The sequence below is a fragment of the Heterocephalus glaber genome, unplaced genomic scaffold (genome assembly GCF_053883595.1).
Source record: "Heterocephalus glaber isolate CG9 unplaced genomic scaffold, H.glaber_assembly_v1.0 deba00001790, whole genome shotgun sequence".
NCBI classification, from domain to species: domain Eukaryota; kingdom Metazoa; phylum Chordata; class Mammalia; order Rodentia; family Bathyergidae; genus Heterocephalus; species Heterocephalus glaber.
This window is the reverse complement of record NW_028258473.1, coordinates 4,676,672-4,965,029: the sequence shown is the minus strand read 5'-3', so window position 1 is coordinate 4,965,029 and position 288,358 is coordinate 4,676,672. Positions and strand designations below refer to the sequence as shown.

At 36.8% G+C, this 288,358-nt stretch overlaps 4 protein-coding genes and 2 pseudogenes across 29 annotated transcripts; 3 read left to right on the top strand and 3 right to left on the bottom strand.

Moving 5' to 3' along the window:
* The first annotated feature begins 10,023 nt into the window (after positions 1 to 10,023).
* On the top strand, positions 10,024 to 14,619 carry LOC147820871 (uncharacterized). Of its 16 annotated transcripts, XM_087203257.1 has the most exons (6): positions 10,024 to 10,220; positions 11,321 to 11,438; positions 11,793 to 11,900; positions 12,042 to 12,100; positions 12,564 to 12,598; positions 13,675 to 14,619. In XM_087203257.1, exons 1-6 carry the CDS (start codon positions 10,200 to 10,202, stop codon positions 13,718 to 13,720), a joined length of 387 nt encoding a protein of 128 aa, XP_087059383.1. In that variant the 5' UTR covers positions 10,024 to 10,199; the 3' UTR covers positions 13,721 to 14,619. The 16 variants fall into 16 exon arrangements, 2 of the variants coding, with proteins under 2 accessions (XP_087059383.1, XP_087059384.1); XR_015448101.1 differs by having other exon boundaries at positions 10,026 to 10,220; positions 11,321 to 11,434; positions 11,806 to 11,900; positions 12,042 to 12,598; XR_015448100.1 differs by having other exon boundaries at positions 10,026 to 10,220; positions 11,321 to 11,434; positions 12,042 to 12,598.
* A 1,878-nt stretch (positions 14,620 to 16,497) lies between these two features.
* Vsig4 (V-set and immunoglobulin domain containing 4) lies at positions 16,498 to 36,385 on the bottom strand. Its single transcript, XM_087203260.1, is given in 9 exon segments — positions 16,498 to 17,138; positions 17,141 to 17,267; positions 17,608 to 17,629; positions 20,277 to 20,377; positions 23,038 to 23,125; positions 23,629 to 23,691; positions 28,053 to 28,334; positions 29,165 to 29,521; positions 36,144 to 36,385. Coding segments are annotated over 9 exon segments (1,359 nt in total). The 5' UTR covers positions 36,340 to 36,385; the 3' UTR covers positions 16,498 to 17,015.
* Positions 36,386 to 66,895: 30,510 nt separating this feature from the next.
* On the bottom strand, positions 66,896 to 114,589 carry LOC101723723 (heat shock factor protein 3-like). The gene is made up of 13 exons (XM_087203218.1): positions 114,376 to 114,589; positions 106,486 to 106,594; positions 100,088 to 100,212; positions 98,102 to 98,223; positions 90,381 to 90,456; positions 90,067 to 90,128; positions 84,509 to 84,593; positions 84,172 to 84,305; positions 74,325 to 74,549; positions 71,977 to 72,070; positions 71,453 to 71,533; positions 69,035 to 69,098; positions 66,896 to 68,239 (listed from the first exon to the last, which is right to left on the bottom strand). Exons 1-13 carry the CDS (start codon positions 114,472 to 114,474, stop codon positions 67,962 to 67,964), a joined length of 1,554 nt encoding a protein of 517 aa, XP_087059344.1. The 5' UTR covers positions 114,475 to 114,589; the 3' UTR covers positions 66,896 to 67,961.
* A 12,789-nt stretch (positions 114,590 to 127,378) lies between these two features.
* LOC101711190 (matrix Gla protein pseudogene) lies at positions 127,379 to 127,696 on the top strand (annotated as a pseudogene).
* A 9,826-nt stretch (positions 127,697 to 137,522) lies between these two features.
* On the top strand, positions 137,523 to 275,185 carry Heph (hephaestin). 11 transcript variants are annotated; one of them, XM_087203243.1, is made up of 24 exons: positions 137,523 to 137,705; positions 180,196 to 180,271; positions 186,072 to 186,140; positions 188,953 to 189,008; positions 194,945 to 195,188; positions 197,741 to 197,985; positions 202,587 to 202,799; positions 209,774 to 209,956; positions 211,063 to 211,317; positions 224,102 to 224,270; positions 225,734 to 225,867; positions 228,212 to 228,343; positions 229,704 to 229,915; positions 230,890 to 231,040; positions 232,829 to 233,041; positions 238,392 to 238,605; positions 240,184 to 240,320; positions 241,380 to 241,511; positions 265,518 to 265,624; positions 266,670 to 266,895; positions 269,531 to 269,670; positions 270,395 to 270,557; positions 273,435 to 273,479; positions 274,617 to 275,185. In XM_087203243.1, the coding sequence occupies exons 1-24, from the start codon at positions 137,642 to 137,644 to the stop codon at positions 274,847 to 274,849; spliced, it is 3,813 nt and encodes a 1,270-aa protein (XP_087059369.1). In that variant the 5' UTR covers positions 137,523 to 137,641; the 3' UTR covers positions 274,850 to 275,185. The 11 variants fall into 11 exon arrangements, with proteins under 11 accessions (XP_087059369.1, XP_087059368.1, XP_087059370.1 ...); XM_087203242.1 differs by having other exon boundaries at positions 225,731 to 225,867; positions 274,620 to 275,185; XM_087203241.1 differs by having other exon boundaries at positions 137,524 to 137,705; positions 225,731 to 225,867.
* LOC101723369 (dCTP deaminase pseudogene) lies at positions 154,249 to 156,716 on the bottom strand (annotated as a pseudogene).
* Positions 275,186 to 288,358: the final 13,173 nt, after the last annotated feature.

The following is a 288,358-nucleotide window of genomic DNA, read 5'->3' as shown; positions in this document are numbered from 1 at the left end:
TTTAGACACATATCTCTGTCCTTGAAGGAACTGCAGGTCACTAATGGTGGAAAGGTAGGGACATAAAACACTACACTTATAAGGTAGTAAGTGTTATAATTGGAATACAATATTAATAAAATATGTATAATTGTAGTCAAAGACAACTGATCTTTCAGCATGGATTTCTTCTATGGAAATAAAGAACACAAGATGATGAGTAGATTTGTTTGAGATGTATGATCAAAGATGTGAGGAATTAAATATTTGAAGGATAAAGGCAATATTCAGTTGACTCTACTGATCTGGAAGTAGAGAAATACAAAGGGAGCAAGCAAACATAGAAGTATAGAATCCTGGGAAACACTAACATAAAAAAGAATCAGGAAAAAAGAAGTGATTAATAAAATCAAGGAGAATAGTTATAAGATAGGTGAATTTGAGGAGTGTTAGTAAAAACATTCAATTCTCACTGACCACTATTCTGGATAAGGTGCTCTACTAGGTATGGGGACACAAATGAAGAAGACAGTCCTTAAACTATGGTCCTCTGGCATGAAGTTAATCTTTACCTCTCATCTGAATCATAATTTTGGGGCTGCTGCTGATGGAATTTAGTCTGAAAATGGAGAATATCTTCTAAACCAGATAATGATTTGGCCATTACACATTGTATATGTACACATATATCAAATTACAATGATATAACCCATAAATAAACACAAATATTATATGTCCATTAAAAAAAAGATGTAATGGCTGAGTCATCAGTTACAGAGACATTAAAGGAGATGAGGGTTAGTGGAGAAGCTAATGTCTTTGTTGATTAGGAATTCATAATAATTTGATGACACTGGATAAAAAGTTCAATACAAAAATAAGGATAGTGAAGAGAAATGCAGAGCTAAGTTATGATAGATTCAGAGGTTAAGCAGTGATGGAATCTATGGAAACGATTATTTTGAGATTATATTGAATGGGTGCTGGAAAGAGGTATTTTGAAATTTAGTTGTAACTTGAATGTGTTTGTACACTGAGAGATCAAATAAAAGGGTCAAAATAAGATGAATCTGAGAAGAGGCCATTGTGTTGATGGCTTTTGTGAGAACAGAAGTAGATTCCAGTTCTAAACCCCCTTTGCTTGGATTAAAGTCAAAGTTAATGGTTCCTAAGAGGCACCAGAGGCTGAGGGCTACAGCTTGCAATTCAGGGAAGAATGTTTGGAGGAGAAGTAGGATTAAGGGAGAGGAAGTTGACAAACCACAATAGGCATGGTTTGTGATGAGATGTGAGGATCAACTTCCTGCCAGAGGAGCACAGCTCATGGCAAGAAAAATAAGACAATCTGCTTCTTTGTGGCCTTTTAAAACTTACAAACAATTCTGGCTTTTAAAAAATTGGTGTAGTTCAACTTTGAAGTAGTAGAGGAAACTAACATAGTCCTTCCAACTAGCATGTAGTATTGAAGACAATAGGAAAGTTCATTTGAGTCTTAAATGAGCACTCTGAAGTTCTGTTTCCTGGGGACAACCACTCACCTCTAGAGTAGTTACTATTACATAAGAGGATGTGCATAAAACACCCAGCACAGTATTGGCGACATATTACTTACTCTTCTATTGTTGGCTCCCCTTTCTCACTTCCTCTGTTTTTCTGGTTCTATAAGCATGATGTCTTCTCCAGCATCCTCTACTCCCTGCCAGCTCTCTTTCCATTTTTCACTGTTAATAATATGAGCAAGCCAAAATATAAATAAAGAGCAAAGAAAAAGATAGATAATAGAAAGTATGGAGATCTTTTTCAAATGGAAAGAGGAACAAGAGATGGGGGGGAAGGAAGGGAAAGGGATTAAAATAACAGAAAATTGAAGAAAAAATTGGAATAGAGCTTTTGCAAATGGGAAAGGGAACAATAGTTGGAGGGAGCAGGGAAGGCTGGAAAGGGAAGGGTACCAAAAACAAACTAAGATGTGTTAAGCACATGTACAAACTCCCTACAATTAATGTAATCATTATGCACTGCAAACATGTACTGGAAAGATACAAAGGCCTGTGGATATTGGGAATCCTTAGCATAGTGTTCAAGAGCTAACAATCTCCCACATAGATTCAAGCTGGTCATAAGGGTCTGTAGAGCTTCATCCCCTTCCCCCTCGGGATCCATTGCCAAGCCTTATAGATGAGCTAGGCAGCTTCCATGTGTCTAATAGCATCAGTAAATCAGAGAAGCAGGCACAACATATGGTGAAAGGCACTCAGAAGCTCCAAAAATTATCTTTCCTTGTTAGAGAGAGATGACTGCTGAGAGCACCAGCAGGTCTCCCTCCATATCACATGGGGATTTATATTCGTGGTCAGGTGCAATATCAAAGGAATCTCCTCTGAAGGCTACACACAGAAGCCTCAAATATTTGTATTATCACTTGACAGTTTAGGAAACTTTTTTCACATATATTAGGTAAGGATATATATAATATATGTAAAATAAGTAATATTTATAATATAGTTATGTTAAATAGCAAATAATATTTATTATAATAAAAATAACATAATAAATAATATAAATGGATATAATTAATGTTACTATTTTATATAGATATAATGTTGCATACATATACAAGGCCCAGAGAACTTTACTTAGTCTGGATGATCTTTTAGGTCCAGTTTAAAACATTTTTAAAAAGACTTCTCTAAATTCTTCTATTAGAGTAGATTTACTACTATTTGCTCTCATAACATCCTGTACAGTACTTGTTCTAAATAACACTTAAATATTTGTGGGATTGTCTGCTGACTGTCTAATTCTGTCATTTGAATATGAGTACTAGAAAAGCAAACCCCCTGTCAATATGGTTATTTTGGTATTTGTCACCAAATCAACTGACAAATCCATAAATTTTAGAAGATGGCTTTTAAAGACCATTCATTGCACCCCATATATAAATGGGAAGACTGATAAACAGAGCAAAAAATGCAATTTGTCAATGTCATACTCTAAGATATGGCACAGCTGAGCCTGGCACTCAGGTCTCCTGACATTCTGGCTGTTCTTGATGAACCTTCAACCTTAATTGCTTCTGAATCCCAGGTCACCAGGGAAGATGATAAAAAAAGGTCAAAGGTTTCATAATTTGCATATCACCTCATTTTCTGGCTAACATAAAGATAGAATTCTTTTTTTCTTAACAACAAATATTTATTGACCTCCTGCTATAAACAAGGCAGTTCTAGGCATTAGGGCTATAATTATCAGTAAGATAAAACCTCTGTCTTCTTGGAGCTTACATTGTAGTAAGGGGCATAGATAGAAAGCAAAAATATAAAACTCTAGAAACAAAGACAAAAGGCAAATGACAGACTAGTGGAAATACCTGTATTTATTACATATGAAGGTAAAACTCTTGAATGTATGAAGAACTCCAAAAATCAATTAAGAGAAAGAAAGGGTGCTATGTGCCTGTGATCCCAGCACTCGTGAGGCTGAGGCAGAAGGATAGTCAAGAATTCTAGGCAAGAATGGGCTATATAATGAGTTCAAGGCCATCCTGAACTACATAGCAAGACCTTGTCTCAAAAAACCCTCCAAAAATGTTATACTACTATCAGAGTATTTTAAAGAAATGAAGTTTTGTTTTTTTCAAATATTTGCAATAAGCTATTGCAAGTTGGTTCCTCATTTCCTTTCTTCCTTGTCTATTCAAAACAGTTGTTTTATAGAAACATTTCGGTCGACCATTGTAGGAAATAGATAAGAATGGTTGGTTAGGATCACCTCAGTTATTTATGTCATTAATGGAACATTTTGAAGGACTTTGACTGGGAGTTAAGTGTGAGAATGAAGATTAGAATCAATTTGCTTTTCTATGTTTAAAGAACTCTCTGGAATTCCCATTTTATATACTTCATTTAGTTTGTCTTTTTAAGGAGCTAAGCAAAGGTCAGTCTCAGCTCAACCCCTTCCCTAATGATTATAAATTGAAAATTAATGAGGTTTTCCTGGATAAAAATGCCCCTGTAGACTAAAATGATAACTGGCTTGAATTTGACATTTCTTCAGAAGGTAGATTGTTGCATGATTCTTATCACTCATTGATTGTGACTTGGCATTTAAATCCTACCTCTACCATTTTCTAGTTTTAACATACCATAACTGGAACCTCAGGTCTTCATCTGTCAAATAAGGATAATTATTGTATCTACTTCATAAGGTTATGGTGAGGATTTTATAACCTAATACATGTAAAGTACTTGAAACAATACCTCACACTTAGTGAGCTCATAATATTTGTTCATTATTCTTATTACAGTAAAAAAATGGGTCTCTTAGTAGGTCCAGGTTCTATGCCTGATTTCTTTCAGGACATATTTAGTGTGTTGGGTAGGTCTTGAGGTGAATATTAGTCTACTACATCCATAGATTTAAAAAATACTCATAGGCTTATATTTGTCCTGTTGTATCAGTAGTAGTCCCTCTATTCACATGAGCTCATCATGTCCTTTCCTACTCTGTACTATGACTCAGGTCCTATCTACTCCCTGCTTCCAGGAAGCGTTTCTCTCACTATTGATCCTATTATCCTTCAAGTGTCTTTTAAGATGCTGCATCTTTTGGGAAGTCCCTAATCCAACCAGCTGTAAATAACTATTCTTTGATCTTTGTCTTCATTACCTAGACTCAAGAATTACTAGGCTTGGCTATAGAAAGGCATTGTGCTACCTGTGCCCTCTCTAGCTCCTCATGTCTCATTGGGTAAATCCCAATCCCAAATCCTCAACAGAGTATACCAGGTTTTCCTCAGTTTGCCCCGCTGGCTGCATAACTCATAACTATTAACTTGCTTCGTGCTGTTCTTTTCCCTGATCACTTTATTCCAAGCTAAATCAGCCTCCTTATCTTCTTGAAGTATGCCATACTATCTATTTCTTATCTCAAGGCCTTTACATGCACTGTTTCTTCTGATTGGAACTGTTTTTGTCTGTTATTCACTCAGCTCCCTCCTTTATATTTTTCAATTTCACCTCAAAAGTTACTTCCTCTGTTGTGTGAGAAACTGAAAGTGTAAATAAGGACCAAAAAGAATAATAGATATTGCAAAATAGGAAGCAACTGTTCAAAATTATAATGAATATGATACTTTGTTAATAATTAATATGTTTTATGAAAAAAAGTTACATTCTCTGAGTGTAGAGATCATCCTCAAAGGTGAAGGGGATCAAAAGATGCAGTGGGGAGGAAGTGAAACAATAAGGTTTGAAAAAAAGGAATTAGGTTTTGTTATGTATACAATCAACTCCATGCAAGGAATGTAAACATTATACACTACAAATGTGTACAAAAAGAAAAGAACCAGGAGATCTGTAGAGGAGGGAGGAAGGAAAGGAAAAGGGCATGAACAAAAAATTTAAGAGACGTTATGTACATGTACCAACTTTTCATAAAGAGTGTAAGCATTGTACTACACACATGTATTAATAAACTAAAATCAAATATAAAAAGTTTAAAAGTGTTACTTCCTCTAAAAATTTTCCTTAAACTATCTAAACCTGGTGGAGTAGTTTCCTTTGTTATGTGTTTTCCTCATTCATTGGAATTCTTACTTTCTTGTCACTCCTACTTGTAAGTATTTGTTCAGTATCTATTTTCTACCACACTATGAATGCCAAGAATGTAAGCATTTATCTATCTTGTTTACTTCTTTGTAGTGAGTGACTCACAACATGCCTGACACTTAGATTAACATTCAATAATTTAATCAATAAAAGAATCTAGTGCAGTCTCATTTTAGAGAGGGTGAGGGATTTGCTCAAGGTTACATAGAGAATCGGAGTCAAAGAAAAGACTATGTTCAGGTATTCTGATAACTGGTGCAGTGCTCTATTTCATACACGTGCCTCCACTATTTTACTCATTACTTGTAGGTACTTATGTAGCAGTCTGGCCCTTGGACAGGGCTGTGAATTCCTTGAGGATAGGGCCCACATCTTCTACCTGTTCTGGCTAATATGGTAGCCATAAGCCACACATAGCAATTGAACACTGGAAGTATGGGTACTCTAAATTGAGATGTATTATGAATATGTTATCAATAAATACATTGTTTACAAGTTGAAATAAAATCTTGGATGCATTGGGATCAATAAAATATGTTATTGACATTAGTTTCACATATTTATTTTTTTAGAAATTAAAATAGAAACATTTAAAATATTTACTGATCCATTTTAAAGTAGCAATAATGAACACATTGTATATTAACATAACATTTTAGCCATACCGCGTACATTTTGCCCTTGCAGACTCCCTGTCTTGTTAAGATTTTTTTTTTTTTTTTGGTACCGGGGATCGAACTCGGGTCCTTGCACTTGCATAGCAGACAGCGCGAAACCACTGAGCTAAATCCCCCGCCCTTGTTAAGATTTTAATGTGGCTATTAGAATATTTGTAATTCACATTATTATTATTGTTATTATTATTATTGTTATTATTATTTTTGGTACCGGGGCTCAAATTTGGGACCTTGAGCTTGCGAGCAGGCAGCAGAGCCACTGAGCTAAATCCCCGGCCCTCATATTATTTTTTTATTAAGTTGTTATATATTTCTATTCTGTTTTATATTTATTTTTCCCATTGGAGCCAAACATAAAGATTTGTAGCCAGTATCTATTGTTGTTCAATGCACCCTTGTTGAATAAAGTTGATCTGTAGTTAGTGGGTTAATTGCTGTCACTTATCTTGTCAATATCACTGGCTTTGTGGGGAGCTTTACAATAAAACTTGTTCCCAGACTCAGGTGTACAAAAAGTTATTTAATCCTGAACTGAGAATAGTCTACACATTACATCAGGCTTTGCATTTCCCCTCAGAGGAAGCCCCTGTGCAATCCTATGCAGAGCAATCACCAGAGTTGAGATGGTGCGTGCACACTGACTTCTTGCACAGGAAATGGCCATGGCTTTGCAATTGTCCTTGGGGCCTCTTGAAATGTTTCTGAAAGCGGTGAGGGTAATTGAGGCGAGAGATGCACTTAAAATAAAAGGAGGTCTTCTAAGTTTCTTAATGGAAGCAAGATAAGCTAAGGAATGTGGGAACTTTTGGCCATAAGGTCTCCTTCCTTTATTTATCCATTAAGTCATTCATTTATTCATTTACGGTTCTAGAGAAACTAGTTTATTCCTTGCCTTAATATGACAGTAAGGGATCAGAAACAGTCTTTACTTTGGAAAGTTCTTTGTCTCCTGGGAGAGACAGTTATTAATAAACTCAGTGCAGCAGTTTTGTTGTTGTTGTTATTTTTTTTTTTAGACTAGAGGAGGGTAAGATAGGAAACAATTATTTTTGCTGAAGGTGGTCAGAGAAAGCTTTCCAAAGACAAAGAATATCATTATTTTTCTCTGTGTTCTTTAAGATTGAGCTGAAGTCTTACTCTTTTAAGACTCTAATTTCTACTTTCTTTCACCTCCTTGTCCCTCACTATGGAAGAATTGTATCTTTCTTACTACTCTGATGGCACTTTATACCTTTGTGAAACCATTTGTCCCATTCTATAGAGTGACTAGTTCTCTGAGTGTATGTCTGTCACCATTCCCCTCTAGCCTGATAAATCCCTCTGTCTGACATGTTGACTGAGGTTGTGCAGGATCATTCAAGGTTAATGAGCTACAGAGCTGGGTCTATAACCTAGGAGCTATAAAATAGAGTCTAAGACACAGGGGCTCCTTCACAATGTTCTCTGTACTCTAGCACTAAGTGAGTAAATGAATGTGTCCACGTGGGTCCCCAGCATTGTCTACCCACTCCCTCTGTCAATTCTCTTCCCTTCTCTCTTATCACCCTCCATACGTATAGTCATGGCAGAACACAACCAAAGTGGGAGGTTTCTTTGAATTTTGGTTGTTCTCGGCAACAGTTTGTACAACCAACTCTTTTTTTTTTTTAGTACTGGGATCAAACTTAGGATCTCATGTTTGAGAGGCAGGCAGGGTGCCACTGAGTTAAATCCCCAGCCCTGCACAACCAACTTTTAAAAAGAGGTCCTTTTTTACTTGTGTTGCAAACTTAGCTCTTTCCATTAGGATTTGTGTTTGGAAGGTAAAGAGGAATTCCAAGAAACCCAGTGTCCTTTGTTCTAATTCAGGCCTTCTGCATGTGTGGTGTAATTCATGGACCCTTCTAGCTCCTAATATTCATTCTGGGGCCTGCCTACTATGGGGTTCGAAATGGACACCAACAATTAATCCTCTATGTGAAAGCATTGTCTTCAGATATTCCTTGTTAAAAAGCCAGTGTAGTACCTTAACTGATAGAGTAGAAAAAATGAGTGGGTAGCTGAACTTAATCTCTATGGTGTGAGTTGTGTTTGGAGGGTCCTAGCAAAGTGCCCACAGGACCATCCTGCCCTGCCTCAAGCTTTAGTCAGACACCAAAAATAAACAGGAACCAAATCTTTCTAGAAGCCAGATCTGGGGAAACTGGTCTCATGGCCTAAACTAATAAATTAGTAGTGTGAATGGATGTGAATTCCTTTCCCAGGCTATCCCCAGAGCCTTAGGCCCTGCAACCATAAGGCAGCCCAAAGTGAGTATAGAGGAGCAAGTTTGGAGGGAGTCATAAAGGAACCTGGGAATATTTGAGTTGGAGAGGCAACCAAGACCATCTAGTTCAACTTCTGTTAGCTAAATGGGAAACCAAGTCACATGGACTGAAACAGAGCTGGGATTAGGACCCAGAGCTCCTGGCTCCAAGGATGTACTCTTTGCTCTTGAGCCTGAATGTATAAGCCTATATGTGGTAGGGACAGATTGTTTACCAGACTTGAATACTGTCCAGGGCCCTCCTTCCACTTGTGTAGACTGAGGACTGTGACCTGGCACTGCAAGCATTAAAGGCTAGCCCAAGGATATCTTGAAAGCATCTGAAGAATTGCCCTTCTCATTCTCTGTGTCATTAGAATTCATGAGGGAGGGCACTGCATGATGGAGCCATTATCTTTCTGGCAGTAAATGGGCACTTTCCAGGGATTGAAAACATGAGGCTGTAGGAAACCACTTACGTTCTTTTTATATTCATGTCCAATACTCAGATACTCACCCTGAAGGTCAGAGTTAAACTTGGGGGGTCTAATACTATCATTTCTTTTTCAAGGTTATCTACTTTCCTCTCCCTTCCTTGCAGCAAATGTGGGAAAGTAGAAAAAGTCTAACATATGGAATATGAACTGAGTTTGAATTCTGCCCTCTGCATTATTTTCTAGATTTGTTTGCTTAGACAAATGACTTTATTTCCAGGTGCATAAGTTTCCTCATCTATATATAAAGATAATTATAACGCCACACCAGAGGATTATTGAGTAAATGAGATAATGTACATAACGCAATCTAATAAATGTAAATTTCCTTCTATAAGTCCCTTGGATGTCAGACTGTGACCTATGGTTGTAGCAATGCTAGTACAGCCAGTTTTATAATCATGCAACCTGTGCATTTGCACAGAGCCCTGTGCTTAGAAGGGCACCATACTTAGTTTAATGCTTTGCTGTCACCATCTTGAAATCCATTTTTGTTTTACAAGGGGCTTGTCACTTTAATTTAGTGCTGAGCCTTGAAAATTTTGTAGCTGGTTCTGTGTATCAGAAGAGAAGTTAGAGGTAAAAGGAGTATTCCAGACCCATAAGTCATGCTGACAGAGTGAGAAAACACATGGTTTAGAGTTGATACAAATGGGATCAATTTGCAGCTTTGCTATTACCTTGCTTTGAGATATTGGTTATTTCCTTTAATCCTTCATTGGCTCAGTTTGTGAATTATGACAACAGGGATTTTTGGTTAGAAAATGGCACAGTTCTGACATTCCAGGATTCCCTCAGTTACTCAGAGGAAACCTGCCTGCTCTGGGGTAGAACCTAGGGACAGCCTGTGCTTTCTGTTCTCCTCTGCAGGATGAGGGGCCAGTGTCTGTTGGAGGTTGGCTGAGAGTGGGTGGAGACATAGTAGTAGGGACTATTGCTGCAGTAGCAGACCCTTTCACAACAGCCCTGTTTTGTCATTTTGTACCCAGATTTCCGTTGGCTAACCTCACCCTTATCTTCCTCATTTCTGCTTCCTCTTCAAGACACCAAGGGCCCTACAAGACACATGACCATCCTGCTCACAACATAAAGCTCAGTTCTCTCTGGCCTCTACAATTTGACTCAGCGCCAGAGAACCTGTGTTCTCTCCAACAACATGACACCACTCCAATTGCAGGTATAGTATCCATTTGATCTCTTCTTGGATTTCCAAGCTGGGGCAGTGCCTGCAGGAACCAAGGGTGGATTGGATCTGCTCATCCTGTTCTTCTCAGATGCTCATCAAAGATTCAGGTTTAAGGATGAGACAAACGAAGTTTCTGACTGGCTTTCCATTCTGAGATTTCTACTGGTTGGGAAAAGGGGGATAGTATATTTTTATTAAAGAGGGTTGTTTATTTAGAAGACAATAAAATTTTCTTTAGACTCAGGCATCAGAAAATTTTAGTAGCAACCCTGGTTTTGTCACTTATCCAATGTTTATCTTTAGAACAGTCTCCAGTCTAGGACTCAGTGTTTGATTCTTTTCTGCAAAGAATAAGAGGAGAAAGATTCAGTGTTTGAGTTTTTTTTTAAACAAGAGGAAGAGAAGGATTAGCTTGAGGCTATTTAAAGACTTAGTTTTTATATTTCTTATTTGATAGGTATCATCTCCTCATTGAAAGAGGAGATGAGAGGAATACTTGAAAATCTATCTATCTATCTATCTATCTATCTATCTATCTATCCATCTATCTATCTATCTATCTATATATCTTTAGGCAGGGCTTAACACACCGAGGAGGAATGTTGATAGTGATATATATATATATAGCATTCTCTGAGAGGTATGTCTCAAAGGTGAAAGGCTCTTTTTTTCTAGTCTTACACTTGACTGCTAACTTTTCATAATTAAATGGACCTTTAGAAAACACCTACAATTGGGAGATATTGAGGTCCAGAGAGAGGAAGGGACTTTCCTAAGATCACTCATGGAAACTGTGGCAGAGCTGACTCTGGAGTCCTAGTCAAATGCTCTTTCTGTTGTATCCTAGGAGAACTGAAACACCAAAAGGGAGTTTCCCTAAAATTGTCCCAGTTTATCCTTCTTAAACTGGAGCCAGTCTTTGTTTTTTAGTCATTGTCCTGATGAGACTTTTTTCTCCATTCACTTTTCAGATAGTTTATTTATTCTGGGTGTTCAGAGATTTACCAGATGTTTACTTATACCTCCATCCCCAAGCCGATCCCCTCCAATTCCTTCCTTTAAAACTGGCCTAATCTTTCCCTCAATAATAGTGGCTTCGTGGAGCTCTCCAAAGGAGGATTTATAATACAGACGACAAACATGACATTTCATATACTTTAATGGACCAACGGAAGAGCTTTAAGTGTCCCTCAATGTCATCTCATGTAGGTACTCATCTCTTCTTTTTATGGGTCTGGCCAACCTTCCTCAGGTGAACCTTCTTTTGCTACCTATATTCCATTAGAAAGGTATGGACTAGAACAGCAAAAGTGGAAATGGAAGCAATCTACTTCCAGCTCAACTTCTGAATCTTTCCATCAATGCTGGGCAACATGGTATATAAAGTTTCCAGTCTTTTTGAGGTGAATGATATCAGCAAGGATACCCAAGAGGTTGTAAATAATGCCAGGTTATTTAGGCCTTCTTTCTGAAGCTAGTAGGCAATGAAGGTAATGATGACAGAGGGAAGCTACCAATCTGTTCCTCTTTCTCCTGACACTGCAACTCAAACTCATTAATCAGCTTCCTTGGCTAGCTTCCATCCACAGCATCAGGGACTGAACCAAAGTCTACTTGAACTCCTATGTAAGAGGGTCTGGAAAGCTCAACAATTTCCAACAATCCTACCAGGTAAGTCTTCTTTTCCCCATTTCTATAGAAGATAACTAAAGTTCAAAGAAAGACTTACCCAAGCCATAATTGGCTAGTCGGTGGGCTGGACCACATTAGAATATAAATTTGTCTAATTCTTTCCATGTTGCTAATATATAGTGACCATGGCTTCTGCTTTGGCTGAGAATTACAGTCCTGAATGGATTAAGGTAGATAAGGTAAATAGGGAAGTGAGGGGGTGGGAAGGACAGTTTAGATCGTTAACTTTGTGGTCACTTCCAGATATCAAGTTGGAGAGAGATGTCACCCTTTTGTATTTAACTAACAGAATTGAGGGAAAAATCACTGATTATTATTTCTTGCTGAAAAATCTCATGGGAAAGTTTTACATTCCCAGTAAGCTTGGAATATTTCTATTTTCATGCCACTATTTAATATAGACCAGCTATTTCTCACAGATTAACTGCCGGAATAGGAAGGGCATAGATTTTATACTCACATCCTGGCATTTTAATTGATAGGATCTGGACGTTGTTAACTTTGGAAGACGCTCCAGACCTGATACTGGTCCTGGCAGCTTCTTTATTACCTGGTGGTTATGAGTTCAAGGATCTCAGTGCCACTCTGCAAACTCCACTGCCTGTTTCTTCTTCATTGGTGTATCTCTCTCTCTTTTCCCAGAGGAATTCACAAAGCAGGGAGGCAAAAGGACCAAGGTGAGGAAAGCTGGAGGGCACAACGGGGATGATATAAGGCTTAACTCCTAACTGTAAACAATATACTGGGTGACTTTAGCTAGATTTTTCCCCAACATGAGCCTTCAGTTCCTTTTTAAAGCCTTGACTGAGTGAGACTAGATGATCTCTAAGGGCATTTATATTGCTTCCATTCTTGAATCCTTATGAAATAAGGAGATCATGTTAGAAAGGGATGAGGCCATAAGAAATTGCTGTCACTTCAATCCCAATTCTGTTAAGTCAAATTCCAATAGCTCTTGTTTTACTTCTGCTGGCACAGCCATCATTTTTTTAGCATTTGTGGTATATCAAATAATAAACTAAGGACTTACATGTTTTATCTCATGTCATTCTCACAAAAAATTTATGAGGTCATTATTATTATACACATTTTTGTGGCACTGGGGATTGAATCCAGGGCCTTTCTACTGAGCTACATCTCTAGTCCTTTTTAAAAATTTTGAGCCAGTGTCTCACTAAGTTGCTAAGTTTTCTAGGCTGGGATAAAACTTGTGATCTTCCTGTTTCAACCTTCCAGAAGTGCTAGGATTATAGCACCACACCTAGGTCCTTATACATATTTTGTTGCTGTGGAAAACTAGAGCTCACAGAGGTGAAATAATTCATCTAATGTTACCAGCTATTTAAGGGCAGAGCTAGGATTCAAGTCCATATTTAACTTAAAAGTCTGTGGTGCATGACCACAACACTGTGAGAACACAGTTTGGGAGAATTGGGAAGAAGAGGAGGGCAAGGATACTGACTCTGGAGTCCGATCCTTTCTACAAATCATGGGGAAGAATGATGACCAAATTATTACCTCTCTGCTGCATAGAAGAACCCACGGAGCCTTGGAATCCCTGAAAATGCTATAGCTATAGTACTTAGGTCAGAAGAACTCCAGATGATCACTTAGGATTCCTCTTCTGATTAGGGGCCTAATGCCTATTTTGTTTACTTCCCTGTCCCAGTGTTTTAGGTGCTCCTTTTAAACTCTTCAGGTTCTCTGAGGCTCACAGTGTGACTTCACCACTGATTCCTTTCTTTCCTTCCAGGATCACATCTTTCAGGAAAATCTCATCATCCCACAGAAGCCCTTGACCTGATGTCCTGCAGTGCCACACTCCGTGTATTTGACAAGCTGAGTTGGACACTCCATGTGGTAGAGTGTCAGTTTGTCAAATACCCCAAGTGCGGCACATGCCTAGCAGCTCCAAATTGGGGCAGATGGGATGCAAGAAATAGACTGCAGCTGGATATAAGAATGTTCACCCAAAGCCAAACTTTTCCAAGTTGTATTTCTGTGATTTTGAGGGAAGCAAGGCATTGCATGGAGTGGGTTGGAGGGAGGGAGGCAGTTCTCTGAGCTCCAGCCTTGGGTTGTATCTACACACATTGTAAGAATGCTGAGAAGCACACAATAATCTTGAAAAGGAATAAGGATATGGGACCATAAGTACTCTTGCATTTTGTTTGATTCTTTCTTCACATTCCCCTTCCAGTCTCATAGTAAGGACACCATAATCCATAAACAAGTATCATCACTTATGTGACAAAGCAGGACACAGAAATACACTTTGTTGTCACTCATTCTTACCTTCTAAGCAAACCTTGCCCTTGCCCATCTTTTCCCTTTTCCTCTTTCCTTTTCTCCTTCTCAGAACATCTCCATTTCTCCATACCTGTCCAATTCTTCTCCATATTTCCTGGTCCTAGCAAAGTTCAGTCTCTCTGGGGACTTTTGACAGTTAACCTATGCTTTTTCTTTCTTCATTCACAAAACACTCCTTGCCTAGGTCCTGGTATGTATTACTACTATATTTTCTACCAACCAATATAAACTTTTGGATTGTTGTTGATATTTTTCCGGGTGATATTTTTGAATTCTCCATTACATGTGAGCTTCTAGAAGATAAAACTCTTTACTTGATTGCTGCCTCCCTTACCATAGCCCATTATTATAATTTAACAAAATAATCAATAAATGTTTAGTGAATGATTTATTTCATTAGCTTTGGCCTTGATTTATTTTCCATTTATTCACTAGCTTTGAGTCTTTGGGCCTAATGTCACCCAAGATTTTGTGAAAACAACGAAACTTCAAGGGAGAGGTGAGGGAAGTGGGGGTAAAGGGATCAAAAATGATCAAAACATGTTGTATTCATGTGCCAAGTCCCCAAAACAAGCAAAACTATTATGTATTACAGACATACACTGAAAACATCAAACTTTGGATCCCACAATGCTATAGGGTGTAAGACATAGTAGCCAACATGCAAGGTTTTTTTTCTTGAAAATTAAGGCCAAGGGGTGAAGGAGGAGTACAAAATATAGTCTCAGAGAGCAAATGAATTTTGGAATTGATTATGGGAAGTTGTACAAGTATTTTATTGCAGGATTTTAGAACCTTTAATATTTTAATGTTGCATTGGAAATCTCCAGGATAGAGCTATAGAATGAAGCATTTCCATGCTTATATGACCATAGGAATTTTCCCCGTGGGCTATCACCTGGGTCTAATATTCCATGGAACAAAAATTGGAAAAATTTCTTAGAGAAATTTTTTAGCTTCCCTTTCTTCTGGAAATCTCTCCCCCCGCCCCCGTCCTTTTTTAACATCTCTACTTTCCCCTGAACAGTCATCCACTAAGACAGGACCCATGTTAGCAATCCACTTTTGTGTAGCTATCCAGAAGCTTTTTGCTACTACTTTACTTTGAGTTATACGTCACCCTTTCTCTCTGAGCTTCATTTCTTTATCTGCAATATGGGAGTATTAGGATCTACACTCTCTAAGGTCTTTAAGATGAAAGACTCTGAGATATCCCTGGAGGTCTAGACTTCTTATGGATTGGGGGAGTCCCTGAATTTATGACTCATATCATCAGTGGAAATGCAACCAAAATCTTCTCCTCAACCCCAGGAATTCCTTTTTGTAAGGATAGTAGAAAAAGTTAGTGATGTTTTCAAAGGCTGTGGGGTATAGACACAGAGTTGTTTCATGAAGGAAGCTGGGGTTTCCACTGGGTGTGATTCCTGTTTCACAGGCTTGCAAGCATGACTAGGAAGGAAAAAATTTTCTCCTTTCATAAACTATTTGAAGCTGATATCTAGGGATGTGGAAAATGCTGATGTTTTGACCATGGACTTAGCAAGTTGAAGGATGGAGAAGTGGAGGGCTCCTGTTTGTTCTCTTCCATGTACTATTTTGACTTCTGTAATCATCCCTAAAAGAGACAGATCTTAGACAAACATGACCTGACCCTGTGGCTGCACTAACCAGAAGTGACAACATGGCAATTTCCATGATGAGTAAGAAAATTGATTTAACATGAATTACATGGGGGGAAAAGAAGCAGTGGACTTATAGAGAAGCTTGATCACACACACACACACACACACACACACACACACATGCACTGACTCTTAGCCTCTGCTTGAGGAGAAAGACTTCACATTGTATGAAGGGGTCAGAAGCTAGAGAAGATGACCTATGAATAATGAAATTACCCCAGTGATTTAAAGAAGTGCAAATCCGTAGGGATGGTATATACATATTTTGGAAAGGAAGGAATCCTTTCATCTCTGTACCCAAAGTCTCCTGAGATAGAAGTAGGTATTTCTTCTTGTCAGGCTTCCAGTTGACCTGGGAAGCATCATCTGGGTGGAGCTGGCAGAATGATGGAGAATGGAATGGAAACCAGTAGCATACTGTTTAACCAATAATTCATTGTACTTCAGCTGGTGCTACCCGTGGAGTGAGATAGGGACAGCATTGGTGGGAAGGAGAAAGACCAAAAATGCAAAGGAAAGATCCATACTTCTGTATTAACCAGTCTCATTTTAATTATGCTTAGTATGTTCTACTATACCTGAGAGGAGACCAAGACAACTGAGATTGCTATCATGATGAGATGTTTATTGAGCACTGAAAGAATACTAGAACACTAGATTCACAATACAGAGCAGAACAAAATTCCAGCTTGTGACATGACAATGTCAGATAAAAGTGGTTGGCCCTGGATAAAAAGAAGTGATTCTGCACATAGTTGGTCTCTTGAACTAGCAGAGTTTAGCCTCCTCTGCTCTTCTGGTGGTACATAGAAGTATGATGATCAAGCCCTACTGCTCTGGACATTTCTCTGGTGTTTGAAAAAGAACAGTTGAAGTCCCAGGTGGAGATACTAGAAGGACCCAGGACAAAACCCAGAAGCTGGCTTGCTTGAGGTGCATATGGAAAATTCTTAGGCAAAGCCAGTCACTTTCAGGGGCTCCAATATTGGCAGGGCAGACACTTTGGGCTATTCAGGAAGAGAATCAGCAACGAAAGAGGCCATACCAAAGGCAGGAACTGAATAGGCAATTATGTTAGCAGAACTTGACCTAGTGAAACATTTTAACAGACACTCCTGACCTCAGTGGCCAGAAGATCATTATCTGAGGGTATGGTTTGCAGCAAATAGGTGCAGTCACTGTTGATCTAGGTGATGATCTGGTACTCCTGGACCATTCAGTATTCAGGATTCAGGATTCATCAGAGTAGTCATTGCCCAGAGCTAGCGAAGCTTGCTTGTCACTGGAGCAGACAGTTGTGAAGATGGCCACTCTCATGGTTTCTTCAGAGTTACTGCCTTCTCTGGCATGCACCCTATAGCCCAAGAGCCCACAACCCATGAGAAAAGAATAGAGAATTAAACCCCTATTCCCCATTTTTCTAAATTCTTACCACCTAATGCTCAGGGTCTTGCCACCCAAGAATTTGGGAAGCAGATGGGTGATAGATTTAAATTATCCTGTGTGTTCAGTAGACCAGGACAGAAGTTCAGAATGTGCTTCAGAAAGTATAGAAAGCTGTGTTTTAATACTGAAGGCTTCTGGCCTTAAGTCAAGCTTTATGCCATATCCCTTCCTCTATGTTTCCTGCCAATGACCAACAGAATTGAGAGTAAGGAAGGGGTTGTAAAATAGAAAAGCAGAGGCTATCTTACCTGTTAACTTCATAGACATGTTCTAGAAAAGAAAGAGGAATCAGGTTAGAAATTTCCATAGAAAATGAACAAAGGCCAAACATGGCCACTGGATACCAGTCAAAAAATGAAAGAGTGGGACAGAGAGGAGCATTTTAATGTGTCTCAGGATGTTAGGCAGGAATTGTTGTTTAGTGTGGAATGGGGGAGAGCACTGGACCCATTCTCCACCCAAGAATCTCACCAAAGACCAACAGAATCCTTGGGAGAACCTTGACTACCAAACCAGAGTCCATGAAGGGGCTGACTTAGTGTGATGTCAAGGACCACCGCCCAAGCCATTCCCAAGTGCATTCTCACCCCTACCCCATGCCCAAGAAAAAGACCCTGGTCACCACTGCCCTCTACTGTCTATGGAGGAGAATTGTCTATACAGGCTCAAAGGCTTAGCTTGGCAGTGGCACTGTCCTCTAGGTATTTATAATCTTTAGGGAAGCAACTGGACATGTATACGTTAAATCACAAGAATGGAAACAAGACAAGCCACAGGCCTTCTGCCTTATAGAAGAGCCCTGCATTTTCATGTGTTGTATCCTCAATTAGCCTGTGAACTCCTGTACTACAGGGATTCTATCTTTTCTTTTCTGTTATATGCCCAGCATTTGGCACACATTAGGTGCTCTGTAACTACAGTATAAATTGAAAGGATGCCATGACACTATCTCCCTTATAGAGAGATAGCAAACAAGAATTCTGGAAAGGCAAAATGAGGTGGGAAAAAGGGTAAAGGTGTTATGTGTAAAGCATATTTGCTCTTTTCACTTTGGTGATTAGAAAAGAGAATAGACAAAAGAGATTTATGAGGGTTGAGAAGAGGGCTAGAGCCCCATTACAGAGTGTTTTGGTGGAATGTTATATTTTGACTTTTATCTCCTGGGCCATGAGGAGCCATGGGCCATTTTTGAGAAAGAAACAATCTAATATAGTTAGTGTTTATGTCCACATCAAGATCATGATAAATACTTTCTTTTAGTATTCATGAGTTTTATGGTCACCTTCATGTTTATCCTCACAGGTCATAGCCATGTTAACTGGTCAAAGCCAGAGCTTATACTGGAGACTCAAGAAAAAGAGGTATTTGAAGCTTCCTTCTCTTAGACTATAGAGACTCATAGTGGAAAACAAAGTATTTGTGAGTAGGAGATGCTATAGACAAAAGGACAAGCTAATGGTAGGTAAAATGACTACTACAGTGGAAACTGAATTATAGCTAGGTTTTTCTTAGAAATAAACATTCTAATTCTCTCTTCCCTCCTCTGTTGGCCCATGGTTTTTAAATGGCTCTGACACATGTGCTTTCTTTTTTTTTTGTATTAAATTCTTTTATTGGTACATTGTAGGTATACAACACAATTACATTTCTCATTGGGAATTGTACCTTTACATAATGCATCTTGGTTCTTATTTTTTCCCCATTCCTAGCCCTCCCTTTATGCCCTCCACCCTTCCCTATTTACAAAGACTTTATTTCCATTTTTTCCATTTCTCAGCATTTTTCCTTTCCCTTCTTTCCTTTCCCCTGACCCTCCCACTAACCCTACCCCTTTGGACCTTTTCTTCCTATTTTACATTATCGATTATTCATTCTAATCATTGGTACACTTTAGGTATACAATATAATGACATTCATCATTGGAAATTTGCACCTTTGCATAGTCTCTCTTGGTTCTTATTTTTCACCCTTGGCCAGCCCTCCCTTCAACCCCTCCAGTCCTCCCTATTTACAAAGATTTTGATCCTATTTTTCCATTTTCTCATATGAATCCCATTCCCTTCTATCCTTTCCCCTAACCCTCCCACTTCCTTCCCCTTTGCCCCTTTTCTTCCTATTTCACATTACCTATTATACATTTAGTCCTTATTTACACTTTCAGTTTCTCACACCAGAGAAACTATTCGGTATTTCCACATGTGTGTCCTATTTATTTCACTTAAGAGTATTGCCTCAATGTGACACATGTGCTTTCATCATGCCATTTCCCCTGTTAAAATTTGTGTTACTTTTAGTGCCTTTGAAAGTCCTCGTGAAAAAAATCAAAATTCTTTAGCCTGGTATTCAAAGCCTTATGTAATTAGAATGAACTTCCTTCCACCTGCCATTGCATCATCTTTATTCAAACTCAGTTGTCTTTTTAGGCCTTTACACTTTTACTCATGTAGCTCCCCATTCTTGGAATACTGTCCTTTTACACATTGCTTTCATCTTTCAAGTTTCACCTCCTGAAAGCCCTTCCTAGTTATATCAGCCCTAACTGGCTTTCTTTTCCTCAGTACCCCTTTAATATTGATTATCCTCTCCAGGTTTTGAGTCTATAATCTTTATTCTTATGCATTGTTATGGATAAGCTACATGCTTCAATCTTGCATCCCTCAAATAAATTGTAGGCAATTTAAGGGAGATTTCTGTTGCATCATTAGGTGACTCATTATAATGGATGAGATGTACTTAGCTGGGTACCAAAGATTTTTGTATCTATTTACACAAGTCTGATATGTTGGCATAGACATCTGTCTCACTCTACCTTTACCCTCACTGTGAGACTAGCTTGAGAGTTCACAGAATATAGGCCTAAATGTATTGCCAGAAATAATAAATAAGCAAAAGCCAATCAACCATATTTGGCACTCACTCTGTTGAGATGTCTTCCGGCAGAGTATGATATAAGTCATGGTGATGACAACCATACAGCACAAGGAGGTGATGAGGATGATGGCAAACATAGGCAAGCCCCTTCCTAGGAGGCAAAAAAAAAGACCAAGTGGTATGTGGTTGAAAGTAAGGTGAGAATCAGAAACTCTAAGAATCAGCCCAGAGTAGAGAAAGTTTCATTCTTTTCCATTTTTCTATCTTCTCCTAACCTTCTTAGCGAGTCAGCATGACAAACTAAACTCCAGGTCCATGAGAAAGTCTTGAGAATAGTCAGAGAAAGTATGTTTAAAGAGGTTCCTCCTGCTTTTTTTTCTTTTTTTGGTACCAGGGATCGAACTTGGGTCCTTGCCCTTGGGAGGCAGCAGGGGAACTACTGAGCTAAATCCCCAGCCCAGGGCCTGGTATTTGGTTTTTTTTTTTTTCCTTAAATTCTTTTATTGGTACATTTTAGGTATACAGTACGTTTACATTTTATCATTGGGTGCTTGTACCTGTACATGATGTATCTTAGTTCTTATTTTCTCCCCATTACCTGTGTGCCCTTCACCCCTCCACCCTTCCCTATTTACATAGACTTCTTTTCCATTTTTTTTCTTTTCTCATAATTTTTCCTTTCCATTCTTTCATTTCCCCATCTCCTCCCACCACCCCTACCCTGTTGGACCTTTTCCTATTTCAAAGTATCAATTATTAGTTATTAAACCTTTTAATCCTTATTTACACTCTCAGTTTCTCACACTAGAGAAACTATTCTGTATTTACACATGTGTGTCCTATTTATTTATATCACTTAAGAGTATGGCCTCAATATGCATCCATTTAGCTATAAATGACTCTAGTTTCTCATTCTTTATGGCTGACTAGTACTCCATTTTATAAAAAAAACACATCTTCTTTATCCAGTTTCCAGTTGATGGGCACCTGGGCTGTTTCCAAGCTTTAGCTATTACAAACTATGCAGGGCTTGCTATTTGACAGTCAATTATCTTGTACATTTGAGCCAGAATTCCATGTTTCACATGAGGCCAAAACAGAAGGTTTTCACCTTCCCTTAGAAAGAAAAAAGTATTACTTTGATTTCCGAGCTTCAGTAAAATGCTACTTTATTGAGATTTGGGTCAGTTACTATTTTTCCTCACAATACTCTTTGGCCAAATTCTCGGCTTTCTTTTTTCTCAATGTGTATTTCTACTAAGTTTCCTGGAGTACATATCTCTATCATGCCTAGAAGGTGAAGAACCCCCTGTACTGGGCTTCCAGTCTTGGATCTGTTATTTATTTGCTGTATGACTATAGTAGGCAGAATAATGTTCCCCCAAAGATGCTCACAACCAAATTCCTGAAACCTGTGAGTGCTTACTTTTACATTATAAAGAGGAATTAGGGTTATAGATAGAAATAAAATTGGTAATTAATTGGTGTTGAGATGAGGAAATTATCCTCAATTATATAGGCGGGCTCAATTTACTCAAAATAAATTTTAAAAGTAGAGGGAGGAGACATAAGAAGAGGTCAGAGTCAGAGGGAAATTTGAGGATGTTACATTGGTAGTTTTGAAAATGAAGAAAAGGAGCCAAGAGCCAAGGAATGTGGGAAGGTTTTAGAAAATGGAAAGGATAAGGAAATGGATTCTTTCCCAAAGCATCCAGAAGCAATGCAGCCCTACTGACATCTTGACTGTAGCTCATTAATAACTATGTCAGACTTCTGATATCCGGAATTGTGAGACAATACATTTATATTGTTTTAAGGTACTAGGTTTTGGCTTAGTTTTTATAGTAGTCATAGAAAAATGAATACACTGACATTAATTAAATACCTGACTGTTGCTGGGTCCTATTTTCCCTTTCAGTTCTATAAAACATTTAGAACATGTCTAATCTCTTTTAGCTATAATATTTTGAATGTGGGGGATTAATGAGGGAATAAAGAAGGGTAGAGAAAGGAATTTCAGTGTCCTTCAGATTTTCTGGTGAAGCTGTCTTTGTTTTCCCTAAACTCTATGATGTGCTGTATTAGGAATATATAGTTCTCTGAGGTTTCAGTTGTAAATGAGATAGTAAAAGCCATTGGCTAGTGCAGATCAAAGAAGATTCTTCTGTGATGGGAGTTCAAGTAATGAAAAACTTGATAGAGGAGGTAGGGCACAGATCCAGCATTGAGAATTTGTACTCCTAGAGTTATCTTCTCATCTTACCAAACCAAATCTCAATGGTTCAAGGAGGCGAATAATTATCAATGGGTGTGAAAGTAGCTCATTATTTAAAAATCAATGCAGTCATCTCAATACAAAACAGCTGACTCAGTTCAAGATGGTGTTTTAATCTCTGTGGCTCTGAATTGGGAATCCTTAAGACTTTGGAGGAATAAATAATTGGTTGCAAGCTACTGAAAAAGCCCTGACTAAGAGCTCAAGTACTGCTGTTATCTTTACCTGGCCCAATGGCTATGTAGAGAGCTGGTGTAGGTCAAGGTCCTACCCCATTCTTGTTCAGAGTGTTTGGGAAATATATTACTATGGCAATAAGGAGCAATGAGAGAATATACATACTATTCACTTGAACTTCACTCTATCTTTGTTCATCCCTGAATCTCTCTCTCTCTCTCTCTCTCTCTCTCTCTCTCTCTCTCTCTCTCTCTCTCTCAATGATTTGTACAGTTGAATGCCACAGAAGAATGTATATAGTCAGAAGTATTGGACACATAACTGGAGTCAAGAAGAAAGGATATAAGTCATAAACTTGCCTTTCCCCGGCCCAGCAATGGTTTCCCCAAAGTAGACATCCGTTTTAGTGGTCCAGTCCCAGGATGGGTTTAATGTAGATGTTGCTATAATAACAGGAAATTAGAATCAGAAGTCTTTCTTCAAGACAAGTTCTAAAAGGTAAGGGATGGCTGCAAAGTTGGGAGTTTTTGTAGGAATCTGTGCCTGTCCTTCAAGTGTGCTGGACATATCATTGACCTCAGTACTGTGAGGTGAGGCATCACAATTTCTTACTTTTAGGGATTCATAGAGGAAAAGAAAGTTCATAGAGAGGAGCTAATATACCCAAAGTCACACAGCAAATCAGGTTAGGAGCAAAACAAAAGTTATAGTGTGCTCTTGTTTCAGAAATTTCCCCAAAGAAGAGCCTTTGTTTTCATGATTCTATTTGTTCACTACACTTACCCCTTGTTACCTTTCTTTTGTTTCCATTCATTTACTACATTGTTTTCTCTGAGTGGCCCAGTGATCAGTTATTACTCTTTCAGTGGTATTGGGGATTTTACATTGGTTTCCATGATACCATTTCAGACCTCTCTTACTTTCACAGAATCCTAGTAAAATTTACCTTTCAATGGGGATTTTATGGTGGTAGGTGCCTCATTCTTGGTCTCAAATGGCTCTAAGGAACCTGAAAGAAAAAAGAAGCCTGATCAAGGGCCTTGGTACCTTTGAGTGAACAGCTGAATACCCTAGAAAATTAGGAAGGAGGTAAAGCCCAGTTAGGCTCATACCCGGACCTCTCTACACTTGCCTCATGATACTGGTAAATCCTGTGTTGCCTGTTCATTTTTCAAATACTGATCTAAGGCAGTATCCTTAAGTCAAGGTTGACAGACCTCCAAGGAATATGTGGCTAGGGTTCAGAGAGTCTGTAAACTTGGACGAGAAAATATAGTTTATTTATTACTAACTTTTAACTGAAATGTAGTAATTAATCTATTGAGAGGGACTTTTGAGGTCTCATGGTAATGATTAATGTCAGTGAAAATGGTGGAGTGATTATCTCCAAAAATTTACACCACCCTAAAATAACAGAAAAATTTGATATTGTTCAACTTTTTCCAGTGTTTTGGAAATTATCCAAAGGCTTGTAACAACAGAGAGGATTTATGGAAGAAAATAACACCATTTTTTAAAGTAATAACAGCAAGCTTTGTGGAATTTTAACTTAGTATTGTGGCATTTAACTTTAGTTTTGTCACTTATTTCCAGCTCAGATGTAATCAGAATAAAACTTCATTCCAGCTGATGGAGTGAGCAGAGTAGACCTGATTCCCAAACAATTGTCATTATTTGACCTATTTGGTGGGTCCCTGGAAGTTCAAATAGCTGTTTTATTGGTCACTCAATTTTAAAAGCCTCTCTTCAAGGATGGTAGTATATTTGTCACATAGATGCTTGAAGTAATGGGTAAAAATTTCAAGAAAAAAGAGAGTAACCAAAAATCTTAAAAAGAAAAATTGAAGAATAAGATTCCCATAGGAGTTTAAAAATCTATGACACATTCCTGAGAATTTAGAATGCCACATACATCCATAGAGCTGTGCCTTCTCAGGAAATACATAAAAAGGTCATAAATTATTATCCCTTGCTAGTCTCCTAAACAGAAAGTGAAAACTATGACACGGTTATAAACTGATTGTCTGAGTATTAAAGCATGGCACAACAGGCAAGAGAGTTATTTGGTAAAGACTAGGAGACTTACTGGTTACAGGCATTTAAAAAAATATCCATCCAATCATTAGCTGACTACTAAACTAACCAAACAAAGACTTAAGTGGCCATCCATGGCAAGTAATATGAAAGAATACACATAATTAACTCAGAAATTCCCTAAACAAAACAAAGTAAAACAAAAAACTATTATAGCAAGCAGAGTCAAAAACAAGCCCTTGGGAAAAGAAAGAATAAGATTTCCAAAGTTATCACATTATATTATTCTAAAAGTCTAGTTTTCAGCAACAAGAAATAAAAGACATACAAAGAAACTAGAAAGTATATCACATTAACAGGTAAAGAAAAATTTAATAAGTAGAAATTGTCCTTGAGGAAACAGTGATACTGGACTTAATAGAAGACACAATTTAAATGTGTTAAAACTGAAGGAAAATGTATCTAAATAATAAAAAAAATAATGATTTAAATAAAATAGAAAATATCAATAAAAAACTGATATTGCAAAAAGGAACCAAGTAGAAATACTAGAGTTGAAAAGCACAACAACAGAAAAGAAAACATCATTAGATGGAAAAAAATCCACTAGCAGATTTGAGCAGGCAGAATAAAGCATCAGTAAAGTTGAAGATATAATTTAAATTATTGTTAGTGGAATAGAGAGGAAAATGAATAAAAAATGAACAAAACCTTAGAGACACATGGAATACCATAAAAGATGCCAATATATACATAATGAGAGTCCTTGAAGAAAAATGAGAGAGAGAGAGAACGATTTGAAATGGAAGGCAAAATTCTCTCATTTGATGAAAATCAGTAATCTGCAAATCCAAGAATCTCAGTAATCTTGATTAGGATAAACTAAAAAATATCCATACCTATGTACAACATAATCAAAAAAGCAAGAATAGTGAGAGCAGCAAGATAGAAGCAATTTATGTACAGGGGATTCTCAATAAGATTAATGGCTAGTGTTTCATAAGCAACCATGGCAGCCAGAAAGCAGTGGAATCATATATTCAAAGTGCTGGAACAAAAATCCCACCAATCAAGAGTTATATATTCAGTGAAACTATCATCCATTAATGAATGAGAGATCTAGGCACCATGGCATACATTTATAGTCCCAACTATTTGGGAGGCTTCGGCAGAAGGATCACTGGAGCTCATGAGTTTAAGGCCAGACTGAGCAACACAGTAAGACTCCATCTCAAAGAAAAAAAAAGACAAAACAAGAAATGAAGAAGAAGTTAAGATATTTCCAAGGTAAACAATATCAGAGAGTTTATTTCCAGTAGATATACCTATAAGAAACATTAAAATGCATTCTACAACCAGACCTGGTGATGTATGCCTGTAATCCCAGCACTCAGGAGGCTCATGCACATGGATGGTGAGTTTGAGGCTACGCTGGGTTACACTGTGAGTTCAAGACAAGCCTGCTCATATAGTCAGACCCTACCTCAAAACAAACAGTATTCTTCATGCCTAAATAAAATAAAAGGATACTATACAGTAACACAAACCAACAAAAAAAAACACCAGTAAAGGTAACTGCTTCATAAATGTGGAGTGCAAATATATCTCACTATCTGATTTAACATACATTGTCTAAAACTGAGATCAGTGGCATGTGCCTATATTTAAAGCTATGTGGGAGGCTGAGGCAGTAGGATTTCTTGAGCCTAGGAGCTCAAGGCCAGCCTGGACAACATAGGAAAATGTTATCCCCCCAAAAGATGCAGAAATCAATAATTACACATCTTTGCTGATTTCATTATAATATATAAAGGTCTAACAATAATATTAAAAGGGAGAGAATGGGGATGTATAGAAATAAATATACTATTGTAATTAAGTTGATATAAATCCAAACTCTATTGTAAATTAAAAATTAATTATAATCCACATGGAAACCACCAAGAAATTAGTAAAAATATATAGTTAAAGAAACAATAAAGGAATTATATAGTATATTATAAATTATTTATTGAATAACAAAGATGGCAGTAATACAAACAGTGAAATAAGAAAGATATAGTATATATAGAAAAAAGAGAAAAACTAGCAGACATAAATCCTACCTCATCTGTAAACATGTTAAATATGAATGGATAAGACTCTAAAATTTAAAGGCAGACATTGTTAGAGTGTAATAAGAACCATAAATACAACTATATTATGTGTGTGCTTAGGCTTCAAAAACAGAAACAATTTTATAGTAAAAGGATGGAGAATCATTCTGACAAAATACACTTTAAGAAAAATATTGTTACTGGAGATAAAGAGAAATTTAGAATTATAAACAAATCAATCCATCATTAGGACATTTGAATTATATATGTATACTCCTAAGAACAGAGCCTCCAAATTCATGAAGCAAAAATGAAAGAATTGAAAGGAGAAATAGCACATTCAGCAAAAATAATCTAGTGACATGAAATAGATATTCAATAAAAACAGAAAAAATGCAAGAATGTTCAATTTGTCTCTTTATGAAGTTTATATCCTTGGACTTTCTGATCAATCTGAATGTAGAATAGTGATTAATAGAGGTTGAAAATGGTGTATGCAGGTGAAGGTGGGTAAAGGGAGGTTACATTTGATCACTGCATGCTGTATGCATGTGTTGAAATGTCACAGTACTTGCTGCTTTGCCAGAATATTGACTCTCAGAGAGATGAATCACTGTCAATATAACCTTCCCAGCATGAGAATTTGTAGAGAGAAGGGGGAAATAAAAGAAAATATGTAGAGATCTAGGCTTTACCTCATAAAACAAAAACCTAATTAAAGAAACAAAACAAGCAAAAGAAAAGAAAAAACAAAAAATAACAGCTTTCAAAAGGTGTCCAGGAAGATTCAAACATGAGGAGCAATCAGTGTAAATAGTAAAATTCAAACACAAATCTGGATTTGTACTTCCTTGGTGTGAGTCAACCAGCAAGTCGATTGTTTTTCCTCTCAGTTTCCTTTTCTTTAAAATGAAAGTCATTTTAGCCACTTCATGGCATATTTGCGAGGATTTGGTGAGGAAATGTTGAGTTCCTAACCTTTGTATCTGACAAACATGAGGTACCTGTAAATGTCACATTACCTTTTACCATCCTTATATGACAGCTATTGTCTCTAACCCTATAATCCCCGGTTCTGAATAGTGTGAGTGTGTGTGTGTGTGTGCACGCACACGTGTGTGATTGTATAATCATTGCCTACCCAGGACCCCACTCCTCCAGCCATTCTCTGGCATAATGGCAGGAGTAGTGAGATATCTTTGTTCTGTTAAGATGTTCACCTGGAAGGAAGACTGCTTACCTTTGACCACAAACTTCACAATGTTGCTGCGTTGCTCAGAGCCAACACGGCCCTTGGCAGTACAAAAATAGAAGCCTGAGTCAGCCACCACTGCAGGCTTGAAGAGTAAAGTACTCAAATCTGCTACTTTTATGGGTTCCTGGTCATTAGTTTGTTCCTTGTACCAGACATAACTGATGGGGGGAGAACCCCACGCCAGGCACTGAAGGCTAATCCTCATTCCTTGGGGCACCGTGAAGCCATAACCGCTGCCAGTTGTCACTGTAGGCTTGGAGACAGGAACTGCAAATGGAAGAGAAAAGAGGAGGCTCTTGGAATCATAAGGTTGTGGGACACAAGGCCACAACGTCCTTGTTGGGCATAAGGGCATACATGTGTCTGCAACTGGAAATAAAGATAGTTCCTGAATTGGGAGGAAAGAAGGGAACAGCAAATAAAAATACCTTCCTTTGCACCACATTTTTTTTTCTTTTGCAGAGCTGGGGATAAAACCCAGGGCCTCAAACATGCTAGGCAAGTGCTTTGTAAGTGAGCTACATCTTCAGTCCAAAAATAGCTTCCTTTGGAGGATTAGGTACTATTTTGTATTATCTTGTGTTTGGGATTATCTGGAGTTAATCACGTGGCTGAAGAAAATGTTTTTTATGCTCAAATTTGCTGTTATTTGCAGTTTTAGATTACCAAGACCAGATCTTTGTAAATTGTTAACCCAGCAAAACCTATCTTGGCTTAAGCTCTGGCTTCCCTTTTTCCAAAGCTTTTCTGTCAGAATTTGTTTACTCTCCAATATTTTGATTAAAATTATTCACTTTTATAAGTTTTAAGGCCCCAAACCTAAGGAGGGCAACAAGATATAAATGTCAGAAATTCTGGAACACTTGATGAGGTAGATTTGAAAGCCAGAAACCCTTCCCAACCCTTATTAACTTTTACCAAGGGAGTGATAACCCTGAAGATCCTGTCTGTACACTTCATCTGATCAGCACATATAATTGAAGAAAGCCTATGTACAGATAAACCAAGGTCTCTTGATTTCTCAGAGGTTTACTAGGATTATAGTACTCTATTGAATCTTTACCTATCAATGCTTTCCTATTCCCACAGTGACTCACGTTTCTGGATACGGAGCTCAATGGTCTTATCTCTCATCACTTGGTTGCCATCAGGGTTCTGCCAGGTGATTTCACAGGTGTAATGGCTCCTGTCATCCATCTCTAAGCTATTCAGTTGGAGAGATACAACCCCGGGAACCTCCTGGCTCACATGCAGGCGGCCTCGATATTTTGCTTGCTGGATATGGTCTCCAGAGGAGTCACGTTGGAAGATGGTGACTGGGTCTGAGTCACGTTGTACCAACCATCTCACCATGACTTGGGTATAGCCCTTTTGGGGACCATAGGTACAAGGAATATTCACATCCCCTTTCCAAGGTCCTGTCACATTCTCTGGTGCTTGCAGGATGGGACAGCCTGAAGTGAGGAAACAGAGGAAAGAAGCTAACATAGAAGGCATATACACCGGGGAGCTACAGTGGCAGTGGCAGGCCCCAAGAGGTTTCTGAGAAACACTCCTCAACTTTCCTTCCATCACACTTCTGTTTTCCCTGTGCCCCTTTATTCTCTGCCAACATTCATATCAAACAGAACTAGTTTTTAGAGTGTTTTAGATTTTATGAGTTTCACGTCCTTTTCATGTCACTCTCTTGCTATGAATTGATCTTAGGTAAGTCAGTCCCATGATTTAGAATCAATTTTATTCATCTATAATGTAAAACGTTTGAATAGTATGATCTCTAAGGATTTTACCAATTTTGGCATTCTGCACGTTCATGAAAAAAAATTCTTTTCCAAAGAGGTGAGAACAGAAATCATGAGAAGTTATGCCTGGACTGTTTCAGTTTCATGTGTAAATATGTGGCTAGAAAAATATGGGGGATTTGGGACTTCACAAGAATGGGTCTTCTTCTTCTGCCTTATTATCCCTTTCTGCTCCCTCAGGAGAAAGCTCATCATTACAATCTCAACCCTAAGCTCTTCTCTGGAAGGGAGGAAGGAGGTAGGGGTAGGGAATAGGCAATTCTGATGGTGAAATTTGATGCATTCTTATTTAACAAAACCATTAGTTATTTTAAAAATTGAAGCCTGTATTTTGTAAGCTGGATTTTCTAATTTCTTTGTTTTTATTTCTCCTTTAGCTTCTCTCAGTTCTTATCAAAGATACATTGGAAAATTCCATCCTGCCGGAGAAGTTTTTTTCTCATTGTGGCTAGGGTGTACTTTCAACTTGATTGGCTTTGTGATCCACCCTGGGGAGCACAGTTCTAGGAATATCTGGGTGGGTCATGGAGGCATGGATGTAGGATCCATGTCTGGTTCCTCACTCCTTGTACTCTGACACTGTTGCCCTTCTCTGCTTCCATGAGGCTTTACTCTGCCATGCCCTTCCACCATGTTGTTAAAGCCAGCCTGCTATGTACTCAATTCCCCAAAGCCATGAGCCAAATTAAACCTCTCATCTTTTTTTTTAAACCTCTCATCTTTTAAGTTGAGAGTGCTAGGTATTGTGTATCTGTGAGAGGAAAGCTGAATAATACATCCATGTTTGGTATAGACAAGAAAAATGTAGGGGTAAAATCCTGGAACTGGCTGTACTAGGGATGGTGGTAGGAGGAAAGAGAGATTGCTCCTTGATGATCTCGAAAGGGAAACCTGCAGGGAAAAGGATGGAAATATTGAAACAGCCATTGCTCCCCACCAGAATTTTTAATCCACAAATGTTGTATTTTGAGGATTTTGTATTCTGTTCAACCGGGGCCGAGAGTAGGGGCCTGTATTCAGGCAATGTCTTTATGTCCCTCCTAGGAGAAGTGGTTTCAGAATATGAGTTGTTACTCAATAAAATACTTTTGTCTAGCTCAGTGTTATCATGTTTCAGTTAAGCAGATGGAAGATGACACCTTTTGAATGGGCTGGGCCTGTGCTTTCTAGCTCCCAGAATGTATCAAGTACCAGGACTTCTCTCGGTGGAGATACTAAAGTTGATACTTTGGCCTGTGCCCTCACCAGGTACTCTTAGAACATCAATGACACATTTCACCCAAGATAAAGATCTTGAGTAGAAAAGAATGAATAAACATAACTGATGTTGCTAGGTACACCACACACTCTGTGGAGAGTTTTAGATATGGCAGGGAGCAGAACATAAACCCACAAAGGGGAATTCAAGTGGAGTAATTTTAGTGATCCCTAAAAACTTTATAATCAGAATTTTCTATGGATGGATCATGCTGCCTGGGGAAGTTCTAAGCTCTGTTTGGTGTTGGACACCATTATTCTTTAAGGGTCCTTACAACCCTAGGTATCTAGTGCTAATGGACTGTAATGGAAATAAAAATTAAATAATTACATACTCTAGCTGCTAGTTAACTTTCACCAGGTGGTGGCTTTCACTGTGCAACTGATAGTTTTTGTTTTCATATGCATGCAGTTACAGCTTAACATCATCACATGCATACATACCCATACATATTTTTAGCACCATAAAAGCAAAATCGTACCATCCTTAAGACTCCTGAAAACTATCTTATCCTCTTGGTTTAATGGACTCTTTCTAATTAATTGGGCTCTGACCCTCCCCAATCTCCCTCCTTTCCACTGAAAAAAACTCTCACTCTTCCTTCCTGGGCAACAGAGCAATGTTCTCCTCTGAGAATATCTGGAGCTACTGAAAATGTCTTTGTCTATACATATGCATATTTCCCTTTTGATCTTTGGGGAGCTGCAAGTCCTGGCTATGTTTCCATCTGTGGGAACTTGATGGAGATTTTCACATAGCTCACTTTGGTCTGTCAAGCACATAGCAAGCCAGTGTCAAATTTAAAATTGGGAAATTAATTTTCAGAAGTAGGTCAGGGTTGATTCCTCTATCCCAGAATGGGAGTATGGGATAGAGCTGCTAGCTACACTTTCCATAATGGTGTGTGTTTTCCTATGTTTACTTTTTTCTTCCCCTCTCCTTTATTCATTTGTTCCTCTTTCCACCCATTATTCCATTTTTTTCCATTAAGTTTATTGGTACATTTTAGGTACACAACACAGTTGCATTCATCATTGGGAACTTGTACCTTTACATGATGTATCTTGGTTCTTATTTTTTCACCATTCCCCTGCCCTCCCTTCACCCCCTTCATCTTTCCCTATTTACAAAGTCTTTGTTTCCATTTTTTCCTTTTCTCATATTTTTTCTTTTCCCTTCTTTCCTTTCCCCTACCGCCCCCCCCACTTCACCTACTCCTTTAGACCTTTTCTTCCTATTTCACAATATCAATTACACATTTTGATCCTCATTTACACTTTTAGTTTTTCACACCAGAGAAACTATTCGGTATTTACACATGTGTCCTATTTATTCCATTTTGATTCTTTTTCTTCTTTGCCCCTTCCTTGCATTCTTTTCATTCTTCTCTCTTCTTTTAAACCTGCTTTATTAGTAACATAAAAAGAGATTGTACAGTAGACATAGAGCACCACAAGAAGATATTGTACTCTTCATGTTCCCTGATCTCCAGAGTGAGGGTAACCACAATAACATTGACTTGTACCTTTCAATTATCCCTTCAATCCTGAGAGAGAGACTAGAAAAAACAGGAGAATCTAGTAAGATCAGGAAAGTAGTCAAAGACTGTATAATATGTAAGAACAACACCATCTAGGTCCAATGTCTGTCTGCCCTACTGCATATCTCTCTATGCCATTTGTGTAAATTACTAAGCCTGTCTAAAATCATGTCATCATTGATAAAGTGAAAACAATAAAAATATTCCATGGAGAATTATTGTTACAAATAAAAGTGAACTCGTAAATGAGAAAACACCTGTTATATATCTGACATTCATTAGATGTTGGATAAATGTCAGTCTTCTCTTATGCCCCAGGTAAAACTTCGTATATCCTCCTCGACTCTTCTTGTCTAATAGAAGTCTTCAGAATGCCTTCCCCTGGGTAAATATTCATTTGATTGGATCATCGTCAACTTTCATAGTCACTTGAAGGAGAAGTTATCACATGACAAGTAAGGAGGCACCTTCCCCAGTCTGATAGATTCTACTGAGTTTTGGGCAGGTACTAGACCATCTGTGGGTTGTAAGGCAGCCAGAGAAGACAACAGAATGTGTCTTGGTGACAAGACTGGCTTGGCAGTCAATGTGAAATGTTGGCCAAATTAAGCAATACTCCTGACTTTTCTCGAAGATTGGGTAGGAACAATCCATTTCAGAAAAGCTCCACCTCCCGTGGAAATGCTGTATCCATTAGGGATACAAAAAAAAATTGTGAGCCACTTGATAAAACAGTGATTGAGGTAGGATAAAATTTGAAGATTTGTGGAATTGTGTGCCTAGGAGACCTTTTAGAAATAGTCACATTTCCTCATGGATATGCAGTGGTATCTCAGTTCACAAATGCTTTTGTTTGAAAACAATTTGGTTCACAAAAAAAGCATTTGGCAAAATTTTCTTCTTGTTTGGAAACTCTGCATCAGGTGACAAACATGATCACAGCCATCTTTTCCACACAAATGCAAATGTGGCCATCTTTTCCAAAATTGTGGAACAAATTAAGCTTGTGAACCAAGGTACCAAGGCATATGGACAAGCTAGGGTCCAGAGTGAGACATTCTTATCCAAAGTCAGACAGATAGCAAGGCAGATTTGGTCCTGGAGGCCCAGAATACAGGTTTTCAGATGATACATTGCTTTCATTCCTTCTTAACCTATTAAACCATCAGGCACAATTAAAACCAGCAGCCTCCTACCTGCACCTATGTAACATGATTTCAAGGATGTCAACTTAGATATGTTTTAGACTGCATGGAAAAAAACTGCTCTCATCTTCCAGTTGCTTCCTGAAAATGCTTTCCTAGAATCTTGCACCCCTATTCTCACGTAAGAACTGCATATCCTTTGAATATTGGTCTCCTTCAGGAGAAAGACCAGGGCTGAACATTGACTCAGAGGGTTTGTTGAAGGAAGGTTTGGCTTAAGAAAGAGGGAACAGTACTCTGGTCCTAGGACCATGACTCAGATAAGCAAAAGTCTGGGGCCTGTGTAATGGTCCTGAAGGAAAGAAAGGTCTAATTTGTTCAGTGTGATGCCCTTTCTAAGACCCCTTCTGAGTCCCTTTCTGAATCTTCTTCCGTCATCAGAGAGACTGAGATTTCTCTGTACCTGTACCTCTTTGTCCCCAGTCCCTGGCCTCTCTCCCTCTCCTAGTTACCTCATGGACAAAGGATTAATTCAATAATAGATACTTATAAAATGTTTACAAAATATTTCAAAAGTTTATAAAATGTGAATGTTAGGATTTCTTGTTTTATTATAATTATTTCAACATGCTTTTTAACCCACAGGAAGAAACTGACAGCTGATTCTGTCCCATAGGAGCTTTTTAGCTGTGAAGACACGCTGGCAGTCCCCTTGGAACCCAGCCAATCTAATCTTCTTATTGCACAAATAGGCTAGAGATACTGAGGTCCAGGGAGGGAGAAGACATTGCAAGCCATTCAGTATATCCTGAGCCTAAGTTCTCCAGTGTAAAACTTCACACACAAATGATAAGCCTGCTTCAAGGGTAGGAAGAGCTCACAGATTGGAGAAGAAACAAAACAGGAGAATTCTCATGTGCTTTCTCTTTCCTCTCTTGCATGAGCAAAAACACACAGAATTTAAATTTAACATTTATATAATGTTTCCCCAAGTCTCTGACTTAATAAATCCCAACTCAAACAGACATATTTTGAGGAGATAAAGAATTACATTCTAAATTGTGCTGCAAAATAAAAAATATTTTAGTTGTAGAAAGAATATTGCTTTTTTATAAACATTAGCTTTGACATTAATGTTCTGTAGCCTGGGGCAAACTCCTTTCCCTCTTGGTTGATTTAATTTAGGTTATTTTCTGAATCTGAAGTTTTAAATGTTGACAGAACCCGAGGATATGGTAACCTAAGCTGAGTCAGCTACCGGAAGCTGAGTTGCTGACCCCACAAAATAACATTAAACTAACACCTACTTAGCCTCTCCCTCTTGGGAAATGAAACAAGCAGAGGGGTTCAGCAATAACCCCTTTACCCTATCTTAAGTCTCACTTAGCTTTTACCCAAGTTTAGCTTCCTGAAAAGTCATCTCACTTCTCAGGAATGTCAATAAGCACAGAAGAAGACCCACGAAATGATGCCACAATAAGATAGTTGGAATATGTGTTAGCATTAGATCCCACAAATAGCCTAAAGTGGGCTGTTTACTATGTGTTAGCCCAAGAACAGGGAAGAAATCAAGTCCTATAAAAACCAGTTGAAGGATCTGGACTATTTAGCTTGAAGAAGAGAGGAGTTAAAGGGACATATTGTGTTTCTTCAGACCTTTGAAGGGCTGTCTCAGAGAAAAAGGAGCAAATATATTCTGTGGGACTCCAAGAAACAGATGTGGGGCCTTTGGATAGAAGCCACAGAGAGGTGAATTTAGTAACACAAGTAACACTTGGAACTACTTCTGGATAGACTAGATTGTCTAGGGAAGTAGTAAACCCCAAGCAACTAGAAGTGTGTGAACAGACAATATTGATCACTTGTTCATAACAATGGATGATGGTACAGGGTACTTCTAAGGTCTCATCTCCCTCTTAGGCAACATTCCATCTTTAGGGACTGTATATTATAGCAGGGATCAAAGCCCGGAAGTGGATAGATTAGGTCTAATGTTAGAATTTCAAATGAAAGACAGTAGATGTGGCAAGAGGATTTGGGTACCATTAGGAGTCTCTTTGATGTCTTTAAGGTACAAGCACTAGAAAAATCATGCAGATGTTTCCAAAGAGTGTACACTTTTCAGTTTCTACCTAAATTTGCATCTTGGATTTCCCAGCAACCTTCACCTACCACTCTCTTTTCTGTCTAAAGCTGAGAAAGCCTGCAGCATTAGGTGAATACATTCATTTAACCAGTGGAAGCATCTTTCCTCAGTAAACAGTCAACATCACCCCTAAAGTCATTTGCCTATGCCAGCAGAGGCACCCAGGTTCCCATTTGCTATCTTACCACAGGTGATCACTGTTAGTTGGCTAAGGAGCATCAGGTCCAGTAAAAACTCCATTATGGCCAGAGCTACTTCTGTCCTTTCTTCCAGTCTCCTGCTGCCCAGGATATTTGAATTCCTAGTGGCTGCCAATGTCTGTGTCTGCTTGTTTCTCTTTCTTCCCTGTCTTTCAGTGGAACTCCTAGCTCCATTGCACATTCCCCTTCCTTCCTTATTTCAACATAAATCATGTGGGATCTCCTCTTCCTCTCTGCCTGGAGTTGGAGATTCTAGGGTGAGTGAAGAAAATCCTCCCCCTGCTAGGATGTTGACTTGACTTTTCCTGGAGCCAAGGGAACTCTCTGGTCTTTGATGGCCCAGTCTGTTTATTGTAGGTTTCCTCCACAACACTTAGAAGTTTGGGGGCAACCTTTGGGGTGAGTCTGATCACTCCAGTATGTGGGTGTTTTCCTTTCTGTTGGGTGCAGGAAGACGAAGTCAGTTTTGCTGGCCTATGAGATTTTCATCACTGTACTGTTAACCCTTCTCTGCTGAGCCCATGGACAGTCTTGGAGGAGGGGTACAAGTGGGATTCTGAATATAAAAGCTTAGTGTGTGAAAGGGCTTTCTACATGTTAAAGCTTAAATAACTGACAAACCCATAGATAAAGCTGTTGTAGAGGAAAGTGCTCCATATCTCATAATGAGAAACCTCTGAATCACTTTCTATGGTATCATCACTTCCCTGGTGGTAAGGAAGACTCTATTGTCATTAATGTTCCTTATGCTTTTTCATAAGGTATCTATTATTACTTTCTTTTAAGGGGAAGATAAGCCTTGCACTAGAAGCAGTGCACTAGATCTTTGACTTGATAGTAGAATGTTCTATTAGGTCAGACTTTTTATTCACTTCCCATTGATCCAGACTTTGACCAGAAAAGAGTGACATGAAGTCCCCTAGCAAAGCTCAATTTCTCAAAAAATAGTACTGTTAAGTATTACACTGTTTTGCTTCTTTCATACTTTAAAGACCATTTATATAATATTTCCAAACCATCTCTGGATGTTGTGAAGAACACAGGAAATGGGTGACACCGAATGTATCATTTGGGGTTTTGTCGGCCATTTAAAGTATTTTAAATACTTTAATAATTTTAATAATTTAATAATTTAAATACTGTAATACTTTTGCTTTAATTTGTATTTCTCTAGTGGCCAGTGATGGTGAGCATTTCTTCATGTATTTATTTGCCACTTCTACTTCTTCTATGAAGTGTCAATTCATTTCACTTGCCAATTTTTTGACAGGGTCTTTTATTTTGGGGGTAATTTTTTGAAAAGGTATTTGTATATTCTAGATATGGGTCCTCTGTCTGAGAAATCACTGGTAAAATTTTCTTCCCGTTCTAGAAGTTGTCTCTTCACTCTTTTGGTTGTTTCTTATGCTATGCAGAAGCTTTTTAATTTGATACGGTTGCATTTGTTGATTCTCCAAACTGTGCGACCAGGGTTCTACTAAGAAAGTCCTTGCCGATAGCTATGACTTTAAGAGTTTTACCTATTTTGTCTTATAGCAGGTTAAGTTTTTCTGTTTTAAGATGTAGTTCTTTGATCCATTTGGATTTAAGCTTAGTACATGGTGAAAGATATGGATCTAGATTCAATATCCTGAATATAGATAGCCAGTTTTCACAACACCATTTACTAAAGGAGCTTTGTAAAATTCAAGTGCATGGCTTTGTTTTTGTTTTTTTTGCCCTTTGGCAAGGATCAAGTAGTTGAATGTACTAGTGGTTGTTGCTGTAGCCTCTATTTTGTTCCATTGATCCTCATGTCTGTTTTCATGACAGTACCATGCCATTTTTAATCTTAGTAGGTTTGATTATAACGTCATGTCTGGGATGGTGATGCCTACCATTTCGCTCTTTATACCCCAGAATTAATTTTGGTATGTTGGTCTCATAAGGTTGCACAAATTTTTAGGATTGTTTTCTCCAGTTCTGTGAAGAATGCTGTTGGAATTTTAATTGGGATTATGTTAAGTCTCTATATCAATGTAGATTTATGTTGGTTCTGCCTATCCAGGAATATGGGAATATTTTCCATTTTTTGACCTTCGCTTCAATTTCCTTTTTCAGAGTATGGTACTTTTTATTGTAAAGGTCTTTCACTTCCTTAGTTAGCTTAATTCTATGTATTTAACTTGAAAGGTATTTTTTCCTAATTCATTTTTCAGTGAATTTATTATTACTACATGGATTTTGTGTCCTGCTGCATGACTGCATTTGGTTATTAATTCTAAGTATCTTTGAAAGGATTTCTGGAGTCTATGTGTTGGATTATATCATCTGTGAATAGTGATAATTTGACTTCTTAATTTCCTATACATTTCCCTTTTATTTCCTTTTCTTGACTAATAGCATTTGCTAATGTTTTGAGTACTATGTTCAACAAGGGTGATGATAGTGGTCATCCTTGACTTGTTCCTGATTTTAGAGGGAAAGCTTTCAGTGTTTCCCAATTTGATATGATGTATGCAGTAGGTTTTTCATATATGGCTTTTATTAGGTTGAGATAAGGTCCTTCTATACCTATTTTCTTTTTATTGTGTGAGGATGTTATACTTTTAAAAGTCCTTTTATGCATCTACTGAAATGATCATGTAGCTTTTGTCCTTGCTTTTGTTTATGTTCTGTATTATATTTATTGATTTGCATATGTTGAACCTTCCTTGCATCCCTGGGATGAAGCTGACTTGGTCATGATGTATTTTTTTTGGTAATTCATTGTGTTCTGTTTGGCAGTATCTTGTTAAGAGTTTTTGTATCCATATTCATAAAAGAGATTGGTCTATCATTCTTATTTTTTTGGGGGATCCTTGTCTGATTTTGAAATAAGGGTAATGGTAGCTTGCAGGAATGATCTTAACAGTACTCCATCCATTTCAGTTTCATTAAAATGTTTGAGGAGTATTGGTTTTAGAATTTCCTTGAAGTTTTTTAGATCTGAGCAATGAACTCATCAGGATCTGAACTTCTGTTAATTGGTAGATTATTTATTACTGCTTCAATTCCATTGCCTATTATTGGGTTTCTGATGGTTTTTATATCTTCTTTGTTCAGTTTTGGTAATTCATAAGTACCTAGGAATCTATCCATTTATTCCGGATTCTCCAACTTATTGGTGTACAGGTTTGTGAAGTAATTATTAATAATGTTTCTTTAAAAAAATTGTCAGTGTCCATAAATACTTCACAATTTTGTTTTTAATTGGATTAATTTGTGTCTTTTCTCTCCTTTCTTTGATTAGATTGGCTGAGGGGTTTTCTATTTTGTTTATTTTAAAGAACCAATTCTTCAATTCATTGATCCATTGTATTGTTTATTGCTCTCAATTTCATTGACTCATGCTCTGACCTTTATAATAATTTCCTTGTACTAGCTCTGGGCTAGATTGTTCCTGTTTTTTCAGGACTTGGAGATATATCTTTATATTATTCATTTGGGCTCATTCTGTTTTTGTGATTTTGGCATTCACAGTTATAAACTTCCCTCTTAGGACTGCTTTCATTGTGTCCAGTAAGTTCTGGTATGTTGTACAGGCATTATCATTTAGTTCTAAAAATTGTCTTATTTCTTCCTTGATTTTTTTCTGTAACTCATTATTTAGTTAAATGCATTGTTTAGTTTGCAAGTGTTTGTATAATTTCTGTGTTTTGTTTTGTTTTTGATTTCTAACTTCATTTTTTCTATAATCAGATAATATGCACTGGATAATTTTAATTGCTTACATTTACTTAAGCTTGCTTTATTGGCTAGTATGTGGTCTGTTTTGGATAAAGTTCTATACGGTGCTAAAAAAAGGGGTATTTTGGGGTGAAACTTTGTAGATACCTATTAAGTCCATTTGGTCAACTGCTGTGTTCAGTTCTAATATTTATTTGTTGATTTTTGTGTAGTTCATCTATTTGTGTTAGTGGCATATTGAAGTTCCTCACTTTAACTAGGTTCAGGTATGACTTATCTTTTATGTCCAATAGTACTCATTTAGTGAAGTTAGGTTCACCATTGTTTGAAGCAAATATGTTAATTATTATTACTTCTTCTTGTTGAATTATTCCCTTAACAAATATGTAATGACTTTCTTTGCATATTTTGATGAATTTCGCCTTGATGTCCATGTCTGAATACAAGATAACTACTTCTATATTGTTTTGGATTCCTGTTGTATGGAATATAGTCTAGGAGTTTCTTTTTGAGTTAAATGTGCTTCTTGTATACAGAATACATTGGATTTTGTTCCATTCTGTCAGTCTGTATCATCTGATTGGGGGATTAAGATTATTTACATTGAGAGATGTTACTGAAAGGTATTGATTTAGACCTGTTATTGCCTTTTCTTGCTGATTGTCTATCTTTCCCTTCTATTCAACTGCTTATTGTACCTGGTGTATTCATTCTATTAGATATCTTGCAATTGTTAGTTTCATTGTCCCTTTATAGGGTATCCTTTTTTGGAATGTTGTCTTAGTAGTCATGAATTTCTTTAAGTTCTCTTTATCATGAAAGTGTCTCCATCATTTTTGAAAGATACTTTTGCAATATATGCCAGCATGGGTTGGAAATTGTGTTCCTTTAGGACTTGAAGTACTTCACTACATGTTCTTCTGGCCTTCAAAGTTTCTTGTAATTTTTTTTTTTTTATGTGTGTGTGTGTGTGTACCAGGGATTGAACACGGAATGTTGTTGCACTTGTCAGGCAGGCCCCGGAATGACTGAGCTAAATCCCAGGCCCCAGTTTGTTGTAATTCTAAAGGGTTTTCCTTTGTAAGTGATTCACTGTTTTTGTCTAACTGCTTTTAAGATTCTGTTCTTTTGTTGCACTTCCAAGGTTTTGACTGTGATGGAGAAGTTCTTTCATGATCATGGATACCCTGGTTTTTATATGCCTCATTTATTTGTATGTTAAATTCTTTTTTCCTTATTTGCAAAGTTTTCTGATATTACCTCAGTAAATGTGTTTTTATGTTAGTTGTCCTATGTTCTAATTTTTCACTAATTCCAATTACTCTTAGTCTTGTTTGTGTTATGTAGGAACTGACACAATGTTGGATTCATTTTTATGTTCTCTTACTTTTAAGGTATCTCTTATTAATTTGTCACCTACAACAGCCCAGTCTTCTAGTTCTGAGACTTTGTCTTCACATTGGTCACTTCTGCTGCCCATACTTTAATAGAATTTTTAATCTCCAGAATTTATATTTAGAGCCCTTTTATGAACTGTGATCCCTTTTTTTAAATTAAGGCCTTTATTTGTGACTCTTTTTCCATCTTTTTAAAAATTTTTATTTATTTATTTATCTATCTATTTATTTATTTATTTATCTATTTGGTGCCAGGCATCGAACTCGGATCCTTCTGCTTACGCAGCAGCCAACAAAACCACTGAACCAAATCCCCAGCCCTTGAATTTTATTTTATTGGTACATTTTAGGTATACAATATAATGACATTCGTCATTGCAAATTTGCACCTTTACATAATCACTCTTGGTTCTTATTTTTTTCCCCTTCCTCTGCCCTCCCTTCAACCCCTCCATCCCTCCCTATTTACAAAGACTTTGTTTCCATTTTTTCATTTTCTTATATTAATTCCATTCCCTTCTTTCCTTTTCCTCTACCCCTCCCACTTCCCCTTCCTCTTTGCCCCTTTTCTTCCTATTTCACATTATCTATTATACCTTTTAGTCCTTATTTACACTTTCAGTTTCTCACATTAAAGAAACTATTCTGAACTGTAATTCTTTCTTATGCTAATCATACATGTTTTTGTGTCGTTTACTTAGCTCTTCTATCTTTTTGTTAGTGGCTTCTCTGGACTTCCTGATGATTTTGTTTATTTGGCCCAATGTGTTATCACTTATATTTTCTGAGAGCATGTTAAATGCCTTATTGATCTGTTTTGTTTTCTCATCTGAGATATTCCAGAATGGAATTCTTGGTATTCCATAGATGGGTCATAATTTATTCCATAAGTGTCTTGTTAATGACTCCAAGACAATCCAGTCATTGATATCTTAAGAAAACCAATCAATAGCAACAACTATGTCATCTAGCTATAGTAATAAAATGAACATCAATTATAGCAGCATCAAACACAAACTGAATATTGACAATCCCTAAATACCAATAAAGTACTGCCCTTGTCTATAGAAAAGAGAGCTAGAATTATAGTATGAACACTAAGACAAACCAAATATTGACCTACAGTAAATATTTACTAAGTGGAACAACATTACCTCTACTAACAATAGCACAATATTCAATATTAGTAGTGTAAAGTTAACAATATCTAGAGATTCATAGAGCTTAATAAAAATGGAGGAAGTGGCGAACTGGGGAATAAAAGAAACAAAGTTTAAAAAATTAATCGATGGGATATGAGGATCAAAGAAGGGAAGATAGGAGCATCCTATTCAGGAATAAAAATAAATTAGTCATAATAGAGAACAATTGCTGGAAAAATGAACAAGAAAAAAGTAAATAGAGAAAAAACAGGAGACAAAATAAAGATAAGGAAGAGAAAAAAGTTGCAGGGGGGAAAAGAGAAAAGGAGAGTAAACAAACTAAAAGCAGAGAAACAAGTAAAAAAAAAAGGAGAGGGGAATCACTAAACTCCAAAAATACCCAAAGAAGGAAAGATAAAAATAGTACAAATTAGAAAAAAGGGACTGAGTCAAAGAAAAATTCCCATGTTATTGAATGAGTGGTTTTTTTCAAAGATCTGCAATCTTGGGATTCAACCAGTCTCAATTTTCTACGGTTAGCTTTAGGGCCTATGGGTCTTTGTGGTCTCCTCCTTGCAGAGACCCCTCTGTTTCCTTCAGACTGTGTTTACTGTCAAAGCCAAAATGTGTCTTTGCTTCACTGGGAGATGGGGAATGCAATCAGCCTTCTGTACTCTCCTGGATGTAGGTCATAGGGCAGAGGTTCAAGTTGGCTATTTTCCTCACTCTTGAGGTCTGGTTGCTGACTTCTCTTTTCAGGTGTTGTGCTCACCCTAGATTGGGTTGGTTGGTTAGTCTTTGCCTATGCTGCTATGTGCCATGGTCCCTGGTGGGTGGGTACTGGTTCTCTGGTACATGTTGGTCTCTCACTTCGGGGTGGGCACTGCCTCTCTAGCATGGATTGGCTCTCCTTATTTGTGTTTTAAAAGCATTTTCCTGTTTTCTCTCTCACAGATTGTAGGCAGGCAGGGATGCTTTTGTAACAAATAAGTATAGATAGACCCGAGCTTACTATGATTCAACATTTCTGCCTCTAGAGTGGTACAAAAGTTGTATATATTCAATAGAAATTGTACTTCCCATTTTAAATTTTGATATTTTCTTAATCTAGTAATTTGTGATATGTGGAATGATACTTTTGTGATGCTGGGCTGTGACAGTGAGCCACAGCTCCCAGTCAGCCAAGCCATCACTAGGGGAAACAGGCAATACATAGTATACTGTGCTGCTCAACTTTGGTGTTAGGTGTACTAAATGCAGTTTTGACTTACATTATTTTCAACTTACAATAGGTTTACAAGTATATAACTTTATTGTAAGTCAAGAAGCATCTATAAGTGAAGTATAATTGGAGTGAAATCAGAGCTACAGATAGAGAAATGAGTTTCTATTGGGCATCCAACTCTTTCCTTTGCCACAAATTCCAGACTCAGAATCATAGAGCGTTTGAACATAAATGACCCTTTGATATCACACTGGGTTGGTCCTATCTTGCCTCAATTGTACAGAATGGAAAAAATGAAACCTAGAGAAAAAATAAAATTTGTTCAAAGATGCACACTGAAGATCAGTGGCAAAGGTAGGACTAGAACCAAACCTACTTTTAAATTCATCACACTGTCACTCATGCTGCTACAGTCCTCAATTCTGCAGATTATACTCAATCACCTCCACTAAGAAATGTACTAGGGAAAGGTCACTCTTAGCATACACAAAGAGGAACAGCTTGTGCTTATTGGACCTCAGTTTTCTTCCATGAAGTGTAAATCTCATACAACTGATCAGTCTACTGAAATGAATAAGAATATGCTTAAATCATTAAAAAATTAACATCCTGAAGAATCTTTAGTTACATGCATGGATACAAAATGGAAAATAAAAGATTAAACAATTGTATGCTACCAGCCCACCTTTTCGACTAAACAATAGGAACCAATGTTTTGTAAACTCTTGTTCTTAAGGCACCAGAAAAAAATGAAGCAAGCCAGATTGGTGACTGTGATTGGGTGGATGTGACACATACACTGCCCAAACTTCATCAATTTCCTACTTCACTCACTCTGGCTAATGACTCAAAGAGTTTAACAAGGGACACTGATAACCAAAGCATAGGAAGACCCTGACCAGGCCAGGCTGGCAGGTCAGGCCTTTCCCTTGGTTCCTTCTGAATGAATTTTCAATTTAATTCCAGTTAATTTCACTAAAAGACATGAATATTTACTGTGTGTTCAGACTTATGTTAGATTCCTCACAGGAACTGCCTCTTTTATTTCCTTATAACAACTATGAGAAAGGTACTCATTTTACTCACATTTTTAAAGACTTTAAGCTCAAGGACTACAGGTAAGTTCCTGAGGCTCCATAGCTAATTCAAGGCAGAGCTGAGAATTTAATATCTTATGTAGTTAGAATCCATGTTCTGTACTGTCTCTTATACTGTGAATTTCATCTCTGTAATCCTGAGATCAGCTAAGGGCCTTATATGTGCCAGATACATTTTATCTTTTAGATTTAACTGAATTAAATGTGAAAGGTGTTATATTAGGAGTTTAAAGTAGTATAAGAGCACAGAGTGTTGTAAACTTAAATAGCCTGGAGTGCCAAGAAATATTTTGAATATGAAGTGACAGAATTTGAAATATACTTTGAAGACTGTGTAGCTCTGAAGCCAAGTTGGAATTCAGGGTGAAGTAGGCAACTTCTATGTGGATGAATAACTTCATTATCACTTCTAATGTTGGATAACCTCTAAGTCTTAGGCCCCAAATATGGGTACCTTATTTTACCTGAGCATGGGTTTGATTTATGCTATGTCCAAATCCACGTAATTGTAAATCATGTAATAAAAGTTCAACTGCATTAAGCTTAAATTTGTATTCCATGAGCACACATGGTAAGGAGGATTTCATGAAGTAGTTTGTGCTCTTATTGATAGGTGGAAACAAGCCGGCATCAAAAGTTCTTTGAATACAGGCCGTTTAATTCCATCAAAAGGCTCCTATATAATAAACAAATTCATTAAGGGAGCTGGATATAAAATCAACACAAAAATCAATAGAGTTCCCATATACCAACAGTGAATCCACTGAGAAACTAGGTAAACAATACCATTTACAACAGCTTCAAAAAATTAAATACTTAGAAATTAACCTAATCAAGGAAGTAATGACAACTATAGTACTCTGAAAAAAGAGATCAAAGAGGATATCAGAAAATGAACAGATATCCCCTGTTTCTGCATAGGCAGAATCAACATTGTCAAAATGATCACACTTCCAAAAATTATATATAGATTTAATTCAATTTGAATTATATACCAAGAGCATTCCCTACAGAACTAGAGAAAACAATCCTAAAATTAATACGGAACCAGAAGAGACCCAAAATAGCAAAAGAAATCTTGGGTAACAAAACAAAGCACAAGGCATCACTATCACAAACCACATGAACAATAAATAAAATGTGGCATTTATACATAGTGGAGTACTATTCTGTCATAAATAATTATAGACCTGAGTCATTTGTAGGAAATGGGTGCATTTTGAGACCATGTCAAATACAATAAATTAAACACATAAGCTTAATTATTTCATGATATCTCTTATATGAAAAACTCAAGGTCTAATTAAATTAAAGAGTAAAAAAAATAATATAAAGCAGAGAGATAGATCTTTTGCAAATGGGAAGGGAACCAAGAGATGGAGGGAGGGGGTCAAGGGAGAAAGGAAAAGGAAATAAAAAGAATTAAGGTGTATTATGTCCTCATATACTAACTCCTCGAGATACATGTAATCGTTTATTTACTTCAAACATTTACTAACAAAAATAAAAATCTGAAAAAAGCAACAAAAATAGGAAAATTACTAGAGTGACAAAAAGTAGATCAGTTGTTGATCAGAGCTGGATGATGATGGAAAACGTGAATGACATTAATGAGTGCAAGGTTTCTTTCTTGAGTTTTGAAAACATTATAAAATTGACTAAGATGATGGCTGGACATTTCTCTGAATATTTGAGAAACTTTTGAATTTTATGGTTTTAACAGAGGAAATTTATGCTGTGCAGGTTATATCTCAAAGATGTTAAAGGTCATTTTGGAAGAAGTTTCAGTAGCCTAAGAAAAAGTTTAAAATGTCAAGCAATAAAGTAGAATTTCAAACTGTATGTAAACTATAATACCAATTAGGTTAAAAATATGATGGGATAGCAGGTAATATTAAATTTAATTTTTGTACTTTCTATTATTGATAATGGTCATATATTTATCTAGTAACTTCTTTTTGTGAATTTCTCCACATGTGGGAAAAATATGCATTACATACATGTTCTTAATTGGTAGGCTTAATTTTTTATCTTGTACTTGTCACTTTTCACCATTTTGTGATTTTCCTACAATTAAAATGTATTATTTTAATAATCAGACAAAACCAAGGCATTTGAAAATATCACAAAACATTCATTATTCATTGTAGCACTTATAAATACCTAAGAATGACTTAAATGAAACTAATTAAAATTAACAATCATTAGGAAACTTGTACAATAAAAATATGCTAAACCCCACTTACAACAAATGAAAAATTTTAAAAGTTGATACTATCCATTGTTGGTCAAGTTGTAGAGAGATACTTTGCCACAGGGATGGCCAAGAGGCTGATTGGTGTCACCCCTTTGGTTAAAAGCATCTATTAAGATTTTATAAAAACAGACTGTTTGCACAAGATCTATCTCCCTGTTTCCTTTTATCAATCTTCTATTTTGGTCTTAATTTTATTTGTACTTTGTATTAGTCAAATGAGAGAAATCATAGAAAATTTAAGTTTGTGTATTCCATTTATTTCACTTAACATGTTTTCAAGATGTATTCATTTTCCTACAAATGTCTCAAATTTATCCTTCTTTAGCCAAGTAGTACTTCATTGTGTATAGATATCACATTTTCTTGATCCATTTGTCTGTTTGTGGACATATACGTTGCTCCCATGAATTAGCTAGTATGGATTGTACTGCTATAAACATCGGTATGCATATATCACTGTAATATAATGTCTTTAACTGTTTTGGGAAGATTCTCAAAAGGAGATTAGATGCATATAATGGAATTTCTATTTTTAATTTTCTGACAAGTCTCCATACTGGTTTCAATAATGGCTGTTCCCATCAACAACGTAAAGTGTTCCCTTTTTTATCTCAACCACACCAGTATTTGTTATTATTTGATTTCTTGAAGATTGCCATCCTTTTTGGAGTAATATGAAATCTCAATCTTGTTTTAATTTGCATTTCTCAAATAGCCAATGAAGTTGAACATTTTTCATATATTTATTGGCCATTTGTATTTCTTCTTCTGAGAGTTCTTTTGTCTATTATAGATTTTAGTCCTCTGTCCAAAGTGTAGCAGACAGAAAGTAGGGCTTGGGGGTGAGAGGAAGGGGACTGAAAAGTGTGTCATGTATGTGTACCAACTATCTATAATGAATGTAAACATTATAGGTCACAAACGTGAACTAAAATAATAATAATGACAATGAGGGAAGGGGTTCCAGAGACAGGGGGAGTCAGAAAGATGGAGAAGGAAAGGGCAATTAAAAGAATAAAGATATTCTAAGTACAGGTACCTAATCCCTAAGATGAATTTGTACATTATGTATGACAAACATATACTAATAAAAATAAACAAAAACCCTGTTTACTGAGTAACTGATGTTTTAGCATGTTATTCAACAGCAACATTTACACAAGTAAATATAAACAAAGCTGTTTCTTAACTCATTGATTTTAAGGGGAAATTTAAAAAATTTAAATGTCTATTGATAAGAGATTATTCAAATAAATTTTAGTTCATAAATATATCATAGAATACTGTGAAACTGTTAAAAAGAATGTGGGTAAATCTATATGTATAGATACAGAAAGATGTCTATAATGTAGCTTTAAGTGAAAAAACCCAAATATTAGAGGATATTATATAATGTCTATTTTTTGTTTACAAATACAGGACAATATATGAAAATTCTGTGAGGTGAATAAATTGTAATCTATGTGTGAACTTGCATTTTTATGAAAGAGGAGGATTAAATTTTAAAACTAAGTTTGTCACTTACTAATTTCTGAGACCTTATTTAAATTACTCTCAATTTTTTTCATTTGTAACACAAAGCTAAAATCTATAAATATTTTAATGTGCTCTTGAAAATAAAATAGAAAATGCTCAGTGTCATTCATTCTGTTTAGTATTTGTCTAATTTTTAATAATTTTCATGCATTGTTCTGAAATCAGAAAAAAAATGGTAAGGAAATGTTGACAATGCACTTTCAGATAATAGTTCAGTGACTTTGTTACAGGAGCAAACAAGCTCAGTAGAAATTGCATAGAATCTCCTTGTGGGCACAGAATATTTAGTAACCTGCAAAGGAGCTCTCTGGATGATGAAAGCCTTAAATGTGCATTCTTACACATTTTTGGAAAAAGAAGCATTTTTACTACATTATGCCAAAACTGACAGTTATTTCTGTATAGGTGAAACAGAGACCCTGAAGTCAAGTAACCTTCCCATGGTCAAACACAGTAGAACCACGTATCTGGCCAACTTCTGTGTGATCACTAATTTTTGCTCTTTCATATTGCACAACACTGACCAGATTTATTTAAGTGGAGAGTAAGTAAACTCTCCCTGGTGCATCCCCTTAGTCTCTTGCACAGCCATTGTCTTTCACACACTCACTGTTTCTTTGCTTTAGGGACTAGAAAGTGGAAGTGGAATCTCATTTCTGGGTTGAGACAATCATGTGTCTTGGGGGTTCATAGGCTTCATTGACCTCTGAGGTTGAGAACTATTAGGCAAACCAAACCAAATTCCCCTCCTCCTCCTCCCCTTCCTCCTTCTCCCCCCCTCCTCCTCCCCCTCCCCCCTCCTCCTCCCCCTCCTCCTCCCCCCTCCTCCTCCCCCCTCCTCCTCCCCCCTCCTCCTCCCCTTCTTCTTCTTCTTCTTCTCCTTCTTCTTCTTCTTCTTCTTCTTCTTCTTCTTCTTCTTCTTCTTCTTCTTCTTCTTCTTCTTCTTCTCCTCCTCCTCCTCCTCCTCCTCCTCCTCCTCCTCCTCCTCCTCCTCCTTCTTCTTCTTCTTCTTTCCTCTCTCTCTCTCTCTCTCTCTCTCTCTCTCTCTCAAAGCTGACAAAGACCAGCTGGACATGAATAAGCAAATAATATGTCTTTATGAAAGCAATCAATATAAATGTTCTGAATTTATTCCTATTCCTATGCTTATACTTTCTGCTATTATATACCTAATCTTGGAAGTAATATTCTTCCTTTCTTTTTTGTCACATCTTTCAGATGCCTCATTGTGCTGCTTTCTCCTTTTCTTTCTAGTAGTGAAATTTCTTGTTGAAGTTCAGCATAGCTTAGAGCTAGATTACTTCTCTTGGACCTTGATATTTTAAATACATGTTTAAATTTACCTCAAACATTCTATTTTGATAGTCATTTCTCAGTCTTCAAAACCCTACAGCAATTTCTCCTCATCATCTGGCTTTATTATCAAAGACCTTAAACCTATCCTTAAATATTCCTGACATTCTAGTAAGGAGAAGGTAACAGTAGGAAACATAACTTGCTTCTAATGATTTATTTCTAATTTTTATTATCTGTTAGAATGTAAGCTGTATGAGGGAATGGTTTTACCCATTTTGTTTATTGATGTGTCACAGGTGCTAGAATTGTACTTTAAACCTGTTGAATGTTCAGTAAATATTTGTCCAATTGGGCTAATGAATGAATGTTCTAAAGTCTTGTGATTCATTTACTCATGTTGTAGTGCTCAAATAGAATTCAAACTAGCCCTTAAAAACTTAGAGGCTATATATGTTAAGAAATGACTAACAACTCTATGGTATGTATGTATGTATGTATGTATGTATGTATGTATGTATGTGTTGTGGTTTTTTGAGACAGAGTCTCTACAAAGAGTCCATGCTGGCCCCTAATTTGATGTAGCCAGGCTGGCAAGGAACCTACATTCCTCCTGCCTCAGCATCCCAGATGCTGGAATTACAAGTGTGTGGCACTATGTCTAGCTTTATTCTAGTTTTTCTTGGAAACCTTTTCTGATATCTAAATCTGTTCACCAGTACAAAGTATGTCCTTTTGTTCATACTCTCATTCATTCAGTTGTTGGATATGTACTATGTACCTGACCATGAACTGGTACCAGCCATACAAAAATGAGTATAAAATATTCCTGCTTTGAGGAAATCCAGAATCCAGAATAGACACACAGCATCAAACTAGGATTCTAGGTTACATATAAGTGTCTTCTAGTGTACATGAAATGGTCCAGAAGTATAAAGGAGAGAGATCTCCTTCAATTTTGTTGGAAAAACAATCCTAGTATATTATATCCTTTTGGTGGCATCTTAGGTGCATTAAAGTTTTAACAGTAGTTATGTGCTACCCTCACTATTTTCTTCTCTGTAGCATATAATCCTAGTTCCATTAGCTGTACTTTAGAAATCATGGATAGTAGCCTTGAGCACTTCTTGAAGGGTACTTAATACCTTTTCTTCCTAATAACTACATTCCACAAAGCTGTGATAGTCAACTCTATGACTGGGGAGTTGGGAAATTCAATTACTCTCAGAGGGTATACTGATTTAGATGGAAAAATGGCTTTGATAATCTAACAGGGAAGTCAGACCTCCATTCCTGTAGAACATTAGGCAACTAAGGTAGTGTGACAACAGGGTGAAATTGAGAGTCAGAGAAGCCAAGTCAAGAGAAACAATCAAGACAGACCTAAAAGAAGTCATTGTGATGAGTTCCTATATTTGTAGAGGTCACCAACACTTGCCTCCTTTATATGCTTGGTTATTGCCATATACATGAAAAGTGATCTTAAACTGTTACTTTTGTTTTCCATAAGGCTACTCCTTACTGACACTATTAGAACAGATAAGACAAGAAAAATCTAAAGGGCTAGCTATTTGTGACAAAACTGGCTTAATGAAACTGTGCTGCTGCTAAGCCATGTGATGTGGTTAAAAAATTTCAACAGCAGGTGCTTTTTTAGTATACACAGATCACATAACAATTTAAATGTAATTGTGGAATCCACTGCAAAGGAAAACTCCTAAGGTCTTGCAGTTAATGGAATTTCTACCTGGCTCTCTTCCTTTAATTGCCATAATCTCTCAAAGTGAGAATTATGCATCTCAGAAATGTAAATAGATAAATGACATTTTCAAGAATGCTTCATTTGTAAAAGGTTTGATAAACACTTTATATCTTTCAGGCACCAGGAAGAAACATGCATTTATCATGCTATCTTGGAGCCCATGTCCCTGTTGTTGCTCTTTGAAAGAGCTTCTAGGGTTATTTTGGTTCCAGCTACTTTGGGATAGGTTCCTAAGTTTATGGATCCTAACAATCACTATTATTAACTCTGATGGATGGTATCACATTTGTCCAAAGATATAAAACCGTGTCTCTTAGCCTTAGCTATATTTAGAATAATCTTGAGAACTTCTAAAAGTCTAAAAGTAAAATGTTATCTCAAACAGATTAAATTGAAGTTTCTAGGACAATGTTCCAGACATCAGTGTTTTGTAAATTCTCCAGCTGATTCCAAAGTGTAGCCATGTTTAAAAAATACTTTGTTAATCACAGTGTAAATCTAAATGTCATTTGAGTTACTGTAATTAGAGATATGACTAGAAAGATTTCCAGATATTAGCATCTCTCCTTCCCTTCCTCCTTTTTGTATAGGCATACATAAAAGAAATTAAACTAGGTATTTTTTTTTAAACTAAGTATTTTTGATGAGCATGTGATCAAGATGTAGAGTCAGAAGCTGGACAGGCTAGGTGAGAAGAGCAGCTTGAAGTTACATCGCTGCCCCGGGCCCCGCCCATGTCACGGTGAGGTCCGCTTAGGGTTAGGGCGCCTTTCAAGTCCCGATCCACCCGCCCCCCCACTGCACCTCTGGCCTTCTGGCTTTTCTGCTACTTGGCCCCATACTACAGAGGCACAGGAGATTATAAAGACCCTTGTCCTGAGCGCCACAAGATAGAGCAGAAGTTAGTAACAGAAAGAGGGCTTCTCAGGCTCCTCGATGAAAACTGAAGCTCAGTGGAAAAGTAAAGAGAATCTCTACAATAAAGGCACATCAGACCATTGTACTTGGTCTGCTGCTGGCTTGCTGAGACTCATTGACTCGTATATGCACATGGATTCCTACTTTGCCTACTGTGACAGCAGAGACATTACCCTGAAGGAGGCCCATAATTTCTAGTGCTATTTGCAAAAAAGAAAAAAAAATTTTTTTCTCCTATTTTCAATTCTTAATTTTTACTTTCTCTCTACTCTTCAAAGTTTTACTTTGCTTTCATTTCTTTCTTTTATCTTTTTTCCCCTCTCTCTCACTCATTCTCTTGCTGTCCGACATTGCTCATCTCATTTGTTCCTTTCTGCACTGAATTCAGATTTCTCCCTTATTGTTTTTTTCTTCTCTTTTTCCTTCTCTTGATTATCATTAGGTTTAAAGGAAAATAAATTTGGTATCTAGCCTCCCTGTTGCTGTTAGGTGATTCTATTTACATCTTTGTTGTTTCATTCTGTAATTTTCTCTTGCCTTTAACAACTTCTTAGAGTTTGTGTGATCTTTCTGTGTCTTCAGGCCTCACCACTAATCTTACCTGTTCTTTCTACCTGTCCCTCCCTCCCCAACACCTTTTAACTCCCCACCCGAAGGGGAAAGATGCTATATTGAAGAGCTTATTCATTATAAACTTATGTTAGGTTGGTCCTCGGTTTTAATTTAACTCAAGTAGTTAAAATTGATAGATAACTACCACAAATTGTCATTTTCTAAGCTGTGCTTGATGCTATGGTATTGCTGACTATGTCTTTTGGGCTAATACATTGTGATTGATCTAATTAGTTTTCCTCCCTGGTATAAGGAAAATAAAATAGCCAAACACAAGCTATATCTAGAAGACACCTCTGAAAAGCAATCATTCCACAAGGGTTCTAAACACAAGCAACAAAGATACCTACATTAAGCAATTTTGAAATATCAACTCAGGAATTAAATCAAGGATAGTACCAAAACCAAAAATGAGAAGACACTTAACCAAGGCACAAACGCAGGCTTCCACACCACACAAAGGAAATTCTGGGGGAAATGAGGTGGAAAAGTCTGACAAGTAACCACTAAGACACCCTGAACTGATAGCACAGGAAGTAACAAAGCAGATACATGAGGCTCTAGAAAAATTCAGAGCAGAAATAATCTCCCAGATAAATACAGACATGGTGAGCAGAATGAAAGACATGACTAGAAGCTCTAGAGCAGAAACAGATAAGAAAATAGATGAGGTCAGAAACATGCTGAAAGCCATAAATGCTCAGCATAAGAAAGAAGTGGAAAACATGATCACCCAACATAAGAAAGAAATGGAACCTATGAAATAGATTCAAACAAATATTCAAGAGATTAAAAACTCCATTGAAAGCATGCAGAGCAGACTAAGAATCTGAAGAAAGAATATCAGGTATAGAAGACAGGATTGTGGTGAAGGACCATGAAAACAGGGATTTCTTAAAGAGAGTAAGGGACCATGAGAAATCAATCCAACAGCTGCTAGATGATGCAAAGAAGAATAACATAAGACTCATAGGAGTCCATGAAAAAACAGGAGAAAGTACAACTGACATAAAAAAACTGTTCACATAAGTAATAGTAGAAAATTTCCCAGACAGAGGTAGACAATTCAATGTACAGATAAGTGAGGCATATAGAACTCCAACTAGCCATGACCAAAAAAATCCTACACCTAGACATATAATAGACAAGATCCCAGAAACCCAACAGAAGTACAAAATTCTACAGGCAGTTAGAGAAAAGAAACAAATCACGTTCAAAGGAAAGCCCATCAGAATCATGGCAAATTTCTCAACAAAAACCTTCAAATCAAGGAGAGCCTGGAGTGAAGTATTTCAAGTCCTAAAAGAAAATAACTTCCAACCTAGACTGTTGTACTGGCAAAATTATCTTTCAAAATCGATGGGGAAATTAGATACTTACACGACAAAGAACACCTGAGAAACTTCATGAACACCAAAGCAGCACTCCAAACAATTTTAAGCAATATCCTAGAAAAAGACAATGAAGGTCACAACTCCAAGAGGCCCAGCAGAGAGAAGGCACCACGCAAGGTAAGACACTAAAGAGAAAGGGGGGAAAATAAGAAATAAAAGAGCCAACAACAGTAAAACATCATGACAAGGATGAGTCAATATCTGTCAATTATAACTATCAATGTTAATGGCCTCAATTCACCAATCAAAAGAAAAAGACTGACAGAATGGATTAAGAAGCAAAACCCAGCAATATGCTGTATATAAGAAACACACCTAACTCAAAAGGAAATCCATAGACTGAAAGTAAAAGGATGAAAAACAGTTCTCCCCACCACAGGAACACAGAAAAAGCAGGTGTAGCAATCTTCTTTGCAGACAAAGTAGATTTGAAACCAAAACTAATTAAGAGAGACAAAGATGGTCATTACATCCTTGTGACAGGAACAATCCAAGAGGAAGAGATGAGAATCTTAAATATATATGCACCAAATATGAATGCCCCTAACTATACAAAATAAATATTAATGGACATGAAAAACCAAATAAGCACTAGTACAATTTTAGTGGGGGACCTCAACACCCCTCTATCACAAATAGACAGATCAACTAGAAAAAAATTAACAATGAAATTCTAGAACTGAACCAAGCTATTGAACAAATGGACTTAATAGATCTTTACAGAGTGTTCCACCCCACAAAATCAGAATAAACATTCTTTTCAGCTGCACACGGGTCATTCTCCAAAATAGATCACATGCTAACTCATAGGACATATCTAAGGAAATGTAAAAGAATCAAAGTTATCCCCTGTATATTGTCAGACCATAGTGCAGTACAATTGGAGATCAATAACATAAGAAACCGAAAAATTCCCACAAATACATGGAAATTGAACAACACCCTCCTGAACAACCAATGGGTGACAGAGGAAATTAAATAAGAAATTAGACAGTTTCTACAAGTAAATGATAATGCCAGTACAACATACAGAAATCTGTGGGAAACAATGGAAGAAGTTCTACTTGGGAAATTCATAGCAGTGAATGCCCATATTAGGACAACAGAGAGAACTCAGTTAAATAACCTAATGCAGAACCTCAAGCTCCTAGAAAAAGAAGAGCATAACAAACCCAAAGCTTGTACAAGAAAGGAAATTATAAAGATCCAAGCAGAAATCAATGCAATGGAGTCTAAGAGAATGATACAAAAATCAATGAATGAAAGAGTTGGTTTTTTTAAAAGATTAAATAAAATTGATAAACCTTTAGCCAACCTTATCAAAAAAAAGGAAAGAAAAGGTTCAAATCCATGCAATTAAGAATGAAAAAGGTGAAGTCACAACAAATCCAGCAGAAATCCAGAGGATCAATACCTACTTTGAGAACCTGTACTCTAATAAAATGGAAAACACAGAAGAAATGGGCAGATTTCTAGATACATGTGAATTGCCAAAATTAAATGAAGAAGATATACAAACTCTAAACACCCCAATAACAATGAGTGAAATTGAAAATGTAATAAAAAATTTACCAACAAAGAAAAGCCCAGGCCCTGATGCATTTACAGCTGAATACTACAAGACATTTAGAGAAGAACTGCTACCACTACTCTTTAAGTTAATCAAGGAAATTGAAAGGGAAAGAAGGCTTCCAAATTCATTCCTGGAAGCAAGTGTTACTTTGATTCCAAAACCAGGGAAAGACCCAACCCAAAAAGAGAACAATCTCCCTAATGAACATAGATGCAAAAATCCTCTATGAGATACTGGCAAACAGAATACAGAGGGTCATCAAGAAGATCATACACCCTGACCAAGTTGGATTTATCCCAGGGATGCAAGGATGGTTCAACATCCATAAATCAATAAATGTAATACACTATATTAATAGAGTCAAGGACAAAAACCACATGATTATCTCAATAGATGCAGAAAAAACATTTGACAAAATACAACACCCATTCATGATAAAAACACTACAGAAAATTGGAATAGAAGGGCTTTATCTTAACCTGATTAAGGCTATCTATGAAAAACCAACAACCAACATCATACTAAATGGTCAAAAACTTAAAATTTTCATGTTAAAATCAGGAACAAGACAAGGATGCCCACTATCACCACTCCTGTTCAATATTGTTCTGGAAACATTAGCCATAGCAATTAGAAAAGAGAAAGAAATTAAAGGAATAAAGATAGGAAAGGAAGAAGTTAAACTGTCATTATTTGCTAATGATATGATATTTTACGTAGAAGATCCAAAAAACTCAGTCAAAAGTCTTCTAGACCTAATTGACAGATTCAGTAGAGTAGCTGGATACAAGGTCAACCCTCAAAAAACAATAGCCTTCTTATATGCAAATAGCAGACCAATTGAGAGAGAAAGTTGGGAAATAATTCCTTTTGCAATAGCATCCAAAAAAATGAAATATCTAGGAATCAATCTAACAAAGGAAGCAAAAGACCTCTACACTGAAAACACCAGCTCTCTGAAAAATGAGATTGAAGAAGATATAAGAAAATGGAAAGATATCCCTTGTTCCTGGGTAGGAAGAACCAATATAGTGAAAATGACCATCCTTCCAAAACTACTATATAGATTCAATGCAATGCCAATTGAAATTCCAACAATATACTTCACAGAACTAAAGAAAGCAATCCAAAAATTCATTTGGAAACAGAAGAAACCTAGAATAGCAAAAGCAATTCTAGGCAACAGAGACATGGCTCAGGGCATCAGGATCCCCAATGTGAAACTATATTACAAAGCTACTGTGATAAAAACAGCATGGTACTGGCAATGAAACAGACCCAAAGATCAGTGGAGTAGATTAGAAGATGCAGAAACAACGCCAGACATACTCAGACACCTCATCTTTGACAAAGGAGCCAACCACCCTCATTGGAGGAAAGATAGCCTATTTAATAAATGGTGTTGGAAAAACTGGATTTCAACCTGCTAAAGACTAAAACTAGACCCATCCCTATCAATGCACACTAATCTCAAATCAAAGTGGATTAAAGATCTAAATATTAAGCCAGAAACACTACACTTGCTGGAAGAAAAGTTAGGTAGAACTCTTGATGACATTGGCATAGGAAAAGACTTTATGAACAAATCTTCAGTAGCACTGGAACTAGCACAAAGAATCAACAACTGGGATCTCATCATATTAAAAAGCTTTGGCACTGCAAGAGAAACTACCAACAGAGCAAACAACCAACCTACAATGTGGGAAGAAATATTTAGCAGCTGTACCTCAGACAAAGGTCTGCTATTGAGAATATACAAAGAACTGAAAAAAATCAGATCCCCCCAAATTCAAAGACCCAATTCAAAAATGGGCATCCGAAATGCACAGACATTTTGCAGACAAAGAAGTAAAAACAGCAAGTAAATATATGAAAAAATGTTCAACATCACTGGTCATTTGAGAGATGCAGATGAAAACAACACTGAGATTCCACCTTATCCCACAAAGACTGGCTGCTATCAAGAAATCAACCAATTACAAATGCTGGCGGGGGTGTGGAGAGGAAGGAACCCTTCTCCATTGTTGGTGGGAATGTAGATTGGTGCAACCACTGTGGAAATCAGTATGGAGATACCTCAAAGAACTAGGACTAGAGGTCCCATTTGACCCAGCTATTCCCCTCCTGGGAATCTTCCCCAAAGAATTAAAAGAATCATACCACAGTGATATATGTGCACCTATGTTTATAGCAGCACAGTTTGTAATAGCTAAAGCTTGGAAACAGCCCAAGTGCTCATCGACTGGAAACTGGATAAAGAAGATGTGGTTTTTCTATAAAATGGAGTACTACTCAGCCATAAAGAATGAGAAACTAGAGACATTTATAGCTAAATGGATGCATATTGAGGCCATACTCTTAAGTGAAATAAATAGGACACACGTGTAAATACCAAATAGTTTCTCTAGTGTGAGAAATTGAAAGTGTAAATAAGGATGAAAATGATTAAAATGAATAATTGATAATTTGAAATAAGAAAAGGTCCAAGGGTTAGGGGATGGTGGGAGGGGAAGGGGAAAGGGATGAAAGGAATGGAAAAATTATGAGAAAGAAAAAAATGGAGTCACATTTTGTTTAAATAGTGAAGGGTGGAGGGGGTAAAGGGTGCACAGGTAATGGCAGAAAAAATAAAAACTAAGATACATCATGTTCTGGTTCAAGTACCCAATGATAAATGTAAATGTATTTTATACCTAAAATGTACCAATATATATATATAAAAGATATAGAGTTAGAGGCCACTGGCATGGAAAGAATTCTTATAATTTGGATAAGTGTCTAAATTAGATAAATAGTAAGAGGAGATGTTTTAATTAGACCACAGATACCAAGTGCCCTCCCACTCTAGCAGGCCCCAGTAGTACTATTAATGTAAAACTATCCAGTATGCAAGGGGACAGCACCATATTATTTGATATTTTTACTCGATTATTTAATTTTGTGGATTTATTTATTCTATGAAAACCAATGTTACTTAAAGTATTAAGAAATTTTCTAGTCAACTTTTCTGAATGTTTATATGTTATAATATCAGGCTAAATTAAAAAAAATTAGACTAGAAAGCTTTTGGCAATATTCAGATAGAGTCCTCACTTTGCAGTGCAGCACAGAAGTGTAGGAGAAATATGAAGAGATACTCAAAGTAGCAGTGAAAGGAAAGAAACAAAGAACATAATATGGTTAATAGCATTTTGATCACAAAAATATAGACTCTTATCTACCGCAAAGGGCATAATATTGGGTTACAAAAACCCATCTCATACTTTTCTACTAAAATTTGTACTTTATCATAATAGTAGCCAAAAGTAGCTGTGACTGGGGATATAGAAGCAATCTTTGTGTTTATCCCCTTGGTATGATGAACAGAAAGTTGTGTGCACACGTGCAAAAATGTCAAACCAGGATTTTTATCCACATAATGCTATATTTAACAAGTTTTGTGTCTGTTTACCTGAGCACCACAGAGGGTAAAATACACGCACACCACACTTCTGTTATGAAAACATGTATTTCATCATAATGGAATATGAGTGGGACTCACAGAAGCTGCACCTCGGGAAAGAAAAAACCCACTTGTGCATTCATTCACTTGGCAGATGAATAGAAATGTGTGTACACGAACTGCAAATCAGCAACAGGTGAGTTTTACCCATGAAATGCTCATTGCTAAATTTCTGTGCATTTAGGATTTTTAAAAAAAGTTTTCTTTTGACTTTTCTGGTAGAAGTAGCCCAACTCAGTACAATGGCACAAGAAAAACCAGATTTGCAAGTTTTAGAAGAGGTCAAAAGTGAATCATCAGATTACTCATATGTGAATGATAAGGATGATAATGACTTTGACATTGGCCATGTGTGCCAAAATTCCTATGACAGTGAAATGGAGCAAGAATCGACTGACACAGACACAAGAAATGCGGACCTCCTTGATTCAGATGAAAAAACCCCAGCAATGTGAGTGTATATGTGACTAGCTGAAAGTCTAGAAAATGGTGACACAACCAAATGAAACAATCAAATGTGAGAACGAGGTCCAAAAATATAGTAAGGTTTTTGTCAAGAGTGAAACCTATTGAACAGAATGCCAGCACTGCCATTCAATGTTGGAAATTGTAATAGATGAAATGCTACAAGATTTGAAATACACAAAGGCTGAAATACAAGTAAAATGTTCTGTATCCACCAATAGCTATATTTTAAAATGTATTTATTGTGACACCTCACTAGCTGAACTGAAAGCATTCATAGGTCTGCTGTACTTAGCAGGGATTTCTTTTTTTAAAAAATTCTTTTATTGGTACATTTTAGGTATAAAATACAGTTACATTCATCATTGGGATCTTGTACCTTTACATAATGTATCTTAGTTCTCTTTTTTCCCCTTCCCTTGCCCTCCCTTCACCCCCTCCACCCTTCCCTATTTGCAAAGACGTTGTTTTCATTTTTTTTTCCTTTTCTCATATTTTTTCTTTTCCCTTTTTTCCTTTACTCTACCCCTCCCACTTCCCCTGCTCCTTTAGACCTTTTCTTCCTGTTACACAATATCAATTATACATTTTTAAAATTACAATATTAAGATCTAGGAGACATTATCACAGATTTTACAGAATTTAAAAGGATATAGAAAGCATATTTCAAAAATATGAAAGCCTAAAAGTATAAAACTTTAAGAAGAAATTATAAGGGAAAATGTTCATAAATTCAGGGTAGGCAAGAACTACCTAGTTAGTACACAAAAGACATGATGTATAAAAGAAAAAACCTGATAAATGAGGTTCCATCAAAATTTAGAACTTTAAATGACATCATTAAAATGAAAAGTAATCCTTAAACAGACCATATTTACAATGCATATAACCTATGACCAGAATATATAAAGAATTCTTAGAGCTCATTAATAGACAACCCAATTAAAAAGTAGATGTAAGAAGATGATAAATAGCCAGTACTGCACAAGGAAAGGTGTGCAACTCTAGAATCAGAAAAATACTAATCAGAACAATAACAAGATTGAATTATACACTCATTAGGGAGATGAAGTTAAAAGTTTTAAAAGCCTTGTCATGACTTTTTCTTTTTGTTGGATTTTCCCCCTTTGCATTTAATTTGTCACACCCAGTGGATTCATTCTGCTGGGTTTCCTGGGGTTGTGATCCTCATTGTCTTTTCCCAGGATATTGTCAAAAATTTTTTGGAGTACCAACTTGATATTCATGAAGTTCCTGAGGTGCTCTTTATCATGAAAGTATCTTATTTCTCCATCAATTTTGAAAGATAGTTTTGCAGGGCACATCAATCTGGGTTGGAGGCTGTTTTCCTTCAGGGCTTGAAATGCATCACTCCAAGCTCTTCTTGCCTTGAGGGTTTGCATTGAGAAGTCTGCTGTGATTCTGATGGGCTTTCCTTTGTATGTGATTTGTTTCTTTTCTCTCACTGCTTGTAGAATTTTGTTCTATTGTTGGATTTCTGGAATCCTAACTATTATATGCCTATGTGTAAATTTTTTTTGATCAAGGCTATTTGGAGTCCTATATGCCTCACTTATCTGTATGTCAAGTTCTTTTCCCCTCCTTGGGAAGTTTTCTGCCATCACTTCTGTGAAGAGTTTTTTTTTTTTTTGTCATCTGCACTCTCTCCTGTTTCTTCATTGACTTCAGTCAGTCTTATGTTATTCTTCTTTGCATCATCTAGCAGCTGCTGGATTGATTTCTCATGTTCCTTTACAATTTTAAAGCAATTTTTCTTTTCCTGGTCACTAATTGCAGTCTTGTCTTCTATATCTGAAATTCTATCCTCACATTGGTTCATTCTGCTGCACAGATTTTCAATGGAGTTTTTAATCTCCTGGAAATCTGTTTGCATCTGTTTTATGGATTCCATTTGTTTCCTGTGTTGGGATTCCATCATGTTCCTCAGATCCTCTATTTTTTTTAATCTGTGTCCTCTCTAGATTTATTAATCATGTCTTGCACCATGAGCAAAATCTTTGCTGTTATCTGAGTAATTATTTCTGATTTCATTTTTCCCAGATCCTCTTTTGTTGCTAGTTCAGAGAGTCCAGGTGGTTGAGTATCAGATTGTTCCATCTCATTTCCCTTTGGGGTTGCTGTAGGTGATCCAGAAGTCTGTTTTAGAGACTTGTTTACATGTCTTCTCATTTCCATGCCGGGGGGGTGGTGGTGGTGGTGGTTCTGGTGCTCACGCCACGCGGCTCACCTTCTCTGCCCTGAGAGCTTGGGATGGCAGTGGCGGAGCTTTCTTCTGGGTCCTGGGATTGGCTCACCTTCTCTGCCCTAGGAGCTTGGGATGGTGGCAGGGGAGTGTCCTTCTTGGTGCTTGGAGCGGCTCAGCTTCTCTGCCCTAGGAGCTTGGGATGGTGGCGGGGGACCTTCCTTCCCAGGGATTTCTTATGGTAATCACAGGAATGTAAAAGACTTATGGAAAAGCAACTGGTCAAAATAAAGAATAAAATGTATGTCCTTCTAGATGCAAAGATATATTATGCTTTCTATTTAGAAATTTGTCCTGGAACTCAGCCACCTGGTCCCTTATTTGTATAGTAATAAACTGATGTTCTTGCTCCCATCTCCCAACCTAATCAGAATGTGACATTAAGTAATTGGTTTACCAGTTTCCAATCAATGTTATATTTGATAACAGAACACACTTTGACCAGCGCAGGAACTATATGCAGGAACAGAGCATAAATTCCGAATGAAATGTTGCAATTTCAAAACAGAGACTTGTATAGTACAATCTTTGCACTTCAGGAGGACTTACATTGACCTCATATATGGCAAAGAAAAACAAACTGGCACTACTGATGTGAACATTGCATCATGATGGAAAAACTGATAGGAAAAACTTGATGAAACGGAAGCCTGAGATGGAAACTTTCTACAACAAAACCAAAGGCAGAGTAGATGTTGTTGAGTTATGTAGCAACTATAATGTCACTCAAAACACAAAGCGTTGGCCAATGCTTATATTTTACTCAGTATTAAACATATGTGGCATAGGTAGTTTGACTGTTTACAAAGAAAATAACAAGTGCAAAATACCATGGAGAAATTTTCTTAGAGGATTGGGACTGGAACTCATAAGAAAATGTTTCTGTCCAGGGAACTACACAAAAAAATTGTGGAGCACACTGGTGAGCTAACCGGTAAACAAGCAGGCACAACATCATAAAGACCTACTATGACAACCGGAAAACCAAAAAGATGCCAACTGTGCCCTACAAGAAAGTACAGGAAAACAAAACATATGTCCTATCAGTGTAAGCGATACTTGTGTATGGGGCATGAAGTTTTCATATGTGAAGACTGCCTTGAGTGTGACAGTTGAAACAAATATTATTTCTGTGGTAGACTTTTGTTTGTATTTACATTGTAGTTCACATAGGTTTCTTTCTTTCTTCCTTTTTTTTTACACATAGGTTTATTTCTGATGTTACCTCTTAGGTTTTATAAGCAAGGATACAGCTGATGTGAAAATGGTGATGTCTGTTCTAAGCACTCATTACATATTTGATATTTTATTTTATTTATGTTATTTTCCTGCTAAGTGCACATTGTACAATATAGTAGGAAGATCCTGACAAAGTAGGAAGAGAGGTCACAAGAATGTCCTGCCACATACTAAAGGAAAGATAAGCCCATGTGCTATCAGTGTAAGCAAGATGTGTGCATGGAACATGAAGTTGTTGTGTGTGAGGATTGCCTTGGGTGTGACAATTGAAGCAAAAATTATTTTTGTTGTAGAGTTATATTGATGTTTTCATTGTAGTTCATGTAGGAATTTACTTCTGATGTTATATTTTAGGTTCTGTAAGTAAGTACACAGGTGATATGAAAATGTTGACTTTTATTCTAAATGTTCAATGCATGTTAAGAATTTTATACTTTATTTTGATAGTTTATGTTCCTGTTAACTAGACATTGTGTAATATAGTAATCTCCCGATGAAACAGCAAGACCAGCAAGATTTCAAGTATGTTCTACAAAAAAGGCCAAGAAGGCAAAGCACATGTGCTGTGAGTGTGAGCGATACATGTGTATGGAATGTGCTATTGCTAAGTGTGAAGACTGCCTTAGGTGTAATAATTAAAGACTTTTTTTGTAAAGTGCTATTGGCATTTTCATTGTAGTTCATATAGAAATTTATTTGTTATTACTTTTTGAACTTTGTACACCAAAAAACAGTTGATGTTGAAAATTCAATAAATATTAAAATTTCAGGGCCGTAGACTTAGCTCAGTGGTGCTGCTGCCTGCCTCTCAAGCACAAGGTCCTGACTTTGATCCCGGGTACAAAAAAAAAATTCAATATTTTATTTTTAAATTTTTTTCTGTTAAGTAACCATTGTTTCATATAATAAAACTCATAAAATTAAAATTAATAATTCATCAATAGAAATATTCTAAATAATAAACATGAGTATTACATGCTCACGTTTCTGTGCCTTTATGAAAAAATTTGTTATACCTCTCTAGCTAGTTTGTGAATGGCTTCCAAAATGAATCAGGGTAAGTTCAGACTCTCCAAAGGAAGTGGAATGGCCTCTTGCTATAATTCAAGCACTTGGCTCAGGCATATTTCTTGGTTCTAAATGGAATGAGCCAAACTGAGTATCACCTCAGAAATTCCATTGGATGAAAAGGTAATCCTTTGTCCCAAAATTCTGAAGTTCTGCCTAAGCACTATGAAATGTTTTTTTTTTTTTTTTACTTAGCAGATATTTTGATTGATCATATACCTAATTGGTCATTCAACAAACATATATTGAGGCACTATATTCTAGGCATTGATAATAAAGGAGAAAACAAGTCAAAATTTCTGCTCTTGTAACTTCTAATTTGGTTAAGAAGAATAGATAATAAACAAGCAAACAAAATAAATCTCCTTTCCCAGTTTTCCTCTTTGATCTCAGCAAAATTTCATAGTTGTATGATTAATTTGACTCCACTAAAAGAGTAGGAACCACAATGGCTAGGATCTTGTCTTATTCATTTCTTTATCTCCAGTTCTTGGAACAAAACAGGCTGTCCATATTGTTAAATAAAAGGATTCAGAGCAATAAAAAAGGTAATTTATCATCTTAATTGATGAGTTTTAATACTTTGTTCATTCTACTCTGTTTTTGGCAATGGCACAAAAGTCAAATATTTAAGAAAACTTTACTTAAGATCTTGTGTCTTGAAAAGGTACTAAAGAAAAAGGAATGGAGCTCTTTATCCATTGTGCTAAAATTGAATTTACCAATAATCATTTTTGAAGGACAATGCCAAGCACAGGCCAAATAAATGAGCTAAGCCATTTGAAAAGTTTTCATTGTATTAGAGGAAACTTTTCATAATTTGGAATTCTAGGGGCAGCTGTTAGTAGCTTCTAAGCCTTCATTAAGAAAGTTGATATTAAAATAGATTTCATTATATATTTCAGAATTCATATAATGTTTCTAATTTAGGGGAAGCTACAGCCCTTTATGTAACCAAATTTTTGCCTAAAGGAACATTTCACCTTTTCTCAGACATATACCTGATAAGAATGCCAATGAAAGCAGTTGGGTACTTGTCTGGCTGAGAAGAAGGAACCATGACACTTTCAAAAATCGAAACCCATATTCTTAGAACTTACTTAGTGATCAGGCACCAGGACACTTTACCAAAATCACATTGTGATAGCCATACTATTTAGCATAGTGATTCTTTTTCTTGTATAGGCTTTCTAAAGCAATGTGGTAATGAGTTTAGAAAAAACTTTTAGCAAATCAAAGAAAAGCACAGGCTCAGTATTCACTTGTTAAACATTAAGTCTCCTAGGTGAGTTGGTCTTTTGTTTGAATGTAGTAGCACACTATGTTCACTATTTTGTTACTCATTTAGTATAGGCTATGGGCCCTGGGAAAACAATATATTTGACAGGCTCACAAATGTTAGACTTTTAAAATTCTTCAATCTAAATTGATCAAGCTGGCCTTCAACTTGCCATCCTTTTGCCTCAGCCCCAAGGAGCTGGGATTACAGGTGTGCACTACTGGGACCTGCACACACCTACCTATTCATTCCTTTTTGTAACCCTGGATCCACCTATGTTAGTCTCATCTCTAATTTTCTTTATGATATTTCTTTAGAACTCTTAACAGTCTGTAAGGATTAAGCTGGAAGTGTATATCTCTAGTTATCACAGAACCACCTATCAAGTCAATTCACTTTTGCTCATGCTGCTCTGTAACACATATGGCGTTGTGATGTTTTTTACCTTGCATAGAGTCATAGAATTAGAGAGAACTCAGTCTAGGAGATTTTTTGAAGGGGTCAAATGGCGCAAACATAAATTCATATGAATCTAGATAGATTTTCATACCTATCTGCACATGCAGTCTGGAAGTTGTATTCTCTTTTGTCATAAAGCACCCTCTCCCCCAAAGAAGACACTATGAAATGCATGCAAAGTTCTTTAACTTTATGTAACATGTGAAATAACATAATGACAACAAAATTTTTTCAATTTTTCAACTATATTAGGCTCATTCCCAGATATAAATGCTCAATTCTCAATAAAATCAAGACTGGACTTGCTTAAGAATTTTAAATGTATAAACCATCATAGTTTTTTTTTTTTTTTTTTTTTTTTTTGTTACCAGGGATCGAACTCGAGTCCTTGTGCTTGCGCAGCAGGCAACGAAACCACTAAGCTAAATCCCTGGCCCTAATCCATCATAGTTAAGTGAACATACTCTGTTTAAGATGTAATGACTGAAACCAATGACAAAATTCTTCCTTTCCTTTGATGATGAATTCACTGAAGTACATGTGAAACTTTGTGAAATAAAAGAAGCATAAAATGAGTAAATTTGTAGATGGAGTTTAGTGGAAGGGAATAAAAGAGTAGAAAAGTGGCACAAATTTATCTCTTAAAGAATTTATCTTGAAGTGTCTGTATTCATTCTGAAAACCAAAAATCTTGCACATTTTATAATGTTTCCTCTACTGAACAGATGATCTAGAGTTTAAGTGTGGTGGTGCTCTCTGGCTGGGCAAATGTGAATGTTGCAGTAGGAAAAGTTTAAAAACCCACTGTTCCAAGTTGATTAAAAACATAATATTTCTGAAGCATAATTAATTATAAAATAATTACATACATGCCACAGTGAACTTGAAGCAACTGCAGAGATGGATGCAGTGATGGGAGATACAGTTTTAAAAAATGGTTGGCTGTAATATGCCATCTTAATTTCTAATAAGTAATTTGTTCTTAGGTTTCTTTATGTTTGGGAGAAGAACTTGAATAGAGCATCTCTTAGAGTTTTTATAGTGATTGGTGTAGAAAATTTCATTTTATGTGAAAAATTATATTTACTTTAGGAATTAAAAATTATATAGTTAATAAAACTAACAGAAAAAAATAAATTATAAAATAAATGTAGATGTATAATCCAGGAAAACTTTAGAGCCAACTTTTTCAGAATTAACAAATAATCTTGTTTTTCAAAACCAGATCTATCTCAAGAAACCCTCGGATGACACATTTTTTTCCTATAAGCAGAAACTAGCTACACAGATTTTCTATTTATTTAGAAGACTACTGTACTTTGTGTTATTTAACAAAAATTTCTATTCTGGACAAAATGTATAGGAAGAATGTTGCTCTAAAACAATAAAAAAAGGCTTTTCATTAACTTCTAACTTTGATGCATTTTTTATTCTTTTTGTGTGGTTTGAATTTCATCCCAGCTATGATATTTTGCTTAAGTACGACAGGACAAAAATTTTAACCCATTTTTAAGTTACAGATATTGAGCAATAAAGAGAAATATACTAGACAAAGTTAGGACTTCCTATCTGTTTTCTATCAGAAAGTTAGACTGAAGGGAGCTCAAACTAAATTCAAGTAGAAGGGTCAATTTTAGTGGCTTCTTCAACAAAATTGGTACCAGAGTTAGGCAAGAGGAAGGGGAATAGCTTGCACTCTCCACTGGTTTCCATGCATAAGTAGGGCATAACGTTTTCAGTAGGATTTGCAACATATTGTTGAGAAGGAATATTCACGGATATATAATCATGGTCACATAAATTTGGTAAGACATTTGATGAGTTCTTCAGATCATCCAAATAGAGGTCACTAGAATCTTGAAGTCCTCCAAAGTCATTCATCAGCATCTCACCTAGTGAGGAAAGAGAGATTTAGAGATTTTTTTCTTGTATTGTACCACCTGCTTGCCTGTAGAAAGATAGTGCTTTGTTATATATAATGTGGGAGATGGGTTAAGAGAAAGTATAATTTACATGTCTTATGCTGTTAAATGCATCCCAGAACAGAATGAGGGTTATTCTCCAAGAGTTCTTAGTCACACTATCCAAATCTGCTACTGGAGGGGCATCTTAACCATGACTAATATGCTCTTACCACTTAGAAGCTAATATCAGACTTTCCTACTACACTTATTTCAATCTTTTTAGAATAATCTCTCTATAGGAAAATAATATCATGTAATTACATCAAAATCTGTCTTGCATTTAGGAATAGCACTAACAACTAGAATATAAATATTTCAGAATAAACTTCCCCTAAAATCTAAGTCTAATTATCGAGGACTAAGTTTAGTAAACAACAAAGGACCTACTTTCTAAGAAAGACTTTCTTTGGAAAAAACCAAACTCATCACAGCAAATCCCTTTGAGTGTTTTTTTATTATAATTTTTGTCTTAAAACCAGAGACATCATAATATAGTCTCCCTTAAGTTTATTTGGTGGTTATCAGGGCTCTTTCATATATGTTATCTGATTTAATATTCAAAGGAATTTATGAAGCAAGAAAGAGAATTATTCTTAGTTTGTACAAGAATAAACTTGGGTTCAAAGAGGCTAAACTATTTGCCAAGGTCATCTATAGATAGTAATTATGGGCTGTGACTAAGGCATAAAATTTTCTAATTCCTCTACAAATATTCTCTTATACCTTCTTTTCCACTGGCATCAAGTAGACTTATTTCTCCTTCTTGATTTTTCATTAAACTTAGATTCTAGATAGGAAGAAAGAACACTCTTAGATAGGAAGAGATGAAGGTATATACATGGGGTAAAAAGCCTGTCTCTTAGGACTGAAGGTGAGGGTGTGTGGTTAGCAAGTGTAAGGTGCTGTGTTCAATCCTAGATCTAGAAAATAAGCTTATCCCTTGAGAGATTAATGAAATTGAGGAAGAAATGTTTCCATTTATTTTGTTTTCTAATAGTTGTAATTTTCTTTACTCACTGCTTTTTAGACAGAAGGAAAATCAATTCATAATGCAATGAGAGCCAACTGTACAATGTAGGTCTAGTTGTCATTTAGTTTGAGCTAATATTGGACAATATTTCCTGCAAGACAGAAGTAAATATAATAAATATTAGGCTTGAAACTAAGTATTTGAACCTGAATGATAGGACTTATCTAACATTCCTAGTATGTCTGGGAGAAAGAAAAGAACACTTCCTTGTAGTCATCTTGGCTAAACAATATAAAAAGTATGGATTCCCTCAGGATCTAGCTCCATTACTTATTCATCAATGACGAAAAAGTAAATGGCTCCATCTGGAGATCTTCCCTAGTTGGAGAAAGGAGGTATGGGAAAATAGAAGGGTTTTGCATTTTGTCTTAAAATAACAACTATTACACTTTACAATAAGCATAGAGAAAGGGACCTGTAAGTATACTATTATGGGAAATTATCTGCTAAGCACTGTTTTCTTGATATTCACAGGAAGCTGAAGAAGAGCTTAATAAAGAGATTGTTATTTAAAATACAAGAAGCAGATGCCCCATTTTCTGGTCTTTTTACAAATTCAGGTTACAATTATAGCCATTTACCACCTAACTCAGTACAGACAAAATGCATGATTTCTTCATATAGGTGAAATCTGGTTACCTGTTCAATTTTTATTCAGTGGTGCATTTAATATTCAGATATTTGTTTGTCACAGTGTAAAATGGACAGACATTCCTTTTAACAGATGTTCTCATTAAAATGTCACCCATGGCCACAAACTTATAGCATAAATTACAGAGAAAGGTATCCTAAAATATAACATAATGTTTAAGAAAATCAAGCAGATAGGTAATGTACTAATGCTACTGTTAATACAGTCATATTTTTTTCTGTCTGACAAGTTTCTTAAAATATTCTCTTAAATCCTCTCCATAGAGTATTTAAAGTATTTAGAGTATTGACCTTGGCTACAAGAGGCAAGATCTCAAAAAGGTTATGTTATTCAATATAGTACATGACATTAAAAACTACGTTCTTAAAATTAGTACATGTTTTCAGAACATAATATTTACATTCATTGTGTGAAGTTGATACACTTATATAACACATCTCAATTATTTTTTTCATCACCTTTCCTTACCTCCTCCCTCCATCTCTTGATCCTTTTCCCATTTGAGAAAGATCTAGCTTCCTACTTCTTATTATTTACCTCTTATTTTATTCTTTATTTATAATTTGAATTTCTCATATAAAAGAAACTATGACATATTTAAGTTTGTGTTCCTGATTTACTTCACTTAACATTACAGTCTCAAGGTACATCCATTTTCTGACAAATGACACACATTTACCTTTCTTTGTGGTACAAGAGTACTCCATTGTGGGTAAATACCATACTTTCTTTATCAATTCATCTATTGATGGGCATGTAGGCAGCTTCTAAGATTTAACTATTAGGAATTTTGTTGCTATAAACATTGGTATGCATATATCACTGTAATATGATGTATTTAACTCTAAAAAGTCCATTTAATTGAACATATAGTCTAGTTTTTGATAGGAATAAAAGAAGATTCTATAAATTATATAATTTATAAATAAAGCATTTGCCAAGAAAAGTGACAGTTTGCTTAAAAGAATTTGCCAAAAATTTTTTTTGAAAGGGTTTCACTACTTTGCCCAGGAAAGTGAATCCCTGGACTCAAGTGATCTCCCTACCTCAGCCATCTAAGTTAGCTGGGATGACAGGTGCACAACTGTGTCTGGATTTTCAATTATTTTTATCAGTAACCCTTTGCAAATGTGTGAAAAAATAATTTGTACTTCACTATATGGGTCTCTGGTGTACCTGGTATGCAAACCAATACAGTAAAATGCTGAAAAACATTTACTAATTTAGGCTGGACTTTTCTGTAAATAGTAAATATTTTGGCAGAGGAAAAAAAAACACTAATAGGGCAATGACAGGATATAAATGGCATGCCATAAGCCACCTTCCTTCACTCACTTAACTCAAAAGCTTTCCTGCTAATAATCTACTATCATGGTAATTTTCATTGGTAAATATATAGTAAAGGACCTCAAAGTTGGATAGTGTAACAAAGCAACGAAAATTACATAATTTATCTTACGTCTGTTTCTGCCATAACATGCACATTGAGTAAAGTTTCATTTTCATTTGTCATCAGATTCAGAAGTTCAAAACTGACTGGCTGAAAAGAAAGAAAAATAATTATAAACAAGGTCCTCTAAATACAATAACTTAAATTCTAAAACTGCTGCTATGATAGGGAAAAGGGATTTTATGTAACAATGAGGGATAATGTGACAAGAAGAACTTTGGATACTTAAGAAGCTATTACCAAAGTATAATTCTGCACAAAGGAATATTTTCATACTGCTTATTTTTAAGTGATTAGAGCGTGGAAAACCACATATCACATAAATTGTGACACTACTCTGGAGGAGGAGATATAACTTCTTCATTTTCTGCTTCAGAAAACCAAGACATAAAAACTATATACACTAAATCAATCTGAAGTACAAAAAGTAAGAAGTATTCTTCAATCTCAGACCTAATTGTCATTTATCATTCTTCTTTGGGAATAATCTATATAAATACAATAAAGTCTCAAATATGAATTTATCTGCTTACCTCACTGGCATGATCAGAGCTGTAATTCACATTCTTCTTGTACAGAGGTGACTTTAGTTCCATCAAATCTCCACTAATGTAGTTCATTTCATCCCTTGAAGGAAAAATGAAGGAGTGAGAAATTAATAAACTTTACTGGCAAGCAGAATGAAGATGGATGGAAAAAAGATAATCTAACGGTCAGAAGATAATCTTTGAGGAAATATCCCAAATATAATGAACTGCACAGATTATTGCAGTTCTTCTACCAAAACACCATAAATCATATGGCATTTTCCAGTTACACATACTTCACTTCCAGGCTATGAACCCTACTGCTGTTTAGAAGATTTTGGTACATAATTCACTGGCTATAATTCATCTAGAGTGACCCACTTCCAATGTACATACCAAAGTTTTCAACCTGAAAAGCTCTTGAAAAGAAGTAAGAAAATCCACATTATTCTGTGAGAATTCTGAATAGGAAGTACTATTCAACCCAGGAAAATCTCAGTCCACAGGATGTTTTTCCACCATTTGGTGCCAAGTAAAGATTCTAAATCACTGTCCCCAATCAGAAGAGATGCAAGGGATCACAACAATGTACCTAGGTAATTCATGACCTGTAGCCTTCCATTTATGAGATTTTATATACTCCAATTTAGTCTTTAAAATTATTGTATTCCTCCATAAGGGCAGTATTCAGTCTGAATTTTCATCAATAAATGAGAGTCACAGATTTGAGAGAGTGTGACATACATCAGCTGACAGTGAGCAAAAATTTGCATATGTTGAGTTTATGTCATTGTGCATCTCCTGACTTCATTTTGTGATACATTCACTAAGAAAACCAGGTGCTCTGAGGAGCACTGGTTGCATTATTTCAACTACTATTATTAAACTGACTTCAAGAGCCCAAAATGCCACTGAATTCATATAGGTTGTTAACATAGAAAGCCTTTGATCTTTACTGTGGTTTTGTCAATATAGCTGAACTTGAACTTGGCTTTGCTGGCCAATTCAGGCAATGTTAAAGGAACTCAGAATAATAATCTTAACTGACAGAGCTTCCATGATCAATTAAGGCTCTGAGGAATGTCCTGTGCCCTAATGGATGAAGATTAGTTCACTGGCTAGAGTAGCTCCCTTTGGCTCAAGTCTGAAGGTCCACACTAAAGTTTGGGGTTATTCTGAAAGCTCACAGGGCCCCCTTTTAGTTGTGTTTCTCAGGAAGCTGTTTATGTGAAAATGTCTGCCAAGCCCACACATGACCTTTGTCTCTCTAGGGCGGGCAATGCAAATATAAGATAATAAAGCATGTAAACAGACAAATTTAAGCACTGCTGATGAAGCTGAAACTTAGGCAGTCATTCCTCTTCTACGTGTCACTCAGGTTTTTGTGGGCAGAGATTTGCTGATGATAGCGCCTCTGTGGCTCCAATTTAGTAGTATTTCTGCTGAAGTACACACAATCTCCTAGTTTCAGGAAATTAAGACATCTTTTTTCCTTACAGTTCTGTGTCAAGCAGAAGATTTTGCCCTACTTTCACAACAATTTTTGGATTTAAGATTAAGGGAGGGTTTTACATTGCCAGTGTTTGACTCTCATTTTCAGAAGACCACAGATAGTGAAACACTAAATATAATACCAAAGAGTGCATCTGTAGTGTATGAAAAATAATGATAATGTTGGGAGTGGAGGTGTTTAAGGGACATGTTTCCTTAATCGCATATTACTTCCCCCATCATAATATTGTGCTTTGGATAAACAGGTAATTTTCAAAACTCAGAACTATATATATCATGAAAATCAATATACAAAGTTTCATCAGAAACACAAATCATTTATCAGAACTAAGTGCCAGTATGAAGTATTTATCATAATTTAGTGTTTCCCTTGAAAATATCTGATTACTTAAGGTTTCAAAATGAAAAGAGACTCGATTCAATATTCAGAGGTGCAACAATGAGTAGAGCAAAGTATTATGGTACTTCTCAGCTAAAATTAGATCACTAGCTATATACTTTGATTTTCTAGTTCCCATAACCATTCAAAATAATGTTTCTGGGCTTTCAGAAAGGAAAGGGAAAGAGCAGGCAGAGGTATTCTTCAAAAATTCTACAAATTATTGTTATATACCCGACTTTCCTCAGCTCTATCCAAAGTGTTTTCTGCACTATGAAAAATAAAAAATAAAAATTTTCCTCAAAAACATGTAGAGGACAGGGCCGGGAATTTAGCTCAGTGGTTCTGCCACCTGCCTCGCAAACGCCAAGGTGCTGAGTTTGATCCCCAGTACCAAACAAACAAACAAGGAACAAAACAAAAAACATGTAGAGGATATGTTAAGAGAAGAAAGATTATGTACCTGTTCATCGTAGTATCACACTGAATATCTGATTTATCTTCAGTCAAGACTGAATCAATGTCCTGAGAAAGCAGAGACTCTAACTCCAAAGAAATATCTTTAGTTTCTTGTACAAAGGATTCCACAGTCATTAGGTCTTGTAAATCTGGTATTGCCAAACTCAAATCAGTGATCACTGAATCTTCACACATAGGTACATCTTGGCTTGACATTTTAGGATCTTTTCTGAGAAATAACATAGGAAGATATAAATTTGACATGTTGCAAGAACTCAAATCATATGTGCTATAGCATATTCATCAGTTACATAATATCAGAAGACTTGCAATATTCAAGACAAATGATGTATAATATGACAATAAGTTCTCCTTTCATTTTATTCACATATCATATAATACAATGTCCAAACACTCTGACAGGCCAACCATTCCACTACCTAAACTTAATAAAAATACTTATCATATAGAGAATAGCTATAATAAAAATGAGAGATAATAACAAGTCATGGTGAAGATGTAGAAAAATAGGAGCCACTACACATTGCTGATGGAAATGAATATGAAATGATATATCTACTTTGGAAAAGTTTGCCAGTTGTTAAGTTAGATTGGGCGGGGATTTAGCTCAGTGGTTTTGCTGCCTGCTGCGCAAGTGCGAGGACCTGAGTTTGATCCCAGCTACCAAAAAAAAAGAAGTTAGATACAATATTCCATTCAATTCTACTAATTTCTAGGAATTTCATTTTTAGGTATCTATCCAAGAGAAATGCAACCTTAATGATCTTCTTGTAAATGTTCATAGCAACATTCTTCATAATAGCAAAAAATAGAAAGCAATCAAATGTCTATTAACTGATAAATGAGTAAGTAATATATGGTGTATCCATATAATGGAATTTTATCTAGCAATAAAAATAACTAAAGTATTGATCCATTACACAACATGGATGAACCTTGAAAATAATATGCTAAGTGCACAATACACAATAGTTAAACTATGGAAGCAACCTATATGCCCAGGCCCAGATGAATTTATATATATATATATATATATATATATATATATATATATATATATATATATATGTATATACAGTGGAGTAGTATTCAGCCATGAAGGAGGATGAATTTTAGTCATGTGCAGGAAAATAGATGGTGCTTGATGCCATAATGCTAAATGAAATCAATAAGAGTGTCTGTGAGTATCTGGAAGAGGTGTTATCAAAAATATGATGATCCCTCCTGCCCCTCCCGGCCCAGAGGAAGGGGCTTTTGGGCCACCTTCTGTCCCACCACTCCTTGCCCAGAGGTAGGGGCTTCTGAGCCGCCATCCCACTGCTTCTGGTCCAGAGGAAGGGGCTTCCTGGTCACAATCCCTCCTGGTGCTCGCTGTCCAGAGGAAGGGGCTTCTGAGCCACTATTCCACTGCTCCTGGTCCAGAGGAAGGGGCTTCCCGGCCACTATTCCTCCCGCTGCTCCCAGCCCAGAGGAAAGACCATTTGGCCCACCTTCTGTCCCAGCAATACCCGCCCAGCAGAAGAGGCTTCCTGGCCATCATCCCTACTGCCGCTCCCGGCCCCTGTCCCACCTCTTCCAGCTCAGAGGAGGTGATCTGCATAGGCGCCAAACAGCACCTACCAGCCCCCCCCCCAGTCGAAAAGAGAAAACATATAAATAAGTCTCAAATCCAGACTTCCAGATCACCTACAGCAATCTCAAAGGGAAAGGAGATGGAACACTCTGATACTCAACCACTTGGACCCACTGAACTGGCAACAAAAAGGGATCTGGAAAAAATGAAATCAGAAATAATTTCTCAGATAACAGGAGAAATTGTGCTCCTAGTGAAAGACATGTTTAATAAATCTAGAGAGGAGCTGAGGAACATGATGGAATCCCAACATAGGAAACAAATGGAATCCATAAAACAGATGCAAATAGATTTCCAGGACATGAAAAACTCCATTGAAAGTCTACACAGGAGAATGAGCCAATGTGAGGACAGAATTTCAGATATAGAAGATAAGATTGCAAGTAGTGACCAGGAAAAGAAAAATTGCTTCAAAATTATAAGGGAACATGAGAAATCAATCCAGTAGCTGCTAGATGATGCAAAGAAGAATAACATCAGAGTGATTGGAGTCAATGAAGAAACAGGAGAGAGTGCAGATGACATAAAAAAACTCTTTACAGAAGTAATGGCAGAAAACTTCCCAAGCAGGGGAAAAGAACTTGACATACAGATAAGTGAGGCATATAGGACTCCAAATAGCCTTGATCAAAAAAAAATCTACACATAGGCATATAATTGTTAAGATTCCAGAAACTCAACAAAAGAACAAAGTTCTACAAGCAGTTAGAGAAACAAATCACATACAAAGGAAAGCCCATCAGAATCACAGCACACTTCTCAACAAAAACCATCAAGGCAAGAAGAGCTTGGAGTGACATATTTCAAATGCTAAAAGAAAACAGCCTCCAACCCAGATTGATGTACCCTGCAAGACTATCTTTCAAAATGGATGGAGAAATAAGATACTTTCATGAAAAAGAGCACATTAGGAACTTCATGAATGCAAAACCAGCAATCCAAAAAATTTTACACAATATCCTAGGAACAGACATTGAGGATCACAACCCCAGGAAGCAAAGCAAAATGAACCCATCTGGCATGACAAGAAATTAAATGTGAAGGGGGAGAACCCAACAAAAAGAACAAGTCATGGCAATGAAAAGTCAATACATTTCAGTTATAACCATCAACATTAATGGTCTCAATTCACCAATCAAAAGAAATAGACTGGCAGAATGGGTCAAGAAGCAAAATCCAACAATATGCTGCATACAAGAAACACACTTAATTCAGAATGAAACTCATAGACTGAAAGTTACAGGGTGGAAAACAATACTCCATGCTACAGGAACCCCCCCAAAAAGCAGGAGTAGCTATCCTCTTGGTAGATCAAGAAGATTTCAAACCAACACTGATTAAGAGAGATGAAGAAGGACACTACATCCTTGTAAAGGTAACAATCCAAGAGGAAGAGGTGACAATCATAAATATCTATGCACCAAACACTAGTGTGCCCATCTATATAAAACAAATACTAACGGACATGAAAAGTCATATATGCACTAATACAATTGTACTGGGGGACATCAACACCCCACTGTCACAAATAGATAGATTCACTAGACAAAAAATAAGTAATGAAATATTAGAACTCAATTTAACTCTTGAACAAATGAACTTAAAAGATGTTTACAGAGTCTTCCACCAAACAAAATCAGAATACACATTCTTCTCAGCTGCACATGGGTCATTCTTCACAAAAGATCACATACTCACACATAGAACATGTTTAAGTAAGTGCAAAGGAATTGAAGTTATCCCCTGTATATTATCAGACCATAGCACTATGAAATTGGAGATCCATAGCAAAAGAAACTCAAAAAATTTCATAAACATGTGGAAATTGAACAGCACACTTCTGAATAACCAATGGGGCACAGAGGAAATTAAAGAAGAAATCAGACAGTTCCTTCAATTAAATGATAATGACAATACAACATATCGGAATCTATGGGACACAATGAAAGCAGTCTTATGAGGGAAATTCATAGCAGTGAATGTGCATCTTAGGAAAACAGAATGAGCCCAATTAAACAACCTGATCTTGAACCTCAAGCTTCTAGAAAAAGAAGAGCAGGACAACCCCAAAGCTCATCCAAGGGAGGAAATTATAAAGATCAGAGGAGAAATCAATGCAATGGAGACTAAGAGAATGATACAAAAAATCAATGAAGCCAAGAGTTGGTTCTTCGAAGGAATCAACAAAATTGAAAAACCCTTAGCCAACCTTAACAGAAAAAGGAAAGAAAAGGCCCAAATTCACGCAATTAGGAATGAAAAGGGTGAAATGACAACAGACCTAGCAGAAATCCAGAGGATCATCAATACCTACTTCCAGAACCTATATGCCAATAAGATGGACAACACAGAAGAAATGGACAGATTCCTAGAATTAACAAAGTTGAATGAAGAAGACCTAAAAATTCTAAACAACTCAATATTAATCAATGAAATCGAAAATGTAATTAAAAACTTATCAATTAAGAAAAGCCCGGGTCCTGATGGCTTCCCTGCTGAATTCCACAAGATATTTAGAGGGGAACTACTGCCACTACTATTTAAACTCTTCAATGAAATTGAAAGGGAAGCAATACTCCCAAAGTCATTCCTGGAAGCAAGCATCACCGTGATCTCCAAAGCAGAGAAAGACCCAACGGAAAAGGAGAACTATAGGCCAATCTCACTAATGAACATAGACGCAAAAATCCTCAATAAGATACTGGCAAACAGAATGCAGAAGATCATCAAGAAGATAATACACTCTGATCAAGTGGGATTCATCCCAGGGATGCAGGGATGGTTCAACACACACAAATCAATTAATGTAATACACTATATCAATAGAGCCAGGGACAAAAACCATGATCATCTCCATAGATGCAGAAAAAGCATTTGACAAAATTCAATGCTCATTTATGATAAAAACCCTACAAAAAATTGGAATAGATGGTCTCTACCTCAAACTGATAAAAGCCATCTATGAAAAACCAACAGCCAATATCATACTAAATGGTCAAAACCTGTAGCCCTTCAAACTAAAATCAGGAACAAGACAAGGATGTCCACTATCAGAACTCCTGTTCAATATAGTTTTGGAAACATTAGCAACAGCAATTAGACAAGAGAAAGAAATAAAAGGAATAAAGATAGTAAATGCAGAAGTCAAATTGTCATTATTTGCAGATGACATGATACTCTATATAGAAGACCCCAAGAACTCCACCAAAAGTCTTCTAGACTTAATAAACAAATTCAGTCAAGTAGCTGGTTACAAGGTCAACACACAAAAATCAACTTCTTTCCTCTACACCAATGACAGACTCACTGTGAGAGAAATAGGGCAAATAATTCCTTTCACAATAGGATCCAAAAAACTGAAATACCTAGGAATCACCTTAAAGAAAGAAATCAGAGACCTCTTCTCTGAAAACTATAGCACTCTGAAAAGAGAGATTGAAGATGATATCAGATAATGGACAGACATCCCCTGCTCCTGGGTAGGAAGGATTAATATAGTGAAAATGGCTATACTTCCAAAACTGCTATATAGATTCAATGCAATTCCAATTGAGATCCCTGCAGCATACTTCATGGACCATGAGTTCAAAAATTCATTTGGAACAAGAAGAGACCCAGAATAGCAAAAGCAATTCTAGGTAACAGAGACATAGCAGGGGGTATCACAATCCCCAACCTGCAACTATACTACAAAGCTACTGTGATCAAAACAGCATGGTACTGGCAAAGAAACAGACTTGAGGACCAGTGGAACATATTAGAAGATGCAGAAACAATGCCAGACACCCTCAGCCACCTCATATTTGACAAAGGAGCCAAACCCCCTCACTGGAGGAGTGGTAGCCTCTTTAATAAATGGTGCTGGAAAAACTGGGTTTCAACTTGCCAAAGATTAAAACTAGACCTATATCTCTTGCCATGCCCTAAACTAAAATCAAAATGGATTAAAGATCTAAATATTAAAATAGAAACTCTGAACCAGTTGGAACAGAGGTTAGGTAGAACCCTTGAAAACATCGGTGTAGGAAAAGAATTTATGCACAAAACCTCAGTCGCCCATGGAGTAGCACAAACAATCAACAAGTGGGATCTCTTCTTATTAAAAAGCTTCTGCACAGCAAGAGAAACCACCAGCAGTGTGAAGAGACAACCCACAATGTGGGAAAAAATCTTCAGCTGCTTTTCTTCAGAAAAACGTCTACTATCTTGAATCTATAAAGAACTTAATAAGATCAGACCTCCCAAATTTAAAGACCCAATCCGAAAATGGGCCTCTGAAATGAACAGACATTTCTCAGACAAAGAAGCAGAAATAGCAAATAAATACATGAAAAGATGTTCAACATCTCTGGTCACTTGAGAGATGCAAATGAAAACAATGTTGAGATTCCACTTCACTCCAGAAAGAATGGCTGCTGTCAAGAACTCAACCAATAACAAATGCTGGCAGGGCTGTGGGGGAAGAGGAACCCTGCTCCACTGCTGGTGGGAGTGTAGACTGGTGTAACCACTGTGGAAATCAGTATGCAGATACCTCAAAAACTAGGACTGGAAGTCCCATTTGACCCCACTATTCCACTGCTGGCGATCTTCCCCAAAGAATTAGAAGAATCATACCATAGTGATATATGTGAACCCATGTTCATAGGAGCACAGTTTGTGATAACTAAAACTTGGAAACAGCTCAAATTCTCATCAGCTGGAGACTGGATAAAGAAAATGTGGTTTTTTAATAAAATGGAGTACTACTCAGCCATAAAAAATGAGAAATTAGAGACATTTATAGCTAAGTGGATGCACATTGAGGCCATATTCTTAAGTGACATAAATAGGACACACATGTATAAATACTGAATAGTTTCTCTGATGTGAGAAACTGAAAGTGTAAATAAGGACTAAAATGTATAATAGGTAATGTGAAATAGGAAGAAAAGGGGCCAAAGGGATGGAAGTGGGAGGGGTAAGGGAAAGGATAGAAGGGAATGGAATTAATATGAGAAAATGGAAAAATAGGAACAAAATCTTTGTAAATAGGGAGGAATGGAGGCTTTGAAGGGAGGGCTGGGCAAGGTTGAAAAATAAGAACCAAGAGAGATTATGTAAAGTTGCAAATTTCCTATGATGAATGTCATTATATTGTATACCTAAAATGTACCAATGATTAGAATGAATAATCGATAATGCAAAATAGGAAGAAAAGGTCTAAAGGGGTAGAGGTAGTGGGAGGGTCAGGGGAAATGTAAATAGGGAAGGGTGGAGGGGGTGAAGGGAGGGCTAGGAATGGGGAAAACATAAGAACCAAGATGCATTATGTAAAGGTACAATTCCCAATGAGAAAAGTAATTGTGTTGTATGTCTGAAATGTTCCAATAAAAGAATTTAAGAAACAAAAAAAAATATGATGAATGCTGCTATTAAGTGACATCCAATGGAAGGGCAGTCTTGTTAAAACATTACAGTGTGTCATCATCCACCTTATTCACTGGATCTGGCACCATGTGACCCCTGGCTCTTTACCAAAGTCGAAATGACCATGAAAGGTAAACATTTTGAAGCAATTCAGCACTTCAAGATGGCCAAGATAGCACAACGAAAGGCATTCATGAAAGAGGACTTCCATAACTGCTTTACAAAGTGGCAAGAATGATGGGATAGATGTGCTACAAGCTGGAGGAAATATTTGAGGGGGACTATTGACAGTTTGTCTTTTACTGTAACAAATTATTTTAAATTTAAACATTCACCATAGTTTTCAATCACACTTTGTAACTAAGCTGGATGGGTTACCATGTTTTTCCATATTCTTTCTGACTTGATATTTTAGAAGACTGTCAAATATCTGTGACTCTATAGATTCCCTGAAAGTTAAAGTTTTAATTTAGCTTCTAAGGTTTAATGTGTGGATGTTTAAATATTTGTTAAAATTAAAACATTCTATGCCATAAAATCTAAGATTCACTGATGTTTCTATCACTGTTCCCTTTAGAAAAAACTTCTCTGATATACTCTGTCTTTCAAATGTGGCTATTGTCAGCGTTCCACACCTCTGTTCACGTAGGGAATATGAGGAAGAGAATAGATTTGTGCCACTCTTCTGTGGCCGCACCCAGATAGACAACTTTCTTGTTTCTGGCTTCAGGAGACAATATCTGTGCAAAAATTTAGTTCAAGGGCTGAGTCTATACATTCATACCACCTTCTCCAGAACTATGTGCTTCCTGTTGTTTTACTCACATACCTCAGTTCCAGACACAATTGACTCAATGGCTTCCTTCTCTTTACACGTGTGGGCTCTAGAGTACCCCTGGTTATATCTGCAATGACCTTCCCCTTAAACACTTGATCTCTCCTGAAATATACTGCCACCTCAGGTTCCTTTTGGATACTTCCAAAAGATAAATATCTTAATAATATTCTTAATATTCATAATATTCTTCTTGCTACATGATCTTCCACTGGAAATTTCACCTCCAACAGTCTCCTTGCCAGATATCCTTTTCTAAAACTCCTACCATCCTTCACCAGACATAATGATTTTCCACTTGGGTCTTCTTTCTACCCAAATAGATAGACATCACTAAAACTGGGATGTCTAGACCAGTAACCTTCCCCAACAGATATTCAGATATTTAGCATCCATTTATTTGTGACACACACTTAAAACTGGTATATACTGGGATAATGATGTAACTCAGTGGTAAAGTGCTTGCTTAGTATGTCCAAGGCCTGGGCTCAATCCCTAGTACACAAAAATATACATACACAAAACCCCACAAATAATGCACTTAAAATTGTCTAAAGATCCGAATAAGTAACTTTTTAAAAGAAGATATAAAGATGGCCAAAAAGTATACTAAAAATGCCCTATCTCACTAATCATTAGAGGCATGCAAATCAAAATCACAATGAGATAGCATCTCCCTCCAGTTATAATGGCTATCATCAAAAAGACAAAAAAATAATAAATGCTAGCAAGGATGCAGAGAAAAGGGGACTGCTATAAACTGTTGGTAGGAATATAAATTAGTATAGCCATTATGCAGAACATTGTGGAGATTCCTCAAACAACTAATATAGAACTACCATAAGATCCAGCAATTCCTCTGCTTGATATATATTCAAAGAAAATGAGATCATTTTACTAAAAGTACTTGTACTTTCAAGTTTATTGCAATGCTATTCACAGTAGCTGAAATCTGGAATCAATCCAGATTTCCATCAGTGGATGGACAATATATGATGTATATACAAAATACACACTGAACATTATTCAGTCCTGGCAAGAAGTGAAATCTTGCCATTTGGAGCAACATGGATGAAATTGGAATTCATTGTATTAAGCAAAATAGGCCAGACACAGAAAGACATATATCACACATTCTTGCTCACTTGTAGAAACTAAAATGTCAGTGTTGTAGAAGAATAGAGTGAAATGGTGATCATGAGAAGCTGGGAAGGGTAGGGGAAGGGGGATAGAAAGAGGTTAAATAAGAGACACCAAAACATAGTTATAAGGAGAAATTAGTTTTGGTTTTCTACAGCACTATAGGATAACTATTCATTAAAACAGTCTGTGATATATTTCAAAATGATTAGAGCAGTATGGAATTTCCAACAAATAGAAATGATTAACCATTGCTAATTGATCTCATTTGATTACTGCTGATCACATACATGTATTAAAATACCATTGTGCACCATATACAAATGTATGAATATTATGTCTCAATGAAAATGATATTCATGTATAAAAACTTTCAAATTTGTAGGCATATTTTTCCCCAAACAGGCCCTCTGTACTTGTTATTAAATTTTTTGTTGTTTTCGTGAATAGAATTTTTTTACAAGATTTTGTAACTGGTTATTGCTGAAGTGTAGCAAAAGCATTGATCATATATGTATATTAAGTAAGCTATATTTTCATACCTTATTTCTTCAAAGATTGCACTATTTTATACACAAGTCAAACTATTTTTCCAGAGTGTTTTGGGATTCATAAGGGGGTACCACAGTACCATTATGCCATTAAGAAAAAAGCTGAAATGCATAATGTACTGACAGGAAGTCAGTAGTGTTACTTTCACAATTGAAGGAAAGCATTTTTGTTTATTTAAAAACAGAATATATGCCATACTTTAGCATAACTGCAAACCATATTATATTTCCTTATCAAAACATTGCTCACAAGGTTGCTTACCCATGGTCTTCATTTGTTTGGTCCACAGATGAAACTAAGTTTTTGTATTCATCTTTCAAAGTAGGTAAATCACTGTCAAGGAGATTTTTATATTTGTCTTCAATAAGTGCATAACCATCTTTTAATATCTCCATCTAAATAGGAGGATTAGAGGAAATGATAGTTGATTATGTACCTGTGTATGCATCTACTCTTTCTCAGACCATATACAGTATGATTTTCTTTGAGAATATTTAACAATAATGTGAGAAATAATAGTAAAAGAAACTGAAAATTTAACTGACAGCAAATGCTTTTGTTGCCCACCCACAGCCATCATCTTATTTCAGAATCTTACAGCTTCTTTCTCCTTCTCCTCTGGAATATGGAAATACGGACGAGCACATTTGGAAGCTGAAACTTCAGATATGACTGGTAATGACCTGCAATGACACCCAGATTTCATTGCTGTAAATTATCCTATTGTTGCAATGATCAGCCCACTCTGTAGTAAGGAACTTCATTTGAAACACCCTTTGTCAGAATAGCCCTATTAGGCATAAATGTTTTAGGATATCACCATCAATGAGGGAAAACAAAGCAAACCAAATGATAGCTTAGTAGAATTAGTGGCAATCTAGAATATTATCATTGCATGTAAGTTTTCTTCTGTGTCTACCTAAAGACATCTCAAAAGCTTAGATTATTATTATCATTCTGTCTTTTTCAGACAGGGTCTCACTGAGTAGCTCAGGCTGGCCTCAAACTGGAGATCTTCCTGTTTCATCCTTCCAAGTGCTGAGATTACCAGTACACACCACTATGCTCAGCTTCAGTGCTTGAAATTTTTGTTTTTAGTATACACTGGGTCAGCTATAACTAAAGCAAAGAATAAAGTGGAAAACTAGGCTCCTCGGAAGGATGCCTGATTCCAGGGATGGGACAGGCAAAGCACAAATTAAATCGAGAATATCCTATTATGCCAAAAGTAAATATCAAAGTAATGAGGATATCCCTGTCAATGGACATATTCTAGTAAGGATTATAGTCTTTTGAGTAAAATAAGAATCCACAATTCCATACTTACATAAATAAATAAGGGAGAAGGAAATGTTCTTCCTTACAGTAGAATGCAAACTAAAGATGTAGAGGAATGATGTGACTAGAAAATTATTACAGACATTCCTTGTTTAACAAGCTACCTGTTTAACCACTGGACTTATGACCTGCTGCTCAGACTTACAACTCATGCTTTTTTTGGTAAAGTTCTATACATCTTGTTTGTAGAGCCTCAATGTCTTTTTTTGTTGTAGAGTACATCTTATTTATAAAGTACTATAATTTTTGCTGATTGTACTGTACAGTATAGTACTGTAATGTTATGCTCTGTTATACATTACAGTGCTACATGTAAGAGTTATGTAGATAAAAAGAAACTTATGAAGGTAGAGTTTTCTTTGACCATTTATTTGTTCTGAATACATATTGCAATATACATACTATATATAATTCCTCATTTAGAGATCAATTCATTTAACAACCTAGTTGGAGGAATGGAACTTGGTAAAAAAACAAGTAATGTCTGTATTATAACAATATCATAGTAATATGTTGCTTTTCATTAAGTTTATTGATACATTTTAGGTATACATGATGATCACATTCATCATTGGGAATTTGTACCTATACATGATATATTTTGGTTATTCTTTGTTCCCCATTCCCGTTTCCTCCCTTCTAACCCTCCACCCCTCCCTATTTACAAAAAAAAAAAAACCCTTTGTTTCTGTTTTTTCTTTCTTTTCTCATATTTTTTCTTTCCCTTCTTTCCTGCCCCCCACTTCTCCTTCCCCTTTGGACTTTTTCTTTCTATTTCACATTATCTATTGTACGTTTTGGTCCTCATTTATGCTTTCAGGAGAGAAACTATTTGGTATTTACATGTGTGTTGCATTTATTTCACTTAAGAGTATGGCCTCAATGTGCATCCATTTAGCTATAAATGTCTCTAGCTATCATAGTAATATGTTAAGAATCCTAAATCAATGCTAAAATTTATGGATAAATTTTTGAGAACAGTATTTAATAGACTCAAGTGCAGTAAGTCCTAGACTTGCAAATAAGCTCTATTCTGGGAGAATGTTCATAAGTCAGATTGGATCATAAGCTTGACAAAGTGAGTCTTGTAGACTTTGACATAAATATACAATGTAAAGCATAAAAAAAACCAACACACATACAAATTCTGTAAATAAACTTTTTACTTTTTTAGTTACGTTAAAATGGTGGTACTGTACAGTACAAGTAAAAATAAACTCTTTTTACTTTTACAGTTACCTTAAAATGGTAAGATAGAAAAGTGAGTTACTTCAGCAATTTGTTCACACCTACGAATATTTGTAATGTGTGATCCATTCATATTTGTGACATTTTGCAACTCAAATGTTTGTAAGTCAGGGATTTACTGTAACTACACACAAGATAATAATTACAAAAGGAAAACAGCAACTTAAGAGTGGTGAACTTGGGGGACACCACCTTAATTTAAGTGATCAAAGTTAGCATCAAAAATGAGGGCAAAAACTGATGTCAGGTGTCTCTGATATGAACACGGCACTACTTTTTGGTATTACTGCCAAAATAACATGATCTGGTCATACTCATCACAGTAGGCCAAACCCAAAGTACCCTCACTTTACATTCTACAAAAATTACTGACCTGTGCTTTCAAAAATGTTGAAGTCATGAAAGACAAAAATAGGCCAAGGAACTGTTCCAGGTTAAAAAAAAATTAAGATATAACAAATAAATGCAGTATATGTATGAGACAGAGAACACAGGAGATGGGAAATTGTGGCAATAAAGAACATTACTGAGAAAACTGAAAAAAAAAGTATGAACTGAAGATTAGAAAATAGTGTTAATGTTAAGTTTCCAGATTTTGATACTGTACAGCAATTTTGTAAGTAAATGTCATTGTTCTTTGGAAATACCCATTAAATACTTAGGAGTAAATGCACATCATGGCTATAACTTACTCTCCAGAGCTTCAGAAAAAAAAATTGTGTTTGTGTGTTTGTGTGTGTGTGTGTGTGTGTGTGTGTGTAGGGTGAGAGAGAAAAAGAGAGAGACAGAGACAGAAGACAAATGATAGAACAAAATGTTAAAATTAGAGAATCTGGGTAAAGGCTATATGGGAGTCTTTCGTAGTATTCTCAAAAATTTTCTGTTGATTTTATATCAAAATTAAGTTACCAAAAAGCCTGAAAAGTGGGAAGAAGGCCCACTCAAATGGGAGGCAAAGTCCTGGAGTCAGTGACTCCCACCAGAAGGGTTTTAATTTTGGCTCTTTTATATATTAACTATATAACATTAGATAATGTAGTTGAACTCAGCATGATTCGGTAACATCATCTGTGAAATGAGGACAATATTAGAGCCCATCTAATAGAATTTTTCTGAGAATTAAATGAGATAACCCATATAAGGCTTAGTACTCTGTACATGCTCAATAACATTAGTTATTAATTATGATTTATTGGTTGTAAAATGCTTAATCAAATCTGAAGAATCAAGCCAATGACACAGGAATTTGTGCTTGAGGTACAACTAGATAGTATCTTACAGAAATATTTTATAATTAGATACTCTTCTAAGGACTAAGACAAAATCCTACAATTTTAGATTGCAAAGGGCCAGCTAAGATGGAGCTGGGAACTCCTAATTACATCAGAAATTAATAGGTGAAACGGCTTCATTCTCTCTGGTCAGGCTAATCTCTTGTATAAAGAATCTCTATAGAAGTTCCATGACTCCTTAACAAGGTGGAGTTGAGTAATATCTTTCAATTTATTGCAGGAGAATCGCAGGGGAGGTATAAAAAGGGATCCAGGGGTTAAGGATATTAGCTCAGTGGCACAGCATGTGCACACCACATCCAAGGACCTGGATTCAATCCCCAGCAGCAGATAAATAAATAAATAAGTAAAAGTTTTAAAAAATGAACACTCATTTTAAAACGAAAGGATCCTGTTGCATTTGGCTCCTTAGAGGTGACTAGAAAACTAAGAATAACTGGTACTTAACACGACTACAGTACATTAGTTCTCAATGACAACCCTAGAATCCACCTTGCCTCTTTAATAAATGGTGCTGGAAAAATTGGGTTTCCACTTGCCAAAGATTAAAACTAGAACTATATCTCTCACATGCACTAAAGTCGAAATGAATTAAAAATCTAAATATTAAAACAGAAACACTAAACAGGCTGGAAGAGAGGTTAGGTAGTACTCTTGAAGACATTGGCATAGGAAAAGTTTTCATGAACAAAACCAAAGTTGAACGTGAGCTAGCACAAAGAATCAACAAGTGGCATCTCTTCTTATTAAAAAGCTTCTGGACAGCAAGAGAAGCCACCAACAGCGTGAAGAGACAACCCACAATGTAGGAAAATAATTTTACCAGTTGTTTGTCAGACAAAAGCCTATTATCTAGAATCTATAAAAAACTTTAAAAAATTGGACCTTCCAAATTTAAAGACCCAGTCCAAAAGTGGGCATCTGAAATGAACAGATACTTCTCAGACAAAGAAGTAGAAACAGCAAACAAACATGAAAAAATGTTCAACTTCACTGGTCATTTGAGAGATGCAAGTAAAAGCAATGCTAAGATTACATCTCACCCCAGAAAGAATGGGTGCTATCAAGAAATCAACCAATAACAAATGCTGATGGGGTTGTTGGGAAAAACAAACCCTTTTCCACTGGTGGTGGGAGTGTAGACTGGTGCAATACTTTGGAATTCAGTACAGAGATACCTTAAAAAACTAGGATTAGAGATCTCTTTTGACCCAGCTATTCCCTTTCTGGGTATCTTCTCAAAAGAATTAAAAGAATCATACCACTGTGATATATGTGTACCCATGTTCATAGCAGGACAGTTTTTTATAGGTAAAACTTGGAAACAGCCCAGTTGCTCATCAACTGGAGACTGGATAAAGAAAAAGTGTTTTTTAAAAAATAAAATGGATTACTACTCAGCCATAAAGAATTAGAAACTGGAAACACTTACAACTAAATGTTTGCACATTGAAGACATACTCTTAAGTGAAATAAATAGGACACACATGTGTAAGTGCTGAATAGTTTCTCTGATGTGAGAAACTAAAAGTGTAAATAAGAATCAAAATATATAACAGATAATATGAAATAGAAAGAAAAAGTGCAAAGGGGAAGGGGTAATGGGAGGGGTAGAAGAAAGGAAAGAAGGGAAAGGAATAAATATGAGAGAAGGAAAAAATTAAAAAAAGTCTTTGTAAATAGGGAGTGGTGGAGGGGTTGAAGGGAGGGCAGGGGAATGGGGAAAAAATAAGAACCAAGATATAACATGTAAAGGTACAAATTCCCAATGATGAAGGTCAGCATATTGTATACCTAAAATGTACCAATAAAATTAATGAATGAAAAAAAAAAGACACAGACAGAATCAACCTACAACCAAGAGCTGGCAACTAGGTCACATCTACCATGATCATGCCAAGTTAGGCTTTTATCACTTCTTTTTTGTGAGACAAGTTCTCACTACATAGTTCAGGATGGCTTTGAACTTGCAGCAATCCTCCTGCCTCAGCCGCTCAAGTGCTGGGATTGTAGGCATGTGACATTATGCCCAGTTTGTCATTTTAAAAAATATAAAAACAAAAGGAAAAGCAACATATACTGAGCTGATGATGTATTTGATTTTCCTTGGGAGGTATCACTTTCATCCTGATGTTGCATACACAATTCATATATACTGACTAAGTGCACTGGCTTGAAAAATAAGAATGAGCTTGGAAAAAGGAAAATTATGACACATGATTTTTAGTATAAAGTGGCTTTCTGTAACTAAGAAAATACTTGGAGTCAATCAATTTACCTTTTTCTATTTTTGTTTACTATATGATTCTCACTTATCCCACTCAAGATAAACTGAAGAATCTGAAAAACAAATCATAGAGAATGTTTAAATTAGGATATCATATTCAATAATTGGAGAAATCCATAGCTAAAGAGGAAGATTTTCAGATATCCCACTATACATGACTAAAAATCAATATATTTTTGTTTTAGCTTTTATAGGACTTTATAGTGTAATCATTTTATGTCTAAGCCAAAAATGCCATATAGTAGCTCCAATAAAAAATTTACAGAAAAAGACAAGAATCCTTTAAAAAAATACTGAACTGATACCTGAGTTAACACCTGCTGTTGCTCACCATACTTCTGTCTCAGATTTTTCATTTCAAGCCAAAGTGTTGCATATTGCCTGCAATAGAGCATAGTTTCCAAATAACCAGAACAGAAATATCTCTGTAGAATTTTTAAGCTACAATATGTGATATTGAGTTAATAATGTTCATGATGCTCTTCATGAAGATTATCTTCCTATTATCCTATCTGAATAATTCAGGCTTAAAATCTAATTCCTCTCAATCTTTGTTAATTAGTCCATTACACTGATACTCTTGTGATTCAGTTTTGTTGTTGTTGTTCTGGGGATTGAACCCATGGCCTTGCACATGCTAGACAAGAGCTGTACCACTGAGTTACACCCCCAGCCCCTATAATAGTATTTTGGAAAACACAGACTGACTTAATATGTACTCCTATAGACTTGAGAATAGGAGAATCATTGTAAACCAAGATAATCCTAATTTAAATTCCTTCTTGACAGTTACAAGAGTAGAAAAATACTTCATAGAAAGCTTGAAAAAACAGCTAAATATTGGTGAGTTAACACTAAGCTAACATATCTACATTTAGCCTGAATAATAAACAGACAAATTGTAACAGATTAAGAAACTAAAAACTTCTTACACAGAATTACTTTTTTTTTTCACCCAGGCCTCAAAATGCTCTTTATTGAAGTGACTCTGACATCCTTTTCAGAGTGTAGTGCAATCTTGGGACTGGGACACAGAATTAGTTTTAAGTGTGATCTAATATAATCCAAATTCCACAATACAAAAATATCACAAATATTTGACTAAAAGGAACTTGAGAAGGCCATCTAGTTCACTATTGACCAGTAATTTATGATCTGGTTTACCTAAAAAATCAGCGAGAACCAACTGCTGAAGCATCCTCAACCACATGACATATATGTGTGCTTTGGTTAACAATTAACAGGAGGCTGATATCCAGAATTAACATAAGAGGTTGGCTCATGGTCACTATCAATGAAAATCCTGGCTTATATTTAATATTGTTGAAAGGGAAAGAAAAATCCTTCCATTCTCCTCACCACCCCCTCTTTTCTCCTTTACTTGATGTGAAAAGTAATTTACTAAGTGAATTACAAAGAATAAAATCATAACATTAACTGGATGGCCCTCTGTATGTCTATGGAGTTTATAGGAGTGGTTATTCATGGTAAATGATGTATTTGGTTTGTTGTCTTTATTTTAGTTACCTTGGCCAAATAAAGTTTATCAGTTTTGATGATTTTTTAAGAAAAACTAAATAAATTTACTACACTCTGACACCAGCCTCTTAGGCCCACAGGCCTAGTAAAAGGTCCACCTGGAAAAGAGCTGCACTGGTGCACAAGCAACACCCAGAGGGCTGCCCAAATACCAGTGGTAAGTGTGTACAGACCCTATCCAGAAGCCTGCCGAGATACCAGGGACTGGGGTGCACAGCCCCCAGCCAAAGACACTCCCAGAAAAAAAGCTATGTAGGAGGGCAAGCTCTAGCCAGAGGCACACCTAGATACCATCCCAAGTATGCACAGGCCCCAGCCAGAACTCTGCCCAGCAACACGAGAGCACAGGGATCCAGAAGGCCACCACTCTGAACCCAGGAATTGGTGCAGTGGTGAGCAGCAGAGAAAAGGCCACTCAGTGGCTTGCTGAGAATTGAAGACCACTGAGTGAGCAAAAAGTTGCCTCAACAAAGGCACAGCAGGTTGCATCTGTTGAAATAACAAGACACATAAACAAGTCACAAAATCAGACTTCCAGATCACCTAAGACAACCTCAAAGGGCAACGAGATGGAACAATCTGATACTGAACCACAACAAAAGAACAAAACAGACAACAAAAGAGGATCTGAAAAAAATGAAATAAAAAATAATTTCTTAGATAACAACAGAGATTGTGTCCACAGTGCAAGACATGATTACTAAATCTAGAGCAAACACATACAAAAAAATAGAGGGGCTGAGGAACATGATGGAATTCTAACATAAGAAACAAATGGAATCCATCAAACAGATGTAAACAGATTTCCAGGACATTAAAAAGTCCATTGAAAGTTTAAGCAGCAGAATGAGCGAGTGTGAGGACAGAGTTTCAGATATAGATAACAGGATCGAAATTAATGACCAGGAAAAGAAAGATCTCTTAAAAATAGTAAGGGACCATAAGAAATCAATCCAGCAGCTACTAGATGATGTAAAGAAGAATAACATAAGACTGATCAGAGTCAATGAAGAAACAGGAGAGTGTGCAAATGACATAAAAAATTGTTCACAGAAGTAAAGGCAAAAACTTCCTAAGCAGGGGAAAAGAACATGACAAACAGATAAGTGAGGCATATAGGACTCCAATTAGTCATGATCAAAAAAAAAAAACTACAGTTAAGATTCCAGAAACCCAACAGAATAACAAAATCCTACAAGCAGTTAGAGAAAAGAAACAAATCACCTACAAAGGAAAGCCCATCAGAAACACAGCAGACTTCTCAATGCAAACCCTCAAGGAAAGAAGAGCTTGGAGTGATGTATTTCAAGCCTAAGGGAAAACAACCCCCAACCCAGATTGATGTACCCTGCAAAACTATGTTTCAAAACTGATGGAGAAATAAGATACTTGCATGACAAAGAGTACCCAAGGAACTTCATGAATACCAAACCAGCACTCAAAAAAATTTTAGACAATATCCTAGGAAAAGACAACAAGGATCACAAAGCTAGCAAGACCAGCAGAATGAATCCATTGGCCATGACAAGTAATTAAACACAGAGGGGGAGAATCCAACAAAAAGAAAATGTCATGACAAGGACAAGTCAATACATATGTTCTAAAAATCTATGTTAATGGTCTCAATTCACCTATCAAAAGAAATAGACTGGCAGAATTAGTCAAGAAGCAAGATCCAACAATATGCTGCATACAAGAAATACAATTAATTCAAAAAGAAACTCATAGACCGAAAGTTACAGGGTGGAAAACAATACTCCATGAGACAGGAACATGAAAAAAAGCAAGAGTAGCTATCCTATTAGCAGATTAAATGGATTTCAAACCAGCACTGATTGAGAGGCACAAAGAAGGACACTACATCCTTGTAAAGGGAAAAATACAAGAGGAAGAGATAATAATCATAAATATATATGCACCAAATACTGATATGCCCAACTATATAAAAATACTAAAAGACATGAAAAATCAAAGAAGCACTAATGCAATAGTAGTGGTGGACCTCAATACCCCACTGTCACAAATAGATAAATCAACTAGACAGAAAATAAACAATGTAATACTAGAACTCAATCAAACTTTTGAACGAATGAACTTCACAGATGTTTACCGAGTGTTCCACCCCACAAAATCAGAATACATATTCTTTTTAGCTGCACACAAGTCGTTCTCCAAAATAGACCACATACTCACTCATAGAACGGGTTTAAGTAAGTGCAAAGGAATTGAAGTTATCCCCTGTATATTATCAGACCATAGTGCGATGAAATTGGAGATCAATGCCAAAAGAAACTGCAAGAATTTCATAAACACATGGAAATTAAACAACACACTTCTGATTAACCAATGGGTCACAGAGGAAATTAAAGAAGAAATCAGAAAGTTTCTACAATTAAATGACAATGACAATACAACATATCAGAATCTATGGGACACAATGAAAGCAGTCATACGAGGGAAATTCATAGCAGTGAATACTTGTATTAGGAAAACAGAGCGAGACCAATTAAACAACCTGATGCTGAACCTCAGGCTTCTAGAAAAAGAAGAGCAGGACAAACCCAAAGATCATACAAGGGAGAAAATTATAAAGATCAGAGCAGAAATCAATGCAATGGAGACTAAGAGAATGATACAAAAAATCAATGAAGCAGAGTTGGTTGTTCAAAAGAATAAATAAAATTGACAAACCCTCAGCCAATCTTGTCAAAAAAAGGAAAGAAAAGACCCAAATCCATGGAATTAGGAATGAAAAGGGTGAAATTACAATGATCCCAGCAGAAATCCAGAGATTCATCCATACCTACTTGGAGAACCTATGTGCCAATAAGATGGAAAACACAGAAGAAATGGACAGATTCCTAGATACATATGAATTACCAAAACTGAACAAAGACCTAAAAATTCTACACAACCCAATATCAATCACAAAATTGAAATGTAACTAAAAACTTACCAAGCAAGAAAAGTTCATGCTCTGATGGGTTCACTGCTGAATTGTACAAGATATTTAGACAAGAACTATTGCCACTACTATTTAAACTCTTCAATGAAATTGAAAGGGAAGCAATACTCCCAAATTCATTCCTAGAAGCAATCATCACCTTGATCTCAAAAGGAGAGAAAGACCCAACCGAAAAAGTGAACTATAGGCCAATATCACTAGTAAGCATAGATGCAAAAATCCTTGATAAGATACTGGCAAATAGAATGCAGAAGATCATCAAGAAGATCATACACCCTGACCAAGTAGGATTCATCCCAGGGATGCAGGGGTGGTTCAACATACACAAATCAATAAATGTAATACACTATATGAACAGAGCCAAGGACAAAAACCATATGTTCATCTAAATAGATGCAGAAAAAGCATTTGACAAATTCCAAATGCATTTATGATAAAAACCCTACAAAAAATTGGAATAGATGGTGTCTACCTCAAATTGATAAAAGCCATCTATGAAAAACCAGCAGCCAATATCATACTAAATGGTCAAAAACTGAAATCCTTCACACCAAAATCAAGAACAAGACAAGGATGTCCATTATCAGCACTCCTGTTCAATATACAGTTTTGGAAACATTAGCCACGGCAATTACACAAGAGAAAGAAATAAAAGGAATAAAGATAGTAAATGAAGAAGTCAAATTGTCATTATTTGGAGATGACATGATACTCTATATAGAAGACCTCAAGAACTCCAGCAAAATTCTTATAGACTTAATAACCAAATTCAGTAGAGTCGCTGGATACAAGGTCAAAACACAAAAAATCAACAGCTTTCCTGTACACCAACAACAGACTCATGGAAAAAGGAAGTGGAGCAACAACTCCCTTCACAATAGCATCCAAAAAATGAAATACCTAGGAATCAAGCTAACAAAAGAAATCCAAGACCTATACTCTGAAAACTATAGCACTCTGAAAAAAGAGATCGAAGAGGATATCAGAAAATGGAAAGACATCCCTTGTTCCTGGTTAGGAAGAACCAAGATAGTGAAAATGGCCATATTTCCAATACTGCTATACATCACAATTGAAATTCCAAGAGCATACTTCACAGACCTGGAGAAAACAATTCAAAAATTCATTTGGAACAAGAAGAGACCTAGATTAGGAAAAACAATTCTAGGCTACAAAGACAAGGTAGGGGTTATCACAATCACCAACTTGAAACTATACTACAAAGCTACTGTGATAAAAGCATGATACTGGCAAAGAAACTCACCTGAGGACCCTTGGAACAGATTAGAAGATACAGAAACAACTCCAGACACACTCAGCCAACTTATCTTCAACAAAGGAGCCAAACACCCTCACTGGAGGAAAGATAGCCTCTTTAATAAATGGTGCTGGAAAAATTGAGTTTAAATTTGCCAAAGATTAAAATTAGAACTATATCTCTTATCATCCACTAAACTAAAATTGAAATTGATTAAAGATCTAAATATTAAAACAGAAACACTAAACCATCTGGAAGAGAGGTTAGGTAGAACTCTTGAAGACATTGGCGTAGGAAAAGATTTTATGAACAAAACCTCAGGTGCCCATGAACTAGCACAAACAATCAACAAGTAGGATCTCTTCTTAGTAAAAAGCTTCTGCACAGCAAGAGAAACCACCAGCAGTGTGAAGAGACAATTGACAATGTGGGAAAAAAATTTTCACCAGCTGTCCCTCAGACAAAGCTCTGCTATCTAGAGTCTATAAAACACTTTAAAAAAATCAGACCTCCCAAATTTAAAGACCCAATCCGAAAATGGGTGTCTGAAATGAACAGACATTTCTCAGACAGCGAAGAGGCAATAGCAAATAAACACGAAAAATGTTCAACATCACTGGTCATTTGAGAAATGCAAATGAAAACAACACTAAGATTACACCTCATGCCAGAAAGAATGGCTGCTATCATGAAATCAACCAATAACAAATGCTGGCAGGGGTGTGGGGAAAGAGGAGCCCTCCTCCACTGCTGGTGGGAGTGTAGACTGGTGCAACCACTGTGGAAATCAGCATGGAGAAACCTCAAAGAACTAGAACTGGAAATCTCATTTGACCCAACTATTCCACTGCTGGGTATCTTCCCCAAATAATTAAAAGAAGCATACCACAGTGATATATGTGCACCTATGTTCACAGCAGCACAGTTTGTAATAGCTAAAACTTGGAAACAGCCCCAAAACCCATCAACTGGTGACTGGATAAAGAAAATGTGGGTTTTTTTTTTTTTATAAACTGGAGTGCTACTCAGCCATAAAGAATGAGAAACTGGAGACATTTATAGCTAAATACATGCACATTAAAGCCATACTCTTAAGTGAAATAAATAGGACACACGTGTAAATACAGAATAGTTTCTCTGATGTGAGAAACTGAAAGTGTAAATAAGGATCAAAATGTATAATAGATGATGTGAAATAGGAAGAAAAGGTGTAAAGGGGAAGGGGAAGTAGGAGGGGTAGGGGACAAGAAAGAAGGGTATGCAATTACAGTGGGAAAATGAAAAAATGGAAAAAGTCTTTGTAAATAGAGACGGGTGGAGGGTTGAAGGGAGGGCAGGGGAATGGGGAAAAATAAGAATCAAGATATATTATGTAAAGGTACAAATCTCCAATAATGTATGTCATTATATTGTATACCTAAAATGTACCAATAAAATTAATTACAAAAATATAAATAAATTAATGCATTTTTTCACTTCATTGAACAATTTCCAGAAAACTTGAAATTTGAGTATTGATGGAGATTTGCTGGAATATAGTTATACATATTTTCTCAATAATAAATAATGAGTTATAATCTTTTCTCACAGGTATTATAGTGTGACTATTTAATGATTTAAACTTTACTTTTGAACACCACTGAGGAAAGATTCTAATGTTAGAGAAATTTTATGCTGTGTCATGCTCTCTGCGATTCCTTGTAAAGCCTTGAAAAACATGGTAAAGTATTCATATTTTAAAGTTTGTTGAAAAGGACAAAAATAAGCAAATAAACCAGGAATGTAAACCAGAGTACTTAAATACAGGAACTATATATTTAACATCTTTTTTGTGTTTCTCTCATGTCAAATTTAAGTGGATACTTGCTATAGTACTCAGACCTGCAAAGTTGTTTTCGATGCTGGTAATTTAATTTTTCTAGTTTTTTTTGTTTTTTTTTTTTTTTTTTTTTTTTGGTACCGGGGATCAAACTCAGGACTTTGCGCTTATAAGGCGGTGGTACCACTGAGCTAAATCCCCGGCCCACTGGTAATTTTAGTTTTGATTTACACAGTGGTATGTTCGTCAGCCAGAACCATATGATCTGAGGCATTGGAACATTAAGAGCACTCCAAATACTAAATTTTTTGATTCAGTGTTGTGGTTTTTCTTAAAAGAAAGCATACCAAAGTGCCATAGAAAACAAATATTCAGTTTCTCAACTCAGGGGTAATCAACTTCAAAATCTTGGAAATAGGCATTGGAAGTCTTGATTAACACTTACTTTTTCAGTTTTTCAAACTTGGCATCCATGTTATTCTGTTTGTTATTCATCTCTTGCACTTCAGTCATCATTCTGTGCATCTCATTTGAGATTTTCACATGCTGCATTTTCTCTGAGGGCACCTACAGTGGAAACAAAATATAGTTGGGGGGATTAGAAATACCATCAACTTCATCATGGGCCCTTATGAAAGAGGAAAGAGGTATGATTAATCTACAACAGTAGTCTTTTTTAAGTGTACCTCTTGTATAACAGTAAGCAAACCTTTCCACATATAATAGTTATTACATACATTATCATCTCTCTCACTAAGTTGAAAGCTTAGGAACTACAGACTCTACATCCCTCAAGTTGAAACTTGAGAATTGTAGATAGAGACTTTCAACTTGTTTTTTTACCTGCTATAAAGGTATCTGAAAAAAGAGCTGATATGTCAAATATCCCCCATGTAATTTACTGAGCAGGAGAGATGGTTAGATATTTAGACAAACAAAATGATTATCTATAAAAAGTAGTATGTAATAAATGCTAAATGAGCAGCACAGATGATATACAGTATTTTATTAGCATTCAGGAGAGGGTGAAATTACATTTGGAATAAATTCAATGCCTGTTTTGAGTCTGTGATAATGAAGATATTGCCTGTCATTTGTTTACCCCATAACTTGATCATCTCCTCTATGAATGGTATGTATCATTTCCCAAATATTCACTAAACCTATGGACTAAAAAGCTAACAAGTCAACACAATAGCAGAAAAAACATTTGAGGGATTTGTTTACTTCTATAAGAAAACAAAAATATGGTATTTCTTCTAATGTATCAATAATGTCAGTTGTACTAATTAATGGTATATGAGAACCACTGTTTCCCATGTAAAAGCTATAAACTACTATTAAATATAAGTAAGTTTATATGTATGAATATTTTTATAATGGGATTGGATTCTGATTTAACTTAATTTATCTTTGTCTGTTATTCTGCTACCTCATATAATGTAGGAGGTTAATGTAAGGTTGCTACAAGTAAAATGAAGTTATGTTGCTTTAAGATTACGAAAATAGTATTCTGTGAACCAAGTTTGGCCTATTCTAGTGGTTCTTTGGTCTTAGAATCCCTTTACACCCTTAACATTTTTTGAAATCCTCAGAACATTTTGTTAATATGGGTTATTTCAATAAACATACAATATTATAATTAAAAATTGATATAATATAAAATATTCACTAATTTCTCTAAACCTTACAATATTAACATTAACAGACTGTGAACATTAGATTGATGATACAATAAGATGTCATGTATTCTTGGGAGTATTCCACTGTACTCATGAGAGAATAAAGAATGACAAAAGCAAACAATGTCCCGATACTATTAGAAAAATACTTTTTTACTTCATAGTTCTCCCAAAAGTGTATTAAGACCTCTATGGGTTTGCAAATCATGCATTAAGAACCACTAGTCTAAACAACATTCAAAAGCATGCTTTTGTTCCTAAACACCCAGTACATAGATGCCATTTGTACATGAGGTTCATAAAAATATCAACATGCATAGATATCTCATGAATGAAAATCTGGGTTACTATTTATATGTCTTGATCTATAAGTACCTCTGGATGTAAGCAGATAGGCTCAGCAGTTATTTTGCTTATTAAGACAAATATAAAAAATAAAATTATTACTTTGCAACTTATCTTGGTCTCCTCTGACTAGTTCCTAAAACATTATATTTTCATCTGCATGGTAAAAATACACAAAGGCAATAAAATATGCCCCAGGAAGAGTAATAAAACTTGAAAAATTGATATCTAAAGATCATCTTTCTAGAGAACCAGAAAAAGTACCTAGCAAATGAGTTTCCAGCTAGAAAATTCCAGCAAGTATTAAACTTAACACTTTCAGAAACTGTAAAATATTTAAATCAAGGCAAGACTGACTGCAAATCAAATTTTTACAGAAAACTGTGAGACAGTGATCTTCCTACTTTGCGCTTGATGTTTTCTAGAAAGCTTTTTCCACCCTTTTTGAAGAGTGGATGTTGAAATTCCACAGCTGATGCATTCGGGCCAGTCTTTTCAAGCGCCAATCCAATCACCTTTCGGAAACCATCTAGCAATAAATAAAAAAAACACAATAAAAAACAAAGGTCATTGAATAAATTCTTGACAGGAGAGCTGAAAATTATCAGAATATATTAGCAATACTGCAAAATATCTAACTGTCACAACATAATTGCTACTTTGAATAGCCTAATTACAAACTTGGAAACTGAGATCTCAGTAGTTCATTTTATTTTGTTTATACAAAACGTACAAGTGATCCTAGGGTAATGGTGGGGAAGCATGGATGATTAAAACTTATATAAAATCAGCCAGCCTCATTTTAACCAATAGCTTCAAATTTCTGCAACACTCACTATTATGTGGAGATATCTCAAGGATTATTGAGTGAGAGCACAATAACAGATTTTGGTTTCGTTTTTTAGTGTTCTTTTCATGCTTTGAAAATACTGAAAAGGAAGTCATATGAATAAGGAGAAGCAAAGGTATTAGATGACCAACTAGATTATCTACTTCTAAATAATCAAGAGCAGGAAAACAAAACAAATAAACCAATTAAAAATGGGATAAAGATTTGAATAGATGTTTCTCACAAGAAGAAATACAAATGGCCAATATATAAAAAGAATGGCAAACATCACTGGTTATCAGGGAAATGCAAAGCAAAAACACAATATAATATCCACCGAAGGGCCAGGGATTTCCCTCAGTGGTGCTGCTGCCTGCCTCGAAAGTGCAAGGTCCTGAGGTTGAGCCCTAGTACCAAAAAAAAAAAAAATGGTTCCACTACTTCCAGCCCAGAGGAAGGGGTTTCTGGGCCGCTATTCCACTGCTCCTGGCACAGAGAAAGGGGCCTCCTGGTCACCTTTCCACCGCTCCCAGTGCAGAGGAGGTGAGCCACGTGGGCGCCAAGTGCACCCCCCCATCAAAATGAGAAGACATGTAAATAAGTCTCAAATCCAGACTTCCAGATCACCTACAGCAAGCCCAAAGGGAAATGAGACAGAACACTCTAATACTCAACCACCTGGATTCCCTGAACTGGCAACAAAAGAGGATCTGGAAAAAAAGAAATCAGAAATAATTTCTCAGATAAACAGCAGAGATTGTGCTCATAGTGTAAGACATGATTGATAAATCTAGAGAGGAGCTGAAGAACATGATGGAATCCTAACATAGGAAACAAATGGAATCCATAAAAGAAATGCAAACAGATTTCCAGAAGATTAAAAACTCCATTGAAAGTCTACACAGTAGAGGAAGCTTCCAGGTAGGTGTGCCATGGCTCTAATCCCAGAGGAGACCTCCAGATCAGCGCGCCATGGCTCCCAGGCAGCAGGAGGCTTCTGGGTAGTCGTGCTGCAGCTCCCAGAATAGAGGAAGCTTCCAGGTAGGCGTACCATGGCTCTGAGCCCAGAGGAGGTGAGCCATGAAGGCGCCAGGAACACATACCCACCCTACCCCCACACCCCCACGCATCAAAACGAGAAGACAGGTAAACATACCACAGAACCAGAATCCCAGACCACCTACAGCAACCCCAAAGGAAAACAAGATGAAACACTCTGATACTCAACCACCTGGACTCCCTGAACTAGCAACGAAAGAGGATCTGGAAAAAAATGAAATCAGAAATAATTTCTCACATAGAGCAAAGATTGTGCCCATAGGGCAAGACATGTTTAATAAATCTAGAGAAGATACAGATAAAAAAATAGAGAATCTGAGGAACATGATGAAATGCCAACATAGGAAGCAAATTGAATCCAAAAGACAGATGCAAACAGATTTCTAAGAGATTAAAAACTCCATTGAAAGTCTATGCAGCAGAATGAGCCAATGTGAAGACAGAATTTCAGATGCAGAAGATAAGATTACAATTAGTGACCAGGAAAAGAAAAAATTCTTTAAAATTTTAAGGGACCACAAGAAATCAATCCAGCAGCTGGTAGATGATGCAAAGAAAAATAACATAAGACTGATTGGAATCAATGAAGGAACAGGAGAGTGTGCAGATGACATAAAAACACTGTTTACAGAAGTGATGGCAGAAAACTTCCCAAACGGGAAAAGAACTTGACATACAGATAAGTGAGGCATAGAGGACTCCAACTAGCCTTGATAAAAAAAATCTACACATAGGCATATAATTGTTAAGATTCCAGAAACCCAAGAGAAGAACAAAATTCTACAAGTAGTTGGAGAAAAGAAACAAATCACATACAAAGGAAAGCCCATCAGAATCACAGCAGACTTCTCAGTACAAACCCTCAAGGCAAGAAGTGCTTGGCATAATGTGTTTCAAGCCCTAAGGGAAAACAACCTCCAGCCCAGATTGATGTACCCTGCAAAGCTATTTTTCAAAATGGATGGAGAAATAAGATAATTTCATGACAAAGAGCACCAAAGGAACTTCATGAATACCAAACCAGCACTGCAAAAATTTTAGACAAAATGCTAGGAAAAGACGAGGATCACAAGCCCAGGAAGCCCAGCAGAATGAATCCACTGTGCACAACAAGAAATTAAAAGCAAAGGGGGAGGATCAAATAAAAATAAAAAGTCAAGACAATGATAAGTCAATACATATCAGTTATAACCATCAATGTTAATGATCTCAACTCACTAATCAAAAGATATAGACTGGCAGAATGGGTCAAAAAGCAAGATCCAGCAATATGTTGCATACAAGAAACACACTTAATTAAAAACAAACTCATAGACTGAAAGTTAAAGGGTGGAAAACAATACTCCATGAGACGGGAACCCGAAACAAAGTGGGAGTAGCTATCCTCTTTGCAGACCAAGTGAATTTCAAACCCACACTGATTAAGAGAGACAAAGAAGGACACTATATCCTTATAAAGGGAATGATCCAAGGGGAAGTGATGAAAATCACAAATATCTATGCACCAAACACTAGTGCACCCAATTATATAAAACTAATACTAATGGACATGAAAAACCATATAAGCACTAATACAATAGTAGTGGGGGACCTCAATACCCCATTGTCACAAAAAGATAGATCAGCTACACAAAAAACAAGCAATAAAATATTAGAACTCAATCAAACTATTGAAGATATGAACCTAACAGATGTTTACAGAGTGTTCCACCCCACAAAATCAGAATACACATTCTTTTTGGCTGCACACGGGTCATTCTCCAAAATAGACCACATACTCGCTCATAGAACATATTTAGGTAAGTCCAAAGGAATTGAAGTTATCCCCTGTATATTATCAGACCATAGTGCAAGGAAATTGGAGATCAACAGCAAAAGAAACTGCAAAACCTTCATAAACACGTGGAAATTGAGCAACACACTTCTGAATAACCAATGGGTCACAGAGGAAATTAAAGAAGAAATCAGACGGTTCCTTCAAATAAATGACAATGACAATACAACATATCAGAATCTATGGGACACAAAGAAAGCGGGCTTACGAGGGAAATTCATAGCAATGAATAATAATATTAGGAAACAGAGCATGCCCAATTAAACAACCTGATGCTGAACCTCAAGCTTCTAGAAAGAGAAGAGCAGGACAAACCCAAAGCTCCTACAAGGGAGGAAATTATAAAGATCAGAGGAGAAATCAATGCAATGGAGACTAAGAAAACAATACAAATAATCAATGAAGCCAAGAGTTGGTTCTTCAAAAGAATCAACAAAATTGAAAAACCCTTAGCCAACCTTATCAGAAAAAGGAAAGAAAAGGCCCAAATCCATGCAATTAGGAATGAAAAGGGTGAAATTACAACAGACCCACCAGAAATCCAGAGGATCATCAATACCTACTTCTAGAACCTATAGGCCAATTACATGGAAAACACCGAAGAAATGGACAGATTCCTAGATACATATGAATTACCAAAGTTGAACGAAGAAGACCTAAAAATTCTAAACAACCGAATATCAAGCAATGAAATTGAAAAATGTAATTAAAAACTTATCAATCAGAAAAAGCCTGGATCTTGATGGCTTCACTGCTGAATTCTATAAGACATTTAGAGAGGAACTACTGCCACTACTGTTTAAACTCTTCAATGAAATTGAAAAGGAAGCAATACTGCCAAGATCATTCCTGGAAGCAAACATCACCTTGATCCCCAGAGCAGAGAAAGACCCAACAGAAAAAGAGAACTATAGGCCAATCTCACTAATGAACATAGACGCAAAAATCCTCAATAAGATACTGGCAAACAGAATGCAGAAGATCATCAAGAAGATAATACACTCTGATCAAGTGGGATTCATCCCAGGGATGCAGGGATGGTTCAACATACACAAATCAATCAATGTAATACACTATATCAATAGAGCCAGGGACAAAAACCATGATCATCTCCATAGATGCAGAAAAAGCATTTGACAAAATTCAACACTCATTTATGATAAAAACCCTACAAAAAATTGGAATAGATGGTCTCTACTTAAATCTGATAAAAGCCATCTATGAAAAACCAACAGCCAATATCATATTAAATGGTCAAAAACTGAAATCCTTCACATTAAAATCAGGAACAAGACAAGGATGTCCACTATCAGAACTCCTGTTCAATATAGTTTTGGAAAAATTAGCAACAGCAATTAGACAAGAGAAAGAAATAAAAGGAATAAAGATAGTAAATGCAGAAGTCAAATTGTCATTATTTGCAGATGACATGATACTGTATATAGAAGACCCCAAGAACTTCACCAAAAGTCTTCTAGACTTAATAACCAAATTCAGGAAAGTAGCTGGATACAAGTTCAACACACAAAAATCAATAGCTTTCCTCTACATGAACAACAGAGTCACTGAGAGAGAAATAGGGCAAACAATTCCTTTCACAATAGCATCCAAAAAACTGAAATACCTAAGAATCAACCTAATGAAAGAAATCAAAGACCTCTTCTCTGAAAACTATAGCACTCTGAAAAGAGAGATTGAAGATGATATCAGAAAATGGACAGACATCCCCTGCTCCTGGGTAGGAAGGATCAACATAGTGAAAATGGCTATACTTCCAAAATTGCTACATAGATTCAATGCAATCCCACTTGAAATCCCAGCAGCATACTTCCTGGACCTTGAGAAAACAATCCAAAAGTTGAATAGGAACAAGAAGAGACCCAGAATAGCAAAAGCAATTCTAGGTAACAGAGACATGGCAGGGGGTATTACAACCCCCAACCTGAAACTCTACTACAAAGTTACTGTAATAAAAACCGCATGATACTGGCAAAGAGACAGATCTGAAGACCAGTGGAACAGATTAGAAGATGCAGAAACAACTCCAGACACACTCAGCCACCTCATCTTTGACAAAGGAGCCAAACACCCTCACTAGAGGAAAGATAGTCTCTTTAATAAATAATGCTGGATAAATTGGGTTTCAACTTGCCAAAGACCCAAACTAGACCTATATCTCTCACCATGCACTAATTTAAAATCAAAATAGGTTAATGATCTAAATATAAAAACAGAAACGCTGAACCGGCTGGAAGAGAGGTTAGGTAGAACTCTTCAAGACTTTGGGGTAGGAAAAGACTTTATGAGCAAAACCTCAGTTGCCCGTGAACTAGCACAAACAATCAACAAGTGAGATCTCTTTTTACTAAAAAGCTTCTGCACAGCAAGAGAAACCATCAGCAGTGTGAAGAAACAACCCACAGCATGGGAAAAAATTTTCACCAGCGGTCCCTCAGACAAAGGTCTACTATCTCGAATCTATAAAGAACTTAAAAAAATCATACCTCCCCAATTTAAAAACCCAATTCAACAATGGGCATCTGAAATGAGCAGACATTTCTCAGACAAAGAAGTAAAAGCAGCAAATAAATATATGAAAAAATGTTCAATATATGAAAAAATGAATCACTGGTCATTCGAGAGATGCAGATGAAAATAACACTGAGATTCCACCTCACCCCACAAAGAATGGCTGCTATCAAGAAATCAACCAGTAACAAATGTTGGCGGGGGTGTGGAGAGAAAGGAACCCTTCTCCATTGTTGGTAGGAGTGCAGACTGGTGCAACCATTATGGAAATCAGCTTCTTTTTAATTAAAAATATTTTAAGACATCATGTCACTAAGTTGCCCAGGCTGGGCTTGAACTTTCAATCCTCCTGCCCCTGTGTCCCAGAGTGCTGAGTTTACAGCCACGTGTCATCATGCCCAGGTCAAGCTAATTATAAATAAAAGACTGCACAGTAGTAAGAACCCCGAATGAACTCAAAGTAATATTCATATCTTTAAAATGAAAGGAGTAATCTTTTTGGGATATCCCACTAAATTCTAATAATATTTGCAGAAATAAGTAATACTCACAGATATTGAGCTGTCGTGTGAAGCTGGCTATATTGCTATGTTTGAAGTATTTTGGAAGCACTGTTTTGGCAAAGATTTGTTCATTTATAATGCAAAAGCTTTGACCATTCTAGAAAGAGGGAAGACAAAAAGACAAAAGGGTAGTTATTTACAGAAAAAGTGAAGTTTAAGCAAAGCAACAATTCAACAACAATGTATCAGGAACCAAAAAGCTGAATGATTTGTGAAAATGTAAAGCCAAAAATTATTATTAAAACATTGAGGCTGCATAATGCAAAAAGCCTCAGCATCCAAACATAATCATTAAAGTTTTAAAGAACTTCCAAGATATGGTTAGAAATATATACACTGAAATATTTTAACATACATACATACAGATTCACACACACACACACACACACACACACACATATATATATATAAGCACGAAAATGAGATTTTACTAAAGTCGACTTCAGTAGGATAATGATAAATATATTGTTCTGCAAATCTTATTTCTATGCTAAAAGTATAAAGAAAATCAAAATATCTCTTTTCAGAAATAACCAGTGTTTTACATTTTTGTATATTTACTTAAGTCTCTATTTCATAAATTTTCTGCAATAAATATATATTGTATTTATAAATTTATTTTTTGGTACTAAAACTATCTTTATTCTGTATTGCTCTATAACTTTTACACCACACTTTGAAATACTTAGGGTACATATTAGTAAATAAAGCAATCTTGGTAGAGGAAGTACATTTAATAAATTAAACATCAGTCTAAGATAGCAGGACAAGCTGTAACCAAAGAGTTGAGAAACACCCAAGTAGCTACTCTTTTAAGTCACATTCTCAGGTTCTGGGGCCATTTAATAAATGGCAGCCAAAAAATGCCAGTAAAAGTTTCTATATTTTCAAGTATAAGCAAAATGGAGATTTGCTTTGCAGTATATAAAGTGCTAATTTTAATAGATCCAGTAAAATAGAGAATATACAAGAAAGATCATTAATAGAATAGTCTCTCAAATCAAATTAATGTTAGAACAGTTTACAGCATTGTATTGCTAGTGTTTTAAATCTGTGGAACATCTAACTACTTGCATCACTATTTTGAACTTCATAGAAAACCCAGTATGTATAATATCAAGAGCTTACTATCATAAGAACCATTTCCTCCAATATTTATCATTTTTGTATGTTGGGAATTTTTTGACTATTCTACTTATTTAAAAATATATCATAAACTTTAATAGATCATAATTACCCTCTTGTGCTAGAGAATAGTAGAACTTATTCCTCCTAACTTGCAAAACCTCTAATCACCCACATTCTAATTTCTAGTGACTGTTACTGTACTGTCATCTATGAGATCAACATTTTAGCTTCCACAAATAAATAAGAACATGTGGTATTTTTCCTTATGGGTCTGGCTTACTTCACTTAATACAATGTGAAGCAACAATAATTCTTAAGATGGGTGAACTCAAAGATCAACAGTTTTTGCAGTATTATACTAACTTGCTCACTATGCAATCTTTCAGAAGCAATAGCTCTTAACTCAGAAATGCACAAAGTGGCACTCTGTCCCACCCTACTGATCCCAGATAGTATTAAAAAAAATATTTCTAGGTCCTCTCTGAGTTCAACCCTAGCAATATAGCTGTACATATCCAAATCCAGTAACTTGGGTACACAGCCTGCTTACTACCTATGTATTGGAATGAAAATAGTGTATTGCTTTTCATGGAGTTAGACCTGGGCTCAATGTTCCTTTCACAACAATAATAAAGAGGATCATACCATCCACTGGGCCAGGCTGAAATGATATTTCAATGATATCTGCCTCCCTATGGCAATGCCAAATGCCCCCCTCCCACTAAAAATAAACTAAAAGCATGAAATAATGTATAAACGTATTTCCTAAACTTGCAGCTTAGTTTAGAGACAGGATAGACATCTTCTAGTTTTATTCTATGTAGATAACCTAAAAAATTCAAATTCATTAAATTAGCATTTTATTCTACCTTTCAAGCTCGTGCTAGTACACTCAGCAAGAAATCTTGATTAGAGTCATTTGTTACAGATTCTAGGGTTAGTAACTGATAGAATGAAGGAGATATACATTTGTGTATAAAAGTGTCTTTAGGGACTGATCGAGTAAGGTTTTTATGGTGCTATGAAAAACACAGTTTGGTTTTTCATAGATAGCCTTAATCAGGTTGAGACAAAGACCTTCTATTCCAATTTTCTGTAGGATTTTTATCATGAATGGGTGTTGGATTTTGTTGAATGCCTTTTCTGCACCTATTGAGATGATCATATGGTTTTGTCTTTGACTCTGTTAATATAGTGTATTACATTTATTGATTTATATATGTTGAACCACCCTTGCATCCCTGAGATAAATCCGACTTGGTCAGGGTATATGATCTTCTTGTTGAGGATTTTTGCATCCATGTTCATTAGGGATATTAGCCTGTAGTTCTCTTTTTGGGTTGTGCCTTTCCTTGGTTTTGGAATCAAAGTAACACTCACTTCCAGGAATGGATTTGGAAGTATTGCTTCCCTTTCAATTTCAATTCAATTTCAATGTCAATGTACTGACATATAAAGAACTATGGCCATTACTCTTTAAACTCATCAAGGAAATTGAAAAAAAAATCGAACACCCATTCATGATAAAAATGCTACAGAAAATTGGAATAGAAGGTCTTTATCACAACCGGATCAAGGCTATTTATGAAAAACCAACAGCCAACAACATACTTAATGGTCAAAACTGAAAACTTTCACCCTAAAATCATGAACAAGACAAGGATGCCCACTATCACCACTCCTGTTCAATATAGTTCTGGAAACAGTAGCCACAGCAAGTAGAAATGAGAAAGAAATAAAAGGAATAAAGACAGGAAAGGAAGAAGTTAAAACTCTCATTATTTGCTAATGATATGATACTTTACATAGAAGACCCAAAAAACTCTGTCAAAAGTCTTCTAGACCTCACTGACAGATTCAGTAGAGTAGCTGGACATAAGGACAACACTCAACAAACAATACCCTTGCTATACACAAATAGCAAACTCATTGAGAGAGAAATTTGGGAAACAATTCACAGAACTAGAGAAAACAATCCAAAAATTCATTTGGAACTAGAAGAGACCTAGAATAGCAAAAGCAATTCTAGGCAACAGAAACATGGCTGGGGGTATCACAATCCCCAACTTGAAACTATACTACAAATCTACTGTGATAAAAACAGCATGGTTCTGGCAAAGAAACAGACCCAAGAATCAGTGGAATAGATTAGACGATGCAGAAACAACTCCAGACATACTCAGCCACCTCATCTTTGATAAAGGAGCCAACCACCCTTACTGGAGGAAAGATAGCCTATTTAATAAATGATGTTGGAAAAACTGGATTTCAACTGCCAAAGATTAAAACTAGACCCATATCTATCACCATGCACTAAACTAAGATCAAAGTGGATTAAAGATCTAAATATTAAAACAGAAACACTAATCTTGCTGGAAGATAAGTTAGGTAGAACTCTTGAAGACATTGGCATAGGAAAAGACTTTATGAACAAAACCTCAGTAGCACAGGAACTAGCAGAAAGAATCAACAACTGAGATCTCATCTTATTACAAAGCTTCTGCACTGCAAGAGAAACCACCAACAGAGCTAAGTGACAACCTACAATGTGGGAAAAAAATTTTAGCAGCTGTAATTTAGACAAAGGACTGCTATCTAGAATATATAAAGAACTCAAAAAGATCAGACCCCCCAAATTCAAAAACCCAATTCAAAAATGTGCATCTGAAATGAACAGACATTTCTCAGACAAAGAATTAAAAGCAGCAAATAAATATATGAAAAAATGTTCAACATCACTGGTCATTCGAGAGATGCAGATGAAAACGACACTGAGATTCCACCTCACCCCAGAGAGAATGGCTGCTATCGTGAAATCAACCAATAACAAATGCTGGTGGGGCTGTGTGGAAAGAGGAATTCTACTCCACTGCTGGTGGGAGTGTAGACTGGTGTAACCACTGTGGAAATCCATATGGAAATACCTCAAAGAACTAGGATTGGAAGTCCTAGTTCAGTTAATCCTCTGCTGGGTATTTTCCCAAATGAATTAAAAGGATCATACAACAGCGATATATGTGCACCCATGTTTCTAGTGGCACAGTTTCTAATAGCTAAAGCTTGGAAACAGCCTGAGTGCCCATCAACTGGAAAAAAGATAAAGAAGATGTGGGGTTTTTATAAAATGGAGTACTACTCAGCCATAAAGAACGAGAAACTAGAGACATTTATAGCAAATGGGCGCATATTGAGGCCATATTCTTAAGTGAAATAAATAGGACACACGTGTAAATATGGAATAGTTTCTCTAGTGTGATAAACTTAAAGTGTAAATAAGGATCAAAATGATTAAAATGAATAATTGATGATTTGAAATAGGAAGAAAAGGTCCAAAGGGGTAGGGGTGGTGAGAGGAGAAGGGGAAAGGAAAGAAGGGAAAGGAAAAATTATGAGAAAAGAAAAAATATGGAAAAGGTGTCTATGTAAATAGGGAAGGTTGGAGGGGGTGAAGGGAGCACAGGGAATGGGGAAAAAATAAGAACCAAGATACATCATGTACAGATACAAGCACCCAATGAGAAATGTAAATGTATTGTATACCTAAAATGTACCAATAAAAGAATTTAAGCAAAAAAAAGAGAAAAACACATTTTGATTTTTGATTGTCAACATAGCATCATGTTTTTTTTCTTCAAAAATGCCATTTAAAATAAAGATTTTGCAGAGAACCTGCCTGATTTTTTTAATACAAAAATGTCTTATAAACAGTGGTGTGCTGGTGAACATTTAACAATTGCCTGGGGGTGTAAGAAGTGATTTGTGGCATTTGATAGTATCTAAATGTAAATCATGCTCATTGTGGCTAATTTTACTCTATGAACATGATACCACTGAATGTAGAGTTGGGAGATGAATACAATTGGCTTTCATGAGTCCCTCCAAGCAGAATGTGCCCATTCTAGCACACCACTCTATAAAGCACGACTCCTTCAATATGTACTTTAATAAGCCAAAAATCATTCAAAGCCTAAGTTTAACTGTTGTCTACCATGTGTAAATGTCGCATATAATTTTAGTAGATTTTGTTGTGGAAAGGCTGTATGTGTGTTGGTATGCACTGTATATGTGTTACTCGAGATTAAACCCAGGGCCTCCTACATGCTAAGCAAGAACTATACCACTAAATTTCAATACTCCTGGCCCGTGTTGAAGAAAGGCTTTTAAAAAATTCACTGATTATGAAAAGGCTTTTTAAAACTTTTATGCTTTAAATTCAACCATTTTGTATAAAACTTTTAAACACACAGAAAATCTTAACAACCATATCTCTACCATATAGATTCCATAACTAACTTTTCACTAGCTATTTGCTTTATAGCCTATTATCAACTCATTTTATTTCTTAGATCAATTTCAAAGATGCAAACATTAGCCCATTCCTCTCAAACACTTTAGCATGCATATCATTAACCCAGTTTGATGTTTATTTAAAGATTTTTAGGAAAAAAATAGGTAAAATTTATGTTTAGTAAAATTAATACATTTTAAATGTGCCACTCAATGAGTGCTGACAAATGCAGACTTCAAATCCTTTCAAGATATTGACCCAATGTTAACCTTTCTAAAAACATTTCCTCATTACCTTTTTTTTTTCTGTACCGGGGATCGAACTTGGGTCCTTGTGCTTTCAAGGCAGGCTGCAGAACCACTGAGCTAAATCCACGGCCCCCCTCATTACCTTTTTTAGTCAAAGCAATCCCCACTAGCAGAACCTTCTACTATTTTTTTTAAGTGTAGATTATCAACATAATTAAAAGATATTATCCTGGAGCTGAGTGGTTTAGCTCAGTGGTTGAGCACTTTCCTAGCATGTGCCAAGCCTATATATATGTGTGTGTGTGTGTGTGTGTGTGTGTGTGTGTGTGTGTGTATATATATATATATATATATATGAATATGTATATGCTAAGCCTTAAAAATTGGAATCGTTGATTTTTTTTTGCGGGGGGAGGGGCGGGAAACTGGGGCTCAAACTCGGGACCTTGCTCTTGCGTGGCTGGCGCTGGAACCACTGAGCTAAATCCGCGGCCCTATAGTTGATTTTTAAAAAGACGAGGCTAGGAAAGAATGAAATACACTGGAAATTAGTGCTGCATTAGGTAAATATACATTTTCTAAAACTTTAACATATCTAGAAGGCTTATGCTTACACGTCCTTTCAATTATACTTCAAGCCTCTTGTGAAACTATGGCTAATAATCTAGTACTTTCATATTTATCTCAGCGATGTTCAGTAAATATAAGCAACTATATATTTGCTCTGTATTTTACAATAAAAAATGCCACATATCTACATACAGCTTCATTATTTACCAAGCACTTTCCTTACAAATGCTTAGGTTGAAGGCATTCAGGCAGATGCACAGTCATGAAAATCCCAAAGTAATGTTCAGAACGATTCCTTCCTTCAAACTCTATATATTGTTTGTTTGTTTCCTTTACAGCACTGGGGTTTGAGTCCAGGTCCGTGCACATACTACAGAAGTACTCTGCCACGGACTAACCCTACTAGGGCAAAGCAGTAGTTTTCTTTCTTGCAATGTGGATGATGGAACACAGAGCCTCGCATTACCACTGAGCTGCACTCCAGCCCCTCATTTCTTTTTCTTTTTCTTTTTTTTTTGGCGGGGTGTGTGTGTGTGTGTGTGTGTGTGTGTGTGTGTGTGTGTGTGTGTTGGGGCTCGAACTCGGGTCCTTGCACTTGCGCAGCAGGGGGCGAAACCACTGAGCTTAATCTCCAGTCCCAGGCCCTCATTTCTTTCAGTGTTAAGTATTTTAACTCAGAATTTCTTTGCTTTTACCTGTATATATGAAGAAATTAAAAATTAAATGATATGACATGAAGTATTGGTTCCAAAATAATTAGAGTGAGAATGGGAGCTGTGTATAAAACAAGCAGGGCCATGAGTTGATGATTATTGAAGTTGCCTATGGCACTTGGGAGTTTATTGTATTGCTTTATATTTGTGTGGGTTTTTTTTTCAATAATACAAAGTTAAAGAAAAAGTTTTACTTCAATTTACATGAATAAGTAGAGAACTGGCCCCAGTCTGCCTTTAACAGATCTACACAGTTCCATGAGTCCCTAGTCCGGTTGACCTGAGGCGCCAATAAATCTAAACCTACATTGTCTGAACAAGCATAAAACTGCCTGATGGAAGAATATGCAAACCTGTATACCCTACCCACCTTACCAGGTCTTTGTAGCCGAACAACTGGAGAGAAATGAGGTCCATCATAATTAAATTCTCTCAGATGCTATAAGAAAAGCTAGCCTTGTTCAAAGAGTCCAAGATACTCAGTTACTCAATTTAGGTAGAGTTGGCATGAAAGCTTGAATTATGAAGGAGGGTACAGACACACAGACAGACAAAGACAAAGAGACAGATGCTAAAAGGTCCGGGAACATAGTTCCCTGACAATGCGCGAGGCGGAGAGTGCCAAGCACTACAAAACAAACAAACACCCCTAAAAGGTGACAAGTTTCTATCCCGAGTGAGGTATATTTAGCTAGTGTGTTCTGAAGAAAAGCAGTAAAGGAGGCTAGCTTTTCATAGGAGCTATATAGAAACTAATAAGCGGAGGCTTATCTTGAGAGGAAATTGAATTTGCGCGCCAAAGAATTGTGGGGTCAGGAAAAGGTCCTCTGCCTCCTACTTTCACCAGCCCTAAATTTTCCCACATCTTCCCACACCTTTCTGAGGCCACATCCCTCTCAACACCCACTCCTCTCCCTGTGTAGGCCTTTACCTCGCTCCAGCGAATCACGTTGTCCAAGTCGGTATTATCTACTATTGCCCATAGTTTGACGAGAAAGCTAGGAACCACTGCAGTGGAGGCTTCTTCCATGGTTCCGAGTGCCAATACCACCAGGAAGGTAAAGGCAGCCTAAACCGCAGGATTCAGCTACCGCGTTCCCTGACAGAATCAAAACGGCTTACGGCAGTGTGCAGCGGCTTCTAGTGACTAGAAAGCCAGGTGCAGCCAACGGCACATGGGGGAGGAGCCTAATTGTAGAAAGGGAAAGCCTCACTGGCTGGTTAAGCTATTTCAGACACGTGACTGTCAAGGAACTTTGGGTAGAGGAAAATATTTAAAGGGACAGGAAAATATAGCCACAAGGAAATGTCTGTACTCAGCACGAGTTTGACCTGATTTTCTGATGACTCTCAGTACATAAGTAGAAGGAATTACTATAGTTTCGCAAACTGCCTCATCCATTTAGCGGTGCTTAGCAACTTGTGGGTATATATGGCAGGGCAAAAGATGGCGCTGCACGGCACACAACCTTACACTGTGTAGAAGATTGTACCACATGAAATAGAAGGGGCTTGGCGCTGTGTTAGCTTGATGTTGTATGTAGCTTGGTAGTGAACTTAATATTACAAGGCATTGTGCTGAGCACAGTTTTGATCCTTTCCCTGAAGAGATGATGAGCTTTCTCGGCGTACGTTTTTGGTGAGAAAGGAAACATGGTTATTAAGAAATAGGCCTTCTAGTGGGTCAGTTGTAAAGATAATCATGTAGAAAGAAACTTGGGTAAGAAAGTCCAGTGTTTTTCTTTTTTCCCTTTTCATTATAAAATATCAGATAGAATGTCATTAGTTTTTTGAAATTTTCTGGGATCTCACCAACTTGAACTGAGTCCTGAAGTTTGGCATTCTCTTATAGAAGTAATGTTAATAATAATAACAATTAATAGCAGTAGAGATTATCTCAGTTTGCTTAGATTTTAGTAATTTGTAAGCACAAATTCATAGAATATTGGAGGTGGAAAGGATCTGAAGACTCAATTTCCTGAGCTTTAAGGAGAAATAATCCAGGCCCAGTGCCTGTTTTTGTTGACTACTGAATTTATTTATCTGTATAGTAGTACTGTGGACTGAACCCAAGGCTTCACTCATACAAGGTAAATGCTCTACCACTGAGCTACAACCCCCAATTTAAATAGTGAATTTCTTTTCTTTTTCTTTTTTTTTTTCCCCTGGTGGTGGAGATCGAACTCAGGACCTTGCGCTTGCAAGGCAGACATGACAAAACTGAACTAAATCCTCAGCCCCAGCATACCTGCTTTTTAAAAATGGTTATTCTTAGGGGTGGGGATTTAGCTCACTGGCACTGCGCCTGCCTTGCAAGATCCTGAGTTAGATCCCCAGTACAAAAAAAAAAAAAAAAGGTTATTCTTTTTTCTTTCTTTCTTTTTTTTGAGATGACAGGGTTTTGCTCTGTAATTTGGGCTGGCCTTGAACTCGCTATGTAGCCCAGGCTGGCCTCAAATTCATAGCAATCCTCCTGCCTCAGCCTCCTGAAAGTGTTGGGATTACAGGCGTGTGCCACTATGCCGGGCTGAAAATGGTCATTCTTGAATGAAAATTGAATTACTAATTACAAAAAGTGTTAAACAAAATCTGAAAGGAGATTTATATTTGCATTTAGATTGAAATATATTTTCCTTTTTGTACTTTTTATGAAGTATTGTATTAAATCTTTCTTTTCCCTGCATACTGAGAATTGTACCCAGGGAATGGCTGAGCTATACACTAAGTGTTTTGAAATGTCTTAAATTTTGGAGCAGGATCTTTCTGTTAAGTTGCTCAGGCTGGTCTGAAACTTGAAACCCTCTTGCTTTAGCCTCCCAAGTAGCTGGGATTATACCCAGCTATTATTTAATCTTTATCTTTCACTGTTCCTTGACCAGTACTCTTTGTTCAGTTGAATTGCTTTATTTCTCAAAATCTTTTCAAATGAGCTCAAAATTATTAAAAAATTAATACTTGTTCTTTTTTATATGTCAATGGTTTAGTTATTTCTAACAGTACAATTGGCAAGGCTTTAAAATTTCATGACCTCTTATAATTCCTTGCCTGAGAACCTCATCTTTTTTTAACTTCTCCCTATCCTCTCTTCAGCTGCTATTCTTAATCTATACTTAACCTTTTTTTTTCTTTTTTTTCTTTTGGTACAGGGTATTGAACTCAGGACCTTGCACTTGCAAGGAAAGCGCGGTGCCCCTGAGCTAAATCCCTGGCCCCATACTTCACTTATCAATCAAGGAGCTGGGCATAGTTGGCACATGCTTGTAATCCCAATACTCAGGAGGCAAGGCAGGAGGATTGTCATGAATTCAAGGCCAGCCTGGGTTACATAGTGAGTTGAAGGCCAGCCTCAATTACAGAGTGAGAGAGTAAGACCCTGTATCAAAAAAAAAAAAAGGAAGTAAGTCAAGGAAATCTTTGGGGGTCTTTGATTTCAGTCTTTACCAGTTCCCACCTTCTTTAAGAGAGAGGCTTTCCCGGGCAGGGGATGTAGCTCAGTGGCACCACACCTGGCAAGAGTTTGATCCCTGGTACCAAAAAAAAAAAAAAAAAAAAGGCTTTGCCAGACAATTTGCATTTTCATTATATAGTTTGTGATTATTTGTCTTTGCCAACAATTAGATTATTATATCAGTTCCTCTCACCAGATATAAAAATGTTTCATTTGCTAATTATTCTCAAACTTATGTCTTCACTTTCTAACTGGATTACAAACATGTCAAAATTAAGGCTATTTCATATAGTATTGTTTCTTTGTCATTTCCTTACAGCATAGGACCAGATAAACAGTGTTAAAAGATATTTGTTGGTTAACCAGCACCGTGTAAGCCATCCTTTCTTTTCCATTTATACTTTTATATATTCAGCCACATTAGGACTATTTCCCAATTGGTCTTTCTGCCTGTATGTTTATTTTTTCTAAAGATCATTTTACATACCACTACCAGATATAATTTCTTTTCCCAGAAAATTAACAGTAGCCCTTTCATATTATATTAGTCTCTTTTCTCTTATTATAACAAAATTCCCAAGACTGAGTGCTTTATAAAGGAAAGAGGCTTTGGCAAGAGGTATTGCTCAGTGGTAAAATGTTTCGAATGCATGAGATTTCGGGTTTGATTCCTACAACCACACAAAAATATGAGGTATATTTAGCTCACAGTTTTGGAAATTCATGCACATGGCACTGGCATCAGTTTGGTTTTGTTGAGAGCCCCCTTGGTTGTGCCACATGATGAGTACATGTGTGAGGAGAGCTGACATAGTGAGATAAGAAACCAAAGAACAATTCAGGTTCATCTTACTCATAACAACCATCTTATGAGAACTAGATCAGAGATCCAGGATCCTTCCAAGGTCAGTACCCACAATGAACTTCCTAACTCCCACAAGGCCTCAGTTCCTAAAAGTTCCACACCACCTCTCAACATTGTCACACCACAGATCTAGGTTTCAACACATGAACCCTCAGGAGCAAACTCAAAACATATCCAAAAGTGTACCACATGTAAAGTTCATATTTCTTTCTTTCTTTCTTTCTTTCTTTCTTTTTTTTTTTTTGATACTGGAGATCAAACTTGGGACCTTGTGCTTGTGAGGTAGGTGACAGAACCACTGAGCTAAATTCCCTACCCAAAGTTCATATTTCTTAGCATGACATTCAATGCCTTCTTTGAAGTGATTTAAATTTTCCTTTCCTGACTTAATACTTTCACTATATCGCTTCATATCATCTGTGATGTAGCCAAAAGGAAAGACACACACACACACACACATTTCCTTCAAGGCATGATCCACTTTCCTTGGCTTTATTATCTGCATTCTTGCTGCCTATAGATATTCTATCCATTATAATAGAGAGGCAAGATAGCACAATGGAGGAGGAGCTGTGGGATCTAGGAACAGATCATCTGCGTTCAAATTCTTTTTTTTTCTTAAATTCTTTTACTGGTACACTTTAGGTATACAACACAATTACATTTCTCATTGGGAACTTGTACCTTTACATGATGCATCTTGGTTCTTATTTTTTCCTCATTCCTAGCCCTCCCTTCACCCCCTCCACCCTTCCCTATTTACAAAGACTTTATTTCCATTTTTTCCATTTCTCAGCATTTTTCCTTTCCCTTCTTTCCTTTCCCCTGCCCCTCCAATTACCCCTACCCCTTTGGACATTTTCTTCCTATTTTGCATTATCGATTATTCATTCTAATCATTGGTACATTTTTATTTTAGAATTTATTAGCTGAGTGAACTTGTATAATATACTTTTCTTCTCTGCACCTCAGTGTCTTCATCTGAAAATGAGATCAATCTCACCAACTTTTCACAGAATTTGTGAGGATTAAATAGACCAATGTATGTGGAAGGATTTACAGTGCTTTTTCAGTGCAGGTTCTTCCTCAGCATTTAGACTCCTCTCTTCCTCCTCTTTTCCTCCTCTCTCTCTCTCTCTGGTGTGTGTGTGTGTGTGTGTGTGTGTGTGTGTGTGTTGAACTGGGTTTTTAATAGAGGGAGCACTGAACTACATACCTACTCCATTTTATTTTCATTTTGACACAGGGTCTTACCAAGTTCTTCAGGGAAGATGTGAACTGAGACATTCTCCTATCTCAGCCTCCAGAGCATCTAGGATTACAAGCATGTGCCACTATACTGGACCCAAGATTCCTGTTTTTATTCTTACTTATTACCTTGATAATCTCATCTAGTCTTATGAATTTAAGTATCTTTATTTTGACGACTCTCAAATTTATATATCTAGACCTCTGCCATGAACTCCAGACTCACATACACAGCTGGATCCCCTTTGATTGTCATCAGGAGCTGAGAAGGTTTCCACAAGTGGAGACAGGTAATCTCCACTTACCCCACCCACAGAGCTTGTTATAGGTTACCTGACTTCTGAATTTTCAAGACACACCAGTAATAGGCATAAGGAGGTTTATTAGACAGAATTTTAAAAGTACACATTCAAAGAGAATGGAGTTCAGGCCCTCAAGAAAGAGGGGCACACTGTGCCCTAGAGCTGAATATACATACTTATGTGACCATGGGGTATCTTCCAGACTCTAGTATATGTATTCCCATAGTCTGTCAGATCACCTTTCTGGCAAGACCATGTTAAAATGCAAACTATATATATATATTTAAAGGTGAAATACTTAATACTTAATAGTGTGCTTTCTTGAGGATGGGGATAGGTAGGAAGGAGTGCAATTTACAGCTGAAAGCTCAGGCCTAGAGCACAATTTACAGGCTTATTGTCTTTGAGACCCTTAGGAAATGACATGGGGAAAGGAATAATTTTTGTGGCCTAAAGCTGCAGGCTTTTTAAATTTTAAAATTATGATTTTTGTCTCCTTTCTACCTATCTTTATGTCTTCTATTCTACCTCAGTATATCCAAAAATCATCTCAAACTTAGAACACCATCTCCTGATTTTTACCCAAACCTGCTTCTCCTAGTAGCCTTCTCAGTCTTTAGAAATGACACCTCTATCCTTTCAGTTGCTCAGACTATTCTTGACTCATTTTTCTCAATCTATATCCGTCATGTTCCAATCCTTTAGGAAATCTCCATGTTTTTATCTTTAAAAGATATCTAGCTGAACATGACTACAATTATAAACCTGGAACAAGTCATCATCACTTACAGTAGCCCCCCAATCTGTCTTCTTGCTTCTTTTTATTATCCTAAAGCCTTTTCTTAACAAATTCTATGCACAGCAGCCACAGTGATTCTGTTAAAATGTATGGCTGGTCATGATACTTCTTGAAACCTTCCAACAGCTTCCTGTGTGACAATATAGTCTGTTCCATGCTCCTTTCCCCTTCATTTTAAACTTCATCTCTTTTCTTGCTCATACTGATTTAGCTATATTGGCTCCCTTGTTATTTCTTGAACACACCAGACACTTCGTAACATAAAATATTTATATATATATATTTTTACCTTGAACATACTTTTCTAGATATGTACATGGCTCTCTCCCTTACATACTTAAAAGTTTTGGTTTAGAAGTCATGTTTTCAGTGAAATCTTCCTTGACTATCTTATTTTAAATTACAGTTCACTACCCAGCAACTTCCTACCTACCACCCTCCTGGATTTTTTCCCTATTCTACTTATCACTATTTGTAACATATTTTTAATTTATTTTGCCTATTGCTTTCTTCTCTTACTAGAAGGAGAATGTAAATGCCATGATAACAAATAATCTTGTTCTTTTTGTCAATTTTTGTATTTCTAGTGACTGTAACATTACCTGGTATATGTCTGTTAGATGAATAAATGAACAAATGAGTAGCTGCAAAGATAACGAGTAGCTGCAAAGATTTGATAAATATAGATAGCTATTTTTCTAACTTGTTCATTGAACAAATAATTATTGAGTTCCTGCCCCATGCAAAGTACAGGGCTTGATGTTAGAATTTAAATATCAAACAAAGTGAACTTGATGCTGCACACAAAATTCAAAAAATACAGTAGGGATTATAAATGAGTTAACAAGCAGTGTGGTACAATATAATACTTGCATTGCTCTAATTATATAAGTATATATTACTGTGAAAGTGCATGGCTGCCAGTTTCAGTAACATTGATGTAACTAGATCCAAACCCTTCAGTTTTGCAACAAAGATTTTGGCTTTGACAATGTCCAGGGTTGTCACACCAAAGATCTTACAGGGATTGTATGCTCCACATTTCTTGAAAATTTCTGCTGCAATTGGGATGGTGGATTTAACTAGATTGGCACTGAGACATGATGGAAGTTACTGAGTAAAGGAATATGAAAAATAGAAGGTTGTGATGAGTGAATAAGATTTTTTGTTTTTGTCTTTGTTTTTATTACTTATAATTATTTATTTTAATTATACAAATTTAGATGGTATAGTGTGCTAATGTATGTATATAGTCTGTAGTGAATAAGATTTTTAAATTCATAATTGCAGAGGTAGGACAAGTCTTACTTTCTATTGGATATTTGTGTATGTTTCTTGACACTTTTAAAAGACTAGAACCGGGATCTACTAGCTATGTCCCTGAGGCTCAAATCCAGCCTGTGTTCTGCACAACTTTTGAAGTAGCAGTATTTTTTACATTTTTAAAGGATTGTAAAATACAACAAAGTAGAATTTAGAAGACTCTTTACTCTTTACAGAAATGTTTTACTAAATTCTGAACTATAGCTATGATGTACAGCCAGTAACCACATGGGAATATTTAAATTTAAATTGATTAATCTTAAATAATAAGAAAAGTTCAGTCTCTCAGTAGTGTTAATCACATTTCAAGTGCTCAATATTATATGTGGCTACTGGCTGTTGTACTGCATAATGCTGAATTGGAGGCCACTTGACAAAAAGCAGGATTTTCTGTTTTTTTTTTTTGAGGCAGGGTCTCACTATGCAATCTCGGCTTGTCTTGAATTCATTATGTAGTCCAAGGCTGGTCTCAAACTTGTGATTTTCCTAGGAAAGATGTATTTATAATTTATCCCTGTCTAGAATTCTGTTTTAGTTAGTAGACTCTCAGTTGGTATAGATGGCTCTATGACCATTCCATAATTTCAGCATTACGTTAGTGTATGCAAATTGCTTAGAAATGTACCTGGGATGTATTAACACTACATGTGTTTTTTTTCTTTACTTTTTTTATTTTATTGGTACATTTTAGGTAAAGAAGATAATGACATTCATCGTTGGAAATTTGCACCTTTACATAATCTCTCTTGGTTCTTATTTTTCCCCATTCCCCTGCCCTCCCTACAACCACTCCATCCCTCCCTTATTTACAAAGATTTTGTTCCTATTTTTTCATTTTCTCATATTAATTCCATTCCTTTCTTTCCTTTCCCCTACCACTCCCACTTCCCCTTCCTCTTTGCCCCTTTTCTTCCTATTTCACATTATATATTATATCTTTTAGTCCTTATTTACAATTTCAGTTTCTCACACTAGAGAAACTATTTGGTATTTACAAATGTGTGTCCTATTTATTTCACTTAAGAGTATCACCTCAATGTGCATCCATTTAGCTATAAATGACTCTAATTTCTCATTTTTATACATGTGTTAAATACTATTATTGTTGGCTTTGATATTGTTATTTTCATTGTTGTTATGTATAGGGCTGTGGCAGGCAAATGGAGCTGAGATGAATCACTGCTCTCAAAGTGCTAATATTGAAATGAAGAAGGTCATTTGTCTAAATGGCTTCCTGGGAGAATATGACTTTTGAACTCTTCTGACTAAAGGGGAATATTACCAGATACAAATGTCAATTGTACTGGGAAGAATTTTCTGCAACATGGTGGAAATAAAAGAGAATAATAACTAGAAAAATGCAAGGATAAGAAGAGGCTAGACCCAGGGAGAAGCTCTAATCCTTCCCTCCTTTGTTCAAACTACTTAGCTTCCTTACTCTCCCCAATATCCATTTTTTGGGGGGAGAAGGCACTGAGAATATAACCAAGGGCCTTCTCTCTGTGCTACCTCTCAGCTTTTTAAAAAACTGTTTTGTAAATTTTAAGGCAGGGTCTAAATTACCCAGGCTGGTCTTGAACTTGTGATCCTTCCTCCTCAGATGCCCAGAATGCTGGAATTGTCACCAGGCTGGGTCTGAGCGTCCCTGAGGCTGACATAAGGAACATATCCCACCCTTGTGTATAAATTTGCAGTTTTACTGACTTCTATCATGGAAAAAGAATTTTCAGAATGCTTCAGTAAGAGACATGAGAAGGGTTTATTAAACAGAGATTTTAGGATACATTCAAGAATGGAGTGTGGGTGCTCAGAGAAAAGAGAAACGTCATGAGCCAGAGTTAGGTATATTTAAGAAAGTGTCTTCCAGATGAGCAATCCAGGATATGTATTCTTAATCACTGTCAGGTTACAGTGCAAGCCATCTATATATTTAAAGTTGAGATATGTTTGCTGTTGACCAATATTGTTTCTTCCTTGGAGGTGGAGGAAGCAAAATTAACAGATGAAAATGACAGATGCAGAGCCCAGATTTATAGGCTTATTGTCTTTGAAACCTTTGTGATTTTTTTTTTTTTTTGAGTGAGTTTCCTGGAAGGGAGAAAGGCTTGAGTAACTTCCGTGACTTGAAGTTTCAGTTAAGTACAATTTTAATATCTCAATTTCCTTGTCTCCTTTCTACCTAGTTTTTATTTTTCTTTGCTACCTGCTTCCCCACTCTGAGACTTTGATCCCTCATTCTTAAGTGGGTGGAGGAGGCTCAATGGTTGGACTTCATGTAACCGCTTCAGGATCAGGAGGGGTGTTGACCCTGCCTACCCAGGGACTGAAAATCTTGCCCTGACTGCTCTTGAAAAGACATAGGAATGTCAGGTTTCATCTTTTGAAGAACCATCATCTTTTGATAGTCTGAAAAAGGGGGCAAGGGCATAGAAGACATTAGCTCACAACATCGATGGATCATGTAACATACAATAATTTTAATCATATAATTTAATTTTAATCATATAATTTTTATCATATCATAGCCAGAAAAATGAGAACTTTCTTTCACCAGGTTGTTCCAGAGAATGAGGATACTAGGCAGTCATTGAAGCTTATGGCAGATTCTGAAATTGCACCTATCTGTGAATATAGATCTTGTAATGCAGAAGACACACTTGCAGATTTGCCAGGATTGTACACACAATATTCTGTTTTGATAATGACACTGATTCTTCCTTATATTGTTGTCTGAATATCTAGGGCCATTCAGTTTTGCAGAATGGCTGTTCTCATCATTTTCACTTTTGAATTTAGTAATGGAATACCTTCTGCAGTATCATTTAGGGCCTTTTGTGTATAGTTAGTTAGAGATTCAATATATATCTTTCAAATCTCATTTGGGGAATATAGATAGAGATCAGAGGATCATACCAGTGAGAAACTGACCTGGTCCATCAATGTTGCATGACTGAAAGGTTAGTTGGTTAATCTATGGTTTTAACCCAGTGCCCTTGGACCCATGGGTACCCTCAGGTACATATTCCTATCTACCCCAGCAGCAATTAAGGCCATAGGTTTGTGCAACAGTGCCACTGGGCACCATTAGTGCGTGGCCATCTTATTCTTGTTCTTCTTCTCTCATTTTGCAAACAAGTTAGTATCTCTTAACATAATAGTGTAATTAAAGTCCTGAGTAGGAATCTATCCTGTGTTTTGGGTAACATTGCTCCATTTATCATAAGTATATTTTTTTCTTCCCAACAAAGGGGAACTAGTTGGCTGACTTGCCCCATAGTTGATTTCAGCCAGATATGTTCATCCCATACCTGAAATGCTTATCTATGAATTAATTGATGGTTAACTTTTATCATGGGAATTTTAGGAGTATGAAGTAGATCAGGATCTCTATATTTTCATACCTGAGTATTAGGTATAGCTAGAGAAAAAAAAGTTTCTTTTAGAGAAAGAATGACCCTTTTGATAAAGAGTCTTATTTATTGGCCATTGAGAGACATTAGTCCTGGTAGAAAGGTTTTAAATTGTCACCGCACTTTGCAGCTGTTCTATAAAATTTTGAAGTTTTATCCTGTCATCTCCCTATAGGGGAGATGCCCATCTCAGTAGCTCAGATGCATTAGAAGTGAGCGATTGTCCACAAACCCACCACACATCTTTGTTAATGTTTTTGGCATATTGTTGGGTCTAGTCAAAGAAAACATTAGACCCCTAATTTTGGAGCTTTCAATGATACAAACACTGCAGCATGCAGGTCACAGGTTCATTACCACTGGTATAAGGGTTAAGAAAAAATGAACTGTTTGACTTTGATTTTAGACTGGTAACCAAAACTTTTTATGACTATAAATTATAAGTGTAGGTGGAGATTTCCAGTAGGGGCTGATGTAATATATGAACCCCACTTCTTATATATAGCTTAGCTTTTAATTTAATATTATCATTACTTGTTCTATATAAAATTTTGGTTATACTTTCTTGTTGAGTGTTTAAGACCAAGTTAAAGTGAGACCACTATGTTAATCAAAATTAATTTCTCTCTCTCTCTTTATATATATATATATATATATATATATATATATATATATATATATATATGTCAGTTTTGGGGGGCCATGGTCAGAAGTCAAAGCCTCTTACCTCTTTAGTTTTACCTCTAACAATTGTGTCATTTGCCAGGATGAGTTATGGTCTTGCTTGATCATATGGCTTCCCTTGGAAGCACAGGGACATTCTCTTTAGTGACCCTCCTTTGAACACAATGTACACTGCTTGACTCCTGTCCTCTGGAGTCCAACAATCCCCCTGCTCAGGTGGTTGGGTGACTCACTGGAGTTGTAGGAGCCTGTTAGAGATGTCCCCTCATGTCCTGGGTCCTTATAGATCCTGGAGATCCAAGGCCAAAATTTTGACTGTCCTCTTAGCCCAGTTATCTTTATTTAGCATTGGTCTTTAAGCTTTAGTTTTTGAACACCGAAGAGGTCAGTTATGCCAGTATTGAAGTGGGAGAAGTAGATTTAACTAGCGTAATCTTATCTGGATATTGAGCACTTTCAAATATAAAATATGACCAGAGATTTGCTATTTTTAAACAAATCATAGTTGTCTTAGAAGTCAAATTCCTGTAGAATGTTAACAGATAACAGTTATAAAGTTTTACTAGGAAAATTTTAAATCAAGAGCAAACATAATATCTTAGCTTAACAATTTGATGACATTATTATACTAGAACTAGTTTTCATTATTATGTTTAAAATGCATTTATATTTTCATTTTAGTATAAAATGACTTAATTTTTTACCTTTATCTAATTATAAAATATTAAATAACAAAATTTTTTACCTAAATTTGTTACCCTTTTTTAAGTGTCTTTATAAGTAGAATGTACTTGTTTATAGATGTATTATAATGATGTTTCCTCAACTTTATAATGTTTAGACATATCTATTATAACACAATTATATAAAAATTACATAAACATAAACTTGAAAAAGTCCATCATTATTAACAAGTTTAGTCTGGAGCTCATCAGTATGATAAAATGTTTTAAGTTTCACATCCTAGAAGGCCTATTATATACTTAAGAAACACAAATACATTTTATGTACCATGAAGTTAGCAATAATTACCATCACAGCTACCAGTATGTAGAGATTTTTTACACTCATAATTAAAAAGAAAGAGCACTCATAATTACTTTGTACGTTTTAAATTCAACTTTAAAGCTTAAACTTATGGGAAAATTTTACCTTTAGATGTATATCCACCTCTAGTTTGAGATATAGGGTGTGTAATGAACTAAGATACTAGTAGTTGTTCAATTAAGCAATCATAACCTGATTATTGAAAACATTTTATAAGTTAACATTTAAATAATTTTAACTCCTAAAACTCAGTTTCTTAAGCAACAGAAAGCCTAACAATGGAGAACATAAATTATCTTAGTAAATTATAAAACCTTTGTTTTTTAATCTGGTTTTCATAAGTTTAACTAAAAGCGTTTTAATATCTTAAGAAAACTTCATTGCTTTAAACATAGAAAACAACTTTTTAATTATTGCCAACTTAATTATATTTTTATTTATGTATGCATAATGTATTAATAATGTTTGTTGCGGGGCACAATAGGACTCTGGACATAAATAGGTCAAGCCTCTCACTAATGGAGAAAACTGAAGCAAATTGACGCAGGCAGCTGCTCTTTCAGCCACAAAGGGGAATTTGTCCAATGATTCTCCACATCATAAGGACCATACTTAATAGAAGTTTCTTACTTGACTAGTTTGGTGCCAACCCGTCCCCACCTTTTCCAGCCCCCTCCCAATAGTTTCTCTCCTTTCAGTTGCTCTGGTTCTTATAAAAACTCAGCCTTTCCTTAGCAGCCTGTAGGAGCCTCTCCCTACTGCTGAGTAGCCAAGACACAAGACCCACCCCCAGGATTCCCAAGACGCCATGAGGAGCCTGCTGCTTCTCACTATCCTGGCTGCGTTAGCCGTGTTGACTCTGTGCTATGAATCTCACAAAGTATGGAATAATATGAAATTAGTCCCTTTATTAACAGAAGAAACGCTAATACCTTTATGTCTCCGCGGCAGAGATGGCGCGCTAAAGCCCAAGAGAGGGTCCGAGAACGCAGCAAACCTGCCCAGGCCATCACTGGGGAAGCCTGTGATGACTACAAGCTTTTCGAACGTCATTGTCATTGTCATGGTTTATGGATACAACGCTGCTTACAATCGCAATTTCAGGCAGCGCCAAGGGACCAAATGAGAAGGGGAAAAAAATCTTTTTTGTTCTGGAATCTGAGCCCTGGTTTTGTATCCTCTTGCAGTAGCATTACTAAAATACGTAGACACAATATGATGCTTGTTTCTTACATAATCTCTTTTCCCAGTGCACCCCCTCCTTCCTGCTCCCAGATTGTTAAATAATGCAATGCAAGTGCAATATGTTAAGATGGGTGATTATACATAATAAACTGTTGGTTTGATACTTTCAAAAAATTATGTGTTAGAAATATAACTTAGTCAACTCAAGAAATATATATATAATATATATTTCATGAAAATACATTTCATAGACCATATCTTATGTTTTGCAAATTTTAAGAAGCCAAAGATACTTGAATCTATATTTAGCACCTGATGACTTAGATGCTGTCATGAACATTTATAAGAATTAATATTAATTTATATTTACTTATTTACTCATCTTAACAATTACTTTAGTTGACTCATGACAACATGACAACTAAGGGATGGCATATTTACCCCTTTTACCCTTTTGCATATATGTGTGTGTGTGTGTATATATATATATATATATATATATATATATTTTTTTTTTAGGAGGGGTACCGGGGATCGAACTCAGACCCTTGTTCTTAGGAGGCAGGCACAGTGCCACAGAGCTAAATCCCCAGCCCTTTTGTACATATATATATCTTAACCAAGAAAAAACTTGCACGTTATTGTACAAAGAGAACAATGGACATTCTATTTATAAAACCAAATTTTTTAGGTAAATACTACTTTGTCTAGAAACCTGGATGAAAACATGTCACCAACTTTAAAGATATCTTTATTCTTATTAACTCACAGTTAAGCCATGTGAACCAAAATATTTGGATTAATATGAGTTTCTATTTATTTATAAGCCAACTTAAATAGATTTTTTGATAATATATACCTGAAAGTTAACACACGGAAGCATATATATTAACACAAATCATATATAACCTTTATGTTACCAGATTTTAAGACTTTTATTTGTAAGTCCCATATAAGCCTTTAACCTATTAGCCTTCATCTTGTAATGTTTTCAGTTTGGCTATGTCCCAAAACCTATGCAATCTATTTTTTTTTTGGAAACTCTAGGAAAACCATAAGTCTATAAGGGGAAAAATAAGAAGAAAAATAAATTTTTGAGCTTAAATTTTTGTAAATGAAGTAGCTGCATGTACTTTAACCAATTATTAAAATGGAATAATGTATAAAACACATAAAACAATTACATTAAAGTGTGTTTTTTAGATATATTGGGCATGCTGAATTATAATAATCTTTTTCATAGTTGTAGGTTCATAACTATAAATAGATTAGTCAGAAATTTTTTTGGGATTATCAATTAGCTCTCTTTTTGCTTGTATAAGTTGCAACAGTATTTCCTTTAATATTTTAAACTATGCCACGTACAGTATTTTTCTTGTTAGTTAAAACTATAGACTTAAAACCACTAGGAGCGTGAAGGGGAAAAGAGAGAAGGGCTTTAAGGCCTTGTTGTTTTTCTCTTTAATTTACCTTTGGAGAAAAATCAACTTTAAAAAATCTTCTATTTTAAATTGGTCTCATGTTCATAGAATATAACCTGAAGATGATGTTTTAGTAATAATGAGTTACCTGTATTTCAGTAAGATTCACTGTACACTTTTAAGATTTCCCTTGTGAACTTTTGGGAGGATATAAAGAAAGAAAAGAAAAACAAAAGAAAAATATGAGAACCTATTTAGGTGTCCAAGGTCACACATGTGAGCTGCCTGCCCCAAACCAGGCTCCAGTCATGAAACTGCACTATGTATGCACTCACAAACCAGCCTCCTGCCACGCAGCGGCAGGTTGCCCAAACCAGCACTTGCACTGCTCATTCAGTAGCCCTCAAACCCAGGGCAGGCTGTGTTTGCAGCCTTGCTAGCGTTGGGTCCTTGCTGCAAGTGCAGCCTGTCCCATTTTCCATAATCAGAACTGTTCAGGGTTGCAGCTTCACCCTGTGTTACTCTAGAGTCAGAATCACCCATGATTGGTGCCTCTACCCTGTTTTCTGTCATTGACTTGTCCAGTCATCCCTGTTAGTTACACATAAATTGGAGTTACTTCAACCTTTATCAAAAAAAGGAGAAGAAAGTGATCAAGAAAGCAGGAAAAGGATTTGTACACAAGAGCTGGATTTTACTTCAAAATCTACTTCAACAATCTTAATATCTAGGGATTTGGAACACACACAAAAGGAAATCACAGAGGGTTTAAAAAGTCCAGAGATGTCACTTAGCAACTACGGAGCACATATCAATTTAGATAGGGAGATAAATTTACAACCAAAATTATCACAATAATACCAGCACCAAATATGATAGAGGGAAGAAACAAGCTAGATTGGACAAGCAACCTCCAAAAGGCTGGACTTGACAAGAGTCCCTGTGGCTTTAGAATCCAGGAAGGTAGTGGCAGGCAGCTTAGAACAGCTGAAGTAGTGTCATTCCTGCTGGCCTGTGAGTTTCTAAAACACAGAGGCAATGCACTTCTCCCTCCCTCCCTCCTCACACTAGACTCTTCCACTCTCCAGTTCCCTGCCTTTCCCTGATAAGTAATATCAGAAAAAAAGTTAAAGGACTTGAGTTGTCTGACAGATAAAAGCCTGAATGGAGAGAAGGGACAAGGAGGGGATTGGGGCTTTCTTAGGAGAGAGAGAAAAAAAGCAAACCACTGGAGTCCTTCTCAATCTGAGTCCATAAACCACCAAAAGCCATGGCTAGCATCAAGCTATCACCTGAATGACCACTTGACTCTACATGTCTTATGATATGTTCCCAGCTACCCCAAAAGGGGAGCCTTGGCATCACATGGACTAAGTTTATGCTCTTTGATTTTGAGAGAGAGAGAGAGAGAGAGAGAGAGAGAGAGAGAGAGAGAGAGAGAGAGAGAGAGGAATATCAAAAGAGCAGTTTAGAGGACCTCCCTAAGGCTAAATATTCAGAACCTCACAAGTGTGTATATTTTCAGTTTGCTTTCTCTGGTGTGACCTAGAGACTATTTCGCTCCACTGTGTCTTAGGATTGAGTTTCCCATGTCAGTTGCCTGAGAAATTTTGCTCAAGATACTGGATAGGGGCACATTCTTACTGCATGTCTTCCCAAAGAAGCAAAAACTTTCAGAGTCCCATCTAAAGAAACACGTAGTGAGGCTGCTATACATCCTGGAGAGTGCTTCTTGATCTTTTTCCCATTTCTGGTTAGAGAGAGCAAGTACCTCTTGTCATCAGTGTCTTCTTTATGTATAAACAGTCATTTTCTAGAGGTTTAGGGGTCTCTAATTGCTGAAGAACAACAAAAAGACATTAAGGCAGCAGAGGGAGAGAGAGAGAAAAGAAGATAAACTATACTTAAATGACAAAGGAACTTGGAGAAAACTGTTTCAGAGGCCCAAGGGAGGAAAGTGGGAAAGAAGGAAATAAATAAATGAATAAATGAATAAATAAATACCTTTTGACTGGACTTAACAAAGTTGTCCTTTGATGCCTTTTTTTTTTTTTTTTTTTTTTTTTTTTACCTCTTGCCGTCAGGCTGGCATTTCTGTAAGGATCTCCAAGGCTGAAACAAGGAACTCATCTCATCCTTGTACAATAAGTTTGCAGGTTTTCTGACTCCCATCATGGAAAAAGAGTTTTCAGGACACATTAGTAAGATATATTAGAAAGGCTTAATAGAGATTTTAGGATGCACTCAAGAATGGAGTGCAGGTGATCAAAGAAATAAGACATATTCTGAGGCAGAGTTTGGTATATTTAAGGGTGTGTCTTCAAGATTTGTGATCTAGGATGTATATTCTTATTGTCAATTACAATGCAAGCCGTCTTATATGTGTTTGAAGTTGAGATAAGCTGTCCACCAATGTTGCTTCCTTGGGGTGGAGGAAGCACAATTTACAGAGGAAGATAAAAGATCCAGAGCCCAGATATACAGACTTATTGTCTTTAAGACTTTTAGGAATTTTAAAATGAGTTTCCTGGAAGGGAAAAAGACTTCAGTAACTTTTGTGTCTTGAAGCTGCAGTTAAGTAAAAATTTTAAATCTCAATTTCTTTCTCTCATTTCTATTTAGTTTTTATTTCTTCTGTTCCACCTCAGGATTACAGGCATGTGACACAAGACCTGGTTGCTTTTGCCAATTTATGTCACTTTAGCAATAGCTATTATGGCTCACCTATTGGGACCTCATCACCATACTAAGGACACGATGGTCCTTGTATAGATGAAAACGGGTGATCCAAGCTTCTTTTGGAAAAATTAAGCATATACTTTTATAATGCATAGGGCAAGCCTTTGCCCTTCCCCTCCCCCCATATTTTTTCAGTAAAATGTTTTGTTCCAGAAATGTAACAATTTATGCTCTACAGTGCTCTTGATCAATGTATCAAAATGTTTTTTAACTGTTTGAACTGCGTGACCTTTCAAGAATGTTCTGTTAACTCTGCCCCTTTCTGGAGTGTTCTGTAACTCTGCCCCTCTGCTTCTGTGAGCATGCTTGCTGGTGTGTACTTCAGGAATGTTCTGAAACTCTGCCCCTCCACTTCTGTGAGCATGCTCGCCCAGAACATGGGCCACCTCCCTACCCAATGAAACTGTATGTAAGCTGACTCTTACTCAACTTGACGCTGAGAATTCAGAGCAGCCAAGCTCTTCTGAGCCAGCTGGCAATAAAGGTTTTTCTCCATCTCTTCAAATAGCTTTTGGATTCTTGAGTCTTCAGATTGCTGGATCAGTAGCACTTGAGCTGTAACACTTGGCAATAACACTGAGCTGTTCTGCTATCCCACAACAATAGTGCATGGGGTCAGTGACCAAAAATACGCTAAAAATATAAGAAGTGAAATGATTCCCTCTCTCTCTCTCTCTCTCTCTCTCTCTCTCTCTCTCCCCTTCTCTTATTCTATCTTTCACCTTCTCCCTTTCCCTCTCTACTTTTCTACCCCCCATATGAAGATACAGTATGGATGGCCCTTTTGCAAAATGCAAAGCACTCTCATCACACACAAAATTGGCGGGCACCTTGATCTTGGACTTCCCAGGGTCTGAAATTATGAGAAATAAATGTTGTTTAAGCCATGAAGTCGGTGCATTTTATAATAGCAGCATGGGTGCAATGGCAAGAGATGAGGCTGAGAATATATACTTCTACCTAATAAATTTTGATTTGCTTACAAAAAATTAGTTATTGGAAACTGATTGTGCTCCCCTTTTATAGCATTTTATTTTGTTGCAGTGCTGGAAATGGAATCCAGGGTCTCATATAGTCTTGGTTACATAATGAGATCTGTTTCCTGCCATTTTTATTGTTTAAAAATGCAATCATGATAAATAGTTTAAACTATGCAGAAAGGTATAAACTGAAAAGGAAAAGTTCTTTCCTCTCCCACCTAGCACCTAATTGCTACTGACTCTAGACAATTTTAAACTGTATCTTATGTATGCTTCTTATATATTATTTATATGCACAAACATATGTGTTGAATGTGTGCATACAGGTGCTTATGTGGACCTGGGAGGGGAGCAACAAAAATGAGACCATACTAAAAGTAAGTTTTGTAAATTGGCTTTTTTCACTAAGTTTTCCAAAACTTCCAAAAGCTGGGGAATATAAGTCAGTGGGAGAGCAATTGTCTAGCATGAGCAAGGGCAGAGTCCTGGGTTTGATTCTCAGCATAAGCAATATAGATACTGATACAGTGAAACCTTGACTTATGAACTGGATAGCTTCTTGAGGGCTTGTTGTAACTAAGTCAGTACAGCTAAGATCTGGATGTTTACCTGGGTACCTGCTATAGATAACAAGAGGCAGATGAATCTTCCATTAACCTAATTAATCCAAGTTGTTCGGTATGTCGGGCCAGTCATAACTTGAGGGTTCACTCTATATAGATACTTTTACTTATATAATTATTAATGGGTGTTTAGTTATTATTATTTTCTAATGATTGTAAACTATACAGTGATTTTGTTTATGTGTGTCTATATATGTATGCATATTTGTGGGCATATCTCCAGGATAAATTCTTTGAACTTGGACTGATAGGTTCATGAATCCATATATTTGCCATTTTTATAGATAATCCTGAAGTAGGAGATTAGGGCTGGGGCAAATCAGTCAAAAAACTGGATAGTATCTGTCAAAATCATGAAGACCCAGGGGACATGCACAGAACACAGGATCAAGGATGACTCTGTAGCTCCTGAGCACTGATCGCAGAAACAACCAGAAGTTGCCATTTTCAATTCTTCATTTACATGTGGCAGGAAGCCAAGTGAGTCTTTTTATAGAGCTGTTTAAATCTCATACCAGCCCAAGTGTGTTTTTAACAGGACAACTACTCCAATGAATTATTTGCATGAGGAGGAAGCCAATCCAGGAATTCCAGATACAAAAGATGCCCTTCGCTTATCCTCAGGGCTGCAATGAGTGTGTTCACTGACCAGCTTTCACTCTGCAAAGTCTACTGATTTTTCACCTTTAATAAATGTACATCCTTGCTACCTGTTCTGGATGTCTTGTCCAATTCTTTGCTCAGGACACCAAGATCTTGGAAAGAATTTCCCTGGGATCCACCATCCAGTAACATTTCTTGGTAAGTTTAGCCAGGGGATTAAGACTTCTTTGCAGGGAATTTTCTTTTCACTTTTCCTCTTCTCTTTCCCATTTTTGTGCACCTTAAAGTGTAATATGTTTCTTTTGTTCCCACACTTTTGTTCTTTCCAGTATTTTCTTCAGCTTTCTCATTTCTTTTGGAGAATAGCTATCAGTAAGCTGATTTTCTGCTTGAGTAGCCACATAACCCACCTTGTACCTTTTTGTGCTCACCATGATCAAAGATTCATTTGGGTTTTTCCCTTAGATGGCCTTTTATCTGCAGCTGTCGTCAGTGAGTCACTTGTTTCAGGGCCCCATTTGCTAAAACCTCAGGGAGCCATCCCAATTCAATTTTCCATCATGTTTCCCAATTGTTCTCATCCACATCAGGAAATCTCACCCTTATAGATAAGAGCTATAATCCCTACAGTCAGGGAACATATGGGCCTCATCCCTTTCCCCATCTAAATTTGAGTAGATACCTTCTCTGTTTATTTTAACAAAAATTCAGATAATTTAGGAATATTTGCCAGAAAGCCTAAATGGAACAAAAAGAACAGAAAATAAAAGACAACCCAAACATCTGTGAGTATGAAGAAGTAGAATTGGAGTATTTTTTAAATAGATAACAGACCCAACATTTGTACTTGAAACCTTCCAAGGATTTTTCTTAAATGCTGAAGAATAGGCATCTATTTCCACTGCTTCCCTTCTCGACCAAAAAAATTACCAAAGTTCATCATTTTTGGGAAATGTGAGAGATATTCTTTCTCAAGTAGTTAGGTGGAGCCAATAGGGGGGCTCCACCATGGTCTTTAAGGAGTCATAGTTTATCATAGGCTATGGAGAAGTCTAAGGAAAAGAAAGGACACTGGAGCAGCTCACTTCACCAGAGAAATCTAGTAGTGAATTTGAGTTTTGAGAGGGATGACTCATAGCTCAATGGGTCTCTATCCTTTTGCAGGGATGCCCTCAGAAGGACTTAGTCTTCTCTCTTCTCCCTGTAGGCCCCATGAAACATGATATAAACATCCTATATGAAATAGGAAATGACAAGAAATGGGTGTAGAATGGCAGTCTAAATTACAATGCTAAGTCGAAATAACACTGAGATTCCATCTCACTCCAGAAAGAATAGCTATTATCAAGAAATCAACCAATAACAAATGCTGGCAGCTCTGTGGGAAAAAAGGAACAGCTTTCCACTGTTGATGGGAGTGTATATTGGTGCAATCACTGTGAAAATCAGTGTGGATATTCCTCAAAAAAACTAAAACTAAAAGTGCCATTTGAACCAGCTATTCCCCTTTTTGGTATCTTCCCAAAAGAATTAAAAGCATCATACCACAGTGATATATGGGCATTCATGTTTATAGTAACACAATTTGCAATAGCTAAATCTTGGAAACAGCTCAAATGTCCATCAACAGATGAATGGATAAAGAAGATATGGGGTTTATTTTATACAATGAAGTACTACTCTTCCATAAAGAAAAAATAAATTTGAGACATTTCTAGGTAAATGGATACATCTTGAGACCATACTCTAAGTGAAATAAATCAAACACACATGTTTAAATATCCTACAGTTTATCTGGTATGAGAAACTAAAAGAATAAACAAGGTCCAAAATATATAATGGATATTGGGAAAGAGGAAGGAAATGTTAAAATGGGAAGGGGAATAAGGGAGGAGGGGAACAGAAAGGAAGAGAAAGGGAAAAAAGAATAGAAGTTGGAAAATGGAAATAAAGCTTTTATAAATAAGGGGAGAGGGGTTGAAGAGAGGGGAGAAGATTGGGAAACAAAGGAGAATCAAGATATATTATGTACAGGTACATATTTCCTATGATGAATGCAATCATATATAAATGTGCCAATAAAATTATTTTTTAAAATTCATGAACTAAAAAAAAATAAATTACAATGCTATTTCTTTCTGCAAAAGGCAATGGAAGTGGTCTGAAATCCTTTATGCTTGGGATTTTATGGCTTTTTATCAGATATTATCCCTCTACAAAGTCTTAAGTGATACAGTGCTTAAAGTGGCCCCTGAATAGGATAGATTTAATTGATGATCTCTTCCTTAGACCCTCACATGTCTCTGAAAAGGCTATGGGTCTCCCCAGCCTGTTTATTGAAAGAAACCACAATAGGAGGTCTCCATATAATCCTCAGGCCCACCCTTTTCAAATGAAACTCCACCAGTGACTAGCTTCCCAGAGAGATGCAGTACTCCTCAGTCCCCTCCTCCTGCTCATCAGAAAACTTTAATCCCTGCAGGATACACTCAAAGTGGAGTCCAATTCATAGCTCATCCTGCCCCGAAAGAGGTCCCAGGAGTAGATGGGACTGCTAGATCCAGGTTCCTTTTTCAGTGACAGATAACCAACAATGAAAAGAACATTTAGGCCAATTTTCAGATCTTAGTAGGTTTGAAGATGAGTTTCAAATTTTTACTCTTGCTTTTGATCTCTCATGGCAAGATGTCCAACTTGTTGTGGCTACTTGTTGTACCTTAGGTGAAAAACAAACTTAGAAGAGGGTAAGAAATATGCAGATGAATAATATGGTAAAAAAAGAGAAGGGAATTACCCAGGAAAAGTTACTGTCTGTCCGATAAAACCAAATTAGGTCAATAGTACCACAGGTGGACTTGACATAGAGTTTAAAATGATGACCTCTGTTATCACGGGAAAAAAATGATGCACTAGGAAGCTTGTTAATTATGAAAAGGTAAGATCAGTTACACAGGGCAAAGAGGAAAATTCAGCTAAATTCCATAGCTGATTAGAAGAAGCTTTCCATAAATATACAATCTTAGATCCATCTTCTAAGGACAGATAGACATCTATTAGACAGAATTTCATTAGTCAATCAGTCCCAGATATTCAGCACAAATTACAAAAACTTCAGATGTATTTCCAAACTTCTTTGGTCTGATTATTGGACACAGCCTTTTCTATGTTCAAAAGTTTAGATCTGGAAGAGGGTAAAAAAGAGAGGAACTGAGAAAAAGGCAAGCCAAAATTATGCCTGTTGCAAAAGGCAGTGCTTTAACCACACCCAAGTTATCCCAAGGGAAGACCCAGGGCCAATCATGGAAAGGGTTCCTATTTTAAATGAAAAGAAATTGGACACTGAGTACACAACTGAGCCAGGCTACTGCCCAGGCCGTTTTTCATGTGTCAGATGGCTGATGTGACAGATTCATGGTATGGGAGGATTTTCTGCCCCTGCTCTCAGAGAGGAGCTAGGTCAACCAAAACCCTCACCTCCCACTCTGACAAAGAAGACTAAAGGGATCTGGGGAGAAGTGTGATGCCCCTGTGCATGGACACTTCCATCTCCTGTGAGGAGCCCTGGGTGACCCTGGATGTCATAGGTAAGTAAATTCAATTGTTTTATAGGTACAAATGAGGGTTACTCTGTTTTGACTTCTTTCTTCAGAAAATCCTCCTCTAGATCTATAACCATAATTGTGGCCACAGAGAGCCTAGTCAGAGCTCCTGCTTTGACATATCAATTCAAAAGTCAAATGTTCACCCATGAGTTTTTTAATTGTCATGTGGTATCATACTCCCTTACTAGGAGGAGATTTAATAGTAAATTTGGAGGCAATTCTCTATCCAATTCTGGCAACGTCTTTAGGAGTAAAGTACCATCTCCACTCTGTATAAAGACTCCAGTCCTCTGGAAAGGTTGAAAGAGCCAACTAGACTCTAATGGAAACTCTGGCAAAACTTTGCTGAGACTTCTGAGTCTTTGCTCCAATTATTGCTGACAGCCCTCATGAGGATTCAAAACACTCCCATAACTGGGTAAATATGAGCCCATTTGAGATGCTACATGGGAAGTCTTTTCTGTCTTTTCTATCTTCTGTTATGGTAGTGGACTCAGAAGCCACAAGACTCTCACAGTATCTTATTAATATGGGCCAAGTACAGCAAGCTATCAAACTATATAAAAACAAAGTCCTACCAGTTCCTGGCCCAGGGAGACCACCTACAATCTACCCTGGAGACTAAGTGCCCATTAAAACTTGTAAAGAAGGGAATCTTTGGGGCCAGGGATTTAGCTCAGAGGTTTCACCCCCTGCTGCGCAAGCGATAGAATCCGAGTTCAATCCCCAGTCTTAAAAAAAAAAAAAGAAGAAGAAGGGGATCTTCTAGTTCAAAATGGAAGGGGCCCTTTTTCAGTGATCCTTGCCACATCCACTACATTAAAGATGATGGGAATATATGGATAGATTCACCTTTCTAGGATAAAGCCGGCTCCACCTAAAATATCTGAGGCAAAGGACCCCCCCCCCCCCAAAGCTACTCCTGTGAATATCTGTAAGACAGGAGGTTCCTCTTCAAAAGGCAAGACTCCAGTACTGCTCTGGGTGCAGACAAATAGAATCTAATGATCCTGATCCACCACAGCTTAAACGGTCGCTTGTACTGGGACTAATGTTTTAAGTTGGATCCATAATATGAGCAACCTTGTTAGCTCTCACTCAGGTTCTTGGTGGTTTATCAAATATTGGTTTCGGCCATACTTTTCTCTCCACAAGAAGCATAGAAATAAAGTTCCCTAGAAAACTTCTTGCAAATAATAACACGGAAAAATAATGTTTAAAGTTACTAAATTTGTCATACTTCACATGTTAAGACAGACCAGAAAGTATTCTAACCTGCTCCTTCTCATATTTGCCCTCTGCCTTCTCAAAATATTAATAAAAATTTTCTATTCAATGTTACAGTTGAATGGGTCAATAATAGTCCATGTTCCTGTGTATGACAAGGGAAGGATTGTCAAATGTACACCTAGTAGTAAGTAGCTACATTTATTAAAGATCACAGGAAGTTGTGCTCAGGGCTAGTCTAGGCCAACAAAAGTGCCTGTGTGACAGAACAGTGTACATCAGTCAAAAGTAGCAGCAGCAACAGAACAGAGGGGAAATACAGACTGATAACTCAGACTTTCAGAATCTAAAGCCATACACCTCTGCTTTTAGTGTCTTTCATCGAATCTCCCTTGATAGCACCATGAGACTCTGTGCTGTGGCCTGAGCCATGGGGATCTCTTGGCCACTGGTTGTAAATATATGGCATAAATGCTGCATTAGTCACTAAGAGCCCTCAACATCAGCACATGAGCCAAATCTCCCCAGCAGCTGAGCCTCAGATAGCAGTTGTTTTTTCTAAACTGAAACCTCAGTGTTCAGACTTAATTGCAATGTTGGGACTTTGCAATAAATAAGTGGGTTTTGGGTTGAAGTTTGGGCACTTGGTCTCTAAAAGGTTTGCTGTCACTATCCTAGGGTTTTGTTATTTTATTTTGTACTTCTCTTAAAGTAATGGAAGCAGGAATAGCTGTTAAAACCTGTTTAGAATTAAATGAAAGGAAGGGAATGACTCTCTCAGCTCTTTTGTTTCTAACAGTGCTATTTCCCCCAAGAGATCTGGTCCCCAAAAATCTTTGAGGTGAGTTGAAGAAGGAAGTTCCATCTTCTATAGCTACTTCTGGCTGAATAGAAATGTTGGCACTACCTACTCAGAGACCAAGAAACCCTCACACTGAATGATCTATGAGTTCAAGAGAGCCAAGCCCTTCCTCCAAAGATTTCTTAATGAACCATGGACATGGAAGCAAGTTTTGATCTTGAGTTATGGTTATCACTAGTATTTTGATGGCTGTCAAACAAGAAGAAACAAATTTGATTAAGATGTAATATGAAAGGTCTAAATAGTAGGGTTATGAGAACCATTAATAAAGGCCATGTCCAGAATAGTAACAAAGACCCTCAATTCCAGATATTTGACCAGGACATCCATGACTCAAAAAGTTCTTTATGTATCTTGGAACCATGGTCAGCCAATTTTTGTGCTGTGTCTCTTACTATTTTAGGTCTATTGACAAAGGAAGTACACTTTTATTTTAGAAGAAAACATAGCCCCTGTGTTTCAGCTATTAGGAGTTCCAGTGCCCTATGATGTCGTATGGCCACTGCTGCTAACGAGTCTGTCTAGTCTTGAAGGAAGGTAATACTCTGGGCAAGTTTGTCAAGTTGTTAGGTGGTTGTTGTTGATAGGAGAAAGATGTGATTAGCTTTAAAGTCTTATGTAAGTTATCACTATTTATCACTATTAAAGGCAGTTTTTAAATAATCCTGGATGACCCCCCCCAAAAAAATCCTCAAAAGATGTCATTACTTGAAATGGTGATTTTAAGTGTAGTAAATAAAACAATAGCAATACTACTCAAACAATTTACTTACTGAAAGCAAGCCATTTTACTTACCTGGTTTATGAGAGTGGTTGCTGAATTTTTTAAAAGAAATATATGATTGTACACTGGTTCACAGGTGTGCAAAGTTCATGGTCCCTCTTTTTGTCTTCTGGTGTCTCAAATGGCTTGGGCTTTACCCTGCAGAGGTGAACCCAACTATTTCCTATACTGTAATGGCAGAAGGACCAGTTAACAGGGTTGTGAGATCTTGTATTAGGCAATATTTTCCTGACAGCTTGACTATTGCTCAGGGACTGGCATGGCACCGATAACCTTGTAGCCAATTATCAATAATGGGCTTTAATCCCAATTTAGCATTTTAAAGGAAATATTGTCTTTTGTGAGGGTATTGATTAGGGTCCTTTAGCTGAATGACTACTGAAGTGGCCTTGACAATCCTCCACAGCTGTCATATTATGCTTGAGCATCCACACCTGGCAGAGACATCAGGCTCCATAGGGTCAGGTGGCTGGGTCCCTAGCAACTAAGACATACCAGGGATTTTCCAGGGGTTTGAGTATCAAAGTGTCCCTGAACAGGACCAATAATCTTTTAAAATTATTGGAATGGGGCAATCCGGTATCACCATAAAAGTAGCTTAGAAAAGGAAATCTTTTTAATAGTAGGAATAAAGAAAGTTGTCTAGTTAACTTCTTCAAGGCCCACAACAGCTTTAGAATGGGATGAAGTTCACCCCAATAAGAAACTAGAACTGAATAAGTTACCTGAGTATTGTAGAGAATTTTTTTTGTCTGCTACATGTAGAGTTATCCAAGGCTCCTGTGAATTAATTTCAGTACTCTTATATAGGAGCCTTGTAGGCTGTCTTGGAAACCATCACCATTCACTGTCCATGTATTTTTCCCTGCCCATCATGGTGAGGGATGACCTGATCTCTCTCTGGGAATGAAGGTAGTCCCTTTTCCAATGCCAAGGGTCTTCTTTAATGTTCTGACAGGTCCAACAAGGGCTAGGTCATTTCTGAGGGCATTCCTTTGCCCAGTGCCTCATTTGTTTGCAATTGAAGTATTCTGACTTACTTTTATCACTCTTTGGATTAACTCAGATTCCCCTAGTGCTGTGGGCTTTGTCATGAGCCTTATCAAATAGGATGAGTATGGCTTTAACTTGTCTCTTTTCCTTATCCAGTTCTCACTTGTCCTCTATGCCATCACGTGTACTGAACACTGAACAAGCTTCATTGACCAATTGGCTTATTTCGGTTTGTGGACACAGTTGGAATTTTTAGAGCTTTTCCCTAATATCTGTAGCTGACTGACTAATAAAATACTGCCTTAGGATAATCTTACATTCTCTAGACTCAGAATCTAAATTAACATATGAATCTGGGTCCCTATGGTAGGTAGATTCAGTCCTAGTAGGGTGTGGACTCCGAAGATGGCATTTATCTCTTGATGGTACTATCTGAGCAGGTTGTTGAGAAGGTAGCCTGCGGGGAGGAAGAACTGACAGGAGGGAGACTTCTGTAGTGTCAGCAGAGGACTGATTACTTCTAAAGTATAAATCAGGCCTCAGATAGAAGGCCATAAAGGTTTAAACATAAGGCACCTCTGACCATTTTTCTTATTCCATACAGTAAAGATATAATTGAATATGGCATTATATTTCAGGCTGCTGAGGGCTGATCAGGTCTCATTTTCCCCAAGTGGATATATAGGCCATTTTTTATTACATAGGTATACAGGATCATTTTTGAAGAATCTTAAAATAAAACTGTTTCCAATGGTTGAAAAGACATCCAAGTGGAGACTCAGAAGGAATAGATGAAGCTTTTCCCATCTGTAAAAAGGAGGAAGAAAATTAGGTATTAGAATTTTAGCAGGCTTTTCCCTAAGTCAGTCTCTATTGGTGGGACCTAACAGGGCATCTAGCCTTTCAGCCCCGGGCACATGACCTGATTGGGCTGAATTCCTTGGGATTAGACCATAGAAGCCTTACAGAGGCTTTTCCTAGGTTGGTTTCACATGGAAATCTGACAGGGAATACACTAGGTTTTCTATAATCCTTTTCAGCTTATATCAAAGCATCCCCTGATAAAGTTGAACTCCCTGGGACTGAAAACCTCCTGCCTTGCCTGGGTGTGTGCCATTTCCCTTTGGAACCTTAGAATCTTCTCTGTGTCCACAGATAGTTTATACACAAAGTCCAGAACTGGGATGACTCACTGGCTATGTATGTTTTAGCCGGTTTTTTTAGCCAATTTTGAAACTTCCTGTTTTCAGAGGGGTAGCAATTGCCTCACTCAATAGAACCCCAAATTCTGGAATATTTTCTGCAGATATGGCACTTAGCTGCTCTGGCAGAGAAACAGGCATTTCCGCAGATGATATTCCACTGACTGGCAGAATAAACAGGGAAGAAGACCTATCTCTAGAACAACTTTGAGCCACAAAACATGCACATCTGGTGACAAAGTCTCAAAATAAAAGCAAGACACTATGTAATTTCAGTCTGCAAATACAAGTCACACATCCTTTCAGTTAGGTGCCTAAACTTAAAGCCACAGTTATCACAATGAAAGAACAACTGAGTAAATAGGAGAGCAAAACAATACCAGCAAAGTACTTTAGGAAGTGACAGTTTAGGCAGTTTCTAAGACCCAGAGGTGATGAGTCAGCCAGAATCAGTTGGGCTTCCACCAGCTGCTGGTCAGGGTGAGCAGAAGCTGCTATGGTGAGATTTTTGAAAGAGATCAATTTTTCTCTTCCCATAAGGGAGCACACTGTAATTCTTAACTCTATTTTTCTGAGTTACCTAGAACCAACAACTAAATCAATTGAGCACTCTAATAGCCAGAAGCCTGAGGAAGAGAGGGGATCAGAAAAGAAGAAGGAAAATTGCTAAAATCTATGGAAAACGAAGGTCTCATCATGAGCTCATGGCCCACAGGGAAGCACAAATATCCTTGGCGCTAAATGAAGAGCTGCTCAAATCCAGGGCAGGTATCCAAATACTCCATGGAGAAAAGAAATAACTCAGGCAGGCCAAGTCCATGTTTTTTTGGTGCCCTGTTGTGGGCCACTAAGCCAAAGCATCTGCCTACTGGTAGCCTTCTCCACTTGGCTTAGGCCCATTCTGCTGAGGCATGTGCTACAGCCTCCAACATAGGCTTTCTGCATTATGTGGATCAACAGCAGAATATAATAGATCAAAAACAGAATATAAACCCAAATGATTGGAAGGAGCCCTCTTGTCCCCTGTAAAGGCAGAAGCCTTTTGCCCCACAATCTAGTCATTTTCACGTGGCAGCTGATCAGCTGCTCTTTGGTTCTGGAGGGATAGGTGGCACTGTACATAGGGAAAAGATAGGATAAACACCTCATTGATCAATAAGGAAACTTACTAAAAGCAGTTTCTGCCTCTATCAGTAAAAGCAGTTTTTGCCTTCACAGGTAGACTCTGCAGTTAAGGCAATTAAAAAATAAGAGAGAGAGAGAAGCTAGACTTGAGAGAGAGGTGCCAGGCCACATAATTACCATAAAATTTTATCAAGAAGAGTTAACATTGAGGAAGTCAGAAATGAAAGACCGGGAGAGCTAGAATGCAAGGCCAATAAAAGGCAGCCACCTAAGGACTCTTATTTAATATGTAAGACACGCACACGCGCGCGTGCACGCACGCACACACACACACTCCTACACATATACACATGGGTGTATGTTCTCACTTTATTTTTTTTCCCTTAAATTCTTTTATTGGTACATTTTAGGTAAACAATACGTTTACATTTATCACTGGGTGCTTGTACTTGTACATGGTGTATTTTGGTTCCTATTTTTTTCCCCATTACCTGTGCTCCCTTCACCCCTCCACCCTTCCCTATTTACATACTTCATTTCCATTTTTTTTTCTTTTCTCATAATTTTTCCTTTCCCTTCTTTCCTTTTCCCCATCTCCTCCCACCACCCCAACCCCTTTGGACCTTTTCCTATTTCAACGTATCAATTATTAGTTATTAATTCTTTTAATCCTTATTTACACTCTCAGTTTCTCACACTAGAGAAACTATTCTGTATTTATACATGTGTGTCTTATTTATTTCACTTAAGAGTATGGCCTCAATATGCATCCATTTAGCTATAAATGACTCTAGTTCCTCATTCTTTATGGCTGAGTAGTACTCCATTTTATAAAAAAAACCATCTTCTTTATCCAATTTCCAGTTGGTGGGCACTTGGGCTGTTTCCAAGCTTTAGCTATTACAAAGTGTGCCGCAATAAACATGGGTACACATATATCTCTGTGGTATGATTATTTTAATTCTTTTTGGGAAAATACATAGCAGGGGAATAGCCCTAGTTCTTTGAGGTATCTCCACACTGATTTCCATGGTGATTGCACCAGTCTGCACTCCCACCAACAATGGAAAAGGGGTCCTTTCTCTCCACACCCCCGTCAGCATTTGTTATTGGTTGATTTCTTGATAGCAGCCATTCTTTCTGGGGTGAGATGGAATCTCAGTGTTGTTTTCATCTGCATCTCTCGAATGACCAGTGATGTTGAACATTTTTTCATATGTTTATTTGCTGCTCTTACTTCTTTGTCTGAGAAATATCTCTTCATTTCAGATGCCCATTTTTGAATTGGGTCTTTGAATTTGGGAGGTCTGATTTTTTTCAGTTCTTTATATATTCTAGATAGTAGCCCTTTGACTGAGTTACAGCTGCTAAAATTTTTCCCCACATTGTAGGTTGCCTATTAGCTCTGCTGGTGGTTTCTTTTGCAGTACAGAAGCTTTTTGATAAGATGAAATCCCAGTTATTGATTCTTTGTGCTAGTTCCCGTGCTACTGAGGTTTTGTTCATAAAGTCTTTTCCTATGCCAATATCTTCAAGAGTTCTACCTAACTTATCTCCCAGCAAGTTTAGTGTTTCTGTCTTAATATTTAGATCTTTAATCCACTTTGATCTTAGTTTAGTGCATGGCGATAGATATGGGTCTGGTTTTAATCTCTGACAGGGTTAAATCCAGTTTTTCCAGCACCATTTATTAAATAGGCTATCTTTCCTCCAATGAGTGTGGTTGACTCCTTTATCAAAGATGAGGTGGCTGAGTATGTTTGAAGTTATTTCTGCATCTTCTAATCTATTCCACTGATCCTGGGGTCTGTTTCTTTGCCAGTACCATGCTGTTTTTATCACAGTAGCTTTGTAGTATACCTTCAAATTGGGTATTGTGATACCTCCAGCCATGTCTCTGTTGTCCAGAATTGCTTTTGCTATTCTAGGTCTCTTCTGGTTCCAAATGAATTTTTGGACTGTTTTTTCTACCTCTGTGAAGTATATTGTTGGAATTTCAATTGACATTGCATTAAATCTATATAGCAGTTTTGAAAGTATGGCCATTTTCACTATATTGGTTCTTCCTACCCAGGAACAAGGGATGTCTTTCCATTTTCTTATATCCTCCTTGATCTCCTTTTTCAAGGTGCTGTAGTTTTCAGTGTAGAGGTCTTTTGCTTCCTTTGTTTGATTGATTCCTAGATATTTCATTTTTTGGATGCTATTGTAAAAGGAATTGTTTCCCTAATTTCTCTCTCAGTGAGTCTACTATTTGTGTATAAGACAGCTACTGTTTTTTGAGTGTTGACCTTATATCCAGCTACTCTACTGAATCTGTCAATTAAGTCTAGAAGTCTTTTGGTAGAGTTTTTTGGGTCTTCTATGTAAAGTATCATATCATCAGCAAATAATTACAGTTTCACTTCTTCCTTTCCTATCTTTATTCCTTTTATTTCTTTCTCTTTTCTAATTGCTGTGGCTAATGTTTCCAGAACTATATTGAACAGGAGTGGTGATAGTGGGCATCCTTGTCTTGTTCCTGATTTTTGCATGAAAGTTTTCAGTTTTTGACCATTTAGTATGATGTTGGTTGTTGGTTTTTCATAGATAGCCTTTATCAGGTTGAGATAAAGACCTTCTATTCCAATTTTCTGTAGGGTTTTTATCATGAATGGGTGTTGGACTTTGTCGAATGCCATTTCTGCATCTATTGAGATGATCATATGGACTTTGTCCTTGACTCTGTTAATATAGTGTATTACATTTTTTGATTTACGAATGTTGGACCATCCTTGCATCCCTGGGATAAATTCGACTTGGTCAGGGTGTATGATATTCTTGATGACCCCCTGTATTCTGTTTGCCAGTATCTTGTACAGGATTGTTGCATCTATGTTCATTAGGGAGATTAGTCTGTAGTTCTCTTTTTGAGATGGGTCTTTCCCTGGTTTTGGAATCAAAGTCACACTTGCTTCCAGGAATGAGTTTGGAAGCCTTGCTCCCCTTTCAATTTCCTTGATGAGTTTAAAGAGTAATGGTGATAGTTCTTCTTTAAATGTCTTGTAGAATTCAGCAGTGAAGCCATCAGGACCTGGGATTTTCTTTGTTGGTAAATATTTTATTACATTTTCAATTTCACTCATTGTAATTGGGGTTTTAGAATTTCTATATCTTCTTCATTTAACTTTGGCAATTCATATGTATCTAGAAATCTGTCCATTTCTTCTGTTTTTTCCATTTTATTAGAGTACAGGTTCTCGAGGCAGGTATTGATGATACTCTGGATTTCTGCTGGTTCTGTTGTGACTTCCCATTTTTCATTTTTAATTGCATGGATTTGAGTCTTTTCTTTCCTTTTTCTGATAAGGTTGGGTAAAGGTTAATCTACTTTATATATTCTTTAAAAAAACAAATCTTTGATTCATTAATTTTTTTGTGTCATTCTCTTAGTCTCCATTGCATTGATTTCTACTCTGACCTTTATAATTTCCTCTCTTGTGTGGTCTTTGGGTTTGTTATTCTCTTCTTTTGCTAGGAGTTTGAGGTTCTGCATTAGGTTATTTAACTGAGTTCTCTTGTTTTCCTAATATGGGCATTCACTGCTTTGAATTTCCAGCTTAGAACTGCTTTCATTTTGTCCCATAGATTCCTGTATGTTGTACCAGCATTATCATTTACTTGTAGAAATTATCTGAATTCTTCTTTAATTTTCTCTCTGACCCATTGGTCGTTCAGGAGGGTGTTATTCAATGTCCAGGTGTTTGTGGGAGTTTTGCAGTTTCTCATGTTATTGATCTCCAATTTTATTGCACTATGGTCTGATAATATACAGGGGGTAATTTCAATTCTTTTACATTGACTTAGACATGTCCTGTGAGCTAGCATGTGGTCTGTTTTGGAGAATGACCCATGTGCAGCTGAAAAGAAAGTGTATTCTGATTTTGTGAGGTGGAACACTCTGTAAATATCTATTAAGTACATTTGTTCAATAGCTTGGTTCAGTTCTAGAATTTTGTTGTTAATTTTTTGTCTAGATGATCTGTCTATTTGTGATAGTGGGGTATTGAGGTCCCCCACTACAACTGTATTTGTGCTTATTTGGTTTATCATGTCCATTAATATTTGTTTTGTATAGTTGGAGGCATTCGTATTTGGTGCATATATATTTAGGATTGTCATCTCTTCCTCTTGGATTGTTCCCTTCACAAGGATGTAGTGACCATCTTTGTTTCTCTTAAATAGTTTTGGTTTGAAATCTACTTTGTCTGCAAATAAGATTGCTACCCCTGATTTTTTCTGGGTTCCTGTCCCGTGGAGAGTCATTTTCCATCCTTTTACTTTCAGTCTATGAATTTCTTTTTGAGTTAGGTGTGTTTCTTGTATACAGCATATTGCTGGATTTTGCTTCTTAATCCATTCTTTCAGTCTACTTCTTTTGATTGGTGAATTGAGGCCATTAACATTGATAGTTGGGGCCGGGGATTTAGCTCAGTGGTTTCTCCACCTGCTGCGCAAGTGCAAGGACCTGAGTTCAATCCTCGGTACCAAAAAAACCCCCAAAACATTGATAGTTATAATTGGTAGATATTGACTCATACTTGTCATGATGTTTTACTGTTGTTGATTCTTATTTCTTTTTCCCCCTTTCCCTTTAGTTTCTTACCTTGTCTGGTGGCTTCCCTCTGTTGAGCTTCATGGAGTTGTGACCTTTGTTGCCTTTTTCTAGGATATTGCTTAGAATTGTTTGGAGTGCTGGTTTGGTGTTCATGAAATTTCTCAAGTGTTCTTTGTCATGGAAGTATCTAATTTCTCTATCGATTTTGAAAGATAATTTTGCAGGATACAACAGTCTAGGTTGGAAGTTATTTTCTTTTAGGGCTCAAAATAGTTCACTCCAGGCTCTCCTTGATTTGAGGGATTGTGTTGAGAAGTCTGCCGTGATTCTGATCGGCTTTCCTTTATAGGTGATTTGTTTCTTTTCTCTAACTGCCTGTAGGATTTTGTTCTTCTGTTGGGTTTCTGGGATCTTGACTATTATATGTCTAGGTGTAGATTTTTTTTGATCATGGCTAGTTGGAGTTCTATATGCCTCACTTATCTGTATGTCCAATTCTCCACCTCTGCCTGGGAAGTCTTCTACTTTTACTTCTGTGAACAGTTTTTTTTAATGTCAATTGTACTTTCTCCTGTTTTTTCGTGGACTCCTATCAGTCTTATGTTATTCTTCTTTGCATCATCTAGCAGCTGTTGAATTGATTTCTCATGGTACCTTACTATTTTTAAGAAATCTCTGTTTTCATGGTCCTTAACCACAATCCTGTCTTCTATATCTGATATTCTATCTTCAGATTCTCTTAATCTGCTCTGCATGCTTTCAATGGAGATTTTAATCTCCTGAATATCTGTTTTAATCTGTTTCCTGGATTCCATTTCTTTCTTATGTTGGGCAATCATGGTTTCCATTTCTTTCTTATGCTGGGCATTCCTGACTTCAGGCATGTTTCTGAGCTCATCTATTTTTTTTTTTTTTTATCATTTTCTGTTCTAGAGACTCTGCTTGCCATCTCTGTAGTTATCTGGGAGATTCTTTCTGCTTTGAATTTTTCTACAGCCTCATTCATCTGTTTTGTTACTTGCTGTGCTACCAGTTCAGGGTGTCCAGGTGGCTAATTATCAGACTTTTGCACCTCATTTCCCCTAGAAATTGCCTTTTGTGGGGTGGAAGTCTGGGTTTGTGACTTACTTAAATGTCTTCTCATTTTTGTTTTTGGTACTGTCCTTGGTTTAGTTCCTGGGTTGATATTTTGAAGTTGTTTATTGTAAGTATCTTTGTTGGTCTATTTAAAACCCTTATGGAATTATTGCTTCTCAGAGGTGTCTTCCAGATATAGCTGGTGTTTGGGTTTTGAGTCTCTAATGACTCTGAGGCTATCTCATTTTCATTATACCAGGAAGGAAAACTGTTTAGATAAATCACAAGAAATAAGAATCAACAACAGTAAAACATCATGACAAGTATGAGTCAATATCTACCAATTATAACTATCAATGTTTTGGGGGTTTTTTTGGTACCGAGGATTGAACTCAGGTCCTTGCACTTGCGCAGCAGGTGGAGAAACCACTGAGCTAAATCCCCGGCCCCAACTATCAATGTTAATGGCCTCAATTCACCAATCAAAAGAAGTAGACTGAAAGAATGGATTAAGAAGCAAAATCCAGCAATATGCTGTATACAAGAAACACACCTAACTCAAAAAGAAATTCATAGACTGAAAGTAAAAGGATGGAAAATGACTCTCCATGGGACAGGAACCCAGACAAAATCACAACACCTTAGACCAAATTATACAATGAGCAACACCATAGAATCAAATACCTCTTAGAGAATGACAATTTGTGGTAGTTATTAATCTATCCCCTTTAAAAAATAAAGGGCCTCCTTCAGGGTATGTCTCTGCTGTCACAATAGACAACATGGGCAGCAGTGTGCAGTTATAAGTCAATGAGTCTCAGTAAGCTAGTCCCAGACCCGTGAGATTCAGGGAGATTTCTGGTTGCAAGTCCCAAGTTGAGCTCCCTGTCCTCCTGCAGGGTTGTACTCTGCAAGTTTCTACTGCAGGTTTCAGCTGCTTTTCCCCTGAAGAAAGTCCAGTTTCTGATGGGAGCTGATGATCCCTCCAACTTACCAGTCATGGTGGTCTGGTGTGTCTTTATTGCAGAGATTCCCTTCACTTTTCAAGTGGGCTTGTTTTCATCAGGGAGCCTGAGACAGGAGCTGTCTCTGTTGTTCACTTCAGGACAATGGCTTTTATGTCCCCCTGTGCTGTGCAGTGTGTAACCAGGTAGCTGCACAGCCAAAAGGCCAGAGGCCCGGGGGCGTGTGGTGGTGTTGGAGGTGCCCACGCAGCCAAGCCATCGCCTGGTGGACCTGCCTGGGGGGTCCTCCTCATCCTGTCCTGGTTACAAGATGGTGGAGCAAGCTGGAGCAAGCAGGTCCCGGTCAGCCTGCAACCGCTCGGCCACTCTTGGCCCCACCCCTATGTTCTCACTTTAACATCAGTATATTACATCAGGTACACATGTTTCCTTTACTTACTGATTCAGTAAGCTGCCTTCCTAATAGGCCCTCCCCCTTTACTTATTCATTATAAAGGGATAGGAAGAAACCAAATGGCCAGAAGACCTATGTTAGGATCAAAGACAGCCAAGGTAACAGACCGCATATCGACAAGTGCCACCTGGGGAATGGGAAAGACACTAGTCCCCAGTAAAAGGAGCCAGGGATAAGAGCTTGTGGACTTTCAGCTCTGAAGCCCCCTACCACCTTCCCAGTAGCTGTCTACCTCTTTCCCATTTTTTCCTTAAATAAACTTTGGTTATACTAAACTTTGCCTTTTTTAAGTTCTTTACTGGCACTGGGTTTAGGATTACTGGGAGCTGTGTTTTCAGCAGACCAGTGGCATGGTGAGCTGTCCAGCCCTGGATGTAACATTCCCATGTAAATAGGAGTTACCCTCCTTTTTTGGGTGGATTGCTGATTTCCTGCTTCTACTGAGGTCTCCAAAGGTCTTTGGGTTGCTGATGCCTCTGATATCTGCTAAGGTCTCTGGATTACTGTGCAATAAAGTCTTTTGGCTGTTGTCCAGTGAGGTCTCCTGAGGTCTGATGATGTCTTCCTGGCTCAGCTAGCCAGATATTACAGTTGAATGGGCCAATAATAGTCCAGGTTCTTGTGTACAATGATGAAAGAATTGCCAAGTGTACACTCAGGAGTAATAATAAATAGCTACATTTATCAAAGATCTAAGGAAATTGTGCTCAGGGTCAGTCCATAATGGGCCAACAAAGGTGCTGGGGCAACCAATGAGCACTGAAAACTGGTCAGAGGTAGCAGCAGCAACAGGAAAAAGGAAACAAAGACCAATAACTCAAGCTTTCATACTTTAAAGGCCAGACAACTCTGCTTTTGGTGTCTCTTACTGAATCTCCCTTAGCGCCAGTATGAGCACCTGTGCTCTCACCAAGGGCATGGTGATCTCCTAGGCTTTTGTTGTTTTATTTTGTACCTCTCTTAAGATAATGGAAGCAGGAATAACCATAGGGGCCTGTTTAGAGTTTAATGGAGGGAAGGGAATCACTCACTCGGGTCCTTTGTTTCTAATGGTACTAATCAAGGCTTCAAAAGATTCATCTGCACATGATGATCCAGGCTACAGATCATGACTTTTCTGACAAATTTATGACTCTTTCTGCCATTGAAAAGGCAGTTCAACAATTCCTCATCCAGGGGCATTGAATCCTTTCTCATTTTCTTCTGACAGGTTCTTTCCAGCTCAGCCATTAAGCCTCAACATCCCAAGGCAGTCAGAGATCACATAATCCTCAGTAGGGAGGGTCTACAGCCCCTTTAAGCAGAAAGCAATTAGAAGAGAAAAGAGACCTCCACTCCTTTAGCATCCCATAAAGAATTAAGGGGAGTTTGTCTCAAAGGGGAAAATGAAGCAGGAGATTGGGGATGCAATGGTTAAACAACTGGGCAGAATGTGTCAAAGTCATGAAGACCCAGTGGACTTGTGCAAAACACAGGATCTAGGATGACTCTGTAGCTCCTGAGGACTGTACATAGAGCAAATGAGAAAAGTGCTGTTTTCAGTTCTTCATTAACATGTGGCAGGAACTCAAGTAAGTTTTTTATAGGGCAGTTTAAAATCTGACACCAAGCTACCTGAGTTTTTGATAGAACAACTGTATCAATGTCTTATGTGCATGAGGAAGAAGTCGATCTAGGAAGTCCAGATACAAAGGGCCACTTTCCCTCATTGTCAGGGCTGCTGTGCATCTGTTCACTGGACCACTCTCCACCTTTAATAAATGTACATCCTGGGTACCTTTTCTGTGTGTTTGTCCAGTTGTTTATTCAGAACATGAAGAACCTAGAAAGAATTCCTCTGGGATCCACTGTTTTTTGTAATTTTTCTTTCAAAATTTTGTACTCATTTCTAGTTCTGTCAGTCAATTATCTTTGAGAATCAATATTTTTCAGTACTTTCCTTAAGATGATATATTATCAGTCTTTTGGATCCTTCTTAATCTGACAGATAAAAAATATTCTTTATGTTGTACTCTATGTTTATGAGTCACTCTGTGTGTGTTAATTGCCTGTGTGTTTTGCCAATTTCTTTTTAAATTGTTTCTCTTCTTTTGTTGTTGAGTTATAAGAAATAATTTTATCTAGACATGGTTGTAATCTAGAACTTTTCTGGATATTCTTGCATGTTTCATTTTCCAAGAGAACTTTAGTTATAATTTACTGTTTCTTTTTTTTAAAATATTGTTTTAGATGGTGATATCATTGAATATCCAGATGAGTTTAGAAAGCAAAAATAATTTTGAGGCTTAAAGTTATGTCTTTCCAGTTTTTCAAGTCATCATTGATACTCCCTTCATTGATTTTTAAAGTTTTCTTTACACAAATGTTTATCTTTATATACCATGGAAAAGACATGTAAAAAGGCTCAGATCCTGAAATCTTCCAGCTGAGAACATAATCAACAACTTCTCCACCCCTGAACACAGAAAAAGTCACAGAATATGAAGATGTTGGCCCTAGGAGGCTTGAACCCAATTTCCTTTCCACAAGAAAGGAAACAATGAGCTGAAGATGATTGGAAGAGATAAAGCAAGTGTGGAGATCTTCATTATCTCTCTGTGCTCCTCTACCCTCTATTTCCTACTATAAAAGACACACCCACCTATGCATGGTGAGTTGGTGATTTGAGAAAAATGGGGCCTTCCACCTCCTGGGAGCTAGCTTTGAATAAACCCTTTTTGCTTTATGCCAGAATAAATGGTCTCCTTTTATTTGGTTAGTAGTGAGCAAATAAATCTGAGCATATAAAGCTAAGTGGCTGATAACAATACCATCTTTGTGTGATTGAAATAAATGACTGGTGTTCAATGAGAAATTCTTTCTATGTTACCCACACATAAGCTCACCTTTCATTTGCAGCCTACAATTATTTAAGAACACTGGAATCATTTATACTTCTGCTTTTTAGTTTCATATTCTGAACTGTATCCATGTATATAGGGACCTGCCCCATTCCTAGAATGATACGTGGATATAGCACTTTTTAACAGTGGGCTTTGGAGCAAATCACTCTCTTTGGGCTCTAGCTTCCTAATCCATAAAGTGTTCTTACTTTGGACCCAAGCATGTTGTGAAGATCATATGCATTAATATAGGTAAATGAATTAGATAAACAAAGATATTGTCTAGTTACTTCCTCATTGCTGGAAAAAAAATACATGACATTCACAAGTTAAAAAGAAGTGATTTATTTTGGCTCTTAGTTTTTTGTGTTTTTTTTTTTTTGTACAGGGAATCAAACTCAGGTCCTTGCGCTTGTTTGGCTCTTAGTTTATAAAGGTTTCAGTCCATAGTTGGCTGGCTCCATGACAGGGTGGCATGGCAAAGGGGCAACACAGGGCAGAGGAGAAACACTCCATGGCAGAGCAGGCCAGAGGCAACAAGCAGCAGCAGCATTAGCAGCAGCAGCAGCAGCAGCATTAGCAGCAGCAGCAGCAGGAGCAAGCCTGACTTTCCCTTTTATCCCAAACTGGTTGCAAAACTTTTCAGTGGTGCCACCCACACCCAGAACTATGCTAATTCCAATCAGTGGATTTAGTACCACACACCCTTAATTCCATTATCACGCATCCTAAACCCACTGGCTCTGAAAAGCCCCACTTATGAATGAATGAGGCTTTGGAGGAACATCCACATACAAACCATAACAAACATGATACCAATTCGAAGAATTCTTTTTTTTAACGAATAAAAACATAGACTTTTTATTTTTCATGAGAACCATTTCAGTTTAAAATGGGGAGAAAAATATTTTTGGTTCAGAAAACTAAAAGTATTGGAGTTATGGCCATGATATTTACCTTTCTCTCATACTTGAGAAGCCATAAATCACATATCCGAGACATGTTATATAAACTAAGGAACATCAGCAATAAGACTGCATTCTAAAAGGAAGTCACAGGCAGTTTCCCTGTTTAAATGTTCTGGTGTGTTTTGAGAAGTGTTTTATTAAAAAAAAAAATGAGGACAACAGGAAGAGCCGGAAAAAGCTATTCTGAACGCAATAGTCAAAAGCTTCAGTTCCCCATTACTTTGAGTTAGAAGTGTGTTCCTTCAGATCAGTGGGCTACCGCAGGCTGCCCCCAGGGACTCATGCACAATTGCCACAGTTGCCTACAATCAGTAACCACCTTTAGAAGCAGCAGAGATCAGGAGTGTCTTTCCTTTCAGGCTCATTTTTGTCAAGACCATAAACTTCAAATGGATTCCGCTGCCATGTAAATTTGCTAACACCTTCAAGTTTAGCAAAGCTCATGCAAGAGATGTCTGCTTTCTTTCTTCCAACATCTACATCCCCTGCATAGATTTGTTTTATGCCTGCACCTTTAATCAAAGGTACACATTCATCACATGGGCACTTGGTCACAAAAATCATGCTTCTTTCTTCTGGCTTTATTTCTTGACACCTAAATGTCAAGGCATTCTGTTCTGAATTTACAATGTATCTGAACTTCCTTATTTCTCTGTCTTTCTGCTTGTCGTCCACATGAGGGAAGTCAGCATATTCAGACATTGTAACTGCATCCTATGAAGTACATAGCACCAGTTCCCTCACAACTTCTAGTTTTCTCTTCTGCCCAAATGACTGCTCCAACTCCTGTTTTATGATCCTCAGTTCGATATGCCAATAACCTGGCCTGAACCATGCAGTGCCTAGCAATTTCTTGCAGCACACTTTGATTGTGAATTTTATTAGTCTGTTCTGGATTGCTACAGTAGAATCTGAAGTGTTTAAAGCTGGGGACACTGGAAGCCACTGTGGCCAAAAGTAGGATAAGGTCTTTCATGTTTTCCCTTAAATTGCTAAAGTATGGATTTTCACATAGGTTCTCCAGACCTATAGTCATCAGTACTTGCTTATGGTTTTCTTCACTTGAAACCAAAAATACCATTTCATACTCTTTTATTCTTTCTCAGTTTACATTCAGAATAAAAGTCAATGTTAGCATCCAGCATTGTTTTTGTAATTTTTTGAATAAAGTCACATTTGTAAGAAGTCTCCTCTACGAACTGCACCATATAACACACCAAAGGCTGGAGTAACACACACACATGGGCTTGGCTGTTTGACTTCAATCTTTCCACTGCTTTGGCATCCAATTTTGCATCTTCAGATGTAGAAGCCTCAGTAAGCAAGCTTATTTCTGGCTCAGCAGGCCAATATGAAATTCGGTTAACTCCAGAATTTACAATCATTTTCAAACATGCAGAACATGGTTTTCTGGAAAAATAAAGATCACAGTTTTTCAGCCTTGACCCATGTTTAATTAGAGCAATTTACCCAGCATTTAAATCTTCACTAGAACAATGGAGACCAACAATTTTCATGTTTTTCACCACCACAAGACCAGTTTTCTTCACCTGCTTTTTGTCAGTAGATACATTGGCCATTTCTTCATTATCTCCTGATGGTCCACACTTTCTCGCTTCATTTTTCTGAGATTTTTGCCTTTGGGGTTCTACTTCTGGAAAGAGCTCCATCCACAGACTGAGCAGAGTGAAGAGGTTGACTTTAGAAAGCCTTGGTATTTGACCCGTCATACTGCCAGTCTGGGTGCTGACTGACAGCCCAGGGCCCACACTCTCCAGATTTTGCATCTGCCTTGCTTCTTTCATTCAAGCCTAGTAGCCTCTGCTGACCATGAAATCTGTCCCTGTCAGGCATGGTCCTGACACAGCTACTCGGCTGCAGGCACCCCTAGCAACTGTTAAGCAACCAAGAATTCTTATAAATTAGATTTAGTGCACAGATACCTGCACCCTCTGCAGTTGTTATTTTCCAGAAATTTGTAAGTATTTTGCATTATTTGAAATTGTACTTTATTGTGTTACCAGGTGGTAGGTTCTCAGAGGAATTTTTTCCAGGTTCTTGGTATTGTGAACAAAGAATTAGACAAGACACACAGAAAATGCAGCAGGGATGTACATTTAATGAAAGTGGAAAGGAATTATGCTCTACAGAGTGACAATGAGCTGATGAACAGACTCACAGTGGTGGTGAAGATAAAGGAAGGGGGATCTTTTGTATCTGGAATTTCTGGATTGACTTCCCCCTCACTCAAGGCATTGTGACAGTTGTCCTATTGATACAGAGATGATGTAGGAGATGAAATAGGACCTCCAATGATATAAGGGAAATATTATAATTCCCAACCTGTTAGATGACTGATACACAAAGTTCGTGTTCTCTAAAATCAAAGAATGAATTCTAGAAACAACGGAGCTTAAGAGTAGAAAATATTTATTGAGATAGTAGCTCCTAGGAGGCAAGAGAGGTCCCAAATGAGTAGCTGAGGACCTCACTTTACAGATAAGTTTTATAGAGCAAAATCCTTGCGAGTACAATGTGAGATACAGCTATGAATGATCAATAAGGTTATAAATACAGTTGCTTAGGTAATAGTGATGCAATGGAGAAACAAGTCACATAACAAGTGTGCATGGAAAGAATAAAGACTTTTTCTAGGAAATGATGGGTCTGGAGGTTTTGGTCACTCATCCTGGTGACTGATGTCTATCTAGACTCCATTAGGCCAGATGTTACTGCTCATCTTGTCCTTTAGCATATAGCTTTAAGTCTGGAGGAGAAAAGGTTAAAAAAAAAACAACAGTTAAGTATGCAAGGGACTTAATAATATTCCATTGACTAACACCAGCAAGGAACAATTTACCGTCATCTGAGTGTAACCATCCCAATGGAAAGAATTGACATCCATGGGAGAGAGCCCATTCAATTTCTGAGAGTATTTGGGTCTACTATGATCAAGGGACCCTTCCCAGATCAGGGAAGCCTGAAGGTGCTCCCTAGGGCAGCTTCTTTTGTAGCTGCATCAGCCAGTCAATTACCTTGTGATATTTTGTCAACTCATTTTTGGTGTCCTTTACAGTGAATAATCACCACTTTGGAGAGCATATAGATAGATGATAAAAGTTTATCAATCTCCTTATATTTTATGGGACATCTTATGGGCTGTCAGATAAATTTTTCTTTCCATATGGTGGCAGAGGTATGTAATACTAGAGAAAGAATATCTTGAATCAGTATAAATATTTAGTTTTAATTCTTTACTGAGTTGTAAAGCCCTGGTCAGAGCTATGAGTTTTGCTAGCTGGGCATTAGTCCCAGGAGCAAGTGAAGAATTTTCAAGGGTCTGATGCAGAGTCACCACTGCATACCCTGCCTTTTTTGTCCCATTTTTCATGAAAGAACTGCCATCACAGAAAAGGGTCAAATCAGGGTCAGTAAGGGGAGGGTCTAATAAGTCTTGTCTGGCTGCATATATATGGAGAATTACCTGAGCAAAGTTATGTCTATTAGTCTCAATTTCCTCCTTTTCTGGTAGAGAGGTGGCTGGGTTTAAGGAGGAACATGTCCTTGATTGAATGACTTGTCATTCTAGAAGTAGAACCTGATATTTATCACTATCTGATAGCCATAGGCTCCCTTTGGAAGAAAGAAGTCCTGTCACATTGTGAGGTATACAGTGAGATCTTTGCCTAAAGTCAGCTTACCTTTAAGTCTTCTGGTATCAGGAGAGCTACTGCAGCTACAGATACAAGGCAAACAGGCCATCCCTTTGCTGCAATGTTTAATTCCTGACTCAGATACCCTATGGTCTACTGAGCAGGTCCAAGATCCTGTGTAAGCACTCTCAAACCCATGCCGCACCTTTCATCAGCATACAAATTGAAGCAATATCCTGTGGGTAGGCTGGTAGGCTCAGTGCTTGGCCCTTTAGAAACGTTTGTTTAAGTTTCTGGAATGCAATTTGGGAATCAGATTCCCAGATTAAAATATGGATATCTTTCTTTTGGGCTTCTTTTATAAGTTGATAGTGGGATTGTGCAATCTCACAATATCCTGCTATCCAAAGGCAACAAAAGTCCATAATTCCTAAGAATCTCCTTAGCTGTTTTAGGATATTGAGCTGAAGGAAGGAAAGTATTGGTTTAATTTTCTCTTTTTCCAGATTTTGGGTTCCCTTGGACCTGATAAGGCCCAAGTATTTTACCTCAAGATTGCAAAGTTGTGCCTTAGACCTAGAGACCTTATAAAGTCTGTCTGCTAGAAAATTTAGCAGAGCATGGGCGCCTTAGCTAGAGAGTTCTTCTGAGGGTGCACATAACAGTATGTCATTGACATATTGTAGAACCATGACTTGGCAAAATACAAAACATGCCAAGTTGTGGAAAAACACTTGCCCAAAGAGGTGAGGATCATCTCTGAACCCTTGGGGAAGCACAGTCCAAAGCAATAGAGAGGCCTAGTAGTGAGAATTTTCAAAGGCAAAAAGAAACTGGAAATCTGTATGCAAAGGAATACAAAAAAAGGCATCTTTTAAATCTAACAGTGAAAACCAACTGGCATCTTCTGGGATCTGAGAAAGGACAATGTATGGGTTTGGGTAGCACAAGGTGGATTGGCACTACTGCCTCATTTCCCAATCTAAGGTAATATACTAACCTCCATTCCCCATTGGGTTTCTGAACTCTCAAAATTGGAGTGTTGCACAAACTTTACAAACTTTAAATAAACTTTGTACCCTTAAGTTATCAGTTAGAGTCAATAATCCTTTTTTACCTTCAAGCCTTAGAGAGTATTGTCTCTGGTGAGAAAAAATAGTAGGAACTTTGAGATGTATTTATATTGGGGCAGCTTTTATTGCTCTTCCTATTTTACTTGTAGTTGCCCATACTTCAGGATCTATTTCTGTTTCCACAAGGTGGAGGCAGTGTACCTGACCTGGATTCATGTAGATTAAGGTATTCAAAGAAGACAAGATATTTCTCCCCAGGAGGAGAACTGGACTTTCAGGCATAATTAAAAAGGAATGAGTGAAGAGTTGTGAAAAATAGCGAGTTAACACCTCTCTAGTAACTCCTTTCACTGAGGTATGGCAGCTGGAAGGAAGGCCAGGGTTGCAGAGAAGGACCGAGAGCCATGTGCCAGTGTCCAGAAATAGGCCGATTTCTTTTCCCTCTATAGTCATGATTATCTGGGGGTTCCTCCATGGAGACAACAATATGGCTGGAGGAAGAAGGCAGAGAGTGCCCTGGGGCCCTTCAGTCTTGCTAGACCAGCTGGTAAAATGGGTCTGAACTCTGGGGCCTTTGCTGCAGAGGGCAGGCCGACCTCCAGTGGTCACCTTTACAGTCAGGGCATGGTCCACGGGACCTCTTGGCACAGTCCCTCTTAAGATGGCCTGGCTTTTTACATTGGTGGCAGGTAAGTTTAATTGTTGAGCTCTTCTTGGAGTCCTAGGAATCAGACTTAGAGTCTATTTCTTTTAGGGCTTCTGATAAGACTGCTGCTCTCTCTTGGTCCCTCTGCTTTCTGTCTCTGGTTTCCTCCTGCTCTTGATTATAAAATACTGAAGAAGCAACCTTTACTAAAGTATCAAGTGAGATATCTGGATTAAAAGCCATCTTTTGCAGTTTTTTTCTAATGTCTGAGACTGACAGGGTAATAAACTTGTTTTTAAGAATAATCTGTCCTTCTATGGAATCAGGAGCCAAGGATGTATGTTTTATTAATGCCTCATGTAAATTATCTAAGAAGGCAGAGGGGTTCTCACCTTTCTCCTGATGAATAGTTGACAATTTAAAATAAGTAAAGGATTTAGTTCTTGTCCTTCTTAGACCTTCAAGAATACATTTCTGATGATGTCTCCTATTCCAATCTCCCATCTGGTTGATAGGCCAATAGGGATCTTGTGTAGTGAGTCCTTGGGCTGCTTGGGCTCCAGTAGGAACTGGTTGTTTCCTTGGCTTCCTGTTTTCTGGTCTTCTAAAATTAACAATATGATGTTCATCTCAAATGTAATAACAGTTTGTATTGCTGCTTGTCTCTCATTAGAAGGTGATGTTTGATTTAAGAGTAAAGATTACATCTTTCCAGTCTAGTTCATAAATCTGAGTAAGTCCTCTAAAGACCTCAATGTACTTGTCAGTTTTGTCTGAAGACTTTCCCAGATCTTATTTAGGTCATTGAGAGAATAGGACATGTGGACACGAGCGTGTCCAAATTGGCCATTTGCCTCTTGTAAGGGATATTGTCATTGAGAGACTTGAAAAAATTAGCTATAAGTGAATATAGTCCAGTAGAGGCTTTCAATTATGGCTGGCTTGGAAGCCTCACTCTTAGACTCTAAAGGGTAAGCAGGAGGGACCTCAACCTCCAAAGGGCAAGTGTGGGAAACCTTAGGCTCAGTAATAGTGGATGAGGCTTTGATTAAGGTTGTCTTAGAAATTCCTTCCTTAGAACCCAAAAGGCAAGGGTGAAAAACCTCAGGCTCAGTGACAGTGAATGTCTTCAGGGCTACAAGTGTCCAGTTTTCCTATGGCTGATATTTCCATTTTGAACATAAATAAAGATTATTTCTTAATACAAAGAAAATCTGAACATAAGGTAATTCTGGCCATTTGGTCTCTTTCTTACAGTACAATTCTGGTTGTGAAATAGTATCATAATCAATACTTCCATCTGTATTCCATTTTAGCTCTAGGAGGTAGGAAGGCTATGCACAGGTGCAGAAAAAACATTAAACTGCTCTTTCTTAATATGTGAGTGTCAAACATTCTCCAGTGCTTAAGAATACATTGCAAAGGAGTAAGAGATTTTGACATTGAGTTCCCTATTTCTGAAATGTAAGAGAAAGAATTGGCATATCATTAATTTCTACTTGATTTCTATATTCACATGGCATCCCCTGAGTTGACTCAGCTCCAGGGCAGGTGGCTGCCATCCAGAGAGTGACCAGAAGTCAGGTCAGGTTGGATTATCTACCTATTTACTGGTGCATGATCCTGTCTTCCCTGGGAACTCAAATTTTACTCCAGCAGGTATTTTTAAAAGCATAAGTTACAACTGAGTCTAGCAGTAACAGTTATGTTTAAAGGAGAAAACATTGCTAGTAGATGAATAATCAAGAGTTTTGAGCCACTGCTTTTTAACATTTTGAAAGAGAGTGAGGAAAATAGATGAAAGAGCAGCCCTTTCCAGTTTTCAAAAGAGATCACCTCTAGAGATAGACAGAGTTAATGTTATCTATCTAATCACCTAAGTAACCTTTCCTAGCAGCAAGACAAGGCTACGCTTTGTTGAAAGTCCAATTTAAAATTTCTATGTCTCTGAAGCTCACAGGTTAAACTTATATCTGTAGCATAGAAACCACAATTTACATGTTAACAAAGGTACATCTATCAGTTTTCTACATGCATATGGAAGAAGAAAAAGGCTGGCTAAAACCCTTTTTTATTCCTAGTTAGCATATGTAGAACACAAGTGTAAATCACTTCTCTGCTAGCTGTTCTCTGTGAAAGGCAGACCGTTGTTGCAAGCTACCTCAGCCTGAGACCTCCTGTAAAGAGGTGCAGTCTAATGATAAGGAATTCTAGAGTTAACTCTCAGTAAGTTAGACAGAAAAAACTCTTAGGGGGCTCTTAACTTAGACCTTTGCTCTAGTGATGATTTGTCAAGACACGTACAGAGTTATTGTTTCAATTTGTGCCTGGACCCATAGTGGTCTATCTTACTAGCAGAGAAAGAAAAAAATCCAAACCTGTAGCTCAACTCTTAATGGAGGTTTAAGAAAGGTCTCTAACAGCACCATCTCAGGTCACTCTGGGATAGCGGATACCAGGAAATCACTGAGAGAGTTATTCTCATCTCATTGAGGAGTACAGGTAGGGACAATAGATAAATGGATATTTTTCCACTGCTTACCTAGTTAGGCTGTCAGGACCCAGCTTCCACTGAGAAATCTTTGTGTATCCATCAGAGAGTTCCCCTGGCCATGACCCCCCTGTTTTCCTCTCAGCTTTCACTAGTTCAGTGCAACCAGAGATTTGTCTCTGGAAAGAAATCCAGCTGCCTATCTGGTCAATATTCCATTGACTTCAATGGAGATTGGCCAGGAGGTGCTGGGGAAACCTGTCTTCTGCTTTAAGAATGGCAACTCACTCTAATAACATTTAATTTAGCTGGCAGAGGAACCACTTGTTTGTTTTAACATTCTATAAGAGAGAGATAAAAGTCTGAGTTGTCTTTCTTTAAGATGATTCTCTACCTTTATGTTAACAAATGCTTTTTTTCCTATGGGCTCAACTTAAAGTTTTTAGTTGGAAAAGGTTGAGGCAGTTTCGAGATCCTCTATTTCTCTAAACTTACATGCCTCTAAAAGGAAATTATAAAGTAGCAAGAAAGATCAGAAATGAGATCAGAAAAATGAAGTCTTTTCTTCACATGCTCGCAGTGAGTTAGAGACAAGTTGTTTATGTGTCGTCAATCTCAGCTTGGAAAGACAAGAATGGGGAGTCTGAAGAGCCAAGACTACTTCCTCACCAGCAGAAGATCAGACTAGAAAGGAAACTGAGGCAAAACAGGCTCAACATTTCCTTCAACGTGTACAGGAGGATTGGGCCAGATTGCCTCAGTCATATCTGTCCCCCAAGTCTTACGGAAGCTGGACTATTTGTCTTTTAACTGGTAGTTGGGATCCAGTGATTTATGAATAGGCATTATATTTTTAAATATAAACTAGATTTCATAAAAGACCCATTTTACAGCACTAATTTTACCCTGTAGTTAGTAGCAAAGTCCGCTAGGTGGCGCTCTAAAATTACTTTTCCTTACCAAGCCACAGCAATCAACAAGTCAAGTGAATCTATGCAGCATATATAAAACAGGAATATAAGACCTTGCCTGCAAAAGTAAAATATCTCCTCAAAGAAATATGATATTTCTATGTTCTCCACTTAAATCTATCATCATTTTAACAAAAGACAATACACAAAAGAGACAGGGCACAAAAATTCAAGGCATACAATCTTGATTACCTAAGCGAGTCAAAATCCAGAATGAATAAAACAAAAGCAGACTGTTTCTTCATTTCAGTTATCTCTTATCTCAGTGGAACTTCCAAGATGGTACAAGGATGATATGGGAGATGAAATAGGACCTCCAAATGATATAAGGGAAATATTATAATTCCCAGCATATTACATGTCTGATACACCAAGTTTGTGTTCTCTAAAAACAAAGAATTAATTCTAGGAACAATGGAGCTTAAGAGTAGAAAATATTTATTGAGAGACTAGCTCCTGAGAGGCAAGAGTGGTCCCAAATGAGGAGCTGAGGACTCGACGTTACAAGGAAGTTTATAGAGCAAAAACCTCATGAATACAAAGCGGGATAAAGCTATGATCAATCAACAAGGTTATAAATATAGTTGCTTAGGTAATAGTGATCCAATGGAGAAACAAGTCAGTCACCCCCCAGGGTGATTGATGTTTATCTAGACTTCATTAGACCAGGTGTTACTGCTTATCTTGTTCTTTGGGCAAGTATGCGGGCCTGGTCATTTCATCTTTTTCTTGATGCCTGGTCTCCAATGAATGCGTCTCTGGCCATGGTTTTGATGTGTTTTACCTTTGTCATGACCCTTTTGAGGTTTTAGCCCTATCTGACTGTGTATAATATTTCTACATAACTTAGATGTCAATAATGCTGTCAAAAACTCACTTGGCTAAAATGTACCAATAAACTTAATGGAAAAAACTCACTTGGCCTGGTACCAGATTTTAACTGCCTTATCAAAAGATTCACTTGTCTTGCTATCAAATGTAAATGAAGAATTGAAAATAGCACCTTTCTGTTTGGTACCTTGTACAGTGCTCAGCAGCTACAGAGTCATCCTGGACTCTGAGACTCCATGACTTTGACATATTCTGCCCAGTCATTTAATTGGTTTGCACCAGCCCTAATCTCCTTCCACAAATGTGTCCTGAGGATGTTTTCTTCTTTTCAAACTGCTGTTTTTTACTTCCCCTTCTCCCCATCTCTCAGCTGCTGATTGCTCCATTTGTTCCCACTCACTGTCAGCACCCATTAATAGTTTAATCATCTAGATTTCATTTCCACCCCTTCACGGAAATGGCCCCTTCAGTGATCATCAATGTCATCCTAATAACCAAATCCAGCAGCCTCTTTATTGTCTTCATTTGGATTTTTAAAATTGTCTTCATCTTTTTAAAAGCAATTTTATTAATACCTGCTTGCAATACATGTTTACATTCATTATAGGGAATTGGTGTATGTATGTAGTACATTTTAATTTCTGTTTTCATCCCCTTTCCTTCTTCCCCCCAAACTTAAATTTCACAAGGTTTCTCTTTTTTCCCCTAGGAATTTTATTCTTTTAATAAACTTTGTTAAAATGGGATGTACTTGAGTACTGCTTATAAAATTGGAGAATAAAAATGTAAAAAAATAAATTTAAAGAATTTTAAAAAATTAAACCTTCCATTCCTGTAGTTAATGTTTATTACTGAGTCTATAACTTGTTCTGGAAACTTTATCACATACTATCTCGGCAACAATGGGAACAAGTACAAGTACACTGAAAACAGAAATTGAGACACTTTTATTCCAACAGAAAAGAGTGAAGAGATCTAGTTGGCTGTATGGTGTAGTATCCCATGCTCTGCATTTCTGGTAGGTATGGAGTGTCCATGTAAACTGAAGGCTTTCTAGTTTTATCTAGCAGATTCACTAAGTCCTGTCTGGGCTAACAGTGGACAATTTAAAACATCAATGAATCTTAACTGCATTATTAAAAAAGAAAGGGGTTAGATCTAGGCTAGGAAACATGGGAGTCTTTTCTTGCACCAAGGTCCAATGATTTTCTGTTTCTTGGGAAGGACATGAACTAAGACAGATGACTCCAGATGATGCCCTGTATTAGAGCAAACAGAAGGTTCCATCTGATTCACACCAAGTCATGCCAGGGCCTTGCCAGCACATCTGTGATGACTTCACCACATGATCTCCAAATGCTCTTCATCTCCAGTTCTAGAATGGATGTTGGCCCAATGGGGCATTTGTGTATCCTTAATTACAACTGTAGCACATATGCTAACACATTTAAACAGGTGGAAATCAGAACTCAGGTCGTTTTACAAAAGTTTAAATGGCTACATGAACAAGGGGCAATACATCTGCTAACCTCCCATGTATTTGAACAAATTAAAGGATAGCTTACAACTATTACCACCTGGCTGCGCCCCTTTGTAGGCCCTCTAGTAGCCATCCTCTTATTGCGCCTATTTGGACCCTGTATCTTTAATTGTCTCTCTTGTTTTAGCTCAGACAAAATGGTGGCCATCAAGCTACAAAATTCAATCTTCTATATGGGACCACTCAACTGACTCCCTGAAAAGGGTCCTCCTAATTTTTCTACTCTGAACTCATTCAGCCAGAAGTAGCCAGAGCAGTCATTGTCCCTATTCCCAACAGCAGTTGCAGGACCCACTTAGATGGGGAAAATGTAGGGATAGGGAATCCCAAAGGTAAGGAAAGAACAGAAGTTGATCCCAGAATGAAAGTTCAAGGAAAAGCAGGAAACCAAATTCCTGCTAAAAGAGGGAATAGATAATCAAAGCTAAACAGGATAGGAGGGCAGGACACTGGGTCCAGTTAAAAGAGGAAATAGGTGATCACCATACCAACTGACAGGTAATCATGGCACAGATATCCTGGGGCCAATGAACAAAAGAGGTCTAGCACTCAGCGAACAACAACAGACCAATTAAAAACAAAAAAAGGGCAAGAAAGAGTCAAGAAATGAGCAACAAAGCAGACGGAGTGCTGCTTAAACTGCAGACTCTCATCTCTGGGACCCTTCCTTCAGATGAGGTGCTCTTATTCCATTTTTCTTGCATTAAACTCACTTTCACTTTGCACAGTTTTCATAACTCTGTTCTTTTATTTCTATACTGGTTTGAGAATCAGACTAGGAGAAAAGACCCCTAGAGCAACATTACAGGAACATTCAAGCATACCCTGGGAATTCATCACCTTGTCCCCGCTAGGCAGCCTTTCTTCTCCTTCTCAGCATCCAGAGCTTTTCTGTCCTGGTTTGTTATATCTAGGATATTTTAGTTACAAGATTTAAGAGGAGGGGGGTTGCTCCGTCCTGGAAATTATCTATGCTCTTTTCAAGGGAAAAAATCATTCATTATATTGTAACCATTGGTTGGCATGAGGAATTGAAAGGAAAGCTAAAAACCAATTTAACTAAAATGCTCTATTTGGCTATTAACTCAAAGAACTTTAGGGCTGAAGGGACTTTTAAGTCTAGTTTCACTTCTTCCTTTTATAGTGCAGAAACCAAGTTTCAAAAAGATGACAGGGCTTGCTGTAAATCAAACAGTAAATCAGGCTAGAAACTAATTTATTCTTCCTTGCTCATCTGTGTTCCTTATTATCTTCAAATGCCAATATATTATTTTTTAAAACTCATTTTTCTTACAAATGAGAAGAGGACACTTATGAAACAAAGAAGAACAAAGTATATGGTTGCTGCTATTTGATGATGATGATGGTGACACATTCAGAGGAAAGGAGTAAAAAGAGCAAAGACTTATTTACTTTTCAATATCAGTTTAAGGAAGCTATTTCCTAACCATCAGCCAATTCATCAAAATCAAAGTTATCTGGGAGACTTTTAGCACTCCAGCTTTGGGTGTGGATTCAAGATTGGAAGTATGCTCAGCTCAGAGTTCATTTTTGGGTCCATTTTGAAATTCTTTCATTCAGTCTCAATGACAGTGAACCATATGATTTTAGTTAAAGATCCTAGACTCATTGTCAGTAGAGTAGGTTATCAGAATTCAGGAGAATCCAGAACTTTTATATAAAAATCTTTATGTTTTCTCAGAACTATTTCATATCTACTGTATTACTGCATTTTAAAAAATCTCAGAATGTGTGTCTAGTGGCCAGGGTTTGTTTTTACTTATGTAGCAGATGAGGACTGCAAAATTCTTGTTATTAAGTACAAATTCTGAAGTCATAAAGAAAAGAAAAAAAACTTTATGCCAAATCCAGGACTGATTTCAAGCTACCTGACTTTCTACTATATTATGATGCCACAGAAAAGAGAAAATGAAGCAGAAACACCTACAAACATACATTTTTAATGTTTCCTCAATCGGCTGAAGCAGCCTTCCTGAATGCTTTGGTTCAACCTGAACAGCTATTTCCATCCCCGTTATTATGATACCTAGAACAGTTTTATTTAGTATCTAAACTTTGCAAAAATATAAAGCTATTTTATAAAGACAGAACTCCTTTCATAATTGCCATAAATAAAAGCATGTAGCTCTATGAGGAGTAGAGATTGCCACAAAACATTAAAAATTCATTAAAAGTTGCAATTTAAAAAGTTTAAGAAAGTACAATTCATACTGATTAGTTAGGTTTTGAGACATTTGATCTCAGTTGGGGTTGTGTTAAAGAGAAAGTCAGTGATAGACAAGGAAAGACCAATGCCAAGAGACCAACAGAGATACAGAGAAATAGAGGCAGACACGCATACACACAATCCAGGAATAGAAAAAGGAGAGATTTGTGAGATTATACAAAAGTGAAGGAGTGAGCTAATAAGTAAGACTGAAAAGGTGAAAATGAGAATTAAGGAGTGAGAGAGACGAGAAAGAAAAGATGGAAACAAAAGTGAGTAGAAAGTGGTACAGGGAATTAGTAGGAGAAAGGAATGAGTGAGAAGAAGAAGAGATAGATGGAGAAGAGCCAAAAATCTGTAAAGAGGAGAACTACTTACTATTTTTTGAAAGTGAGAGACATTAAAAATGTCATCTTGGTCAGGTGCATGCCTGTAATCCCGGCACTCTGGAAGGCACAGGCAGGGAACTGTCTCAAAAAATTAAAACAGAGATGAGGATGTAGTTCAGTGCAAAGACCTTGGATTCAACTTCCAGTACCACAAAAAGGGTTATCTTGTTCCTTTTTCATTTTATCTTTTGATGCATTTCAGACCAAGACCTGTATAGGAAGGCACTGAATCATTATGGTTATAACCACAACTACATAATGGCACACAGGTGACTAATGGTGGTGGGCAGTGAAAAAATACTAGCAAAAGTCCCTTGAGTTTATAATTGTTAAGTTATCACTTTTAAATTCCCATATTACTTAATATGAGAATTAATATTAATTATTATTAATTAATATGAGAAAATGAAAAAATGGAAACAAAGTCTTTGTAAATAGGGAGGGATGGAGGGGTTGAAGGGAGGGCTAGGAGTGCGGAAAAAATAGAACCAAGACTCATCATGTAAAGGTACAAGTTCCCAATGAGAAATGTAAATGTGCTGTATACCTAAAATGTACCAATAAAATTAATTTAAAAAATAAATTCCCAAAGCACCTTAAACACATTATCTCATAGAAATTATTTACTTCAAGTGCTCAGAATTTATAACTTTTCCTTTTATTATTTTCTTATAAAAAGTTCTGAAAGTGAATTTATAGTAGGCTTGTAAAAAACTACTATAAAATACAAATTATGGTTATATATATTTAAACATTATGTCATTGTTTTTCTCTCCAGTCTCCTAAACAAATGTTTAGTGTCAAAACATTTCTATGTATGATGAGAATCTGAATTCTTTATTATTTTTTTTCTTTTTTATATTCTTTTATTGGTACATTTTAGGTATACAACACAATTACATTTCTCATTGGGAACTTGTACCTTTACATGATGCATCTTGGTTCTTATTTTTTCCCCATTTCCAGTCCTCCCTTCACCCCCTCCACCCTTCACTATTTACAAAGATTTTCTTTCCATTTTTTTCATTTCTTGTAATTTTTCCTTTCCCTTCTTTCCTTTCCCCTGACCCTCCCACTTCCCCTACCCTTTTGGACCTTTTCTTCCTATTTCACATTATCAATTATTCATTCTAATCATTGGTACATTTTAGGTATGCAATATAATGACATTCATCATTGGAAATTTGCACCTTTCCATAATCTCTCTTGGTTCTTATTTTTCCCCCTTCCCCTGCCCTCCCTTCAACTCCTCTATCCCTCCCTATTTACAAAGACTTTGTTTCCATTTTTCTATTTTCTCATATTAATTCTATTCCCTTCTTTCCTTTTCCCTACCCCTCCCACTTCCCTTCCCCTTTGCCCCTTTTCTTCCTATTTCACATTACCTATTATACATTTTAGTCCTTATTTACACTTTCAGTTTCTCACATTAGAGAAACTATTCAGTATTTATACATGTGTGTCCTATTTATTTCACTTAAGAGTATCTCCTCAATATGCATCCATTTAGCTATAAATGTCTCTAGTTTCTCATTTTTATGGCTGAGTAGTACTCCATTTTATTAAAAAACCACATTTTCTTGATCCAGTCTCCAGTTGATGGGCATTTGGGCTGTGAATTCTTTATTTTATAGTGATGACCCTTACTAATTCAGATCACATAATAGGGGTTTTCTTTAAGAAAGTCCCTTTTGTTGATTAAAAATGTCAAATAATACTTAGCTTTACTTCTGGAAAATTTTACTCTATTGATCAAAAACTTCAAAATTTATTCAGTAAAAGATTTATTCAATAAAAATATTTTTTGTTTAAAAAAATGAAACACTGTCTTTGCTTTACCAGAAATAATGCCTTTTTGCTGGGATGGCCATTTTAATTTACACATTCATTAGCCCATTAGACTTTAGTAGGTCTACTTTATGCCTTTGTAGCATGTAACTACATTATTATTTTTTAATGCATCAATGCAACAGATATGTATTATCAGAAGAACATGGTGTATGAGAGCCCAATAATAAACCCAGTAAATCTTCATATTTTCATTCACACTGACCTTGGAAATCAGACTCCAGTATATCTGCAATGATCACTGCTCTTCTTTATGTCAAAGAAAGGAAGGAAAGAAAACCTGCTGTCTTAGTTACTTTCTCATTGCTGGGAGAAAATACCCATGTCCACAAGTTAAAGATGGAAAGATTTAGTTTAGCTCACAGTTTGTAGAGCTTTCAGTCTATAGTCGGCTGGCTCCAAGGCAGGGTGGCATGGCAGAAGAGAAACAGCTTATGGTATAGCAGGCAGGGTTCAGCAAGTGGTCCTTCTTTTCTTCCTTTTTATTCTATCCAGGCTACCAGCCTATAGGTTGGTGCCACCTGCACCCATGGTAGGTCTTTCCTCTTCAGTAAGTCCATCACTCACACCCACAACTATGCTAAATCAATCAGTAGACTAATCCAGTATCATACAACCATGACAGTCACATCCCCAAAACCCCACTTTTGAGCATATCAGGCTTTGGGGGGCATGTCTGTATATAAGCCAAAATACCTGCTATGTGAGTCCTGTGGCTCATTCCTGGTGAGTAGGGAAATGATAAACAGCTCAGTTAGGCTACTCTCACACTAAAGACAAAATTTCTCCCATGAATTATTAGAAAGCAGTATGGAACTTCATTAGACTAAAAGCTATTCTGTTTAATACTAAAAAATGTTCTAGAGGGCTTAGGGTATAGCTCAATAGTAGAAAATTTGCCTAGCATGTGTGAGATCCTGGGTTATACCCACAGTACCACAAACATAAATATGCTTTCAGAAGCCAGTCAGTGGTGTGTGTGCTTACAGTTCCAGCTACTTGGGAAGCTGAGGCAGGATTCAAGACCAGCCTGGCCAACATAGTGAAACCCTGTCTCAAAATAAAATTGCTTTAAGAAATAGGGTATGGAAGTAATTGATGAAAACTGAAGTCAGAGAAGACTTCCCAGACAAGTGGGACTCTTTTCTTGAAGGATGAGAAGAATATGGATTAGTAAAACTTGAGGGGAAGAGCATTTCAAGAGGTATGAGGGTAATGGGGAGAACACGTTTATACCACTAAACTAAGCTGTGAGGGTATAAATTGATGCTGCCTTTGCATCAATAATTTTTCTTCTTACACTGTGTGTGTTTTTGTGTGTGTGCGTATTTTGTTGATGACAGGCAAGTGGTCTACCAGTGAACTACACTCAAAGCCTTACATTATTTTTATATATGATCATTGCCCGAGAAAGAAAATACCCTAAAAATTTCTCATAAAACTGAAATTAATCAGAGAATCAAGCATAATTATGGCTTCTTTTGATTAAAACATAGCAATCTGAGTTATTAGAAAAAATTATGTAGATTTCACAGATAATGTTAGTTAACATTTAGTGAGACATTTTGTTATGCTACAAGATACTCTATGCACCTACCAAGTAGTTTTACATGTAGTGTTAACAACCATATGGGGTAGGTACTACTGTTATCTTCATTTTATAGATGAGGAAACTGAAGCACAATAAGGTTTAACTAACTAGCCTAAAGTTCACATCTAGGAGGTGGCAGAGAACTGAAGTAGAATTGAAAGAAGCCATTGCAGGTTGACAGTCTCTGGGGTCTAAATATTTAATTACATCCTAGGCTTGACTAGGAGTAAAGGGGAGGAGTATTTGTTTTCTGAGGGCTAGAGACCAAGTGTTAGGCCACAAGAGGAGTGAAATTCTTCTGGGTAGACTTGTTGATAAGAATCGGTAATTATTCATAGATCATACCTGCCAGATACCTTGGATTCTTAATGGGGATATGTAATTGTTCATATATTATATTAAATATGTCATGTGTAATTTTAACATGTATTTCTGGTATGGTGGAGGTTGAAGCCAAGTTTTACTGACCTACATCCTCAGTCCTTTTTATTTTGAGGCAGCGTTATGCTAAGTTACCTGGCTTGGTCTCGAGCTTGCCATCCTCTTGCTCAGCTTCTCAAGTAGCTTGGATTATAGGAGTGTCGTACTAAACCCAGCCAATTGTAATATAATTTAAAATGTTATTTTAAAGTAATTTTTAAAAACATTATTTTTATAAAATATTAAACTATTAAATATTAGACAGTTACTTCTTTGTCACCTCAATCCTAGTATTTACACATTATATGTGTAGATTCATCTTAGGATTTTATTAGATTGCCTCTGTTTATGTATGTGAATATGTATGTGTTTCATATAAATGACATATTGTCTGTGATCTAATATATAATTATGCAGTTATATATATTGTTTTGCACTTATAAAATATTTATATGTTTTATTTAAAGGAAATGCATGATATTGTTATATTAGCTTGCTTTTTAACACAAATGCTATATCATTTTGTGCACTCTCCAGTCTGTCATAAATATATGTGAATATATATATATAATTATATATATAATTGTAACACAAATCTGACTCATTATTTTTGATTTTGATGTTATTTTCTTCCCCTAATTAGTGAATTGTTTTTTCTTTACTATTTTATTATGTAAATTTTCAAACAAAAGGAAATGTAAAAAAATCTTATAGGGACAATTCATATACTTACAATCTAGATTCTACCTTTAATATTTCACTATACTTGTTTTAACCACATCTATCAATCTATGAAATCTATTCATCCATCAATCTGTTTTAACTTTCTTATTTTTAACAGTTGCATAATAGTCCATTATGTTGTGCTAATGTATTTTATTTGTTCAGTGTTATTATTGCTATACACAATGCTATAAATGAGCATCCTGTCCACTTGTGACAATTTTTGTGAATACTTAGGAGCAACAATTGCTGTAATGTACATAGTATATATATTTCAAATTTTACTAGACATTAATGAATTACTCTCCATAATACTTCTACCAGTGTATATTTCTCAGAATAAGAGAAAGCTTGTTTGTTCACATTTCTATCAATTTCTAGAATGTTTAAAGGTGTTAGATGATGTAGATGGCTAGTAAAAATATCTCTTCTGTTGCTTTGACTTATAATTTGCATTTCCATAATTATTACTGAATCTGAGCATTTTTCCATGTGTTTATTGTACATGTTGGTTTTCTTTTCTATTTTATTCTTTCATGATTTTTCATTAGATTATCTTTTTCATATATATCTTGTATAGTAACTCCTCTGTTATATATGTGGCAGATATTTTTCTTGGTGTCTTACTTCTCTTTCCATTTATGTGTTTGTTGTACTGAACTATTCAATCTTACATTTATATAGCATTTGTACCTCAGGGCTACCCATTGTGTTAGCAATCAAGGTGACTTTTACCTTCATTTTAAAGATGAGGACTTAAAGTCTTAGATAATGAAACTTGTCAAATATCACACACCTAATATGTGGTAATAGCAGGATTCAGAGCTGTTGACTTCTGAAACCAATTTCCTATTACTGGCATCACAATTTAGCAAAAACTTGTTGCTTAAATAATACATGTATATTATCCTACAATTTTAATAGGTTAGAAGTATAAAATTAGTCTCATCAGGCTAATATCAAGGTATCAGCAAGACTGCATTTCATAATCTACTTACATCCCTTTTCAAACTTTTATAGTTGTAAATTCCCAGCTCATGCCCTCCCCTTCCTCCATTTCAAAGTTAGCAGTAGTTGGTTGAGTCATCACAATTCATCACACTGATTTCCTGCCCTGTTTCCCTCTTATATTTTAATGACCCTTGTGATAATGTTGGACCCACCCAGATTAACCAGGGTAATTTTGCTTTAAAGTCAGGTGATTAACAATCTTAATTCCACCTGCAACCTCAATTCTCCCTTTGCCATGTAATGTAATATATTCAGAGGCTAGGACATAAAATCTTTAGGGGAGGCATTATTCTCCCTACTTCAGCACTCTTTTCTATTTACCAGATTAACAACTTCCAAGAGGAGTACTAGAATTAAGATCAATTTTTGGGAGAGTACAGCTGAGTAAAGACCCACCTTCTTAGAATCCACATTTCTTAGAAGAACAGTTGTATTGTAAGAATGTCTGCGCCTTCTGCATGTGAGAAGAAAAATCTAGGTTTGAAACTACACATATTTTGTCTTCCCAAATGATGAACTTGCAATAAAGTCATTCATGTAAACATAGATGGCCTGTAAATTGTGTTCAGACACTTGCATTTGCCTTCTGGATGCTTGTGGGCTGTAATTTAAAAGCCTGAGTCATAGAACCATGAGGTTTCAGAGCTGTAAGGGAACTCAAAGACCAACGAATACAAGGAACTCATTTTATAAGTGAGAAGATTGGAGACTAAATAAAGGAAATAGCCCACTCTGAATCACACAAGAGTTTGTGGTAGAATAAGACCTGTAGTACAGCCTTCAATATGAAGTTTAACTTTATCAAACTAAGTTGTAATTTTGGGGAGAAAAGTATTTTTGTAGTCTCTTTTTAAATTTTTATTTCTGTGGGTATATGTTTTCAGTAAATAATGATTGTATTCATTGTGGGGAATTGGTATGTATACATAACACATTTTAATTATGTTTTCATCCTCTACCTTTCCTCTCTCTCCCATTTCTTCCATCTCTTGGTCCCCATTCCTTTTACAAAAGATTTATCTCCCTGTTTCCTATTATATTTTATTTTGGTCTTTAATTTATTTATATTTGGGGCATGACCACTTCTTCCAGGAAGTGGTTAAGCCAGCCAGAATTCTCTGGAAATTAAAACTTAGGCCACTGATTGGTTTGGCATAGTCCTGAGTAGGATTAAGGGTCCCCCACCCTGGGTGTGCGTGCAAATTGCCCTAAGGCCAGATTTCCAGGATAAATTATAAAAAAATAAATAAAGGAACAGAAAGAGGGTTGCTGTTTGTTGTTTGTTGCTTTGCTGGTTTCTCTCTTCTGCCTGCCATGAACTGTTTCTTTTCCCCCATGCCCCATTACCATGCCACCCTGCCTTAAAGCCAGCCAACTATTAACTGAAACCTGTACAAACTGTGAGCCAAAATAAACCTTTCCTCCTTTAGCTTTGATTGTCAGGTATTTTGTCTCAGCAATGAGAAAAAGAAACTAAAACATCCTCCCTTCCCCTCCCTCCCTGTCTTGGTCCTCTTTTCATTAGCAAAACGTATCCCCCTGTTTTCTATTAGTTATCTTTACTTTTTTCTTTAATTTACTTATACTTTAAGTTTCTCATGTAAGAGAAACAAATGCAGTACTTAAATTTGTGTCTAATTATTTCACTTAACATAGTCTCAAGTTGGATCCATTTTTCCTACAAATGACTCAAATTTATCCTTCTTTATAGCAGACTAATACTCCATGTGTGTAAATAACACATTGCTCCCTTAACTTTGGGTGTCAGGTATTTTGTCTAAGCAATGAGAAAAGTAACTAAGACAAAATTTGGTAGCAGAAAAGTGGAGTCATTGCTGTAACTGTACCTAATCATGCACTTTTGGAGTTGGCATGTGGGAAGGAGAAGAATTAGGAAAGATTTAGAGATGCCAGCTGAAAAAGTAAAGTTGGAACGTCTGAGGTTGTACTTGATGGGAGGTTTTGATCACAGCTCAGAAGACCAGCATGCTGATAGAAATTCTGCTGGTAAAGACCAGGCTTCCAAGATTTCTGAAGGAAGGAGTTGGACTCCAGATGATGTGTATTATGACTTGGAAGAAATTTGTCTGCATTTTGCTTGTGTTCAGAGACTTCCTGAGACTGAGATTAAGGGCAGCAGATTAATTAATCTGACAGAAGAAATTTCAAAGCAGTTTAATATTGACAAAGTGGCATGTCTGCTGTTGAGCCAGATTCATGTTGAGAATCAAGAGCAGAGCCCAGCAGAATGATTTAAAACATTTTGAGTTTGGCCAGAAAGGAAGCTCCAGTAAAATTGGGGCATGCAAAGATGGAACAGAGGGGAAATTGGTCACTGCAAAGACTAACAAGAAAAAGTCAAGTATTTCAGAAGAAGACAACAGAAAAAATGGCCTGAGGACATCATAAAAACCAACAGGGGTCCAGCCTCTGCAGCCTCAGAGTTGCAAGGGTGAAAGACTTTGCTCTGAGAAGAGAGCCCCAGAGCATCATGTTCAAGAATGGCAGCAGGCTAGGGAAGGTTTTCCTTAGAATTTGGTTCATAGGCATTGGACCCCTACAGCCAAGAGAGAAGGAAGCCTGGCTACTGCTCCAGCTGGCAGCAGACCTTGGCATCATTCACATGGTGCTGATTTTAGGTGCATGCAGAATGCAAGACTTTTAGGGTCAGGAAGGCTTTCATCCAGATTTCAGAAGGCCTAGGAGGACAGGCAGTGTGTCCCTGAGAGGACAGAGTGTGAAGCTGTGCTTGTAAAGCTGAAGGTGCAGTGGAGACCCCAGAAGTTTGGAAAAGCCAGGAAAGTAGATTGTCTGAGGAAAACTGCAAGGAGGAAGCACAGACAACCCCAGAGAGAAGCCATGGGGGCTGCAACCACCTTGCCATAGAGGTGGAGCCACACAAGCCATTTGGAGTTCACAATTTGCCACAGACTGCTGGGGATTCTGGAAGAGGAATGGTGGCATTTAATGCTTGCCCTGCTGGACTTTGGTCTTGCTTTGTTCCTATTGCTTGTTATCCCCGTTTGTAACTTTTGAAATAGGAATGTCTATCTTGTGCTATGGAATGTTGGAAGTGTTTAACTTTCTTTTCATTTGTACAGGGGCTTGCAGCTAAGAGTTTGCCTTGAATTTCAGAAGAGATTTTGGACTTAGACTTTTCAACAATGCTGAAATGGTTAGGACTTTGGCAACTTTTGGAGATGGACTAAATGTCTTTTGCATAAAGGGCAAGTCTTTGGGGCCCAAGGGTGGAATGTTATGTTTTGGAACTAGATGTCCCCTCAAAGCCTCATGCAGTTGTAGGTTGGGGCTTTTTCAGAGGTGGCTGGATCTAGAGTGTGTGAGGTTGGAATCAACTCATGGTGCAATGCTAGGATCAAAGGCACTAGGAAGTGAGTGCTGCCCTCCTTCAGTAGCCTGGATAAGATATAAGGGAGAGAAAGAGCCGTGTGTTCATCCCTTATTGTGTTGTTACCTTCTGACCACTATGAACTGTTTCTCCTCTGTGATGCCACCCTGCTTTGGACCCACTGCATTATGAACTCAAGCCTCTACAAACTGTGAGCTAAATAAACCTTTCCTCCTTTAACTTTGGGTGTCAGGTATTTTGTCTCAGCAATGATGAAAGTAACTATTTTTTCCTGATTTCTTTCTTGGTGAGCTCATTTTTGGTGTACAGAAACATTATTTTTGTGTTGATTTTGTATCTTGCTACAGTCCTGAATTTGCTTATCAATTATAGGATTCTTCTTTTGAAATATTTTGGTCATCTATGTATAGGATCATATCTGCAAATAATGATAATTTTACTTCTTCCTTTCTTATATATATATATCCCTCTTGTCTTTCTCTTGCCTGATTGCTCTTGCTAATGTTGTGAGTGCTATATTGAACAGGAGTGGTGATAGTGGACATACTTGTCTTGTTTCTGATTTTAGAGGGAAAGCTTTGGGCTTTTCCCCATTTAACATGTTATTGCTAATATGAATGGGTTTTATCAGATTGAGATAAGGTCTTTCTATACCTATTTTCTTTAGAATTTTTATTATGAATAGATATTAGACTTTAGGAAAGGCTTTTTCTCCATTTATTGAGATGATCATGTGGTTTATTTACATGTATTACATTTATTAATTTTTGTATGTTGAACCATCCTTGCATCCCTGGGATGAAGGCATCTTGGTCATAATGTATGATTTGTTTGGTGATTTATTACATTCTTTTGGGGAATATTTTGTTGAGGATTTTTGTGTCTATATTCATTAAAGTGATTGGACTGTCAATTTCTTTTTTTGTTTGGTCCCTCTCAGGGTAATGGAATCAGGGTAATGATAGCTTCCAGGAATGACTTTGGCAGTACTCCTTTCCTTTCAATTAAATTGAAGAGTTGGAGGAGTATTGGCATTCAGTCATCTCTGAAGTTCTTGTATAATGTGGCAGTGAATAGATCAGGTCCTAGGATGAGCCTTCCATGTGTTTAGATATCTTTTTATGTTCACTGTTCTAAACCAATGTCATCCAAGTGATTTCAGAGATTAGATTCTTATAGGAACAGGACTAGGCCAATCATAATGAATCACTTTGACAGACAAACAACTGGCAATGATATACATATATTCTTTTGGAAATAGACTTGCTTTTTTAGTGAAACTGTCAGGTACAGTGAAGTCAAATTGGAAACTGAAAAACCTTACCTAAGTCATCTTTTCAAAGTTGAAGGTTACAGATGCAATTTTTCTCAAATAGGATTTGGTGACTATGATGTCCAACTCAAAGGCTGTCTTATTCATTCTTTCTTTCATCAGGCATGCTCATTTATCATGCACATGTTTATTGCGCACCAATTCTGTATTAAATGCTATGCTTGGCTATGAAGCTGCAGTGGGGAGTAAGAAAGATATGATCCCTTGTCCCAGGGATCTCTGATTATAGGAAGTAGAGAGAGGCAGTTAAATAAGAAATTTTAATAAAATATAATTTGATGTACAGGGTAATGTGGTAGCATATGGCAGAAGCACCTAACCCAGAAGAACGTAATTTAGAGAATAGTTTTTGGAGTAATCGGTTTCCAGGCTGAGACACAAAAGCTGAGTGGAAAGCATAAAGAATTCAGTGTTTTAATAAGATAGATCGTATAAGAAGGTACCAAAATAAGAGAGAACAAACAGCACATTGAAAACTGACAAACTGATGGAACTCTTGCATGAATGCAGCATAGAGTGTGAGGTAAGGGCAAGCAAGTAGACAGCTGGAAATTCTAGGAGGACCCAGGTTATAAAAGGATCTATGGGTCATGCTATAGAGTTTGATCTTTAGTCCATTTTTTTTTAAAAAAGCCATCATTAACCTTCTGCACCCCTCTTTTTGGGTGGTTCTAGGTTAAAACCAAGGGCATTGTGCATGCTAGGCAAGTGCTCTTCCATTGATTCACAGGTCTAAATTGCTTTTTCTTTATTTTCTTTTTCTTTGAGATGGAATCTTGCTAGTACATAGTTCAGGCTGGCCTTGAGCTCACTACATAGCCAAGACTGGCCCCAAACTCAGAGTAATCCTTCTACTTCATCCACCCAAGTGCTGAGATTAAACGTGTGTGCCACTGCCTCAGCTTAAAATTTTAGTTTAGTTTTTGAGAAAAGGTCTCTTTATATAACGCAGGTTAGCCTTAAATCACTCTGTACTCTAGGTTAGCCTTGAATTTTTAATTCTCCTGCTTCAGACCCAACTGCTGGGATTGCAAGTGTGCTCCATCACATCCAACACTAATTTTCTCAATATAACTGTGGCAAATTTCTTGCTTATGGATAAAGCAGTTTTACAGTCACTTTTTAGATATATTTAAAAAATAAAATAATAAATGTATGAGGTATGAAAATCCAAATAATTAAAAATTAAAAATTGAAATTTACTCTCCCTACCAACCAGGTCACTCTATGCTATCCATGGGGAGCAACTGTGAAGAATATTTTATAGTATTTCCAGAAGAAAAAAATTATCATATGTAAGTATTTTGTTTGCTTGTTTGTTTTGAGACATCATCTTGCTATGTACCCCAGGCTAGCCTTGAACTCACTCTGTAGTTCAGGGTGGCTTCCAGCTCATGATACTTGTTCCTTAGGCTCCTGAGTGCTAGGATTATAGCTGTGCACAACCATACCCAGTTTTAGACTTTATATATATATGTGTATATATATGTATATGTATTTACAGATACTGTTCTGTACCTTACATTTTATGGAATGACATATTTTGATATTTCCATATGTGCTCTCATGAGCACCCAAGAGGAACATTTCACCACTTTGAATGCCATCTCTACATAGAGGCTCTGCTAACTTCTCTATCACGCCAATATTGGTGAATAAAGCAATAACTACTGGATGATTTTAGCAAGGAGGATTTGCAATCACATTTGTATTTTGGGAAAATACCTTTGGTTGTTATTCAAAGGGGAGATTATCAGGGCAAGTGTAAAGTCACAAACAACCAAGGGGAGGGATTACAGTGTTCCAATTAAGAAATGATGGTGACTCAGACTAAGGTTATGGCAGCAGAGATGAAAAAATAGGTGGATTCACGATATTTAGTATATAAAAATGATGGAATTTGCTAATGTAATATGGGTAGATAGTGAAAAGGAAAGCAGCAATCTCAGATAGTACTCAGGTTTCTGCCTTGATAAGTCGGAGGAAGAGTAGTAATAATGTCATTCAGTTGTTCATGAAGTTTATTCTGATATCTCTCCATTGAAAATTACATCCTCTCCCTTTAAAATAGTATAGCGCTTACTATAAACCATTCTTCTCCAACTTACCATATCCAGTTATACTAATGAAACACTTTGTGCATTGTTTTATCTTTCCTGCATACTGTAAACTCTTTAGTAGTTTGTATGTGGTGGGTGGGGGGGAGGGGAGAGGCAGGTGTGAAGAAAGTGAAGAAAGAAAAGCAAAAAATAAAGACTAACATTTGCTGTTCGCTTGCTATGTGACATGTGCTAGGGTAGTCCCCTTAATGGGCATTCTTCCATTTCATTCTTACAGCCAGATTTTACAGATGACAAAACTGAGGCCCGAGAACTCAGTGACTTTCCCAGTATCACACATGTTTAGAAGAGGCAGAGCTAAGACTCAAATCAAACTTATCTGTTCCCAGAGCCTACCATCAGGAAGCCAAGTGAGAAAGTAGAACAGAGTTAGAAGCAGAAGGTTATGCCATTTATAGAGCTGCTAGAGAGGCAGGCAATAAAAACATAAAACAAGTACCTAAACAGGGAGAGGGAAGAAAGGTTCACCCAGGCTGACCTGAAGGCCTAGGGCAAATAAGGGATCAGAGGATTCTCAGGAAAATTCCACATGAATGAGTTTCCAGGAGGCTACAGGAAATATATTTGTGGCCTAGGTCCAAAGAATGGACACCTGAAAAGCAGAGGAGCTAGGAACTTGAAGTTCTGTCCAATCTGCAGGTGCAAGTAAGCTAGCATATGGTGAACCTCCTAGCAAAAGTCCCTTAGAGTGGTGATCCTAAAGCATCATCCTCAGACGAGCAGCAGCTGCATCACCAATGAATTTGTTACAAATGAGAATTCTTGGACTACCCCCAAAATTTACTGAAGTAGAAACTCAGTATCTTAGCAAACACTCAAGGTATTTTGGTGCATGCTCAAGTGCAAAACCTCCTGCCTTGAAGTCCTGGAAAAAGCAGCAAATGGAATTCAGAGACCAAAAATTGTCCCCAGAGGAAAGCCAGGACAGTCATACATCACAGTCATGCAGATGACTTCTTAAAGCATGATGGAGTCTTCAGACCACAGGTGGTGGCAGAGAGAGAAATGAGAGGGCTGTGGTTTCACAGGCATGGTCTCTGGAAGATAGTCTCCAAGCTGGCACTGGTGCTAAAAAAGGCTCTAGAGCCTGCGACTGTGTACCTCAGCCACTATCAGTGCGTTCAGCTTATCAACATAACTCTCTCCCAGTCTAACAGCCTGCCTGAGGCTATTGCCACCTGGCTTTTGTGCTTCCTTGTTTAAATACAGATAAGTTAAAGACCTATGCCTGATGCCTAAGCACAACAGCATTTAATAGCATTTAAAACCTAACCAAAGTAACTGTGAGTATATAAAAACAGAGCCATCCCCATTCTTAGTCCTTTTTCCATGGAAATAAGTACAAGAGATATTCTTCCCATATGGTCTCACTCTGGGTAAGTAGAGTCTTCAAGGGACTTGAAATATTAGCTAAGCCATCAAGTGGCTTAGAATAAATGCAAGTTGGGCCATCAAGAGATTCAACTAAGTGGTTAAAAGAACTTTACTTGTTAAAGTTCTGCAATTACTTCATTGAAATTAAAGGACTAGGCAAGTACAAGAGATGGTTCAGCCCCCTTGCCCCTAAGGAATTAATGGGTCCCAATATGGAGAAAAGGTTTTCTTCTGTGGTAAATCATGCTGGCATCACTCTGACAGAGACATCCATCCAGGCTGTGTAGTCTCACAAAGGGCACCTTGGGGACTCTGGGTCTTCTCCTTCTGCATGGAATGTAATCTTGAGGGGATCAGACCCAGCTGTCTCTCTTTATAGGCCCCAAGCTGAGGCAATGGGAAACCTCTTGGACCTTGTCACCACACAGATTCCACTGATTTTTCCATTAGACCATATCCTTGATGAATAGGACAGGTTTGATCCTCACAATTTAAAACAAAAGCAGCTTATCTACTATTGCAATAAGGTCTGGGTATAATACAAACTGAGAGGTGGCAAAAGATAGGTGCTCCAACATAGTTACAGAGCACAGTCTGTAATAGGTGGGGTCCACAGGCTCTTCCAGCTTGAATAAGTTATAGAAGACAGAGACCATCACCCTTTCAGCACCTGTTTTAGCTACTTTTCTCATTGCTTAGACAAATGTCTTGCCACCCAAAGTTAAAGGAGAAAGGTTTTATTTAGCTCACAGTTTGTAGAGGTTTCAGTCCATAATTGGCTGGCTCCAAGGCAGGGTGGCATGGTAGACAGGCCTCGCAGAGGAGAAACAGTTCATGGTGGCCAGAAGGAAGCAAAAACAACAAGGGAGAAGGCAAGTCTCTTTCTGTTACTTATATTATATCCAGGCTACTAGGGTTAGGGCTAGAGTGGTGCCAAACCAATCAGTGTATTGATTTAGTAACCACACGCCCTTAATCCCAGAATTGCACACTCTACATTAAGCCACCTCTGATCACATGAGGCTTTGGGGGGACATCTAGTCCGAAACCATAACAGCACCCTATAAACAATTATGGAATTTATGTCTCTCAGGAGGACATGAGATTGGAAATAGGCATGGCAAAGCTGGTGGAGGGAATAAATGGGACTAGTCAATTACAAGACTCCAGGACAGTGTCAAATAATTCCCAGGATCCTGTATGTGGAGGTTCTTGTGAGCTCCCATGAAATGTGGACAGCATAAAAGAGACTGGATCCCATATTGTGGCTCTTCATGATAGTCTGCTCTGTCTCCCAAAGTGGGGAATACTTTTATTTTTGCTCTTTTTCTCTCTTGTTTGGCCCAAGTTTACTCTGCAGAGCCAGTTTCTCCCTTACTCCTTCACCCCTCACTTTTCAAATAAACTTGTGGCACCATTTCTGACTTGTCTCATTCAATTCTTTGTTTCAGACAAGTAGGACCTGGAATATGTTTAATTGGCAAGCCATTTCTGAAGGTACTACCAATAACAAATGGACTTTATAAATATTTACAGAGTGTCCCACCCAACAACAACAGAGTACACATTTCTTTTCAGCAGCACATGCTAGTCAAAATAGATCACATACTAGTCAGTAAAGCAAGCTTAAGAAAATGTAAAAGAATTGAAATTATCTCATGCATATTATCAGGTCATAGTGCAATTAAGTTAGAAATCAACAACAAAAAACACAGAAATTATGCAAATGCATGAAAACTAAACAATATACTCATTACTAAACAATGAGTTATAGAAGAAATTAAGAAATAAGGCAGTTTCTAGAACTAAATGATAATGCCAGTACAATATACCAGAATTTAAGGGACTTCCTAAAGTCTTCCTAAGAGGGAAGTTTACACCTGTGGATCTTTTCATCTTTGTAGCCCTTGGATGGTTCATATAAATATAAACTGAAAATATTGATTGAGTAGATGAACAAATGAAGGGATGGATTCATGACTGACCTTAAGACTTGAAGCCTCATTAAAGTTATCCTAGTCTTTTGCTTGTCATACCTGTTTTCAGTACGATTTCCTTGTTGATGCACCAAGGTTGGCCACATTGCTTGGGAGGGCCGGTGTCTCAGCTGGGTAGGTCCCTGATTCCTCTGAGTCATGCCCATTGCCTCCTTTCTGGAGTTGTGTAGAACAGCTACGTCTACTTTCTTATTCCATAGATAGTAGGTATTTACCAAGATTCTGTTTGGGAAAAGGCTTCTCCTGACAAAATTAATTTTGAAAATAACAAATCTAGGCCATCTGCTCCATGTTCCAGGTAAAGGAACTGAATCCCAGCAAGGCAAAATTACTTCTTCAGGATCACCATGGACTCTTTAGTAGCTTAACTAGAATACAAAGTCAGGATTTTGAAACATTCTTTATGAATGTTTTATGAATTTCTGTCATGAATTAGCACTACTTGTATTAATGAGGAAATAATAATTTAGACTTATTGCTTTATTAAAAACTAAAATAATAACCTTCATTCCCCCTTTACTCTGTACTAGACACTGTGCCAGTTTGTATTTATGATTTTATTTAATTTTTCTTAGCAGTTCTATGAAATAGGCAGTACTATTATCTCCATTTTACATAGGTGAAAACCAAGGTTTAGAAAGATTCAATTACTTTTTCAAGTTTACAGCCTCAGTAAAGTTTAGAGTTGGGAATTTCAATCCAGGATATCTCATTGTCATTTTCATGCCCTTAACAATGATGCCATATTTTCAATATCTACATTGCAAAAAAGTCTATAGCAGGTGTTATTAAACTATATAGCTGCTGGGTCAAATCTCACCCAATGCTTGTTCTTGTAAATAAATTTCTATTGGAATATAGATATACCTCAATAGCTACAATTGTACATTTGAATAGTTATGCTATACAGAAACTGTATGTTCTACAGATAAAATATTTACAAAGAGATCCTTTACCAATTCCTGTTCTGTTTACCAACCTTTGCCAATTCCTGTTCTAAAGGTATCCACTTTAAAATATTTTCAAGTGAGCCCTGAGAGAAAGCACCAGAAATATGCTGAGGATTTGCAGAGGAAGTGGGCACAGTGTATCTTCTAGTGAAAATTGTGAATAAATAATACAAGCTTAGAAATCTGGCCTAGGAGGCCTCCCGCAGTCTTCACAGTGTTGACTCAAGAGCTTCCATAATGAGCTGTTCCTTGTTGTCTTTCATGAGTCACAGCAGAAGCCTTATCCCTTCCCCTCCCGATCATAAATGCCTTAGAGCCTGGACTTGGATCTCAAGTTAATGGTTTTGGTCCCCACCTTCTCCCTCTGGCTTCAAGGTCCAGATCTGTACCAGGCAGATAATCCTAGGTGCTGCCGTGGCCTGATCCAGCTTCCTTTGACCACTGAGCGGTTTTGAGAGAGCTGAGGCTTGTAGCTCCTCCCTCCCTTTACTAGTACTTCCACTTTTCTCAGGCTGGGCTGCAGTCAGTGGGAGAGTTCCTAAGTGCCTGATCACTTTTAAGAACCTGTAGTGGTTTATGACCTAGACTTTGGCCCACCAGCTCAGTCTTCTGAAGGTCCTCTTCCCTGAACTGTTCTAAATGCTTTAATTCCAGGAAAGGAAAATGTGCCTCACCTGCCCGAAGAACAGCATCTGCTTCTAGCCAAGATCTCCTCATCACAAAGTAAGAAAACCAGGCAGTATACCTGTCCCCTTCCTATACTTGGATTTGGTGGATGTGCTGTCTTTTCCAAAGAGGCATGAGGTATTCAGCTTTATCGCCAGGAATTACTCCCCACCTACTCCTTCCTTATTACTTTGTGTCTTTGTCACTTCTTTATTTTCCACTCTTAATATCTAGAATGTGCCCTTTTCACAGAGTCTTAGATCTATACTTTTACACATCTGTGAGGGTCCATATCTAGTTCAAAGCCTTCATTTTATAAATGGAAAGAGGCCCAGAAAAGAGAAGGGCCTGGGGCAAAGCACAGACTGAAGCTGATTACTGTCAATGGAAGGGGAACTGGGGGCTAGGTTGCTTAACTCAGGTCAGTGATTTTTCACTACTTTCTCCTTTTTTTCTTGGTATATTTTTGTGATACATGATAATACATTCTAAATATCACATATTAATCAATTTTACTTTCCCTTTTCCTCTTGGCCCTCCCATCTCACCTCACTCCTAGAGCCCATTCCCATCTCCACAAAATCTACCTCCCTGTTTTCTATCCAGCAGGAATAGGAACAACCTTTGGCTTTAAATAAACCCAGGCTTCATTTTTATCCTAAATTGTTAGAGCCCATGTTTTAAAAATTATTTCTACTATTTCTGAATCTTAGTTTTCAGGCTGTTAACTGACCTTTGTAAATCCAGGCTACCTGCTAGTGGTTTCATCTGATGGAAAATGTTAATATATCCTTGGAATTTTGTTCTAGAATCTGCTAGAAATGACAAAGGTGGAGTTAAACTATGAAAAAAATCTAACAGACATTCAATAATTAAATTCCTTCCCCCACTTCCAAGGAACTGTCTGTGTTTCTCCCCTAAACAGCACAATGTGGTAGTGTACTCACAAAGAGACTATACAGATCCAGGATAATTCACTCTTCTTTTACTTCCTAAATGTGTGATTGAGCAAGTCACCATCCCTCTCAGAGTCTAGTTTTTCTTTGTTGCATAATATAGAGACCTACAGTACCTATCTCACAGGATAATTTTGAGAAATAAATGAGAGAATACTTGTAAAGTAGTTAACATAGGGCCGGGCATAAAGGAAAAAAGCTGTTTGTTTCACTACTGGTTTTATTTCTATTTCTTAGTGGCCATGACCTCAGAAAAACAGACAGGGCTGGCAACTGTGCTTCTGAACAAGAAAAGGAAAAGTTAATAGTTTCTTTATTCAGTAACCCTTGTAAAAGGCTCATTTCTTCTTTCTTTCTTTCTTTCTTTCTTTCTTTCTTTCTTTCTTTCTTTCTCTCTCTCTCTCTCTCTCTCTCTCTCTCTCTCTCTCTCTCTCTCTCTCTCTCTCTCTCTCTCTCTCTCTCTCTCTCTCTCTCTCCTTCCTTCTTTCCTTCTTTCTTCTTTTTCTTTTTTTTCAGTACTGGGAATTCGACCGAGGCTCTCATACATGCTAGGCAGTTGGTCTACCACTGAGCTATATTCCCAGCCTAGCCTATTTCTTAAATGGGGCTGTGAGACTTTGCCTGCAAGTTTTGACTAGCCACACTGACAGTGCATTCTCCTCCCAGATCAGAAAGCTGCCATAAAAGAAGTGTAGCCCACTCTCTTGCAATTCCTTTCGAGATCCTAACCAGGATTTGGAAAACACCCGGATATGGTCAAAGAACCAGCCTGGGTTTTGTACCAAACCAATGGTGGAGGGGAAAAAGACATTCTAGTAGTTTAGTTTCTGGAAAAGAGGGCACCTAGAACTATCCCCTCCCCCATTCACTCACTTCAGGGTACTCCCCCACCCCATCCCCTCCATACCCCTGCTCCATACTAGAGCCTGGGACTTAATTTTAAAGAAAGGTCTATAACCCAAGATACTAAATAAACAGGACTGGCAGGCTCAGGCTAGGGTCTGCAGTTCAGTATCAATGGGCAGCTGACATGAATATGGAAGTATTTTCTCTACCAAGGTAAGCTTTCTTTCCTCACTTTATAAATGATCTCACCTGCCTTCCTATGCAAACAAAACAAAACAAAACAAAAACCCTTATTCATCTGGGTTTATGGGAGTCCTGAGCTGCTGGCAAAATTAGTGGCTGAGAAGTTGGAGGAAGTTTGGCTGGGTGCCCAGGGAAGTTAAAGAAGACAATAGGCTCCCTTTTGTTCCTCTTGGCAAAATGGTCAAGATCACACTGGCTTGTCTGTTTCTGGAAAGATCTTGGAGTCACAGAGAATAGTTCATTGTCCTATGGAAAAGAGTGGCTTATTTTCTGTCTCCCAGATTGGGGAGGTATATTGTGGTGATGAACCTGAAGACTACATAAATGGGGAGGCTCAAACCCTTAAAAACCATGCTTGCTTTCATGTTTTTAGATCAGATTGAGGCAGAGTAAGCCAATAAATGATAGCTGAACTAAGTTAAAATCGGAGTTATCTTTTCACTTTTAGTATCTAAATAACAGAAATCTTTCAGTGAACATGGGCTAAAATTCTGGCTTTACCAGTAACTGGCTGCATAACTTGGAGCAAACCCCTTAACCCTCAGTCTCTTATATTTCATAAAATAATAGTGTCCAAAGTTTTTATTGATGTGGATGTCTGTAATGTCTCATTACAGTGCATCCACTATATGACAAACAAGCCCTTTATTAGGGGGTTAAATATCCATTGTTTTGTTTGAGCCTCAAAACAATCCTGTGAAATAAATATCATCCCCATTTTTGGCTTAAATAGGTGAAAATAATTTCAAAAGTCATATAGCTATTACAGGTAAGATATGGGGTTTGAATTAAAGTCTTTAACTTCAGTATATTTTGCATCACAGGGTGAAGAAAGAGTATCAAGTTAAGAAAGCAGAGGACCAAAAGGTGAATCTTGATGGTAGGTCTGTTTGGAAGTTTGCTAAGAGGTTGGGGATAGCTTAGCATTCATTTTTCATTGAGTGATCTTTTGTCTGGGATGATCCTGTTCAGCCCAGTCTAGCCCAATTTAGAAAGGAAGGTGAAGGGAGAGAAGAGCATTTTTATATTAAAGGAACACTTTGCAAATTCTAGGGAAAACAGTAATGCAAATTGTCATGAATGATGATGAACAGGTCCAGGTGATACTGAGATGATAGGAAGGTAAAGGTAGGGGAGCTTTACTTATTTGTGGCCAACCTTTTTCCCAGGCTGAAACAAGGGTTCTATATAGTATCTATGTCCTAATTCTTATTACAGGTAGTCAAGAAATTATCTTGAGCTTTTCCTTCCTCTGAATGCTTCCTCTTTCTGTCTTCCTATTTAATTATTTATTTATTTCATTTTTTGCAATATTGTGGATTGAACCCAGGGGCTGTGCAGTGGGTTATATACCCAGCCCTTTTAAAAAAAATCTTATTTTGAGACAGGGTCTTGCTAAGTTATTAAGTTACCCAGGCTGGGCTTGAACTTATGATCCTCTTGCCTCAGTCTCCCAGAATGCTGGAATTACAAGCATGTACCACCACAACTGACCCTTATTGCTTTTTAAAAAATATTTCCTTTTTACTTTTTCCCAAGACTCTTGCTCACTTTTCCGATTTCATTTTCCATTTTCTGCTTTCCTTTCCCCTCATCATTCTGGCTTTTCTCTGTGGGTTCAGCAGAGAGAAAAATATTCTTGCTCAAATGAAAAATTTACACAGGGGTTTCAGATATTTCATCTCATTTGATCTTTTTAGCAAATTAATGAAAGACCTAAGGCAGAGATTATCCTCATTTAAGCAATGAGGAAACTTAAATTCTGGAAGTTAAATGATTTATTCAAGTTCATATAATGAATAAATATGAATTCAGAACTGGAAACTGTTTTTTTCTGGTGCCTGAACTTTTTCTAAGTACCATCAAATATCCAAGTATTTCTAAAGGAATCTGATAGGCTTTCCCTTTATTCTGCACTTAAACATCATATTAAACAACAACACCCATAATAACAACAATGACAAATCCTTGTAGAAGAAAGAAAGTCAGTAATTAGAAGGAAGAAAAACTAGTGTTTACCAGGTGCCTACTAAGTCCCAGATGCCATGTAAGATTATTTCATTTAAACACAACTTAAAACAGTACTCAAACCTAAGTTTATCTGACTCAAAAGTTCTGGCATTTTAATACCCATGTACACATGCTTTCATACTTATGTTTCTGTATATCAGAAATTTGGGCTAGAGTGTAGCTCAGTGGTAGTGTGCTTGTCTAGTAGGCATAAAGGCCTAGGTTCTATTCTTAGCATTGAAAAATGTGATAAAAAGGTAAAGTTTTAATTGGCAGATTTCATTTATAAATTGATTTCCTCATTTGTAATAACAATAGCCATGAATACTTAAGCATTTTTTTGTGGTATGGAGGATTGAACATCAGGAATTCACACTGACTACATCTTCAGCTCTTTTATTTTTTTTTATTTTGAGACAGGATCTCTCAGTTGCCCAGAGTGGCTTCAAACTGACAAACCCTCTTGTCTCAACCTCCTGAATAGCTAGGATTACAACTGAGAGCTGCACTTATAGGTAATTGAGCTTTGTGCACTTACAGATCTTAATTCATTAAATCCTCACAACTACTCTATGAGGCAACTAAGAGTATTAAAGATGAAAACTCCATGGCTGGAGAAATGAAGCAGTTTTCTAAATCACACAGCTAGGAAAAAAGGTGCCAGGATTCATTTAGGGAGTGTGATTCCAAAGCCTGTGCCCTGGATGGAAGATGTTGAACACAATCCTTATTTCCTAAGATTTTGAAAATTAAATAAGATGGCAGGTGTGAAAAACACATTGTAAGGCAGAAACTGCTAGAAGAATGGTAGGTAGCTGTTTTTTTCCCCAGGGTCTGTTATCTAAGCCTTTTAGACCAGTCGTCTTCACCACCTTTGAATGCCTATTCATTGTATACTGAAAGTCTGAACTAGTCTCTCTTGGGAACATTTCAACCTTACCATGTGATTCTCCATTGTGGAGGTCCTGCTTGGGACAGTTTTCTCTTTAGATAAATAAGTTCAAGGCACAACTGCTTTGCTAATACCTCTCTGAGAAGGAAACTTGAAGGAGGTCCATGTTGCACTTAATTTACAATGAGCAAAGAATACTCCTTTCCTGTTGAGGTTTCCAAGGAATGGTCATCTGTGTGAACATATATAGTACTGCCTGTAGGTACATGTGAGTGTACCTGTGTTTCATCAGTGAATGTGTGTATTGGCATTGTGTGAAAGCTGTGATGACTCTTTTTTATGCTCTGGATTTCTTTTTTAAATTAATTGTGTAATAATTCTTTAAGAACACCTTACATACTATATTTTTGATACTTCTGTATTTGTGTATTTCATTAGATTGTAATACTTCTACTACTCCCACAAGGTAAAAGCCATATATTCCAGCTCTACATATTTTATTATTTTATAAATCAGAAACTGAGGCTTATTAAGGTGAATAAACTTGCCTAAAGTCACTCTTTGAACAAGAGGTAGAACTTGAACTAGAGCCAACTGGTGGGATAATACATGCTTATGCCTCTTTTTGTGTGTGTATGAACCTAGGGTCTTCACATTGAGCTATATCATTAGCCCATTTAATTAATTAATTAATTTATTCATTTATTTAGGCAAAGTCTTGTTACATTGCTAACTTTCCCAGACTGGGTCCAAATTTGCTGTCCTCCTGACCTAACCTTCCAGAGTGTTGGGATTATAGGATTGCACCACCAGGACTGTCTGCTTATGCCTCTTTGTGTCACTTTAGCAATCTCTGTTATGGTCCGCCTACTGGACTGAAATAGCCACATTGGGTAGTAGACACACAGACACTTCTATGACATTACAGCTACTCTCAAGGAGTTTAGAGTGCAATTTGGAAAATAAAAATAGTTCAGGCATCTTAGAAAATAACAATAATACAAAGTCTGACTTAATCCAGTCAGGTGCTATAGAGAATATGTAGCCCTAAGTGGTACAGAGAGGCTAGCGGTGTTCTTCTGGAGGAGTTAAGGTTTAAGTTAGCCCTTAGTGTAGAAATGTACATAGTATGGAAAACTAGCTGACTATTGTAGCACAAGCTTGTAATCCTAGCACTCTGAGAAGCTGAGGTAGAAAGGTCACAAGTTTGAGCCTACCCTGGGTAATTTAATGACTTAATGAGACCCCGTTTTAAAATAAAAAATAAAATAAAAAAGAACTGGGGATGTAGCTCAGTTCAAAGGCCTTGGATTCAATCCCTAATACCATAAATAAACAAGCAAGCAAAAATAAATTGTAGCCAAGTGAGAAGGAAGAGGAAGGAAACCAGTAGAGACTGCCTACTATGTTCTAAACACTGATATTACAGGGGGCCCTTCATGTATATTTTCTGATTTATTTCTTCAAGGCTAATATTATTACAGCCACTTTACAGAAGAGAAAACAGTTTAATAGTTCTAAAGCAATAACCAAGGCTACATAACTTATCAACGGGAGAGCCAAGCTTTGAAAAGAACTCCCAAACAGGTTGTCTGTTAAATAAAGGCCTTTCTGCCAAATGTAATTTGGAACCTAGGAAGTAATACTTGGATGATTGCTGCATTTGAAAAAGCCTGAGAATTTGTAAGTAAGTCTATAGGTTTGTTTTTAAATCAAAGTAAATATCTGGAACTTTTCTTTTTATATGTGAATCTGTGCATATCTGTGTGTGTGTGTGTGTGTGTGTATGTGTGTGTGTGTGTGTGTGTGTGTGTGTGTAGTACTGGGTATCAAGCCCAGGGGCATTCTATCATTGAGCTATATGCTCAACCTCATTTTATTTTAAGATGGTATCTCACTAATTTTCCTAGGCAGGACTTGAACTTGTAACCCTCTGTCTCAGCCTTCTAAAATACTTGGATGATAGGCATGCACCAACACACCTGGCTTTGTGTATATCTTTTGTGTTACTGGGGATTAATTTTCTGTTTTTGATGAATTATCTCTATTTCATGTACTTAGGCTGAAGATTTAGTGAAATAATTTATATAAAGCAATGAATATGGTGTTTTGTGTGTAGTAATCTCTCATGAATGGTAGTCACCTTTATCATTATTATCATTGTCTATATATGAATGTATGTATGTTTCTAAAGTAATCAATCACATGTAATTGCATGTTTTAGAGTGTATCCTTTTGCTAGATATAGCTATAGTTATGGTCATATGCATGTTTTCTGTGCATATACATGTGAGTGTGCAAATAAGTATTTGTGGCAGATGCCATACGATTTAGATAATAGATATTAAAGTCATACTTCCTGGAATCAAATCTGTACCTATTGTTAACTAGATGGCCTTGGGAAAATTACACTTCTGTTCAATCCTCTACTGTAATATAGGGATAATAATGATATCTACTTAATAGGGGGTTTGTGGGGATTAAATGATATAATCTATGGAAAATAGGTGCACCAGGGACAAAGTGTAAGTACTGATTATTATTATTATCATTATTCTATTATTTATTATTCTAAAGGTAAATCTGTGTCAGTGAGTTCTATGTGTGATTGTAAATGTATGCACCTTTGCCTTTAACTAAGACTGCATGTGCCTATGTATGCAAATGTGTGTATGCGTGTGTTTATGTGATGTTCTCTGTGTTTTGGAGTTTGACTAGCAGTGCATGATATGCTTGAGTGTTTTATCCTAGTCCAAGAATTCTGACCTCTTGGTTTATATTGAGGAATTGAGAGGGTAGAAGTTTGGGACTGAATCTGATTCAGGATTGGACCTGTAAAATGGGTTTGCACCTAGCCTTAGGAACTAGCAGAGAGCATTTCTTCTGAGAAGTTCAGTATATTTCCCTCACATACTCTTATTTGTTTTTGTTTCATTTTTAACTTTTTTGAAGTATAACATGCATGCAAGTGCACAGGTTTTAAGCTGGTAGCTCAGTATATTTTTACAAATGAGAAACACCCATACAACTGACACATATGTGAAGAAGCAAGAATATTAGAAACCTTTCTTGTCTTCATTGATGCCTACCTCAAGGGCAAACACTTCTCTTTCTCTTTCTCATCCTTTTACTCCTCTTCCTCCTTTAAATATTTTTGGTGCTTAGGATGGAACCCAGGGCTTCATGTATGTTTGGCAAATGCTGTACACTGAGCCATAATCCCCAGACTCTATTCTTACTTCTAATAGGATACATTACTTTTCTCTGTTTCTTTTTCTTTACATAAATGAATCCATACAGTATGTGTGCTTTTTGTGACCAGTTTCTTTCTGCAACACTAAATTCTTGAGAGTTGTCAGTATGGTTGTGTGTGGTTGTAGCTTGTTCATTATTATTGCCATTTTGAAATCCATTGTAGGAATAAAATGCAATTCACTCATCCATGTTAGTATGCATGAACAGTTTGACTGTTTCAATTTTGGGCTTATGAATATTCCAGTAAATGTCTTTTGATGAATTCTCATTTGTTTATAAACAATTCATAGATGATAGGAAGTGAGTAGCAATGAATCTTTCTCTTTTGCCTATGGGAAAGCAGGCAGAGGAAGAATTAATGACTTGATATAGGTACCAAGTGAGTCAGTGTGGTCTAATCAGGCTTCTGGTGCCTGATTCCTGATTCTTGGGACAGAGTGCAATTCTTTCTTCTTTAGTACTGAAGGAACTCTTCTAAAGGAAGTGATACATGCTTATCGGTACAAATGAATTTTTAACTTTGTCCTCCAAAGTCTGATTTGCACAGATCATTGAATATTTGTTGAACTGAAAGTAATTACATAAGGTTGAGGAGCTGAGATTGTTTAGTTTTGCTTTTTCAGCCACTCCATCTGGCCCTTGCCTCTTTGGTTTTCCAGACACACGCAAAGCTGTTTGCTGTCTTTCTTTCATACCAGCAGCTTTCATTTGTCTGTTTCCCAGAGTAATGTGGGCCATGGAGCCAGGCCACCTTCTCTGGGCTCTACTGTTCATGCAGTCCTTCTGGCCACTACTGACGGATGGGGCCACTCGAATCTACTACCTGGGCATTCAGGACGTGCAGTGGAACTATGCTCCCAAGGGGAGGAATATCATCACAAACCAGCCTCTGGACAGTGACAAGTAGGTTTAATCTCTTATGGTTTTATAGCTGGCATTGGAAAAGAACATCCCTGAGGTCAGGAGGTAGCCTTTTGGGTGCTTTCTAAGGATGTGGTATCAGTCAGTTCCTGATCTTTCTGGGCTGTACATGCAAGAAGTGTCCTAGAAAGAGTTGATTCAGGAGCCAGCATCCCATCTCGTGTCCACTTTTCCACACTGATGTGCCTGAACATTTTTAGAATCTTAAAGATAATCTTGTGTTTCCTTGATTCTAACAATTGTTTAGGTTATTTAAAAGTACAAATAAAGAGCAAAATAATAGAAAGATAATAGGAAGTAGGGAGAAAGATCCTTCTCAAATGGGAAGGGGATCAAGAGATGAACGGAGAGGGAGCAAAATGAGGGAAAGGGGATGAAAAAAGGAATAAAAATGTGTTATGTACATGTACCAATGCCCACAAGGAATGTAAATATTATGTACTATAAACATATACTAACAAAAATATATATTAAATATATACAGTGTTTGTAAATGTGTAGCAACACTATTGCTTCCAGGGCCGGGGATTTAGCTCAGTGTTTACCCCACCTGCCTTGCAAGTGCAAGGACCTGAGTTTGGTCCCCGGTACCAAAAAAAAAAAAAAAAAGAAACTATTGCTTCCATAGTTTGGTGAAGCTATCCTGATTTTAGATACATATAAGAAAATTAAAAAACAAAGTAAGCCTTAGATGCAAGGAAATGATACTAATGGCTATAATTAGTATAACACTCTGTGACATATACTATACTAGGCATTTACAAACTTTGTCTCACTTAATTCTGACAAAAATTCTAGTATGTGTGACTCTTTTTCTTTCTCTTCCTTCCTTCTCTTCTTTTCTTTTCTTTCTTTCCTTTTCTTTCTTTCTTTCTTTCTTTCTTTCTTTCTTTCTTTCTTTCTTTCTTTCTTTCTTTCTTTCTTTCTTTCTTTCTCTCCTCCCTCCTCTCCCCTCCCCTCCCTTCCCCTCTCTTCCCCTCTCTATCTTTTGGTAGTGAGAATAGAACCCAGGCTTTCTTACTGACCTACATACTCAGCCCTTTGTTTAGAAATAGGGTCTCACATAGTCTCTAAATTTCTCAGGCTAGGCTTGCAATCCTTCTGCCTCAGCCTCCCAGACTACTGGGATTACAGGAGTGAACCGCCTTGCCTGATTGGAATAAACTTTCTTGATTTTAGAAACTTGCTAGTGCTCCATATATATTTGTTGAAAAATATGAATGAATATATTAAAAAATCTTTTGTGACAATGACCCAGTTTATCTCCCCAAAGCATCAAGGTTTTTCAAAGTGGACACAATGCAGTACCTCAAAAAATGCTATTACTTAGTGATGGGAAATAATGAAGTTTTCCTTCAGAGACAATTTTAATATTGGACTTTCTGACTCCAAAACTCTTGTACCTCTGAGCTCTCTAGGAAGAATTATAGCAGGATTAACAGCTCTGCTTTTTTTTCTTTTTTTCAATGCTGGGGATTAAGCCCAGGACGTCAGGCATTCCATGCAAGAGCTATGTGTAGCACAAGCGCTGTCTTTTTAACACAAGCTATTCACCTAGTTTTGAAGTCAGAGAGTCCTTGTATTAAAATTGTCCTTGAAGGAATAACTTTATTATCATCTATCCCTAATACTATGAAATAATAGCATTTTCTGAGCTTTTTCAATATGCCAGATAGTGTTGTTTTAAGTTCTTTACATATTTTAATTCTTAGTTTACTCTTTATCTTGTGCTGGGAGTCAAACCCAGGGCCTCATACATGTTAAGCATGCATTCTACCACTCAGCTACAACACCCCCAGACCTAAATTTTAATTCTTTTATTCACCAGTAACACGTCTCTGAGTTAGTTACTGTGATTATCTTCATTTTACAAGTGGGGAAATTGTGCCTAAAGAAGTTAAGTAACTTGCTCAACATCCCACAAACTGGTAAGTAGCAAAGTTGGCATTCAATCCAAGTGGTCTGGATGCACAGCTTGTGATCATAGCCACTATGCTTTAAGGCTCTACATATATAGCAGGATGATGCCAAGGGCACATCAGTGGAGATCTGATCATTTAAATAGAATCAGTATCCAGTTGATTATGTCCCTATTACTATATATTGGATTGAATCATGTGAAATTACCTTTTTGGAAGTGAAGAAATCATCAAATATCAGAGATTTCAGGTGCTTCAACTTACTACTATTTTCTAAATGTTAAACCTAAAGCCTTTATGTTTTTGTAAATATAATTTTCTCTCGTTTTGCCCTAGACATGGAAACTTTTTGTTTTGTTTTGTTTGCCTTCGTACTGAGCTGCATCCTTAGCCCTTTTTTATTTATTTAATTTTATTTTGAGACTGGATCTCATTAAGTTGCCCGGTCGGGATTCCAACTTTCCATCCTCCTGCTGCAGCTCCCAGAATGATTGGAATTATGTGTGTACCACGATGTCCAGCTGATAGAAACACTTTTGTCAGACTTCTGTGGAAAAGAGATTTCCAGTGATTTAAAGATGGTGGAAAAATTGTAACTATTTTCTTCTTTCCCAGAGAGGCTTCCAGATTTCTAAAGCCTGACAAGAACAGGATAGGGAGCAGCTACAAGAAGACCATCTATAAGGAATACAAGGATGACTCTTACATGGATGAAGTGGTCCAGCCTGCCTGGTTGGGCTTCTTGGGGCCAGTGTTACAGGCTGAGGTGGGGGATGTCATCCTTATCCACCTGAAGAATTTTGCCTCTCGTCCCTATACAATCCACCCCCATGGCGTTTTCTATGAAAAGGACTCAGAAGGTAAAGCAGCCCACGTTTTCTTTCTCTCACTCCCATACAGTATCATTTTTCTTTTAATGGCATCTGAGAAAGAAGAGCTGGAAGCAAGGATAGTCTTTTCTTATTTATCAGTCTGAGGTGGCGAAGACTTTGCTCAAAGAAAACATGGCTGGGTATCAGTTTTGTTATTCATACGTTGAGTGATTTGGGCAAGTCACTGCTGTTCTTTGGGCTTCAGATTCCTTATCAAGAATGTGCAGGTACAACATTTTTCTTTTTATCATAAGGAGCTACTTTAGTAACATTTCCATAGAATATTTGAATATGCTTTGAAAAGAGAACTGTGCTGTGAATGTGTTATTGTAATGTTTTTCAAAAGGTCCAACTCTTTTCATAAGAGGGAATTCAGCTTATTCTTCTGTATCCTCCAGGGACCTATAATACTTAAACAGTGAATGAGAGGAATACAGAGTGAAGTCAGAATATCCTCGCTTGTGGTCAGGATACAGAGAAAAGAGAACTACTGTATACAGTTGATGGGCATGTAAATTAAGATAACTATTATGTAAAATTATAGAAGTTCATAAAAAATAAAAATGAAAGTACTCTACTATCCCGCAATCCCACTCCTGGGTATATATCTAAAAGTAATTAAATCAACATGTTGAGAAGACACCTGTACAGTGGACATTAGAGTTATGACCAACCTGACATATGAACAACGTGGGTTATAATGAATTTTAGTTTTAACTTATGGCCAAAATCTTGAGTTATAAACCGAATGTAGGCCATTTGTGTTTCCAGATGGTCTCAGATACAGATTTAACCCTTAAAGAGTTCTGGAAGGAATATTACTACATCCTTTCCTGTATGGGGTTAATTGAGAAATCCTGGGCCAATGTCTCTCTAAAGACACTGAGATCTGCCTGGATACAGGAGAGAGACTATGAAGGCTGTGTAGAGGAGCCTGAGCCTTCAGTTGACCAACTTGATTTACAACCAGCCCTCACTAAAGAATTGAGTTTGTAAGTAAAGGGTCCATTGTATTACATGTTTATTGCAGCACTATTCATAATAATAGCTAGGATATGAAATTAACCTAAATGTCTATCAACATATGGAAAAAGAAAATGTGCTGTAGGGCTGCGAGTATAAATCAGTGGTAGAGTACTTGCTTAACATGTGTGAGGCCCTGGGTTCTATCCTCAGCACTAAAAAATTTTTTTTTGATATATATGTACATAATGGAATATTAATCACCCATATAAAGGAGGAAATCTTGTCTTATGAGAACATGGATGGACATGGAGGACACTATGTTTAGTGAAATAATCTAGATACAGAAAGATAAATATCACATGATATTATTCATGTGAAATCTAAAAAAAAGATTGTCTCATCTGAACACACCTTTGTAATTCCAGCACTGGGGACAGTGGGGGAGAAGAAGCACAAGTTTGCTTTCCAGCCTGAGCAACTTCATGAGACTCTGTTTCAAAATACAAAATAAAAATGATCGAGGATATATCTCAGTGGTAGAGCACCCCTGGGTTCAATCCCCAGTACTAAAAAAAAATTGATCTTATAGAAGATGAGAGTAGGACAGTGGGTACCAAAGACTAAAGAGTACGGGTGAAGGGGGTTGGGGGAAAGCTTGGCCAGCAGATACAGTTTTATATTTAGACAGCAAGAAAAATTTCTAGTGTGTTGGGGTACAGCAGACTGAATATACTTAACAGTAATGTGCTATATATATCTCTCAAAATAGTTAGAATAATTATAAATGTCTTCATAATATTAAAACCCTAACCAAATAAGAGATTTTTAAAGAACATTTCCCTAGAAGGATAAAGTTGAGAAATGTGTCCCCCTTTTTGTAGAATTCTTTCAACTTTAATTGTGTTAATATAATCAGGTAGCCACTTAAAATAAAATATAGCCCCTGGGTGCAATCAAATATTGTTCTTATTTTTTAAAAATTAATTTTATTGGTAAATTTTAGATATACATAATGGTCACATTCATCATAGGGAATTTGTACCTATACATAACATATCTTCTTTTAAAACTCATTAAGTTTATTGGTACATTTTAGGTATACAGTATGATGACATTCATCATTGGGAATTTGCACCTTTACAGGATATATCTTGGTTCTTATTTTTTTCCCCACTCCTCTGCCCTCCTTTCAACTCCATCCACCCCTCCCTATTTATTAAGACTTTGTTTCTATTTTTTCCTTTTAGGACACACATGTAAATACTGAATAGTTTCTCTGGTGTGAGAAACTGAAAATGTAAATGAGGGTCAAAATGTATAGCAGATAATGTGAAATAGGAAGAAATGTTGCAAAGGGGAAGGGGAAGGGGAAATGGGAGGGGTAGGGGAAACGAAAGAAGGGAAAGGAAAAAGTACGTAATATATGTGGATTCTTTTTTCCCCCATCCCCTCCCCTCACTGCAACTCCCTCCCCCTTATTTACAAAAATTTTGTTTCCTTTTTTCCTTCTGCTCACTTTTAAAAATTTTCCCTTCTTTCTTTTTTTTTTTTTTAAAAAGTGGAGATGGTAAGAGTTAAATTTTTATTAGCATATGTGGTCAAAAGTTGCAAAAATTGATTTCATTCCTGTTCTTTACCAGTCTCCTGCCCTTCAAAGACATCAGCCCATGTAACGTTTCCATTAGCCAGATCGCAGACAATACCAAGCAGATCAGAGATCTCTGCTCTGATCTGAGGCATGGGGTAAAAAAATTTTTTTTTAGAAGTGATAGAAATTAAAATCACTTTATCATTTTCTTTTCTGAATGGAAATATTTAGTGAAATATATTATAACATCCCTTATCTTCCATCTGTTAAAGTAACTCTATCATTTCAAGCTCATTTTCTATGCAGGTTTTTAGGTGTTATTAATGTATCATTCATTATTTATAGCAAGTTTAGGCTTATTTAACCTTTCTTCTTTTGTTCCAGATCAAACTGAAGAATACACTGTAAAATAATTTTTTTGTGGCAATGGGGAATGAACTCAGGGCTTTGCATGGACTGCATCCCCAGCTCTGCTTTTAGTTTTTATTTTGAGGCAGGGTTTTGCTATGTCACTAAGTTGTCAAGGTTAGTCATGAACTTGTGATCTTCCTGCCTCATCCTCCCAGAGTGCTGGTATTACAGGTGTACACTACCATATCTAGCTGTTTAAAATCCTTTTTAATGAAAGCATTTATATTTATACTACATATAAAGTGTATATCTTTATATGACAATGTGAACTGACAAATTTGTGTATGTAGATCATTTTGAATTATTATTTCACATTGGAAATTAGAAAATATACTGATAACTGTAGATGTTATGAAGGAGTTATTTCTATTTTTGTACTAAAAATCATTGGATGAACTAAAACCAGAACATGATATTGTAAGTAGTAGTTTTGTTTTGCCTTACTGTTTATATATTTGAACACTGCTACACCAGAAAATCCTCATCCCTGGAGTGTTCAATTAAATTTGTTTTCCTAGAATATATAGCTAGCTTTTAAAATTCTTTTCTATTGGTGAAATGGAAATATTCATTCTCCTTATGAATGAATTTTCATATTTGTAAGTGCTGAGTTTATAATTTAGATTTGAGCAAGGTCTGACTAAGTGAAGAAAATAATTTGCTGAATATATATAGTTAAATGTGGTCAGAATGAGTTGTGTATATACTTCTGAGAAGAACAAATTTAATTATTTCTTCTGTTAAGCAGTAATCACAATTACAAAAATATGCTTTAATATTGTTATGTTTTTGCATTAATATTTTCAATTTGTTTAATCATTTCACTGCTAAAATTTTGCCATCCTTTCCCATTTTGTCCTTTACAATTTTAAACAAGTCTTTTCATTAAATACCACAGTAGTGAGCTGGGTATGATGACCAATGCCTGTAATCCTAGGACTCTGAGATACTGAGGCAGGAGGATTGCAAGTAGAGTTCAGCCTGGACAGTTTAGTGACTTAGAGAAACTCTGTCTAAATATAAAAAATAAGAAAAGGCTAGGGATATAGCTCCGTGCACAGGTCTTGAGTTCGATCCCAAGTAACACAAAAACAAGAACAACAACCTATGATGATTAATTTAAAAAGAAAAATAGACATGAGGAGAACTTAAGGTGTTGGATGTGGAACAAAGTAAGGAGATCTTAGCTTGGCCTTTAACTTCCCACATGACCTTGAGCAAGTTACTTCTCAGGTTTCTTTTCCATATAATAGGGAATTGAGCCAACTGATCCTTAAATTGTCTTTAAGTTGAAATTGTGTGATTTTTCTGCTATTAATTTTTCCAAAGTGATTGGGGAATTTTGTCTTCTCCTTTGCTTCCATGCTACCAGCTTTGTACTATGGCATTACTAGTTAGGACTTGCAGCACTTTATCAGGTTTGCTCCTTCCGAAGTGGCCAGTGTCTCTCCACCCATTTTTTATGTGAGGACTGGGGTGAGGAACACTGTGCAGGACCTTAGGATCTCATGTTTTTCAAGACTAGATCTGAGTGTTCTATATACTTGCCCTCTCTTGGATTTTATGTCTGCCATTCTTCCTCTCACTCACTCTGATTCTAGACATGTACAATTTCATTTTCTAGGTTCCCTATACCCAGATGGCTCTTCTGGGCCACTGAAAGATGATGATTCTATTCCCCCGGGAGGCAGCCATATATACAACTGGACCATTCCAGAAAGTCATGCCCCCACCAATGCTGACCCAGCATGCCTCACTTGGATCTACCATTCTCACGTAGATGCTCCAAGAGACATTGCAACTGGCCTCATTGGACCCCTCATCACATGTAAGAGAGGTATGATGCCTGAGGATGATCTAGGGGGTGCAGTTTGGGATATTTGGGTAAAGCAATGATATTGTTGAAGCAACTTCATCTTGGGCAGCAGTCTGAAGAATGTTATTTCAACACCTTTGTTTATTAACAAGAACATCCTAACCAAACTCCCTTTTCACTATTTTTTCTGTATCATTGCCTTTTTTCTTTAAAATTAACTCTAAAAACCAAAAATATATTTTTTTACTTTATTTTTAAATGTATTTTTAAAATTCAAATTGACAAATTGTTTGGAATAGGATGCAGTAAAAGAAAGTCAAGTCTGAAGGCCAGGGTCTGACAGGAATGTGGTCAGATTTAGGCCCTGGGTTGAAAACATAATCAAAGTAGGTGATAAGGAGGCTTCTGGGTAGGTGTGTCATGGCTCCCAGGCAGGAGGAGGCCTCTGGGTTGGAGTGCCATGGCTCCCAGCCCAGAGGAGACTTCCAGGTCGGCATCCCATGGCTCCCAGGCAGGAGGAGGCTTCTGGGTTGGTGTGCCATGGTTCCCAGCATAGAGGAGGCATCCAGGTAGGTGGGCCATGGCTCCCAGCACAGAGGAGGCCTCCGGGTCAGTGTGCCACAGCTCCCAGCCAAGAGGAGACTTCTAGGTCAGCATGTCATGGCTCCCAGCACAGAGGAGACTTCCAGGTCGGCGTGCCATGGTACCCAGGCAGGAGGAGGCTTCTGGGTACTCATGCCACTGCTCCCAGCATAGACGAGGCTTCTGGGTAGGTGTGCCATGGCTCCCAGCCCAGAGGAGAGTTCCAGGTCAGTGCACCATGGCTCCCAGGCAGGAGGAAGCTTCAGGGTAGGTGTGCCACGGCTCCCAGCCAAGAGGAGACCTCTGGGTCGACATGCCATGGCTCCCAGCCCAGAGGTGACTTCCAGGGTAGTGTGCCACAGCTCGGAGCCCAGAGGAGACTTCCAGTTTGACATGCCATGGCTCTCAGCATAGAGGAGGCTACCGGGAAGGTGTGCCCCAGCTCCCAGAACAGAGGAGGTGAGTGGCGAGGGTGCCAGGAACAAACCCCCACCCTTGCGTCAAAATGAGAAGACAGGTAAACAAGCCTGAGAACCAGACTTCCAGATCACCTACAGCAACCTCAAAGGGAAACGAGATGGAACACTCTGATACTCAACCACCTGGACTCCCAGAACTAGCAACGAAAGAGGATCTGGAAAAAATGAAATCAGAAATAATTTCTCACATAACAGCAAAGATTGTTTTACTAGTGCAAGACATGATTAATAAATCTAGAGAGGACACAGATGAAAAAATAGAGGAGCTGAGGAACATGATGGAATGCCAACATAGGAAACAAACTGAATCCATAAAATAGATGCAAACAGATTTCCAGGAGATTAAAAACTTCATTGAAAGTCTATTCAGCAGAATGAGCCAATGTGAAGACAGAATTTCAGATATAGAAGATAAGATTGCAATTAGTGACCAGGAAAAGAAAAAAATCTTTAGAGTTTTAAGGGACCACGAGAAATCAATCCAGCAGCTGGTAGATGATGCAAAGAAAAATAACATAAGACTGATTGGAGTCAATGAAGAAACAGGAGAGAGTGCAGATGACATAAAAACACTGTTTACAGAAGTGATGGCAGAAAACTTCCCAAGCAAGGGAAAAGAATTTGACATAAAGATAAGCAAGGCATATAGGACTCCAACTAGCCTTGATCAAAAAAAATCTACACATAGGCATATAATTGTTAAGATTCCAGAAACCCAACAGAAGAACAAAATTCTACAACCAGTTAGAGAAAAGAAACAAATCACATACAAAGGAAAGCCCATCAGAATCACAGCAGACTTCTCAGTGAAAACCCTAAGGCAAGAAGAGCTTGGAGTGATGTGTTTCAAGCCGAAAGGAAAACAACCTCCAACCCAGATTGACGTAAACTGGAAAACTATCTTTCAAAATTGATGGAGAAATAAGATACTTTCATGACAAAGAGCACCTTAGGAACTTCGTGAATACCAAACCAGCACTCCAAAAAGTTTTAGACAAAATCCTAGGAAAAGACAACAAGGAACACAACCCCAGGAAGCCCAGCAGATTTAATCCACCGGACATGATAAGAAATTAAAAGCAAAGGGGGAGGATCAAACAAAAAGAAAAAGTCATGACAATGATAATACATATCAGTTGTAACCAACAATGTTGATGGTCTCAACTCACCAATCAAAAGAAATAGATTGGCAGAATGGGTTGAGGAGCAAAATGCAACAACATGCTGCATACAAGAAACACACTTAATTCGAAAAGAAACTCATAGAATGAAAGTTAAAGGGTGAAAAACAATACTCCATGTGATAGGAACCCAAAAAAAGCAGGAGTAGCTATCCTCTTTGCAGATCAACTGGATTTCAAACCCACACTGATTAAGAGACACAAAGAAGGACACTATATCCTTGTAAAGGGAACAATCCAAGAGGAAGAGATGACAATCATAAATATCTATGCACCAAACACTAGAGTATCGAACTATATAAAACAAATACTAACGGACATGAAAAACCATATAAGCACTAATACAATAGTAGTGGGGGACCTCAATACCCCATTGTCACAAAAAGATAGATCACCTACACAAAAAACAAGCAATGAAATATTAGAACTCAATCAAACTCTTGAACATATGAACTTAACAGATGTTTACAGAGTGTTTCACCCCACAAAATCAGAATACATTCTTTTCAGCTGCACACGGTTCATTCTCCAAAATAGACCACATACTCGCTCATAGAAAATATTTAGGTAAGTGCAAAGGAATGGAAGTTATGCCCTGTATATTATCAGAACATAGTACGATGAAATTGGAGATCAACAGCGAAAGAAGCTGCAAAAACTTCATAAACACATGGAAATTGAACAACACACTTCTGAATAACCAATGGGTCACAGAGGAAATGAAAGAAGAAATCAGACAGTTCCTCCAAATAAATGACAATGACAATACAACATATCGGAATCTGTGGGACACAATGAAAGGAGTCTTATGAGGGAAATTCATAGCAACGAATACTCACATTAGGAAAACAGAGCGAGCCCAATTAAACAACCTGATGCTGAACCTCAAGCTTCTAGAAAAAGAAGAGCATGACAAACCAAAAGCTCATACAGGGGAGGAAATTATAAAGATCAGGGCAGAAATCAATGCAATGAAGATTAAGAAAGCAATACAAAAAATCAATGAAGCCAAGAGTTGGTTCTTCGAAAGAATAAACAAAATTGACAAACCCTTAGCCAACCTTATCAGGAAAAGGAAAGAAAAGGCCCAAATCCATGCAATTAGGAATGAAAAGGGTGAAATTACAGCAGATCCATCACAAATACAGAGAATCATCAATACCTACTGCAAGATCTGATACACCAATAAGATGGAAAACACAGAAGAAATGGACAGATTCCTGGACACTTATGAATTACCAAAGTTGAATGAAGAAGACCTAAAAATTCTAAACAACCCAATATCAATCAATGAAATTGAAAACATAATTAAAAACTTATCAACTAAGAAAAGCCCAGGTCCTGATGGCTTCACTGTTGAATTCTACAAGACATTTAGAGAGGAACTATTGCCACTACTGTTTCAACTCATCAATGAAATTGAAAGGGAAGCAATACTCCCGGAATCATTCCTGGAAGCAAACATCACCTTGATCCCCAAAGCAGAGAAAGAGAACTATAGGCCAATCTCACTAATGAACATAGATGCAAAAATCCTTAATAAGATACTGGCAAACAGAATGCAGAAGATCATCAAGAAAATCATACACCCTGACCAAGTGGGATTCATCCCAGAGATGCAGGGATGGTTCAACATATGCAAATCAATCAATGTCATATACTATATCAATAGAGCCAGGGACAAAACCATATGATCATCTCAGTAGATGCAGAAAAAGCATTTGACAATATCCAACACGCATTTATGGTAAAAACCCTACAAAAAATGAGAGTAGATGGTCTCTATCTCAATCTGATAAAAGCCATCTATGAAAAACCAACAGCCAATATCATACTAAATGGTCAAAAAGTGTTACCCTTCACACTAAAATCAGGAACAAGACAAGGATGTCCATTGTCAGCACTCCTGTTCAACATAATTTTGGAAACATTAGCCACAGCAATTAGAGAAGAGAAAGAAATAAAAGTAATAAAGATAGGAAATGAAGAAGTCAAATTGTCATTATTTGAAGATGACATGATACTCTACATAGAAGACCCCTAGAACTCCATCAAAAGTCTTCTAGACTTAATAACCAAATTCAGTCAAGTAGCTGATTACAAAGTCAACACAGAAAAATCAATAGCTTTCCTCTACACGAACAACAGAGTCGCTGAGAGAGAAATAGGCAAATAATTCCTTTCACAACAGCATCCAAAAAACTGAAACACCTAAGAATCAACCTAACAAAAAAAAATCAAAGACCTCTTCTCTGACAATTATAGCACTTTGAAAAAATATATTGAAGGAGATATCAGAAAATGGAAAGACATTCCTTGCTCCTGGGTAGGTAGGATCAACATAGTGAAAATGGCTATACTTCCAAAATTGCTACGTAGATTCAATACAATCCCAATTGAAATCCCAGCAGCATGCTTCATAGACCTTGAGAAAACAATCCAAAAATTCATTTGGAACAAGGGGAGATCCAGAATAGCAAAAGCTATACTAGGTAACTGAGACATGGCAGGGGGTATTACAACCCCCAACTTGAACCTATACTACAAAGCTACTGTGATAAAAACAGCATGGTACTGGCAAAGAAACAGACCTGAGGACCAGTGGATCAGATTAGAAGATGCAGAAACAACTGCAGACACTCTCAGCCATCTCAATTTTGACAAAGGAGCCAAACACCCTCACTGGAGGAAAGATAGTCTCTGTAATAAATGGTGCTGGAGAAATTGTGTGTCAACTTGCCGGAGACTAAAACTAGACCTATATCTCTTACCATGCACTAAACTAAAATTGAAATGGATTGAAGATCTAAATATAAAAACAGAATTGCTGAACCGGCTGGAACAGAGGTTAGGTAGAACTCTTGAAGACATTGGTGTAGGAAAAGATTTTATGAACAAAACCTCAGTTGCCCATGAACTAGCACAAACAATAAAGAGGTGGGATCTCTTTTTACTAAAAAGCTTCTGCACAGCAAGAGAAACCACCAGCAGTGTGAAGAGACAACCCATGGGAAAAAATTTTCACCAGCGGTCCCTCAGACAAAAGTCTACTATCTTGAGTCTATAAAGAACTTAAAAAAATCAGACCTCCCAAATTAAAAAACTCAATCCAAAAATGGGCATCTGAAATGAACAGATATTCCTCACACAAAGAAGTAGACATGGCAAATAAACATTAGAAAAAATGTTCAACATCACTGGTCATTTGAGAGATGCAAATGAAATCAATGCTGAAATTCCACCTCACTCCAGAAAGAATGGCTGCTATCATGAAATCAATCAACAACAAATGCTGGTGGGGCTGTGGGGATAGAGGAACCCTGTTCCATTGCTGGTGAGAGTATAGACTGGTGCAACCACTGTGGAAATCACTATGGAGAAACCTTAAAGAACGAGGACTGGAAGTCCCATTTGACTCAGCTATTTCCTTTGCTGGGTATCTTTCCCAAAGAATTAAAAGAATCATACCACAGTGATATATGTGCACCCACCTTCATAGCAGCACAATTTGTAATAGCTAAAACTCGGAAACATCCCAAATGCCCATCAACTGGAGACTGGCTCAAGAAAATGTGGTTTTTTAAAAAAATAAAATGGAGCACTGCTCAGCCATCAAAAATGAGAAGTTAAAAACATTTATTGCTAAATGGATGCACATTGAGGCGATACTCTTAAGTGAAATAAACAGGACAGACATGTGCAGATACTGAATAGATTCTCTAGTATGAGAAACTGAAAGTGTAAATAAGGAATAAAAAGTATAATACGTAATGTGAAATAGGAAGAAAAGGGGCAAAGGGGAGGGGGAAATGAGAGGGGTAGGGGAAAGGAAAGAAGGGAATGGAATTAATATGAGAAAATGAAAAAATGGAAACAAAATCTTTGTAAATAAGGAGGGATGGAGGGGTTAAAGGGAGGGCAGGGGAAGGGGGGAAAACAAGAACCAAGAGAGTATGTAAAGGTGCATATCTTCAATGATGAATGTCATTATATTGTACACCTAAAATGTACCAATAAAAGGATATACAAAAAACAAAAGACACTCAAGAAAGAGGACTTCTAGAACTGCTTCAGAAAATAACAAGAAAGATGACATAAGTATATTTGAAGTGAGAAGTAGTAATTTTAGGGGAATTGTTATGGCTTATACTGTATCTAGATGTCCCCCCAAAGCCTCCTATACTCATAGGTAGGGGTTCTGATAGGTGACTAGATCATGGGTGTGTGATACTGGATTAGTCCACTGATGGGTTTATAGCTGAGTATCATTTTGGGAGGTGAAGCCTGGTTGCTGGGAAGAGGTGGACCAATGTGGGGATGGCCTGAAAGAGTGTATATAGATACAGTATTATTCCTCCCTGGATGGCTGCTGCTTCCTAACTCTCTACCATGCCTCTGTGCCTTGGAACCTGCCTATTACAGACTGAAACCTATACAAACTGTCAGCCAAATTAACCTTTCCTCTTTTAAAAAAACCCCAAAAAACAAAGTAGGTGAGAAGGATTTATTCTAGATGTTATGTGACCCACTTTCAAGTTAAACTGTATTTTTGGTTTTATCTGGAGAGTGTAGAAATTGAAATTAGCGCCAGAAGGCTACATTTGCTTTTCTGTTTCTTTCTTTTCTTTCTTTTTTTTTTGCTTTTCTGTTTCATACAGACCCTTCATTCTACCCCTTTCTTATGAGCACTGCCTGCAGCTTACTGTTGCTATAGAAAGGAGGTTCTCAAAGGTACCTTTTATACTTGCCCTAGGAACTCTGGATGGGAATTCCCCTCCTCAGAGGCAGGATGTGAACTATAATTTCTTCCTGCTCTTCAGTGTGGTGGATGAGAACCTTAGCTGGCACCTCAATGAGAACATTGCCACTTACTGTTTAGAACCTGCCTCAGTGGATAAAGAAGAGGAGGCCTTTCAGGAGAGCAACAGAATGCATGGTGAGCTGGGAGGAAGGGGCCACATTCTGTCGGTGAACAGTGATTGAGCGTTTTTACAGGGTCAAGAATTTGTGGCTGCTTACACATACTTGGTCCTTTTAAATTCTCATAAGAACTAACAATAGTGGCTTTTCCAATTTTACTGTGAGGACCCTCAGACTTCCAGAATTATGGATCATATAAATGGCACAGCTAGAATTATATCCCTGTTGTATGTGACTATATGCTATGCTCTTGCCATTAGACTGCCCTGCCTCGTAATGTGGAATGGCTAAGGTTATTGATCATCTGCTTAGTCATTAGTGAAAGTTGTCCACTGATATAATTAATGATAATTAATGAATATTCCTTTGTTATTTAAAAAAGGATGGAAGCTGGAAAAATTATCTACTTTGTTGAGGAAAAATGTTTGCTTTCAAGCTACTTTGCTTATATTCCCCATCCTACTCTGGGCTTATGTTTATGAGGGAATTGATCATATTAATTAAATTTAAAACAACATGAAGGCACAAAATTCCCAAGACATGAACATAGAACTGATATTAAGAACTGAAGTAAGTCAACTGTTTTTGTCAACCAAAGAAGTGATTTTCTTAATTTTTGGTGACAGGGGTGGGCTCAAAACCAGACAGCCCCAAAGAAAGTTGAGAACTTAGAGAGAAGATGGAAAAGATAGCTCAGACTGTTCAAATTTATCTTGGGTTTTATAAGAGCTGATTGTAGTAGCCATGATAAGTGCTATTGTGACACTTATTCTGTGAAAATCTCAGAAGGAAACCAGCCTGAAAGGAAAGAATAGCCACCAAAATAACTCTATGCCTTAGAGAGCTTCTTCATATTGCTGGTTTGAAATATTGACTTTATTACTAACTAGCTTTGTGGAGTTCTGAAAGAAGAACTTTATCTTTCTGAGCCTTACTTTTTTCACTTCTTTGAATAAGGCTAATGATATTGGCCTATTTGCGACAGCTGTTTATAGTATTGAAATGTGGTCAACACAGTGTACTCTTTAAAACTTCATTGAGATATTACCTATTATTATTGTCAGATAGTAAGATGTCTCTCATTTGTCTGTGCTTTTCTAACACTGGTATTTTATTTTGTAGCAATCAATGGCTTTGTCTTTGGAAACTTACCAGAGCTGAGCATGTGTGCACATAAACATGTGGCCTGGCACTTGTTTGGCATGGGCAATGAAGTGGATGTCCACACAGCTTTCTTTTATGGACAGATGCTGACCATCCGTGGACACCGCACTGATGTGACTAACATATTTCCAGCCACTTTTGTGACAGCTGAGATGGTACCTCAGAAGCCTGGCATCTGGTTAATTAGCTGTCAAGTGAACAGTCATTTGCAAAGTGAGATGCAAAATTTTTTAACCTTAGGGTGTTGAAGGGGGTTTTCAATAATAGTCAATATGAGCCTGAAATTCTGGGTTGGAGCCATAAGATAGGTCATTCGGGTGAGCTATCACTGTGTGCATGCTTAAACACTAGACTAGAAATCAGGGTCCCTAGGTTCTTTCTTGGTTCTGCCATTAACTTTTTAGGTAGCTTTGGATATATCTCCTTGTATTTTCTCTTCTCCATCTCAAACATAATGTGTCCTAGGGATGGATAGGTAGACTTTTAAGCTTTTTTAAAAAATTAGTTCAGAAGTCTAAGGATTTAAGACCTAGAAGTATTTTCACTTTACTGAACAGGGAGTAAAGAAGAGATTAAAGAGCAAATTTTGTTCAGGGAATCATGGAGTACTGTGGGCATGCAGTGACACTCTAGTTGGGACCTAACAGCATTAGAAGTAGATGGTTTTAGATTGGGTGGGAGAATGGTTAAGGTAATGAGAAAATGCATTATGGAGTATCAGAGGGATGGCAGAACATATGAGGCAATGCAAAGAGCAGTAGATGAATGACTAGAGGGTTCGAGTTGTAGTTTCAACTCAGAAAATTTTACTGTATCACCTTGGGCAAGTCGATTCCCATTTCTAGGCTTTAAGTTCACATCTGCAAAATAGAAGAGTTGGTGTAAATGGTCTCTAAAATCCTCCTTGGCTCTTACTTCCTAGAATTATTTGATTTATGATGAGTTCAGAGGGTCTTCAGAAAGTATTATGTGAATATGTGAAAATGAGTTTGAATAGGTGAGGCATTGCAGACTGGTTAGAAAATGAGTTTAGTATGGCAGGTTTCAGTTAATAGAGGACATTTCTGTGTGTGGTATCATCAGAAGTCTGTCTTTGGATCCATAGGTGGGTGGGTAAGAGAGCACAAACTGGATTGGGGTAGGGATGCAGCATAATAATGGAACAGGTATGTACCTTGAAACCATATTAGCTTGGATTCAAATCCTGATTCTACAACTGCTTGCCCACCTCTGGTAAATCTACAGGATGGAAATAATGATAACTATATTATAAAGTTGTAATGAGATTTCAGAGACGTAATGTAATTTTAAATCCTAGAAACTAGAGAAACAATGTGACCAAGATAGAGGATATAACAGAAGAAAATACATACTCAAGTTCTATAGTTAAAAGGTGGGAGCTTCAGTGTCAACCCTACCACTGACCAGCTGTACATTCTTGGGCAAGTTACTTAACCTTTCTGATACTTGGTTTGCTACATTAAAAGCATATTTCACACTGTGGTTAGGGAGATTGAATGGCAATAAGTTGCAAAACACTCAACACAGGACCTGACATATAATATACATTCAAGAAACACTAATACTCCTTCTTCACGCATACTTCAGATTTATAGAAGACATTTTTTATATTTTTTTCAGCAAATGTTTGCAGTATAAAATTGTTACATTGCTTATGGGGAGTTGGTACATGTATGTAACATATTTTAACTCATTTACTGTCCCCTTTTCCCCTTTCCATTACTTGAACCCTTTCCCTTTTGAAAAAGATATAACTCACTATTTCTTATTATGTTTTACTTTGATCTTTATTTATATTTTAGATTACTCATGTAAAAGAAACTATGAAATATTTAAGCTTGTATTTATGATTTATTTCACTTAACATGGTTGCAAGTTGCATATATTTTCCTACAAATGACTGAAGTCCATCCTTCTTTATGGCACAGTAGTACTCCACTGTGTATAAATGCTACATTTTCTTTATCCATTCATCTGTTGATGGACATATCAGTGACTCCCAAGATTTAGCTATTGTGAATTGTGCTGCTATCAACAGGAGCATGTATATATTACTGCAATATGATGTCTTTTTAAAAACTCTTTTAGGAAGATAACTAGAAGGACAACAGCTGGGTCCAATGGAATGTTCATTTTTAGTTTTTTGAGGAATCTTTATAGTGATTTCTTTTGTGTTTATAATAATTTACATTCCCACCAACAATGTAGAAGAGTTTCTTTTCCTCACATCCTCGCAACCACTTTTTATTATTTGATTTCTTGATGATAATCATTCTCTCTGTAATAAGGAGGTATCTCAATGTTGTTTTTAATTTGCATTTCTCTAATAGGCAGCAATATTGAACATGCTTATGTGTTTATTGGCCATTGTATTTCCTCTGAGAAGTGTCTATTCATTTCATTTGTACACTTTTTGATTGGATCTTTTATTTTAGGGAAGTCTGTTTTTTTGAGTTCTTTATGTATTCTAGATATTTTTCTGGTGTCTGAAGAGAGTACCTGGATAAGTTTTTCCCATTCTGTAGGTTGTCTCTTTATTCTACTGGTTGTTTACTTTTCTGTGCACAAATTTTTAATTTTTTCCCCATTAAGTTTATTGGCACATTTTAGGTATAAAATACAGTTACATTCATCATTGGGATCTTGTACCTTTACATGATGTATCTTGGTTTTAATTTTTTTCCCCTTCCCTTGCCCTCCCTTCAACCCCCCCACCCTTCCCTATTTACAAAGACTTTGCTTCCACTTGTTTTCCTTTACTCATATTTTTACTTTTCCATTCTTTCCTTTCCCCTAGCCCTCCCACTTCCTCTACTCCTTTAGACCTTTTCTTCCTATTATACAATATCAATTACACATTTTTAATTATAATATCAAAATTTAGAAGACATTACCACAGATTTTACAGAATTTAAAAGGATATAGAAAGCATATTACAAAAATCTTTTTTGAAATAAGTTTAACAACTTCTAAGAAGTACCTTGGAAGAAAAATTAATGAAACTGACTCTGAAGGAAATGTAAAATTTGAATAGCACCTATTAAAGAAAGTATATTCCTAGCTTGAAAACCTACCTATATGACAACAACAGGCTCATATACATTTTAACTGATAAATTATGTCAAACAATTAAAGCAGAAAAAAGAAGAAACACTTCTCTCTTCATTTGAGGAAATCAACATTGTGCTAATACTAAAACTGGATAAAGCTAATAGAAGAAAAAAGTATGAACATAGATAAAAATTTGTTTAACAAAACAAAGTATTAGAAGTCAGATCTGGCAGTATGTAGAAAGTGGTTTTATTATAGGGATAGCAGTGTTGGTTCAGAATTGGAAGATCCACCCCCATAAGTCACCATTTTAGCAGAGGAAAGGAAAAAGCCATATGATCCTGTCAGTCATTGCAGAAAAAGTACTGGACTAAATTCTACAGCTGTTCATGGTAAAAGCTATCAGGAAACTAGAAGTAGAACAGAACCTTCTCAACAGATAAGACATGTACTCCATACTTCCAGCAAAAATGCCTTATATGAATGGAAAAGATACAATGTTTTCTCCCTAAGATGGGGGACGAGGGCAGATATGCCTACTCTTCATCTGTCCATTAAACTTTGAAACATATACCCAAACCAAAATAGTCTGGCAATAAAATGACACAATTAGGATAGGATTGGCAAGGTAGAAGTAAAATCTTTATATGTAGATGAAATGACCATCTACAGAGAAAATACTAAGAAATCTCTAGTAGCCCGTAGAACTTGTATTTGAATTTAGCAGGATTACAAAACACAAAGTATATATAAAAATTCAGGTCTATGTATACTTGCTATAAATGAAGAATTGGATATTGAAATTTAAAAGTTATGCTGGAGTACAAAGGACCTAGAAAAGTAAAACAAAAAAACAGTGTTGGAAGACATTTATTACCTAATTTTAAGACTTCTTCTAAAGTTACAGTAATCAAGGCAATGTTGGTGTAAGGAAAGACATAGATCAATGGAATAAAACAGGGAATCTAGAAATAGAACCACACATATATGGTCCACTGAGTTTTGAAAGATTATTTAACATTAAAATTTTATAGAACATAAATTCAACTCAAGAGCAGAGGAAAAGTTAGTGTTTCCAGCAAATGGTACTAGAACAGCTGGTATCTGTATGTAAAAAATTAACCTCAATCCTTTATTTCCATACATAAAAATAATTTAAAAGGATCTATGAACCTAAATATGAAAGACTAAAACTATAAAGCTTTAAGAAGAAATTATAATGTTCATGAATTTAGGGTAGGTAAGAATTTCCTAGGAAACAAAAAAATTGATGTATAAAAGAAAAAAAATTGATAAATGAGATTCCATCAAAATTTGGAACTTCAAATGACATCGTTATGAAAACAAAAAGTAGTCCTTCAGCAGACTATGTTTATAATAACTATAACCTATGACCAGAATATATAAAGAACTCTTACAGCTAACATTAATAGACAAACCAATTAAAAAGTAGACATAAGATGATAAATAGCCAGTATAGCACAAAGAAAGGTGTGCAACACTAGAATCAGAAAAATACTAATCAGTACAATAATAAGGTCATATTATACACTCATTAGGAAGATTAAGTTAAAAGTTTTAAGAGAACAAATGTCAGCTTAGGTGTGAATCAGAACTTTCTAATACTGCTAATGTGAATGTAAAATGATAAAACCATTTTGGAAAACAATATAGAAATTTCTCGTATTACTGTTAAGAACCAACAGTTCTGTTCTTAAATTTTTACTTAAGAAGAATGAAAACATGTTCACAATAGATTTGTACATACAAGTTGACTATCCTTTATCTGAAATTCTTGGGACCAGAAGTGTTTCAGATTTTCATTTGAAATCCACTTGATCTGCAAAGAGGATAGCTAGCCCTGCTTTCTTTTGGGTTCCTGTAACATGGAGTATTGTTTTCCACCCTTTAACTTTCAGGCTATGAGTTTCTTTTTGAACTAAGTGTATTTCTTCTATGCAGCATATTGTTGGATCTTGCTTCTTGACCCATTCTGCCAGTCTGTTTCTTTTGATTGGTGAATTAAGACCATTAACATTGATGGTTATAACTGACATGTATTGACTTATCATTGTCGTGACTTTTTCTTTTTGTTGGATTCTCTACCTTTGCGTTTAATTTCTTGTCATGCCTGATGGATTCATTCTGCTGGGCTTCCTGGGGTGGTGATCCTCATTGCCTTAGGGTATTCTCTAAAACTTTTTGGCGTGCTGGTTTGGTATTCATGAAGTTCCTCAGGTGTTCTTTGTTGTGGAAGTATCTTATTTCCCATCAATTTTGAATGATAGTTTTGCAGGATACATCAGTCTAGGCTGGAGGTTTTTTTCTTTAAGGTCATGAAATACCTCACTCTAGGCTCTGCTTGAATTGAGGATTTGTGTTGAAAAGTCTGCTGTGATTCTGATGGGCTTTCCTTTGCATATGGTTTGTTTCTTTTCTCTAACTGGTTGTAGAATTTTGTTCTTCTGTTGGGTTTCTGGAATCTTACCTATTATATACCTATGTGTAGATTTTTTTTGATCAAGGCTAGTTGGAGACCTATATGCCTCACTTATTTGTATGCCAAGTTCTTTTCCCTTGCTTAGAAAGTTTTCTGCCATCACTTCTGTGAACAGGTTTTTTTATGTCATTTGCACTCTTTCCTGTTTCTTCATTGACTCTGATCAGTCTTATGTTATTCTTCTTTGCATCATCTAGCCACTGCTGGATTAATTTCTCATGGTCCCTTACAATTTTAAAGCAACTTTTCTTTTCCTAGTCACTAATTGCAATCTTATCTTTTATATCTGAAATTCTGTCCTCACATTGGCTCATTCTGCTGTGTGGACTTTCAATGGAGTTTTTAATCTCTTGGAAATCTGTTTGCATCTGTTTTATGGATTCCATTTGTTTCCTATGTTGGGATCCCATCATGTTCCTCAGTTCCTCTATTTTTTTCATTGGTGTCCTCTCTAGATTTATTATTCATGTCTTGCACTATGGGCACAATCTCTGCTGTTATGTGAGAAATTATTTCTGATTTCATTTTTTCCAGATCTTTTTTGTTGCCAGTTCCGGGAGGCCAGGTGGTTGAGTACTGGAGTGTTCCATCTCTCTTCCCTCTGTGTTTGCTTTGGGTGATCTGGAAGTCTGATTTTGAGACTTGTTTACATGTCTTCTCATTTTGCTGAGGGGGGATGCTGATGGCGTTTTTGGTGGTGGTGGCTGTGCTGCTCCTGCTGTTGTCTGTGCAGCTCACCTCCTCTGCACTGGGAGTGGTGGTACAGTGGTCCAGATGTCTTCTCCTAGGTGCTAAGAGCAGCTCACCTCCTCTCTAGAAGTTTTTAAGTTGATATGCTCTGATTTGTTGATTCTTGGTCCTATTTCTTTTGCAATTAGTGTTTTCTTCAGGAAGTCCTTGCCTATTCCTATGATTTTAAGAGTTTTACCTATTTTATATTCCAAAAGATTGTTTCAGTTTTAACATTTGATCGTTGATACATTTTGATATTAGTTTAATGCTGTGCAAGAGATATGGGTCTAGATTAAATCTTCTGTATGTGTATAGCCAAGTTTCCCAGCACCATTTGTTAAAGAGTCTACTTTCCTCCAGCTTATGTTTTTTGGCCCCTCTGATCATATAGTTAAATGTGCCTCAAATTATTTCTGCATGCTCTATTCTTTTCCACTGATCCCCATGTCTGGTTTTATACCAATACCATGCTGTGTTTTTTTTTAAATCACTGTAGCATTGTAGTATAACAAAAAGTCTGCGATTATGATGCTTCTTGCTTTGCTTTTGTTGCCCAGGAGTAGTTCTGCTATTCTGGGTCTCTTCAGATTCCTATGAATATTATGAATATTCCTATGAATTCCTATGAATATTGTTTTCTGTAGTTCTGTGAGGAATCTTATTGATATTTTGATTAGAATTCTATTAATTCTGTCTATCAGTTTTGGTAATATGGCCATTTTGACAATATCTGTTCTGCCTGTGCAGAAATAGGGGATATCTTTCTATTTTCTGATATCTGCTTTGATCTTTTTCAGAACACTGTAGTTTTTGTTGTAGCAGTCTCACTTATTTAGTTAGGTTAATTCTTAAGTACTATGCAATTTTTCTTGATTTTATTGTGAATTTTCAGTATTGTTTTCCTAATTTCTTTCTTTGAGAGTTCATTACTATTGAACAGGAATGCTATTGACTTTTCATGTTGAATTTGTCTTGCTACATTGCTGAATTTGCTTATTAAGTCTAGGAGTTTTTTGGTGGAGTCTTGAGTTTTCTATATAATGGATCGTATCATCTGCAAATAATGATAATTTGACTTTTTCCTCCTTTTCTACACATACCCCTTTTATTTCTTTCTCTTGTCTGATTGGTCTGGCTGTTTTGAATACTATATTGAAAAGGAGTGGTGATAATGGACATCTTGTTTCTGATTTTAGAGAGAAAGCATTCAGCTTTTCCCCATTTAATATTATTCTAGAAGTCGGTTTGCCATAAATGGCTCTCTTCTGATTGACCTAATGTTCTTCTATACCTATTTTCTTAAGGGATTTTTATCATGAGTGGATGTTGGATTTTTGTCAAAGACTTTTTCTCCATTTATTGACATGATTGTATGACTTTTGTCTTTGCTTCTGTTTCTGTGATATATTACATCTATTGATTTGCATGTGTTAGACTATACTTGCATCTCTGGGATGAAGCCAAGTTGGTTGTGATGTGTGATCAATTTGATGATTTATTGCATTCTCTTTACTGAATCTTAAGGATTTTTGTGTCTTTGTTTCAAAAGAGATTGGCCTGTAGTTGTCTTTTTTTGGTTTGGTCCTTGTCTGGGTTTTGGGACCAGGGTAATGCTACCTTCCAAAAATGACTTTGGGAGTATTCTTTTCCTTTCAATTTCATTAAAGAGTTTAAGGAGAATCAGTATTAGATCTTCCCTGGAGATCTTCTAGAATTCAGCAGTGAAACCATCTGATCTCGAGCTTTTCTGTGTTGATAGGTTTTTGTTATTGTTTCTATATCATTGCCTGTTATGGGTTTATTCAGCTTTTTAAAAATATCTTCTTGGCTCATTTTTGGTTATTCATACATATTTAGGAATCTATCCATTTCTATGAATTCTCTACTTTATTAGAGTACAGATTTTCAGAGTAGTTACTAAAAATCTTCTAGATTTCAAAAGTGTAAATTGTAATTTTGCCTTTTTCAAATGACCTTTAGTTAGGTCTTTTCTTTCCTTTTGGGGTAAAATTCGCTAAACTTTTGTCTACTTTGTTTATTCTATAGTAGAACTAGTTCTTTAACTCATTGATTCTTCATAGTAGATTTTTTTCAGTCTTGATTTCATTATTTTGTGCTCTGATCTTTAAATGTGCTTTCTTGTACTAGTTTTGGATTTGGATTTTTCTTCTTTTTTTTACCACCTGTTAGTGCATCATTAGGTTTTAATTAGGATTCACTTCATTTTTCTGATGTGAACAATTGCAGCTCTGAATTTGGGTCTTAAAAGACTGCTTTCCCTGTGTCTCATAAGTTCTGGTATGTTATACTGGCATTATCAGTTGATTGTAGGAACTGTCTAATTTCTTCCTTGACTTCTTCTGTGACTCATTATTTTTAAGAGCGTGTTGTTTAGTTTCTATAACGTCTGTGGTTTATTTTGCATTTAATGTTGTTTCATCTCACTATAGTTTCATAATATGCATCAGATAATATAGATTCTTTTGCATTTATTTAAGCATGCTTTATGGACTAGCATGTAGTCTATTTTGGATAATGTTCTATGTGCTGCTTAGAAGAATGTGTATTCTGATGTTGTTGGGTAAAACATTCCATAGATACCTCTTAAGTCTATTTGTTTGAAAGTGTAATTTGACTCTAATATTTCTTTTATTTTTTTTGTCTATTTGATCTTTCTGCTTATGACAGGGGGTATTTAGGTCCCCCATTATAATTATGCTGACAGTTATTTGGTGCCCAGGCAGTGCTTTTATGTCCAGGAGTATGTGCTTTATGAAGTTAGACATGCATGTGTGTGGTGCATATATGTTTATAATTATTATCTTCCTGTTGATCTGCTTCTCTAGCAAATATTTAGTAACCTTCTTTGCCTTTTCTGATCAGTTTTCCCTTGAAATCCACTTTGTCTGAAAGTAGGATAGCTACTCCTGCTTGTTTTTGAGTTTCCATTGCATGGAATATTTTGTTCTATCCTTTGATTTTTAGTCTACAAACTTCTTATTAGATGTAATGTGTTTCATATGTAAAGCATATTGCTGGATTTTGTCTCTTTATCTATTCTGCCACTGCCTGTTTTTTGGTAGGAGAATTGAGGCCATTCATTTTGAGAATTAAATATTGAAAGGTATAGACTTATTTCTGTCATATTATTTTTGTTTATGATTTCTTTTTTTCCTTCTATTTAACTTTTCACCTTGCCTGGTGTATTAATTCTGTTAGACATTTTGGCATTGTTGGCCTCATTGTCTCTTTCTAGGATATTCTTGAGAATTTTTTTTGTAGTATTGCCTTGTTTCTAAATTTCTTAAGGCACTTTTTGTCATGGAAAATCCTTATTTTCCCATCAATTTTGAAAGATAGTTTTGAGGGATATATTAGTCTGGGTTGAAAGTTGTTTTCTTTTACAGCTTAAAACACATCACTCCAAGCTTTTCTGGCCTTTAAGTTTTGTGTTGAGAAGTCTACTGTTATTTTAATGCATTTACCTTCATGAATGATTACTTTCTTTTCTCTAACAGCTTCTAAGTTTGTACTTTTGTGTTGAAATTCTGGAATTTTGACTATAATATATTTTGGAGAAGTCCTTTTTTAAACTTGGCTATTTGGGGTTCCATATGCATCACTTACCTGTATGTTAAATCCTTACCCCATATTTGGATACAGTTTCTTCTTTCTTTAAACAAATTTTATATGCCAATTGTGCTATCTTCTTATTTTTCACTAATTTCAAATAATCTTAGGTTAGTATTCTTTGTGTCATCTAGCAGTTTTGGGGCCCATTTTTCAAGTTCTTTTATTTTTTTCAAGATGTCTCTGAGTACTTGGTCAATCAACATCAGTCTAATGTTTCATTGCCCTCATGTTGGTCACTTCTGCTTTCTGTACTAAAAATAGAGCTTTTAATCTTCTAGATTATTAGTTGGTAACTTTAGATGAACTACAATTCTTTGCTAAATTAGTCACTCATGTTTTGGATACTTTTGTTTAGCTCAGCTAGCTTTTATTAGTATTTTCTGTAAACTTGCTGATCATTTTGTTTCTTAAATTCATTAGCTGTTTTCTTATATCTACTTTGAACTTACTAAACAAATTATTCATCTGTTTTTAATCTCATCTTTTATCTTTCCAAATAATTCAGCTATGTAGCTTTTGATTTCCTCCTCCTCAATGCCCCAAGGATCAGCGTTGAGGAAGTTAGGAATTTGTGGAGGCATTTTTGTTGCCTTGTATTTCTCTCTCTCTCTCTCTCTCTCTCTCTCTCTCTCTCTCTCTCTCTCTCTCTCTCTCTCTCTCTCTCCAGTATGGAGATCTGTTTAGTCAGTGTGTGTTTTTCAGTGATGCACCCTGGGCATGGCTAACTCTAGGCCTTGCCTCTGTCTCAAAATATAAATACCTCCATTGATTTGGAGGGAGGATGCAGTGTAATTAGTCTACCTCCCAGTTCTCTAGGTAATGTTGTGCAGATAATGAAACACTGGGAATCCAGATATTGACACACAAATAAAAATAATTCATAGCAACAACTATGTCACCCTAGGAACTAAATCAGCAACAATAATAGCAACAAAGACAAATGATATTGACATACCACAAGAACTAAAAATGCACCACCCTTAACCATAGGAAAGAGATTTATAATTATAGCATAAACATTAAGACAAAACAAATATTGACATAACTAAATGCAATAAGTATACCTCTACTAACAACAGAAAAGATTTCAAGAGTAGTAGCATACAGTTAACTAAGTATCTAAAGATTAATAAAGTTTAATGGTTTTAACTCGTAGAGATAAAGGGGGTAAGGAACAAGAGAATGAAAGAAAAATATGAAAAATTAAACCTGGAAAAATTATAAGGAGGGAAAAGTAAGATAAAAGGTCATATTAAAGCATAAGAAGGAACAGAGAAACAAGAAAAAGATGAAAACAGGAAAAATATGAAGAAAAAATTAAAAGAAAAAGAAGAAAACCCTAATTTATAAAAAAAATCAACAAAGAAGGAAAAACACATGAGTAAAAAAAAATTCTTCTTTTTGTTTTTATTTAATGAATGGTTTCATTCTAGGATCTGAAGTTTTGGAATCCAGCAAGACACAGTTTTCTCTGCCTAGCTTTATAGCTTGTGGGTTTGTAAGGCCACTCCCCTGCTACAGAGGCCCCATTTTTCATACACTCCAGGCTGTGGGAACCATTCAAACTGAGGTTTGTCTTCTCTTATGCTGGTAGACAGGGAAAGCAATCAGACCACTGATTTGTACTGGATCTAGGGAGCAGGATAGTGATTCCAGCAGACTGCTGGACTTAGTGCTAGCACTTTTAGACCTAGTTGCCTCTGAAAGTGCCACATATTGGTCCTAGCGTGTCACCAAGGAGGGCAGGGCCCTATGTCATTCCTAGCCTGAGTTTAAACTTTTCAAGGATCTATGTCTATCCCATACCCTATCCACGATTATTTACTGTGCCTGTCTCTCAACAAGGCGTCATTGGAAGTAATACTGGAAGCTTGAAGTGAAGCTATTCTGTAGTTGTTCTGAGGACTGGTATTAAACAGTCATCCCTTTCCCAAAATGGTTCCCAATTAAACACTATTAGGTCATATTGTGTGGGTTTTGCACTGGATTTCTTTTCCACCTTTAGCCTGCTGTGAGGAAGGAGTCACTTTCAGAGTAAAATCCCACACTGTTTTGCAGTTTACAATAACTGTGATCTTTTCTTGGGACTAGTGTTGCTGGGCAAGTCAGTTGTTTTTCCCTGTAACTCCTGAGTCTGGGGGCTTACCTTGTGCCCTCATGTACAGATTCCTTTCCCAGGGAACCAGGGTAAGCTTTCTAGACTTCTTTGTTCTTTTCTCTTTGTTTTGTTCTGTTTCTCCAATTTTTCTGTAGTTTCTCATTTTTCTGTAAGTTCTGACTGAATTCTCATAGATCTATTTCTTTTTTCCTTCACTAAGGTCTTATTTTCCAGGTATCTGGATTCCTGGTCCCAGTGAGGCTGTAGTTTGCTGATGATTGCTGTTTCACCATTTTCTGCCTTCTCTAGTATACAAAATTTTTCCTAGGATGTTGTAAGACTCAAACGTAGTAATATAGTTGTTAGGCAGATATAGAGTACTGATATCTATGACCATTATACCTCATTGTAGTATCTCTGACATTTGGAGAAACAACTTGGAATCTGCATTTTCAAGAGAGTCCCAAGTCTGAAGATTCATCTCCACTTAATGAAGATGTTCCATTATTTTGGGAGCTTTCCCTTTATAAATAATTTAACCTCTCTTTTTAACCTGATTCTCCCACCAGCCCCATTAGATGGATTTCCCTATCCTCCCTATTTATGAAAAAGGGAAGCTTAGATTGAGGGAGTGACTTGCCTAAGGTCTTACAGAGAGTAGTGAAGCTCATATTTGAAACCAGTTCTCCTGACTTCAGTCTTTGTGATGTTGCCTCAATGTGAGTCTCTTGCAAAGGCAAGAATGAGAATTTGGTAAATGAATCAATATTATACTTAAATTCCTACCTGGGTTCTCTCTCCTAATAAGGCTCTTGAGGAGTAAGAGAAAATAGCTTAATGGGTATGAAAATAAAGAGACTAATGAAGAATGGGAGGACAAAACACTGGAAGATGGAGTAAGGTGAATACTCTGTGGGAGAAACCCTGATAGAATGGGGCCTGTCATGATTTTCTTCCACCAGGTGGCATGCAGGCACTCTACAAGATCGAGTCTTGCTCTATGGACCCTCCTGTGGAGCAGCTCACAGGCAAAGTTCGGCAGTACTTCATTGAGGCCCATGAGATTCAATGGGACTATGGCCCAATGGGACATGATGGGAGTACTGGGAAGAGTTTGAGAGAACCAGGAAGGTAAGAAGTAGAGGACTTCCTCCCTATATTCCTGTACAAAAACATATCTCCTTTCAATCCCCTGTACCAAAGCAACAACAACAAAAACAAACAAACAAACAAAAAACATATCTCCCTTCAATCCCTCCTACCAAAAACCAAACCAAACCAAACCAAACAAAACAAAAACACACCAAAAACAAAAACAAAAAACAAAAAACTCAAAAAACATATTTCCTTTCCAGAAGTCTCTCACTTCACTTACAGGTAACAATCATTGCCTTGCTAGGATTACTGTTATCTGAGTTCTTGTGGTCCCTGAGAAAGCTTGCTCTCAGGAGCCACAGAAAGCAAAGCTTTTTGTAATGTTATGACATGGTCCCAGCAAGTAGCCAAGAAGAGTAAGAGATTGCTCTTCTAATCCCTGGGCATGTTCATAAATGAAAGCCCAAATGGGACCAGTGCCCACATCATTTGAAATGGCTCTTTTTCAGCTTTTCTTTGTTTGATCCATTAATTATCCCCTTCCTCCTTCCTTTCTTTTCTGCAATATAAAGGAGGTATTTGAGCAGGAGTATAAAAAGCACTCTGAGAAATATGACAAAAAGAGAAGCAAGCTGCTTTGTGGCTATTCCATGCCCATCCTTTTGGAGGATTTCTCCAACTTCCGTCTCTTCTATGACACAAATGTGGACAAAGTAGAGAAGATTAGTGCCCTGCTAAGTTGCTAGCCCTTAAGTTATACCAATGTACTTGGCAACTAATGATGCCAGTTCTTTCACAGAAGACAGTCTTGATAGATGACTAGGAGAAGGCATAGGTGAAGATACTAGGGTACATATTATGTTTATTCTTTCAGCAGGAAATAATGAAGTGATTTTGTAGAAAATGTAAGAAATTTAGTGCTTATGTTTTAGGGTGGTATTAGAATCTCCAACTCCTAGTGGACTTTCATTTAGGAGTGAAGTCCTTTTTGTGGTGGGGGTCTTGCTATGTTGAACAGACACGTCTTGAACTCATGGGCTTAGGTGACCCTCCTGCTAGCCTCCTGAGTAAGATGACTACAGCTGTGCACCCTGATAACCAGATAAGGCTATCTTTGATGAAAGAGAGAAAAGTTTGGAGTACCTGAGGATGATTAAAGAGAGAGATAGGCTGAGTATTTCTATAAGGCAGAACGGTCCCAGTATCTGCAAGAATATTCCAGCCTAGTATAAAGAATAGCTCCAATAATTAAAATAATCTAACAGTAGGATAGATTCCTCCTCTGAGTTCTCTGTATTTAAAAAGACTTACATAGAAGCAGTGTTACTGATTAATGGTGTTACCAAAAGTGATATCTTTACTGGTAGGAGTTAACTTGTATGATCTTGGAGGTTTTTCCTAACCATAAAGGTCTCTAACTTGATGAAATTAAAGATAAAATAAGGGTCTATTTGATAGTCATAAAATTATATGACATTTACCTCCTTGTACACTAGTAGTTCAGATAAATTCTTCAAGATGAGCTCCAGTAGAATTGGAGGTACTTACTGGAAAGTTCAATATGAAGCCTTCCAAGATGAAACATTCCAGGAGAAAGTGCAGCTGGAGGAAGAAAAGCATCTTGGAATCCTGGGTGAGGAAACTTTTAACTCATGAATCTTTTCTTTATCTTCTGAAGAAGATTTATCATATGAATCTTTAATCTTTAACTTCTTTGACTAGACTAAGTTAGAGAAGTGGACTTAGAAGCTGTAATCTGGGAGTGGCTCATGCACATATTGTAGACCAGAATCTCCCAAAGAGAATCCCCGGAAATTAGTACAGTAAAGCCTTGGTTTCAAACGTACTTTGTTCTGGAAACATGCTTGTAATCCAAAGCATTTGTATATTAAAGTGAATTTCCCCATAAAAGATCAAGGAAACTCAGATGATTCATTCCACAACCCAAAAATATTAATATAAAATTATTATACTACAGTAATATAATACAAAATAATAAAGAAAATATAAAATATAGAGAAATAAATGAAATAATCTGCACTAACCATTGAAAATTTTGGTGGTTTGTGTGAGGGAGATAAAAGAGAGAAGGGCTATTGTGAAGGACGACTTTCACTATCACTGACGGAATCTTTGATATCTATTGGTTCAGTGGAATCTTTTTCTTTTTTGCAACATTAACAAGGAACCTATCCAATGATATTTGCTTTTACCTCCTTTTGAGGATTTCATGGAAACATGACATTGCATTGTTGTTAAGCAGATTCATCACTCACTCACACTGCTACGTCCTTATTTGAGTGATTATTTTCTATAAAATTTTACACTGTTTCCTGCAATTTACACATATCCCTAATCTCATGTGAAGTGAGGGATTCCTCTGCCTTTTTCTCTTCCTTTGCAGACAAGATCTCATTCACAACCTCTTGCTGTTAGGAGTCAATCACCTATAATCCTACAGAGAGAGAGAGGGAGAGAGAGGGTGCTATTGGCTCAGTTATGATCATGTGATTTTCAATGTCACATACTACTCATATTGCAAGATATTTCTTGTTTATCAAATTAAAATTTATTGGAAATGTTTACTTGTCTTGTGGAACACTCACAGAACAAGTTACTCACAATCCTAGGTTTCATTGTATTTTGCAATAAAGGTTATGGGTTTGAATGTGTTTGAAAAACACTAGGGTAAGCACAGTCAAATAGTGTTCTTTGGTGCAGAACTTCTGAGAGCCTTAGATTTATATTTGTTCTCTATGAATCTCCAAGATGGAAAGGGAGTTTGCAGTATTTCTAATATTTATTTTTCTACTGAACTATTTTTGCTAACATCCTCTAGTTCCATTGTTCTATGGATCACACTTTTAGAATTGTTTCTCTAGGGATATTCCTGAAGGACTCTATAAGGCAGTACAGCTGTCCAGATTCTTGGCAATCTGAGCCCAGGAGCTGATCAGCATAACATATAGATATACTTGTTTTATTGAAGGATGTAGAGCCATGCTTTGAGTCTGATCTTGGGGAAGGTATCCGAAAGATCTAAAGGACAGAATTGAAAGAGTATAGCAATGTTTAATGTGGTTTATTCACTCAATGGAAACAGGAACTAGATCAGATAGGAGAAGACTTTGGAAATGAAAATAATATAATGATCCATGTCCTGGTGAAAGGTATGAGGCAGTTGATTCTAAATCTGAAAATGGAAATAGGTCCAATATCAACTGTTGAGGAAGATATCAGGAGAAGAAATATACTTAAGAAAGAGGGATGGTGGTGAGGTAAAGGAGCCATCATTGGCTAAGGGAGCAGAGGTAGGGGATTAGGTATGGAAATTGAGTAAGAAACCAAGCTAGAAACTCTGACTTAAGGTTAAAGCCATCATAAATGCTTAGGATATTGTCTTGGTACTTTTATTTAGCCTCAAAAATGACCTAAGATAGGTTAGAAATGGTGAGTAGTGAAGTATGAAAAAAATCCAAAAGTTATGCCTAGACTACTTAGGGTCTGGTAGAGGATATAATAAATTTCCTTGCTCAGAATTGATTTTAAATTAAGGTGGGCTCAGATTTTAGATGGGATCTACTAGAAAATGTAGTTATGAAAGCTCAGATATTAAGTTAGAGGAAATAGGATTGGACCAGGCAGTGAAGTGGAAAACAGTCCTGGCCACAGATCTTGGCTCTGCAGTTAATCTGCCATTTGAATTTGTGTAGGTCCATGCTATCTCTCCAAGTTGAAGTTTCCTCATCTGTAAAAGGGAGATAATAATCCCTGCCCTGTATGCCTTAGAATGATATTTGTGGATCAAAATGAGATCACAAATTTTATAGTGATGTTTAAATTGTAAATTGTAATATACTTACAATGGGTTACTGTCTTTTCTACTATCATTTACCTTTTTTCCCCTTCCCTCTTTCTGTTTTGTTCTTTACTCTTCATCTTTGTTTTTGTTCTCATTTTCTCTCCTCATTTTTCAGGGCCAGTGATCCGGGCTGAGGTGGGTGACACGATCCAGGTGGTCTTCTACAACCGTGCCTCCCAGCCATTTAGCATGCAACCCCATGGGGTCTTTTATGAAAAAGACTACGAGGGCACTGTATATAATGATGGTGAGCTTTCAGGGTTTCCAAGAAATGCAAGTGGTAGCTGCATGTGGTAAAGGACAAATAAATGGAGAATGGGAAAGGAGAAGAAGGTAGAATTGATTGTCATGTGTGACTGTTGTTGGCTGAATGAATTATGTAAGAGTGAAACTGCTAGGATGAATAAGGGAGAACTTCTAAAATATCTTTAAATATTTTGCTATTATAAAGATATATTATGGGATTTTGCAAAACACAAAAGATCATAAAATAAAAATTATTCATAAATAGCCATGTACACGTTGACATAGATTTTAATATTTTCTGAGATTGTAAAGTGTATATATTTACAGATATGAGATTATGTTGTGCATACAGTTTTTCATCCTACTGTTCTTACTTGTCATTATATTGTGTTTCCCATGTGGTTATTATATTACAAACATTTTAAAGACTACATAATACTCTATCACATGAATTTGACTTAATTTGTTTACCTTACTTTCTATTGTTTGGACATACAAGGTTTTTTTTTTCAGTATTTTGAATATTGTAAATCTAGTTACAAAGTATGATTACATACATCCTAGCTTGCTGTTGGGTTATCTCAAGAGAGATTCCTATAAGTGGCATTATTGGGTAACATTTCTTGTTTTCTCTGAGAATATTAACATATACTAGTTCTAAGTCAAAATTAAAAAATTTCTGGGGCTGAAGGTGTGACTCAGTGATAAAGCATGTGCTTAGAATGTGGGGGGCTCTGGGTTCAATTCCTAGTTCTCTCTCTCTCTCTCTCTCTCTCTCCCTCTCTCTCTCTTTCTCTCTCTCTCTCTCTCTCTCTCTCTCTCTCTCTATATATATATATATATATATATGAAATTTCAGACTTGGTGTTTTTCACATATGCACACACATATGTATATAATATTTACACACCTACACATAGTACACATATTAAAAGGAAAAATATTCAACAACTAGAATTTCTCAAAGGTGAAATGAGCTATGATGACATACAGTGAGTCTCGCATCACTGGAGAGTTTTAAGCAGCAAAAGGGATATATGAACAGATTAATGTATGTTTTCTATTAAGGAGTATTCCAGAGAAGTCTTATAATCCCTTTTAATCCTGAGGTCAAATTATTTTGGAAAATTGAAATCTAAGAAATTCAAATCACCCCAGTTCATACAGCAAATAATGGTAGAAATAGAAACTAAACTCTAGTCTCTTGATTCCTAGACCAGAGTTCCTTTTAGTGTCCAATATTCCATATTGTTGCTGCTGCTTCAAAATATATTTATAGCTTGTTATCTTTATCTCACTGTTTAGAGATGATGATTCTCACTCTACCTAATATGAATAATAACCTCATGTTTTCCCTATAGGCTCATCCCACCTTGGCTTGATGGCCAAGCCCTTTGAGAAAGTAACATACCACTGGACAGTCCCTCCCCATGCTGGTCCTACTGCTCAGGATCCTCTTTGTCTCACCTGGATGTACTACTCTGCTGTGGATCCTATAAGAGATACAAATTCTGGCTTGGTGGGCCCCCTGCTGGTGTGCAAAACTGGTGCCTTGGGTGCAGATGGTGTGCAGGTAATGCCAGGGTGTCTGGCTGGGAAGCCTGGTAGAAGGAGGATGAAGCTGGTTTGCTGGATAGGAATTAAGTACAGAACTAGCTTCTAGAGTTATGGGAACAGAAACAAAGTAATCAAACCATTACATCAGAAATTAACAGGTGGTTACCCTATGCTATCTTGAATGTTATTTTCTTACAAACACATTTCTTTAGCCTCTGTTTCTTCCTGTTTCATATCCTCCCATCATCATCTCCCTAGTTTCTCCTTTATCTTTTGCCTTTCCTGTCTTCTCTCTTCTTCCTCTCCTCTACTCCCTCCCCTTTTCCTACCTCAGTGATCTTTCAAAACTGATCCCCACCCCTAAATACGCTTTTATATTTGCTTGTCTTCTTTTGTATCTAGCCCACCATTTCTAGCTGTGTAACCTTGAGCAAGTTACTTAAGCTCTTTTTGATTCATTTTCTTCATTTGTAAAAATAAAGTTTTAACAATCGAAGGGTTTCTTTGAGGATTAATGAAAAAATCTATATAAAATGCTTAGCACAATGTTTGGCACATAGGAAGAAATCAGTAAATGATAACTGTAATAATAATTATTGTTATTACTTTTCTCTTTTCTTACAGCTATCCCCTGATCTCCTAGCCATCTTCCCCTAGTCTTCTTCAGTGACTCTGGACTCGCTTTTATCACTCTCCGTATGTCTTCTCCATAATCCTTATCCTGTGCTTCTTCCCTGCCCCTTCTCATACATTCCTCTTCTGCAGTCTTGTCCCTTTACTCTGACCTCCTTCTTCCATCTTTAATTTGTAGTTACTTGAGGAAAAACACCTAGCAACAACTGCAGCTCTGGGCAGGAGATGTGGACTTGGCTCTGACTCTAGAAAAGGAGAAGGGAAAAAATCAGGGGGTTTTGGATCTTCAGCTACACAATACACAATTGCTGAAATTGTTGTTATTCCTCTCTCTGCTTCTTCCAACTGGGATTGCAGAAAGGGGTAGATAAAGAATTCTTTCTCCTCTTCACTGTGTTTGATGAGAACAAGAGCTGGTACATCAATGCTAATAAAGCAGCTGCTATGTTGGATTCCCGACTGCTCTCAGAGGATGTCAAGGGCTTCCAGGACTCCAATCAAATGCATGGTACGGGAAGTATTTTTTGACCTGGGCTATAAATGAGAGGTCCAAATAAAATTTAATCTAACCATTTTCATGAACAATTCCTATGAACACTTGTTATCTCTGTCTCTAAAAAGAAAGCTATATTGAATGATTTGACCAAAAGCAACAGATTTTATAGTTGACATCTTTTTGTTCTGTGCCCTGTATTTCACAGAATGGGGAGGGGGCACCGGAAGAAAGTATTGAGATAAGAACTGTGCACAAGGAAGCCTCTAGAGAGTGTGGAGAATAAGCTGGGGTGATATTCTTCTGGCCTTTTTTTTTTTTGTGGTGCTGGAGATTGAACCTAGGACCTTGCACATACTAGGCAAGTGCCCTACTACTGAACTACACACTCTAGTCCCCTTTTAGTTTTCTATCCCTCTCTTTTATCTCCCACTACACTTGCTCCCATACTCCAGAAATGTGAGGCTGTTTTCACCACCATGATCATACCTTGTACTTCACTGATTTCTTGCTGTGCTATCCATTTAAAATGTCCCTTGTTATATCTTTGCCTTTGGCCAGTGGAAATTCCTTGCATTCTGTAAGACCCTACTTAAACATTACCTCATCCATGTAACCATTTCTTACCACTCAAGTCCACAGTGATGAGTCCCTCTTCTGAATTACCATCACATTTTGATTAGACCATTCAATAGCAAGTTTCATATATTCCTCAATATTGAGTTATTGGTTATATGGTTTTTGACTTCTGCTAGAATATAGTCTTTAAATGTGAGCATTGTATGTTGATTATCTCTGTATTCTCTACATTATCTAAGGCATAGTACATGTTATTTGAATCAGAGAACTACCAAATGGGTAGTGGGTGGGTGAGGTAATGACAGGGTAGATGTGGTTCCAGTTTCCAAGGAGCTCCCAGTGGTTTCCAATGAATTGTGAATAATCAAACCCATGAAACAATTGTAGAACAATTCAAGACAGTATAATTAAGAGCTAAATTGTGTAGAATAGTTTTTAAGTTCAAAGGGAGGAGAATATTAGCGAGGAACAATGAAATTAAAGGATTCCTGAAAGAAGGGAGTACTGTACTCAAGCTGAGGCTTAAAGACTGCCTAAGTTTGCAATCAGGACATTACAAGCAAGAAAAGCAGAATCAAGGTGTTATCAAAGTTTGTATCATCAGAGGGGATTATCAAGCAGGGTGACTCATTAAGGCTATTTGTAGTGGAGTTGGGGACATTGAAAAGGGCTCAACTTCAAGCAGGCCTCCCTGTATTTTGTGTAGGGTAGTCAGGGTATAGTGTAAAAGGTAGGAGGAGAACAAAAATGAGTTTGATGTCTTTTGATGCCATCTCCTATCCATGATTAGTTCTATTATCAGAAAAATAAGAAATTTCATGAGCTCAGTTCATTCCGATTTCAATTTATTGAGCACTTAATTGGTGTAAGCAACATGCCAAGTGCTTGAGCACTCACATAGATCACAAATACAGAAAAAATGATATGATTCCCACTAGGCCAATCTAGTGCAGAAGATAGCTATGCAAATAGATCATTAATTCTGTGATGTTACATTGCAGAATTTTGCAAGTTAAACAGCCTCATTGAAATTAGGGAGAGAGAAAGAGAGGTGGGAGTGGTAAGCAGGAACTAATGGAAAACGGAAAAGGGATGGGAAGTAAGGGGAAGAAGTGGAGAACGATCTGTCAGTTTCAAGTTGTGGGAAACTGATACCATGCTGCTGTTAAAGCTCAACTAGTCTCATCTCATCTTCCCATCTTGTCTTGTGCTTTTGTTTTCCAGCCATTAATGGGTTTCTGTTCTCTAACCTGCCCAGGCTGGACATGTGCAAGGGTGATACAGTGGCCTGGCATCTGCTTGGCCTGGGCACAGAGACTGATGTGCATGGAGTGATGTTCCAGGGCAACACTGTGCAGCTTCAGGGCATGAGGAAAGGTGCAGCCATGCTCTTTCCTCATACCTTTGTCATGGCCACCATGCAGGCCGACAACCCTGGTAAGCACCTTAGCAGCTGGTCTTAGGCTCAAAGACTTGGTTGAATAGAGGGTTGGGGGTTGAATTGCAAGGAGGGAGGGCTAGTAAAGAGAAAAGAAGAGGCATGTTGAGTGTGCAGGGGAGGTTTTCAAGACATTTCTCTCTTCTCAATATGTCTTCCATGTTCTGGTTGTCTGGACTGTTTCCTCAGATGCAAGCAGGATAGAATGAGTAGTAGAGGGCTGAGGAGACTCTTTTCTGGAGCAACCGGATTGAAATTGAGATGCTTCTTAGGGAAGTTCTTTCATGGCAGAGGGTAGACTTGATCATGAATTCCTTAGACCACAGAATTTTTTTTTTTTTTGGTACCGGGGATCGAACTCAGGTCCTTGAGCTGCAAGGCAGGCGCCGGAACCACTGAGCTAAATCCCCAGCCCGACCACAGAAATTTTATAGATACAATCCCTGCATTGGAAGAAAGTTTACTTAGATATACCTGTAAATGCTTTCAATTCTGGTATTCTGTGAGGATTTCTGCATATTGTCTTACTTCTGGTCTCTGTGTGTGATGTGCTGGAATATTATCACCTGAAAAATCAGAACCCAAGATCTCTAGTCCAAGATCTTTCGTTAACATGCTATGTAAGTTTTGTCTAGGCATTTCCCATCTCTGTGGCTAACTAGCTAATTTGATTCTTTCCTTCCTCCCTTTCTTTCTTTCCTCCCTATTTCCTTCCTTATCTCCCTCCATCTCTCCCTTCTCCTTTCCCCCTTTTCTTAATGAATAAATTTAACTAGAATGTTTCTTCAGATTCCATTTATTTCTGTCATTTCATAGTGTAGCAATATTTTTTCTTCAGTCCCCAGAGTGTATTCTTTATCCAATCAGTAGGTGGCTTTAGTGGCTGAAAGAAAATTTAGGACAACAGACAGTAAGTAGCTCCTACTAAACTTTTAGTCCTGTAAATTACATTCCATTACTACTGCTCAGACTCCTTATGGGTGTCTTTTCTCTCTTTTCCCAGTAGAGCTTTTTATTAATTTTCCCTTCTTTTTCCCATTCTTATCCTCTTTTCTTCCATTCCCTTTTCCTCTGCTCATTGTTGCCTTCTTTCATTCTTTTTGCTTTTTTGTTTTTCTTCTCTCTTTATGACCCTCTTTCTCTCTCCTCTTTTTTCATTTTTTCTTCCATCTATATATCTCTCACCTTGCCCTTTTGCTTTCTTTTTCATTTCATCTTTCACTTCTTTTCATCTCTCTTCCTTACTCTGCCACATTCCTTTCTCCTCTTTTTCTCTTTTCCTTTCTCCTTTGATTTTTCTGTCCCTCCTTTTTGCATTCCTTCTCTGAATTTTCTTTTATTTCTTTATCTTCTGTTCTCTTTTCTTTTTCTTTACTTTTTTCTCATTTGCTTTTCTCTCATTTTCTATTTCCTTTCCTTCATTCTGTATCTTTTCTTAATTCTCTCCTTGTAGTCTTCTGTTTTATCTCCTTTTTCTTTTTTGGCTCTTTTTATTGTTTCTTTCTTTTTCCTATTCCATTTTCCCAAAATACACTAAACTTCTGTTCCCTTCCACTTGTTGGCTTATGTGCTGGGGATTAAAGGATGAACGAGGCAGCTCACAGATAATGAAAAGGAAGATAGGTCTGCAAACATTATCCACCAGGCCATGTTGATATCCTAAGAGCTAGGACAACTCATTGGAAACCATAACAAATTCTTTCTGATTTGCACATGAAGCTTTGCTAAAAAGCAGACATTCAGACTGAGCCTTTGTCTTTTCTTTTTCTTTTTTGAACTGGGGATGAAACTCAGTGCCTAGCTCATGCTAGGAAGGTACTCTGGCACTGAGCTATGCCCCGGCCTCCCACTGAACTTTTAGGAATGAATTAACTGCTACCAAAGAAAGGGGGGAGCTGTGAGGAGGCATTATATTGGCAGTAGGAGCCATAAAAGCATTGTCTTAGAAGCAACAGCTGCCTGAAGAAGATTCAATGGGTCTCAACTTGAGGTATGCTAAAAAGCGTTTGCAAAGTACAAATACTTTTAGTTGTTAAAGGAACTGAAGATGTAGAGGAAGTGATACTGGCATTTAGAGGATAGAAGTTAAAAAGTCAACTGGAATGTAAAATAATGATTGGTACAAGCTTGGGAAAGGGGATGAGGGTAGGTAAAAGAGGCTGGATTTGATCAGTGCACCCTGTATGCATGTACTGAAATTTCACATAGAACCCTATCAATAGGTACTATTTATACATGTTAATAAAATTTTTAACTATGTTGGGGAAAACCTTTTTGCAATGTATAGAACAGTCCCATATAATGAATAATCTCACTCAAAATACTAATAGCCTCCTTGTTGCAGAACACCAAAATGTAAGATTTCAGGGAGATAAGAAATGGCTAAGGACCTAGTTGATGTAGAAAGAGATGTAGAAAGAGCCTTGCTAAAGAGCTGTGACTTTATCTTCTAGGTTATGGGAGAGCATCAGAAGTTTTGTTTCATTTATCAAATGATGAGTGATAGTATGTGATTTTTATTTATATAACTTTACTATAGAATAGTATGGATAATGACTCTGAATCAGAAGGAAGTAGAACCCATGAAGCACAGCAGAACGCTCTTGAAAGAATGATAAGAGCTTGTTAAAGATGGGGGCAGTAGAGATGGAGAGAAGGCAGAGGGACATTTGAGGAAAAAATGACGGGACTTTGGTGAGGAGTTAAGTAAGAAGAAATGAGGTCTAAGGTGTCTAGCTTGTGTGGTGGCATTAGTCAGACAAACAAATGAAGAAGTAAAGAGGGGTGTAAAAATGGTAAGGTTTGGATAAAAATTATTTATATGGTAGCATATAAACTTTTCAGTTCCTGGTGAAATCCGGGTGGTGAAGATTTCACATTAGATAGGTGTAGGTAGAAATCTAAAGCTTAAACAAGAAGCCTGGGTTATAGAGAGAGATCTAGGTATTCTCATAGTTCAAGTCTAAAATTATATAAAGTAATAGGAAAGAAAATTTAGTTTAGAAAACATTTAAGAGGTAGGAGGAAAATGTAAAGCCACAATAAAAGGCAAAATATTTATCGGCAAGGCCTGAGAAGACTTAGAATCTAAGAGTAGAAGAGTACTCAGAAAGAAGTAGCTTGGAAGCAGTGTTCATATGAGAAAATTCAAATGATGTGGCTAGCTCAAGATCACATGACTTTTTCTATTGTCTCCTACCTGTTTCTATCACCTTAAGTGATCTTCTGACTTACTTTTTTTATTCCAGATCCTAACACTGGCTTTTGGACAGTGTACACAATCATCCTTTTGCACACACATTAATTCTGTTAACAAATCTTTGTTGTAAAATTCTGTGTGTTAGGACTAGAATAGTGAGGCAAATAAAATATATATCCTTTGCTCTCAGGGGATATTCTCAGCCAACACATAATATAAAGGAATTGCAGATAGTAGTGATACATATCATGAAGAAAATAGCATAGAAAGTGATGGAGACATTACATTAGAGAAACATATTCAAAGAAAACGTCTTTAAGAATGTCATTTAAGCTAATACATAAATAATAAAGAAGGAGCCATATGAAGATCTTTGAACAGAACATTCTAAGCAAAGGGACCAGCAGCTGTGAATACTGAAATAGCATGTCTTGTTCAGGCACCAGAAGGCAAGCCAGTAAGATTGGAATATGGTGAACTAGGGGAATACTGGCATGATGTGGCATAGAGGTTGCTAAGAATCATGTTATGTAGGGCCTTATGAAGCATTGTTAGGAGTTTGGATTTTACCCTGAGACTGAGTGGAATGTTTAAAACAAAGATGCAATGTGCTGTGGATTATATTTAATAAAGAACATTCTGGACGCTGTTCTGGATAATGGTCGAAGAGGGCAGGAGGAAAAGCAGAGAGGACAGTTGGGAGACTATTGCAAGTTTCTAGGTAAGAGATGTTGATGACCGGCTAGGGAAGTAATGATGAAAGGTTAATTTTGAAGTAAGAGCTGATAGGACTTACTGATCGAATAGATGTATGCAGAATAATGCAAATAGAAACATTTGGAAGCAGATATGGAAAGAAATGTAGGGACACTTTAAAGTGTCTATAAAATTTATGTAAAGAAAGAAGCACTTTAGTCCTTAACCATGTCATTTACCTATAAAATGCATTACGGATGGGGAGCCTAAGATGGTAGAGTCTTTGGGCCAGAATAGTCAGTGAGGGCTTTCCGGAAAAAAAATGAAATATGAATTGGCTATAGGAGAATGAGTGGGCTCTCATAGATTTTGAGGGTGAGATAGGAAAGTACATTCCAAAAAGATGGTAATAGCAGGAGTGAAATTCAAGATAGGAATGACATGTGAGGGGGCGGTCAGAGATAGATTTAGATAGAGCAGTAGTTGAGTTTGGTACAATGTGTAAGAATTAGGACTAGGTCAAGAGTTAGGAACCAGCTCATAGAAGGCTTTAAAAGCCGGAAAGAAGAGTTTGTAGTAATAGGGCAGGCAGAGGAGAGCAAGGTAAGGGAATAATGAGAATAATGTTCTAAGAAAGTTAGCTGCTTTTGATCAATATTATTGAGCTTGAATGTCCTTGACATAGAAATCTGTAACTTGAGATAGAGTTCTGGCAAAAGCACAACACAGGCATTCAAGGTTGATATCTGAACATTCTATTGTAAAAACCTATGGAAGTCCTTTCCAAAGCTGTCTTATGTAAACATCCTTGAGATCAAGAAATTATTTTTTTAAAATCTAATGATTTAAGTGCATATTTATTTCTTTGGTACTTAATAGAAAATGGAAACAACTGGTCAATGCCTTACTTGGAATAATAATCCTTAAACTTTATTTACTTATATATAGCTTCACTTATTGAATATTTACTCTATGCTATATATGCTAAAAACTGTACATATATGATTGTATTTAATGTAAACTACATGACATAAGCTAAACAGTCCCCATTTTGCTGATGAGGGAACTGAAATACTTAGATATTCAGGAATTGCTACAAAGTTGTATTGTTAATAAGTGACAGTTACCAACCATTCCAGTTTTCCCCAAACTGAGTGGTTTCCAGGGATATGGGACTTTCATTACTAAAATTAGGAAAGCTCTTGGTAATCTGGGAAGAGCTTGTCATTTTAGTGGCAGACTAGTTTTTAACCCAGATGGTGTATATTTGGAGCTAGAGCTCTTATACTTTGTGCTCATTACCCTCAATTAACTTGTAATATAGTTTTTATGTAATGCATAGAAGAGCCTTATCCTGGACTGTCCATTCTCTACAGAAAGGCTAGAGAGAGGAGCAGGAAATACTACTGCCAGGGGTATTCTGAATCAAGTTTTGTTCTCTGATTCTCCTTTAGGGACATTTGAAATTTACTGCCAAGCAGGGAGCCACCAAGAAGCAGGAATGCGTGCAATCTATAATGTGTCCTATTGTCCTGGCCGGCAAGGCAGCCCTCACCAACACTACCAAGCTTCAAGAGTCTACTATATCATGGCAGAAGAGTTGGAGTGGGATTACTGCCCTGATAGGAGCTGGGAACTGGAATGGCACAACCAGCCTGAAGAAGAAAGGTAAGGCTTCAGAAGAGAAGAGATCACACTTTTAGAGAATCATTTCACATATGAGGATACTGAAACTGAGGAAGAGGCACTTATCTAAGGCAATAATATGATACTAACTGAACTAGGATGAGGGACTAGAATGCAAGTTTTCTGGATTTCAGCTCAGTGTTTCTTTCGTATTTACTTACTATTTGTTTGAAGTCAAAGAATTGCTTGCACTCTCATCCTCTTAGTCTTTCCCTCCCTTCTTCTAGTTCGCCAGAAGTATCTACCCTTATATTTAAATTTCAGAGAGAATTTATTTAGGGAACTATATGCCTCAAGCTCATTCATTAAGGTATGAAGTAGGCTTAAGTTATGAAGTAGGCATGTAGCTGTAAAAATCCAAAAAATGTAAATTAAATAGAATTTTATTATAGCACAGATAGGAGCTACCTATGGCTGGGAGGTGAATTGTGCCACCCTCAATACTTATTTTCATCTCTGGGTCCAAGATGCCAGTTATACTTATAGCCATTCCCAGCTATCAACTCAGAGAAAACAGCATTGTCTGTAAAGTGATGGCCTAAATGTATACATCATTTTCTTTCATAACCTGTTGTCCTGAACTTATTCATATGGCTATACTGATCTGAAAACAAGTCAAAGAAAGGTAATCTCTGGGCATCTGTGTTCTCAGGTAAAACCTGGGTGATTCTATTACTAAAAATGGAAGAGGATAGAATTGAAACTGAAATATGAATTAGCAGTCTCCACTCTTTTTTCTTAGGTGATCTTGCTGCTTTTTGCCAATTCTTGCTTTCTATGTTGATTGCTTGAGATCTTGGTGATTTGCTCTGGGAATTAGGAAAAGTGAATTCCCGTATGTGACCCTTGGTTTACTCACCTATAATGTATTGAAAGAACATGACTCTAGAAGTGGGAGGAAAGAGCAGCAGGCTTGAATCTAAGCCCAGGTTCTCTTTCTGCTTTCTGGCTGACAGTGTCTCTGTAGATAAGTCCTGTCACCTCTGGTCAAGTGATTGCACCTCTGGGACCACCTATGGGTCACACCTATCGAGAATATCAAATGGTAAAATGAATAACAAAGCTCTTTGTAAATTAAAAAATTATCCTATGAGAAGAAACATGTAAAATGTCATTTCCTTCCTATCTCTTCCCACCTATTACCTCCAGCAGCAGCAGCAGCAGCAGCAGCAGCAGCAGCAGCAGCAGCAGCAGCAGTTAATATTCTCTTACCATTTTGTACCTACCTTGTCTAACTAATTTCATCTAAGGCCTCCTTAAGGTTGGAGCTAGAGCCCAAAGCTTCTGATTCTTAGCCCAGTGCACTTATCATACTAACTGTATTATAAATTTCTTATCTGGGTGAGGGAAAACAAGAAACATGAATAGATTTTGAAACCTATTCTATTCTGAAATAGAATCTTCATGATGGTTACACAGCTGATTCGGGTGGGTCTGAAAAAAGTAGAGATCAATATCTTCTTCCTTCTGTGAATAAACATGGTTCTGACTAAGCTACTCTGTATCTGAAAATGAAGACTTGAAGGCCAAGTGTTGATAATACTATTTTGGTTCCTCTAGTTATGGTCACATTTTCCTGAGCAGCAAGGATGGGCTCCTAGGTTCCCGATACAAGAAAGCTGTATTCAGGGAATATACTGATGGTACTTTCAAGATCCCTCGGCCAAGGTCTGGAGCAGAACACTTGGGAATCTTGGGTAAGGGAATTCAACTTCCATTCTAGTGTCTAGAAGCCTGACATGCTTCTAGGACAGCTATATCATATCAGTAAGTCCTCTATAATCCCCATTCTCAATTTTTCTTCTGCTATCCTAGAAGTATGGTCATTATAAGGGAATCATGAAAATTATCACTGAATTGAAAAGTATGAATTCTTCTATCTGAACCAGGTTTTTCCAGAATATCTACATCTTTGTGCTATAGAGTCTCTTTGGGCAGGCCTGGCCTAGTGAGGAAACCTAGTGTCCCCACTCTGGCTTCCTTGCCACCTCTTCCATCATCTCTCCAGGGACAATCCATAGGCTGGCCAGGGTACTAGATTTTAAGAAGTGCTATAGGCAGGAGAATTTAGGAACATCAAAAAGTGAAAATAATGATACAAGTAATCAATATTCCCTGTATATCCCACTTTTTTCACCTTTTTGTGGGTCCAGTGGTTTTCCTCATGCTCAATTTGCCACAGAAGAGACCTATTGTCCCCTGAAAAGAGCCCAGCTATTCTTTATTCTGTGCCAAACTTTCTCTCATTAATCATCAATGATTGCACATAGTTCTCTAGAGCCTGTGGCTATTACAGATAGAGTTGGGATAGGAAAAGTAGGGATAATTGGAGGTATTACCCTGTTGTTGAAATATTCTTGTCAGGTGTGGTGGTGCACACACCTCTAGTCCCAGCACTTGGGAGGCTGAGGCGAAAGGATCATTGTGAGTTCAAGTTCAAGGCCAGCCTGTTCTACATAGTGAGTTCAGCCTGAACTATACGTTGAGATCCTAAAAATGGAAGGAAAGAAAGAAAGAAAGCAGGAAGAAAGAAAGAAAGAAAGAAAGAAAGAAAGAAAGATTCTTATGCTGTAACAGTATCAGTTTAAGGACTTTTGAATCTAAATATGGAGTGAACCTTAATTTTTGGTGTTAAAAGGATCTTTTCTCAGTAAAACCCTAAATCCAATGAACCTCACAGGTATGTCCATTTCTTTAATGTTCCTGGTTTTATTACCCAACTAATGAAACTTTTAATTATTTTATATATATATTAGGTCCACTTATCAGAGGAGAAGTTGGTGATATCTTGATTGTGGTGTTCAAGAATAATGCGAGCCGCCCCTACTCTGTGCACGCCCATGGAGTGCTAGAATCTAGCACTGGCTGGCCACGGGCTGCTGAGCCTGGTGAGTGAGTGGGTACACAGAAGAGACACAGAATACACAAGAATTTGACTTCAGTCTTTTGTTTTGATGCTTTAAAAAATTACACTCTTGTGGGTTGGGGATGGAGCTCAAAGGTAGAGCATTTGTTTAGCATGTAGAAGGTCCCGAGTCCAATTCCCAACATGGACAAAAACAAAAAAGGCTGGTGTATAACTTAGTGGTAAAATATGAGCTTTGAATGTTTAGGGCCCTGGGTTCAAACCCCAGCACACACACACACACACACATACACACACACACACACAAAATAACCAACTAAACAAACAAAAAAAGTGCTCTTAGAGATATGAGATAGTTACATTTGCCAAGACAAAGCCACACCCTAAATTTGTTTCTATGAAAATTAAATTTAATCTCAAAACAGAGTGTGGTTTAGTCTTGACTACTATTCCTATTTTAAATCTCTAAAAGTATACTTTGGCTCTAGTCTGAACTGATCTTGCCCAGAGAGTGACATGGCCCAGACCACAGATTAATCTTTAACACTATTTATAGCTAAAATTCTTGTCCTCTTATTATAGATTAAATTCTAACCCTGGTCAAACGCTAAACTCCTAATACTGAATGTAGAATGACCACAACCTTCTCCACATTCCTTTCCATTAATTAATTCTTTGAGTAAATATGTGAGGCCAGTGTATGACAGGAACAACTTTAGAAGTTATGAATGCAGTAGCAAGCAATATTTCTTCTACCCTTAGAAAACTTGGACTATTATGATAGAGACAAGTAAAATGGTAAGTATAGTGCAGAGTGATGAGTGTTAAAGTTTTACAATGTGATAGGTAGTTTGAAAAGTGGTACCTGATCTAATGTTTGTGTGGTTAAGAATAGTTTTCCAGAGTAAGTCACACCTCACCTGAAATCTAAATCATCAATTTTCAAACATTACCATGTATCAAAATCACATACTTGTTAAAACAAAGAGTGCTGGGATCAATCCCCAAAGTCTCTGATTCAGTGGGTCTGTGATAGAACTTAACAGTTTGCTACTTCAAGTTTCCAAGTGATGCTCACACTTCTAGTTCAGGAACTGCATATTTTAAAAAATTAAATTTATTGGTACATTTTATATATATATATATAATGATCACATTCATCATAGGAAATTTGTACCTGTACATATAATATATCTTGATTCTTCTTTTTTCTCCAACCCCTCCCTTCCCTTCAACCCTTCTTCCCTTATTTACAAAAGCTTTGTTTCCATTTTTTCTTCTATTCTCTTTTTTTCTTTTCCCTTTCTTTCATTCTCCCTCCCCCCTCCCTTGTTCCCCCTCCCATTTGAACATTTTCTTCCTATTGCCCAATATCTATTATACACTTTTGTCCTTAATTAACATTTCAGTTTCTCACTACAGGAAAACAATGTGATATTTAAACATGGGTGTCTGATTTATTTCACTGAACAGTATAGTCTCATGGTGTCTCAAGTTTATCCTTCTTTATGGAAGAATAGTACTCTACTGCATGAAAACCCCACATCTTCTTTATTCATTCATCTGTTGATGGGCATTTGGGCTGTTTCCAAGATTTAGCTATTACAAATTGTGCTGCTATAAATATGGGGTGCATATATTGCAGTAGTATGATGCTTTTAATTCTTTCAAAAAGAGAAACAGCTGGCTACGAATTACATTTTGAAAACCATTGAGCTAAACTATGAGAAAACAGGTATATGAGTGAAGGGTAGAGTGGAAGAAAAATAAGGAAAAGGAAGTTGTAGATGTAGAATATGTAATGTTTAAAACTCTAGTAGTGAGAGATAAAAGTTGGACTAAGGAAAAAGGAATAGATTCCAGAAAGATCAGTGAGGTGAAATAAACAAAATTTGTGATGAATTAGGTGTTGAAAGTAAGAAAGATAAGAATCCTTGTATGACACACACACTTTGGAAGAAATTCTTGAGTAATACCCAGATTTTTGGCTTGGACGACTGGATAAATAGTGATGTCATTTATTAAGATAGGAAAAATGGTAAAAAGCTACCTCAACATTTGTGGGGAATAGATTGATTGATAATGGGTTCAATTTTGAATTTGTTGAATTTGAGGTGTCTAATATGACCACATACATATATCAGTTAGACATAGAGATATAGGGGTCAGCCCAGTGATACAGTGATATGTTTTTATGCTTTGCAGTGGTAGATGTAGAGAGCATCGATATTAAGAAATATATTACTTATTGGAACATGCATCTGAGAAAACAGTGAGAAATATGGTAGGAGAAAAACAGAAATTATGGTATCATAGATGTTTACAAGACATTTCAAAGATCTCAAGGATGAAGTAGTCAACAATCTTAGTTGTTTTAGTGAGTCTAAATATGATAAGAACACAAAATTTTTCACTGGATGGCGCAACAGGGGAACAACTGGTGATTTTGATAAATTGGTAGTAAAAGAGAATATATTGGATTGGATTAAAACATAATTGGGAGATTTGGGAGTGGAAATAATGAAAATGGTTTAATTTTAAAATGTAGTTAAAACAATTTCAGGGGTACAGTTATGTGCTAAAGTAAAATGGAAGTGAAGAACATTAGATTTGAGGAGGTCAAGTAAGTGGTAGGCTGAGTGTTGGATGAATCATCCACAGTGACCTTAAAGTCACTCAGAAGAATGATAGGAGTTGAGGTGAAAAGGTAGATAGAGAATGAAATACTAAAATCATCAATAAATGAAAGAAGGGATGCATTAAAAGCAGGAAAAATGGTTAGAAGTTTGTTATAGTGATCTAAACAAAGAAGTAATCTTTAACAAAGAAGGAGCCTTGGTATGATGGCACAAACCTGTAATCTCATCACTCAGGAAGCTAAGACAGGAGGATCACTGTGAGTTCAAGGCCAGCCTGGGCTACATAGTGAGTTCAAGGCCAACCTAAACAACACATCAAGATCCTGTCTAAAACAAAAGGGGAGATAGCACATGAAGATAAAGTGTTAGATGGATTTAACAGATGTTAAAGTAGAATCAGTAAGATATGATGGACTGAACAATGTTTTTGGAATAATGGTGATGGAGGAGTCAAGGATAATGATCAAAAGTTTGGTTTAAGAGGTTGGATAGTAGTATCACTCAGAAAGATAAAAATTGCAGGAAGCAGAACATGGTTTTGTTTGGTTTTCTTTATTGAGGAGTGATATTAATTTTATTTTGAAATGTTTTGAGTATGAGGTACCTGTAAGATAAACTAGTCATAATGAGTCAGCCACAAAGACAGATTATATTCAGTTGGAGATAATAGATTCATAGCTTAGAAGAGATACCTGGGATAGATACAAAGATTTAACAGTCATTAGTAACTACAAAAGATGATAATTGAAATCACAGTTATGTATGTGATCAACCAGCGAGTAGCAGAGTTACATAACTTTGAGCTGAAAAGGAAACTTTGAATTAATATCATTATTTAAGAGGAGGTAGGGTACTCTTAATAGTTTATAAATTAAAACAATTCTAATCAAAATCATATTTGGATATTTTTGTGCTGAAATGAAATGATTGTATATAATGTCCACTTAGGAAAAGAAAGAATACCTGGGAAGAGTCAAGATTTTTAAAAAAGATTAATGGGAAAAGAATAGCACAACCTAATGGTATAGCATTATTGTAAAGATACAATAATTAAAGCAGCATGATACTGTAAAAAATAAGTAAGACAAAATAAAAACCTCTGAAACAAAAGCAAGATTCTGCTTTTGTCATTAGCAGTGGGAATACCTCATTATTAACCATACACTTTTGCTCTCTACCTCTCACTTACCAGCTTCTAACTGGGTGATGTTATTAATTTCATTAGTTAGAATCCACTATATTTGCTGGACAATGTCTTACTACTGGACAGAATTACTGTTTCTTTTATTTTAACACTCCCTATTACATTGTTTGTTCCTATGTTATGAGTTGACCTGTGCCTGTAACTGAGTGAGCAGGAAATGTATGTTGAGACAGGTCTTGCATTACAGTTTGATGGGGCTGGAAAGAGAAAACCTTGCTTAGGCCTTTAAGTCAAAGCTTTGCTCTTCAGTTCACCTGTTATCAAAGTTCTGCAATAGGGGTCAGTGGACACTGACTCAGTTGTTAAGTAAGTGATTCTTTGATTCTCATTCAGCCACTCTTTATAATTTCCTTAGTCAGCAACCCTAAGGGAAGGAGCAAGTAATAAGAGCCAGGCTTTCCTATGCTCCTAGATTAATACCATCATAATAGCATTGAAGTTTGGACTCTTACTTCTAAAAATGGAAGAAAGGAAAAATTGATCAACATATAGTTTTAGAGCAAGTCATTATCCTTTGGTGAAAAGTAAAACCATATTTCTGTCAATTAGCACATGCTAAAGTAAATTACAAATAGATTAAAAGTAATACCTTAAAAAAACTAAAAGAAAATGTAAGTGAACATTTATCTGAATTCTGGGTGGGAATAGATTTTCCTAAGTTTGAAAGCAAAAGATGAAACCCTAAAAGAACATATAATGAATCTAATAGTGTGAAGGGTTCTTACAAAATAAAAGTAACCATTGCAAAAGAAAAAAATGAGTGAAGTATAGAGGCCAGAAATTTGTAAAAGAAGCAATATAAATATATAACAGAACATGAAAGAAGGTTAGTGTTACTAATAAGTAATGTAGTACGAACTGGCAATAAAAAAACCCCACACAGTGTAGTCGCTGCTCTTATAAATTTCACAGTTTGGGGGGTAAAGGAAGTAATAAGCAAGAAATCAAGTACATACACACATACTTAAAACATAAGTGCTATGAGAGTAGCAGAAGAGAATAATGGGACAAATAGAGAAAAAAGTGTAGATCTTATAGCAGGGACATTTTATGTATGACCTGAGGGGTGAGAAGGAGCTAGTGTAGCATCTCTGAGAATTATCTGAAGGAATGACCATTTCAAGGAAAGAGAACAAGGGTAAAGGTCCTGGAGACAGTAGTATGGCTGAGCAGAATGAAGGGTAGTGGAAAAGCTCTGAAAGTAAATGTGAGAAGAATATGGGAGGAGATTATTTTGGGTTTTACAGGCCATTCTAGGAACTTCAAGTGGGTTGGGAGACCCTTGAAAGATTCTGAGCAGAACAATGAGCTGACTTATATTTTAATATGATTCATCTGGCTTTTATGTTGAGAAGAGACAATAGTGAGACAAGAAATGAGAAGATAATAATAGGGAGACAAAAAAGTAAGCAAGGAGATAAGGGATGAGGATTGCAAGTTCCAGTCCACCTGGGGCAACTTAATAAGATCTTGTCTCAAACTAAAAATTAAAAAAGGGCAGGGGATGTTACTCAGTGGTAGAGCACTTGCCTAGTATGCACGAGGTCCTGGGTTGGATTCCCAGTGTATGGGGAGGAGAACTTAAAGTACATTTCTTATCAGAAGATATAGGAGCCAGAAGACAATGGTAAAGTTTAATTCATTAAAATAAAATTATTAAATTCTATACACAGAATTCTATATACAAAGAAAATAAGAAAAACAAATTTTCAGGAAAAAATCTGTGAGAATTTATTACACGCAGACCTATATTACAAGGAATGTTTAAGTATTTCAGGAGGAATTGACATGTCACCAGACAGAAAATTGGATCTATACAATGACCGAAGAGTGTGGAAATGGGATAAATGAGGTTAAAATTAAAATTAATTTCTGTCTTTTGATTCTTCTAAAAGAAAACTGACTGACAGAAAAATATTAATAATACATTGAGTTTTTTGTGAATGGAAAAGTAAAGTATATGACAAAAACCACAATGGATGAAAAGGCTACAGTTGTAAGGTCTTTACACTGGACCTTAAACAGTAGAATGAGTTGAAGATTGAGTTCTACTAATAAATTGTATGGTTCTAAACTTTAGAGTAACCCATAAAATAATTTTTAAAATATGTATAAGGATTAAATTAATGGTGGAAATAAAACTAAAATAATAATGCAAAATGAGGTAGAAAATGATGGAAAAAAATTGACAAAGAATAGTGAGATGGATCTTAGGCATATGGAAAGGGAGCCTAGAGATGGAGGAAAAGAGGAGAGAGAAGAGGGAAATGAGATATAAAATGGGGGATTGTGAAGTGTTGTGTATACCTTCCAAGTTCCTATGAGGAGTATGACCATGTGCTATATATATATATATTTCTGTCATTCTAGTTAAAGGTTTTAATTTCTTTACATTTCTTGACTTGGTTTCATTGATTCTATTATTTTTCTCTTCTCTATTTTACTTATTTCTACCCGATTTCTCAGTGTTCTTTCTCTCTGCTAGCTTTGGGTTTACTTTGTTCTTTTTGTAATTCTTTAAAGTTTAAAGTAAGGTTATTGATGTGTTGATTAGTTCACTTTTTGTTACCATAAGGAAATACTTGATTCAAGACACTTTAATAAGAAAAGACATGTATGTTGGTTCACAATGCCAAAGATGCAAAATCTAGGGTCCTCACCCAGTGATGACCTTGCTGGCAGAGTCTTGAGGCAGCACAAAACATCATGTGGTGAAAAATAGGAAGTACATGTGTGTATATGTGTCTCTTCTGGTATCCTTCTTCTTATAAAACCACCAGGATTCATTTTCAAATTCTCCATGCATAATGACTTTATCTAATCCTGACCACTTCCCAAAGATCTCACTTGTAAACATCATTGTAGATTAACTTTCCACCATCTTAGTACTTCACAATGGGAATTAAATTTCAAAACATGAAGTCTTGGGGATCCTTAAAATATATCCAAATCACATTTAATATATTTATTCTATCTTATTGTAGGTATTTACAGCTACAAAATTGTCTCTAAGCACTACATTTAGTGTACTGCAGGCCTTCAGTTTTTGTGTATCTCCTCCACCCCACTGGGGATTGAAACCAAGGCTTTCACACTGAGATATATCCCAGCCTTTTAAATATTTTTTTAAAAAAAATTTGAAACAAGTTCTTGCTAAATTGCTAAGTTTCCCAAGCTGGGCCTGAATTTGTCATCCTCCTGCTTTAGCCTCCCAGAGTGTTGGGAATACAGGCATGCACCACCATGGCAAGCTGTGTTGTGTGCTTATCTTCATTAATCTCTAAGCATTTTATAACATTCTTTGTGATTTTTGGAAGTGTTTGTTGTTTTAATTCCAAATACTTGTATATTTTACAGATTTTCTTAGTTATTTCTATGTTCTACTGTTCAGAGAAAATATTTTGTATAGTTTCAGTTTTTAGAACTGTATCAAGACATATTTTGTGGCCTATACACAGACTATTCTGTACAATGTTTTATATACATTTTGTTGTTGTTGGGTAGAGCGTTCTACATATGTCTGTTAGTTTAAAGTGCTGTTCATATCTTCTCTTTTCTTACAGATATTCTGCTTAGATATTCTATCCATTATTGCAAGTGATATGATGGAGTGTCCAACTATTATTGTAGTACTATTTCTTTCTCACATGCCATCAATTTTTGCTTCATGTATTTTGAGGTTCTATTTTTTGGTTTATAAATGTTTATAATTATTACATCTGCTTTACTTGTTAATTATTTTATTTGTATATACCATAAATAATTGTCTCATAACATTTTTTACTTAAAATCTATTCTCTCTCTCTCTCTCTCTCTTTCTCCTTGTCCCTCTTCCCCTATCCCCCTCCCTACCTCTACCAGGCACTGAACCCAGGTGTTTCTCTACACTGAGCTACATCTCCAAGTCTTTCTTAGTTTTTTATTTTGAGACGGGGTCTCACTCAGTTGCTACATGGTCCAGAGTAATCTTGAATTCATGATATCCTCCTGTCTCAGAATGTACAACTCTCTTTTGGTTACTCTTTGCATGGTGCATCCGTTTTTATTTATTCACTTTCAACATAATTATATCTTTGTATTTAAAGTGAGTCTTTTACAGACAACATATGGTTGTTATTGCATATGTCAATTTTTAAAGAAACATACAGCCAAATTTTGTTTAGTGTGTTTAATTCATCTACACTTGACATAATCACAGGTATGGAAATATTTATTTCTACTGTTCTGCTGTTTGTTTTCTGTGTGTCTTGAGCCATATTTGTCCCATATTTCCTCTACTAATACCTTTTCATGTGTGTGTGTGTGTGTGTGTGTGTTTGCAGTACACTGTTTTGATTCCCTTCTCATTTCCTTTTGTGCAGTTTTAGAAATACTTTTTGTGGTTCCATTGAGATTATATATAAGATCCTAAATTTGTATTAGTTTAGATCAAACTGATAACAGCTTAACTTCAGTAGCATATTCAAACTCTGCTTTGCATACATTTTTGCTCACATATTAGTTGTATTTTTATGAATTACACTGTATACATTGTCCAATAATTCAAAGCTATAGTTATTTTTTATTCATTAAGTTTATTGGTACATTTTAGGTATACAATATGATGACATTCATCATTGTGAATTTGTACTCTTACATGATATATCTTTGTTCTTATTTTTTTCCCCATTGCCCTGTCCTCCCTTCAGCCCCTCCACCCCTCCCTATTCACAAAGACTTTGTTTCCATTTTTTCCTTTTAGCATATTTATTCCTTTCCCTTCTTTCATTTCCCCTCCCCCTCCCCTTTTCCCCTTTTCTTCCTATTTCATATTATCTATTATATATTTGGATCCTTATTTACACTTTCTGTTTCTCATACCAGAAAAACTATTCAGTATTTACACATGTGTGTCCTATTTATTTCATTTAAGAGTATGGCCTCAATGTGCATCCATTTAGCTATAAATGTCTCTAATTTCTCATTCTTTGTGGCTAAGTAGTACTATACAGAGCTATAGTTATTTATATGTGTTTGCTTCTTACATAATATAGGAAATAAACTGCAGGGCTACCAGCCAAAAGTATAGTATACTGAGTTTTATATTTATCTCTATACATACTTTTAATAGAAGTCTTTATTTCTTCATATCGCTTCAAGTTACTATCTAATATCCTTTCATTTCATCTTAAAGGTCTCTCTCTGACATTTCTTTTTGTTGTTTTTTGGTACCGGGGATCGAACTCAGGACCTAGCGCTTGCGAAGCAGGAAGCAGCAGGCACCACTGAGCTAAATCCCTGGCCCCTCTCTCTCTCTGACATTTCTTGCAGGACTAATCTAGTGGTAAAGTACTCCCTCAGCTTTTGTTTAACTGGTAATCTATTTCACTCTTTCTGAGTTCTGTGGTCTTGGATGAAAAATCAGTAATTGATCTTGAGTTGAGGATATGGCTCAGAGAAGAGCACTTATCTAGTATACGAGGCCGTAGATTCAATCCCTGGTACAACAAACAGACAAATGCTACTGTTAATTTAATTGAGGATTTCTTATGTGACAATTTTTTGTAGTTTTCAAGTTTTCTCTTTGTTCTTGTTTATCTACAGTTTCATGGTAATGCACATTGGTGTGGATATTGTTGATTTTTTCCTACTTGGAATTAGTTGAGCCTCTCAGGTGGATAGATTTATATTTTTCAGGAAATTTTCAGCCACTATTTCTTCAGATATTCTTTCCCTTCTCTCTCTCGCTTTTTTGCTTTCTTTGACTACCATAAGGTATGTGTTAATCTTGCTGTTTTTCCACAGATCCATCATTCTCCATTTATGTTTTTATTTTCTTCCTGAGTCTTGGACTGTGGATACTTTCCATTCTCCTATCACCAAGCTCACAGATTTTTTTTCCTGCCACTACAGTGTTCCATTGAACCCCTATGGTGAACTTTTAATTTCAGTTGTACTTTTCAATTCCAGAATTTCTGCTTGATTCCTTTATATTTCTATGTACATATTGATCTTTTAATTGTGTTCATACTTAGTTTATTTGAAAGATTTTCTTTAGTGTTCGTCTATGTTTTCCTTGAGCTCTTTGAGTATACATAAGCAGTTGCAATAAAGTGTTTATTTCTGTAGAGTTATGAGAATAGGAGTAAGATTGGATGGATCAAAGAGTGCAAAGGAGGTATAGAAATGAAAAGCAGAAGTATCAATAAAATTTTTTGAAGACTTGGCTATGATGACCAAGAAAAATATACAATTTTGTAATTAGAGAGGAATATGGGATCTAGTGAAGATTTTTAGTTTTTATGCATTTTTGTTATGAGTTTAATTTTTTGTTTCTTTTGGCTTTTTTGTTTTCTTCTTTGCTTTTATTATTAAGGCTTATTAATCTTAGAAAATATTGGGCTTCACTGCAAGGAAGATTTTACAATGAAAAATGCTAGGGCTGAACTGTTTAATACCATATCCATTAGTCTCATGTGACTATTTAAATTTAGTTTAGTTAAAATTAAAATAAATTAAAATTTCAGGCCTTTAGTTGTACTAGGCACATATGTTGTACTGTGTAGGACTATAAACCTCTAAAATCTGCACCAATCTTCTATTTTCTTCAGTTACAAATGAAAAGGTATCTGTTATAATCCAATATCAGTTCACCACATTCATGCTGTGAATTCTATCTTTTTCCATTTTTAATTACCTTAACCCTTTGATTATTCACTCTTTCTGTGTCTCTGTCCCTGTCTCCCTCTCTCTCTCTCTCTCTCTCTCTCTCTCTCTCTGCCCCCCCACCATAGTCGTTTCTCCTTCTCTGCTGGATCCTTGCATTAACATACGGACATGTTCTAATACAGTGAGAGAAGTTTGTACAGTTTATATATAGTAGGATGATGAAAGATTTTTTAGGGGGGGTTTCAGTTTTATTTTTCATATCTGAAGCAGGATCAACATTGTTGTGGAGGTGGGTATGGTAGGGGAGGAAGTTTGAAGAAAAACAAAAATGTATTAAATTTTTGATTCAGAGTATAGAAAAGCAAAGTATTTTGACAATTATAGGTATTTATGAGATACAATGAGATACTTTGATACATGGATATATTATGAAATCATCCAATGAGGTTAATTAGCTTGTCCATCACTTCTAGTATTCATAATTGCTTTGTGGTGAAACCATTCAAAATCTTCTCTTGTAGCTATTTTGAAATATAAGTATGACAAGTTATCATTAGTTAAGGAAGAGTAAATTCTGACATTTGAATACACAGTAGAGTGGCCATAATTAAAATAAGCTTTTTAAAAATGTCATTACAACTTTCCCATTTATTTTTCATTTTTATTTTAGTTTATTATTACATTTGTGTAGTACATAATGTTTACATTCCTTGTGGAAAGTTGGTATATGTACATAACAGATTTTAATTCCTTTTTACACTTCCTTTCCCTTTTCTCCCTCCCCCTATCTCTTGATCCCCTTCCTTCCTTCTTTCCTTCCTTCCTTCCTTCCTTCTTTCCTTCCTTCCTTCTTTCCTTCCTTCTTCTTTCTTTCTTTCTTTCTTTCATCTCTCTCTCTCCCTCTTTTTCTTTCTTTCTCTCTTTCTTTGTTTTTTGTCTGAAGCAGAATAAGATTGTCAAATAGTGTAGGGAACCATTTGAATTTTCACTTAATGAATTCCAAGTAAAACCAATCTTCTTCATTGTTTGTTGTGTCTTTGTTTTTATTTTTTAATTTTTAAATTGCAAACAATTTTTAAAAATTATAATACTCAGTGTCAGTGGGTATAGAGTGTTATGTATGTTATTCATGGGACTTTAAATTGGCGGAAACTTTCAGAAGGAAAATTTGGGAAGGTGTATGAAAATTACTAGAAATTTCTGTTCCCTTTGACTTACTAATTGTACCTGAAGATATTTACTGAAATATTTACTGAAATATTTATGTGTAAGTCTATGTGTTACAGAATTATACATAGCACAAAAAAGTGGATGCAACCCAAATATCCAACAAGGAAAACATTTAAATTAATTATGGTAAATCCATAAAATACAGTTCTATAAACATTAAAATCATTTTTTGAAAAACTTTAATATATATATATTTATTATATATATATTATATATATAATAAATATATATAAACTATAAAGTGCTAATGATGAAATAAAATAAGTCAGGCTCTAAAATGATATTGCAATATGAATCTAATTTTATAAGAAAGCATATACAAATATCAATATATGTCTATATATATTTAATGCAATGAAAGGAAGTACAGTTTAATCTGAGAGTATTGATTTCTGCTTTAACAGGATGACAGTGACTATCATATTGTTTCCATGCTTTACATAGGTCCTAAAATATTTAGCACTGGGCACGTTTTATTTGTATATGTTTTTAAGAATTTATTTTAAAACATAGAATACATGAAAGTGTACTCATTATACAATATTTAGATGGATAGATAAGCAGAATTTACCTTGGTCCTACTCTCAATCTAGGCCTCTTCCCAAGGTAACTTACATTACTAGTTTGGTGTGTTTCTTTCTAGATCATGTCCTCTGTATTTACACATATTTTGTGTACATGTATTATTTTACATTACTGGAAAGAATGATTATTAGTTATTATTCTTTTAAAAACATTGATAGAGAAGAATAAACTAAAGGGACCAAAGGAGCACCTTGGATTAATGAATAAAACAGGAGGGAGTGGCGTGTAAATATCAAATACAATTTTAAGAAAGGACTAGTCTAAGATATGAGATACAGCAAAAGATAAAAATAATGTTTGAATCCCATTCTCATCCTCATCTCTCACTCTTGTGCAGCCAGGTAATCTACAATCTTGTGCAGCCAGGTATCCAGTTGGACAGGTTGACTTTAGAAGTTGTTTTGAAATAATAAAACTAGAAGGTCCTATTGTAGATTGGAAGGCAGTCCAGTGTGGGAAGTGCCAGAAGGGAATTGTATTGGAACTCATGTGCTTTAATTAGCTTCTAATCCCTCAAAATACTAACAACATGTCCTCAGTCTATAATCAAACCATAGCTGTAAATTACTTTCATAGAGTTAGACACATAGTGTCTCATTGGCTCATAAGTTTTAGCTACTTTTTCTTGATGAAGAGATGGGTGCTTGACGTTACAGAAGGTAGCTCATAAGCCTCATATAGTTAATTTCTTAGCTTGAAGCACAAAAAATAAAGAAGTACTTGGAAGCAAAGAAAAAATAAATAAAGGAATGAGGTGAGGTACCTCACTTTCAGTGAAGATGAGAGGGGTCAGACATTGTCAGTTCTATCCATTCAGTTGTCAAAGCTAGATTCTAAAGTTCAAGGGCCAATGTGCAATGGGAGACAGATAAAACAGGTGTAAGTGAAGTGGAAAAAGAGGCCTGGATTAGGATAAAGAGGTATCATGAACTAAAAGAGGAAGTTTCTGGTGATATCATCAGGATATCAAACATTTGCATATTTTGGGGTGGTTATAAGGGAGCATAGTGGTTTGGTTTAAGCTTTGAGAAATGAGGCATGAGGGCAGGATAGACACATAAAGACACATAATTGTCTCTTGGTCTTTGGTCTTTTTTTTTTTTCATACTGAGTATTGAACCCAGGGGATCACAGATGCTTTGCAAGTATTCTACCAGCAAACTACATCAATAGTTTTATCTAAAATTTTATTTTAAGACAGGGCTACAACTTGATCTTGAATTTATAATCTGCCCATATCAGTTTCCTGATGAGCTGGGATTACAGGGATGCACCACCATTCTGGACCTCTATTGACTTTTTTTTATTAGTACATGTTTGAAGTATATCATGAATTCATTTATTATGGGGAATTAGTATATATATATATATATATATAATCTTAATCATTTTTACTTCCCTTTCCCTCCTCTTCCTTCCCCTCTCCCTCTATCTCTAAATCTTCTTCCCATATGCAAAAGGATTACCTCTCGGTTTTCCGTCTTTTACTTTGTTCTTCACATTATTTATACTTTGGGTTTCATATTAAAGAGAAACTGTATGATATTTAACCTATGTATCTGATGATTTCAATTAGCATTATGCTCCAAGGTACATCAACTTTCCTACAAATGACTCAAATTTATCATATTTTATGGTGGAGTAGTATTCTATTGTACATATTTGCCACATTTTCTTTATCATTCATTGGCTGATGGGTATATAATCCATTTTCAAGATTTAGCTATTATGAGTTGTGATGTTATAAATGTCTATTAGATATTACTGCAATATGATATCTTTAGCTCTTTCAGGAAGATACATAGAAGGGGAAATCTTAGGTTGGATTGAATTTCTAATTTTAGTTTTTTTTTTTTTTTTTTTAGGAATTCCCATAATGATTTTCATAGTGGTTGTACCAGTTTGCATTCCCAGCAACAATGTAAAATACTTTTGCCCCCCCCACCCCAGACTGGTTACCATTTGTTTTTAGAGTTCTTGTTGGTAGCCATTCATTCTGGAGTAAGATGAAATCTCAATGTTGTTTTAATTTGCATTTCTCTAATGGCCAAATATGATGAACATTTTTCAATGTGCTTATTAGCCATATATACTTCTTCTGAGAAGTGTATATTCATGTCAATTGCTCCTTTTTTGATTGGCTCTTTTTTTGGTAGCCTATTTTTAAAAATTATTTATATAGTCTAGATATTAGTCCTCTGTCCAAGAAATAGCTGGCAATTTTTTCCACTGCTTTAAGTTTTCTTTTCACTTTGTTGATTGTTTCCTTTATTGTGCAGAAGCTTTTAATTTGATATGATACCATTTGTTGATTCACTATATTATTTCATCTGCAATAGAGTTTATGTTCAAAAAGTCTTTGTGTATGCCTATGTCTTCAAGAATTTTACCCATTTTTTTCCAGCAGATTAAGTGTTCCTGTTTTAACATTTAGATCTTTGATTCATTTCAGTTCTATTTTAGTACATGGTGAGAGATATGAGTCTAGAATCAGTCTTCTGCATGTGTTTAGCCAGTTTTCCCAGCACCATTTGCTAAAGAAACTATATTTTCTCAAGAATATGTTTTTGGTCCCTTTGTCAAAGATCAGATGGCTGAATGTGGCTGGAGTGGTTTCTGCATTCTCTACTCTCTTCCCTTGATCCATATGTCTGTTTTATGCCACTACCATGCTGATTTTATCACTATAGTCTTGTAATATAACTTCAAATCTGAGATTGTTATACCTCCTGCTTTGCCCTTGTTGCCCAGGATTGCTTTTGCCTTCTGGTTCTCTTCTGGTTCCAAATAAATATTTTTTGTCTTGTTTTATCCTAGTTCTATAAAGAATGTTGTTGGTGTTTTTATTGGGATTGCACTAAATATTTATTAGGAATATAGCCATTTTGACAGCATTGGTTCTGGTTATCCATGAACAGTAGATGTGTTTCCATTTTCTGATATCCACTTTGATCTCTTGCTTCAGAGTACTGTAGTTTACATTATCTCTATAGGAGATCTTTCATTTCCTTGGATAGGTTAATTTCTAGATTATTTACATTTTTGAAGCTATTAAAAATGGTATTTTTTATTTGATTCATTGTTGCTATACAGGAATTCTATTAAATTTTTTGTGTTGATTTTGTATCCTGTGCTGAATTTTTAATTAATTGTAGGAATATTTTTGTGGAATTTTTGGGTCTCCTATGGAAAGGATCATGTCTCCTATAAGTGTGGATAATATGACCTCTTCCTTTCTTGTTTCTATCTTTTTTATTTCTCCCTTGCTTAATTGCTCAGTCTTAATTTTCGAGTGATATGTTGAACAGAAATGATGAGAATGGACACCCTTTTTTGTTTCTGATTTTAGAGGAAAACTTTTCAGTTTTCCTTATTTTAGTGTGATATTAGCAATAGGTTTTTCATAAATGGCTTTTTTCAAAGTCCTTTTATGCTTAGTTTCTTCAGGGTTTTTATTATGAATGGATGTTGACTTTTGTTAAAGACTTTTTTCGTGGTCTATTAAGATGATCATGTGATTTTTGTCCTTGCTGCTGTTTATATGATATAGTAAATTTATTGAGTGACATATGTTGAAACATCCTTTCATGCTGGGGAGAAGCCAACTTGATCATAATGTATGTGTTTTTAATGAGTTGTTGCATTCTATTTGTCAGTCATTCGTTGAAGATATTGATTGCATCTATATTCATTAAAGAGAGTGGCTCATAGTTTTTGTTGTTGTTGTTGTTGTTGTTAAATCCTTGTCTAGTTTTAGCATCAGGGTAATGATAGCTTCCTTGAATGAGTTTGGCAGTAGTCCTTCCTTTACAATTTCATTGTAAATTAGTTCATTGAGAAGTATTGGCATTAAATCTCCCTGAAGTTCTACTGTGAATCCATTGGGTTCAGGGCTCTTTTATAGTTGGTAAGTTGATTATTACTGCTTCAAATTTATTGCTTGCTATTGGACTGTTCAAAGTTTTTATACTTTCTTTGTTCAGTTTCAGTCATTCATATGTGTCCGAAAATTTGTCCTTTCCTTCTAGATTCTCCATTTTGAGTACATATTTTCAAAATTGTTAAAATCGTCTGAATTTTTGTGATGTCCATTGTGATTTTATTGTTTTTATTTGTAATTGCATTGACATGGGTCTTTACTTTTTGGGAAAATTTGACTAAGGGTTTGTCAGTCTTATTTACCCTTTCAAATAACCGCTCTTTGACTCATTAATTATTTTTAATTTTTATTCTCAAATTCATTAATTTCTGCTCTTGTCTTTATAATTTCCCTCTTCACACTAGTTTTGGATTTGGATTGTTCTTGTTTTTCTAGGACCTTGAGGTGAATTATTAACTTATTTATTTGGGAAGGATTTTTTTTCTGATATGGGCATTCACAAGTATAAACTTCTTTCTTAAAATGGCTTTCATTATGTTTCATAAGTTCTGGTCTTTGTACTGGTATTATTGATGTAGGATAAATGTAACCCTCAACTTGCTGGATGTCAGATAAGCTGAATTTGTGTCCCCCAAAATCAAAGAATGAATTCTAAAGAACAACAGGGGCTAAGAGTAGGAAAGATTTTTTGAGTGATAGCTGCTGTGCGCTAGGAGGGGTACCAAAACTGGGTTACCTCTGGGGTTATTTCTCTCAGAATGTTTTATAGAGCAAAATCATGAGGTGAGCACAATGTGGGTTAAATTATAATCAACCAATAAGATTTCAAGCATATATAAAATATAAAAAACAGATTCCAAGTATAGTCACTTAGCTAATATTGATCCAATAGGGAAGCAGGTCACATAAAAGGGTACATGGAAAGAACAAAGGCATTTTGGGAGGGGATGGGTCTGGATGCTCTGGTCCCCCACCTGGGTGACTGATGCCTATCTGGACTTCCTGGACCAGGTTGTGGTAATTATAGTACAATTCCAAGTTACTGCTTTTCCCTTAGGGAGGCAAGTAGGTCTGGCCAATCACAATTCTGATGTCTTTTTCTCTGTTGACTTCCTTGAGTACCCAGTCCCTTTCTGGGGTTAGATTAATTTTTATCTAACCTAGCTGCTTATAATATGCCCCCCCCCGTAAAAAGCTATCCCTAACTACAGTTAGGGGACAGTGGGTGAAGTTTCAATCTAGCTACTTTGAGCTGAGAAGGGTCAGTGTAGGGTGTTCAGCATTTTAGATAATGTCATGAGCTTTTATCTATAAGACAATTTATTTTTTTATTTTTATTTTTTTTTTGGTACTGGGGATTGAACTCAGGACCTTGCACTTGCAAGGCAGGTGGCGAAACCACTGAGCTAAATCCTTGACCCTATAAGACAATTTAGTAGAGCTTTTGGAGAATAATGCATACTTAGAAGTTAACACACAGAAACATACACATTAAACTAAGTCATATATAATCTTTATGTTATCAAACTCTAGGGCTTTTATTTGTAAGTCCTATTTAAGCATTGAGACTATCAGTTCTCATCTGTTAATGTTTTAAATAAGTTTGGCTGCCCTGAAAACCTATATAAACCATCTTTCCATGGAAATCTCAAAAAGAACCAAAAGCAAAAAAGAAATTGTTGAGCTCAAAAGTATTTTTTTCTTAAAAGAAACAGCTGTAGGTGCTTTAATGAGTTATTAACACACATTTAAAGAAAGACAGACAAAAATATACAAGACAATTACATTTAAATTAGAGTGCACTCTCATATATTTGGCCAAGTTGAACTATAAACAGAAGTGAATTTATTTTACTTATGTCAAAAATCATTTTCATTTTATCCTTACTTTTCTTGCTAACAAGACATAATTCTATTACATGTCAGTGACATCACTCCTATTTTCTTTTGACATAAAATCCATATCCATTGAAACTTTGTGAGTACCAGACACAAGTTTCTGTGACACAGTATCTTAAAATATGTGCAGAAAATGATGACTTTCACAGAAAGAGTTTGCTAGATTCTTTCAACAGGCATTGATTTCACAGTCAGTTGTCAATATGGTATTTTAGGCAATTGAAATATTTATGTGTACTATTAGAAATAGTATCTCTACTGAGAATATAACATCTGATAAACTATTGTTCTATTTTTTCAATCTGTATTATCCTCAAAGTGCTATTATTTTTTTAAAAATTATTTTAATATAATATAAGTAGATATTAATAAAGAAAATATAAAAGCCATTCTATGAAAAAATAATTTTCCATAACAAAAATGATTAAAGAATAACAATAGTAAATACACTGTATTTCATATTCTAAAAAGAATACATTTTCATTTGCTAATTTCTCAGTTTATTTCCTAATAATAATATACCTTTTTTTACATAAAACATTTTAAGTATTCACAAAGTATCTAACATTTTGTATAATTTTGAAGAATTTCTTCCTATTTCACAATATTTACTCTTTTTGGTCTTTATTTTCACTTTCAGTTTCTCACAACAGAGAGATAATGTGATATTTACATGTGTGTTCGATTTATTTCACTTAAAAGTATGTTCTCAAGGTGCATCCATTTACCTAGAAATGTCTCAAGCTTATCCCTGTTTATGGCTGAATATAACTCCATTGTGTTTAAAAAAAACCCACATCTTTTTTATCCATTCATCAGTTGATGGGCTTTTGGGTTGCTTCTAAGATTTATGTATTACAAACTGTGCCGTTATAAACATGGGTGTGTATATATTACTGGGGTATGATGCTTTTCATTCTTTTGGGAAGATACTCAGAAGGGGAACAGCTAAGTTAAATGGGACCTATAATTCTAGTTTTTTGAGGAATCTCCACACTGATTTCTACAGAAGTTGCACGAGTCTAGATTCCTACCAACAGTGAAGTGTTCCTTTCTCCCAACAGCTCTGCCAGCATTTGTTGTTGGTTGATTTCTTGATAATAACCATTTTTTCTGCGTGAGATGGAATCTCAGTGTTGTTTCAATTTGCAACTCTCAAATGACCAGTGATGCTGAACATTTTTTCATGTATTTATTTGCTGTTTCTACTTCATCTGAGAAGTGTGTATTCATTTTAGATGCCCATTTTTGAATTGAATCTTTAAATTTGAGTGGATTGATTCTTTTCAATTCTTTGTATGTTCTAGATATTAGTCCTTTGAGGAACAGCAGGCTCATTTTTTTTCTCACTCTGTGGGTTGTCGTTTCACTCTGGATTGGTGATTTTTTTCTCGTTGTGCAAAAGCTTTTTAATATGATGAGGTCCTAGTTGTTGATTCTTTGTATTATTTCCTGTGTGGTTTGGGTTTTGTTCCTGAAGTCTTTGCCTACTCCTATATCCTCAAGCATCCTATCTATTCTCCCAGCAGATTTAGTGTTTTGGTTTTAATATTTAGTCCTTTGATCCACTTTGATTTTAGTTTAGTACATGGTGAGAGATATGGGTCTAGGTTAATCATCAGCATTTGAAAGCCAATTTTTCCAGCAGCACATATTAAAGTGGCTATCTTTCTTCCAGTGAAGATGTTTGTCCCCTTTGTCAAAGATAAGGTGGCTGAGTGGGTTTGGAGTTGTTTCTGCATCTTCTAATCTGTTCCATTGATCCCCAGGTCTATTTTATTTTTTTCCTCAGTACCACACTGTTTTTATAACAGTAGTACGGTAGTATAATTTCATGTCAGGGACTGTGATGCCACTTGCCTTGCCTTTGTTGTCAAGAAATGTTTTTGCTATTCAAGGTCTCTTCTAAATTCAAATAAATATTAGGAATGTTTTCTCTAGTTCTGTGAGGTATGCTAATGGTATTTTGATTGGGTGGGGTATCACTTCTGATTATACTCAAATGTGCAGCTGTGAAGAATGTGTATTCTGATGTTGTGGGGTGGAACACTCTGTAGACATCCACTAAGTACATTTGTTCACAGGTTTGGTTCAGTTCTGATGTTTCTTTGTTGACTTTTTTGTCAAGTTGATCTATTTGTGACAATGGGGTATTGAGGTCCCCCATTACAATCGTGTTAGTTCTTATTTGATTTTTCATGTCTGTTAACATTTGTTTTACATAGTTGTGTACACTGATATTTGGTGCATATATATTTATGATTTTTATCTTTTGCTCTAGGATTGTTCCCTTTACAAGGATGTAGTGGCCTTCTTTGTCTCTCTTAATAAGTCTTGGTTTGAAATCTACTTTGTCCATAAATAGTATAGCTATCCCTGCTTTTTTCTAACTTCCTGTCTCATGGAGTACTGTTTTCCATCCCTGACTTTTAATCTATGAATTTCTTTTTGAATTAAATGTGTTTCCTGTATGCAGTAAATTGTTGATCTTGTTTCTTGATCCATTCTGCCAGTTTGTTTCTTTTCATTGGTGAGTTGAAGCTATTTACATTGATGATTATATCTAAAACATATTAGCTTATCCTTGTCATGTTATTGTCCTGCTGTTGGTTCTTTGTCTTTCCTATCTGTTTAATTGCTTTCCCTGCCTGGTGGCTTCTTTCTATTGATGCTCTTGGAGTTTTGGTCGTCATTATCTCTTTCTAAAATATCCTTCAGAGCATTTTGTAGAGTTAGTTGAGTGGTCATGAATTTCTTCATTTGTTCTTTGTCATGGAAGTATCTTATTTCTCCATTGAATTTGAAAGATAGTTTTGCAGGGCACAGCAATCCAAGTTGGAAGTTGTTTGCTTTCAGAACCTGGAATACTTCAAACTCTCCTTGACTTCAGGGCTTGTGTTGAGAAGTCTTGCTGTGATTCTGATAGATTTTTATTTGTAGATGATTTTTTTCTTTTCTCTAACAACTTTGAATATTCTGTTCTTGTGGAGAATTTCTGGGATCTTGATAATTATATGCCTTGGTGTAGATTCATTTTGATCATGGCTCCTTGGAGTTCTATATGCCTCACTTATTTGGATATTAAATTCTTTTCCATGCTTAGGAAGTTTTCTACCAATACTTCGTTGAACAGGCTTTGTATGGCCTTTGCACTATCTCTGACTCTGTCATTGACCACAGTCAATCTAATATTTTCTTCTTTGCATCATCTTGCAAATGTTGGATTGATTTTTTATGGTCCCTTGCCATTTTTAAGGTAGTTTTCTTTTCATGGTAATTAACTGCATTCCTATCTTCTAGTTCAAAAATTCTGTCCTCGCCTTCATTTAATCTATTGCATATACTTTGAATGGAATTTTTAATCTCTTTGATATTTGTTTGAATCTGTTTCATCAATTTCATTTCTTTCCTATGTTGGACATTCATGTTTTCCATCATTTTCTTAATCTCCTCTTTTTTTACCTGTATCTACTCTAGATTCATTGAGCATATTTTTCATTTTGATCATCATTTCTTCTTTTACTTGAGAGATTATTTTCTCTATAATCTCATGTATTTGTGTTCTTCTGCCTCTATCATCTCAGAAAAGTCAGGTGGGTGACTTCTGATTTCCTCAATCTCATTGTCTTCTGGACTTGTCTTTGGTGGGCTGGAGTTCTGGGATTGCATTTTGCTTCTATATCTTGTAATTTTCTGTTTTTAAAATTTTATTTCATTTTCTGTGTTGATGCTTATAAATTTCTTATGGCAGATTGCTTTATCACTAGTATCAAGGTTTCTCTAGGAAATGTCTATTTTTCAGAGATGTCTTCTGGGCATATATGATTCTTGGTCTTTGTGCCTGTCCCAAGATCTTACCTTCCTAATTTATTAAGGATCAGAAGTTGCTATTTATTTGGCTCAGCACCCAGTCCTTTGATACTGGACTATAGTGGTAGTTATGGCCCCAGGCAATCTCAGTGTTGTCATACATGGGAGAACAACTAATTATAAGTAGAACATCCTGGCTAAAGTAGTACAATTACCAATAGCAACAGCTTCAAGCACAGCCTAGCAACTAACAAATTGTGCTAACTATTAATTTGATACCTTTAGCTACAGGAGTAAGATCTATAGTTTCAACATAAACCAGGAGTTTGTATGCAGTGAGTTACCCCTAAGTGGGGTGATTTTACCTTGAGGGGGATTTAAGACAGATAGGAGCCAAAACAGAGAGATAAATGAAGGGAGGAGTAATAGAGGCAAGACTGGAGGACAACAGATGATCACTCAAGGTTTGGGGAACTGGAGAAGAGGGCAGGAGAGAAAGCATGAAGGATAATGCATAAGAATATCAAAGTGAATTAGAAAGATAAGAGATGATTTTCACTCACATGAAAATATCATAACCTCAAGTGAGATGGTTGAGGAAAGAGAGGAGGATGAGTAGAACAAGACTAACATAAAGGTAAAAACTTTTAAAAAATGGACAGAAAAAGGAAATAAAACCAACAAAGAAGGAAAATAAAAATTTAGCTCAGTGGTTCTGCAGCCTGCCTTGCAAGCTCAAGGTCCCAAGTTCGATCCCCAGTACCAAATAAATAAATAAATGAAAATAAAATTCCTCTGGAATCTTCAGTTCTATTGTAGTGTCCAAGGCAGGTAGTGTTCCAGAACTGTGCTGTGTATCTCCACCAAATCTGGGGTAGAGTTTGATCTTGTGAGAGTTGGGGCTGGTCTTCAGCGAGAAACTTTTTGGATGACCCTCTCTGCCCACTCAAGCTTCTCTGTCATTGCTGTGGGACCCTCAGCCAGGGACAGCATAGGGCTAATCTCAGTCCTCTGTATGTTTGGCTCCCCTTGGTCACTTGGTCTTTGTACAGCCTCCTCTGTTTCACCCCCACTGGCATTTCTCTACCCTGTCCCCATGTGCTTGGAGAGGGACTGTGCTGCTTGGTTTTGCTGGATTTCTCATCTCCTCTCCAGGGGATTAATTAATTGCCTTGCCTAAAATTTCTAAAATCCCTTACAGATCTGCATCTTTCTCTCAAGTTACTGATTGCAACTCACTCCTTTCAGCTGCATTGTGGCAAGACAGAGAAAAGAAAAAGGGAGGGGGGTGGGGAGGAGGGTTGGCAGCCCATTCCTTGGGGAGGGAGCAGAGTTCTGGTTGGCTCTGTTTGACAGTGACAGCTAAATCTGCTGCCAGTCTGCGGTGTCCTTTGTGCTGAGAGGGGCTAAAGAGATAAGAGGCTTTCTTTCCCAAATCTATCCTGTGTGGTTTGAGTTAGCCACACCTTTTTAGTACATCAGTTTCTGGGGGAATTCCCAGTATGGTGATTCTTTCTAGGCGCTGCTAGCCTATGTTTTATTTGATCTATTACTCTCTTATTTCAGGTTGCTTTTGGCATCAGGATGTATGTCCACCCCTTTTCTTCCAATTACCTGTGTTTTTAGGTGATTTTTCTGTGAGTGGGTCCAATGTGACTCCTCCTCTTTTCAGCCATGTTGAATTCCTCTATGGTTTATATCTTGATGCTCCCTCAAAACTTCATGTGCTTATAGTTGGGCCTTTGAAGAGGTAATTGGATCATGGGGGCATGATACTCATCAGTAGGTTAGTCCAGTGTAAGTTTATAGCTAAATGTGATGTTGACAGGAGGCATGGTCATATCCTGAAAGAGTATCTCTTCTCCCTTCCTTCCTTGATCCCTCTCTGCTTCCTTGCTGCCATGGCATGAGCTATTTGTCTTCTGTGATGCCCCTCTGCCATGTTGCCTTGTCTTTGAGCCAGTGGAGTATGTACAGAAGTTTCTACAAATTGTGAGCCCAAGTAAACCTCTCCTCATTTAATTTGTGGATGTCAGGTATTGTGTCTCACCCACCATAGCCTTTTAGGGACACCTAGATGCTGAGAGAAATTTCTGACCTGATTCAACTTGAGGTCCCTTATTGCCCTTCCTAGGTGAGGTGCTCACTTACCAGTGGAACATTCCAGAGAGATCTGGTCCTGGACCAAATGATTCTGCCTGTGTTTCCTGGATCTATTATTCTGCAGTGGATCCCATCAAGGTAAAGACAAGATTGGCTGTCTGGAGGTGGGTCTCAGAAACAGACAAACTATATGGCAAAAAATAACCTAGTAAAGAAATGTAGTAAGAAGCCCACCTGTAAGACACTGGAGCCTAGAGTTTGGGGATAATTTCTCAAATGCTAGGCTCATTTCAATAGTCAGGAAGAAAAATTGAAGGGAAATTTTTCTTCCTCGTCTCTTCTTTTTTAGGTCTCGTAGGATAATATAATGTCATTCAAAAAACTTGAGAATGATTACTGTAAGATTGGGGTTCTAGTTCCAGATTTGGCTCTAACTTCTCTTTGGAATGGCTTTTAAAAAGTCAGTCTGTCTCTGCTTCCTCATCTGGAAAATGGGTTTAACTATCTCGCCAATCATTCATAGTAAGCCATGAGCAACCATATTTTTACTACAGCAGAAATTAATTCATAATTTTCCTTTTAAATTTTTAATTAATTTTATTAGTGCCCTTTAGATATACATAATCATCACAGTCATCATAGAGAATTTGTAACTGTACATAATATATCTTGATTATTCTTTTTCCCCCAATCCTCAAAGCAATCATTCATCATCTACTACATCTTGTGCATTTCACTTGATGCTTTGGAGGATACAAATGTTAAGATACATTTCCACTTTCAAAGAAGATGGACTAGTTGAGCAAGAGGAAAGTCAAGAATTTATCGCAATGGAAGCTACATGTACTCAGGGCTCGAAAGCCATTAAATAAAGGAAGTAGAGAAGAGGAGGGCTTGTAGGCAAAGGAAACTGCATGAAAAAGCATTGGGTTGTGGAAGTGCTTGGTGAATTTGAGGATCAATTAATAGGTAGCATAGCTAAAACACGGATTAGATAGGACATGTTATCTATGTCCCAAATGATTGTGAGAATTGATTCAAGTAACATACAATAGTAGGATACTTATAAATGTAAGCCATTATGATGAGGTGCTGAGGGGCACAGTGATTTGATTCCTTGCAGAGCACTGGCACACAGGGACAACTACACCTTTCTCTCGTTCCCTCTTCCTTCTTTCTTCAGGACCTGTACAGTGGTCTAGTAGGACCCTTGGCTATCTGCCGAAAAGGCACCCTGGAGTCCCATGGAGAACGAAGTGATGTGGATCGGGAATTTGCCTTGTTGTTTTTGATCTTTGATGAGAACCAGTCTTGGTATCTAGAGGAGAATGTGGCAACCTATGGACCCCAAGAACCAGGCTTTGTTAACCTACAGAATAAAACTTTCTTGGAGAGCAATAAAATGCATGGTATGTAGAAAAGAATCTACCCCCTTTTCAAAGAAATCTTCACTGATTGGTTGAATGAGGGTGTCTGATAGACACATTACTACCTACGGGAACATAATTCTGTAAATGATGGGAAGGTTGGAAGTAGAATAAGGATGAATTGGAAATATCCTTATTATTGTATATTTATAAAAACAAAGCAGATATGTGGTCCAGATTAGATCAGGTGCTCAAAAAGCAGTGTGCTAACTCTGTAAAGTTGCAATGGTGACACAAACAAATTTTTAACATATTGGAGAAGAAAAATGGACATTTATATTGCTCTATATATCTTTTCTTCAAAATTCTGAGTTTAGTCTTTCATATTATGTCATTTCATCACCATTCTAATATGGGATCTGCTTACTCAAGAGATTAAAGACAGCTTGTCTGTTTTTAAAATAGCATTTCAATTAACAGGTGGAATAATTGGGGCTGGACTGTAGCACAGTGGTACAGTAATTGCCAAGCATATGTGAGGTCCTGGGTTAAATCACCAGCACCACACACACACACAAAAATAAACATAAAAATAAACATACAAATGAATAATTGGAGAAGAAGGCCTCATGAAGTAACATACTGGCTTTGTGTCAGATACAAGGAAGAATATCTTGCTTCTTGAATAGATTTAGGGAGAAATTGTGCCTCAAAACTGCCCTTTGCTCTAGCAATCTGGGTAGCCTTTCAAAAAGAAGAGAAAGTCACAAATAAAAAGGAGCCCTTAAGTGCTGTGAAATGTATGAAGTGATCTGTCATAACCCCTTCTAGTTTAAGAGTTCTTTGATCTGAGAATGAGGTACAGCTTTGATAATAACTCTAATGGAACCCAGAAGTAGTCTCTCATTGTCCTACAGATTTTAGCTATTTCCCCTGGATGGAGAGATGAGTGATTCATATTAGAACAGATGATTCACAAAGTGCACTTTCTGGTTTCTGTCAAATGAGAGAAATAAATGGACAAAATGGAATGAGGGCAAAGTTAGGTCCTTCTAATGCAGGAGTTTGACTAATGCCCACATTCATCTTTTTGTTTATGCATCCATTCATCCAAACTTTTCAGGTTTCAGTCTACCTACTATCCACCTAACAGGTATTTTTGAGCAATTTCTGAATGCTAGCCCTAGAGATATAAAGATGAACAATTTTCAGGTATATGGGGGCAAATAAATAACATTCTTCCCTTTCCTTTCTGATTCTTAAACTGGGAAAGATGCTTCTGATCAAATGTGAGCTTTATCACTGGGATGGCTAATTGAATAGCTGAATTTAATTCTACAAGTAAATGTGTTTGCTGATACTCCTTTGTAATAGATTTCTACTTTGTCATTGATTTAGATGGACAATATCTCTTCCCTTGACATAAGCAATCTTAACCACAATGAAATAGTCAATCAATTTGCACCTCATTCTGTGACTAGGCTTATCAGAAAGGGAAACAATCCAGAAGGGGTTGAGTTGAACATGCTTAGTTTATTCTACCAGATTCACAATTAAGTGGAGATAGTCGAAGAGGAGACTATAAATGTACCTTACATTATTTCCCCTCTTGAGGAATAAAGTAGAAATTACCTTGCCTCTGTGAGAACATAAGCAGTGGGAGGAAATTGTTCTGGTCAAAGTCCTGACAGTGTGAATTAAAATAGAAATAAGTACTTTGGTGTCTTTGGAACACAGGATGCATCCTAGGAAGAGAAAGATGATGAGGCTCATGCATCAATAACATTAATTACATATCTGTGACAGGTTTAAAAATATTTATTGTAGGGTTAGGTGTATGTTGATTTTTCTGAAAAAATACAAGGAATATGTATATACTACTATAGTATATACATTGATTTTCTATTTAGTTGGTTATATGAGCTCCCATATTTTAAATGATAGCTAAATTTAGAAGGCAGTTTTTGGTATGTTTCAATAATTTGTGCTTATAGTACGGAGGAGCTCAGAGGTGCAAGAAACTGTAAGGAATGAAGGATATGGAGAAGAGGTAGAAGATCAAGAAAGTTTTTTTAAGGGAGGGGAGGATTTGCGCTTAAAAAAGATGGCCAAGCCGGGGGTTTAGCTCAGTGGTTCCGCTGCCTGCCTTGCAAGTACAAGGTCCCAAGTTCGATCGCTGGTACAAAAAAAAAAAAATTCAACCTTGTGCTCTCTTCAGCAGCACATATACTAAAAAAAGATACACAAAAAGAGACAAGACTTCTGGGAGGAAGTTTAAATACAAAAGAACACAATGAATATGCATGGAATATTTTGGAGATAGTGGTGAAATCATTCTAATTGGAATAAATGTGTTGGGTAGTGGGAGGTAGTTCTGGGAAAGTGGTGTGTGGCTATATTTTGAAAGACCTCATTGGCTGAGCTATGGAATCATGGACTTGGAAGAAGGAGCTGTTGAAACATTTTAAGTGGCAGAAAGACGTGGTCAAATTAGTTATTTAAAGAGATAACTCTGGTAATATCAACATAAAAGATAAACTGGAGAAAGATAAATGGAATAGTAATGAGGCAATTTAGGAGCCTATTGCTGTCAATAGAGATGTTAGGGGCCAGACCTAGGGTAGTTGCAAAGGTAAGTCAAAGGGAGAGATGCAAGTGGTATTTTCTTCTTTCACAGCCATCAATGGGAAGCTCTATGCCAACCTCAGGGGTCTTACCATGTACCAAGGAGAACGAGTGGCCTGGTACATGCTGGCCATGGGCCAAAATGTTGATCTACACACTGTCCATTTCCATGCAGAGAGCTTCCTCTATCAGGTAAGCTGGAAAGAGGTTTGAGTCCCTTAGGGTTGATTAAATGAGTACCTCTAATCATTGAAGAAGGAAAGAATAGCAAAGAGTTAGAATAGCTGTCTAGCATATGGAGAATTGACCTGGAAATTGTAGCCTGGCTATATACCAAGTTCAGTCATTTCTCTCTCAGTCTTGGCTTCCTCTTCTGAACATGGAAGAGAATGACTCATTTATGCAGTAAGAGGATTGAAGGAATCAGCATCATTGTCTCAGTCAAGGACTTGAGGCTCAATGAGCAGTGATTCTAAGAGCAAGGCATTTCAGAGTGACATCCCAGAATCTCTGAAAGTGTAATATCCATTTTAAGAAGAATTTCAATTCAAGGAACTACATGGAACAATAGGGAGATTTTGAAGAACATGTAGCCTTAGGAAAAGAGTTGGAGGTATCGATAGAGACTTATAGATGTAGAAGTGGTGATAAGAGTATTGGCAAAGAGGAAAAACTAAGTTGAATTCATTTCTAAAGGAAATATGTGTTCCTTCCTAGAGGTAAAGGCTTAAGCCAAATACTCCAGATTTTAGTGTGTGAAAAGATATGGAGACACTAATTTGGAGCCCCTAAAACTCACTCTCTGGTCTAGGAATCCCATGCCCCTGAGTGGACATCATAGACTTTCAGTTCCTATAAAGCTAGATGTTTGCTATGTGCTTCACTTCCTCTACCCTACCCCCAAATGATCTTGCAGAATGGACAGACCTACCGGGCAGATGTGTTGGATCTGTTTCCAGGGACCTTTGAGGTTGTGGAGATGGTGGCCAGCAACTCTGGGACATGGCTAATACACTGCCATGTGGCTGACCATGTCCATGCTGGCATGGAGACCCTCTTTACTGTCTTGTCCCAAGAAGGTAAGACCTAATTCCCCAAAATGGATCATCTTTATGTAGTCTATAGAAACCAGGTAATACCAAGAAGCTTTTTACACCTCTCCTGATCCAAGAAGAACCAGGTATTAATATAGAGCATAGCCCCCCCTCTAGGAATTCCCCCTACCAATATTTCTCATTTCTCTATTTGTGCTCTGAAGCCTACATCTCTCCTATTTATTTTAACAACTGTTGAGTTTCAGGCTGACCTAGCCTGAAACTGGTTGGGCTCAATGCCTAGTGCAAATTTGTACCCTTCGAAATAAATTTAATTTACATATAATTGTACTATTTAGAATGTAATAGAAGCATTGAAGAAATATTCTAATGGTTCTTTTTTGTGCAGGGGATAAAACCCAAGTCTTTGTACATACTAAACATGTGCTCTACTGCCGAGTCACATCCTCACTCCCTAGTGAGTCCTTTGTTTTAAAGAGAAGAAAAATAATTCCAGTGGTTACCTATTAAGTGATGTATTTAGTAAGGGTTTTAAAAGGCAGCTGTTTCTATCCCATGAAAGGTTATAAACAGATATTGGCTTTTAATTACTGCTTGTGCCAGACAGAGTTGCAACCATGGGTGGAAGAAAGTTTTCTCCTAAAATTTTTATAGGGAAGAATAATAGCTGGGCAATTTATATTCTAATTACCTTTATTCTCCACTGAGTTTGTAAAAAGGTAGACTGAGTTGGATTTTGTGTCTTCTGAGCATTAAAGGGTTAAATGTTTCACTTCTTGATCCTCTTGATCGAAGTCTAGCTCTCAGTGGTATCTCTTTTCTAAGAAGTCTGACAGTGCTTTTTGAGTCACAGAGAAATCAAAGATTTTTTTCCTCCTATGCTTTATAAACTACCATAATTTTTAGAAAAAGGAGTGGTATTGAAGTGAATATTCTGAGGTTATGAAATACTGACTTTTTATTAGAGGGACTAGAGAGTGGGAAAATGTCTTTGTTCTTTCAAACAGATTTAACAAACCAGGTTAGAGAATACAACTACACTCTTTATGAGAGAGGGTGGGGGAGGGAGAGGGAGAGGGAGAGAAAAGAGAAAGATGATTGTACCTGATTTTCTGTATCATTAGAAGAGTTTCATTCTCTGGCAACTCAGAATGCTACAATGTGAATTCCTCTTACTGCTATAAATTATTCCCTTTTACCCAGATGTTGTATTCTATCTGTTGATAAAGCAAAACTGATGTCATCAAGGTGTTAAAGATTTAGGATAACAGGTTGAATGTTATATGAGCCATGTCAAATATGAGTCATCCAAAATAAAAGAGACCATCTCCAGTACATATCATTGAGGCACTTTCATGTGTAAGAATAGTTCAAATATCCCTATGACAATGAGCCAACATGTAAATCTTAATCTATTTGTCTTTTTATGTGCTTAAATCTCATTGTGGTTTAATTTTATACTGCTCTAACCCCATATGTGTAAATAGGACAATCAGAAGGAAGAGTTGAAATCAGACATGGAAAAAGTACTAATTGTTGGAACAAAGTTCCTCATGAGACAACAGGAAATGAAAGTCAGAGCTAAAATTAAAGATTAGTGCAAGACTGAAGGAAAGTCATCCTTCTACTCTAAGAAGAGAGGACAGAAAAACTAAGGATCAGTGTGTAGGCTTGGGGAAGCATTTTGACAGACAGATAGAGAGTTTTTGCCCCATGATCTCTGTTTCTTCTGTGATGGAGCACAAAGAATCAAGAGTGAGGTAGTGTAAAGGACTTGAGGAAAGTGGGCAAAGGCTTAAAATAGCCACTCTAGTGGATGAAAAATAGAGTAATTATTGCCAGGCAGCATTGAGGATTTAGTTGAAGTTGGACCTGATCTTTCTGATTGCATGATTTTTCTCTGGAAGTATTTAGCATATCAGACAAACACAAGGGAAATACAATTACTGTGGTCTCAGTAAATTATTGCAATATTCTTGGTAAGTTAGTAATTGAAGTGATAGACCATGAAGTCTGACCTCTCTAGGAAAGGAAGAGAAGACAGATGAAGCTGGTAGTTTTAGGAGGAGTGGAAGGTTTCAGTAACTAGTGATTCAGTGAAAAAAGAATAATAAGTAATAGAGTAATAGCACAGAAATGATAGGAGGTTATTGTTATTTTTTGGATTTGTGAGGTAGAGAAATACTGGATAACAAGTTCAATGTGATCATGGGAGTGATTAGTAGAATTAGAGTGAAATTGTAAGTCATTGGAGTTAAGAGATCCAGACACTATGAGGTTTGAGTGTTGAATGGGTCAGTGCTCTTGGTGGGAACTGAGGAAGACTGAGATAGGTACTAAAGACTAAATAAAGAGAAATAATGAAGGGAACTACTAGATAACCATGGCAAGAAGTGCTTTTAAATTTTTCTAGTCAAATAATATGAGCCACAAAAGAGATAGAGCTTTACTAAAAGAAAAATAACAAGGTATTATGAGGGTGTAAATGAAAAGCAGGACCTAAGAGAAGGGCTTAGTCTCATTAAAGCAAGAGAGAAAGAAATATTCTAAGAGGTTGGATGTGTAGAGTAGATCTGACAGAGAAGGGATTTATTAAAGAAAAAGTGGGAAACAGTGAGAAAAAGACAATAATGGTCGTAGAGGAGGTATCAAGAAACATGTAAATAAAGGCAGACAGGTCACTTACATTTTAGCCTCCTGAGCCTGTGATTTTGTCCATATTCTGTGTCCCTAATCAGAATCAGATCAAAATACTAATATGGAATTTGACTGCAAAGTAGGTATCTTCATTTTCTTTCTATGTACCAAAAAGAAATTCCCAAACCAATGCCAGTCTCCCACAGGGAACCTATAGATTGGTAGGAAAAAGAACTGGAATAACATCTTGTCTTTTTCCACCAGAATACTTAAACACTGTCACTACCATCACCAAAGAGACTGCAAAAGGTAGGTACAGACTGGGGAGTTGCATGTGGAGTGTGTGTGTGTGTGTCTGTGTTTGTGTGGTCCCTCTAGCAAATGGGACTCACGTGAATAAAAGCTGGGCACAATGGTGCTAGTGTCCTGAGATTTCTGCAAGACTTCAGAAGCTAGGCAATCAAGGTTTGACTTTGCTCTGCACATATATTCTCTCTGGTTTCCACTCCCAGCCTCTGGAGTCAGGGGAAACAACCTCATCCCCAGTTAGAGACTAGTATCTTAGTCTCTTACCTGATGTGTGAGGGAGAAGAAATCTCTAAGACCTGCTGAGTTAGGCATGAAAAAATTGTACTATAGAGATGAATTCCCACAGAGAAAATGTTAACAAAGACCAGATGGTTTTCAACAGTTACTTTTATTCTTGCCTCTTTCCCTTTCATCCATGGAATACCAAACAGTTGAACTTTTGAAATTAACCATTTCTGCCATTTGAGAAAATAGAGATTATTTTTCTTTGTAACTTAGGTCCAAATTGTGCTTTAATTGTCCATCCCATTTATAACTGGACTAGGAAATTTTCAAAAGATTTATGCTAGTGAAAAAGGATATTAGAGAATATCCATTTACTCTGGGGATTTTTGGCTATGTTTGGAGAAGCTTTAGTATCTTATGAACTATTAATCAGGGACTAGGGTACATCCTGGAGAAGTTAGGGAGAGGTGAAATAAGCTTCCGTGAATTGGGCTCAGACTTCATCTCCTTCAACCTAAGCAGTCATTATTTTACCTCTAGTAAAACTTTACATGTGTACCTGTGTATCTACACACATGTGCTTCTGCATACATACACATTTTATGTGTATATTTACATGAATACATATATATATATTTTGTGTACATATACACATTCCTCATAATTTTTCACTTGTTAAAAAGGTTCTTCAGTGGGGAACAACCCTCAAAATTATTGGTATAATAAATCCCAGTAATTTTCTACATGAGAAGCTAAGAAATAGAAAATGAATTGTCATGAGAACAGTAAGTGATAGAATGTGAACTCATCCTATTTGGATGGACTTGTTTCTCCAGGAGATGACTGCAAGTGGTAACACTTTAGAGTACTCCCCATCCTTGGGTACTGATTTTTTCTCTCCCCTCATTTCAGCAGCAATCGTAAGAGACATTGGAGATGGCAACATGAAGATGCTGGGTATGCAGATCCCCATAAAACATGTTGAGATACTAACTTCTGTTTTAATTGCCATGGGCATTATCCTCCTACTTGTTGCTCTGGCTCTTGGTGGTGTGGTCTGGTACCAGCATCGGCAAAGAAAGCTACGACGCAACAGAAGATCAATCTTGGATGATAACTTCAAACTTCTTTCTCTCAAGCAGTAATAAACGGAGCCTGGAGGTATCCCCAAGAAGCACAAATAGAATGTACTCAAAGGTTTCCAGTGTGTCAATGACTAACAGCTGACTCTATTGTCAAAGGATCATGGGTGGTGGAGAGACAAAGACCAGAATCAAAATTATTTGGGTATTTCTTCATTTATTTATTTATATGGAAATTATGTGTTCTCATTATTTCTGTAGTTTCTTTGCTTCACTTTGGGATCTGGGACTGAGAATGTCCCTGCTGGTATCCTATAACACAAATTTGAACAGCTAAATTATATCATGCTCAACTCTTGGAAGATTTGAAAATTTCTATAAATGGATCCTTCTCACAAAGTTGAATCTAAGAAAAATCTCATTAATTAGATTTCTACTGTTTCCCAGGACCTAGGCAAGTTCAATTTGATGAAGATAACACACAACTAAACTAAAGACTTAGAATATAGACATGATGCTGATTTGGAGGTAGGGTGGGAATTAGGAATCTAAATTATATTTTGAGTTTCTTTGGCAATGGAGTATTCTGGAAAAGTGAGTGGATGGGTTGTTGCTGCTGTTAGTAGCTAGAACTGCTGGAGCCAGAAACACTTCATAAAGTCAGTTCTTTAGGTTCTTACACGATAGTACTGAAAGGAATGTTAAATGGCCTCTTCATGTTTGAGGAGGCAAATTCTGTCCATTAAAATACTTGTTAGGATACTCAAAGACTCAACTTGGTGATTTTGACTATCCCTGTGTCTTTTTGGAGATTCCATTTCAAACAAACCTCTCACAGAGTGGGTGTAAAGTATGGGTCTGTCTGTCTATTGTGAAGCCTGAAAATTTGTGTTGTGAAAATTGTCCCAGAGGAAACTATAAATATTGAGATGTGTATCATTTTAAAAATGGATCAATCTCATAGGTGGCAGAGATTTTCTGAATGTAAAAAAAAAATTGTCAAGAGAGATACAAGAATGAGACCAGACTCACACCTGTCCTCTGGGCAAGGAAAGTTGGTAACATATCTGCTGACCCTTTTTGCCTATGGAAATATTTGACAAGTCTACTCACTACCTCAGTATCTCTCTATAGGACAGAGTAATTCCTTCTGGTACCTTATAGCAGTATTTCTTCATCATCTGCAGGTTTAGCCTCTTTGAAACTTTGGTTAGAGAGCACAGACATGAGATGGAATAGGCAAGGGGTAAGATACTCTCCACTCTACTGCAGTATCCATAATACTGTACCAGAACAGAAGAAGCAGCATCTGGGAGAGTAACAGTAGCAGACATATGTAATACTTACACATTACACAGCATTCTAATTCCTGATTGAATTTACTTACATCAATTCTGTTAGAGTGCTCTTCTATTTTACATGTGAGAAAACAAAGGCTCATGGAGATTACATAATTTTACCCAAGACCACTCAACTAGAAGTTGAGCAGGGATTCAAGTACTCATCTATTTGACTCTGAATACCTATTCCATCCTCCTTCAGCTTGGAAATCTCTACTGATCTCCATCCTTCTTACCTATATTTATTTTTACTTTCTTGTTGCTTTAGCAACTTTTATGCTTAATTAGCTACCCCTTGAAGATCAAGTATAAAAACCCACAGAGTTGATGTTCAGCTTCATTACAGTGAAAGTTAAAGGGGGAAACAAGCCAGAAACTATCATTCATCTTGTTTTACCATAGTAAGTGAGTTTTACTAGAAAGTTTTATTAGAAACTTCAAAAACAGTGGTGGTGGAGTAGGGTTTGGATTGCTAGCATTTAGGCCATTGTGGAATCAATGCACCTGGCAGCAGCAGAACCCTTTGACCAGTTGTTAATGTGGAAGTTAATGCAAACCAAGTGTACTCTGAGGATGCCAGTCTTAATAGTTTTAATTTACATGCATATAGGAGGGCCTTACCCTGGTCTCAATTATGAATCTAAGAGACTAGGAGTGATAATATGATGAGGTTCACTTTTTTCTGAGTGTGTAATCCTGCTTCAGATAAAGGAGTGGAAGCTCAGAGGCTGTGTATTTCAGAAAGGGATATATTTTTGTGCTGAGTTTGTCTCAAGTGTGGATGGAAGGAAATGCTTTTTATAGGTAAGTGGCACTGCTATCCATTGAATGGCTCAAGCTAGAAATTCCCAGCATCAATATATCAGTGTGTCATGTTTTATTATCTCTGAAATGTCATTGTTTCTGTCTCCATTGCTATCACTCCAGTTTATGTGGACAGATATAATAGACTCCTGCTTATTTTTCTCAATTTCTCTGCAGCTCCTTACAATTGATTTTCTACATAGAAAAGTGGTGATTCAAATATAAATTAAGCTTCTAGTTTGAACAAGTCATCAAAGATTTATCTCTCTCTGAAAATAAACACACCTTGGAAATAATGTTAGAGGCAACAATAGAATCATTCAAAAAGAAAGAGGAAGGCAGACTAGATAGGGACACTATAGCTGAAAAAGTAAAATGTCAACTTGGCATCATAGGACACAACCAAATCACAGCATACTTACATTGTAGAAGTCAGAAACACAATCTTGAAAATAGCCAAAACCCCCCACAACATATTACCTATGTGGGAACATTAATTGAATGACAGTGGGGATCTGTCTGAAACTCTGGAGGCCAGAAGGAAGCAGAATGAATTTTTCAAGTGATAAAACAAAAAGGACTATGAATCACAAGTTCTATATCCAATAAAGCTGGATATTCTAAGAGAATTTGTTGCTATCAGATCTATCTCTAAAGAATTTCTAAAATACATTTAAATGGAAAGGACATGGTAAAAGAAAGGAACAGATGGATCTTGAAGTTTGCCAGTGAGGAAGAGTGTGAAGGATCTTTCACAAACAATAAATAGTACCCTTGTCCTAGCAAACCAGAGATCACCTAGAATTCATTAGGGCCCAGCCAGGAAGGAGTGTCTATGACATGTTTGAGAGGCTAGGGAATTCCTGGGCATTTCTGGGTTAAATCAGTAGTACAGAGGGTTGCAGAAATGATGGGAATCATAGGCAGCAAGAATGCAAATAGAATGTGCCCTAATTATAGCCTTAAATGCTTCATAACAAACTCTTCCCCTGAACACAGGAAAAACAATGATAGGAATTCTGAGGTTAGGAACAAGGCTTTCAGGAGGTGAGTGAATGAAATTTAAGGTGAAGGATCAGCCAAGGATCTGTTAGAGGGAGACTGAAGAAGTAAAGTTCTGCCTCATCTTAATTCATTAGCTATTTAATAATCTTTCCCTGGCCTTTCCACATTAAATATTTTGATGTTCACAGTTTTCCCCTTTAAGTGCTGACAGAATACATAGTTTGCCCTTGAAATATATAGGTTCCTTCCAGGCATAGTGGTACACACCTATAATCCCAGCACTCAGGAGGCTAAGGCATGAGGATCACCATATGTTCAAGGCCAACCAGGACTACATAGTGAGTTCAAGGCCAGCTTGAACTACATAACAAGACCCTATTTGAGTAATAAAATCAAAAACAGCACCAGCAAATTCTGATGAGAATATGGAGCAAGAATAACTCATATTCATTGCAAATGGGAAAGCAATGTGGTACAGCCATTTGGGAAAACAGTTTGTTAGTTTCTTACAAAACAAAACATGCACTTAAACCATATGATCTGGCAGTTATGCTTCCCGGTATTTACTCATGAGTTGATAATTTATTTCCAAACAAAAACCCACACAAGCATATTTTACAGCAGCTTCATTCATAATTGGTAGAATTTGGAAGTAACAAATATTTCTTCAGTAGGTGTATGGCTAAGTAAACTGGTATATTCAGGGAAATGGAATATTATTCAGCACTATAAAAAAGGAACTATAATAAAAGATATGGAAGAAACATAAATACATATTACCATGTGAAGGAAGTCAATTTGAAAGATTACTTACTTTAATGATTCTATTATGCTCTGCAAAATTCAAAAGTATTGAGTCAAGGAAAAGAACAGTGGTTACTAGTGGTTAGAGGGTAAAGACAGATAAATAGGCAGAGCACAGAGGATTTTTAAGTCATTAAAACTATTCTGTAAGAGCCATACATGGTGGGGTCAACCTGTAATCCCTGAACTCTGGAAGACTTCAGCAGGAGTATTTCAAGTTGAAGCCTAGGCTGAGCAACTTAGTGAAAACTTGTCTCAAAAATAAAAGGGGCAGGGAGTGTAGTTCAGGGTCAGTGTCCTGGGTTTGATCTCCAGTACCAAATGCATACACACACATGCACACACACATACACAAAGTCAAAAGGAAAGAATGCTCTTCTATAAAATACTATAACTGTGGATGTATGTCACGATAAGTTTGTCAAAACCCACAGACTATAAAACATTAAGAATGAACTTTGGCTCTTCCCGCCAAGACCAGCCAGCATAAGCAGGTGAGACAAGCAGTGTGAAGCTGGCCGGCCTTCCCGGGCCCTGCCCACACCACGGTGAGGTCCCAGGAGCAGCTTGGAGCCCCACCCCAATCTGGTGCTCTGCTTAGCCTCACGGGCGCCTCCAAGGCCCAGTCCCCCCCCGCCCCGTGCCTCTGGCCTCCTGGCTCTTCTGCTACCTGGTCCCACACTACAGAGGCACAGGGGATTATAAAGGCCCATGTCCTGAGCGCCACAAGATAGAGCAGAAGTTAATAACAGAAAGAGCGCTTCTCAGGCTGCTCGATGAAATTGGAAGCTTAGTGGAAAAATAAAGAGAATCTCTACAATAAAGGCACACCAGACCACCGTACTTGGTAAGTTCGAGGGATCATCACCTGGGACCACTACTTCCCATCAAAACCTGCACTATCTTCAGGGGAAGGGCAACTCCAGCCTACAGCAGAACTTTGCAGAGTTCAACCCTGCAGGAGGACAGGGAGTTCAACTTGAGACTAGCAGCCAGAAATCTGCCTGAATCTAACAGGTCTGCTGCTGCCTTGCTGAGACTCATTGACTTCTATGTGCACACGGATTCCTACATTGCCTACTGAGACAGCAGAGACATACCCTGAAGGAGTCCCATAATTTTCATTTTTTCCTAATTGCAAAAAAGAAAAAAAATTTTTCTCTTATTTTTAATTCTTAATTTTTACTTTTTTCTACTCTTTTCAAATTTTTGCTTTTCTTTCTTTTATCTTTTCTTTCTCACTCTCTCTCTCTCTCTCTCACTTGTTATCTCACTGTCCCACATTGTTCTTCACCTCCCCATTTGTTCCTTTCTGCACTTAATTCAGATTTCCCCTTTATTTTTATTTCATCTCTTTTTCTTCTGTTGATTATCATTAGGTTTAAAGGAAAGTAAATACAGTATCTAGCCTCCCTGTTGCTGTAAGGTGATTCTATTCACATTTTTGTTCTTTCATTCTGCCTTTTCCTCTTGCCTTTAACAAGTTCTTAGAGTTTGTGTGATCTTCCTGTGTCTTCTGGCCTCACTGCCAATCTTCCCTGATCTTTCTACCTGTCCCACCCTCCCTAACACCTTCTAACTCCCCACCCAGAAGGGGAAGAAGGGGAAAGATGTTACATTGAAGAGTTTATTCACTATAAACTTATGCTGGGTTGGTCCTCGGTTTTAATTTAACTCACATGGTTAAATGTGATAGATTAATAACTACTATAAATTGTCATTTTCTGAGCTGCACTTGATGCTATGGTATTGCTCATTGTGTCATTTGGGCTAACATGTTGTGATTGATCTAATCAGTTTTCCTTCCTGGTATAAGGAAAATAAAATAGCCTCAGAGTCATTCGAGTCTCAAAACCCAAACACAAGCTATATCTGGAAGACACCTCTGAAAAGCAATCATTCCACAAAGGTTTTAAACACAAGCAACAAAGATACCTATATTAAGCAATTTTGAAATATCAACACAGGAATTAAACCAAGGACAGTACCAAAAACCAAAATGAGAAGACATTTAAATGAGGCACAAATGCAGGCTTCCATGCCACAAAAAGGAAATTCTGGGGGAAATGAGGTGGAAAAGTCTGATAAGCAACCACTTGGACACCCTGAACTGATAGCACAGGCAGTAACAAAGCAGATGCATGAGGCTCTAGAAAAATTCAAAGCAGAAATAATCATTCAGATGAATACAGAGATGGAGAGCAGAATGAAAGACATGATTAGAGGCTCTAGAGCAGAAACAGATAAGAAAATAGATGAGATCAGAAACATGTTGGAAGCCATGATTGCCCAACATAAGAAAGATATGGAAACCACGAAACAGATTCAAACAGGTATTCAGGAGATTAAAAACTCCATTGAAAGCATGCAGAGCAGACTAAGAGAATCTGAAGACAGAATATCAGATATAGAAGACAGGGTTTTAGTTAAGGAACATGAAAACAGAGATTTCTTAAAGATAGTAAGGAACCATGAGAAATCAATCCAACAGCTGCTAGATGGTGCAAAGAAGAATAACATAAGACTTATAGGAGTCCACGAAAAAACAGGAGAAAGTACAATTGACATAAAAAAAACTGTTCAGAGAAGTAATACTAAAAAATTTCCCAGATAGAGGTAGAGAATTGGACATACAGATAAGTGAGGCATATAGAACTCCAACTGGCCATGATCAAAAAAAAAATCCAAGCCTAGACATGTAATAGTCAAGATCCCAGAAACCCAACAGGAGAACAAAATTCTACAGGGAGTTAGAGAAAAGAAACAAATCACCTACAAAGGAAAGCCCATCAGAATCGTGACAGATTTCTCAACGCAATCCCTCAAATCCAGGAGAGCCTAGAGTGAAGTATTTCAAGCCCTAAAAGAAAATAACTTCCAACCTAGAGTGTTGTATCCAGCAAAATTATCTTGCAAAATTAATTGGAAAATTAGATACTTTCATGAAAAAGAACACCTGAGAAATTTCACGAACACCAAACCAGCACTACAGGCAATTCTAAACAATATCCAAAAAAAGACAATGAAGGTCACAACTCCATGAGGCCCAACAGAGAGAAGGAACCATGCCAGGTAAGACACTAAAGGGAAAGGGGGGAAAATAAGAAATAAAAGAGCCAACAACAGTAAAACATCATGACAAGGATGAGTCAATATCTCCCAATTATAACTACCAATGTTAATGGCCTCAATTCACCAATCAAAAGGAATAGACTGACAGAATGGATTAAGAAGCAAAACCCAGAAATATGCTGTATACAAGAAACACATTTAACTCAAAAGGACATTCATAGACTGAAAGTAAAAGGATGGAAAACAGTTCTCCACACAGCAGGAACCCAGAAAAAAGCAGGCATAGCAATCTTAGTTGCAAACAAAGTAGATTTCAAACCAAAACTAATTAAGAGAGACAAAGAAGGTCACTACATACTTGTGAAGGGAACAATCCAAGAGGAAGGGATGACAATCCTAAATATATACGCACCAAATACGAATGTTCCCAATGATGCAAAATAAATATTAATAGACATGAAAAACCAAATAAGCACAAATACAATTGTAGTGAGGGACCTCAACACTCCTCTATCACAAATAGACAGATCAACTAGAAAAAAAATTAACAATGAAATTCTAGAACTGTACCAAGCTATTGAATAAATGGACTTAATAGATGTTTACAGACTGTTCCATCCCACAAAATCAGAATACACATTCTTTTCAGCTGCACATGGGTCATGATCCAAAATAGATCACATGCTAGGTCATAGGACATATCTAAGCAAATGTAAAAGAATTGAAGTTATCCCCTGAATATTATCAGACCATAGGCAATAAAATTGGAGATCAATAACATAAGAAACTGCAAAATTACCACAAACACCTGGAAATTGAATAACACCTTCCTGAACAACCAATGGGTGACAGAGGAAATTAAATAAGAAATTAGACAGTTTCTACAAGTAAATGATAATGTTCAGTACAACATAGAGGAATCTGTGGGACACAATGAACGCAGTACTATGAGGGAAATCCATAGCAGTGAATGCCCATATTAGGACAACAGAGACAATTCAGTTAAATAACCTAATGCAGAACCTCAAGCTCCTAGAAAAAGAAGAGCATAACAAACCCAAAATTTGTACAAGAAAGGAAATTATAAATATCCAAGCAGAAATCAAAGCAATGGAGACTAGGAGAGCAATACAAAAAAATCAATGAATCAAAGAGTTGGTTTTTTGAAAGAACAAATAAAATCCATAAACCTTTAGCCAACCTTATCAAAAAAGGAAAGGAAAGGCTCAAATCCATGCAATTAAGAATGAAAAAGGTGAAGCCACAACAGATCCAGTAGAAATCCAGAGGATCATCAATACCTACTTTGAGAACCTGTACTCTAATAAAATGGAAAAAACAGAAGAAATGGACAGATTAGTAGATACATACTCATTGCCAAAGTTAAATGAAGAAGATATAGAAATTCTAAACACCCCAATAACAATGAGTGAAATTGAAAATGTAATAAAAAATTTACCAAGAAAGAAAAGCTCAGGTCTTGATGGCATCACTGTTCAATTCTACAAGACATTTAAAGAAGAACTATCACCATTACTCTTTAAACTCATCAAGGAAATTGAAAGGGAAGCAAGGCTTCCAAATTCATTCCTGGATGCAAGAGTTACATTGACCCCATTTCCAGCGAAAGACCCAACTCAAAAAGAGAACTACAGACCAATCTCCCTAATGAACATAGATGCAAAAATCCTCAAGATACTGGCAAACAGAATACAGAGTGTCATCAAAAAGATCATACACCCTGACCAAGTCGGATTTATCCCAGGGATGCAAAGATGTTTCAACGTCCGTAAATCAATAAATGTAATACACTATATTAACAGAGTCAAGGACAAAAACCACATGATCATCTCAATAGATGCAGAAAAAGCATTTGACAAAATCCAACACCCATTCATGGTAAAAACACTACAGAAAATTGGAATAGAAGGGCTTTATCTCAACCTGATTAAGGCTATCTATGAAAAACCAACATCCAACATCATACTAAATGGTCAAAACTGAAAACTTTCATGCTAAAATCAAGAACGAGACAAGGGTGCCCGCTATCGCCACTCCTGTTCAATATTGTTCTGGAAATATTAGCCAGAGCAATTAGAAAAGAGAAAGAAATAAAAGGAATAAAGATAGGAAAGGAAGAATTGAAACTGTCATTATTTCCTGATCATGTGATACTTTACATAGAGGATCCAAAAAACTCAGTCAAAAGTCTTCTAGACCTAATTGACAGATTCAGCAGAGTAGCTGGATACAAGGTCAACATTCAAAAAACAATAGCCTTCTTATATGCAAATAGCAGACCCACTGAGAGAGAAATTCTAGAAATAATTCCTTTTACAATAGCATCTAAAAAAATGAAATATCTAAGAACCAACCTAACAAGGGATGCAAAAGACCTCTACACTGAAAACTACAGCATTCTGAAGAAAGAGATTGAAGAGGATATAAGAAAATGGAAAGATATCGCTTGTTCCTGGGTAGGAAGAACTAATATAGTGAAAATGGCCATACTTCCAAAACTACTATATAGATTTAATGCAATGCCAATTGAAATTCCAACAATATACTTCCCAGAACTAGAGAAAACAATCCAAAAATTCATTTGGAAGCAGAAGAAACCTAGAATAGCAAAAGCAATTCTAGGCAACAGAGACATGGCTGCGGGTATCACAATCTCCACCTTGAAACTATACTTCAAAGCTACTGTGATAAAAACAACATGGTGCTGGCAAAGAAACAGACCTGAAGATCAGTGGAGTAGATTAGAAGATGCAGAAACAAGGCCAGACATACTCAGCCACCTCATCTTTGACAAAGGAGCCAACCACCCTCATTGGAGGAAAGATAGCCTATTTTATAAATGGTGTTGGAAAAACTGGATTTCAACCTGCCAAAGATTAAAACAAGACCCATGTCTATCACGATGCACTAAACTAAGATCTAAGTGGATTAAAGATCTAAATATTAAGACAGAAACACTAAATTTTCTGGAAGTTTGGATAAGTAAAACTCTTGATAACATTGGCATAGGAAAAGTCTTTATGAACAAATCCTCAGTAGCATGGGAGCCAGCACAAAGAATCAACAACTTGGATTTCATCTTATTAAAAAGCTTCTGCACTGCAAGAAAAACTACCAACAGAGCTAAGAGACAACCTACAATGGGGGAAGAAATTTTTAGCAGCTGTACCTCAGACAAAGGTCTACTATCAAGAATATATAAAGAACTGAAAAAAATCACACACCCCAAATTTAAAGACCCAGTTCAATAATGGGCATCTGAAATGAACAGACATTTTTCAGACAAAGAAGTAAAAGCAGCAAATAAATATATGAAAAAATGTTCAACATCACTGGTCATTCGAGAGATGCAGATGAAAAGAACACTGAGATTCCACCTCACCCCACAAAAAATGGCTGCTATCAAGAAATCAACAAATAATAAACGCTAGCAGGGGTGCAGAGAGAAAGGAATCCTTCGCCATTGTTAGATGGAATGTAGACTGTTGCAACCACTGAGGAAATCAGTATGGAGGTACCTCAGAGAACTAGGACTACAGGTCCCATTTGACCCATCTATTCTCGTACTGGCTATCTTCTGCAAAGAATTAAAAGAATCATACCACAGTTATATATGTGCACCCATGTTTATAGCGGCACAGTTTGTAATAGTTGAAGTTGAATTATTTCTGATTTCATTTTTTGCAGATCCCCTTTTGTTGCCAGTTCAGTGGGTCCAGGTGGTTGAGTATCAGAGTGTTCCATCTCATTTCCCTTTGGGGTTGCTGTAGGTGATCTGGAAGTCTGGTTTTGAGACTTATTCACATGCTTTCTCATTTCGACTGTCGGGGCAGGGGGGTGCTGTTGGCACCCGCATGGCTCACCTCCTCTGAGCTGGGAGAGGTGGGCCAGGGGCTGGGAGCGGCAGTAGGAATGGTGGCCCAAAAGCCCCTTCCTCTGGACCAGGAGTGGCAGGACTGTTGGCGGCCTGGAAGCCCCTTCCTCTGGACCAGGAACAGTGGGACAGGTGCTCAGAAACCCCTACCTCTGGTCAGGAATTCTTTAAATGCTGAGAACTTGATTAGCTCCAGTACAGTGGTCTGGTGGTCCGGTGTTCCCTGCGTGTTTGTAGTGTGCAACCAGGTGGCTGTACACTGAGGAGTCCAAAGGAGTGGAGGGAAGGGTCCAGTGGATTGCTGCTGGGGCGAGGGCTGATTCGGTGTTTTCCGCATGACTGGAGACCTTGGGACTGCGTTCGCAGACCTGCCTGTCTGTAGTGGTCTAATTCGTTGTTTTCAGTGTGACTGGTGACCTCAGGACTGCCTCCACAGACCTGCCTGTCTGCAGCAGGCTGATGAGGCCATACTCTTAAGTGATATAAATAGGTAAATACTGAATAGTTTCTCTAGTGTGAGAAACTGAAAGTGTAAATAAGGATGAAAATGATTAAAATGAATAATTGATAATTTGAAATTGGAAAAGGTCCAAGGGTGTGGGGGTGGTGGGAGGGGAAGGGGAAAGGGAAGAAAGGAAAGGAAACATTATGAGAAAGAAAAAAAAAATGGAAACAAAGTCTGTGTAAAGAGGGAAGTGAAGGGCACACAGGGAATGGGAGAAAAAATAAGAACTAAGATACATCATGTTCAGGTACAAGCACCCAATGATACATATAAATGTATTGTATACCTAAAATGTACCAATAAATATATAAATAAATAAAAATAATAAGTGCTCGCTTCAGCAGTACATATACTAAATAAAAATAATAATAAAAAAATAAAAACAGAATGAACTTTAAGAACTTTGGAAGATAAGAGCTTTGGAAGATAAGGATGAATCAATGAAGACTCATCAACTGTGGTATATTGATAATGGAGGAAGTTGTTCATGGATGAGGAGGGAATGCATAGAAACTCTGTAATTTGATCCCAATTTTTGTATGAATGCAAAACTCCTCTAAAAATAAATTCCATTAAAATAGGACTTTTAATCATACATATTCGTAATACAGAATTGCTCCCCTCCCCCAATCTCCTTACCTCTCCCTAAAAGTCTATCTTCTAGTTTCCTCTCATCTCTCATTTATTGTACTTAAAAAGATGTTTTCTGGAAGACTTCAGGGAAAAATGTTCTCCCTTGATTACAAGAGGTATGTGAGCATGGATAAATGCCAATTGTACTTTTCTTCTTCCTGATTTTTGATATTATACAAAGATAACTGTTACTTGGAGCTGCTGCAGCTACACTGTAACTTAGATGCCCAATAGTAAGACAATAGCAATGCTGGGGGAGTGGTGTATGCCTATTATCTCAGCTACTGAAGAGGCTGTGGCAAGAGGATTAAAATTCAAGGCCATCCTGGGCAACTTAGTGAGGCACTATCTCAAAATGATATAAAAAGGGTTGAGGATATAGCTCAGTGATAGAATTCTTTCCTAGAAGGCATGAAGTTCTTGGTTCAATCCTCAGTACTGGAAAAAAAAAGATGCTGACTTAGACATCTAACATTGTTATACACCTGAAACAAACACATATGTGTTGGATTTTTGTTATGAGGAGAAAAAATCTTTATTGATTGAATATTCTGTACCTCACAACTGAAATCATTCCAAGTGCTGCACAACCCAACTTCTTTAATGGGTTTTCCTAAAAGTTACTACAAATATGTTGTCAAATTTATCTATACCCTAAGCATACTTTTCTAGAATCTGACCCACTTCTGAACTGCTTCCTATTCATTAGCCAACTTTCCCTTTCATGTGCCTACTCCACCCAAGTGCAATAATCTATTTGAAGTCTCAGCATTAAACCATTTTCTGCCTTATGATGTTGTTACAAAAAATATTATATATCAGCTTTAATTTCCTTTTTTCTGGTCAGTCTTCTCAGTTGTTAACAATAAAAACTCTCTAGTTAACCTGTTAAGCATATTTATTGATAATATTGGATAACTCAAAGAATTGGTGAAAAGATTCACTTTAGGATACCATGAACACTGAATGTTACTTTTGCCATCACTGGTGGGATAAATTATAAATTGTTCCCTACTTATTTTTTATCTTTCCATTTTAAAGTTCTGGGTAGGAATATCTGATTAGCCAAGCCTCTGTACCTACTAAGACTCATACAATGATGAATTCTCTAAATATAGGAAGGTTGAATATCCCCCATTAAAAAGTAAAATAAAGACAAGTATTGGTTGCATACTTTCTGATGTGTTTCCTCCTCTCTCAAGGTTTTCATGCTTCTTTTTAGTAGTGCCCCTAGAATGTCTTCCTTCTTCTTATCAGAATTCTTATTCTCTTAGAACATGGATCTCTTCCTTTCAGATTACTAATTCACAGTTTAGAATTAATGACTATTAACAGCTGAAGATAAGATCTCAGAAATCTTTTCCACACTGAAAAATAAAGCTCAGTTTAATGATGCTGTAACCTAAAGCAATGAAACTCTAAAACTGAAGGATACATCCGAACAAAAATTTGGTGATTTTCTATTCTGTAATTTCTGTTTCTCTCTCATGACATGTTCTAAAGTAGTGTCCAAG

Bases quoted from the DNA above. Each gene is read 5' to 3' on its own strand.
- LOC101723723 (XM_087203218.1), bottom strand. From the start codon at position 114,474: ATGGAAGAAGCCTCCACTGCAGTGGTTCCTAGCTTTCTCGTCAAACTA. The intron at 100,213-106,485 runs GTGAGTATTACT...ATTTATTGCTAG, and splicing joins CACACGACAGCTCAATATCT to ATGGTTTCCGAAAGGTGATT. The intron at 90,457-98,101 runs GTAAGTGTTAAT...GCTCTATTGCAG, and splicing joins AAGTTTGAAAAACTGAAAAA to GCAATATGCAACACTTTGGC.
- Heph (XM_087203241.1), top strand. From the start codon at position 137,642: ATGCCCCTGTGCATGGACACTTCCATCTCCTGTGAGGAGCCCTGGGTG. The intron at 224,271-225,730 runs GTAAGAAGTAGA...CTTGTACACTAG, and splicing joins AGTTTGAGAGAACCAGGAAG to TAGTTCAGATAAATTCTTCA. The intron at 270,558-273,434 runs GTAAGACCTAAT...TTTTTCCACCAG, and splicing joins TACTGTCTTGTCCCAAGAAG to AATACTTAAACACTGTCACT.
- LOC147820871 (XM_087203257.1), top strand. From the start codon at position 10,200: ATGACACCACTCCAATTGCAG. The intron at 10,221-11,320 runs GTATAGTATCCA...CCTCAATAATAG, and splicing joins TGACACCACTCCAATTGCAG to TGGCTTCGTGGAGCTCTCCA. The intron at 12,599-13,674 runs GTGAGGAAAGCT...CTTTCCTTCCAG, and splicing joins AGGGAGGCAAAAGGACCAAG to GATCACATCTTTCAGGAAAA.